This window comes from Malania oleifera, chromosome 12 (genome assembly GCF_029873635.1).
Source record: "Malania oleifera isolate guangnan ecotype guangnan chromosome 12, ASM2987363v1, whole genome shotgun sequence".
NCBI lineage: Eukaryota > Viridiplantae > Streptophyta > Magnoliopsida > Santalales > Ximeniaceae > Malania > Malania oleifera.
Window position 1 is genome coordinate 82,273,569 of NC_080428.1, and position 288,358 is coordinate 82,561,926.

General features: G+C 36.4%; 6 protein-coding genes across 9 annotated transcripts; 2 read left to right on the forward strand and 4 right to left on the reverse strand.

The window, feature by feature from the left end:
* The first annotated feature begins 49,156 nt into the window (after positions 1 to 49,156).
* LOC131144037 (beta-glucosidase 13-like) lies at positions 49,157 to 52,467 on the forward strand. The gene is made up of 11 exons (XM_058092383.1): positions 49,157 to 49,273; positions 49,389 to 49,464; positions 49,604 to 49,681; positions 49,849 to 49,936; positions 50,044 to 50,260; positions 50,385 to 50,503; positions 50,636 to 50,856; positions 51,010 to 51,041; positions 51,619 to 51,625; positions 51,863 to 51,971; positions 52,203 to 52,467. Exons 1-11 carry the CDS (start codon positions 49,157 to 49,159, stop codon positions 52,465 to 52,467), a joined length of 1,329 nt encoding a protein of 442 aa, XP_057948366.1.
* Positions 52,468 to 54,470: 2,003 nt separating this feature from the next.
* On the forward strand, positions 54,471 to 59,322 carry LOC131144038 (beta-glucosidase 13-like). Its single transcript, XM_058092384.1, has 11 exons — positions 54,471 to 54,707; positions 56,084 to 56,159; positions 56,465 to 56,548; positions 56,662 to 56,749; positions 56,872 to 57,088; positions 57,746 to 57,861; positions 57,986 to 58,206; positions 58,329 to 58,360; positions 58,532 to 58,637; positions 58,805 to 58,913; positions 59,055 to 59,322. The coding sequence occupies exons 1-11, from the start codon at positions 54,471 to 54,473 to the stop codon at positions 59,320 to 59,322; spliced, it is 1,554 nt and encodes a 517-aa protein (XP_057948367.1).
* An 11,780-nt stretch (positions 59,323 to 71,102) lies between these two features.
* LOC131144715 (lipoxygenase 6, chloroplastic) lies at positions 71,103 to 77,068 on the reverse strand. Of its 2 annotated transcripts, XM_058093549.1 has the most exons (10): positions 76,748 to 77,054; positions 76,530 to 76,669; positions 75,497 to 75,774; positions 75,164 to 75,401; positions 74,732 to 75,061; positions 73,979 to 74,064; positions 73,789 to 73,896; positions 72,798 to 73,099; positions 72,316 to 72,582; positions 71,103 to 72,092 (listed from the first exon to the last, which is right to left on the reverse strand). In XM_058093549.1, the coding sequence occupies exons 1-10, from the start codon at positions 76,960 to 76,962 to the stop codon at positions 71,333 to 71,335; spliced, it is 2,724 nt and encodes a 907-aa protein (XP_057949532.1). In that variant the 5' UTR covers positions 76,963 to 77,054; the 3' UTR covers positions 71,103 to 71,332. The 2 variants fall into 2 exon arrangements, with proteins under 2 accessions (XP_057949532.1, XP_057949530.1); XM_058093547.1 differs by having other exon boundaries at positions 76,530 to 77,068.
* A 35,352-nt stretch (positions 77,069 to 112,420) lies between these two features.
* LOC131144716 (urease) lies at positions 112,421 to 237,590 on the reverse strand. 2 transcript variants are annotated; one of them, XM_058093551.1, is made up of 19 exons: positions 237,479 to 237,590; positions 236,913 to 237,070; positions 235,599 to 235,672; positions 223,972 to 224,017; positions 216,150 to 216,255; positions 212,555 to 212,697; positions 212,169 to 212,279; positions 210,700 to 210,863; positions 210,220 to 210,598; positions 210,025 to 210,133; positions 198,070 to 198,209; positions 196,769 to 196,906; positions 196,599 to 196,690; positions 169,461 to 169,590; positions 169,196 to 169,354; positions 153,383 to 153,550; positions 113,352 to 113,486; positions 113,000 to 113,074; positions 112,421 to 112,891 (listed from the first exon to the last, which is right to left on the reverse strand). In XM_058093551.1, the coding sequence occupies exons 2-19, from the start codon at positions 237,036 to 237,038 to the stop codon at positions 112,670 to 112,672; spliced, it is 2,517 nt and encodes an 838-aa protein (XP_057949534.1). In that variant the 5' UTR covers positions 237,039 to 237,070; positions 237,479 to 237,590; the 3' UTR covers positions 112,421 to 112,669. The 2 variants fall into 2 exon arrangements, with proteins under 2 accessions (XP_057949534.1, XP_057949533.1); XM_058093550.1 differs by having other exon boundaries at positions 236,913 to 237,076; positions 237,479 to 237,583.
* Positions 224,615 to 230,840, reverse strand: LOC131144717 (uncharacterized). The gene is made up of 6 exons (XM_058093552.1): positions 230,097 to 230,840; positions 227,601 to 228,641; positions 226,823 to 227,502; positions 226,584 to 226,720; positions 226,390 to 226,465; positions 224,615 to 226,271 (listed from the first exon to the last, which is right to left on the reverse strand). The coding sequence occupies exons 2-6, from the start codon at positions 228,614 to 228,616 to the stop codon at positions 225,709 to 225,711; spliced, it is 2,472 nt and encodes an 823-aa protein (XP_057949535.1). The 5' UTR covers positions 228,617 to 228,641; positions 230,097 to 230,840; the 3' UTR covers positions 224,615 to 225,708.
* An 8,687-nt stretch (positions 237,591 to 246,277) lies between the features above and the next one.
* LOC131144718 (probable pre-mRNA-splicing factor ATP-dependent RNA helicase DEAH4) lies at positions 246,278 to 284,846 on the reverse strand. Of its 2 annotated transcripts, none has more exons than XM_058093553.1 (16): positions 284,520 to 284,846; positions 277,762 to 277,854; positions 277,560 to 277,664; positions 277,119 to 277,336; positions 276,343 to 276,395; positions 276,132 to 276,248; positions 275,143 to 275,234; positions 271,039 to 271,125; positions 270,078 to 270,292; positions 269,726 to 269,818; positions 255,024 to 255,147; positions 252,787 to 252,934; positions 252,310 to 252,379; positions 251,075 to 251,235; positions 246,985 to 247,160; positions 246,278 to 246,851 (listed from the first exon to the last, which is right to left on the reverse strand). In XM_058093553.1, the coding sequence occupies exons 1-16, from the start codon at positions 284,717 to 284,719 to the stop codon at positions 246,701 to 246,703; spliced, it is 2,103 nt and encodes a 700-aa protein (XP_057949536.1). In that variant the 5' UTR covers positions 284,720 to 284,846; the 3' UTR covers positions 246,278 to 246,700. The 2 variants fall into 2 exon arrangements, with proteins under 2 accessions (XP_057949536.1, XP_057949537.1); XM_058093554.1 differs by having other exon boundaries at positions 277,769 to 277,854; positions 284,520 to 284,572.
* Between the last annotated feature and the right edge of the window lie 3,512 nt (positions 284,847 to 288,358).

A 288,358-nucleotide genomic window follows, 5' to 3' on the forward strand; every position in this document is an offset into this window, starting at 1 on the left:
ATTTCCATTCTCTTGGTGGTGCATTTACCTCAGTTGTAGTTTCTTCAATTTCAATGGATGGTTCTCTAAGTTCAATTTTCTTTTCTGAATTATTCTCAATTGATAGTTTCTTTAGTTCCTTGTTTACTTCAAGTTCATCTTCATCAATTCTTTTGGAAAAAGGATTTGTCTCATCAAACACTACATAAATTGATTCTATGACCATCAATGTTCGTTTATTATACACTCTAAAAGCTTTACTATTTAAGGCATACCCTAGGAAGATACCTTCATTAGATTTTACTTCGAATTTTCCTAAATGCTCATTGTCTCGAAGCACAAAACACTTACAGCCAAAAACATGAAAATATGATATGTTTGGTCTATGGTCATTCCATAACTCATAAGGAGTCTTATTAAGTGATGGTCTAATTAGAACTCTATTTAGTACATAGCAGGCGGTATTCACTGCCTCGGCCCAGAAGTATTTGGGTAATCTATGTTAGTTAAGCATAGTTCTGGCCATTTCTTGTAAAGATCTATTCTTTCTTTCAACAACACCATTTTTTTATTTTCATATTCTTTCAACTGCATGGATGCATACGCCACCACCCTACCATGCTGCATCAGCACACAACCAAGCCCTTTCAAAGACGCGTCACTGTAGATAACATAACCATCGCCTCCCGATGGAATCGTTAGAACTGGTGTAGTGACGAGCCATTGCTTTAATTCCTGGAAGCTTTGCTCGCATTCTTCATCCCACACAAATCTAGAATTTTTCCTAGTCAATTATGTGAGAGGTCCTGACAAAGCTGAAAATTCCTCAACGAAATGGCGGTAATAACCTACCAGTCCTAAGAAGCTCCTGACTTTGTACACATTTCTCGGCCTAGCCCAATTTACCACCGCATCAATCTTGCTGGAATCCACTGAAATACCATCCCCTGAGATCATGTGGCCTAAAAATGCCACCTTCTCAAGCCAGAACTCACACTTGCTAAACTTAGTATAAAGCTTCTCCTCTCTGAATGTCTGCAACACCTACCTCAAATGCACCTCATGCTCCTCAAAACTCCTCGAGTACACCAGTATGTCATTAATGAAAACTACTACAAACTGATCTAGATATTGGTGAAAAACTCTATTCATCAAGTCCATGAACACAGCCGGAGCATTCGTCAGACCAAACGGCATAACGGGAAATTCATAGTACTTGTACCTGGTCCTGAAGGTTGTCTTTGCAAAGTCCTCCGCTTTTACTCTCACTTGATGATACCCAAATCTGAGGTCAATCTTGGAATATACCCGTATACCCTATAGCTAATCAAATAAATCATCTATACGGGGTAGAGGATATTTATTCTTAATAATAACCTTGTTTATCTCCCTATAATCAATACACATCTTCATGGACCCGTCTTTCTTTTTTACGAACAACACTGGAGCTCCCTATGGCGATACACTGGGTCGTATAAACCCCTTGTTCAGCAAATCCTACAACTGCTCCTTTAATTCTCCCAATTCAGCTGGAGCCATACGATATGCGACCTTAGAGATCAGCGCAGTCCTTGGAGGTAAATCTATGGGAAAATCTACCTCGCGCACAGGAGGCAACCCTAGTAGCTCCTCTGGAAAAACATCTAGAAATTATTGTACTACTGGAGTGCTGTCAATCTTCAATTCATTTTCAGATACTTCTTTCACAAATGCTATAAACCCCAAACCTCCGTCCAGGAGTAATTTGCCTGCCTGCACGGCGGACACCAGCTGTGTAGTGAGCCGAAAAATAATAGTATTTAAATAATAAGAGAGAGAGAAATATAAACCGAAATAGAAGGAGGCTGGGAGCGTTCGTCGACGACATTGCATTTTGGAGAATATAATAAATTCGAGGGACTGCCAGGACTTATCGATGAATACAGGGCTTCATCGATGAGTGCATAAGGAAATTCGTCGATGAATACAGGGCTTCGTCGATGAGTGCATAAGGAAATTCGTTGACGAATACAGGACTTCGTTGATGAGTGCATAAGGAAATTCATGGACAAATACAGGGCTTCGTCGATGAGAAAATTCTTCGTCGATGAAAAAATACTGAGAGACGGTTTTGGGCTGCTCTAAATTTCATCAACAAATACAGGGTCTCATCGACGAATTTAATGAAGGACTCGTCAACAAGGTGACGTGTTTCATCGATGAATCTGGCCCTATAAATAGCTAAAAACCGGATTTTTATCCATTTTTCATGCCCCTCTCTCTCTTCTCTCTCTCTCTCTCTCTCTCTCTCTCTCTCGCGCTCTATGACTCTCTCTCCCTTCTCTCTTCAATTCCGGCCCTGCCAGTCACTAGATCGACGATCCGAAGTCACCACGATGCTCCTAGCGAAGTTCTCTACAAGTCTGCCGGAGCGGATCATTGGGGAAAGGAAGTTGGATTTCATCCCAAATTCAAGGTAAGGCCTTCTAACCCATTTTTTGGCCTTATGGTATAAGAAATGATGTAGCTGATGAAATACTGATATTATGTTATGAGAAATATTGTTTTTAGGGTGTTTTGTAGGAGGCCCTGCGGGTGTTAGTCTAATACCCCATAGGGGCTTTCCAGTAGTCAGGTAAGGGAAATATGCTATGCTAGGTATTTCTTAAAATATTATACAGTTTATTAAATGATGAAAATTATGTATTACAGTATCGTGTGGCTTGTGAATATGAACATAGTACGAATATATGTTTTACGATATTTCAGTATTCTGATTTTACGATATTTCAGTACCATGATTTTTTGAAACTCAGTACCATGATTACACGAATATCAGTATTATGATTTTGCAGTTTCAGTGTTATAATCATACAGTTCTCAGCATTATGACGTATGAATTACAGTACAGTTATGCAGCATCATGGTTATTACGATTATTTCAAAATCATGGTAATTCAGATAGTTGTATATAGAAATATATTATATAGTATCAAACCCTGTTGGACTTGCAGCTACAGAGCACGATACCGTTGCTACAAATATTATGTTACTTTATGAGTGCAACCACCTATTTAAATAATATGCGGTAAGGTCAATCACCTAGGCCCTGAAGAGGACAGGCTCCCCATCCAGATATGGGTTGAGGAGGGCAGATCAACGGATGGAGTATAGTGATTTATTCCTGATTGGCTAGCCAGGGTAAATCTTGCCTATGGGCCACACAACCCTATCATGAGGGGGTAAGCCATGACACACAGATAGCCATAGGGAACATTTTCAGTTATTATTAAATATGTATAGATTTACAGAAATAGGGCATATACTCACTTATACTAGAAGTATTTTGAATAATAAACTCCAATACTGTCATGTTAAGCGATAGGGACAGGGGTGGTGGTTTTTATCACTTATACTTTATTTATATATTCAATTATATATGTTCATTTGAAAACAGATTTTCATGATATAGTAGCTCATTTGCCACACACTAGTAATAGCATATTTTGTCATGACACACTCATTTTTCATATATATATATATATATATATATATATGTTTTATAATAATATCGACATCAAACATCACAACTCAGCAGGTCACCATCCACCTAGACCCGTGGGTACCTGGGATATAACAAAACATACAGTAGAAGCCTACGCAGCAGAAAGTATAAAATCATATACATCTCATCATAATGTGCATAACACATACCAGAGTACTATAAACACTATCTCTCAGTATATACATCCCAAACATAAATCTAGGGACAATTCCCAAAAAAATCCTAACTGTCCCTACCAAAAACTTACCCTTCCAAAGAGGGCAAACACTGCTCTAGATCAGCGGGGTTTTTCCCGCTCTCCTATCAGGGGCTCCTGAAAAGGGTATAAGATTTAAGGGTGAGACACCTCTCAGTAAGGGAAATAAACTAATACTAGTGTGTGACAACATGAGTAATTCATATTCAACATATATCATATATAACACCTTTAGTACTGTTTCATCAAATCTGGGAAATCATATATATATATATATATATATATTTATTTATAAATCAACATGGCAGAACATACTACATTTTCATAACATATCTTAACTCATGTCATAATAATAATAACATAAAAACCATCCTGGTGGGTTAGCTGGCTGTTGTCATGTATTACCCCCACATGACTGGGTTGTGTGGCCCGAAGGCGGGACCTGACAATGGTTGGCCGACCACTGCCAAGTTGATAGTTTAGTCTATAGGTCCGATGGGTCTACCAAGATTGGTCCGTACACCAGGTTCTAGTGTTAGCTTAAACCAAGCCAACCAGGTTCTGATATCATATACATATACTGAAATCGTGATACATAAATATCTCATTTCATTTATTTTCACATAAATCATATCATTTTACATATATACATGTATCATAAAAATCATCGGCTTGTACGCCGGTATTTCACATTTTATCATAGCTCGGCCTGTACGCCAGCTACACATAACACAACCCGTACACTGGCAAACATTAATCACATAGCACGGCCCGTACACTGGCAAATCACATCTCATAGCACGACCCGTACGCCGGAAATCACAGTCACAAAGCACAGCCCGTACGCCGGCAAATCACATCCATATATACATATATGAAACCATCTCGGCCCGTACGCCGTTTTTTTTTTTTTTCATCATAAAAATCCATCTCATCCACATTCCTAGAAAATAGCATTTCACAACATTTTTACTCATGCCACACAGTAGATTTTCCACATATTCAACATACGATCATTTTCACACTATTTTGCAAATATAAGACACACACACATATATATATATATATATGTATATATATATATATATATATATATAATCATATACATTTTCCATAAATCAAATGATAACTATATATATATAAACATTTTCCAAAACAATACTAGCTTAGTTTATCCCCTTACTTGGTCCCTGGAAAGCCCCTAATAAAATTGCCCCGCACCCGCAGGGTTCCTAACTCAACACCTTGAAAATGAAAAATCCCAGAATTAAAGTTCAGTATTTCTAAGTATACAATATTTTCCTCAACTGTCAAAAACCCGCATATTGAGTAGAAAGTTTTCACCAAAAAGCATTCAAGTTTAACACCTGAGGGGTTCCCTGACCAATACTCTGAAATTGAAAACCCCCAGTATTAAACTTTAGTATTTTCATGCGCACAACATTTCTTCTAACTAGCGCAAGACCAAATATAGCTTAAAAAGCCTTACCTCAACTTTGGGATGATTTCCAACTAGCTTTCTCCCATGATCCGCTCCAGCAGATTTGGAGAGAACTCCGCCAGGAGCGTCATGGTGACTTCGGATCGTCGATCTGACGACTGGTGGGGCCGAAAACGTAGAGAGAAGGGAGAGAGAACCGTAGAAAGAGAGAGAGAGAGAGAGAGAGAGAGAGAGAGAGAGAGAGAGAGAGAGAGAGAGAGAGAGAGAGAGAGAGAGAGGAGAGAGAGGCTTCGTAAAAATGATATTTCTCCTAGATTTTTCATTCTTATAAAACAGGATTTCATTGACGAGACCCTGTATTCATCGACAAAATTCAGGCTGCCTCAGAACCTCTCTCGGTATTTTTTCGTCAACGAGACCCTGTGTTCGTCGACGAATTCTCTTAAACATTCGTCGACGAATACAGGGGATTCGTCGACGAAGCCCTGAAACTCCCCCTTTTTGTTTCCGGTTTCCATTTCCTTTTTCTTATTATTTAAATTTCAATTTAAATTTGGGTCATTACATCCTCCCCTCCTTATAAAAATTTCGTGTTCATATATCTCGTCATCCCTTAATAAGGAAAAATGGTCTACTCATTTTATTAACTACCCTCACTTATGGTGGAGGAATACCGTGGTTACATTTCGAGTCTTGGGAGATTACATATACAAAAGAAAACCATTCTCCCAAAACTATAATACTACACTACTCAAAGCCATTACATGTACTTGCCAAAAATAAATACAACTTAACCACTTATATTTTACTCACTCAGACCTCTTGAAATAAATGTGGATACCTCTGCCTCATCTGCTCCTCAGACTATCAAGAAGCTTCTTCCACTGCATGATTTCTATACAAAACTTTCACCTGAGAAATCGTCTTGTTACGTAGCTCCTGTACCTTTCTATCCAGAATCTGAAATGGTACCTCCTCATATCCCAGTGAATCACTAAGCTCCAACTCGTCATAACTGATGACATGAGAAGGGTCTAGGACGTATTTCCTCAACATAGCAACGTGAAATACGTCATGGATCCTGGACAATACAGGTGGCAAAGCCAGTATGTAGGCTACCAGTCCTACTTTATCTAGAATCTCAAATGGACCGATAAACCTAGGACTAAGTTTACCCTTCTTCCCAAATCGTATAACCCCTTTCATCAGAGCTATCTTCAAAAACATGTGATCACCCACGTCAAACTCTAAATTCCTGCGGTGATGGTCGGCATAACTCTTATATCGACTCTGAGCTGTACTGATCTTGTCCCTGATAAGCCAAACTTTATCACGCGCTTGCTGCACAAGCTCTGGCCCCACTACTCGCCGCTCACCCACTTCATCCCAAAACAAAGGAGAACGGCACCTCCTACCATATAAAGCCTCAAACGGTGCCATGTCAATGTTAGACTGGTAACTATTATTATAAGCGAACTCTACCAATGGCATGAACTGAGTCCAACTACCCCTAAAGTCAAGTACGCACGCGCGGAGCATGTCCTCAAGTATCTGTATCGTTCTCTCAGTCTATCCATCTAACTACAGATGGAATGCTGTGCTAAACGATATCTGAGACCCCATAGCTTCCTGCAAACTCCTCCAAAATCGTGATGTAAATCGCGGGTTTCGATCTGACACAATCGATATTGGCACTCCATGAGAACGAACTATCTCTTGAATGTAGATCTCTGCTAAACGGCTGAGGGCGTAGCTGATCTTGATAGGAATAAAGTGGGTGGTCTTTGTCAATCGATCCACAATCACCTAGATGGCATTCTGGCCATGCAACGCCGTCGGTAGTCCTGACACTGAGTCCATGGATATATGATCCCACTTCCACTCCAGGATAAATAACGGCTACAACTGCCCTGCCAGTCTTTGGTGCTCTGCCTTTACCTGCTGGTACGTCAAACACTAGGCTACATACTCGGCGATCTCTCTCTTCATGCCACTCCACCAGTACAATTCTCGCAGATCCCTGTACATCTTCGTACTACCAGGATGAATTGTATACAAGGATCTGTGAGCCTCCTCTAGAATGGTCTTCCTAATCTCGATATTTGTAGGAACGCATAATCTAGATCCTCCTTCACCTCTACTAATTCTGGATCCTCCTTCTGGGAAGCTTTAATTCTCTCTTGTAGAGTAGGCTGTACCACAAAGCTGGCAATACACACTAGAAGATCACTCTCTACCAACTTTATGCCGAGTCTCTCTAGATCCATCATGATCGGATGTTGGATCCCCATAGCCGCCAACACTGGCTTCCTAGATTAACTGCTCAACGCATCAGTTACCACGTTTGCTTTCCCTGGGTGATAACTGATGGTACAACCAAAATCCTTTATAAGCTCTAACCACATTCTCTGCCTCATATTCAGCTCCTTCTGCATGAAGAAATACTTTAAGCTCTTGTGGTCGGAGAAGATCTCACACTGCTCGCCGTACAGGTAATGCCTCCAAATTTTCAATGCGTGTACTACTGCAGCCAACTCAAGATCATGGGTAGGGTAGTTCTTCTCATATTCTTTCAGTTGTCAGGACGCATATGCCACTACCCTGCCATGCTGCATCAATACACATTCAAGTCCCTTTAAGGACGCATCACTGTAAATGGTATAACCCTCACCCCCAGATGGGATGATTAATACCGGCGTTGTGACTAATCTCTGCTTCAGCTCCTGAAAGCTCTGCTCACAGCTGTCGTCCCACTCAAATATGGCATTCTTCCTCATCACTTGTGTCAAGGGTCCCGACAAAGCTGAGAATCCCTCAACCAAATGACGGTAATATCCAGCTAGCCCCAAGAAACTTCGGATCTCCTGGACATTCCTCGGTCTAGCCCAGTTCACCACCGCCTCAATCTTATAAGGATCTACAGAAATACCATCTCCAGAAATAACATGCCCTAAGAACACGACCTTCTCAAGCCAAAATTCACATTTACAGAATTTGGCGTATAACTTCTTCTCCCGAAGTGTCTGCAAAACCTGCCTCAAGTGCGTCTCATGCTCTTCATAACCTCTCGAATATACCAGTACATCATCAAGAAACACAACAACAAACTGGTCTAGGTATCGGTGGAAGACTCTGTTCATCAAGTCCATAAATACCGTAGGAGCATTCGTCAAACCAAACAGCATAACAAGAAACTCATAATGCCCGTACCTGGTCCCGAAGGCCGTCTGCAAGACATCTTCTGCTTTCATCTTCACCTGATGGTAGCCAGATCTAAGGTTAATCTTCGAATACACCTGTGTACCTTGGAGCTGATCAAACAAATCATCAATACGGGGTAGAGGATATTTGTTCTTGATCGTCACTTTATTAATCTCCCTATAGTCTATACACATCATCATGGTCCCGTCTTTCTTCTTTACAAATAGAACTGGAGCTCCCCACGAAGATACACTGGGCCGTATGAAGCCCTTATCTAGCAGATCCTGCAACTGACTCTTCAACTTCTCTAACTCCACTGGCGCCATCCGGTATGGTACTTTAGAGATCAGCGCTGTACCAGGAGGTAGATCAATAGAGAAATCCACCTCACGGTCGGGTGGCAAGCCTAGTAACTCATCTGGAAAAACATCTACAAACTCCTTCACTATAGGCGTGCTAGGAAGTTTCGACTCATTATGTGAAATTTCCTTTACAACTGCCACAAATCCCTGACAACCACTCAGCAATAATCTCCTGGCTTGAATAGCTGAAACTAGCTGAGGCGGGGATTGCACTCACGACCCTACAAACTTGAATTCTGCTTCTCCTGGAGATCTGAATATCACCTCTGGTGCACGGCAATCTATACTGGCAAAATTAGTCGCTAACCAATCTATGCCGAATATAACATCGAACCCGTGCATGTCTAGCACTATCAAATCAGTAGACAATATTTTCCCTTTAATCTCTATTGGGCAATCGCAAAGTACCCTACTACACCTCACTACTAATCCAATCGGCGTAGATACCAAAAATTCAACATCTAATGACTATGTCTCAGCCCTACATAATTTAACACACCCCGAAGACACAAACGAGTGTGTAGCTCCTGAATCAAATAATGCAATAACTTTAAAAGAAAGCATAATCACCATACCTGTCACCATGTCACCTACCGTCTCAGCCTCACCCGACGTCAAAGTGAAGACCCTGGCTAGCCGTATTCCTTTGCTGGCCCCTACGTGATGCCTGATAACCTCCCCGGTATGGTCTAGGAGCTAGAACTGCATCTGGTGGTGTAGGGTAGTCTCGTACCATATGCCTTGGTTTACCATAACGATAACACACTCGAACTGCATTTAATGGGGTAGGATAGTCTCGCACCATGTGCCCCGATCTACCACAGCGGTAGCACACTATACCCCCAGCTTGACACTCCCCCCAGTGCCTCCTACTACAAGTCTGACAGACTGGAGGACCTTCCCCTATCTGCACCTCATGTCCTCCTATCTCCTGTCTCCATTCTCTGCCATGATTACCTCTCCTCTACTGGCCCGGTCTATGACCCTGCTGATAGCTGGTAGATGCAGATCTCTTCTTTTGTCCCTGCTCCTCTACATCAAGACGCTCCCCAATCTCTGCCAAAGCTGCCCTGTCGACTAACTCAGCAAAGTCCTGGATCCGCAACACCACCACCTCCTTGAATATACTCCCCCTCAAACTGTCTCGCCTTCCTTACCTCATCAGGAACAATATACAGGGCGAAATGAGAGAGCTCGATAAAACGTGCTGCATACTGCTGGATAGATAACCGTCCCTACTTCAGACTCAGGAACTCCTCTACCTTAGCCTCCCTGACCGTAGCTGGAAAATATCTATCAAAGAACAGATCTTTAAACCGGTCCCATTTCATAGCTATCGGAGTCATCCTCTGCTGCTCCAATAGTCTCACCGCAGTCCACCACCTCTCAGCCTCTCCTGTCAGTATATAGGTGGCAAAGAGGACCCTCTGTTCCTTAGTACACTGTAGTACAGCTAAGATCTTCTCAATCTCCTGCATCTAGTTGTCAGCGGCTACAGGATCAACTCTACCTGAGAACGCTAGAGGATTCATCTTTGTGAACTTCTCTATGGTGCACCCATGGCCTGTAGATGGACCACTCTGCTCCCTCGAACTTCTAACGATCTTAGCCATAACCTGCTGAGCCACGCTACGTAATATAGCGTCAGAGTCAGCCCCAGCTGCACCTGATGGTCCTGCACCATCACTGCCACTCGCATGGGCACTATTTCCTCCTACTGGAACCATCCTGAAACAACAAACATGACTTATAAATTCTATCCTCATAATCTACCCACCTATCCTTATCACTTATCTCAACATTCCTAACTCATTTCAAATCCTCAGTCCTACATTCTAGGAACACAACCCGACAATAGCTTACTATAGTTTTCTTGAAATCGTCACCCCAGGAAAAGCACAGAAACTATCACGGAAATCCTGCTTCCAGATTGTAGAACAAAACCTCAAATCCTTTCCTAAACTCTGGTATTGTTTCTGCTGCACTCTAAAGTCTACAGAACCTAGTAACCTAGGCTCTGATACCAAGATGTCATGACGCGCTCATTTTTCACACACACACACACACACACATATATATATATATATATATATATATATATTATAATAATATCGACATCAAACATCACAACTCAGCAGGTCATCATCCACCTGGACCCGTGGGTATCAGGGATATAACAAAACAAATAGTAGAAGTCTACGCAGCAGAAAGTATAAAATCATATACATCTCATCATAATGTGCATAACACATACCAGAGTACTACGAACACTATCTCTCAGTATATACATCCCAAAAATAAATCTAGGGACAATTCCCACAAAAATCCTAACTATCCCTACCAAAAACTTACCATTCTAAAGAGGGCAAACACTGCTCTAGATCAGCGGGGCTTTTCCCGCTCTCCTATCAGGGGCTCATGTGTGGCAACATGAGTAATTCGTGTTCAACATATATCATATATAACACCTTTAGTACTATTTCATCAAATTTTGGAAATCATATATATATATATATATATATATTTATAAATCAACATGGCAGAACATACTGCATTTTCATAATATATCTCAACTCATGTCATAATAATAATAACATAAAAACCATCCTGGTGGGTTAGCTGGCTATTGTCATGTATTACCCCCACATGACTGGGTTGTGTGTCCCGAAGACGAGACTTGACAATGGTTAGCCAACCACTGCCAAGTCGATAGTCTAGTGTGTAGGTCCGATGGGTCTACCCAGACTGGTCCGTACACTAGGGGCGATAACAGTACACTTCTCGAAAATAACCACATTGACCATCCAATCTCACACCACTCTGTACAACGGCATTAGCACAGATATCATGATCACGAGGATCATGGACACATAGCAACGATACCGTGAAAGGGCTAGCCTAAACCAAGCCAACTAGGTTCTGATATTATATACATATACTGAAACCGTGATGCATAAATATCTCATTTCATTTATTTTCACATCAATCATATCATTTCACATATATACATGTATCATAAAAATCAACGGCCTGCATGCCGATATTTCACATTTTATCATAGCTCGGTCCGTACGCTAGCTACACATAGCACAGTTCGTACGCTGGCAAACATTAAATCACATAGCACGACAAGTATGCTAGCAAATCATATCTCATAGCACGACCCGTATGCCGGCAATCACAGTCACAAAGCACGGCCCGTATGCCGGCAAATCACATCCATATATACATATATGAAAACATCTCAGCCCGTACACCATTTTTTTTTTCATTATAAAAATCCATCTCATCCACATTCTCAGAAAACAGAATTTCACAATATTTTTACTCATGCCACACAGTAGATTTTCCACATATTCAACATACGATCATTTTTACAGTATTTTGCAAATATAAGACATATATATATATATATATATAATCATATACATTTTCCATAAATCAAATGATAACTATATATATATATATATATATATATATATAAACATTTTCCAAAACAATACTAGTTTAGTTTATCCTCTTACCTGATTCCTGGAAAGCCCCTAATAAAATTGTCCTGCACTCGTAGGGTTCCTAACTCAACACCTTGAAAATGAAAAATCCCAGAATTAAAGTTTAGTATTTCTAAGCATACAATATTTTCCTCAACTGTCAAAAACCCACATATTGAGTAGAAATTTTTCACCCAAAAGCATTCAAGTTTAACACCTGAGGGGTTCCCTGACCAATACTCTGAAACTGAAAACCTTCAGTATTAAACTTTAGTATTTTCATGCGCACAACATTTCTTCTAACTAGCGCAAAACCAAATATGGCTTAAAAAGCCTTACCTCAACTTTGGGATGATTTCCAACTAGTTTTCTCCCACGATCCGCTCCAGCAGATTTGGAGAGAACTCCGCTAGGAGCGTCGTGGTGACTTCCGATCGTCGATCTGACAATTAGTGGGGCTGAAAATGTAGAGAAAAGGGAGAGAGAACCGTAGAGAGAGAGAGAGAGAGAGAGAGAGAGAGAGAGAGAGAGAGAGGAGAGAGAGGCTTCGTAAAAATGATATTTCTCCCGGATTTTTCATTCTTAAAAAATAGGATTTCGTCAACGAGCCCGACCTTCGTCGACGAGACCCTGTATTAGTTGACGAAATTCAGGCTGCCTCAGAACCTCTCTCGGTATTTTCTCGTCGACGAGGCCCTGTGTTCGTCGATGAATTCTCTTAAGCCTTCGTCGACGAATACAAGGGATTCGTCAACGAAGTCCTGAAACTCCCCCTTTTTGTTTTTCTCTTCTGAAATGCAATGTCGTCAACGAACACTCCGCGTTCGTCGACGAAGTCTACGGCCTCCTTCTATTTCCGGTTTCCATTTCCCTTTTCTTATTATTTAAATTTCATTTTAAATTTGGGTCGTTACATATTTCTTCTTACTGAGTATTGGCTCATCCCAATGTTGAAACGTTTTTCAGGTGATCCAGGTAGGCGAGCAAACCAGGCTCGCAGATAGAAGGGCTTCTGTACTGCCTTGCCAGTGGAGAGTGAGTACATTTTGGGAGTATTTTTGTATAGCCTAGCTAGTTAAGGGTATTTTGGGAATAGATGTATGTATATATTTTGGAAATCATGTAGCACTCTGGTATTGTATATATTTATATATGGATATGTTTATTCAGTTTTTGCTTTTTGCTGCTTGGGTTTATGGTTGGGTTTACCCCAGTGTGGTATCAGAGCATGTAGATTGTGGTATAGAAAAAAAAAAAAAAAAACTAGTTTATCAAGAAGGTCGTTACAAGCTGTGTTGGAGTACATACCCATGAACCAACGAATATGAATTCCTGCTCTCCAGGAGGTTTGAAATTACTTCTTTGTGACAACAATCAATGCTAGCATGATTGGCAGCCAACCAATCCATACCCAGTATTATATCGAACCCACACATATCAAATACAATCAGTTCTGTTGGTAGCACTTTCCATTGAATTTCTATCAGATAACCTCTAAGTACCCTCTGACATCTGATCACTGATCCTGATGGCGTAGCTACCAACAGTGCTATATCTAATGACTGGGTCTCATTCTCAGACAATTTAACATAAGATGCAGAAATGAAAGAATTAGTAGCACCCGAGTCAAAAATAACAATAAATGGATGAAATAAAATAGTAAATGTACCTGTCACCACATCCGTAGCAGCCTCTGCATCACCCGGCGTCAGAGCGTACACTCGTACTGGGGCCACTTTCCTCTGCTGGCCACCACGAGGTGCCTGATATCCTGCTCGAGCTGCCTGATATCCTCCCCGATAGGGCTTGGGAGCTGGGACCTGGTCCGGCGGACCTATACATGCACGTGCCATGTGGTCGGGCCTCCTACATCGATAGCATACATCGCTGCCTACCCGGCACTCCCCTGAATGACATCTCCCACACATCTGACATACCAGGATGATTGGCGCACCCTAATTTTCCTGAGGTCCAGCCATCTGCTTCTAGTCTCCCCTATCGCGACCTCCTCTCCATGGACCCCAACTATACCAACCTAAAAACCCTGAGGCGCAGGCCTCTTCCGCTGACTTTGAGCCGCTATACCCCTCTGAATGCCACTCTCTATAATCGTAGCTTTGTCTACAACCTCTGTGAATATCTGAGCTCTAAAACCAATTACCTGCTCAAAAAAATTATGCCTCAGTCCTTCTTCAAATTTCCTCACCTTCTTCTCTTCATCAAGTGCTAGATGAGGAGCAAAACATGACAAATCGACAAACCAAGCCGTGTACTGGGATACAATCATCTACCCTTATACCAAATACAGAAACTCTACTACTTTCGCACTTTGAATGATAGTAGGGAAATACTGATGGAAGAACAGATCCTTGAATCGATCCCATATCACTGGAATTGGAACCGGCCTTTGCTCCTCTATCAGACGCGCTGCACTCCACCAGCGCTTCGCCTCCCCTGTCAGCTTAAATGTTGCAAATGCTACTTTCTGTTCATCTGTACATGGAAGCATAGCCAACATCTCTTTAATGTCCTGGACCTAATTCTCAGCCACAATTGGGTCATCTCCTCCAGCGAAGGATGGGGGCTTCATCCGCGTAAACTGCTCAATCGAACATCCATGCTCCCCAAAACTCTTGGCCATTTCAGCCATCACCTGCTGAGTGACATTGCGCAGCACAACATCAGTATCTCCTCCACCTATGCTGGAAGGTCCTGGCCTATCCTCCCCAACATTCGTGCCGCTGCTTCCTAGGTCCATCCTGAAAACAAGAAACACACTTAAGCACTTTGTCTCCTATACGGACCTATCCCGTACCAACTTCAAAATTAATTACCTTCCCTGACCTTAACTCGATATCCAGTTCTATCACCTAGATACACAACCCGACAATAGTTTACTATGGTTTTTCTGAAATCGTCACCCTAGGAAAAACACAGAAACCACCACAAAAATCCTGTACCAAGACACAAAACAAACCCCAAATCCTTTTCCTATACTCTGGTATTGCTTCTGCTGCACTCTAAAGTCTACAGAACCTAACAATCTAGGCTCTGATACTAAATTGCAACAACCTGCTATTTAACTGAGTTTTTTTTTTTTATACTATAATATTCAACATGCTCTAATACCATACTAGGGAAAACCCAATCATTAACCTAAGCAGCAAGAAGTGAAAATCAAATAAACATGTCCATATATAATTATATACAATACAATACCAGAGTGCTAACATGTTTCCCAAAATATACACATATCACTGTTCCCCCAATATCCCCAACCGATGAGGGGTATACAAAAATATTCCCAAATATACTCACTCTCTCTCTCTGACAGGGCAGTACTGTAGCCCCTCTATCTGCGAGCCTGGTTTGCTCGCCTACCTGGATCACCTGAAAAATGATTCAATACTGGGATGAGCCAACGCTCAGTAAGACGAAATATGCTATTACTAGTGTGTGGCAATTAAGCTACAATACTGAGAAAATCTATTACTATATAGTTATGTATCACTGGATCTGTAAAGCACAATACTTAGAAATATAATCTTCATCTTTTACCTGTTGCTTAACATTTATGTACTTTTCTGCTAGTACTGCTAGCATATGTATATCTTTTCTGTTTCTGTAAAGCTGTATAAACATAATAATAACTATAAACTCCCCTGTGGATAACTGTGTGTCGCGATTTAACCCCTCATGATAGGGTTGTGCAGCCCGTAGGCGAGATTTGGCTGGCCAACCAAGAATAAATCACTATACTCCATAATCTGATCAACCCTCCTCAACCCATATCTGATGGGGAGCCTGTCCACTCGTGGACTCTATGCGATCGACCTTTATACCACGTATTATCTGAATAGGTGGTTGCACTCTATAAACTGTATGTAGTTACGGTACCGTGCTTTGTAACTATATGGTCCAACAGGGTCTAATACTATATAATACATCTCTATATACAACTATCTATTTTACCATGATTCTGTAATAACTGTATAAACCATGACGCTGTAGAAAACTGTATCTATATCAACTGTGTTTCTGTAATTAACTGTAAATCTGTAAGTCATGGTACTATAAAACTGTATAATCATGATATTTCTATAATTACTGTAAAATACATTCACCTTCTATATATTCTATAAAACACATCTCTGAAAATACGGTAAAGCATGTTTCTATACTATATACATATTCTCAAGTCACACAGTAATTTTAACACATATTAATCATATTTAATAAACTGTATAAATCTCTACTGTAAACAATACTCTGGTGGAACATTTATAATTTTATATTGAAAATGTTCTCAAATAACCTAACATAGCATATTTCCCTTACTTGTTCCTACTAAAAATCCCTTATTATAACGGGTCCAATACCCGTAGGATTCTCCACACAACACCCTAAAAATCATAAATCTCAGAACAAAACATCAATATCTTTCAGCCTACATCATTTCCTACAACCGTCAGGAAGCCAAAAACTGAATAAAAGACCTTACCCTAGATTTGGGATGAGTTACAACTTCGTTTCACCAACGATCCGCTCCGATAGACTTGTAGAGAACTTCGTCAGGAGCATCGTGGTGGCTTTAGATCGTCGATCCGGCGACTAGCGGGACTGAAATTGAAGAGAGAAGGGAGAGAGTCTGTAGGAGAGAGAGAGAGAGCACTGAAATTTGAATAAAAATATGAGTTTGCACTATTTATAGGGCCAGATTCGTTGATGAGACACGTCACCTCGTCGACGAGTCCTTCAATAAATTCGCTGACAAACCCTACCCTTTGTCGAAGAAATTCAGAGTAACCCAAAATCCTCGCTCGATATTTTCTCGTCGACGAAACGGGACCTCGTCGACGAGATCCTGAAGACATTCGTCGACGAAGTCTACTACTTCCTTCTGTTACTGATTTTGACGAGGTCCTGAAGACATTCGTCGACGAAGTCTACTGCCTCCTTCTGTTACTGATTTCATTTCTCTTTCTCTCTCTTCATTATTTAAATATCATTATTTTCTAGGTCGTTATATCATTTAGCGAAATTTGATTCAAAATCCGATGAGGGAATTTTTATAGGATATGCCATGAATAGCAAAGCATATAGGGTATTCAACAAAAAACTCAAATTGTTCAAGAATCAACCCATGTTGTGTTTGATGAAATAGACCCTTACACATCCAAAACACCTGTTGAGATAGATGAAGATAATCAAGTCACCACCTTTAAAATTGAAAAAGACCTTGAGCAACTTAAGTTAAATAATGATCAAGATAGAAACTATCCAGACACAAACATTGATCATCAAGAATCATCTCCTTAAAAGCCTAATGAACCAGAAGAAGAGAATCATGAACTACCTAGAGCTTAGAAGTTTGTAAAAAATCACCCAACTGATCTTATCATAGGTGGTCTATCCCAAGGAGTTAGCACCAGATCTCACCTAAGAAGTGGATGTAATCATATCGCTTTCGTATCTCATCTAGAACCAAAAAACTTTGAGGAAGCTGAAAATGATGAAAACTGTATAAATGCTATGCAAGAAGAATTAGATCAATTTGAAAGAAACAAAGTATTACACTAAGTTCCTAAACCCAAAAATACTACAATAATTGGCACCAAATGGGTGTTTAGGAATACGAAAGATGAAGATGGGAATATTGTTAGAAAAAAAGCTAGATTGGTAGCCCAAGGGTATAACCAACAAGAGGGTTTTGACTATGATGAAACTTATACCCCTGTGGCAAGACTAGAAGCTATTAGAATGCTACTTGCCTTTGCTTGCTATAAAAACTTTAAGTTATTTCAAATGGATGTAAAAAGCGCATTTTTAAATGGATACATAAATGAAGAAGTATATGTCAAGCAACCTCTAGGATTTGAGAGCCACACTCATCCCAATTATGTATACAAACTCTCAAAAGCCCTTTACGCACTCAAGCAAGCACTAAGAGCATGGTATGAGTGTTTAAGTAAATTTCTCCTAGATAATGGGTTCACAAGAGGAAAATTCGAATTGTAACTGTTAACTGTAAACTATAACTACCTTTTAAAATGGTGAATTGTAATTGTAATACTTATACACAAAACACACATGCACACACATTGTAACACCCCAAACCCTTAAACCCGGTTCCAGTACGTTATGCCTGATAAAATCCCTGATAATCCATAAACCAATATATACGCAGCGGAAAACATAAACATAATCTCCATATGAAAATATACCAGAGTTTACTAACCCTATCTAAATTTCACAATATCCATCCAACACCTGCATTTCCATAAATACACAACTCCCAAAACAATTCAGTATTTTCACAATCCATCATTTTTCAACAGACTTAAAACGTAAAAACTTAAAACATAAATATTTACATTCCCCAAAATTAACATAGAAATATACCATTTTCTTTTTCTATTTCCCAATAATACTATAAAAACTTCGAGCTCTCAAAGCTCGACCTCGAGGATGTCTTGAAAAAGGAAATACATTTATATTCGGGTGAGACACATCTCAGTAAGGGAAGAAATAATATATTAAAAAAGTGTGTGACCAACATGAGTTTATATATGACATATTATTTAACATCTGAAAATCATTAACATAATTTCTGAAATCATTCCCTGAACCTAATCAAACACATTTAAATGTTTAACCCACGAGATTACCCGAGGATAGGGGTAATTACCCGCCCATACAAGTAGCACCCCTCTGCTATGATATTGAGGCAATCCAAAGGTCGCAACTAAAACATACCAAGGCACTCACCTTACTCAGTAAGCCCTCAAGTGATAAATTGATCTCGTACTCACACAGTTCATACAAAAGTTTATCGGCGAAAGCCCTAAGGAAAGGGAAATCAACCTGCCCATACAAGTAGGTTCCCTCTGCCCTAGTATGTTATGCGGCTACTGCTACATCTGTAGCTACTAGTGCACTCGCCTTACTCAGCAAGCCCTCAGGCGAAGAGTACGCCTCACCCAATCGTAACATGTTCTACGTACATACACACTTCTAATATCATAATGCATCACTCTTTCTATCATTATTTAATCATACACATCTGTTCATATTCATGGCTTAACATTGCATTGCATTTCACTTTAAGTGACTCTTTCCCATTTTACATTGTTCACATTTCACATTTCATTCATTTCCCTTTTCATTTCATTTCATTTTACACCCAGCATCTTTCAGCCATTTTACCCAGCATTTTTCATCTGTCAGACATTTACCTAACCACTATCAGCTGTTACACATTTACTCAACCACTTTCAGCTATTACATATTTACCCAGCCACTTTCAGCTGTTATACATTTGCCCAACCATTTTTAGCAGTTTTACCCAGCATATTTCAGCTATTTACCTAGCATATTTCAGCTGTTATACATTTACCCAGCCACTTTCAGCTGTTTTACCCAGCATATTTCAGATGTTTACATGGTTGCATTAGCACACACAAGTAGCATATTTCATTTAACATTTTGATACTCAGTTCATTCCCTGTATATCATGCATCTCATACATATAACATATTTCCACACATCATTCCTATTTACTCATGCCACACAATTTAGTAGTAAAACTCATACATTGCTTGAAAATAAGCCAACCCACAATTAACAATCATATACTAGAAAAATACTTTTAATTTCTTTCATAATTATTTTGAAAAATATTTCCACTTTCATCAGTTCATTTTTGCATATACATATCTAATAAATAACCCTAAACTCGAAAAAAATATAATTTAAATAGTTGACATTTTACCCATACCTAAACATATACATGTACATATAACACAATTTATTTTTTCATTAAATTCATAAAAATTTTGGTTTAATATATATTTTTCCCTTTACCTGATTTCTTGAACTACGCCAATAGGGACTTCGAAAAATACCTGCGGGGCGCACCCGGACCCTGAATAAAAAATTTCTAACTTCAATAAATTATTCCTGAATAATATATTATTTAAATATTTTCTAGGCCATAATATCTAAATAAATAGTCATATCCGCAAATATACCTAAATTGCCAAATTTTTCAAATCTCACTTTCGCTTTGGAATAGGGCTTAGAAAACCCCAATTGGAAGTTCACCTACACCAAAATGATGACAACCGTGATTAGGACCACGTGGCAAGTACCCGATCGTCGATTTAACCGCATATTAATAGCGAAATTGGAAAAATGGGAAAAATTACCTTTCCTCAAGGGTAGTGCCTAAGCTGTTCCCACGAAAAATCTGCTCTAGTAGAAATGTCGGTAGTGGAACCAGGAATCCAAGGGCACCTTCTGTTTCCCAATCCGCTGCAAATCCGTTGAGAAATTGAGAGAGAAAGAAACGAAGACGGACGTGAGCTGGGATGCTGAAAATTTTCACAGAGGGGGGAGGGGTGACGGCCTTCTGACTTCTTCTTCTTCTTCCTTCTTCAGTTTACTTTATATATATATATATATATATATATATATATATATATATATATATATATATATATATCTTATTTCAATTAGTGTTTTTTTTTAAATCCAATGTAAAAATATTTAATTTAATAACTAATTATTTAATTTATCTTAATTTAATTTAATTTCTTTAATTTTATTATTTTTTTCTCTTTCCCACACCATTCCTTTTATTTATTTATTTGTTATTTTATCTTTTTTTTTATTATTATTTCAATCATTTTAATTTTTTGGGTCTTTACAAACACACACACACACACACACACATTCTTTGATACTTGTTCTGTAAAACATCCCTAGGCTTGTACACTGTGGACCATGTTTACCTTAATGGCAGGTTTATAAGGTCTGAAGACTAGACGAGCTTAGCTAGCAGCCAACCAAACTAAGTCAACTTATAATTATAAGTGAGATTTTCCCTATTAAGTTCTAATTCAGAACAAGCTGCGCACTCAAAAGAATCCACTGCTCTAAAAATCACTCTGTAGAACAATGTGGGTACACTCTAATCTATAATTGTAAACTATAAGTTACGGTATCGATCATCTGTAACTCTGTAATCTCTGAGCCATAAGGGTTTTTAAAATATACTAATATATAATTCATGCAATAAAGATAGCATCATAAAAATGTCATCATTACTCATTGTTTCATAAAACATGTAATATACCTTAAAAAAACAAGCTCATGCCACATTGTTTTCGTGCTAAAACATTTATTTTCAATAGAACATCATAATGCTGTAAATTACCCGAGAAATTTAAAATATTTTCTTTAAAAATAAACTCAAAAAGTCATATTCTCAAGCTTAAAAAATTACCAAATTAAATCCATATGTTCTTATATATGTTAATTGTTATATATGAGTCTACCAAATTTCGTGGTCAAATTTGAAGTAGAATTTACAAAATAAATTCAGAACCTAAGTTTTGTTGTATGTAGCTCTAACAGCATGCTGACAACATACCGATTGTAGTTTCGAAAATAAAAAACCATATCAAATGATTTCAAAAAATTCTGAAATTTAATCCTAAAAAATATTGATATATTAATTAGCAGCCCACCAAATTTCAAAATTTTTGGGCATAACCTTAGCTATAGAGAAATCCTTATCTTCTAGACATTCAATATTCCGGTAAGGTTCAAAATATAATATATATTTTTTTAACTAAAGGAGGGTGGCACCTCCAATTATTTATTGATATACCCTTAATTTTGGTGGAGGAATACCGTGGTTACAAGATAAGCAATGGAAGATTACAGATAAAATAGACATTAAAAGCCCCCCAAAAACAACACCAACAACCAACCAAAATAGGACTACAAATCCAAACAAAACTAAATAAGAAATAAATCTAAACAGGCCTAGCAAAAAAAAAAAAAAAACATAATAAAATAAACTAAAATAAAAAAAATCTAAACCAACCAAACAAAAATTGAGAGGATGAACTAATGACGAAGGGAAGTGAGACCCAACCTATCCATCCAAAGGATACCTTTCAGAGAATGTGGTAAAAGATTTTGTTCTTCGTAGATGATATTGTTTCCCATTTCTCATTCTCTAGCGAGAAAATCAGCCATGAAGTTCACTTCTTCTAGCTCCGCCATGAGGTCCTCCCAAAAATCCCAAAATTCTAAAGACCATACTATGATACCTCTAAAATTCAAAAATTGAACAACTAAGACAATGCTTATACCATAATAAAAATCAAAATATACCACCAAAATTTGATTTAGAAACATACATTGATTTTACCCCTTCACGCTACAATTTCTCGGAACCCAAAATCATAATCCTTAAAATTTTGGACTCATATTCTCTCTCTCTCTCTCTCTCTCTCTCTCTCTCTCTCTCTCTCTCTCTCCCTCTTGCAATTTATATGAATGTGCTAAGACACATTAATGAGGGGATAAGACACATTAGTGAAGGGATGAAGGGATAAGACACATTAGTAAGGGAACATATGTCACTCATCCCTCAACTAACAAGGCCTATATTAAGCTTATATTAATTATCACTATATGTATATTGGGATCATTACAAGACCTCATCTGTACTAGTTCTGAGGGGAGGTTTTGTAAGAACTCAACCTAAGAAATGTGGATTAAATAAATAAGAAAGGAGAAGAGAATTAAAAAGGGAAAATTAGTAGGGCTTGTCAACGAGGCTCCTTCTCTCGTTGACGAAGTCCTTTCTATAGCTCGGTGATGAAATTCAGAGGTTCGTCAATGAGTGAATATCAAGAGATTTTGAAAATTCTGAAATCTTAGGCTTGTCAACAAGGCCACGCCGTCGTCGACTAACGCCCTTCTTCTGATTGTCGATGAGTGCAATTTTTGGTTGCTTCGCTGCTAAGAAACTCAAATCCTCTCTCTCTCTCTCTAGAACACGAACCACTCTCTCTCTCTCTCTCTAGGGTTTCAGTCCGTCTATTACCCGAATCAATGATCCGAAGTTATTACGTGGATCACGAGGAGATTCTTTACAGTTATAACAGATCAGATCTTTGTTTCAAGGATTTTTGAGTTTTGATCCAAAATCGAGGTAAGGGTCTGATTTTGTTTTTGGTTCGGTAGATTTGTAGTGGTTGAGATTATATTGAAATATCGTTCTTCGATTTTCAGGTTTTGGGGAATTCGTGTTGTTGTTTTGGACCAATTAAGTTCGTATTTCGATTTTCGGGATAAGGTAAGGGGTTTCTGTTTATATCAGTTATTTTTGTAATCTGAATAGGTAAAACTATGATTTACGATTCTGTAGATGTTTTGGTTACTTATTTGGGAAAATCTATTGGGTGAAATTAAGAGAATTTCGGGTTTACAGTTTTTGAGAAAATTAAGGGTTTTGGGTATGATCTCCGTTTCTGTTGGAAAACTATATATTTGGTTAAACTGTAATATAGAGATGACCGTACCTTTGATTATTTTAAATTACATTTTCAAAAATTAAAGATAGGTAATATTTGTTTTAGAAAAATAAAAAATAAAATTATTTTCTACAATATTTGAGCCAATTAAACATGTTCTATGATATAATTTATCGATTTTAAATTTTGCATAGGACTTGGAAGGTTGATTCTATTATCTTTTTAACATAATTTTTACAAAAATTAAATATAGGTAATATTTGTTTTAGAAAAATAAAAAATTAAATTATTTGCTACAATATTTAAGCCGATCGAACATGTTCGATGATATAATTTATTGATTTTAAATTTTGCATGTAAGACTTATTCTTCATAAAATATTTTTTTCATATATTTATCCTTATGTGTGGGGCATTTGTACGTAGGATGTGATGTTTGGTGGTACCGAAATGGTGGTGTCCGCAATAGAATGGGCCATGGCAGAGCTGATGAGAAGTCCGGAAGATTTGAAGAGGGCCCAAAAAGAACTGGAGGACGTCATGGGTCTGAACCGCCAGGTTGAAGAGTCTGACTTCGAGAAGCTCAACTACCTCAAATGTGTTAAAAATCAAGAAAGCCTATGAAACTGAAACTGATAAATGGAAATTTTGGAAGAAGTCTCAGTTCAATCAATTGAAAAGTTAACTTGGCTATCTTATAGCCTTACAAAGCAAAGCTTGAAAAACAGAAAAAAAAAAAAAAAAAAACAGCCCACGTTTAACAGTTCCTAAGATCGTGGTAAGACTAATTCAATCAAACAACTAACCCTTAACAATAGGGATTTATTGGCAGAGTGGTAACAAACCACTAAAGCAACCTAATGTCTAGAATAACAAACATAACAATTCCTCCCTTAAACTGAATGCTTCAAGCACTCAGTTTATATCCATCTCAGAACAAAATCCCAAAAGCCCTCGCAGGTTGAAGAAAACATCCAACTTTAGTGGTTTAGTCATCACATCAGCCAATTGTTCTCGTGTCCCACAATGCACCAGCTCCACTGTGTTAGCCTTTGTGAGCTCACGAAGAAAATGGAAGCGTACATCTATGTGCTTACTACGACCATGCATTACTGGGTTCTTTGAGAGTTTGATTGCAGAACTACTATCACAACGAATAATAGTTGACTTGCCTTGATTCTAACCCAGCTTTCCCAACATCCTTTTCAACCATATTGCTTGACATGCACATGAAGCTACAGCAATAAACTCTGCCTTTGTGGTAGATAGACTTACTACTAGTTGTTTTCTTGATGACCAGGATACTGCTCCTGAACTCAGCAAAAACCCATAGCCTGAACTACTTTTTCTATCCTCCGAATCTCCAGCATAATCACTATCAGTGTATGCCACAAGTTCATTATCTCCTCCCTTCTTATAGAAAATTCCAAACCCAGTTGTACCTTTCAAATATCTCAGCACCCTTTTTGCTGCCTGTAAATGAAGCTCAGTAGGATTCTCCATATATCTACTGATAAGACTCACCACAAACATCATGTCAGGTCGAGTAGCTGTCAGATACATGAGACTACCCACAATTTGTTTATAGTAAGTCTTGTCCACCTTAACTCCACCTTCATCCTTCACGAGCTTAAAGCCAGAAATAATAGGATTATGTACAGAATTACTTTTGTCCATTCCAAACCGTTGTAGCACCTCCAAAGCATACTTCTTTTGACTGATAAAAACACCATCAGATCTTTACAAGACTTCAAGACCAAGGAAATACCTCATCTTACCAAGATCTGTCATGTCAAACTCATGCTTCATGGAATTTTTAAACTCGGCAAACATTAATTCATCATATCCTGTAAAAATGAGATCATCAACGTAGAGACTTAAAATTAATACTTTGCCTCCTTTGCTTGTCTTGATGAACAAAGTATGCTCGTAGTCACACTTCTCAAAGCCTTCTTTCATGAAATAGGCCTCTATACGGCTGTACCAAGCACGGGGTGCTTGCTTAGGCCCATAAAGTGCCTTCTTTAACTTGTAAACCTTCTGTTCATTTCCCTTTTGCCCATAACCACGAGGCTGCTCCACAAAAACCACTTCATTCAACTTACCATGTAAAAATGCAGATTTCACATCTAATAGGTAGATAGTCCATCCTCTTTGAGCTGCAAGTGCTATCAGAATTGTCTCCATGCATGCCACAGGTGCAAATACTTCAGTATACTCTACCCTATGTTGCTGAGTATACCCCTTTGCTACAAGCCTAGCCTTGTATTTGTCTACTTCTCCATTTTCATTAAACTTGGTCTTATAAATCCATTTCACTCCAATTTTTTTTTGCTCCCTTAGGTAACTCCATCAATTCCCACGTGTCATTGTTGTTTATTGCTTCCATTTCTAAATCCATGGCTCTCCTCCATTTCTTACTCTTCATAGCATCTTCAAAATGAATAGGATCAGTAGTTGCAAACATAGCCAAATAAGCTTCATTATCTTCTTCAGAAATGCCTTCTCCTGTTTCATAATCTCTTATCTAGATTGGTGGTCTCCTATTTCTCCCTTCATTCGAGCTAGGAGAGCTTTCTTCAATCAAGGAATCTGAGGAAAAATTCTCTTCGGCTGCGTCTACATTAGCTTCAGGATCATTTACTGCAGGGTCAAATTCATATTTGCTCCCCTCTTCATTATCTTCAAACATAGCTGCTTCCTCCTCAAGATCACTCCATTCCAAGTCACACACAATGGATTCTTCATGTTTCTTGTCTCAATCCCAATTCTTGTCTTCTTCGAATACAACATCCCTACTTATTATGATTCTTTGTGAAATTGGATCATAAAGCCTATAAGCCTTGGATTCCTCACTAACTCCCAACAAAACACAAATCAAGCTTTTATCATCCTACTTAGTTCTTTTACTGTCAGGCACATGAACATGGGAGATACATCCAAAGACTCTGAAATGCTCAACTGAAGGCTTAACTCCGCTCCAAGCTTCTTTTGGGGTCTTATTTTTTACTGCCACTGTTGGACTTCGATTTAAGACGTGTACTGTCCAATTTACTACTTCAGGCCAAAAAGTTTTTGGAAATTGCTTTTCGGAAATCATACTATGAACCATATTCATAATAGTTCTATTCTTCCGTTCTGCAACTCCATTCTGTTGTGGTGTGTAGGCGGCTGTCAATTGTCTTCGTATGCCATTTACATCACAAAAATTGATGAACTCTTGTGATGTAAACTCTCCTCCTCGATCAGTATGTAATACTCTAATGAACGAGTTTGTCTCCTTCTCAACATGTATCTTAAAACTCTTAAAAACAGCTAAAGCTTCTGATTTTTCCATCAAAAAATAAACCCATGTTTTTCTACTAAAGTCTTCAGTGAAAGTAATTAAATACCTCTTCTTGCCATTTGATATGGGCTTGATTGGTCCACAAATATTAGCATGCACTAATTGAAGAATTTGTGAAGCTCTCAAAGTGGTTGTCCTTGGAAATGAGAACCTTTGTTGCTTCCCTACTAAACAAGCCTTACATAGCCTTGAGGGAGACTTAAACTGTGATAAACCATTCACCATCTTCTTCTGCTGAAGAGTCTTTAAGCCCTTAAAGCTCAAGTGTCCATATCTATAATGCCAAAGTTGCACCATATCTTCCGTGATTGTGTTAAAACAAGTAGATGCTATAGGCTGAGATATAGCATGCAGTATGAACATTTGATTCGAAGCCATCTTCGTCTCCATTATTGAGCCTTTCTCAGGATGAAACACTTTACACATTTTACCTTGAAATAGAATGTTAAGCCCCTTTTCTTGTAATTGCCCAATACTTAGTAAATTGTTCTTCAGCTCCGGCACATAGAATACTCTTGTGATAATTTGTGCTCTTCCATTAACTTGTAGCCGTACGTTGCCCTTTCCCATTACAACCATACTTAAATTGTTGCCCAGCTTCACAGAAATTTTGAAACTTCCATCAAAATCTGAGAAGTATTCCTTCTTTCCACACATATGATTGCTGCATCCCGAGTCAAGGAACTGCATATCTTCTCCATTGGCCTTAATCATATCATCACAAGCCATCAGTAACATCTCTTCTTGAGTTAAAGCATAGTTGGCTTCCTTTTCCTTGCTTGGACATTCCCATTGAAAATGCCCAAGCTTATGACAGTAATAGCACTCCACTATGGCCTTGACAAAGCTTTGTCTGCCTCGTCCCCTTCCTCCAAATTGATCTCCATGAGTAATCTTTAAAGCGTGTTCTTCTTCCACATGAGAACTCATGCGTTGTTCATGCACAAGCAGGCTGCTTTGCAACTCATCAATGGTTAAGGTGTCTATATTCTTAGACTCCTCAATAGAACACACACCATAATCAAACTTTGGAGTCATGGATCTCAAAATCTTTTCAACTACAGCAACATCTCCTTTGTCCTCACCATTTGCTTTCATCTTGTTGGCTATGGTAAGAGTCCGAGCAAAAAACTCATTCACAAATTCTCCTGCCTTCATGTGAAGAATTTCAAACTCCTTTCGGAGAGCTTGCAAGTGAGCACGCTTTACTCGTGTTGTACCTTGATACTTTTGCTTCAAAGAATCCCATATGTTCTTTGCCGTGTCCTTGTTGAGGATTGTCTCCAATATCGAACGATCTATTGCTTGAAATAGATAGTTCTTTGCTTTCAAATCTTTCAACTTATGATCTTTAAGGTTCTTCCTCTGAGCATCTGTGAGACCTTCTGCTGTTGCAAGAATCCCATTTTCCACCAAGCCCCAGTACTCCTTAGAACGCAAGAAGTTTTCCATGAGAATCGTCCAATGATCATAATGCCCATCAAATTTCGGAACTGCTGGCTGCACAAAAGAACTTTTTGTCATCGTGCTTCAATCACTACACACGTAGAAGACTGCTGCTTCTAATTTTAACCAGGCCCTGTGACCTGGCTTTGATACCAAATGTTAAAAGTCAGGAAAGCCTATGAAACTGAAACTGATAAAAGGAAATTTTGGAAGAAGTCTCAGTTCAATCAATTGAAAAGTTAACTTGGCTATCTTATAGCCTTACAAAGCAAAGCTTGAAAAATAAAAAAAAAAAACAGCCCACGTTTAATAGTTCCTATTATCATGGTAAGACTAATTCAATCAAATAACTAACCCTTAACAACAGGGATTTATTGGCAGAATGGTAACAAACCACTAAAGCAACTAAAGCAACCCAACGTCTAGAATAACAAACATAACAATATGCGCACTGAAGGAGACCTTCCGCGTCCACCCACCCATCCCCCTCCTCCTTCACGAGACCTCCGAGGACGCCGTTGTCGCTGGCTACTCCATTCCGGCGAGGTCTCGGGTCATGATCAACGCCTGGGCCATCGGCCGTGACCCTAACTCCTGGGACGACCCGGAAACCTTCCGGCCCTCCCTGTTCCTCAAGGAGGGCGTGCCAGATTTAAGGGGAGCAACTTCGAGTTCATCCCGTTCGGATCGGGTCGGCGGTCTTGCTCTGGCATGCAACTCGGGCTCTACGCGCTGGAGCTATGCGTGGCTCACCTCCTCCACTGCTTCACGTGGGAGTTGCCTGACGGCATGAAACCCAGCGAACTCAACACCGACGACTTCTTCGGACTCACCGCACCGAGAAAGACCCAACTCGTCGCCGTACTGAGTTCGCGCCTGCTGTGCCCCATCTACTGATTCAGCGCCCAGTGAGACGAGAATTACAGATGAGGAGTGGGGCACAAAATCGTATTTCAAAAGGTTAATGTTGGGGAAGAAACGGTGCTAAGGGGAGGGGTTAATTTGTGAATGCATAGATTTTTGGTTTGTATTATATAAAAACATATATTTTGAGGGGCAAAACAACAAATAACTGAAACCCAACGAGAGGACAGAATTCTCTCTGTCAATAATACAAGACTGAACTTCAGCATTTATTTCATGTGAAGATTTGTGTTATTGTTGACTTCTTTTCTATTTATTCATTTTTCTATTTTTAGTTTGTTTCTTTTATCAAACTCCACTAAGAAATTAAAAAAAGAAAAAAATTTGTTTGGATCAAGCAAAATTTTTTTGATGGATTCTGTTGCGGGGAAAAATCGGTGACGACCAATAGGGGTGCTTCCAGATCTCTGGTGACCTGAAAATGATAGAAAATAGAAAGGCTTGAAGGACCTGGGGTGTATTTCGGGGGATCACTCCGATGCCTAAGTAAGAGGGATGCTCTAAAGAGGCTGAATGCAACAATAGAATAGGTTGAATGACTTACCTTGACTTCTTCCCCAGATCCCTTCTTATAGGGGCTCTAGTTGACCCTTGGTTGATTCGTCTTTATTGCGCGGGAGCGTGAATCACTACCAGGTCATAAAGTGCTTGCACCCATCACTCGGCTATTTAAGCCGCTGGCGTGGATCTCTTCTCCTCTTTATTGGGTTGGAGCTGATTGCTCGTTAGATTGTTTAACCCGGAGGAGGCGCGGGCCAGGCGTTGACCTACTCTTATTGGTTAGACTATTTTGGACATATCAGTTGTCACCCCCTCAGTTTCAAATTTCTAGACAGAATTTTGAACAATCGTTGTATCTGCACTTTCCCCCTGTCTCCAAAATATGTAATGCTCCTTTTTTTTTTTTTAAGCCGGTGTTCCAAGCTGATATTCTAAGCTATTTTGTGGGGCATTTTTATTGAACTGCTATTCCGAGCTGCTTCGTGGAAGACTTTTGTCCAACTGTTCCAAGCTGGGCAGACTTTGCCAAGCCGATGTTCCGAGCTGCTCCGTGGAGCGTTTTCTCAAGCTGCTATTCCGAGCTGCTTCGTGGAGTACTTTTGCCGAGCTGTTCTGAGCTGGGAAGATTTTGCTAGGCCGATGTTCCGAGCTGCTCCGTGGAGCACTTTTCCTGAACTGATATTCTGAGTTGCTCCGTGGAGTACTTTGGCCGAGATGTTTTGAGCTGGGTAGATTTTACCAAACTGATGTTCCGAGCTGCTCCATGGAGCATTTTTCCCAAGCTGCTAAAGCTGCTTCGTGGAGTGCTTTTGCCGAGCTGTTTCGAGCTGGGCAGATTTTGCCAAGCCAATGTTCTGAGCTGCTCTGTGGGGCACTTTTCTTGAGCTGATATTCCAAGTTGCTTCATGGAGTACTTTGGCCGAGCTGTTCCAAGCTGGGTAGATTTTACTGAGTTGATGTTCCGAACTACTCCATGGAGCACTTTTACTAAGCTGATATTTCGAGCTGCTCCATGGAGCAATTTTGCCATTCTGCTTCGTGGTACGTTTTTTTGCAGAGTAGGTCTTGCCGAGCCGCTTCATGGAGCATATATGCCGGATTGCTTCGTCAAGTAGCTTTTCTGAGTATATCTTTGGAGCTGCTGCATGAAGAACATTTTTCCGAGTAGCTTTCTCACGCGGCTTCTTTGCTGACTTGTGGTTGGCCTCAAGAGCGGTGCTATTCATTTGGGTCAGTTTCGCCTAATGAGTCGTGCTCATTTGCTAGGCTGTTGTTGGCTTTATGAGTCGTACTCGTCAATTGGGCCTGTTTCGCCTAATGAGTCATGCTCATTTGCTGGGCTGTTATTGGCCTAACGAGTCATACCCGTCAGTTGGGCCTGTTTTGCCTAATGATTTGTGCTCGTTTGCTAGGCTGTTGTTGGCCTCACGAGTCGTACTCGTCAGTTGGGCATATTTCGCCTAATGAGTCATGCTCATTTTCTGGGCTATTGTTGGCTTCACGAGTCGTACTCGTCAGTTGGGCCTGTTTCGCCTAATGAGTCGTGCTCATTTGCTAGGCTATTGTTGGCCTCACGAGTCATACTCGTCAGTTGGGCCTGTTTCACCTAGTGAGATGTCCTCATTTATGGGAGGTGTGAATCTAACCATTTTTTTTAGGCGACATCGCTGTCCTTTCGAGACATCATCTATCCTGCAGAAGTGTGATAAATGCATGTTTAAATGTGTTGTACCTTGGGAAGTCACTTAAATGAAATGTTCTTATTTATAAGGGTGTCAGTCTGACGCTTTTTCTGAGGCGACGTTGTCCTTTCGAGGTGCCGTCTATCCTCGGGAAGTTGCCTATTCTTAGTACTGGAGCCAAGGTCGTGCATGTATAGTGATTTTTCATATGTATGGGGATTTCTGTGTCCTTTCTCTCGAGACACAATCCTTTTTTTGCAGATGAGATTTTTCGAGATTCCCGCTTCCTCAGGGATTCGAGCCGCCCTCTCTCTATAAAGGCAGGGCCCCCTTCATTCGTTTCTCATCTTCATCCAAAGGGGTCCCCTACTTGTTGTTAGGTACGCTCTCCCTCATCCCCTTTCTCCGTCTTTGTGTTGAATTACATGTTTGTTTTGTTGTTCTTCATGTTCTTCACTGCTCTTGCGTTCACTTTGCCTGCTTAATCTTTTCTTGTATGGTAACTTTGCTGTTTTCACGCAAATTTTATTGGTTTGATTTGTTTTGGCACCTTTCCTTCCTTGTTTTTTGGGGAGGCTCGCCTGTTTGATCCGTTTGTAAAAGTTTTGTTTTGTTTGTTCCACTTTTTGCTTTCCTGATTTAGTCTTCCTCACAATCGACGAGGGCTCCGACTACAGTAAGAAGTGCTCATTGTGACCTAACTCCCTTTGATTTACGAAATATTTGGTACTTTTTTGCCATTCCCCAAAATATTATTGTTAGGTTGCCCGCCAGCTCAGAATCAGCCCTTGACCCGGGTTCCAAGGAGCTCTGCCTGTATACTAATTACTTGGACCTAGGTCTTAGCCTCCCTTTTCCCCCCTTTATCTCTAATGTACTGCGCTTTTACCGAATAGCCCCTTCACAATTGGTTCTGAACTCTTACCTTTTGCTTTCTTGTTTTGCCGTCCTCCTCCTTTGCCTGGGCCACCAGCCCACAGTTCCTCTCTTCAGGAATTGCTTCTAGATGCGAACGCACTCCGTAGAGAAGGAGTTGTATTATTTCAATTTTTTGCCAAGTTATAAGCTTTTCACATCGAGCAGCTCTTCCATACACAATTGGAAGTCCCGGTACTTCTTTGCCTTAGGAGAGTTGAACTATACAGGCTCTCTTGTTTGGTCTGCTCATCTGGATAGTAATGTTATGTATCCCTATCCCCCTTTTTATGTAGGGTTGCGTGTAGGTTATCTGCTGACTTACTTGTTTCCCTTTTCACTTTTTTTTTTTGTAGTTCGGGTGCACCATATTCTTCCGAGGCTCTCCCTCGACGAGCAGGCCATCTTGAAAGAACTGTAAGCCCTTGGCAAGCAGGGGATTGTCCCTCAAGAGGACCTGCTCCAGGAGTGTGTCCTCGTGCAGTGGGGGATCAGCCCCGTTTCCCCAAGTCTTACCTTGCCTTTGATTTCTATATATGTGTTCGGATATTCCCGCTGTTGGCGTTTTTATCTTTTCTCTATATCTTTGCAGATATGGACTTTAACAGATATGAATCTCTCATGGGGGAAGCTAAGAAGCAGAGGGTGAGTAGAAGTAGGAAGAAGAGAAGGGAGCTTAAGGGAGAATCGTCTCAGAGAGACGCACCTACTGTAGGTGATAGTAAAGCCCCTGCCAGTGAGAACATCGCGGCTCCACCTCCAGTCCCCATGACTTATACTGAGGCAATCTTTCATAAGCCGACCCGTTCTGCTTCCGCTCTACACCGGGCGGTCTATGCGAAAGACTATGTGCAGGCTCAGTGCTCTCTTCTTGATGTTCTTGTAGCGAAGATCCGGCACACCTCTTACCTGGTATACTTTTCAGCTGGGTTATTTTTCTTCTTACGGTGGAGTTTTACTAATCCGTTTTCCCCTGTTTCTCTTTGCAGCTGGTGACAATGGCCTTGGCGCAGGAGGAAAAGGTGGCCAATATGTACCGCCAAACATTGGATGCGAGGGAAAAGTATGTAATTTCTCAAAATGAACTCCACGATGCCGAGAATCGAGAAGGTGCCCTCTTGGCAGAAGTTGAGCAGATTTGTAAAGAGGAAATTCTTGCGGTTGTTGTTACTGCTGCTACTGATGCGGCCCGAACTGCTATGAAGAAGTATAAGGGCTCTTCGCGATTCATCTTTGACACCGCGAAGACCTATCGATTAGGGTTCAGGAGATGCCGGGAACAAGTGAGAACTAAGCACTCAGATCTTCCTTTGGAGGGCGTTTGCTCACACGGTTATAGAGACGAGAGTCTAGACTCTGCAGAGGAGATGGACGAAGAGGAAGAGGGGGAAGAGGAGGAAATAGGAAAGGGGAGCAAAGCGAGCTAGAATGCTGAAATTTTGTTTGTAGTTTTCTTTAGCCTTATTGAAGTAGTACAACTGATGTAATTAAGAATTTATTTCTACGTTGTATGAAACACTTTATGAATAATACTTTTTCAACATATCAGAATTCCACGTATTATGAATTTTCTTTCTCCCTATCTCCTTCAATTTGTATGTCCCCGGTTTGGTCTCTGCTGCAACTCGGTATGGACCTTCCCAATTTGGCTTTAGCTTGTGCGAGCCTGACTCTTATGTGCTAATTCGATTCTTTTTTAGGACCAAGTCTTCAGGCTGGATGTTGCGCACTCTTACTCGATGGTTGTAGTATCTTGCCACCCTTTGTTGGTACGTGGCGATTTTTATGCCGGCCTGATCTTGTCTCTCCTCTAGAAAGTTTATTTCTGCCCTGAGCTCTTCGTTGTTGTCCTGCTCATTGAAGTATTGCCTCCGCCAAGAGGGGATACCCACCTCTGCCGGGATGACAGTTTCTACCCTAAAGGCTAGTATGAATGGGGTTCCCTTGTCGCGGCTCGCTGGGTTGTGTGGTATGCCCAGATGATGGAGGGGAGCCATTCTGCCCATCTTCCCTTCATAGATTCGAGCCTTGTCATTAGGCCATATAGTATGGTACGATTCATGTTTTTGACCTGTCCATTGCTTTGGGGGTGTGCTACCGACGTGAAGAGTAGTTTGATGGATAAGTCCGAGTAGAATTTTCTGAAGCACTCATTATCAAACTGTCACCCGTGATCGGTGATTATGGCCCACGAAATTCCAAACTGATAGACCACTGATGCCCAGACGAATCGGGTGATGTTTCGCTCAGTTATATGGGCTAAGGCTTCGACTTTTACCCACTTAGGGAAGTAATCGATCACTACCAACAAGAATTTCCTTTGTCTGATTGCCGAGGGCAGAGGTCCCAAGATACTATCCCCCACTAGGCGAAGACGTAGGGGCTGAAAAGAGAGGAGAGTGGATTGGAGGGTGCGTGTGGTATTCCCCCGTAGTGCTGGCAGCTGTCACATCGTTTAACGAGCTCGATCGGGTCCTTGCTCATCGTGGGCCATTAAAACCCTTACCGTAGGGCTCTATGAGCTAGAGCCCTACTGGCTAGATGGTTTCCACATATTCCTTCGTGGATTTCAGGACGTAGTCTCCTTCTTCTTTACTCCGGCAATGAAGGTACGACAGCGAAAAAGATTGTCTGTATAGCTCCTGATTTATCAGTGTGTATCTCGCTGCTTTCCTTCTCACCTTAAGGGACTCCTTATTATCCCCTGATATGGACCCATCACGGAGGTAATGCAATAAAGGCGCCCTCCAGTCTCCATCTTTGACTTCAGAATGCAATGAGTTGATATTGTACTCCTCGTATGAGGGTCTCGCGATTCGCTCTAGGTAAATTGCATCCCTTCATTCTGAGCTAGTTGCTAAGGCAATTGCGTGAGCGCATCAGCCTTTGTGTTCTCTGCTCTTGGCACGTGCTTTATGTCAAAGTGTATGAAGGCCTTTGCGTATTCTTGGGCCTTGGCTAGGTACTTCTTTATTTTCTTATCCTTAACTTCAAATTCTCCTTTTAGCTGCTTTACTACCAACTGGGAATTACTTGACACCTTGATCTGTGCTACCCCCAATGCTTCTGCTAGTCGAAGAGCTGCTAGCAGAGCTTCATACTCGGCGTCGTTGTTCGTTGGTGAGAATTCCAATTTTAGTGCGTAGAGAGTCTCGGTACCATCTAGTGCCATGAGGATAAATCATGCGCCTCCTTCAGCTGCGTTTGATGACCTGTCAACTTGTAGCGCCCACACATCTGACCTTCCTGTAAATTTGGGGGGTCTTTCTGCTGCAAAATCGGCGAGCACCTGGGCCTTGATCACAGGCCTTGGCAAGTATTATATGTTGAACTTGCCCAATTCAATGGACCACTTCGTCATCCTCCCCAAACTTTCTGGTCGTTGGAGAATCTGTTTCAGTAGTAGGTTTGTTTGCACAGTTATCTTATGAGCCTAAAAGTAGGGCCTTAATTTTCGTGTAGCACAGATGATGGAGAATGCTACCTTTTCAGTCGTGCTGTAATTATTTTCTACTCCACTCAACACCTTGCTAGTGTAATATATGGGTTGATGCTACCTGTCTTCTTCTCGGACTAAAACTGAGCTGACCGTATTTGCCGTTGTGGCTATGTATAGGTATAATTCTTCAACTGTCTCTGCCTTCTTCAACAGAGGTGGGGAGCTGAGGTACTTTTTAAGCTGTTCGAAGACGTTGCTCTGTTCTTCCCCCCATTCAAATCCTCCTCTCTTCCTTAACGCTTTGGAGAAGGGTAAGCCTTTGTCCCCTGAGTAGGAGACAAACCTGCTGAGGGAGGCTATCCCCCTTGTTAAGACCTGGACCTCCTTTTTCATCTTCGAGGCCTTCATTTCTAGCTCTTATTTTGTCTGGGTTGGCCTCTATACCTTGGTGTGTCACCATGAAACTAAGGAACTTTCCTATTGAAACGCCGAACACGCATTTTGATGGGTTTAGCTTCATGTGGTACCTGCGTAAGAGTTCAAACGTGTAACAACCTGGTATTTAAATGGGGTTTTTTTTATACTATGACATTTAACATGCTCTGATACCATACTGGATTAAACCCAATCATCAACCTAAGCAGCGAGAAGCAGAAATCACATAAACATAACCATATGTAAATATATACAATACCAGAGTGCTAAATTGTTTTCCAAAATATACATATATAGTTGTTCCCTAAAAATATCCTCAACTGGCTGGGGCTATACAAAAATACTCCCAAAAATACTCACTTTAATATCAGGACAATACTGAGGCCCCTCTATCTACGAGCCTGATCTGCTCGCCTACCTGAATCACCTGAAAAATGTTAAAGTAATTGGGATGAGCCAACGCTCAGTAAGACAAGATATGTTTTTGCTAGTGTGTGGCAGATGAGTTACAATACTTTGAAAATCTGTTACTATAAAATCATGTATAACTGGATCTGTAAATACAATACAAGTAATAGAAACCACCACCATTTCCATGTTGCTTAACATATCAATATTTTAGGTTACTATTTAAAATACTTCTAATGTACATAAGTATATTCTCTGTCTTTGTAAATTTGTATATACGTAATAATAACTGAAAAATTCCCTATGGATAACTGTGTGTCATGATTTAACCCCTCATGACAAGGTTGTGCGACCCGTAGGCAAGATTTACCCTGACTGGCCGACCAGGGTAAACCACTATACTCCCTCGGTCTGATCTGCCCTCCTCAACCCATATTTGATGAGGAGTCTGTCCACGTTAGGGAATTATACGATTGATCTACCACCACATATTATTTGAATAGGTGGTTGCACTCTGTAAACTGTACGTAGCTACAGTACCGTGCTCTGTAGCTGTATGGTCCAACAGGGTCTAATATTATATAATATATCTCCATATACAACTATCTAATTTATCATGAATCTGAAATAACTGTATTAACCATGATAATGAAATAAACTGTAACTGTGTCATCTGTATTTCTGAGCTGAACTGTAATCTGTAAGTCATGGTACTGAAAACTGTATAATCATGGTACTGTAAACTGTATAATCATGGTACTGAAAACTGTATAATCATGGTATTCTATAATTACTATAAAACATAACCACTGACTGTATATTCTGCAAATCATATCCTAAAAATATTATAAAACATGTTTCTTTACTATACCCATATTCTCAAGCCACACAGAAATTTTAAACATATTATACATAAATAATAGATTGTATAAATTTCTATCGTGAATAATCATATGATAAAAACATATAGTTTATACTGAAACATAGTAAAATTGCCTATCATAGTATATTTCCCTTACTTGATTTCTGCTAAAACCGTCTTAGTGCAACAGGTCCTGCACCCACAGGGTTCTCCACTCAACACCTTGAAAACCATAAATCTCAGAACAAAACATTACTATTTCTACATCTATTACATTTCTCACAACTTCTAAAAATCCAAATTCTAAATAAAAGGCCTTACCCTAGATTTGGGATGAATTCCAACTTCTTCCCACCGACGATTCGCTCCGGCAAACTTGGAGAGAACTCTGCCATAAGCGTAGTGGTGGCCTCGGATCATTGATCCGACAACTGACGGGGCCAAAATCAAAGGAAGAATAGGGAGGAGCCGTAGGGGTAGAGAGAGAGAGAGAGAGAGAGAGGGTGTATGACAAATTTCTGCGATTAAAATCAATTTAGGGCTATTTATACTGCGGGATTTGTCGACGAGTCATGTCACCTCGTTGACGAGTCCTGTAAAAAGTTCGTCGACGAACCTGCACCTTCGTTGATGAAGTCTACTGCCTCCTTCTGTTCTTATTTCCATTTTCCTCCCTCTTTATTATTAAAATACTATTATTCTTTGGGTCACTACAAAACGTCTCTCTCAGATCTTCGCAATGCTTCTCTACTTTCAAGCTTTTTACCAGCATGTCGTCTACGTATGCCTCCATAGTTTTACCGAGCTGATCTTTAAATATCTTGTTCACCGACCTCTGGTACGTGGTTCTTGCTTTTTTCAATCTGAAGGGCATCACTCGATAATAGTACAGCCCCCTTTCAATGATGAAAGACGTTTTTTCTTCGTCAGCCAGATGTAAGGGGATTTGGTTGTATCCCGAGTATGCATCCATAAAGTTGAGAAGCTCGTGCCAAGAAGTTGAATCTACCAGCTGATCGATTCGGGGGAGAGGAAAGCTGTCTTTCGGGCACGCCTTATTTAGATCTGTGAAATCTATGCAGGTGCGCCATTTTCCGTTAGGATTCCTTACCAGGACCACATTGCTTAGCCACTCCGGGTAGGTCACCTCCTTGATGAAGTTTGCTTGCATCAGCTTTGTTACCTCCTCATCAATTACCTTAATTCTCTCCATCACGAAACTCCTTTTCTTCTGCTGCATAGGTTAGTGGTTGGGGTCCACCTGTAACCTGTGTTCTATGATGGCAGGATCAATACCGACATATCGTCAACAAACCAAGCGAACACGTCCGCGAATTCGTTCAGTAGATGGCTTAGCTCTGCTCTCAAGGTTTTAGGCAGGTGACTCCTAATCTGCACAGATCTCTCCTGGTGGCTGTGTAGGGGTACGCGGGTAATATCTTCATCTACTGTGCTGATTTGAGGATATTCCCCCCTTACCTCTAGATCTTCCATGGTTAGGGTTTCTCTTGCCTTCATTTTTCCTTTCAGGGCCATAACATAGTAGTTCCGAGCTGCCGCTTGATCTCCGCTAACCTCCCCTATCCCGTGCGATGTAGGGAATTTCATCTTGAGGTGGTACGTTGACGTTACAACTCGGACTGCATTAAGAAAAGGGCGGCCCAATATGATATTGTGTACCGAGGGCTGATCAACCACTAAGAACTCTGTCAATGAAGTAACTAGCTGTGGGGTTGTCCCCATGGTCACAGGTAGTGTGATTGTCCCTACGGGATGAACAACATCTCCATCAAACCCAACCAGGGGGGTTGCGATTGGTTTGAGTCTTTCCTTTCCAATTTTCATCCCTTCTAGTATTGACCAGAATATAATGTTTGTGAAGCTCCCATTATCTATTAATACGTGCCTGACTTTGTAGTTTGCCACCAACAAGGAGAGTACCAATGTGTCATCATGTGGTTGTTGTACCTGATTACGCGCCGAAACTGCGTAATTAGACGTTTAACCCGGGCTTTACCGTTTATATTTTTAATTAAATAACTAAATTTGTTCAATATTTTAATAAAATGTCAAAATCATCATTCTTGAACTTTATTGCACTATTTATGAGAATTTGGTAATTTTTTGTCGTAGGAAAATTCCCGAGAACCAAAACCGATACCTGTTCGTATTTCGTCAATAACTTTTCCGTCCGAGCTTCAATTGAGACAATTCAAATTTTTAGAGAAATAAGAAAGGATCATCTACAACTTTCATGTTTTGATTTTTGTGAGATATGGGCTCTAGAAGAGCAGAATTACGACGAATAGAGAACAAATAAAATGAAAAAAATTAAAAAAATGGATAGTTGATGTGACCCGGCCATGCATAGCCGGGTCGGGTTGGCAAATCTGGGTAGGGCTTCTTTTTTATTTTCTTTTTAAACTCCCCCAGCGCTGCTTAAATATAGGCTAGACGGCTCTCCTCTCTTCTATTCTTCTCCTTCTTCTCCTTCTTCTTCTTCTTTAATTTTTCTCTGTCTTGTCTTTTATTTTCAGCTCTCTCTCTTTCATTCTCTCTGTCTTTCGGGCCTCTCTCTATCTCAATCTCCTTTCCTAGTCTCTTCTCTATATTCTCCTTCTCCCTCAATCCCTTGTTCCCCCAGTTGCAGCCGTCTTCAGTAGTGCCAGCCACGAGCCATCCTGCAACTCGAAGAAAGCTGCTGGCCACGTACCAACACAGCAGCCCCTTGCTGTCTGCACCAACACAGCAGCCATGTGTCTCTGCAGCTGCAAAAACACAAGCACAGCAGCCCCCTGTTCCTCCACAGCAACCCGTGAGCATCCGGCCACAGCACTGCCTCCTCTCCAGCTGCAACACCAGCAGACCCGAGCACACCAGCAGCTGCAGGAATTTCACCAACACACAGCAGTGGCCAACCATCATATGCAGCAGACACAAGCACCACACAACACAGCCACGCCCCAGCCCCCAAGGCTCTGTTTTTCACTCTCTTTTCTTTTTTCTTTTTTCTTTTTTTTTCCCTTGTCTTTTTAAATTGCAATTGAATAAATTTTATTTTATTTCATTTATTAAAGTTAATCTGCATTTAGGATTTGGATATTTGCTACGTAATTTTTTCTTGAAAGTTTAGTTTTTATTCATTTATCTTGCCCTTGATTAATGTTAGTGTTAGCTTTGAAGACTTTAAGTTAATTGCTTTTTGTTTATTATTCTTTGGTCTATCTCTTAAAAAAATAAAAAAATAAAAAGAAAAAAAAAAGAAAAATTCCAAAAAGAGAAAAATATTTTTGTTACGTAATGTGTTTGCATTTTGGTTCAAGATTGTGATTTGATTAAAAGTTTATTTTTTTTTAGTGTGTGTGAATCTGATTGAGTTTCCATATTGTGTTTTTAATTCCATGTTCTAGGTTACCATCCTTAATTAACACGTGCTTTGATGTTTCCTTGAGTAGGTTAGGGTTTCCCGTTTTTATTCTTTAGTTCATTACATGTTAGTTTTAGGACTTTAACTTGCATGCTATTTAATTTGTTAAAAGTAAAATCAAACAATTTTGAAAACCGAATCTGAACCAAGTTCAGTACATCTTTAATTTCGATTGGAAGAACGTAAAATCTGAGATTAAAACGCATTCCCTGAGGAGACGATCTAGCCTTTGGGCTTAATATTACACGACGTAACTCCTATACTTGGGATAGCTTTCGAGCTGCTCATTTTTTCGAGTGAGTCAGTACCCCTTCTTCATCTCGGCTGTCGAAGATAATATCTTCACCTTGTCTATTTCTTTTGCTATTTGGTTCCCCTTTTTCTACAGAGAGCACCTGTTTAGCGTACCTTTTGCTAGCACCTCCACTGTCTCCTCCACTAGCAGATCCTCCAAAGATCACTGCAATTTCCCCTATGACTTGTTCTTCCTTGTCATTTGCGTTGGGTCTCTTTTGCTCACGAGGTTACATCGACAGATCTTATTTTTTGATAAACCTTGATAGGTATCCCCTTTTTATTAGGGCTTCAATTTTGTTTCTCATCTGAATGCACTCCTCTGTGTCGTGCCCGTGATCCTTGTGGAATTGGAAAAACTTAGAAATGTTTCGTTTATGCAGGGGAGTTCGCATGGGTTCGGGCCACGAGACATAATATTTCTTTCTTATCTGCATCAGTACTTCAGAAAGCAGTATATTCAGGGGTGTATAGGTGGAGAATTTATTTGATTGTCGTCTCATGTTAGGCCTGGCTAGCAGCATAGTGGTCTCATGCCTTTTCGCGAACTTGGAAGGTTCGCTCATCTCCCAGTTATTCCCTTTCCTCTTCAACTCAATGTGAATTCCCTTAGTGTCCATCATCTCTTTAAAGTTGATGTACTTTTGGGCTCGGGCCATCAACTCCCCCATATCAACCTATGGGTTTTTTCCTAGCGAGTACAGGAAGCTTCCAGGTTGGAGAGCTGTGGTCAAGGCTGCCAATGCCACTCCCATGTCTAGATTGCGGACCTCCAGGGTTGCGAAATTGAAGCGATGCATGAATTTTTTAGTGTCTCCCTGTCTCCTTAGACCATGCTTATTAGGTGAGCTGTTGTTTTGACAATCCTCCGACTACTGAGGAAATGGCCAGTGAATAGTTGTTCCATCTCCGAGAAGGAGCCGATTGATCCAGGTTGCAGGGTCTAGTAACAATCTCTGGCGCTACCCTTGAGGATTGTTGCAAAGGCTCGGCACATAATGGCATCAGGAGCGCCTTGCAGCTGCATCAGCACCCTGAAGGTATCCAAGTGGACGATTGGGTCCAAGAGACCCTCATACCTCTCAAAGGTGGGCATCTTGAATCTGCTGGGCAGCGGGACCTCCATTATTTCTCTTGTGAACTGTTTCATCTGTTTTCCAGGGTGGATCCGGACTCACCCATTGTTGAAGTGGGGCACATGCTTCCTGACTCTTTTGGCGTAAGAGCAGGTTGAGCATGTCCTCCATTTTATTTTGGAAAGTGAGGAACTCCTCCCTGGTGACTCCTAAAGGATCTGTGGGTGTAGAACGGATTGACTGGGCTGACTCTTTTCCGGCGGGGCCGGAGCTAGAGTCGTGTGAGATGGAAATTTTTTCAACACTGAAGTGGGGAGCAGGATGAGTGTCTCACTATAGTGGTTTCCACAAATGGCGCCAATTGTTGCGGGGAAAAATCGGTGACGACCAATAGGGGTGCTCCCAGACCTCCGGTGACCTGAAAAGGATAGAAAATAGAAAGGCTTGGAGGACCCAGGGTGTACTCCGGGGGATTACTTCGATACCTAAGTAAGAGGGATGCTCTAGAGAGGCTGAATGCAATAGTAGAATAGGTTGAATGACTTACCTTGGCTTCTTCCCCAGCTCCCTTCTTATAAAGGCTCGAGTTGTCCCTTGGTTGATTCGTCTTTATTGCGCGGGGGTGTGAATCACTCCCAGGTCATAAAGTGTTTGCACCCATCACTCAGCTATTTAAGCCGCTGGCGTGGATATCTCCTCCCCTTTATTGGGTTGGAGCTGATTGCTCGTTAGAATGTTTGACCAAGAGGAGGCGCAGGGCAGGCATTGACTTGCTCTTATTGGCTAGACTATTTTGGGCGTATCAGATTCTTTAATGGTTTTTGTTTTCTTTTTTGTGCGGGTTGACGCATGGATTATGATATGATGAGAGGTTTCCCTCTTGCATGTCTCTTGGTTTTGGCATACCTTGCTTATGCATAGCAAGGTCCATGCCAATGGACCATTCAAAACATTGAATTTTCAAATTTTAGTGCATGTGATTGCTTAGTCAACTTGTTGCATGCCCTTCTGAGCGTTTATAATTTGGACTTTTAAAGAGAAAATAGTGGATATCTCGATGATTCCAATTGAGTTTTTTTTTTCATTGCATGCCCATTCAACTTGCACAAGGTGGAAAGACGAACCCCCATCTCCCTTTCAAAGTTAGAACTTTGTTATTGCTTTCAACCTTTTAACATTTTAAAAAAGATTTATTTTGATATAAGAATATGACATGACAATAATGTTAAGGTTATAAGATATCATAAAAATAAATTTTAAATTTTGTATTTTGAATATATCAATGAGTTGCTATCATGTAATATTTTTCCCCAATTAAATGAGTTTGTTAGAGGAAAAATTATGCAAATCACCTCCAAGAAGTATGCACTCGTCGATATCATTATGCACTTGCCAAGTTTCAAGTACAAGTGATTCAAAATCACCCTAGTGATTAAGTAGAGAATCACCCGTATAAGACAAATATCACCTAGGTAAGGCATAAGTAGCCTAAGGGATTAAACTATGGAACCGCTTTACACCAAAACAACCAAGGAATCACAAGTAGCCACCTAGGCGACAAAAGACGACTTTATCCTTTTATTTATATCTCTCATTTTATTTTATTTTTACTTCCTTAGCTTTATCCCTTTCATCTCCCTTACCTTCTCTCTTTTCCATCTCCATAGCAACCAATCTTCTGGTAAGGTCAGCCAGAGATGCCTCAACATAAAAATCATCTTTCATTTCATACTACTCTCCACCATGTATTGCTCTCAATGGTTGAGTTGAAATTGGTCTTTTGTCAATCCTAATGTTCCACTGCTGAGCATAGTTAGTTAAATGATCCAGAAAATCTAATGCCTCATCAGGCCCCTTGTCGAAGAAATATCCTGAGCACATAATATGAACGAATTGTTTCGATTCAGGAGTTAGGGCAGTGTAGAAATAGTTGACCAGGCGCCATGATTCAACTCCATGGTGAGGACACATGTTAACTAGATCTCTAAATCTCTCCCAGCTTTCATGAAATGTCTCATCAGCTCCTTGCATGAATCGACTGATCCGTTCCTACAAAAATTAAGTTCTCTGCAAAAGGAAAAATTTATGCAGAAATTCGTTTTGCATATCTATCCAACTAGAAATAGAATTAGGCCAAAGAGAATTAAATCACGTCTTAACCTTGTCTTTTAATGAAAAAGGAAATAGACGCAATCTAATTGTCTGATTAGTAGTAGCCCCATCTATGAATGTAACACATGCAAACTCAAAATCAGTTAAATGTTGATATGAATTTTCACACTCCATCCCATAAAATTGAGGTATCAAAGATATCATTCTAGGCTTGATGTTAAAGTTTTGTGCATTCTCAGCAACTAGAAATAGAATTAGGTCAAAGAGAATTAAACCACGTCTTTACCTTGTCAAAATAGACGCAATCTAACTGTCTGATTAGTGGTAGCCTCATCTATGAATGTAATACATGCAAATTCAAAATCAGTTAAATGTTAATACGAATTTTCACACTCCATCCCATAAAATTGAGGTATCACAGATATCATTCCAGACTTGATGTTAAAGTTTTGTGCATTCTTAGGTAATATGATGAAAGATGATTGTGTGGTTCGTGTGAGTTACAAAAAATCCATAAGCGTGCATGGTGCAGGTGCAACTATTTTTTCTTCAAAACTCCTTTTTTTTTTTTTATGAAAAAAATTAAAATAACTGAAAAAACACTAGTTTAAAACTAAAATTGACATTCCCTAGCAATGGCGCCACTTACGCGAAAAATGAGCAGCTCGAAAGTTATCCTAAGTACAGGAGTTCAGTTATATAATAATTAGCTTATGGGCCAGATCGTCTCCTCAGGAAATGCATTTTAATTCCAAATTCATGTAATTCCAAAAGAAATTAAGAAAGGAAAAATTTACTGAATATAGTTTAGATTCATTTTTCTGAGATTTTTAAGGTTTTTGCAATAAAATTTAAGTTCTAACTAAAAATTAAATTTGTATGAAATAACTTAAATAAATACAAAATTCAATGCCAAAATAATGAAAGAACTAAATCCTGCAACCATTCTATCAAATAAAAATACTAACTTTAAGCATAAACCCAAACACGAATAAACACTAACTAAATAAAAACACTAACGTTAATAATAAAAACACCCAAGAACAATTTAAGTTCTAATAAAGATTCCAAATAAGAGAAGCAAATCGAAATTTTTTTATAGAATAAATAATAAGCCAAACAAATATTTAAGATTTCATGTAAGACTTTAAAGCAATCTAAACTAAATTATTCAAAATAACCCAACCAAAATAAAATCCAACCACAACCTTTTATTAAATAAATACATTAAAGAAAGAGAGTAGAAGAGAGAAAGATTCAACTTAAAACTAATTGATAATATTTAAATGACAAGGAAATTGAACTAGTGTTTTAATAATAAAAATAATTTCAACAATTGTTTAAAATTCAAATTAAAAAAAAAAACAATAAGGAGAGAGAGAGAGAGAGAGAGAGAGAGAGAGAGAGAGAGAGAGAGAGATGAGAGCTGGAGAGATGGAGTTGAAGAGGAGAGCTACACCAGCAAGGTCTCCACGCGCAGCAGCTCCCAATGCTGCCCCGCCTCTTAAGAAAAGAAAAACCTAAAGAAAACAAACTCCCAAAACCTATACCCTACTTTTTCCTTTACTTTTCCATTTCATCCATTCCTTTCCTTTCTTTTGTCTTTTTTTTCAATCCTTTCTTTGCCTCACCCAGCGCATCACGCACGCCCACTAAAAGGACCCGACATGGTCAGGTCACATCGTCTTTTATATATATATATATATATATATTCAAAAGCATCAGGTCTGCCCTGCACTTTCAAGTCCAATTTAGACTATTCTAAAATCTGTATCTCTTAAAATTCAAAACACAAAAATTGTAGAACTACTTCTCAGATTTTTCCAGAATTTTAAATCGTCTCAATCATAGTTCGAACAAGAAAGTTACGCCCAAAATACCAAATAGTGTCGATTTTTGCTTCGAATAATTATCCATAATAAAAAACACCAAAAATTTATAAATTACTCAATAAAATTCAAATGTTATAAATAGAACACAATGTTAATTTATTGAAAGTAATTAGGTATTTAATTAAAAGTATAATTCGTAATACATGAATTAAAATACCTAATTGTGCAATTTAAGCACGTAATGATTAGGTTATTAAATTACACCCTGGGGCCTATTTTCGGGTTCGGGGCGTGACAGGTTTATCTAACAAGATCCCCTCATTTGGAAGTCTTATTAGACATTCCTAATCACATTTAATTTTTTTTCTTTTAAATTTAATTTATTTATATTGTTTATTTGTTTGTTTCTTTAAAAGAGGTTAATTAAAGACCATTAGATTCAATTGAAGGGTAATTCATAATTAATTAGGTACCGTTCATTGAACGGATATATAGGGGGTGCTAGTACCTTACTCTCACATTACTGAACTCCTGTCCCCAATTTTGGTCAAGCATACTGAGACTACAGATTTTTTGACTTAGGAATAGTTTAGAAGCCAACTAATGAGTAGTAATTAGGTAATCTAACCACATCTAAGTGAATAACATGATAGTGGCGACTCCATTCAAGTTATAATACTATTATTTCTCATCATTCTTTGCCCTTTCCCGAAACGTTGCGATACACCTCATTCATATACTAATCCAATAAAATGGTAACAACTTATAAATTTTTTTATTTTTTAAAAAAATTAATTAGACAGCTTTTTAAGTTATAATTTTTTAACTTTGAATACAATATGAATTCTTACCGCTTTTTAAATTAGATTTACCTAATAATTTCTTCATTGATGGAAGTGAAGGCGGTTGCCTGTACTTAACTTTCAGCATGCACGTGGAAATAGAAGTTTAATGCAAGTTTTATTGCTGCACATGCTGTGCTGTCCCAAAGTCAAATTTCATCAATTGCCTTTAGACTCTGACTCAGCTAGCTGGCTAGTTTTTTAAAACAGACCACACATAAACGGCGTCGTTCATAGTTATTTGCTCCACACACTGTGCCACAACTACCATTCTTCCCTTCCTGGTGCATCATCTTCTCTCTGCTATAAATACCCCTCCATCCATCTCCCATGTCCATTGTGCAACGTCCAAACACTCCCCCTTCTCTCTGTCTCTGTTTCTCTCTCTTACTCTCTCCATTACTCCATGGCTGGTGTGGGTCATGTTGCATCTCTAAAATGTTCAAATTTCCAGTCATCCTGTTTGGCATTCTCGCCAAACGTAGGAAATCGAATTCTCATCAAACATAGATCCCCATTTAGCCTCTTTCCTCCTCGGAGGAGCAACTCTCCGTCATCACTTTCCATAAGATGCTCTAGTTCGGAAATAGCAAGGAGCGACTTTCCTACCTCCTTTAAGTTTGGAGCTTCTTCTTCTGCTCTTCAGGTCTAATTTAAATCCCTAAAAACACAAAACATGCAAAAGCTGCATGCATGCATGCATGCATTCTTTTAATTTTACATTTGGTGAACTTGGATGATACGTCGTATGCATGCATGCATGGTTGGTGGAAGAAACCATTCACTACTCTTTTATCATTCGTGTTTTGGTGTATGCAGTTCTTTCTAATTTCAGATCTGATATTACGAACCATACACGTCTTTTTTTTTTTGGGTTTTTTTTTTTTTTGGTGAGAACTGCATTACTGAAATCTAATTATATTTATCTATGTGTACGGTGGTGTGTGCCTGTGTGTATATACAAAGTTGTTTTTCCCTTTGATCAAAGATTTTGCTTGCAAAAAAGAAAGGAAAAAAAAAATGAGAAAAGTTAAATACTAATGGTGTGTAAAATTAAGATTTAATTCATAAATTTTGTATATTTTTTATTTTCTTTCTCACTTTACTTCATAACCAAACATGGAAATGTGAATATCTTGATATTTCCCTTTTCCTTTCACTAATATTTTCTAAGTTTCAAACGAGATCTTAAAAAAATTATTTTTTTTTTCTTTTTATATATATTATTGTTCATAATATTTTTAAGTTTCAATTAAAATAAATTTCTCAGTTAAATTAGTAACTTGTCTATAGCCTATGGGACAAATATATTTATGTATGAGTGTATAACGCAAGCATATTTATTATTCTACCTTCTAGTTTTTAGGAACCATGGAGTTTACCAAATTGACATGCACTTTTGGAAACAATTGAAATTCTATTAGTTTGTATGTTGAGAATATTTGAGCAGACACAGGACTAACTCTACAGACTAGTTGTATGGCTCACTCTAGCCTTATGTTTAACTGGGATGCTTTCAAAATATGCAGGTCGTTGGGCAATGGCTCTTAACTTTTTAAGAAATCTCTCTCTCTCTCTCTCTCTCTCTCTCTCTCTCTCTCTCTCTCTCTCTCTCTCCATATATATATATATATATATATATAAAAATTCTATAAGGTTGAATCTCGGGTCAGCGTCATACTTACTCGTAAGCTACACAAACTCGACTCGATTCAGAGAGTTAATGTCGAATTCAAGTTACTCGAGTATTTTAACAAGTCGAGTTTGAGCTCAATAATAGTATTCGAGTTGAGTTTTGAGTCTAATTAAGCTTTTAATTTTATTACTTTTATATTATATATCATATAGTATATATTTTATAAACATATTCAACATTATATGTGCATTTGATTCCTAATTAATCACCCATGTCATGGCTACGAAAAACTGATCATAACTAGAAATCAAGACCACCGCCGTCCGAGTAGCACCTTTTAATTTATAACTATATCTCTTCAAAAGCATGTTTATATGTATGTATGTATGTATGTATGTATGTATGTATGTATGGTCTAATTAGATGGCATGTCATGGCATGCATATGGATGCAGACGGAGAGTTTGCCAAATGAAGGAGGGAGAGGATCGAGCACCTGGGACTCTTTCATCGGGGACACTCCAGCAGTCAACTCCTTAGAACTATACAAAGTACTTGTTCATCATATATATATATATATATATATATATATATATATATATATATCCAACTTTAATTTATATATATGTATAAGACAATAATAAATTTATATATAACTTAATACAGGAGGACGTTCAGTGCTTGAAGAACATGAAGGCGGATGTGTATAGATTTTCAATTGCTTGGCCCAGGCTACTCCCAAGTACATATTTACAGTCCTTCATACCCTAATACTCTACCAATTTTATTTATAATTATTTAAATGTACACCAAATCATTAATGTTAATCTATATATCTGAATGAATTAATTGTTATGTCTTTGTTTTTTTGGATTTCACAGAAGGAAAATTAAGTGAGGGAATTAACCAAGAAGGCATCGATTTCTACAACAATTTGATAAATGAACTGATAGCAAATGGTAATTATTTATTTAATACAATCTTCTTTGATCTCTTCTTCTTCTCCTCCTCCTTCTAGTATGTGTCTGTCCATGAACGATATTAATTATTTCTTAAATTTAATTTTTCTCTTTGGATCACTAACAATACTTATGGGACTTTTTTTTTTCTTGGGAATTAATTGAAGGAATTGAGCCTTTTGTGACATTATTCCACTTTGACTTGCCGACGGTTCTACAAGATGAATATAATGGCTTCTTGGGCACCGAATTTGTGTAGGGTTTTTAATTAATTAATGTACTAAATTATATATAGATTCTTATTAATTTATATATGTACATTTGTACTTAAGTACATGATCTTCTTCTAATTGTAAAATTAGGGAGGATTACAAGAACTACGCAGATCTTTGTTTCAAAACCTTCGGAGATAGGGTCAAACACTGGATTACATTTAACGAGCCAGAAGTTTTTTCTGCATACGGGTATAGATCGGGCTTGACGCCACCTGACGATCGCGCAAAGAATCCCTACATTGCTGCCCATCATCTCCTTCTTGCCCATGCCAACGCTGCCAAAGTTTATAGAGAAAATTACCAGGTTCTATATATATATATATAATCGTGAATAATTATTTTCCTAAATAATTTTTAAAAATTTTAACATTATAACTCATAGAGTGGGCGTAAATTAATGAATTAATTAAGTAATATTTTGGATGCAGGATACTCAAGGAGGAGAGATTGGTTTGTCGTTGGGTGCTCAATGGTATTTGCCACTCACAGACGACTCTCCTCAAGACAAAGATGGAGCAAGCAGGGCTTGGGATTTCATGGTTGGCTGGTAATTAGTTTTAATCCGAAATTAATAATTTGCACACTAATTGTGTTTCTTAATTAATTAATTAATTAATTATTAATCAATGGTACGCGACTACATGTATATATATATATATATATATATATATATATATAGGTTTTTGGATCCATTGGTGACGGGAGACTATCCATTTAGCATGAAGGCCATAGTGAGGGACAGGCTGCCGGAGTTCAGTGAAAGTGAGAAGGCGCTGCTGAAAGGGGCTTTTGATTTTGTGGGCATAAATTATTACACCTCAAGCTATGTCAAGGCTCTCCCCATCTCTCCCAATGACGTCCCCACTGACTACCAGGCTGACACCTATGTCCAAACTTCGTGTACCTATCTCTATTCATACAATTCACTCTCTTCTATTCTATTGCTATTTGCTAGTTACTCTATATCTCACGTACCTTAATGTTTGTTCTTTGTTTGGAGACGACTAAATTTTATATGATCATTAAATTAATTCTTCTGCTTTCCTCTCTCAGCGGAAAAAGACGGAATCCCCATTGGTCCAAAGGTACAATAATTATGCCATAGTATTGTAGAATTTTTTACCATCAAAGTAGATATTCAGAGGCTTTCTGTAGATTGAAATAGTGGGTTTTTACCATTTAAAGAAAATTTTGACTTATATTCTTTCTAGTCATTAGATTTATAGACTTAATTTATTCATTGATAAGTTAAGCCAGGACGATCGAAATTGCAATTAGATTTTTAAGAAATTATATTAATTTTAAATGTTGTATCTCACTTTGACCGTGCGCTTCAATTGGATTCATCCGTGACCAAAAGAGATTCAAATTTGATTAATACGTAAAACATATATGTATAAGTTAAATTAAACTTTCTTTTTTGGTATCCTTTTTTAGAATCATATGTGAATGTATGACTATTTGGTCATATAAAAACTTCGTTATGTATATAATGGGGGTTAAAAATAAAATTCACCCCGAAGCAAAGTGTGGACTTAACCTCGACTTGAGTGTCTTGCTGAGGTTAATTAATTAAATCGAATCAGACTTTTTTTGGATATCCCTTCACCTTTTTTTGGTACTTTTTTTTGTTGTGCTTAATTTAATTCATGAATATTGCAGGCCGAAGGTATGGACCAAATTTATGCATACCCAGCAGGGTTGGCTAACATTTTGGCATTCATCAAATATAGATACAACAACCCTAAAATTTTCATTACTGAAAATGGTAATTAATTATGTCAAGATTGTTTATTGTATAAATATACTAGTAATTAGTTTCTTCAAGATTTTTCTAAAGAAGAATACATATGTACGAGCGTAGTTTTTTAATTGATTTTAATATTTATCTATTTTTTTCTTATAGGGTACCCTGAAAAAAGGGACGATACAATTCCTATTGTGAAAGCTCTTCAAGATGATGTCAGAATTAGTTGGATCCAAGATCATCTTGCCTCTATTAAAGAAGCTTTGAGGTAACCTCTTAATGGGAGTACTGATAATTAATGTTTTTAATAATTAAATCACTAACTTAACTTTTAAAAGGTAAATCACTAAATTATTATGGAAATGCTTTGTGACAAAATATTTGTTTTGCCTTGGTCAAGTTCAATTACATCAAATATTCAACAGTCCTGCTGAATGATTAAGGATAATAATGGCCTTCATCTCCTCTCTCAACTCATTATTTTATATATATATAACAGTGGTGGAGTAAACGTCAATGGGTATTTCGCATGGGCGTTGATGGACTGCATGGAAATGGCTCAATTATACACCGTGCGCTTTGGGCTCAACTACACTGATTATCTGAATGACTATGCTCGCTACCCCAAAAAATCCGCTTTTTGGCTCAGCAATTTCCTCACCGCCTCCGACACTGCTACTGCCGCTGCCACCGCCGACACTACTACCGCCAGCGTTAGCACCAACGGCACCGCCACCGCCACCGCCACAGCCACCGCCGCCTAGACTACTACCGCCGCCGCGGCTGCCACCAGCTCATCATCTGCTTCCGCACGAAAAAACCGCCGCCGCCACCACCACTTTTCCATTAATTTAAATATAATATAAATGCATGCTATAATTAGTAATGGAGTGTTCTGTGAGACAGAATAAAATAAATATAAGCTGGTGGATGTATTAATGTGTGTGGCTAAAATTTATATGTATGTGTATGGCTAAAATTTATATGTAATGGCGTGCTTCTTTATTTGAGCGTTTTTTTTTCTTTTTAAATGTATTTCTCTTGGCTTATTTATTTCGGCCCATTGAGGTTGGGCAGCCCAACAGGCTATCGGCGAAGCCCAATGAGTCCGATCCATCGGCCTGAGCCTGGTTTATTGATAACAGTTCCAAGCCTGACCTGGGTTTTAATTAGTTGGGCTGTAAAAGTTGGAGTCATGTCGGCCCACATACTTGGGCAAATGGTTCGGGCCCAAAGGCTAGCCCAAGTAGTAATAGCTAAATGGAATAGAATGGCAGTGTCCCTACAATCGAGGATATCAAATAAAACCCTAAAAATTATTGAAAGTGTAGGAGAAATAACTCATAGGCAATGAGCGAAATGTATAGAAACCTCCAAGAGCCTATTAGCAAAATTTCAGATTTGAAATTTTAAAAATTTTGAATATAAAAACACAAGCACTTCATGTCCCACTTCAACATTGATCAAAATCCTTCAAAAGATTCATTCAATTGTGTTATCCCTCTACACCAATACACAAAATTATAATAAATTATTATATGTATGTATGTTCTAATAATATATAAAATAGAATAAAATATCAAATAGAATGAAATTGAATTCATTACTTGATTATTTCATGATGTCTGTTCAAATTTTTATTTTATCTTATCCCATATTATTCTATAAATCAACCTCCAAACTTTACCTAAAAGGAATTTTTTTCTATAGCACCATTGAATGTCATGCTATCTTCATCTTCATTTATTTATGACTTTCCTCTTCTATCTAAAGAAAAATAATTACTTACGTAAAATTGACATATACCCAATTTTTCAAGAACTCAAATAAAAAATAAATAAATAAAAGTTATTAAGTAATAAATTTGTCATTTTTTATCTAATTCTATTCCAATTTTACCTAATGTGCTTTGGTGGCAACTATAGTGAGGTGGAATCGCCACATGAGCATTTAGAAATAGAATAATTACATAATTCATGTGAAACACGTCAGCTAGGATATTAAAATCTTTTATCTATTTTAAAAAGTGTAGTTTTGACCTAGGTCGTGTAAGATTGGAATAGGATTAGATATTGAGATTAAAAGTTGTATTCCCCAGGCTTGTCTAGAGTGAGAGTCAACTATAAAATTATTAAATATTATTATTTATCAATTAAAATACAAGGAGAGGAGTTTTCCATGATTAGAATTTACAATATGTACAAGCTTGAAAGCATAAATTAATAATTAGCGTGCTCCATGCAGGCAAATGGCATTATTTAATTCAACTAATTTATTGTAGGCAATTGTGTGCTCCTAATTAATTATTTTATCCAGAATAAATTATTTAGGTTGGTAAAGGTTGTGATCTGCTTAGTAATATTTTGTTGAGCATTTATTATGGTATTAGTTATTACTTAAGATTGATGCATTGTTAATGAATGATTAATGTATATCGCTATATCATTAGACCTAAATCAACCCGATTGATCGAAATGGAAATCTGGTAATCGGGCTTAAATCCAGTTGGGTTTTAAATGATCAACATAAAAAATACATACAATCCGATCGAAGTTAATCAGACCCTTCTTTTCCTAAAAATTGCATTCACACTTTAATCAATTGATTTATTTTAACTTAATAAATATTAATTGCATCTAATTTGTCTCGTATCGTCCCTATAAATTCCTCACTACCATCACCTCCATTTCCTTCAAAGCAAATCTCATCGCCTCCCCTGATCTCTCTCTCATCATCACTTTTTCATTTATTCATCTCTGTCTCACCAATGGCCCTTCTCATCAATCTCCCATTGCCAAAATGTTCTTCTTTTCCTTCTTCTGCAGGTTTGACCGTTGCAACGTCCACAACATCATTCATTTCAAACAAGGGTCGAAATTACCAAAATGCCCTTCCTCCCAAGAGGAGGGGTTCCCCGACTTTCGTCATAAGATGTTCTTCGGACGTATCCAGAAGCGACTTCCCTTCCAATTTTATCTTTGGCGCTTCCACTTCTGCTATTCAGGTCTCCTTTTTTCCCTCTCCACCCACCATTTTATTTTTATTTTTTTCCACCACAGAGCCACACACATGCTTTTTTTTTTTTTTTTTAAATAATAATATTAAAAAAAATTCAACCGTAAATTGAGCGATTACTTTCGAGAGGTTGATTAGAACAGTACCCTATTGAGCCCTACAATACCCACTAGGTAAATTAGGTAGCTTCAAAAAGGTAAATAAAGCAGGGCTCTACAGTACCTACTAGGTAAATTAGGTAACTTCAAAAAGGTAAATAAAGTGGGTAAATACGTAGTAAATCTTGTATTTTAACCTTCTTCATCATTAGCGTTTCCCTCTTCATGGGTGAAAAAAAGTGCTTGGGAACTTGAAATGGATCTGAAATTCAGTGCCAACTTAATTAGTTTTTAGTTATCATTCATATGCTTAATTATTAGAAAACAAAGAACAAGTCCCTAAGAGTGTGTGTGGTTCAATTTTGTATATGTTTGCAACAAGCGATTAGGCTTAAGTAAGCCACTTTTACCTCATTTGGGACTTGACATGAGTTTAGATTTACATGTTAATTTGCATGAATTTAGAAAAAATGTAGTATACATAAAATTGTATTGAATTTTTTCGGAACACAATTTTGGCATGGGCATGTTTGGAGCTAACAAAAGTAAAGGCTAGTCATGCACACATCCACACAATCTTTATATGTACATACCAAGTTGCAGACAAGATAATTATCATAGCTAATCTATTAATTTAGTGCTCTAGCATGAAATCTTAACCAACGTAACATACCTCTCAGAAACAAGTCTCAAGCAATGATAACTCGATTTTTAAGCGTGTCACAGCCCGTATTATGAAAATCTAATGCAACATCTTCAATTGGGCAGACCACTTTCACCATCGATTTGGTGCCGCACTATAGTGTCCAAAGTGGTATGATAATGGCTGAAGCTCCCAGTTATAAAAAAAATAAGAAATAAAAAAACATCGGCATTAATATTGACAAAAATAATTTAATAATAGACGTTAATTTTCCTTATAAAATTAAAATTAGATGACAAATCCATGCTAATTGCGTTAAGGTAAAAAAAAAAAAAAAAAATTCTCTCTCTCTCTCTCTCTCTCTCTCTCTCTCTCTCTCTCTCTCTCTCTCTCTGATATGGTGTCTGTGCAGACAGAGAGTTTACCATCGACAGGGGGGAGAGGACCAAGCACCTGGGATTCTTTCCTTGAAGACGAGCCAGCAGTTGACTCCTACAAAAAATATCTTGTTCGTATTTCTTAATTATTTTCCTACTCCATAATATTTCTTTCTCACGAATAAAATTAATTAAAGCATCACCTTATCACAATATGTATATGTATATTATATACACGCACATTCAGGCTGATGTGCGTTGCTTGAAGGACATGAAGGCGGACTCCTACAGATTCTCCATTTCTTGGTCCAGGATCCTTCCAAGTACTTCCGCCCTGCATGCTCTTTCATTTCGATCAATCACATTTGAATTCATCCCCTTTTCACTTTACTTTTAAAATTTTCAGTTTTTAGAATACTACTTTAATTTTTTTTAACAATATTTATCTCAATTTTTAAAAATAAAAAAAATAATTTGAACACTTTAAAATTTTCACAGCATTTAAAATAATAATAATAATAATTATTATTATTATTATTATCTAGCTTTGACTAAACAGGCCAGCTAGAAAAATGTGTATTGTATATTAACAAGAGTCTTTTTGTTTTGTTTGGAACCTCGACCGAAGATGGGAAACTTACTGATGAAAGCAGTATCAACCAAGAAGGCATCGATTTCTACAACAATTTGATAGATAGCCTAATCGCCGATGGTAATTAATTTAGGAAAATCGCTTATTTAGTTCTTAATCGTGCAAATTTTTTCATTAGTTATAATTTATAATTAATTTTGCATTATAAGAAGAATAATTAATCTCTGTGGTAGGCATTGAGCCTTTCGTGACATTATTCCACTTCGATTTGCCTGCGTCTCTACAAAGCCAGTACAATGGCTTATTGAGTTCAGACTTCGTGTAAGTATTTTCATCATTTTTATTTATTTATTAATAATTCTAGATTAATGCAAATAATAAATAAATAAATAAATAAATAAATAGAGGGTAAAAAATTATTTTTAATTAAAAAAATTGTGTAGGGATGACTTCAGGAACTATGCTGGGCTGTGTTTCAAGATATTTGGGAAGAAGGTGAAGCACTGGATAACGTTTAACGAGCCAGAGGTGTTCTGCCAGTATGGGTATAAGACAGACATGGTGGGAAAAAACCACCCTGCCTTGTATCCCTACGTCGCAGCTCACCACCTCTTGCTTGCTCATGCTAAGGCCGCCCAACTCTACCGAGATCTCCATCAGGTATGCAAGCATGTGTGTACATCATACATTTATGTATATATTTTAACAAAACCTCAGTAATACCGTAGTTATAAGCAAGACACATAAAATTTATAAATAAACTAACAAAATCATCCCAAACATCAAAACCATTACTAAAAAAAACCAAAATTATTATCCAACTAAAACAATCTATATATAGTCAAAACTAACAAAAAACAAATATAAACAAATTATCTGCAAACATAAATTAGAGGAAAAATCAAATGATGACAATTAAAGACGAAAGCTTGGAATACTATCTTATCCATACAAATGATATTTCTCATTTTACTCGACAGCACATCACCTATATATATATATATATATATATATATATATATACATATATTTTATAGGATAAAAGGCATTCACCTTATTGAGAGGTTTGATAAAAGATCGAGAACCACTCTAAGATTTCAAAATTTTAAAATGTCTAGTATGAGGTTTTAAAACCCCTCTTTTGAGAGAATTCTATCTACTATCTTTTTATTAAATCTCAATAGAGGCATGTGACACTTTTAAAATCCGAGAGGGTGTTGGTCCTACACGTGAAACCCCATCACTGTTGAATTGATAAAGCTAATAATTTATATATGTGACAGTTTAAATTTAAACGTGGTGTGTATATGTATATAGGGCACTCAAAATGGGGAAATAGGCATGTCATTGAGCGCTGAATGGTTTTTGCCGCACTCAAGTTCCCCCACAGACAAAGATGCTGCCAACCGTGCTTGGGACTTCATGGTTGGATGGTAATTAATTAAAATTGATTATTATATATTTATCTTTCTTTAAATTTATATTAGTTAATGAATTTAATTTGGTCCTAACTAATTATTAATCTGTGTTGAACATAATATGATTATGCGTAAATAGGTTTTTGGACCCACTGGTAACGGGAGATTACCCATTTAGCATGAAAGCGATTGTTCGGGATCGGCTCCCAACGTTCACGGAGGAGGAGGCAGCCCTCGTGAAGGACTCCTTCGATTTTATCGGCATCAATTACTACACCTCAAGATACACCAAAGGCCTCCCCATTTCCCCCAACGACGTCGCTTCTAGCTACTGGAAAGATAAATATGTCCGCAATCTCGGTAATTAATATTAATTAATTAACTAATTAATGCAGCTGTACTGCAATGTTATTAATTAGTTTTTTTTTTTTTTTCAAGTTTCTCATATTTCTTAATTAATATTTGATTTACATCTCTTGCAGTGGTCAAAGATGGGAAACTTATTGGTCCAGAGGTGGGTGCATCGCTAGTTCTCATGATTAATTAATTTTTATGATTAATTAAAAGACCATCCTCTCTCCATCTCTTTCCTTTTCTTAATTAATTCGCACACTTTCTTCTCCCTATTTTTTTTTTCCCTTTCTTTTTTTGCTAAAATAGATTAGTTGTCCATCTATTGTTGTAGGCCCAGGGCGAAAAGGCGATTTTCATTTATCCCAAAGGATTAGCTGCTATTTTGATTCATTTGAAGTTAGTTTACAACAATCCAAAAGTTTACATTACTGAGAATGGTAAGTGATGGGTAAATTTAAAGAGCTCGATTCCTATATTTAAAATTTAAATTTTACGAATGATATCTCACATGGGGTCCATTAATTATTAATAATATTTTTCAAGTACCATTTTAGTTAATAAGTAAGATTATGGATTTTAATTAACTTGAAAATAATTAATACAGGGTATCCACAAAAAAGGGATGACTCCCTTCCCGTCGAGGAAGCACTTCAAGACGATATCCGGATTAGCTGCATCCAAGACCATCTCTCTGCCGTCAAGGCAGCTTTGAAGTACGTACATACCTACGTAGATCTTGCAATTTCATGCATGCATGCAAAATTATGCTTAATTAATTCACTCTATCCATCGAACTTGAAATTTAAAATTATATTAATTTATATAATAAATTTAAAATTCGAACTTGAATGCAGGGAGGGGGCGAACGTGAATGGGTACTTCATATGGTCACTAATGGACTGCATGGAAATGGGGTCGGGCTACACCGTTCGGTATGGCCTTAACTACACCGACTATGACCGTCACTGGGACCGCTATGCCAAGAAATCCGCCCTCTGGCTCCGCGATTTCTTATCTTCCTCCTCTGCCTCCGCCTCCACCACCACTACCACTACCACGCCTGCCGCCGCCGCACCCGCCAACGGCGCCACTACCAACAACGTCCCTGCCGCCGTCAGCTAGCTTCGAACTGAAAAACTGGCCGAACTTGTGGTTTGTTTGTTTCGTAGCTCAAACATCAAATTAGTCGATTAAAAAAGGGAGGAAGGGAAGGAGGGGGCGTGGGGGTGGAGGGGTCTGTTTGGCAATTAATTAATTAATTAATTAGTCAGCTTGTTGCAGGTTGTAATAATGCATTTAAGCAGAACTCAAACCTTTTGCTTCTCCGAATGGAATTAAATAAATATTTGATTTTTGTTGCATTAATTGTGGGAGTTCATTGGCCAAAAGCAGAATCCTTTTTTTTTTCCCCCTGATTGATGGGAATTTAAAAACCCATCCATTATAGCAGTGAGCTTCACCTTTTAATTGGACGACTTTTGGATTAGGGTGCATGTACAAATTAATGCGATTCGGGAGGAGAAGAATCGTCTTAATTTCATTAGATTGTTTGATATTTAATTGTGACATTAATATCCCTAATTTATATTCACAAAGAACTATGAATAATAATACCTTTCTAAACAAACACCGTTTAAATTTTAAAAGAGCTATTAATTATTTATATCTCGTCAAATGTTTATGCCCCTATTTTGACAATTATTTCCCAACAATCATGCCATCTAAAATTTAATCATAAAATTTGAAATATTTAATTTTAAATATAAGATCTTAATTAAATATATTTATATCTATATTTAATTATTTATCTTTAGATTCTGAACTTAATTTCCCTACAAATTTAATTTTAACTAGTGCGGGAAAAGGCCCCAACTTCAACAGCCTTATAGCGTGCAAGGTTTATGAAAATTGCCTCATAAATTTATTTTAATTATTTCAAAAAATGAAATAAAAATTTATGAACAGTGTGCCTCACAAATGCTGTAGATACCCCAATTTATCCGCCGGGGGTCTTATATTACAAAAACAAGAAAAAAAAAAATTTTTATTATTTCTTCATATAAAAAAAATACAGGAAAAAATAAATAAATGAAAAATGTACAAAAAATTACAGAGATAGAAGAAAATTTCATTGGAAGGATAATAAAAAAAGAGAGGAAAAATAAAAGGAAGTGGGCCAGAGCAAAGTCTTCAATCTGCAAATCAACATGAAGCCTACAAGGAAAAGAAAAGAAGTCAAAACAAGTGCTGAAATTAAAAAAATTAATGTGAATTTGATGATTGATGAAATTGAAAGCGAATTAAGCAAATCAAAATTAATCAGAATTAATCACAATTTAATTGGACATTCCACAAAAGCCTATAAATAGTGAGGCATTCAGAGCGAAGGACAGACAAGATTCACAAAGTGAGGGATGCAGAGAAATTCGCAGACAATGAACACACAAACAACATTCAGATAGTGAGAGAAATTTGCATTACATAGTAAATGCATTATAGAAATTCATACACTCAATGAGTGACACACACGTAAACAGAGGCATTCAGTGAAAGCAATTCACACAAAAATTTTTAAGAAAGAATACAGATGGCAGACATTTTGATAGTGAAGATCAGAAAATTGCTGGGGAAAATTGCAACTTCGGAGGCTCTAGAGATCGGAGTTTGGATTTCAAATTTGCAGAAACAAGATTTTAAAGTTGGTGGAGTTTGAGGACCGGAGGTTGGTTTTAATTTTAATTTAGTTTTTCTGTGTTCAATTTGTATGAAAATAGGCTGCAGGAAAGATACGACCCGATCCAAATCAGATCCAATTGACCCGATCCATTTACTTGACCCAGTGGGCTTGGGTTGACCCGACCCTTGCAGACCCGAGACCCAAATCCAATTCAGATCTAGGTCCAGTAATACATGAACCCACTCAGTCCACACAAAGCCCATACATTCAAATCAGGCCCAACAATGGACCTGAGCCCACACGTCCCAAACTAGGACTAGAACCCACTGAGATCCAGTGAGTTGACTCACTCGAGTCAACCCAAACTTAACCTAGTGAGTTGACTCACTCATGTCAAACCAACCCATTGAGCTCACTTCTCGGCAAAACCTATCAAATAATGCAAAACAAAAATAAAAAATGTAACAACCCCAAAAATAACGTACATGTAAGTGTAAAATAAAAAATTTTAAAAATAATTAATTAATTATTTAATTAATTAATAATTAATTAAATAATATTATATATATATATATATATGGCCTTTAGGACATCTATTTCTTCCCACAATCACTTCTCCTCTCTCTCTCTCTCTCTCCCCCTCTCAAATTCACTCTCTCTCTCCCTCTCTAGTTCTCTTCCTTTCCTCTGCAAAAATATTTGAATCTCAATTTTCTTTCTAGTTTTGCAAAATTTGAGGAACGGAGATTTCATTTTTTACATGCTGTAGGCATTACTCCAAAACTAGTGTAAGTGGACTAAATTATGTCAGATTTTATTTTAAGCATATTCCTGATTTAAATTGATTATGTGAATTTAATTATATCCATATGCGTGAGTTAAATTATACCTCGGGATGAGCTAGCATAATATTCCTCAATACGAGTGAGGCACTGATCAAGGGAGGATACTTTCTCTTGAAGGGTTTGAAGTCTTGACCTCATATCGTTGCTGAAGGTGGAGAATTCACTATGAAAGGACATGAACCAATAAGGAGTGTCTACAGGAGGTCCTTGGTCATAAGCTGGAGGAGGAGGAGGAGGAGGAGGAGCTGCTGCTAGTGCTCGTTGAGGCCTTCCTCCTTTGAAGTACCAACCCTGACCACTCTTATTATAGGGTGACATGTAGTATGGGAGCTAAAATAGGAGGAGTTAAAATAATTTTCTAGCCCCTAACCTCGGTAGTTAAAACACCGTCACTATAAATCATGTTGGCATAGAAAATTTTTGATAAGATTGGGGAACATGCCTTTAGCTTGATACACTACAAAGTTTTTCCAATCAATATTCCTAAACATGAGGAGTATCTCAAATAATGCAAAAAAAAAAAAATGAAGAATGTAACGACGCCAAAAATAATGTACATGTAAGTGTCAAATAAAAAATAAAAAATTAATTAATTAATTAAATAATATAATATAATAGTGTATATATATATATATATATATATATATATATATATATATATATATATATGTTATTGAAGGATCAGGAAGTAACATGATCCTTTCAGACATCTATTTCTCCCCCTATCCGTTCTCCTCTCTCTCTCCCCCCCCCCTCTCAAATTCACTCTCTCTCTCCCTCTCTAGTTCTCTTCCTTTCCTCTGCAAAAATATTTGAATCTCAATTTTCTTTCTAGTCTTTGCAAAATTTGGGGAACGAAGATTTCATTGTCTGCACGGTGTAGGCATTACTCCAGAACTAGTGTAAATGGACTAGATTATGTCATATTTTATTTTAAGTGTATTTCTGATTTAAATTGATTATGTGAATTTAATATCCATATGAGTGAGTTAAATTATACCTCGGGATGAGCTAGCCTAATATTCCTCAATACGAGTGAGGCGCTGATAAAGGGAGGATACCTTCTCCTGAAGGGTCTGAAGTCCTGACCTCATATCCTTGCTGAAGGTGGAGAATTCACTATGAAAGGACATGAACCAAGAAGGAGTGTCTGTAGGAGGTCCTTAGTCATGAGTTGGAGGAGGAGGAGGAGGGGAGCTATTGCTAGTGCTCATTGAGGCCTTCCTCCTTTGAAGTACCAACCCTGATCACTCTTGTCATAGCCCATTTGTTTAAGGGTTGTGGAGTTGAAGAGATCATAACGAGTACGTTTTATGAACAACTCAAAAGGTGTGGTGATATTGAGTTGAGCAAAGATGAGGTTCAATGCACCCCCATATGGAAGGGTCACTCTAGATATGACAACCGAATAATAATAGGATTTAAATAATAAAAAGGAAGGGAAATGGAAACAGTAACAGAAGGAGGAAATCGACAACATTGCACTTTGGAAGGAATAACAGAGGGAAATTATCAGGGGCTCTTCGACGAACATGGGGGATTTGTCGACAAGGGTATAAGAGAACCTTGTCGACGAAGACAAGATTCGTCAACAAGAAGATACCGAGAGAGAGTTTTAGGGCAGCCTGAAATTCGTCGACGAAAGTGCAGATTCGTTGACGAACTTTCTACTAGACTCGTCGATGAGGTGACGTGTCTTGTTGACGAATCCAACCCTATAAATAGTAAAAAACTCGGATTTTTGATGAAATTCAACGCATAAACTCCCTCTCTCTCCTCCCTTCGGCTCCCTCTTCTTCTCCTTTCGATTTCGGGCTGATTTCTGCCGGTTCGAGGATCTAAAGTCACCACGACTCTCCTGGAGAAGTTCTCTGCATATCTTCTGGAGCGGATCGTTGGTGGAATCTCGTTGAAAATCATCCCTGAATTGAGGTAAGACTTTTTACGCCGAATTTGGTCCTACTGTAGTTATAGAAAATGATATTCGCATGAATATACTGAAGTTTAGTACTAGGAGTTTTTCATTTTCAGGGTATTGAGTAGGAAATCCTACGGGTGTGGGTCCAAAATTTATAGGGGTTTTCTCAGTAGCCAGGTAAGGGAATAAACTAAAACAGTTATTTTCCATGCAAATTATTATTATGTATGAGTAAATTTACTTCCAAAAAAGCATGTATTATATCTGTATATTACGAAAGAATTGCACATTTGAAAAAATGTGATGAATATGTTGAAATGAATATGTATGTATGAGATGTCAAAAACTATGATTTTAGAATACAATGTATGGTTTTATACCACAAATGTGTGGTATGAATATTATTTTACGTGGAAAAATATCATGATATGACAATGATATGAATGAAGTATGTTTTGAGAAATTATGAAAAAATACGGTACATTATGATGTTGAAAATACATGATAAATTGATTATTTTTAGAATGATATACATATATGAAATGATTTCGGCGCAATGCCGTATATGTGTATGAAATGATTTCGACGCGAGGCCGTATTTACGTATAATTTCAGCTCGAGACCGTATTTATGAAACGATCGGCACAAGGCCGTATTTATGAAATGTTCGGTGCGAGGCCGTATTTATGAAATTATGAAAGATACTATAATATCATGTATTATATGTTATCAGAACCCGGATGTTAGTTTAGTTCAGTTCAGGAGCACGGTAGCGTAGTTTATAGATCAGATATCTATGATCAGATTGGTGTTAACCATTCGACGAGGGGGTGGGAGATGGATAGTCGATGTGGCTTTCAGTAGAGTGTGGACGTCCACCTAATAGTCTGGACCAGGGTGTGACGGGCCCATCGTACTTACAGACATTTTTTACTCGGCAGTGGTCGGTCAACCATTATCAGGTCCCGCTTTCGGGCTGCACAACTCGTTATAGGGGGGTAATACATGACATCAACTAATTATTCATCATGTGTATATTTTCAGTATTATAAGTTATAACAAATGTTTTATGTACGATATAATTTATTAACAAATATGAAAGTATATGATCATTCAGTACAATATGATGAACGTTTACAAAAATATGAAATGTACTGTATATGTATAATTGTCTTAAATGTTCATGTTGTCACACAGCTGTATTTAGTTTATTTTCCCTTACTGAGAAGTGTCACCCCCGAACCTAATTAATTTTTCAGGAGACCTTGAGAGACCGGTGGGTCGTGGCCGCCGTTGAGCTTATTGAGTTACCCCACTAGGAAGGTAAGATTTGGTACTAGGATGAGGATTATTTTTTTGTGAGATCCTAATTATATTTGGAATGTTATGGGAGGTTGAAAATATATATATATATATATATATATATATATATATATATGTTATTTTGGAGTAAGTAGATTCTGGTATTATGTTTTATGGTTGTATGGTTGTAATTTTATATTTACTGTTGCGTAGGTTTTCGCTGTGAATGATAGGTGGACTCATTATCCACGGATCCGGGTTGACTATTCGATTTAGTATATTTCATTTTATATTAAGATTTTTGAGGTCGTTACACTAGATGCTTCTAAGTTTGCCCACATCCACTTCAAAATAAGACTGGATAGGTCAAGTTTCTTTCCTTTAAGTAAAAACCATAAAACAAAGCACTTAACATAGGTAAGATGATCGAAAGAGCAAGTCTTGGGTAAGATGTTATATGAAATGTTTTTGTGAAGGATTTAGGCTTGGAGATTCAATTGTTTGTACAACGGTGGATGTCCAAAATACACAGGTTAATTCATTTTCCATAATCAGAGGCAAAAATGCTTCAGGTTTGAAGTCTTGCTCTAAAATCCAGGATTGAGCAAATGCAGGACATTCAAATTCTCCTAGGGTGATATGAAGTATAGGAGCTAAAATCGGAGGAGTTAAAACAATTTTCTTGCCCCTAACCTTGGTAGTTAAAACACCGTCACTATGAACGAATCCAAGGGGAGATTGTTGGAATTATAAGTCATATCCCGTTTTGATTATGACGAATCCAAGGTATCTCACTTGTGCACCTAGTCTTGAACAGGCATTTCTTTTAGATGACACAAAGAGTGAAGGTACTGTTAAGGTCATAAAGAGCAAAGGATGAAGATATCTTTATATTGTAAATGCATTTATTCTTGTTCGGTAATGAAGTATATGGTCTGTAATAATGCATTGCATACATGATAGGATTTAATGCTCAAAGGCCATGAATTGACTTTAGGATCCAAGGCCCTTTGAATTAAATGACATAGGGTTAAAAAGATTTAAAGAATAAAAGAAGGGAAAATCTTAAATCTTGAAGAGCCTCGGTGAACCGAACCTTAAGTGGTCAAATGCTTCGGTCAACCGACCATTAATCTGAGCAATATTATATTGTTCAAGCGACCTGTCCTTAAACAAAGGAAACGTATCGGTCGCCCAAACCCTTTATTTGAACTTGATATTAGATTTCAGGCGACCGGCCTATGTGTCTGAAAATTGCTCGACAAACCGGCTGTAGCACCCCAAAAAAATTAAATTAAATTAAATTTAAAAGAAAATTTAAATATTAATTAATTAATTAATTAAGTATTAATAAACTGAATTAATTAAATGAATAATCTAATAAGATATATGTATATATATATACATAGATATATATAAGGTTAAAAGAATATATATATATAATATAATAAAGTAAGTTATAAAATATATGTATGTAAACTATTAGAATCTTCCTGAAGCAGATTGGATATCTCCACGCCTTTAGACTTTCAATTTTCTGCGTTCACTTTTAGTGTCTGTCACGTCTCCGCATCTCCTCCACTCCTCTCTCCCACTCTTCTCCACCTCGTCTCCGTTATTCGGCCGATTAAAAATCCGAAAATATCGTTGAACTCTGCTCGCTGTCACCGACATTTTTACTTGAGCGGATATGTCGTAAGAGCGGCGTTGGCATATCTCCTGGGGTAAGGCCAAATCTCAAACTTACCTCAATTTCTCTTAAATTATAAACCCCATTAACGAACGGAAATTGTCAGGAAACTCGTGGGGAGATTCTCTACAATCTAGCCGGAGTGGGTTTTCGAATTGGAGTTTCAGGGTACCAATCCTAAATCGGGGATAAGTTTGATAATTTAGGATTTTATTGGGCAATTTAAGGTATTCAGAACTTAGGGAAAGTTGTTCTAAGAATTTTAACGGATAATATGGTGAAATTTGAATTTCAGGATTTCGGGGGTTTTTGAACACCAGGGGCATAGGCTCCCGTTAGCGGGCTTTTTCAGGAATCAGATAAGAGGATTAAGTTAAGTCAGTAATTTTGTGAAAATTGAATCAATTAAATTGTTATGTTTATATAAATTTATTTATTTATTTATTTATTTATTCATTTGGGAATTTAAATGATATTTTGGAAACCAACCATTCGAAAATGATTTTACAAACCTAGGATATATGGTATGATATTTTTGAATAAAATGAACGGTGGAAAGCTTGTTTATTTATATGGATATGTTAAAATGTGAGAAAAATCGTGTGATAGATGATTTAATTTTTATGGATTATTGTATATCTGGATTTGAGATTTTTAAATACTGAATTGTTTGAGAAATACTGGAAATACTTGTGAAAATACTGGAATTGTTTATGAAATGCAGGTGTTTGAATTAACGGCTAATGGCCGGGTGTTATTTGATTGGTCAAGGGCCAGGATTATTATTTGATGACCGAGGGCCGAGTTTTAATTGATGGTTATATCCTGGGTTATATTTTGTGGCTGGGGGCCAAGTGTTTGGAATAACAAGAAATATATATATGAATTAATATTTTAAATGGTGATTTATATTATCTAAATTGCATGATATGCTTTAGAAACCCTGGGGACCAGTGTATTGTGAGCATGGTACCGTTACTAGTTAGACCATGTGCACCCACACTGTCTGAATAGAAGTGTAGGGGGTCCAATCAACTGTCTGCGTGAAGTTGAAATAAGGGCGTCAGACCTACAACTTTGCTATGGATGCCTACATATGTATTTGCAGAAGATGTTTTTGACTTTGTTTGGGCTAATCACCCAAGATTAATCCAGCCTTCAGGCCGCACAACCCGTGCTATAGGGATGTAAATGGCGTGTTTGTCACAGGGAGTGTCTTATATGCATATCTGTTAATTTAAATGAATATAGTTAATTAATAAGATAACTTTGAGGGCTTACTAAGAAATGTGAGTGCCCTGGTAGCAGTAATGGTACTAGAGCAGAGGGAAGCTACTTGTATGGGCGGGTAATCTTCCTTATCCTCAGCTAATTGTGTGTGTGAGTGTAAAATAAGAATGTTTTCATAAATGTGTTTATCTGCATAATAAACTGGTTATTTTCTGTACACTAAATGCATGCTGGCCACACACTGACATTAACTTAGTCTTTCCCTTACTGAGTTGTGCCTCAACCCTACTTTACAAACTATCTTTTCAGGAAATCCTAGAGATCGGGTCTAGCAGGCTAGAGGAGCCGGGTTAGAGGTATAAATTTATGTAGGTAGTGTGTAGATAGAGATTTTATTTTTGTTTAGTTTTATGGGATGCAATTATGTGAGGATGGATATATTTGTGTATAAAGATAGTTAAAACTCTGGTAATGTAATTTGGGGATTTTATATTTTATTTCCACTGCGTATGTGTGTTTTACATTTGATGAATAAGGTATCAGGTACACTGACGTCACTAAAGTAGCACTCCGGACCCACGTGGTGGGTTGAGGTCGTTACATCGGCCTTCTCCCTTCGGCCAACCGACCCTAGCCATCAAGCGACCGAACCTACGAAGGTTCAACGAATCGCCTTGGGACGGTCTACTGACACTATCCTCGGTCAACTGAACCCTCATTTTAATTTGAATCTTCTGTGTGTGTTCGGGCAACCGGTGCTAGCACCTGTTGACCAAACCTCTCGAGTTCCCAAAATTTTTACTGCACTAATCTAGTTTAATTTTTAATTAAACTTTTTCAAAATTTCCTTTGTATCCCTAATGATAAAAAATCTCAGGAATTCTATATATACCTCTTCATTATTCCAGATTCGTAATTTGATTGGCATTAGATTCGCCAAATATTCTCTCAAAATTTCTTTGTGCCTTTATTGCATATCTCTTTTAATATCAAGTATACACTTATGCTTTCTTTCTCTTTATCTTTGCAAAATCATTTAAAAATATGAGAGTTCTATTTGCTTATCCTCTTTATTTTGCAAACTCATTGCAACTTGAAGAGTGAGTGTGGTTTATTCCTGTGAGGCTAATCTTCATTATCTCCCATTGTGTTTATTGCTGAAAAGTTGTTTTTATGGAGATAATATTATTTGGGATTTGGATATTTGAAAATCACTTACTAGTCCTTACATATTTGAATCAAAGATTTTCTTCATTATCATCTCTCTTATCTCTTGATAAATACATTGTTGAGAGACAGATTTAGAATACTCAACTGAGCATTAACTCTTATCATTTGTGAGTGCATTTGTGCCTAAAATTGTATATTATTTGCTTCTTGTAGAAGCACATTCATTTGTACGCAAATCTATTTATTGTATTCCCGACGTTTTGTCAGAAGAAGATTGCACTGGCCTGTAACGTGCACCGGATTGCTTAGACCCGATTAAGAAAATACCAGATGGTTTAGACCCGGTTAAGAAAACCAGGAGCACCTTTTTACTCTCTTTACATTTCTGTATATGCATGTTTACTTTAATGTGTTAACATCATTGATTGAATATTTAGTTGTGTTTGATTGGGAAATTCTGGAAATATCATATGTGCAAATTATTTGAATTTCCTTATTTGTTGATTTAATAATTGATTAGATAGACCCTAAGTTGAGCAATACTATTGTTATCTGATTTAACCTATAAAGAATTTTTAAAATATCCAATTCACCCCCCCCCCCCTCTTTGGATCACACCATTTACACCAAAGAAGAAGAAGGAAAAAAGGAGAGGAAAAGAAGAAGAAACAGAAGAAAAAATAGGAAGAAGAAGAAGAAGAAGCCGAGAGAGAGAGAGAGAGAGAGAGAGAGGAGTAAAATATGAAAAGACAACAAAATTTGGGTTTTTATATTAGTGGGTAGTGGGCCACATGTCATCGCCGCATGGTGACACGTGGCATGTTATGGATCAGGTATATTTGAAGGGCAATGTGGCTCAATCTCAACCGTCTGATCTGTGTTTTCTCTAGACAGTCAAATATTCGCGACATAAACAATCCCTGTTTGAAGATTTGGATCAACCAGATAGTGATACGTGTTAGGATGACGTTCGAAAAAAAATAAAAATAAAAAGGAAAAACTGGGCAGCGACTCGTGTCAGGATAACATCATGCTAACGTCATCTTGCTGTTGTATTTTTTAAAAAATTAAAAAGAAAATAAAATTGTGTCACGTGTCACCACGATGGGTGGACACGTGACATCTACTGGGTTTGACCCAATTCAATTTAAATGAATCGGATGATCGGTTTAAAACATAATTCATTTTTTTTATTTATCTTATTTAATATTTTAATTAGTTTTAAATTTTAAAATTAGAAAAAAAAAAAAAAGCAGAAAAATCATTAAAAAAATTAGGAAAAATAAGGAAAATTTTGGAAAAATGATTTTGGAGTGAGGAAAAAAATTTTGAGTTATTTTTACTCGAAATAAAAAAAAAAAAAAAAAAAAAAAAAACCAAAAAATGAAGAAAAGCCCTTAAAAATCTTTAAAATTTTTGAAAAAAAAGCTAAATTTTACAAAGATTTTGAAAAATCTTGGAATGTTTTTAAAGATACTTTTTGATGATTTTACTTGTTTTTGCGTCTCAATGATTTCAAAAAAAAAAAAAAAGAAGGTAAAGAAATATTTCAGATCTCGCTCGTATTAACAAGTGAGATTTATCTAAGATCCTTTCGTTTGGAAGTCTTATCAGACATTCCTAAATCACATTTTGCTTTTAATTTTCCTTTTAATTTATTTTATTTGTTTATTTATTTACTTTTATTTATTTACTTATTTATTTATTTTAAATGAGTTAATTAAATACCACCAAATTCAATTTAAGGATAATTTATAATTAATTAAGTATCGTTCGTAGAACGAGTGAATAAGAGGTGTTAATACCTTCTCCTCACATAACTAAACTCCTAATTCCAATTCTAGTAAAACAGACTAAGACTATTGATTCCTTGATCTAGGAATAGTCTAGAGATTAATCAATGAGTAGTAAATAGGTATTCTTACCGCACTAAAGTAAATAATATGTATGTATGTATGTATGTACGTAAATAGTATGTATGTATGTATGTATGTATGTATAAAAACCAACATTACCTTGTTTCTTCACACATGCAAACTTAGGTAAATGCAGGATTCTCCGAATCTGTTGTTTCAGACTTGCAAACTTGGATTAACTTGGATTTCATCCCAAATTACATGGTTTTCAGGACAACCTATGCATTAGGCCATTAACAATGCTTCCATCAACATTGCATCAATGTCAATTGCTAAATTTTTACAACAGGGCTTGCAAATTACAAGAACTAGACAGCGGAATTGTCGGCCAAACATTGCCCTAAATTTAAGAGAGAAGATATCTTACAACTGCAGTATAATTCATCAGATGGAAATGCTGTTGGGAATGCCACGACCAGTTACTCCAGGACCTGACGAGGGAATGAGCAGTTCATAAGGAGGGACGCCAGCGCCATTTCTGTTCTTGAGACGGATATCCTTGTTTCTTCCCTTTATTATCTCCTCTATCTCTTCTAATCTAGCAGAAAATTTTTTGAACATCTTTGCAACTTCATGATCATTAATCCAGTGATTGTGTCGTGGGTTCACCTGACCCAAGTACTCTTCATCCGGAGAGTGAGTGGACAACGTGTCTTGAACAGCCATCACTTTTGTGGCTTGCAGTTGAGTTGGTAGAGAAGACAGAAAAGTGTACTGAGGGTTTATAAGAAACCTCTCGTACTCAGGTTCGTTTTCTTGAGGGATGAGCTTTCTCATGAGGGTAGGACGGTTAGGGACGTACCCTCCAAATGGATACTGCCCAAAGTTTATAGCTGCGTGCTGTCCAGAAGCAATCCAGATCATTGTGGTCAGAATCCCAGATAAGTCTTCTCTGGTGTCGAGTTTAGGCCACCATGGCTCATTTCGCTTGTCATAGTGACCTTTGTTTTTTATTTCATCCCACCATGCTTGGAGCTCTACATCAGATGTGACCATCTTGTCATCAGAGTAGAAATGATTAACATAGGATACCACTGACTCTTTTATGGCAGACCATACAAGGAGTCCATCAGCAGCGTAAGGATAATCTTCTATCACGAGTCTCACACCACATGGCATCGAGGGATCCTCCACTGCCATACCCCTGAAAATTTCAACAACAATATAACTTCTTCTGGTAGATATATCATCTCCCTGAAATTCCTAATATTGAACCAAACATTGACATGGGATCCTGCGTACATTCCTAGGATTACAACAATGTGAACCAAACAAAATTATTCTATGATAGGCATCCATCCCAAGGAATGAGATTCCCTGGGATGTCATCCCAATTCTAAAGCATAGATGTACAAAAGAAATCTTACCTCCGTAGCAAATCTGAAGGCAAAGCTTCCATATCAAATCGCCACATACTCTTGTAAGCTGCAGAACTTACCTCCATGGCACACTTTCCAGGGCTGAAACAGTCCTCAATAATTCCCCCTCCATTAATTAGACTTTGTCGTGCGAGTGCATTCATTTCTAGTGTGTAACGCATGTGAGGGTGGAGCAACCGATAAATGGGGTGCATTGAGCTGAGCTGCCTATTACTAGCAATTATATAAGGCTCCATGGAAGCATGAGTCCTCAACCTGAAAATCTCAAATCATCAACACATCAAGAGAGTAGATATCTCGAAAAGCATCCAAACGCAATATTGGATTCATTTCTCACTAAAGTTCTAATTTGGTCAAAATTGAATCAAAAGAACAATGTCAAACAATAGTTGCAATACAGTAATGTCAAGCATAAAACTTATACAAGCATGAAAGAGTTTGCTGCAAAACTTAGAAACATCCTATATTACCAATGATTTACTAGTTGATGAACGCCAGCATCATTAGAGCATACGTGTGCTTTGGCTTGCTTCCAAATCCAGTGGGTTGTGGCATCATGTCCATGAGTGTGAACATGCTTGTTTCGAGGTGAAGAATGTGTTGGAGGAAGTGAAAGCTCAATGGCAATGGGCGTCAAAGTTTCATGTTGATTGTAGAAAAAAATTGTCCTAGAGGCATAAGCTCTTCTCCCAGGCAAAGAGTTCATCCTCTTAATAAATGGCAGAAGTATATCATGGTAGTCAAGTATAAACAATCTCTCGCTCTTAATAGCCTGTACCATCAAAAGTCAACAATGCAGGGTTAGAAATGGTTTTGTTATTTTTGTGACCTTTTTTGTTTTTTTTTTTTTTTTTTTTTTTTTTTTTTTTTTTTTTTTGGTTTTCTGTACAGTGATTAAAAAAAAAAATTTATAGTTAATAGAAGAATTCTTAGGAGGAAAACATGAATCCAATATAAAGCCAGCTTACAAACACAATTTTATCAAAACAACCGATTAAGAACTAAAATGGAGGGTTGTATTGAAACAATTGAGAGACTGTAATACTCAATTTTATTTTCAACTTATAAGCAGATAACTGAGAAGCCATGTTAGGCTGGTAGAAGTTTAGGTAAAAGTAGCCAAATCATTTAGCACAGACCATCTTGCCATGTTTACTTGATGGGAAAAACAAAAAAAGCAAAAACTAAAAAATTTTGATGCCTTAACAGACCTCCAATACAAGTTTGGCATAAGCATTTAAGGCACAAATATCATGTTACAAAATTTATGGTTAGTTTAATTCACACTAATTGCAAGACATGGAAATAAATTTCAAAACTTCACCACGATGGTCAATTACCAAAACCATTCCTTCTAGCTGAAAAGAAAAAAGGGGCCATGCCCTCAATATTTATGAAATTAATAGTCATAAAGCAGGGGAAGTATGAATCCATTTGCATAATAATTGTGCACATCAATACCTCTTCAACACTCATTCCGTTCAGCTCTTTTTCTATCAATTCTTTTGTGATTGCAGACTCTGGAGGGCCATAAACAGCAGGGTCTAGTTTGCTAAGAATTGGAAATTCCTGCAAAACAAAATCAAGGTTAAGGAAATTAAATGAGAGATAATCTTCATTAGTAGCAGACACCATCCCATTTAAATGCCACCTTTAAAATCTCAATGTTTACTGGGTTGACCCCAGCTAAAATCTGGCGTGCGAACTCATTGTCCCGCAGCCATGCAAATCTATCTCCTGAAAGAAAAAAAAAAAAAAAATTGCATTAGGCAGAGCAAAAGAAACAGCATTCCACAACTGAAAGTTGATTTAAAAGGGAAAAAAGAAATAAATGAATTCAATGTATTTGGAAAATTTATAGGAAAATTTTGTTAATCCATATAATGACATAATAGCAGTTTTTTTTATCACCCAACTACATGGTCCAAGTAAAAAACCTAGATGCACAACCGTGCCGGCAATAACCATGGATCAGGTTATTTGGGTGTGATACTCCAATTCCACAATGAAAAATGAGGGAAAGCAGCCTTGTATCTAAGGTGTCGAGTTGAGTTGATCAGCCTACTCCACTGGCAGGCCTGACCTTATGATCCAAAATGCTTCTAAGCAAAGCCCAAATTTACGTCTTCAAATAGGAGGTAAAAATAGCCTAGTTCGTAACATGTTCTAATCTACTACTTGTAACTAGGCTTGAGCATTTCAGGCCACCTGTCCATGTGGTTGGGCAGGATGCTAGGATCATTTTCTTCTAAATCATAACAATTATCGGTATGAATTACAAAATGGGGTTATTCACAGAATACTGCAATTATTTTTTTCCGAATCATAATAACCCTGCAACAGGTTACAAAATTCGAATTGCTCACAGAATAAGAAGCAAAAGAGATGGAACTAGGGTACGTACTTGAAATAATGGCTGGAATTTCATACTTCAACAATTTCTCGCCAGCAGAGAGTACCTGTTTCATCAAATTAGAAAGGAAACGGTTCCCACCAAGTTCATTTTCTTCATCTCTTAAGACAAAACCATCGTTATATAGCTTATCAATATCAGAAAAACACTTGAAGGGGACGTCTGAACTGGACAATGTAGCAGTTATTGATGGTATCAGATTGTGTAATACAGCTTTCAACCTCCCAATGGAGAATGTTTCTTGCTTGATCTCCTCAAATGCTTCATCCCGAGGCACATAGACCGGATGCGGCTTTTCTACTCTACTCTCACAATGTGGATCTGCATGAAATCAAATAAATGCAGCATATCAGTGATCACATATTGCACAAAACCACCAGAACAAATGGAAGCAAATATATTATTGCACTAAATCCACCATACCCGTTCTAGTTGGGGGTCGACCAGTCCGACATCGCCTGGGATAAGGCATTTCGTCGCCACCCAATATAGGCCTGCTTAGGTCATTGCTCTTATCAGGATTGCCCAAATCATTATAGACATCGTAATCATAAATTCGATCATGTGGCTTTCTCTCGCCTTTCCCATCTCCCCGGAGGCTCAGCAGATCTTTGAGCCTAAGATCTTTGAGGCCAGGTGGTGTTTGTGATGGCAAGAATGCCTGTACCAACATGTAAAACAAGGCCTAAGGAAAACCATCCTTGGGAAAGTTCCTTGAGGATTGGAGAAAGTTAACAGTTGTGATTCAAATCTCACTTGATTTCTGAAAATAATTCTACTCTCAGGATTATCCTTCTGGGTATGGATCCATGAATTTGCAGGGAAGAAGAAAGGGCCTTCACTAAAACCATGAATAACAATCTCAATCAAGTAGAACTCCCTGCCATGACGATTGGTGATTAGAACAGCCCCAGGACGCCCAAAGTCGGCAGGGACCGTAAAATTAGCCCCAAATTCAACAATATTGTACTGTTGCGATGGCTTTGGCAACCAACCCCAAACAGAAAACTCCACTCTCTTTTCAGACTTGTTGACTGTAAAATAAAATCAGTCAGGCTAGAAATTCCAGCTGCGGATAACCCAAAAAGAATGAAGATAGACAAAATATTGGCTCTTTCAAAATGATTAAAAATTAAGGGAAAAAAAGATAGCTGACATTATGAAGCTAATTAACTCCAGTTCGCATTATACAGTGTCAAGGGGAAAGAAGACTGAGAAGTTCGTAAGCAACAAAGAAGAATAGGACTGACTGAATTAGGGAAGGAATAACAAGAAATCCACCTTCCACCGCACACCAAAGAAGTAATAATTTTTTTTTATGAAGAAGAAAGTTCATAACTCGAATGAAAATGACCTTAAGCCTCATTAGACAAGTCAACAATACTTCTCATCCCTTTCCACAAAATGCAATGAAAAAAAAAAAAACAACAAGTTAGTGATAATGAAACTAATATTTCATCACCTAAACAATATGAATTGTGAGAATTCATGATCTCTAACATGAAAACACTTGCAAAATCAAAATAAAAGCAAATCGATTATCTTAAAAAGCAAAAGCAAAAATACACATGAGATTAGACTAAAAAGAAATATTTTTTTTATTAATTTATATTAATAAACTAAATCCCGGCATTGTCAGAAATACCCGATCAAACAAACCGAGCATATCTCATAGAAAAAAACACCCACTAAAGTAGGTAAACTGAAAAAAAATAAAAAATAAAAATTCAGAGAGTAAAAAGGGGCATCTTCAAATTTTAATTTTTTGGGGGTGAGAAAATTAACAAACCAGGATCAATCTCTTCGCTGACGAGCTGAATCGAAATCCCCTGCCCAATACCGTTTAAGATAGACACCCACTGATCTTCAACTTTGTCAACGAGCTTCTCTTTCATCTTCCTCCTCACGGTCATTACTGCCCTCACATCTCTGTCGCCAGAGGAAGAAGAATACGAAGAGTGAGAAGAAGAAGAAGAAGAAGAAGAAGAAGAAGAAAGCAAGGACGACTCATTAATGTTCTGGGCCTCCGGCGTAGTCACGGCCTCGACGTTCTTGTCGCCGCCGCTGATCACTGCTTGAACTGGCCGGAAACAGGGGACGCGGGTCCTCCTAGACCTTGCATGGGCGCCGACAGGGGCGGTCGGCACCCGAGGCGGCGGTCGCCGGAGGGGCCGGGCGGAGATTTCCGAAGAGAGAGGGTAGAGGGTTTTGGCGGCTAGCATTTCCGGGAAACAGGGTCGGTGATTTACGCTCACAGCGGTGTTGGGACTTGGGAGTTCCGAATTATGCGTGTTGGAAGCACCTATAGCGAGACAGCAAGAGGGAGAGAGTATTATTACGTACAGATATTAATAGTTTACATAAATAACAATTTAAAATTTTTAAAACTGATAATTACATAAAAATAATATAATTTTATTTAATATAAGTATATTATGAATTATAGGGATGAAATATAGTTAATGTATAAAACTAAATAATAGCAATATTTGTCCTTTCTCTTTCAAAAACAAGGGTTAACTAAAATTTAAATAAAATATTAATGATATATAAAATCAAGTTTTTGTATATATATTTTTTATTTTTTTTCTCATTTTTTTTTATAACTAAACGTGAAAATGAACATTTTTTTTATATTTTTTTTTCTTTTCCTTGATATTTTATGAATTTCAAATGCAGCCTTAATATTTATTCTTATAATATAAATAAACATTCTCGTGGTATTGAATTTTGAAAATAATAATTTTATATATGTTATATTATATTGATTTATAAAATTTTAAAATAAAAAAAAATTTTAAAAGTTGATAAACAAACATCAACCTTTGTCTAGAATTTAATGAAAAAAGGACAACTTCTCCATATATTTATAAAATTATAAATTCAAAAAAAGTGTAAATATTTGTAAAAATTGAATGTCTAAAAAAATTAGTAAATTTTTACAATCTCAAAGAGAAATTTATGTTTTTTTTTTTTTGTTGAAAAGATAAATTTTTTTACTTCAAATTTAATATTTTTATTTTATAAATCATTAAACCTTTATATTATAAACAATTTACATTTCATACGTCGAGCTTACCGCTTAGGAGCCAACTAAAACGACGTCATAGCTCTGGCACGGAAAGAAGTGTCGAATGGGCAACTAGTCCAAGACTCACTCGCGACTCGCGTTGAGTTGCATTCGATGTGATGCATTTTAAATTATTTTAAAAAAAAAATTATGGAGAGTGATCTGACGTTCGAAGTTCGTACAACGGAGTTGGCTTTATTAAATGTTGGTCCAGACATGCATTTCCCCACGCGTTATTTGGTGCACGTGAATCCACGGTCCAATGAATGGACTTAAGCATGAGGCTTGTGATTCTCACCTTTCAGTGAAAAGTTGTTCCCTGGACGGTACAGTTCAAGTATTAATATGAGCTTATATAAATTTATACACTGAAGAATCCAACGTAAAAGTATTAACGTGTGAATTAAACATAAATAAAATTTATAATTTAAATTATAATTCTTCAAAATATCATGAAATTAATTAATTAATTTTAAATATTTAAAATAATTATTTTTAAATTTTAGATTATTAAATATTATATAATAACCATGGTTATGGAATGAGTCAAATTGAAAGTTGGTTACACTGAATAAAAGTTGAAACAAAAAAAAAATTATTAACTGTTTTTGTGGTTTTTTTTCTTAATTTTCTCGCATATCTCTATTTATGAGCAATAAAATTCAATGCATAATTTTTTAAAAAAAAAGGATCATTTAAAAAATACTGTTGTCATTTTATATTTATTTATTATCGATGAAAATAAAATTTAATTCTTAAATTCTCACAATAAAACAACAAATTTCTTCTTTTTCTTTTTTATTTTTCACCTATGAAGTGAAAGTTAAATGGTAAAATTATTATTTAATATATAAAAAAAAATGTAAAAGGTCATTAGTGTTTTTTTTTTTTAATGCATGAGAGAGTTTTTTATTATTTATTAAACATTTTTAAAAATATTAATGAATATTTCTTCGCTTTTGGAATTTTCTTAAGAGCGACTAGTATAATTCATTGAAGAGTATCTCTACTATTGGTCATCTTATAAAAAGTATACAATAATGTCAGCCTAACTCTAAAATTGACTTTCTCTATCACCCTCTTCTTAATCACAAGCACCATTGATCGATTATTCACAATTATAACGATCATTTTAAATGTTCATTAAATTATTTAATTTTATCCTAAATTTTTGTTAAGATACATTTTTAATTTGCCTAACTTTCACTTCCGAAAACATTTTTAAATATCAATATATTAAATTCAATCTAATTTGACTTTTAAATAAACTGCCAAACATAAAATTGAGTTGGGTTTATGTTAAGAGTGAGAATGCATATGGCCTGATTGCGTACAACTCAAAGGGCAGCATTAAAAATTATTTTAAACTTTAAAAAACAAAGTGAAATCAAATAATCACGTGGGATGTTGCCTAAATCTCTTTTTGTCTCTTTCTTTAATGTATATTTTTTGGGGGAGGATGAGGATCCCAAGCATATCCATTTTAATATTTGTGATTTTGGATTGAGCACCGAAGACAATGAAATGATTTCATCATCCCATTTTGATTCTCGAGATAAAGAGAATATAGGCCAATATATGAGAGCTTGATTATATTCAAATTAATTTTGTTAAAGTGTAGTTTTAACGTTAATGATCTTAAGCCTTTCTTATTCACCCTTCTTGAGTTCTGAGTTTCGTTTGGCCATCTCTCCTATTATTCATTTTATTATTTTTATTTCTCAACTGATATCAAGTCTTTTTTATTCACCTTTTTCTTATTTACCTCATTACCGTTTTACTAATTAAATTTTTATTTTTTTCAATAGTCCTAAAAAAAGTGCTACCAGCGAAGAGTTGAAACGATAAGTTCAAAATTTTAAATTTTTTATTCAAATGTATGTAAAAATAACGAGAAAAAAATTATAACCTAATCCCAAACTACTAAAGAGTTTACCAATAATACCCAATATTTTAATTTTAAATTTTAATTTTTTCTATATTTAATTTTTATACAAAAAAAAATATTTAAATTTAATAATCTCTTGACTGATACTATGATACTAGCACAATGTTTAAACTAATGTAGAAAATTTATTTAGGAGTAGTCGTTTTGAGTGTGTATTTTAAATATATATTATAATTTTAAATATTTAAAAATTATATTTAGATTAAAATTTGTGCAACAAATTAAGAAAAATTACTATTATATTTTATTTAAATTCATATAAATTTAAATTTAAAAGTATATATTTGGACCTTGGTGGTCCATGACTGATATGTACATGGGCAAGAACCACGTGGTCTTTAGGTAGTTGGCGGCATCAAGGATGTACTATTATTAATTGGTGGAAATAGTGGCACAGATCTTCTGTTGTTCCTAGCCAGAAAATATATAATATATTAATTCCACATTTATCTTTTTCTTCTTCCTATTATTATTATTATTACTACTACTACAATAGAGACCACCACATATTGATTATTTTTTAAATAATCACACAACGTGCTTTTGATTTTTATTGATTTCTGTTATACATCTTTACAATTAATTAAGAAACATTTCATTATTTTTTAGAGAGACTACCTCGAAATTGATATAATATTAAGTGAATAAATTAGACCCCCTTGCTGGTATCATCATATGTAGGGGTGTAAATGGTTCGGTTCAGTTATGCGCCAAATCAAAAATCGAACCAAATCTTGTAATTTTTGAAATTCATGAACTAAAACTGAACTGAATGTATTATCCCATAGAGAACTGAACATTCGACAGTTCAGTTACAATTTTTTCAGTTTTTAATCGATTTTCTAAACATCAAGCCAAAAATACCAAACAAATTACTCTGTAGGAGTCTAGTGTCACGAGTTAAGCTTGTTCAGGGCATTATGCTTGCTTGTGACTGCTTATCTCGTGTGCTTGAGATGAGTTTCCATCATATAAATACTAGTGTAGGGTTATTTTCTACTAGTAGAGTCTTTGTATGCCAAATAAGACAGTATGACTTTTCGGTCACTTTGATATTTCCTAATACTATGATGATAATTATCAAAAAACCTCTTTAGGGGAGGGTAAGTGTTTATCAGTCATTGTAAAACTCACTAGTTATTGTCACTGTGCTTAGCCTACTTGCCTCCCTCGCTAAGTACACAATGTCAACGGAGGATTTGTTAAGGAATTACGTTTGCTTCAATGTTTATTACTTACTTGCCACGGTTTTCATGAATTGATTACTGTTTCAGCTGCTATATGAATGAACGCTAATGAAAGTGCTTCGTGGATGAATGTTGGCAAACGATAGGCTGACTAGTTAAACAAGAGTGCTTTAGCTAGCATCGCACGACCCTTCACAACTGTGTGAAAATAGTCAGACCGTGACACTTGGTATCAGAGCCCAAGGTTGAGTTGCTACGTGAATTCGATTGCTTTCATTGTTGGATTTGGAAAGTTTTGGTAAGTGACCATGGCACCAAACAATGCTAAGAGGATCAACCTGCTGGAAGCACAGGTTAAGGAAACAACCAACACTATGGCCGCAGAGGTGGCCCAGATAAGAGAACTTGTTGATGAAGTGATGGGATCACAAAAACATCAAGCAAATTTGATAGGTGACATGTCAGAGGACTTTCACCACACGGTTGAAACTTTGCAGTTGCAGATGGCTGATCTGGATGCAAAGGTGAATCCAATGGTTCTTACTATGGGGAACTCCAACACTCCGGGAGTTAGCAAGACTAAGGTACCAGAACCCAAGATGTATGGGGGTGCCTGAGATGCCAGGGAGTCAGAAAACTTCTTATTTGATGTGCAGTAGTACTTTCGCACTGTGAGGATGACCTTAGAACAGGCAAAGGTGGATACTGCGACCATGTACTTAGTTGGTGATGCCAAACTATGATGGCGTACCAAGTACAGAGAAATTTAAAATGGAATCTGTGTAATCGATAATTGGGCAGACTTGAAGAGAGAGTTCAAGGCCCAATTCTTTCCTGATAATGTTGAGTACAATGCAAGAAGAAAATTGAGAGATCTCAAGCATATGAGGTCAATTAGAGAATATGTGAAAAAATTTTCTGCTTTGATGTTGGATATTTGGGATATGTCAAAAAAGGACAAGTTGTTCTATTTTCTAGAAGGGATGAAACCATGGGCAAGAACTGAACTTCATAGGTAAAGGGTTCAAGACTCGTCAACTACACAAGCAGTTGCAGAACTCTTGACTAACTACACTAGTGATGATACCGCTTTGTCCAAACGATTTGACGGAGAGGGAAACAATGGAAAGTCTTTCAAGAAAGGCAAACCCAAGAGTGGGGGAGCCAACTCTAAATCATCAACTTCAAAGGAAACTTCGTCGTCTCAAGGGTTTAACACATCCAATGGAAAGGGGAAGAGTAAAATTTCGTGTTACTTGTGTGGTGGATCTCACAAAGCGAGTGAGTGTCAACACAAGGGATTACTCAATGCCTTACAAGCTTCTACTTCAAGAAAAGATTTGGAAAGCGAGGAGGAAGAGGATAATGTCCCGAGGGTAGGTTCAATGCGGCTGGTGAGCGCATTGGAAAAGCAGGCAAAAACATCGAAAGTTACACAAGCAAAAGGGTTAATATTTGTGGACTTGAGGATAAATAGAAAGAGTACCCACGCTATGATGGATAAGGGGGCTACTCATAATTTTGTTTCGCAGTTGGAAGCATAGAGACTCAACTTATCCTTAGAGAAGGATACAGGACGCATGAAAGTAGTTAACTTTGTAGCCCAACCTACTCTGGGAGTAATCAAGCAAGTGACTGTATAGCTTGGACAGTGGGAAGGTCATGTGAATATCACAGCGTGCCATTGGATGAATTTCTAGTCATTCTAGGAATGGAGTTCCTAAGGGGGACGAGGGTAGTGCTGATGCCTTCGGCTGGTTCCCTGTGTCTAATGGGAGATCACTCGTGCATGGTGCAAGTCGTTGCAACGAAAGGAGACGACGGGAAGTCCCTTTCAACCATACAACTCAATGAGAGATTGGGTCAAGGTGAGCAGACACATCTAGCCACGGTGGTGGTAGAAAAAGAAGTAGGCCAAGAGTTGGAGCCTACAACCATCCAACTGGTGTTGGATGAGTACAAGAAGGTGTTGCCGAATAAGCTGCCTCAAAATTTGCCTTCATGATGGACTGTGGAGCAAGAGATCGAGTTGTTATCAGGAGTGAAACCACTTGCTAAAGGGCCATGTCAGATTGCGCCTCTTGAGATAGTAGAGTTGGGGAAACAACTTGATGAAGTGGAAGCGGGATGTGTTCGCCCTTCCAAAACACTGTTGGGAGCATAGGTGTTTTTTCAGAGGAAACATGAAGAGCATCTACGGAAGGTGTTTGACAGGCTAAGGGGAAATAGTCTGGATGTGAAGAAGGAGAATTTCTTTTTCGCTCAATGGAGCAACAAATTCCTTGGTTATGTGGTTGAACAAGGTCGTATTTGGAGGGGTCTAGAGAAGGTAAGGATGATTCAAGAACGGAAGATCCCCATGACAGTGAAGGAGTTGCGTTCCTTTCTTGGCCTTACTAAACATTGCAGGAAGTTCGTTAAAGGGTATTCGTAGAGAATGACTCCAATGACAGGACTACCGGGGAGGTATTGTTGGCCGCATACGCGGGATGATGTGGTTGATTATACCAAAACTTGTCTCACTTGCCAATAAGACAAGGGTGAGCGGAAGAAGTATGGTACCTTCAAGGCCGCACCAAAGTACTGTTCGGCAGAGGAAACGACACAATTGTTCCTTGTGACTGTTGTGAAACATTGGGGTGTTCCCTAAGTTATTATTTGTGACCAAGATTTAATGTTCACTGACAACTTCTTGACAGAGTTTTTCAGGATATTCAGGTCACATCTTGACATCTCTTCGAGTTATCACCAATAGATAGACAGACAGATGAAGAGATTTAAAGAGCTTCTAAATGAGTACTTATGCCATTTTGTCAACGACAACCATAAGAATTGCGTGCAACTACTTGATATGGCTCCATTTTATGGCAATGCCCAAAGGATCTCGACAACCTACAAAAGCATTTTTGAGCTTGTTACAAGCCAACTACCATTGTTACCTCACACAGTGGGCAAGTCGTACAGACGAAAAAGTCCCAGGGATTACATCTCCACTAGAGAATGGAGACAGAATGCAGAGTTTGCCTGAACCTATCTAGAGGAATCTTCTAAGCAGATGAAGAAGTGGGCAGATCAGGGGAGAAGACTGCAGTTTCATATCAGCTGCCTCAAGCTATTCAATGCCAACACCAATGACCTAAGCAGAAGTCAGTCCAACAGAGCAGGGTTGAAGATAGTGCAACCTGACAGACATGACGTTGAAGAGATCCTTGCATATAGAAAGTTCATGTCCTTAAGGAAGAAGTGGCAGAAGTTCCTAGTGAAGTGGAAGTGCCTTGATGACAAAGAAATCAGCTGGATTTCTGCGGAAGATTTGAAGTCGTTCATGGACAAAGTTGAAGTGTACCTACCACCAAAGTCTACGAGGACATCGACCGCATAAGTGGGGTAAAATTTCACGAGTTAAGCTTGTTCAATGCATTATGCTTGCCTGTGATCACTTATCTCGTGTGCTTGGGATGAGTTTCCATCATGTAAATACTAGTGTAGGGTTATTTTCTACTAGTAGAGTCCACCATGTAAAGTTCATGTCTGAAGCCACCACGACGTTCTTGATGAAGTTCTCTTCAAGTTTGCTGGAGCGGATCGTCGGTGGGATCGAGTTGGATTTCATCCCAAATTCAGGGTAAGACCTTTTAGTCAATTTTTGGTCTTCTGACAGTCATAGGAAATGATGTAGGCAAAGAAATATTAATATTTTATTCTCGCAAATGTTGTTTTCAGAGTGTTGTGTAGGAGGCCTTGCAGGTGTTAGGCCAGTATACCATAGGGGTTTTTTCAGTAATTAGGTAAGAGAAATATGATATGTTAGACAATTTTACTATGTTCCAGTATAAACTACATGTATTTAACAGATGATTATTCACGATAGAAATTTATACAGCTTATCATTTATATATAATATGTTTAAAATTCCTCTGTGGTTTGAGAATATGAAAGTAGTACAGAAGTATGTTTTACAGTTTTCAGTACCATGATTATACGAATTTCAGTACCATGATTATACATTTTTCAGTGTTATGATTATACAGTTCTCAGTACCATGACGTACGGATTATAGTTCAGTTCAAAAATATAGTTGATACAGTTACAGTTCATTACAATTTATTTTATTGTCATGGTTAATATAGCTATTTCAAAATCATGGTAAATCAGATAGTTGTATATATATAGATGTATTATATAGTATTAGACCCTATTGGACCATTCAGTTACAGAGCACGGTACCGTAGCTACAAATATTTCATTTATGAGTGCAACCACCTATTTAGATAATACGTGGTAGTAGGTCGATCGTATAGTGCCCTAGACGTGGACAGGCTCCCCATCAGATATGGGTTGAGGAGGGTAGATCAAATCGAGGGAGTATAGTGATTTACCCTGGTCAGCTAGCGAGTGTAGATCCCGCCTACGGGCCGCACAATCCTATCATGAGGGGTTAAATCATGACACACGGTTGTCCACAGAGAAAGTTTTTAGTTATTATTATGTATATACAAATTTACAGAGATAAAGAATATACCTATGTACAGTAGAAATATTTTAAATAGTAATCTAATATATTGATATGTTAAGCAACATGGAAAAAGTAGTGGTTTCTATTACTTGTACCGTATTTTCAGATTCAGTTATATGCGCTTATATAGAAACAGATTTTCATAGTATTATAACTCATTTGCCACACACTAGCAGTAGCATATTTCGTTTTACTGAGCGTTGGCTTATCCTAATTACTTTAACATTTTTTAGGTAATCCAGGTAGGCGAGTAGACCAGGCTCGCAGATAGAGGGGTCATAATACTGCCTTGTCAGTAGAGAGTGAGTATATTTTTGGGAGTATTTTTGTATGGCCCTCACCAGTTAAGGATATTTTGGGAACAGTCATATATGTAAATGTTGGAAACCTGTTAGTACTCTGGTATTGTATATAATTATATATAGACATGTTTATTTGATTTCTGCTTCTCGCTGCTTAGGTTGTTGATGGAGTTTAAACTAGTATGGTATCAGAGCATGTTAAATGTCATAGTATATATATATATATATAATAAAAAAAAAACCTAGTTAAATAGCAGGTCGTTACAATTTGGTATCAGAGCCTAGGTTGGTAGGTTCTGTAGACTTTAGAATGCAGTAGAAGCAATACCAGAGTATAGGAAAAGGATTTGAGGTTTGTTCGATTGTCCGGATACAAGATTTCCGTGGTGGTTTCTGTGTTTTTCCTGAGGTGACGATTTCAGGAAAACCATAGTAAACTATCGTCGGGTCGTGTGTTTAGGTGACAGAACTGGATTTGAGTTAAGGCCAGGGGAGGCAGTTAATTTTGAATTGGTATAGGATAGGTCAGTGTAGGAAATGAGGTACTTAAGTGTATTTCTTGTTTTCAGGATGGACCCAGGAAGCAGTGGCACGAATGCTGGGGAGGATAGGCTAGGACCTTCCAGCATGGGTGGAGGAGATACAGATGTTGTACTACGTAGCGTCACTCAGAAGGTGATGGATGAGATGGCCAGGAGCTCTGGGGAGCGTGGCTATTCGATTGAGCAGTTTACGCGAATGAAACCCCCATCCTTTGCTGGAGGAGATGACCCGATTGTAGCTGAGAATTGAGTCTAGGACATTGAAGAGACGTTGGTTGTGCTTCCTTGCACAAGTGAGCAGAAGGTGGGGTTTACGACGTTCAAACTGACAGGGGAGGCAAAGCGCCAGTGGAGATCAGCGCGTCTGATAGAGGAGCAGAGGCAGGTTTAGTTCCAATGACGTGGGACAAATTCAAGGAGCTGTTCTTCGAGTGGTATTTCCCTGCGATCATTCGGAGTGCGAAGGCAGCAAAGTTTATGCATCTGGCGCAGGGGCAGATAACTGTATCTCAATACGCGGCTCGGTTTATTGAGTTGTCGCGTTTTGCTCCACATCTAACACTTGGTGAAGAGAAAAAGGTAAGGAAGTTTGACGAGGGACCGAGGCAGAATTTATTTGAGCAGGTGATTAGTTTCAAAGTTCAGACATTTACCAAGGTTGTAGACAGAGCTGCGATCATCGAGAGTGGTATACAAAGGGGTATAGCGGCTCAGAGTCAGAGGAAGAGGCCTGCGCCTCAGGGCTTTCCGACTGGCTCCATTAGAGGTCCATGGAGAGGAGGTTGTGATAGGGGAGATCAGAGGCAGTTGATAGGACCTCGTGGGAATCAGGGTCCGCCAACTTAACCGGTATGTCAGACGTGTGGGAGACATCATTTGGGGGAGTGCTAGGTAGGCAGAGGTGTATGTTATAGCTGTGGGAGACCCAACCACATGGTACGTGAATGTTCAGGTCAGCCAAACCAGGTCCTAGCTCCCAGGCCCTATCATGGAGGACATTAGGCAGCTCGAGGTGGATACCAGGCGCCTCGTGGTGGCCAGCAGAGGAATGTGGCCCTAGCGCATGTATACGCTCTAACGCTGGGTGACGCAGAGGCTGCTACGGATGTGGTGAAAAGTACATTTATTGTTTTATCATATCCGGTTATTGTTCTTTTTGACTCAGGAGCTACTCATTCTTTCATTTCTGCATCTTATGTTAAATTATTTGAGAGTAAGACTCATATATTAGATATAGTGCTATCAGTAACTACACCATCAGGATTAGTGATCAGATGTCAGAGGGTACTTAGGGGCTATCCGATAGAAATTCAGGGGAAAGTACTATAAAAAGATCTGATTGTGTTTGATATGTGTGGATTCGATATAATACTAGGTATGGACTGGTTAGTTGTCAATCACGCTAGCATTGATTGTCGTAAGAAAGAAGTAATTTTCAGACCTCCTAGAGAGCAGGAATTCATATACGTTGGTTCATGGGTATGTGCTCCAACGCAGTTGGTATCCACCGTACATGCGGGCATATTACTCTTGGATGGAGGTCAGGGGTTTATAGCATTCGTAAAAGAAGTATTTGAAAATGAATTGAAGATTGACAGCACCTTAGTACTACGAGAATTTCCAAATGTTTTTCCAGAGGAGCTACCAGGGTTGCCTCCTATGCGCGAGGTAGATTTTCCTATAGATTTACTTACAGGGATTGCGTCAATCTCTAAAATTCCCTATCGTATGGCTCCAGCTGAATTAGGAGAATTAAAGGAGCAGTTGCAGGATTTGTTGAATAAGGGGTTTATGCGACCTAGTGTATCGCCATGGGGAGCTCCAATGTTGTTCGTAAAGAAGAAAGATGGGTCTTTGAGGATGTGTATCGATTACAGAGAAATCAACAAGGTTACTATTAAGAATGAATATCCTTTACCCCATATAGACGATTTGTTTGATCAGCTCTAGGGTACACAGGTATATTCCAAGATCGACCTCAAATCCGGGTATCATCAAGTGAGAGTAAAAGCAGAGGACGTTGTGAAGGCAGCCTTCTGGACAAGGTATTGGCATTACGAGTTCCTCGTTATGCCGTTTGGTCTGAAGAATGCCCCAGCTGTGTTCATAGACTTGATGAATAGAGTTTTTCACCAGTATTTAAATAAGTTTGTAATAGTTTTCATTGATGATATACTGGTGTATTCGAAGAGTTTTGAGGATCATGAGGTGCATTTGAGGCAGGTGCTGTAGATACTCAAGGAGGAGAAACTTTACGCGAAGTTTAATAAGTGTGAATTTTGGCTTGAGAAGGTAGCATTTTTGGGGCACGTGATCTCAAGGGACAGTATTTTAGTGGACCCACGCAAGATTGACGCAGTGGTAAGTTGGCCCAGGCCGAGGAATGTGCAGGAAGTTTGGAGTTTCTTAAGATTGGCAGGTTATTACCATCGTTTTGTTGAGGGGTTTTCAGCTTTGTCAGGACCTCTCACGCGGTTGAGTAGGAAAAATGCCAGATTTTTGTGGGATGAAGAATGTTAGCAGAGCTTCTAGGAATTAAAGCAGTGGTTCGTCACTGCACTAGTACCGACGATTCCATCGGGAGGTAATGGTTATGTTATTTATAGTGACGCGTCTTTGAAAGGGTTTGGTTGTGTGTTGATGCAACATGGTAGGGTGGTGGTATATGCGTCCAGGCAGTTGAAAGAATATGAAAAGAACTACCCTACTCACGATCTAGAATTGGCTGCAGTTGTACATGCACTGAAGATCTGGAGACATTACTTATATGGTGAGAGGTGTGAGATATTCTCTGATCATAAGAGCCTAAAATATTTCTTCATACAAAAAGAGTTGAACATGCGGCAGAGGAGGTGGTTGGAGCTTATCAAGGATTACGACTGTACCATTAGTTACCACCTAAGTAAAGCAAATGTGGTGGCTGATGCTTTGAGCCGTAAATCAGGAGACACAACATAGCTAGCAGCGGTAGTTCTGCATCCGATTCATATGGACTTAGAAAAACTCGGTGTGGAATTAGTGGAAGATGATCCTCAGGCGCTTATTTTCAGCCTGGTTGTACAACTCACATTATATAAAAAGATTAAAGTTGCTCAGATGGATGATCCAGAATCGGCATAAGTGATTACTAGAGTACAGGATGGTCAGGGAGAAGAATTCAACATTTCTGATAATGGGGCTCTAATATTTCGCACCAGATTGTGTGTGCCTGCAGATGACAGCATTAGGAGGACGATTTTAGAGGAGGCACACAGATCTCTATACACTGTCCATCCAGGCAGCATGAAATTATATAGGGATCTGCGAGAGTATTTCTAATGGAGTGGCATGAAGAGGGAGATAGCAGCGTTTGTGCAGCAGTGTTTGATATGCCAGCAGGTTAAGGCTGAGCACCAGAGGCCGGCTGGTCAATTGCAACCACTTTTCATTCCTGAATGGAAGTGGGACCACGTATCCATGGATTTTGTTACGAGGCTACCGCCGGCGCCGCATGGTCATTATGTCATCTAAGTAATAGTTGATAGGTTGACAAAGACAACACATTTTCTACCTATTAAGATTAGCTACTCTATGAACAAGTTAGCAGAGATTTACATACAGGAGATTGTTCGACCCCATGGAGTTCCAGTATCCATAGTCTCAGACAATGATCTACGTTTTACATCACGGTTCTGGAGGAGCTTACAGGAGGCATTGGGGACTCAGTTAGCATTCAGCACTACTTTCCATCCTCATACCGATGGCCAGATAGAGAGAACAATCTAGGTATTAGAAGATATGCTTCGTGCCTGTGTGCTAGACTTTAGAGGTAGCTGGATTCAGTTTTTGCCGCTAGTTGAATTTGCTTATAATAACAGTTATCAGACTAGCATCGGCATGACACCCTATGAGGCATTATATGGTAGGAGATGTCGATTTCCTCTTTTCTGGGATGAAGTAGGTGAAAGGTGAGTTTTGGGACCAGAGATAATTCAGAAAGCGTGTGATAAAGTTCGACTTATTCGAGATAGGATCAGTACAACATAGAGTCGGCAGAAAAGCTATGCAGATACTCACCACCGGGAATTGGAATTTGGAGTAGGTGATCATGTTTTCCTGAAAATAGCACCATTGAAGGGGATCATGAGTTTTGGAAAAAATTGTAAGTTGTGCCTTAGGTTCATTGGTCCATTTAAGATACTCGAGAAGATTGGGTCAGTGGCCTATCGGCTGGCTTTACCACCATCTCTATCCAGGATTCATGACGTGTTTCATGTTTCTATGTTAAGGAAATACGTCCCAGATCGTTCTCATATTATCAGTTATACAGAGTTGGAACTTAGTGGTGATCTAGTATATGAGGAAGCTCTAGTACAGATCTTAGATAGAAAAGAACAGGAATTGCGCAATAAGAAGATACAGTTGGTAAAAGTCCTGTGGAGGAATCACGCAATTGAAGAAGCTTTGTGGGAGCTTGAAAGCGATATTAGACAGAAATATCCCCACTTGTTTAGTGGGTCATAGCAGTGATGTATAATTAAAGTAATAGTAATTTTATTTTGTTCAGCATAGTAAAATTGTAATGTAGTGTACATGATAAGTAGTCTTTCAGTTTTGAGAGAATTTTATTTTATATTTGTAATCTCCCAGAACTACCCATGTAACCACGGTATTACTCCGCCATAAATGAGGACAGGTAATAAAATAAGTAGACCATTTTCCTTTACTGGATGATGAAGTGTATAGATAGAGATACAGATAGTAAATTTTGAGGATAAAATTTTATAAGGAGGGGAGAATGTAGTGACCAAAGAATAATAGTATTTAAATAATAATGAGGGAGAGAAATGGAAACAGGAGCAGAAAAAGGTAGTAGGCTTCATCGACGAACGCGGAGGTAGTAGGCTTCATCGACGAACGCGACGACATTGCATTTTGGAGATCATAATTTCAAGGAATTTCCAGGCTTTGTCGACGAATATAGGAGTTCGTCGATGAAGGTTCTTTAGGACCTCGTCGACGAGAAAATACTAAAAGAAGGATTTGGGCTACTCTGAATTTCGTCAACGAAGGGTAAGGTTCGTCGACAAATCTGATCCTATAAATAGTGAAAAATCGGATTTTTATCCTATTTCAGCGCAAATTACTCTCTCCTCTCTCTCTCTCTCTCCTACGACTCCTCCCACTTCTCTCTTTGATTTCGGCCCCGCCAGTCACCAGATCGACGATCTGAAACTACTACGACGTTCCTGGCGAAGTTCTCTTCAAGTTTGCTGGGGCGGATCGTCGGTGGGATCGAGTTGGATTTCATCCCAAATTCAGGTAAGGCCTTTTAGTCAATTTTTGGTCTTTTGACAGTTATAGGAAATGATGTAGGCAAAGAAATATTGATATTCTGTTCTGAAAAATGTTGTTTTCAGAGTGTTGTGTAGGAGGCCCTGCAGGTGTTAGGCCAGTATACCATAGGGGTTTTTTCAGTAATCAGATAAGAGAAATATGCTATGTTAGGCAATTTTACTATGTTCCAGTATAAACTACATGCATTTAACAGATGATTATTCACGATAGAAATTTATATAGTTTATCATTTATATATAATATGTTTAAAATTCCTGTGTGGTTTGAGAATATGAAAGTAGTACAGAAGTTTGTTTTATAGTTTTCAGTACCATGATTATACGAATTTCAGTACCATGATTATACAGTTTTCAGTGTTATGATTATACAGTTTTCAGTACCATGACGTACGAATTATAGTTTAGTTCAGAAATACAATTGATACAGTTACAGTTTATTACAGTTTATTTTATTGTCATGGTTAATACAACTATTTTAGAATCATGGTAAATTAGATAGTTGTATATATATAGATGTATTATATAGTATCAGACCCTGTTGGACCATACAATTACAGAGTACGGTACCGTAGCTACAGATATTTCAGATATGAGTGCAACCACCTATTTAGATAATACGTGGTAGTAGGTCGATTGTATAGTGCTATAGAAGTGGACAGACTACCCATCATATATGGGTTAAGGAGGGCAGATAAGACCGAGGGAGTATAGTGATTTACCCTGGTCGGCTAGCGAGTGTAGATCCCGCCTACGGGCCACACAATCCTATCATGAGGGGTTAAATCATGACACACAGTTGTCCACAGAGAAAGTTTTCAGTTATTATTATGTATATACAGATTTGCAAAGACAAAGAATATACCTATGTACAGTAAAAGTATTTTAAATAGTAATCTAATATACTGATATGTTAAGCAACATGGAAAAAGTAGTGGTTTCTATTACTTGTACCATATTTTCAGATTCAATTATATGTGCTTATATAGAAACAGATTTTCATAGTATTATAACTCATTTGCCACACACTAGTAATAGCATATTTCTTCTTACTGAGTGTTGACTTATCCCAATTACTTTAACATTTTTCAGGTGATCCAGGTATGTAAGCAGACTAGGCTCGCAGATAGAGGGGCCATAGTACTACCCTGTCAGTAGAGAGTGAGTATATTTTTGGGAGTCTTTTTGTATGACCCTTACTAGTTGAGGATATTTTGGCAACAATCATATATGTAAATGTTGGAAACCTGTTAGCACTCTAGTATTGTATATAATTATATATGGACATATTTATTTGATTTCTACTTCTCGCTGCTTAGATTGATGATGAAGTTTAATCAAGTATGGTATCAGAGCATGTTAAATGTCATAATATATATATATATAAATATAAACCCAATTAAATAGAAGGTCATTACATACCATGCAGTCCAACACATATCAAGTTTTTTTTTTTTTTTTTTAAATTATATAATTTGTCTTATTACAAACTCCATCATATGCCATCTTGATAAAAGAAATACGTGAAAACAAAACTTAAGATAAGGTAAGAGTTGTGACATAGATGATGAACTGAATAAAATAGACTCGATGAGCAAAATCCAAAAATTGAGGGTGTGTTTGTTTATGGTTAATTTAAATTAATTGAAGATCCATCTCCATCTTCCTTCTTTCCTTCCTTGCAGCTGCATATGTTAAATATTGGAGGCATGAGATTCATAGGGGCTGCTATTTCCTTTATTTTATGTGTTCACACCCACCCACCAATATATTTTCTAATACCTTAACCTAATCTGTAATTAATAAATATATCTGAAATAATTATTAATGACTTTTATTCATACTTTTATATAATATAAAATTTTATCTGTTAAATAAAGTATTAATTTGTTGATTGAGTCAGATTACATATGTATTGAATTTGGGTTGAAAATTGACTGACATGACGTATATGAACAGGTTACTAATTTGTTTGGAAGTTTAGAATTTGCACTATTTTAAAAATAGATTTATGTGAATTTAGATAAAATTAGTTTAAGTTTACATAAATTAAAATTTAAGTCTTGAAATTTATGTTTTCAAATACAATTTAAGAATTACGAATTTTTAGATTCGATAGGACCGTTCTTTATCTACAAATATATGTACACATCTTTAATTACAGAATTAGCGGTAGTAATTTAGGGCTTGTGTTAATTGTAATCATTTTCTAATTTAGTTTTTTAGAAAGTTATAAGAAATTTTTTAGTTAATTTTTATTTTTACAATATTTTATATAAAATAAATGAACAAAAAATTAGTTTTGACACAATTTGCTTGTGAAAATATTTTTATTTATTTATTTATTTTTCAAATTATTAAGAAAATACCACCTTGTTTTCAATTTTTAATAGAAAACTTAATAAATATTATTAAATTTCAAACTCTTACTTTGTGTGTGGAGCATAGAATTGGGGTCAAGACTTAATTTGTGTAAATTATTTATAAAGTTTCGTCTAATATGTATTGATTCCTATAAAAAAACAATAGAATTAACGAAGGTTGTTCAAATAGTGTTGAGAATTGTGCGGCAATTATGATGAATAATATGAAAGAAACAAAGAGATAGAGTAACAAAGACACACAGATTTAATGTGATTCGGTAGTATGCCTATATCCACAGTAGCGAGCGGCGACTGAATTTCATTATTATAGAAAGTAGGGTTACATCATATGTATTTATACTAATCCTAACCGTATAGAGGTATTTGAAAAATTCCTCAAATACCCATGTACCGTACCACTCCTTACTCATTAATCATTTCAACTAATAAAACAATAAATTTCAAACCAATATCGAAAAACACCGTCGACGTTTTCATCAAACCATGGATGGTTTTCTTCAAGCTAGCTTCCTAGTTGGCTTTTGGAAGAAACCATTGATGTACCTAGGGAAAACTGTCGATGATTTTCTTCAGACTAGCTTCCTAGTTTTTTTTAGTCTGCTTTTTCCTATACACGTGTTCCACTTGATATGAGTCACATACTACAACAAACAGGTATAGGTCAACTAAACGATATTCCCATAGTAATTGGAGTTAACAAATTTTAAGTTATATATTGATTTTCAAATCTTCTCTTAATAATATAAAATGTTGTCTATTGATTAATACAGATTAAATATATATAACTCCACTAGTGAGTTTGTCTCACATTAAAAAATTTGAGTGGATGATGGGTGCTTATATACATGGTTGGGCCCAAGACCCAACAGGCATAAACTTTTGGGTCAAGTTGGTGCTCACTCATATCTATAGAGCCTACCTAGGTACTCCTTTAGTGCTAATAAGTGGTATCAGAGCCAACAGTTTGTACCTCTAGGTGAGCGACATCATAAAAGTCGAGACGTGAAACTAATTTTCCTAACATGCTAACAGTTGGAGGACTAAGTGTGTGATCGAGGCCAATAAAAATCATCTAAGCCTGCGATGGATTTGAATAGGGTCAAGACGTAGGAGGTAAGATTGGTTCTGAGACACGTAAGGCGCCAGTGGTAAGGCCCACTTGAGTAACTGTTGAGAAATTGAGGTTACTTCTATAAGGGAGAAGATTTCCGTTCAAGGGGAAGCAGCTGGAGCTCACAAGTGAAGGGGAGATTGTTGAGAATTGTACTTGTAAGTTTGTCCCACATTAGAAAAATTGAGGAGATGATGGGTGCTTATATACATGGTTGGACCCAAAATCTAACAGGCTTAAACTTTTGGGCCAAGTTGGTGCTCACCCATGTGTATCAAGCACACCTATGAACTCCTCTGGTGCTAACATATTGAATTTGAGTTGAAAATTGACCAACATGATGTGTATGAACATATTACTACTACCTATTAGCAAAAGGTTTATGTTGTCAATAAATTCAAACATCAAGGGATTTTTTGGTAGTTTTAAAAAACATAAGGGGTGGAGTGTTAAAATATAAGGGGTGTTGTTGGATTTTAATCTTTTTGTAATTTATTTCTTTATTATATAAAAATAGAAATAGAAAATAGTAAAAAACAGTCATACCAAGCAAACCTTTAATGATTGAAGTTTGAATTTTATAATAGTACTCACAAACATAATTGATTTTGATCGAATTTTTATAGTTCTATTGTATACATGAATCATATAATATATTTTATGCATGCATTTAATAAATATAACTAAATTAAACTTGAATTTAATAATTTTGTAATGATCAAATTAGTTCCAAAATTTTGTGCTAGAAAATTGGAAAATTGGAAAATTGGGGGGAGAGAGAGAGAGAGAGAGAGAGAGAGAGAGAGAGAGAGAGAGAGAGAGAGAGAGAGAGGTAAAGCAAACAAATTTGAAAATTGGAAAATTGGGGGTGGGGGTGGGTCGACATTATTGAAACATGCTATGTTCACCACGTGTGGGCGAAGAGTCTAAAACTTTAGGTATATATGACTATGACTACATCTTCTGTCTCTATAAGTCAAAAAAGAGGACGAATGCAAGTTGGAGGATAGTTTTAAAAATGGTCTTCCTCATCAACACCCCAACAACCCATTCCATGGTTTGCTTTCTATATATATATAAGCAATTCATAGCAATATTTTTTGTATTTAAATCTAATGAAAATTAGACACTCCATTGACCATTTTAAAAAAGAAATAGAAGTAAGAAACTATACTATTCCTAAAAGTACAATTTTTTTTTGTTCGTTGTGAAAATTTATCATTTAAAAAATATTTATGATTAATGTTTATTATCTCTACACAATTTTTTTTTTTTTAAATCATCTTGGTTATGAATCTTGTTTGGCCATTATTTTATTTTATTTTATTTTATTTTTCTCTTGTTAGGCCATTATTTTATTTTATTTTATTTTATTTTTCTATCACTTTGCCCTTGATAATCCCATCCCCACTCTCTATTCTTAAACCACTCTATTTTTAAATCAACAACTACAAAATTCACAATAACTCATTTAAAAAACAATCCCAATCCAATGTTCTTTTGGCAATTATTATGTGAATTTGATGGAGGAGAGACCTAGGTGAAAATTCTCCAAAATATGTAGTGAGTGTTCTTTTTGATATGTGAATTGCGATAATTTTTAATGCAACATTGATAAAATTAGGTGAAATTTCTTGCAAATATATAGTAAATAATTTATATTTTGTGAATTTGATGAAAATGGCTTTTGGGTATGGCTCCTGTAAAGACCCGATGAATTATATAAATTAAATAATAATGGGAGGAGAGGAAGGAAATTGAAAAAGGGGTCACAACAGGTCCTCGTCGACGAAAACCAATGTATAAATAGCCCTAAACTCGGATTTCAGGGCAAATTGTTCAAGAAAATTTATATTTTCTCTCTCCTCTTCGATTTTCCTCTCTTCTCTCTAAGATTATGGGTCCATTCTTTGTCGGATCAACGATCCGAAGCAACCACGACACTTCTAGGGAAGTTCTCTTCAAGTCTGCTGGAGTGGATCGTTGGTGGGATAAACTTGAATTCCATCTCAAATTCAAGGTAAGATTTTTTATTTGGTATTTGGCTTTCCTACAGTTGTAGAAAATGAAGTACTCGAAGAAATACTGAAATTTTGTTTAGGGAGATGTTGTTTTCAGGGTGTTGAATGGAAAACCCTGCGGGTGTAGGACCAGTCATATTAAGGGCTTTCCAGTAGTCAGGAAAGGGAAATATGCTATGCCAGTTAAAATAGAGATTTTTACCAATAAAATATAGTATATGATTATGGGTATTCAGAGTAGGAAATTATACAATTTTATATATTATATTTAATGAGTTTTAATTATTGTGTGGCATGAGAATATAGTACAAAATTCTACACAGCTTTTTACAGATTATATAGTTTTGTTACCAAGCTATGGCTACATAGTATTTACAAAATCATATTTTACAGTATATATACAGAAAGATATTTTTACAGTATTTTCAGGATCATGATTTACAATATATATAGACAGGAAAATGTTTTTACAGTTTTTCACAGTACCATGATTATATAGTTTTACAGAACCATGATATACAGATCATAGAACCATGACATACAGAAATATAGTTGATACGGAAATACAGTTTATTGCAGCGTCATGGTTAATACAGTTGATACAGGATCATGGTAAAACAGATAGATTTTATATAGAAATATATTATATAGTATCAGACCCTGATGGACCATTACAGATCAGTTTACAGAGTACGGTACCGTAGCTATTTACAGTTCAGAGTACAATCACATAACTCAGATAGTATATGGACCTACAACAGTCGATTGTGCCTATGTAGTGGACAGGCTCCCCGTTAGTTAGGGTTGAGGAGGCTGATATGACTTTCGGAGTATAGTGACTTATCCTGGTAGGCCAGCCAGTGATAGGTCCCGCCTACGGGCCGCACAACCCTATCATGAGGGGTTAAATCATTACATACTGTTATCCATCCAAGGAAATTTTCTCAGTTATGATATGTATATTCAAATTTACAGAAACATTAGATGTATCTATGAATATTAGAAGTATTATTAATAGAAAATTCATAAAGACAGTTGTGTTAAGTAACATAGGTATGAGCTATACTGTACGTTATTTATACATGTTTTCTCAGATTCAGTTATCTATGGTATTTGTAAATCAGATTCTACAAATGGTAACTCATTTGCCACACTAGCAATAGCATATTTCGTCTTACTGAACGTTGTCTCATCCTAGTGATTTAATATTTTCAGGTGAACCAGTTAGACGAGCAGATTAGGCTCACAGATAGAGGGGGCTACAGTACTGCCCTATCTATAGGGTGAGTATTTTGGGAGGTTATTTTTGTATAGCCCTAGTTTCAGTTGAGGGTATTTTTGGAAATAGTTGTGTATGTATATTTTGGGAAATATTTTGACACTCTGGTATTGTATATATATGGTTATGGTTTTATGAATTTAGCTTCTCGCTGCTTAGGTTGTTTGTTGTGTCTCAAATTCCATGAGTCCTATCTGGACCGTGATGAGGGTTTGATTTATATTAAAAGATATCAGAGCAGTGAAATTTTGTATTTAAAATTTTTGGTTTTTTGTATTACTAAAAATGTTAAGTCACTAAGATGAGACAACGTTGAGTAAGAGGAAACATGCTATTACTAGTGCGTGGCAACTGAGTTACACATTAATATACTGATATAATAATGAAACTGTAAAACTATTAATCTAGTATACTGTACAGATTACATTTATTATAGTTTAAAATACAACTGTATATCTGAGTTTTCTAGTTACACATAATTCTAGTAATATAATAAATCTGCTGATGTACTGTAAATTCGTTTATATATAGAAATAACTGTGATAATACCCTAGAACTGAATGTCATGATTTAACCCCTCATGACAGGGTTGTGCAGCCCATAGGCAGGACTTAACACTGGTTAGCCCACTAGGTAAGTCAATCTGAAACTCTACCAATCATTAATCCGGCCAACTGTAATCTCTTCGAACACGATAACTAGTCTCTACCACGTCAAACCGGCCACCTCAACCCAAACTTCTAGGGAGACTGCAATCTCTCCTAGCACGGTAGACTGTAACCCACACACTATCTGAGATATGTGGTTGCACTCTGATTTGAAATAGCAATGGTACCGTGCTCTGTTGTCTGAATCTGATTGAATAATTCATCAGGGTCTGATACTATTTAGTACTGATACTTATAATTATTTTACTGTTTTTACAATGATTTTGAAATAACCATAACATTTTTAAACTGATCTGCATAATCTAAATATCTAACTGAATAATTGAATAACTGAGTGTTATGGTTCTGAAGTAATGGCATTCTGAAAAATACTATAAATCATATTTTCTGAAAACTACATATTGATATTTTCTACTAATATACTATAAAACATGATATTTGTAAAATTGTATAAATACTATACTAAACTATTATGAACTCATGCCACACAAGTAAGTAATTAAATTCCCATGCTCTAAAATCTGCATCTCATATTATAATAATAATATTCTGGAAATACTGAATAATAAATTGATATATACATTATTTCCTAGTAAACTTTCTGAAATTCCTAGCATAGTATATTTCCCTTACTTATTTGACTGGGAGGCTGGCCTCCATCAACTCTCGCACCCTTGGTGCACCAACCCCAAAAACCTGCATTTACATATACAAATTATCCAGTAATCAATACACCTATATTTCCTGAAAATAGGACACCTCAAATTTATTCCACAAAACACCAGTATATTTTCATAGAATACAAAATTCCGACTCCAAATAATATTGGTAATACTGAAAATACCTAAAAATCCACTTACCCAAATTTTTAGGATGGTTCCCAAACTACTCAAATTGAATTTTCGCTCCAGTTAGGTTGTAGAGAATCTCCCCAAGATCACCGTGGTAGCTTCTGATCGTCGAACCAGGTAGAATCGGAGCCAGAAATTTAGAGATAAGTGAGAGGAACAGTTTTCTAGAGAGAGAAAATGAGGGAGGGAGGGAGAGAGAGAGAAATTTTCGCTAAAAACCCATTTTCTACATATTTATAGGTGGTTGGCCACGTGGCCTTGTCAACAAGTCCATGGAGGCGGTTCGTCGATGAAGACGGTGCCCTCATAGATGAAATTCAGGCCCTGAAAACAGCCTCTTGATAAATTCTCGTCGACGAGACACACATCCACGTCGACGTCGACGAGCCTAAGGAGACGATTCATCGACGAACGCCCTTTTCTAAAATTTCCTTTTTCTTATTATTTAATTACTATAAATTCTCCATGTCTCTACATTTTCAAGTACACTTTCATAGTCTATCTCTTTTCTCACTTAGTGAACTCGTATATAGAACTGTATGCGTACCCATAAAAAATACTTTTCAGTTTACATATCTTTCTATCAAATCATGCTATAAGTTAAATAAGTATTTCAAACCATACTCTATATAAACTAGTATCTCAAATCATTCTTTGTATAAAAAAAATATCTCAAATCATACTCTGTATAAAATAATTATCTCAAATCAAGCTCTGTATAAAATAAGTATCTCAAATCATGCTCTATTTATACTATGCATCACTGTTTATACTCTGTATAATAAAATAGTATCTCTGCATAAGTAAATGCTCATATATGTACATAAGAATTGCACTGAGTGGATAATACTGTAACGTCATGAATTAACCCCGCATGATCCGGGTTGTATGGCCCGAAAGCTGGATCTAGCCATGGTTGGCCTACTAGACTAGATCAACTATGTCTGAAATTGTAACTGTATCTGTAACTATGAGTATGATTCGCTTACCCAATCCTTGTCCGAACTCTAGGGGGTAACTCTACACTTCAATGGAGGAATCGACTATGCCACCAACACCCTATCAAATGAGTGTGGTTGCACTGGCAACTATGGGGTTACCGTACGTGCCTAACTATGGTCCATCAGGATTCTTAAACCATATAATGCGATTTCCAAAACTATATATATATATATATATATATATATATATATATATATCATGATATCATACACACATTTCTGCATAAAATTGTCATACTGTAAAACTGTATTTCAAATCACTATAATACTGTATCTCTATATAAAATACTATACTGTAGTTCCATAAGGAACGTTGTATCTTTGTATAAAATATTTGTGTTGTAGTTCCAATTAGGGGACATTGTAGTTCCATAAGGAACGTTGTAGTTCCACTTAAGGAACGCTAAATTTGTATAAATGTATGTATTGTAGTTCCTTAAGGAACGCTGTAGTTCTATATAGAGCACTATATTACTGTATAAAATATTTGTATAAGACTTTGTACTGTAGTTCTATATAGTACACTATATCTTTGTACAAAATCTGTATAAAACTCTATATAAACTCGGTTACACTGTCGCTTTATAAAAAGCAATGTCATACTATGGAACTGTAAAAATCATATCTTTGTCTATATATATACTTTTCCATAAACTGTTAAAGTTATTTATGCATTGTAACGAACCGAATTTTAAAATGGAATTTAAATGGTAAAAGAAAGGGGAAAAGAAGGGAAGCTGCCAAGCGTCGTCGACGAACATAGGGTTTCATCGACGAAGACTTCAAAGATTTCGTCGACGAACACAGGGCTTCGTCGATGAGAAAATGCCGAGAGGGGGTTTCTGAGCTGACTGAATTTCATCGCTGAGGAGTGGATTTCGTGGACGAAATTTGTGAAGAACTCGTCAACTAAGATCGGGCTCATCGACGAATTCTGATGTCTATATATATGAAAAATCCGATTTTAAACATCATTTGAAGCTTCCTCTCCACTCTCTCCTCTTCGGCCCTCTCACTCTCTCTTTTCGATTTTGGGCTAGTTTTATGCCGGATCGAAGATTTGAGGCTACCACGACGCTCCTGGCGAAGTTCCCTACGAGTTGTCAGAGCGGATTGTTAGGAAAACGAAGTTGGAAATCATCCCTAGGTTGAGGTAAGGTTTTTTAAGCCAAATTAGACTTTATAGTAGTTATAAAAATTGATGTACGCATGAAAATACTGATATTTAGTACTGGGGGTTTTAAGTTTCAGGGTGTTGATCAGGAAGTCATACGGGGGTTAGCCTAGGATATTTTGGGGGCTTTCTCAGTAGCCACGTAAGGGAATAAACTAAAATAGTTATTTTCCATGCATGTTATTATTAATTATGAGTACATTTATTTTCAGAAAAGCCTATGCTATCTTTGGATATTACATATGAAATGTATGTTTGGAAAATACTGCTATTATGATGAAAATGTATATGTATGTATAAGATGCCAGAAATGATGATTTTAGAAAATGAAGCATGACTTTAAACGGCATATGTGTGGAATGAACATTATTTTTTATGTGAAGTGAATCATGATATGAAGGATTTTACGATCAAAGCATATTTTCAGGTATTTTGAAAAGATGAGTTATGTTATACTGAGTTTGAAAAATATATGAAAAATGAGTTATTTTCAGAATGTAAATACCTGAAACGTATCTATGTTATTGGCATGAGGTCATGTGTTTATATTATTGACATGAGGCCGTATTTACGATTTTGGCGCGAAGCCATGTATTTATATTAACGGCACAAGGCTGTATTTACAATTTTAGCGCGAGGCCATGTATTTATGATTTCGACACGAGGTCGTATCTATGTTTTCGGCACGAGGTCATAATGATGTTATGTATGTTCATGTATTATATGTTATTACAACCAGGATGTTAGTTTAGTTCGGTTCAGGGCTCGGTACCGTAGCTATATGTGTAGATCAGATATCTACGTCAGATTAGTGTTAACCATCCCACGAGGGGATGGGAGATGGATAGTCGATGTGGCTTTCAGTAGAGTGTGGACGTTCACCTGGCAGTCCGGACCAGGGTGTGGCGGGCCCATCGTACTTACAGACATATTTGATTTGGCAGTGGTCGGCCAGCCATTGTCAGGTCCCGCCTTCGGGTTGCACAACTCGTCATGGGGGGTAATACATAACACTAGCTAGCTATTTAGCTTGGGTAGATTTTCAGTATTACAATTATAACAGATGCTTATATATGTTATGATTTATTAGCAAATATGAAAGTACATGATTATCCAGTATGATATTATGATTATTTCTAGAGTTATGAAATGTACTGTATATGTATAAGCACTTTAAATGTTCATGTTGCCACACGGTTGTATTTAGTTTATTTTCCTTTACTGAGAAGTGTCTCACCTCCAACATTAACACATTTTTCAGGAAACCCAGAGAAACCGGCGGGTCAAGGCCGCCGTTGAGTGAGTGGAGCTTTCCTACTAGAAGGGTAAGCGTTGAACTAGGACTAGAAGATTTTTGTTGTAAGGTCCTAGTGTCATTTTTGACTTTTTGAAAGATTGTAAATAAATACAGTATTTTGGGAATGTAAATAACTCTGGTATTATGTTTCATGGTTGAATGATTGAGATTTTATTTTACTACTGCTTAAGCTTCCGCTGCGATTGACAGGTGTCCCCGTTACCCATGGGTTCGGGTTGACCATTTTATCTATTATGTGACATTTTATGTTAAGAAATTAAGGGACATTACATGCATCATATTCAACTCATGCCACACATTTTCTCTGATAATCTGTACTTTAATATACTGTTAAAAATATTGATATAATTATCTTTAGGGTTTTACTCAACCCAACCCAACTTACACAAAGTGTATATCATTTAAAAACTCGCATCTCATATGTCTGTGTACCTAGAAAAACTCAGATATCATTTTTGAAATCACATACTATAATTTTAGCAGTTAACTTTGTAAAAATGCCTGACATAATCTATTCTCTTTACCTGATTCCTGTAGAAATACCCATAGGGATCCAAAAGCAGTGCCTGTGGCGTTCGCACAAATTCTTGTATTCATATATTTTAACTTAATCAACTAAATCTCGAAATAATTACTATCCTACATCCCTAGGCTCACGCGCTCCCGTTAACTAGTTAAATTCTATATATATAAAAAAAAAAAACAGGGGTATGATCTACTTCCCATATTTTAATTTAATTTCTAACATATTTAAAAACACCAATATGATCAAATCCCCGCAGTTGAATCTAATTGCAAAATATTCCCAAAAATCTAATTTAATCAAATCCTTACAGTTTAACTTAATTCCAAAATATTTCCAAAAATCTAACTTAATCAAATACAACAATTTAATAAATAAATAATAATTTTTATACTCATAAAATTACTCAGAAATCCATATACAATATTCTAGTAATTATATACCATGATTTAATCGGGTGAATTCCTAAAATAACTAACACAATTTGTACTCCTTACTAAGGGTGAGCAAACGGTCGGTTCGGTGAAATTCAGTTAATTAACTGAATTAACCGAAAATTTTGGTTAACCATTTCCATTAACCGAACCGACCGACTAAGAGATATTAACTGAACCTCAACCGACCAAATTAACTGTTCGGGTAATTCGGTTAACCGAATTTAACCGAAATTATTTAAACTTAATTATTAAAAACAGAATATAATTATACATTTTTTACTCTGCAACTCATTTATTAATTTTATTAAAAAAAAGGATATTTTGCATCTATTCATTTTGACAAACACATCACAGCAGATGCATCAAACAAATAAGGGGCTGTTCATTGAGACATTTTAACAAACACGACAAGGGGCTGTTCAAGCCTTCAAGGGGCTGTTCAAGCCTTACAATGGCTCAAAGTAAGCTTTAGAAACATTAAAAAATGATTTAATTAATTTTTAAATACAAACAAAAAAACAGTGAAACATTAAGAAAATGACTTTATAAAAAAATTAAACACCATATATATGATGCCTGGCATATATACTTCTTCATCCATCAAACTGCGTACCAATGCTTGAATACGTTTTCCAATTGCAAATATTCATTGGCAAATTTTTTGGCCATTATAGGAAAGCAATCAATGTCGATTTGTTTATCCAATGCATCAATGACTCGTCCCACACGAACTCTTTCAGGGCATTCTACTGTCTACATTTACATGGCCACAAAAATACTAAAACCACCACCTTTTTTGACCTTTGTTGATAGTGGGGAAGAATGTCTAGATTTGATCCATATGAATTTGGCATGTAAAGGTACCAACTACCAGTTTGCATCCTGAAAAAACTCTAAAACATTCCCCAACATAGAAAACTATATCCCGACAATGAATACTTTCTGTTTAAATAGAATCCCAGCTAAAATGCCTGTATGGAGGTAGATGACTTAGCTGAGGACAACGAATCTCAGTAGGGATGCCCAGGTGTGAATTTTGTTTAACAGCCTTTGTATCACCTGATGCAGGACACCGGGCAAACTCTTGCCTCTGCATTTCTCACAGGCGATGAGCAAGAGAGAGGGAGGGGGGCATGTCATTGAAAAAAAAAAAACAAAAACAAAATATCCACCAAATATCTCAGTCTGGCCAATGGATTGCAAATAATTATCCTCAATGATTCATAATATACCCCCAAGAGTTCTTGTTACAGCAGCAGCATCCATTGCAAATAATTGTTCTCCATGATTCACAATATTCCCCCAAGAGCTCTTGTTACGGAAGTAGAAGTAGTAGCAATAGTAGCCCTGGGACCTAGGCTAGTCGAAGGGAATAAGGAACTTAGGCGAGCTGAACTGAAGAGGAGAACTGGACTACTAGAGAACTGCTGAACGCCTAAACTGAGAAGTGGAGATGGAGAAGCCGAGAACTCGCGAAGGAGTGAAGGACCAAAGGAGAAGTCGAGACTTGAGAGTGGAGAGGAGTTGAGGACAGCGGCTGCGTAGTGCGGAGCGGACCACTAACCAGAACCCTAATTAATTTATGCTTGAAATTTAAGTAACTATTAAATTGGTTAATTAGTTAACCGAATTTATATTTTTTGTTCACCAAACCAAAAATCAATTAACCAAAATTAGATAAACCCCAATCGAATTGACTGAACCAATTTTTTTACCCGAACCAAACCGACCAATTTCGGTAGGTTAAATCGGTTAATTCGGGTTTCCCCGAATTATGCTCACCCCTACTCTTTACCTTATCCTAGGAGTGGTGTCTACGATGCCCAAACCACGAATCCACTCCGGTTAAAATGTTGGTGGTTTAGCTTGGAACTCAGTGATATTTTCCGTTCTTCAATTGGCGCATGATTCGCCGAAGAAATTGAGGAGAGAGAGAGAGAGAGGGGGGGGGAGAGAGTGATGGTGAGGAGAGAGAGAGCGTGGAGAGAGAACAGAGGGAGCTTTCAGGGGAAATTGGAATGTTTAGCCTAAATGTTGAGCTTTCACATTTACACACACACACACACACACACATATACATATACTTTTATCCTTATATATATATATATATATATGTATATATATCTTATTATATATTATTTATTTAATTAATTCAGCTTAATAATAATAAATTAATTAATTATTAATTTTTTAATTTATTTTTTACACTTGCATACATATAATTTTCTAGGGCATTACACACCGCATCTTGAAAAGTAGTAGGATTCCTGCTATTAGTAATGAGTGCATAAGAAACCAAATTGTCAAAACCATATATGGTAGGTGGCCTAAAAGTGTGTATGTGTCTGTCTATAGTTATACTATGATGCTATTGATCTCCTGAGCTAGAACTCCCTGCATTCTGAACATTGTCTTCTCTACCTTCAGTCTTTAGCTCCATTTGCACCATATGCTCATTGCTGCTGCAATTTTCTGGCACCTATTTCTCATCTTCCTGAGTATGCTGCAACATGGTTTTCTTATAAAAAATCACATCTTTACTGATCACCACCTTATTTGCCTTTGAATCTCAGAGCTTGAAACCTTTCACCCCTCTTTTATACCCTAGAAAGATATAATGTCTAGACTTTAAATCAAGCTTCAGTCTCTCCTCACTAGAAATATGCACGTAGGTTGGACATCCAAACACTCTCAAACTAGAGTAGTCTACTGCACTGCTTGTCCACACCTCCTCTGCTACTTTCTCATCTAGTACTGCCCTTGGTGACTTGTTAATCAAGAAACATGTCATATTCACTGCTTCTATCTAGAAGTTCTTTACAAACTCTACATTGAACCTAAGACACCAAACTCTTTCAGCTATTGTTTCGTTCATCTTTTCCACCACACCATTCTGTTGTGGCGTCTTGCATACTGTGAAGTGTCTCTTGATCCCATGATGCTCACATAACTTCATGAACTTTGAATCTGTGTACTCAGTACCATTGTCGGATATGAGACATTTGATCTTCCTCCTTATCAGGTTTTCTACTTCAACTTTCCACAACTTGAACTTGACAAACGTTTTTGACTTGTGCTACATGAAGTACACCCAGACCTTTCGTGAGTAGTCATCAATAAAACTCATGAAATACTTGTCCTCCCCGTGATGCTACCCTTACTGGTCCCTAAACATCTGTATGAACGTAGTCAAGAATTTCCTTTGTCTTGTGTGTGGCTATCTTGAACTACACCCTATTTTGTTTCCCAAGAACACAATACCTGCAGAAATTAAGCTTGCATGTTTTGGTACCCTTCAATAGATTTTTCTTATGAAGCTCCATTATCCCATGCTCACCTATATGACCTAACCGCATATGCCACAAGACTGTACTATCTGACTCAAACTTTGCAGCTGCAGCTGCAGCTACAACTGTGGTACCTAGTAGTATATAGACATTTCCTGCTAATTTCTGCCCCTTCATCACTGTCAAGACACCTTACTCACCTTCATTACTCCCTTTGCAAACTTGTAATTAAACTCATTACAATCTTAAGTGTCTAATGAAATCATATTCTTCCTTAAATTCGATATATGTCTAACATCACACAACGTTTTAATTCTGATATTCCTTATTCCAACAACTTTGCATGATGCATCATTACCCATCAGAATAGAACCAGAATTTACTAACTTGTAGGGTGTTGAACCAATATTTATTGGGTGTCATGTGATAGGAGCATACCGAATCTTGGATCCAAGAATCTGTGAGATGATCTGAACTAGAGGAAACAGAAAACATATCCCTGTCATTGCTTTCTGAGTCTTCTTCTTCCACTACATTTGTAGATTTTGATGAAACCTCTTTGTTCTCTGCATTCCTTTTTTTTTTTCTCTGGACAATCTTATTTTATATGCCCCTTTTTTCCCACACTTAAAACACCGTATGTCCTTCCTCTTACTGGAATTGGACCGAGATTTACTATTACTCGATCCGCACTGGGGGGCTTGCTTCTCCCACATTACTGGTTACCCCTCATTACAAGGCCTTCACCTTGTAAATTCTCATTGCTGGCTTTCTTCCTCTGATGAAAACCTAAAAGAGAACTTGTAATCTCTTCCAATTCGAGAGTTTCTTTTCCCCACATCAGAGTTGTAACCAAATTTTCGTACGTAGGAGAAGCAGGTAGGGAGTTTAGTAATATCAATGCCTTGTCTTAGTGTTTGAACTTCACATCAACTCGTTTCAAATCACTGATGATCTAGTTGAACACGTTGATGTGCTAGTTCAAATCTGAACCCTTTGACATCTTAAGACCATACAATTTTTGCTTAAGATAAAACTTTTTCGTCAACGACTTGGACATACACTGACTTTTTAGTTTCAGCCAAACTATCACCGATGATTCCTCATCTAGGATGTGATACATCACGTTATCAGCCAGACAAAGACTAATAGTTGTCACAACCTTCGCTTCTAGTTCTTTCCAATTAATGTCGTTGATTACGCACCGAAACTGCGTAATTGGACGTTTAACCCGAGTTTTACGATTTATATTTTTAATTAAATGTCCAAAATTGTCCAATATTTTAATAAAATGCCAAAATCATCATTCTTGAACTTTATTGCACTATTTATGAGAATTTGGTAATTTTTTGTCACAGCAAAATTCCCGGGAATCAAAACCGACACCTGTTCGTATTTTATGCATAACTCTTTCGTCCAAGCTCCGATCGAGACGATTCAAATTTTTAGAGAAAGAGGAAAGGATCATCTACAACTTTCGTGTTTTGAGTTTTGTGAGATACGGGCTTCAGAAGAGTCAGATTTGAGATGAACAGAGAATGAAAAAAATACAAAAATATAGCAATTCGGGTTTCCTATTCGGGTCTAGGGCTTTCCCCCCCTATCCTATTTAACCCTTCTCTTTCTCTTCCTGCGTAGGCAGCCCCCATGGCTCCCCATTCTCCTCTTTTCCTTCTTCTTCTTCTTCTTTAGTTTGTTTTTTTTGTTCTTTTCAATTCTGCTTCTCTCCCCTTGTCTCTCTTCCTTCCCTTTGTCTTTCCTCCCTCACTCTCCCCCTTTCCTCTGTTTTTCTTGGCATCCTCTGCCCTCTTGCAGTACGGCCAGCCTCCTCCACCATCTTCAGCAGTCCCCAAACACAGCAGAACACTAGTCGACTCCATAGCAGGACCACCAAAGCGCAGCAGCAACTTCTCCAGCACAGCAGCAACTTCACGGCTCCGTGGATTTGTTTCTCTCTCTCTCTTTTCCTTTCTTTCTTTCTTTTATTTACTTTTCTTTGAATCTTGGAATATTGAAGAAATTTTAGTTTTTTTTAATGTTATTGGAGTTTTCTTTCTTTTTGTTTAAGTTGAGTAATGTTGAGTATTTCATTATTGTTAAATTAATCTCTTTGTTTATCTAATTGATAGTTATTTTAATTTAGCATTCTTAATTAAATTCAGATATTTTTTTTGTCAAAATTCGATTTAGTTAGGGTCTATGATTAGTAAAGGTTGTGTTTTTATTATGTTCCGTTATTGTTTACGTTTTTTAAATTTTCGTTGAATTCATGTTTGCATTTAAATTGTGAGTCTTGATTTGATCTCTTAATTGTGCTAAAGGTTCGATTTTTAGTAGGTTCAGTTTTTTTTTTAGTATGTGTCTAGTTTAGTTTCCATTGTGTGTTTTTAATTCCATGTTCTAGGTTGCCATTTTTAATTAACGCGTGTCCCAGTGTTTCCTTAAGTAGACTAGGGTTTTCATTATTGTTATTTTAATTCCATGTTTAAAGTTTCCATTTTTAGTTAGTATGATCTAGTGTTTCCTTAAGTAGACTAGGGTTTTCATTATTGTTATTTAATTCCGTGCGTGATAGTTTTAGGACTTTAATTTGTGTTTTCATTTAAGTTTCCACAATCTTGAAAACCCGAATCTGAACCGAGTTCAGTGCAATTTAATTTTGATTGGAAGAACGTTAAATCTGAGATTAAACGCATTCCCTGAGGAGACGATGTAGCCCTTGAGCTTAATATTACACGACAGAACTCCTATACTTTGGATAGCTTTCGAGCTGCTCATTTTTCGAGTGAGTCAGTCGTCCGTACCTTCCAACTGCTTTTCGTATAACGCCTTCACCATGTCCTGCTGCACTAACAAATCCTTGACCTTCCTCTGCCATAATTCGAAATTTCCAGATCTGTCGAACTTGACAATGTCAAACTTCGTAGAAGAAGTAATCTATGGCTTTGATCCTAATTGTTGTGGATGAAACACGATTGTGCGGTGCAACAATTATGATGAATAATATGGGAACACACACAGAAAGGAAAGCAATAAACACACGGATTTAATGTGATTCGTCATAATGCCTACATCTACGGAAGTTAGCGGCGGCTAAATTTCACTATATTCAAAAATAGGGTTACATCATGTATATTTTATACTAACCTTATACATACAGAGGTATTAGAAAATTCCTTAAATATCCTTGTACCATTCCGCAAAGGATTTGCCCCCCCGCCTTCCACCCCCAACCTATTGATCATCCCAGTTTAAATTTCAAAACCAATGTCGAACAAAATTGTTGACAATTTTCTTCCTAATTGGTTACTGGAAGAAACCGTCGATGTACCTATGAAAACCATCAACGATTTTTCTTCAGACCAGCCTCCTTGTTTTCTTCAGTCTGTTTTCTCTGTACATGTGTTCCACTCGATACGAACCACACACTTCAACATATATTCACCAGTATTACAAATTCTGTTTTGATGTTACAGCGTGAGCAACAACCAAATAAATTTGACTCAACGTGGCCTGTTATATTTTGAAATAAGGCAGTGTGGTGTTGAATATAGGAAGAGACTTCACAATGTTTAAGTTTAAATTTTTTAAAATATAAGAACCAACATAAGAAATTTTTTATTTTTTTTGGTTAAGATTTAAGAACCCAAAATGTCTTTATGGTTGAAACCTAGGACAAAAGTATAGCTCAGGTTTTTCTTTTCCAAAGTTGTTTGGTTCTTCTAAATTTTTTGGTGTCTTTACAAGGTGATGGTCTTTTTTACCCTCTACGAAGTATAATAAAACCAGAGTTTGCTAATCTCCTTCAATTAATTTTTCTGTACTCACAGCCTTTCATATTCTCGTACTATTTCTCCTGCATCACGGAATTTAACGATCTAATATGCAAAAACATAATTGTTTTTTTTTTTTTTCATAGCATGTTTTTCAATTCTTCCCAAACAAATCCATAAGAAATGAAATTTTAATTTAATGATTAATACAACAATGAATAACTAAGCAACCACCAAAATACAAATGAAAATTTAAAATCCTACCATAAATTTGCATCAATTCTTTTGCAATTTCCCCATAAACTTCCAGGATTGTGTTAATTTACAATCAAGAACTCAACCTGAATACTCTCAAAGCAATTCCTTGTAAACTGTTTGAATCGAATAATTAATTTACTTCTCAATTTCTTCTCTCTCACAAATCCTTATCCAAACAAAAGCCTAAGAATTAAAAGGCGAATCCCAACGGCGCAAGTATGAAACATTAATGTTAAATGCAAGTTCCATCTTGAAAGAAAAGGGGTTTGAGATGAAAAACTAGTCCACCCCCCTTGTATTCAAATTTCAAACAAGGAATATTCATGTCATCATCTCATTCATGAATTATATAAATTCTGCAGCTTTCCAATGATAATTGTAATAAAATAAATAAAGAAATATTTTTTTTAAAAAATAAACATATTAAAAAGATATTTTTGAAATATTAATGAATAATTATAAAGATGTTTTAATCTTGAAATATTTTATGAATAGTCATTAAGACTCTTGAAAATTTTTAAAATAATTATAGTACTTTTGTGTAGTGAAAAACCTGACGAAGAAAGAAAATATCCTTTCTAATAGTGTGTGTATATATTGTGCACTGTAGGCCACACATGCAGGATAATCACACTTTCCCATAGAGCTTGTGCAGCAAAAATGTACAAATATCCGCTCAACCAAAGTTCTAATTATCTTTTGCAAAAGGAAATTAACCAAATACCCATTGCAGAATCGATTAATATTGGTTTCTAATATTTCACTTGCTACCCAGATTTCCATATTTTCAGCTTGCCATCGCTAGGTTCAACATGTAACTCGCAGATAAGACAGGAAAAACATACAGCACATGCATCTTATTTGACAACAAAATTTTTTAAAGTGCGTTTGGAAGCATCAGTGTTTGCTTCAATGTAAGTGCAGCTAGAGAAGTTGCAGATTGCACCTAAAACAGGAAATAATTCCGAGAAAGGGGAACCGTGGTAGCTGCAGGGCAAGTAAGAACCTCACCATCTGCTCTTACGGTGTACTCCTCAGGATCCACTGTTATATTGGGAAGGGCGTCGTTCAGCTTCATGTCTAGTTTGGTAAGGTTCCGCACATTGGCCACAGGTTCTACCCTCTTGTGGAGTCCATACCGGTCTCGTACTCCAGAATGAAAGGCCGCCTGAGAAGAGGAGAAAGGAAAAGCTCACAAATATGGCAGAGAGAGAGAGAGAGAGAGAGAGAGAGGGAAAAGCTCACAAATGTGGCAAAGAGAGAGAGATGTTCATGCCTTGCTGACAAAAGCAATGGAATGACCGCTTAATGCAGCCTTGCCAAATGCTCCATACATAGGCCTCATCATCACCTGCAACAGTATTTCTAGCCATCCATCAGAATTAAAGATTATATTCAGGTTGCTTAATGTGTAAGATTCGTTTTGAACTGGTGAGCGCAACCAGCATCCCCAATGATGAAAATATTCATGAAGATGCAGATCCCAAATTGACGAGGACAATCTCATTTCTTCTATCAGCATAATAAAAACATAACTAAAGCTAAAGATAGATCCCATTTTAGGCAGCGAAGCCTGTCAATTTGCTAAATAACATGCAAGCATGGTTAAACACAATATCAAGAATTACCGGCTCAGGTGTAGGAATGCTTGCATTCGGATCACCCATATTAGACCATGCGATTTCACCGCCTTTAATCACCATCTCTGGTTTTGCACCAAAGAAAGAGGGCTTCCACAAAACAAGATCAGCCAGCTTCTCCACCTGTATATGCATTTGCAATCCCAAAACCAGATTTACATGAACACCACAACTTGGAATCTTTTGCTGAAAACAGAACCCAGTCTATATCCATGCTACATTGAGGGAGTAAAACATTATGTTCGATAAAACCATCCATACTCATAAAATTTGTTTATAGTTTATACAGAGACCATTGTATGGAATTACCTTGAAGCACAGCATTGAATTCAACATAAGTATTTTTGTTTCTAAAATTTATATATACAAAAACACCATTGCGTGGGCCTAGTTGAAAGAAATGTCCTCATTTTAAAATTTTGTTTATTGAAAAGTATGTTTATCCTATATTAGCCTGCCCTTAAGCACAATATTATAGTTGACAAAAACATCCTTATTTTTATTAAAAATATACTCATAGAAAGTATTCTTATATGGGCTGCCTATTATTATTATTATTATTATTATTATTATTATTATTTCAATCTCTTATAATAAAGTAAAATATGCATCCTACATTAAGAATATCGTTTTAGAAAACCGAAAGGAATCAAGCTAAAAAAACTCCAATTTTTATGCATAAAATTTAAATAAGATAACACAGGCTAAAGTGCTTTAGAAGTGTTTGTGCACAGATTTTACTGTTAAAAAAGTAAGCGATTTGCAACCACAAATTCAAACTAACAAACTGAAAAATTTTCAATTTCACTGCAAAATTTATAACAAGGCGATTTAAGGTTAAGGGTAAAACTTAAAACACTAATAAAAGCACAAATATAAACATCTTTCTAAAAAAAAATTAGCATGCTTCCCACTTAAGTTCACACATGTTTGATCCGACCTAAAATTTTTTAAAAAGGTACATGCTTAGTATAAATTATGTGTGTCAGATTTTAACTACTGCGAATGAAATATGTAAATACATAACATAGAACTTTTATAACTAACCTCAATTATCAGTACTTTAATAAACTTAATTATGATAATATCCTATCATTTATTTAAAAAAATGTATATATCGTAGTGGGAATTATCTTTTAAGAAAGTATATATTGTAGCAGGGATTTTAGTCCTTATTATTTAATAAATATATTTATGTAAAAAATTGAATAACTAAAAATCAAAGAATTTAAATATATTTGGCTTAAAATTATTCACTTCTAATCACATGCAACACACTTGAAAAAGGTGCTCGTGTTTATAGAATGCTGTTGGAAAGTTTCAAATTTGTTTAGTCAACTTTCCTATTTTTCTCAGAGAAGCTCGGCTGTAAATGTGTGAATATCCTAGTTTATTTAGTTTCCTTGGAATTTAGCATCTTTGGTTCTTTCCTTCTTGGTTCTTTCTTCTATTCTTCTATTGTACATCTATTTATATAGACCTGTACTTATGTCATGATTAATGAGAATTATTTCCACAAGAAGCTATCTCATTCTAGATGGTATTAGAGCTAGGTCCGGCTCTTGGCCTTGTGTAAACCCTAGTTTCCCTTGGCGGCTCCAATCTGACCCTAATCTCTATAGGGTTTTCTTCTTGCGGTGGCCACAATCTGTGAGGATTTATATTCATGGAAGAGGGAAGATAGGGTAGTTGATTGGTGAAGCTAAGGAGCCCGAGAAGACAGACCCATCTTATGCTATATGGGATGCTGAAAATCCCATGATGATGGCATGGCTCATGAATGCTATGGATGAAGAGATTAGTGCTAATTACACGCGCTATTCTACTGCAAAGGAACTTTGGGACAATGTGAGTCAGATCTACTCTAAACTTAGGAACTACTCTCAGATTTATGAACTGCAGCAGAAGATCAGCAATACTTATCAAGGAGACAGTAGTGTAACAAGGTATTTCAATGTTCTTAAGGGTCTATGACAAGATCTGGATTTATTCAATGATTATAAATGTAAAAATCTTATTGATTGCAATCACAATAAGAAGATGGTGGAGAATGCAAGAATTTTTAAATTCTTGGCTGGACATAATGATGAATTTGATGAAGTAAGGGGAAGAATCCTAGGGAGACGACCTCTACCCCCACTTGGGGAAATATTTTCTGAAGTACGACGAGAAGATTGTCGAAGGAGTGTGATGATGAAGAAAAAGGAGGATGAGACTTTGGAAAAATCTGCTCTACTTGTTGCCATAATCCTACTCCTCATGGTGCTGGTAACACAGATTTGGCTGCTGCCAATATTTCTACATAGCGGCCTTACTCTAATCAAAGGAGGTTGGAAGATAACCCTCGAGTATAGTGTGACTATTGCAATAAGCCACGCCACACTTGAAAAAATTGCTGGAAACTCCATGGAAAGCCAGCAAACTGGAAGAGCAAATCTGGACCCTCTGGCAACAATCATGCAGTCCCTAAAGCCAATGAAGCTAATTTCCTAAGTGTTGAGCAGGTGGATCATCTTCTTCAACTGTTGAAATCTACTTCTGCCTCTGGTCTTCCTACTAGTTCATTGGCCCAAATAGGTGATAACTCTAGTGCCTACCCTTGTTGCTTAAATCTTGCACCATGGATTATTGATTCTGGTGCATCTGATCACATGACTAGTACCTCACAATTGTTTCAATCTTATTCTCCTTGTTCTGGTAATAAAAAAGATTAGAATTGCAAATAGAAGTTTTTCATCCATCGCTAGAATAGGTTCTTGTTGGCTAACATGGCTTTCGAATCTTGTTTTGATGATAACAAATAAATGTTAATTTAACAAGTTATTGTTTTAGTGATGATATTTCAGCAAACCTAGTATGATAAAATTTCAATAGGTTCAAAGAAATGAAAGTCCAAGATCACAAGTACCATAAAGCTATACTTCATCAACAAGGTGATCAAAAGAAAGCTCAAGAGGACCAAGATGTTCAAAACATGTGGAAGCTGAAAGAATATTGAAGCTTAAGTCTAGGAGGATTCAAAGCAAAGATATACATAAAGCCTTCAAACTTAGAGAGTTTTTAGTCTTTAGGAAGTCTTATGTAAGTACATCATTATAAATATTATTTTGAATGCTTTGAAGCTCATTAGGAGTTGATATGGACTTAGAGACCTTACTTTGAAAACCTCAGAACATACTATTTAAATGCAGCAAGATGGCTAAGGATTTTGGAAACAAACCTCAAAAACAGTTTTAATAACTATTTAGGCGATTGACCAATGTTTGGTCAGGCGACTGAAGATTTTCCTGAACTGATTTTGAACAGGCAGTGAAGGATCAGGCGACTGACCCCTGAATCCTCAAGCGTCTGACCTTGTTTTAAACTAAAAATTTGAACTGTGTTTAAAAGGATCAAGCGACTGACCCTCGAATGGCTAGTTTTAAAACAGCTTTTTAAATTTCAAAATCGATTTACTTGGGCCCCAAACTTCGTATAAATTTGGGAAACACTCCAAGTAACTTGGGCAACACTATTTTAACACTTTTTGAGCCTATAAATACATGGTTTCTCAAATCAAATCAATACCAAGAATTGAAAATCAGTTTTCAAGCTATATTATTCACTCTCTCTCAAAGCCCTCTTGCACACATACTCTTGCTAAGAATTTTCTGAGATAAACTAAGTCTCTGATCACTGATCTGAAAGCAAATCTTTTGAGGTTTGATACAAATCAAAAGAAGAATCCAGTGACATACTTCTTTGAGCCTCAATTCAATTCTCTTTGATATTTACTTTGAAGTATTAGCTATGCTATATTTGTACTAACCAGCTCTATCTGAGAGCATCTCTTGTACACAAGAATCTTTTCTTGTTTCCTTATTTTCTTTGACGGTTCAAGGTTGTTAGATCGTTGTACCGAGTGTGGGGTATCGCTTGGAGAGGGGGCTCCACCCTAATTGAAGGAGGGATTGTAACGGTTGGCTCCGCCCGTAAAGGAACGCTATAGTGGAATCTTTAGGTGGTCTTACCTAAAGCAAGGACGTAGGCTGGGTATAAGCTGAACCTCGTAAAAACTCGGTCTCACTCTCTACCCTTACTCTTTAATTTTTCTACATATATAAATTGTGTGGTTGAGTATCTAAGTCCAAGAAGCTAAAAGTTTGAGATTGAGAAAACTTTTAATTTAAGAGAGTACGTTGATTGATCTTTTGCGGAAACCTTAAAGGGAGTACATTGATTAATCGTTTGCGGAAATCTTGGTTAAAAGGAAGTGCACCAATATTCATATATACAAGGCTTCATTTAAACTCTAAGCTGAGTTTTGCAAACGCTGAATCAAGGAAGTGTTGTACCTCATATAATTGGTTAAGTATATTGTGATTGATTGGTTGATTGATAAACATTGTTGAAAGCATCTCATTAAGAATCATTGGTTTGTGTTGATATTAAGTGTGGATTGTGGTTGGTTTAATGAAGCATTAAAAATCAAATCATTCTCGTGTGTTTACTAAACTTACAAAAGGTTGTGAATTTGTAAAAAGATTTAAAAGAAACTTTTAAAAACCCAATTCACCACCCCCTCTTGGGACTACACCTTAGTTTTCAATTGGTATTAGAGCGGGGTTATAGCAAATCTTAATTAGAAGCTATATAAAGATCTAAATGGCACACCTAGGCGTAGCTCCCTTTGCCGAGAGTCAATCCTCAACTAGGCCTCCAATCTTTTATGGACTTGACTATACTTTTTGGAAACAAAGAATGAAAATCTACCTTCAAACCATGGAGTGGAAAGTATGGAGGGTTGTCACACATGGTGATCTTATCCCTACCAAACTTGTAGATGGAAAAGAAGTACCCAAAGAAGAAAAAGACATGACCGAAAACGACCATAAGATGTTGCAAGTTAACTCAAGTGCTATAAATGCTTTATATTATGCTCTTGACATAAATGAATTCAATAGGGTCATGACATGCAAAACAGCAAAAGAAATATGGGAAAAACTAGAGGTAACCTATGAAGGTACCATTGATGTAAGAGATAATAGAATTGACATGCTTACTAGCGAATATGAAGCTTTTAGGATGAATCTATTACAAATATGTACACTAGGTTCACTTATAACATAAACTCCCTTAATGCTTTAGGGAAAACTTACTCTACTAATGAGATGATCTGAAAAATCCTTGGAGGTCTTCCATCCGTTTGGGAACCCAAAGCCATAACTATAACGGAAGGAAGAAACCTTAAAAGTACTTCACTAGATGAACTAATTGGATCCCTTCTCACCTATGAGATGGCTATGAATGAAAGGAATGCTGAAAACAAAAATAAGAAATCTATAGCCCTTAAGGTTGCCAAAAAAAGCTCTAGTGAAGAAGAGGAAGATGCAAGTGAATTAGATGATGAAGAACTAGCCTTCATTACTAAAAGACTTGGAAAATTCTTTAGAAGAAATAAGAAGTTCGCTAGAAAGTTTAAAGGTACAAAAACTGAAAAATGAGAAACAAGTAAAAAGGAAAACAATAATAAGAATGAACATCCAACTTGTTATAATTGCAAAAAGGTTGGACATATTAAACTTAATTGTCCACAGCTAAAGAAAGACAAGAAGAAGAAAAAGAAGGCAATGAAAGCTACATGGGATGATACAAGCTCAAGCGAATCGGAGAACGAATCAAGTGAACAAGAGATGGCCAACGTATGCTTCATAGCATAAGGATGAGGTAAATTCCTATTATAGTTCTTCCGAAAAATCAAGTGATGAATCATGTAGTGATTCATGTGATAGTATGCCGTCATACAAAAAACTTCAAGCTGAATTATTTACCTTACACAATAGGTTCATAAAAGTAACTAAGAGGAGCATTGCTTTAAATGAACAAAATGAATCACTTAAAAATCAACTAGATACATCAAAAGCAGCTGAAAAGGAAAAAGACTTGCACATTGATGAGCTTATGAAGAAAATAAATGACATATCTCAAGATTTAGTTAAATTAAAAGTAAATGGTGAGAGCAAGAAAGACTCGGAAATAAAAGACCTTAAAAGTAAAATTGAAGACAAGGAGAAAATCATTTACAATTTTACTAAAGGAAAGGAAAACTTTGAAAAATTGCTTGGAAAGCAAAAATGTCATTAGATAAAGAAGGAATAGGATTTAATTGAATTGAGAACAAAAAGAAGAAAAATCTTTCTATGGGATACTTTGTTAAAGAATCAAAGTATTATGCAAACACATCTTCATCTAATGTCTATCAACATACTACGTGCTTCTTATGTAAGAAAAAGGGACACATAAAATTTGATTGTCCATTTAAAAGAAAGAATGTGAAAATCAAGAAAGTTTGGAAAATTAAAGAAAACAAATCTGAAATAAAGAAACCTAAGAAAGTTTGGCTACCTAAGAGTAACTTATTGAACCCTTCTTGTAGGTTTGCCTTAGGACAGCCACATCTAAAGACAAATGGTACTTGGATAGCGGGTGTTCTAGGCACATGACCGGAGATAAATCCAAGTTCACCTCATTAAGGCTAAAAGATGGTAGATACGTTACATTCGGAGACAATGCTAAAGGAAAAATCATTGGGATCGGTAAGATAGGTAAAGAACCTTCCCTTACCATTGATGATGTGTTATTAGTAGATGGTTTAAAACATAACCTATTAAGCATAAGCCAATTGAGTGACAAAGGATTTGATATAATTTTCAAACAAGACAAATGTATTGTTGAAGATAGAGAAAAACAAAATATTCTATTCACCGCTAGTAGAACCGACAATGTATATTGCATAAATTTTGAAAAGTTAAAATCTCAAAAACATTACATGCTTAGCAACTATGAATAAGGCAAGTTGGTTATGGCATAGAAGACTAGGTCATGCTAGTATGGATTTATTATCAAAACTAGTTAAGAAGAACCGAGTTAGAGGACTACCCAGTACAAAGTTTGTTAAAGATAAAATTTGTGATGCTTGTCAATTAGGAAAACAAACTAAGACCAGCTTTAAGAAGAAGAAACACATCTCCACTAGCAAGCCCTTAGAGCTTATACACTTAGACTTATTTGGTCCCACTAGGACTCAAAGTATAGGAGGAAAGCAATATGCTTTCGTCATTGTAGATGACTACTCTAGGTTTACCTGGGTACTCTTCCTAGCCTCAAAAGATGAAGCATGTAATACCTTGATAAACTTGTGTAAAAGACTTCAAAATGAAAAGGGCTATGGTGTCTTAAACATTAGAAGAGTGATCAAGGGAGAGAATTTAATAATAAAGATGTTGAAAAATTTTGCAATGAACATGGAATTAGACATAACTTTTCAGCACCTAGAACTCCACAATAAAATGGAGTTGTTGAAAGAACGAATAGAACTCTTCAAGAAATAGCTAGGACAATGTTAAATGAAAACAAACTACCTAAGTACTTTTGGGCTAAAGCGGTTAACATCGCATGTTATGTAATAAATAGAGTGTCCATTAGATCAAGCCTAAATAAAACTCCCTATGAATTATGGAAAGGAAGAAGACCTAACATAGCTTACTTTCATATTTTTGGATGTAAGTGTTTTGTACTCAATGACAAAGGTGACTTAGGGAAATTTGATGCTATGTTAGATGAGGGTATTTTTCTAGGATATGCAGCAAATAGTAAAACTTTTAGAATCTATAATAAGAGAACACTAACAATTATTGAATCAATCCATGTAACCTTTGATGAATCAAACTCTTTTACAAAAGAAATTGAGAATGAAGAAAAAGATGATACTTCACAAAAACTAGAAGATCTAGAAATCAAAGAAGAAAAAGAAAAGGAAGTTGAAGAAACTCAAAATGATGATCCTATGGAAAATTCTGAAAGGAATGGAAATATGTAAGAAATCACCCTAAAGATCAAATCATAGGAGAACCTACTAGAGGAGTAACTACTAGATCATCATTAAAGAACTTATGTAATCACTATCCATTTCTATCACAAGAAAAACCTTAAAACATAGAAGAAACTTTAAGTGATGATTCTTGGATAAAAGTTACGCAAGAAGAATTGAACCAATTTGAAAGAAATAAAGTATGGAAATTAGTTCCTAGACCTGATGACCACTCAATAATTGGAACTAAATGGGTATTTAGGAATAAAAAATGATGAAAATGGCATAATTGTAAGAAATAAAGCAAGACTTGTAGTACAAGGATACAATCAAGAAGAAGGATTAAACTACGATGAGAATGTTGTTAGCATATGCATCACATAAAGAATTTAAACTATATCAAATGGATGTAAAAAGTGCTTTTCTAAATGGTTTTATAAATGAAGAAGTTTATGTGGAACAACCTCCTGGTTTTAAGGACATAAACAATACCGATCATGTATTTAGATTAACAAAAGCATTGTACGGGTTAAAACAAGCTCCTAGAGCTTGGTATGAGAGATTGAGTAGATTCTTACTAGAGAATGGTTCTCAAGAGGAAAGGTGGATAACACCTTATTCATTAAAATAAAAAATAAAGACATGCTAATCATACAAATCTATGTTGATGATATTATATTTGGTGCTACAAATGATGAATTATGTAAGGAATTTGCAAAGTGTATGCAAGATGAGTTTGAGATGAGTATAATCAGGGAATTAACTTACTTCTTAGGTTTACAAATCAAGCAAGCTAAAAATGAAACATTTATAAATCAATCAAAATACATAAGAGACATGCTTAAAAAGTTTGACATGGAAGGAAGTAAGCCCATAGGAACTCCCATGAGTACCTCTATAAGCCTAGACAAAGATGAAAAAAGAAAATCAGTAGACATGAAGTACTATGGAGGAATGATAGGAAATTTGTTATATTTGACAGCTAGTAGACCAGACATAATGTTTAGCGTTTGTATATGCGTCCGGTTTCAATCAGCTCCTAAGAAATCCCATCAGATAGTCGTTAAAAGAATCCTAAGATACTTAATAGGAACAACTGATTTAGGACTTTGGTACCCTAAAGACACTGGATTTGAAATGATCAGTTATTTAATTGCCGATTATGCAGGTTGTAAGATTGATAGAAAAAGTACAAGCGGGACTTGTCACATTTTAGGATGGTATCTTGTCTCTTGGTTTTCCAAGAAACAAAATTTCGTAACTTTATTAACCGCTGAAGTTGAGTATGTGGTAGCCGGTAGTTGCTGTGCACAAACACTCACTTAGAGTACTTAGTCATACCAATTAAGTGTGATAATTCAAGTGCAACAAACATTTCCAAAAATCCAGTATCACACTCAAGAACTAAACATATTGATATAAGACATCATCTCCTAAGAGATCACGTACAAAAAGAAGATATACTACTTGAATTTATAAATACAAAAGACCAATGGGCGGATATCTTCACAAAACCTCTTCCTGAAGAAAGATTTATATCAATTAGAAGAGAACTTGAGTTGTTACATAGTAGGGAAGTGATTTAGGAAGATTTCATATTGAGTGAAAAGGGAATTTTTAGAAAGTTGAGAGGGTCAGGCGATTGAGCCTAAAACCTCAATCAACCAAATAGAGAAAAATTTTGGGGGGGGGGGGTGTCAGGTGACTGATGTGCTACTGCCTATTGAAAAATTAATTTTATAAATTGTCAGGCAACTGAGCCCAAAACTTCAAGCGCTTGACCTGATGGGTCTTATATATTTTAAGCGCGAAAAACCCTAACTTTTCAGACTCCAGGCTACTGACCTCTGTTCCAGCACTCACCTGAGCCTCCTTCTCTTGATCTCCCTTAATTCTTAGCTCCAAATCCCCTAAATCAAAGCCTCCCAATCACTCTCCTACACCTTTTCCCACGGTTTCTAGGGTTTCACTTGTCTGGTTCGTTTGATCCTTCAATATCACGATGCCTCGCACAAAAACTACAGCAAACCGAGGTGCTTCCTCAGGGAGAGATGATAATAATATCGAACAATGGCTCGTCACTCCTCAATCGAAGCATCGAAACCGATCTCATCTTCATTCTACGGAACCAATTTTTGGTAAGGTCATAGATACCTCCTTCTTTGATTCAAAATTTTTGGAAATCCTGCCAATGTTTCGGAATATTGGTTGGAAGAATTTTGTAGCTTATCAATCCAAAGGCCTGTATCCAAACCTAGTGAAGATCTTCTATGCAAATATGATACATGGAGAAAATGTACTAACCACTGAGGTTAGGGGAAAGAAGATAGTTTTATCTCCACAAACTTTAGCTCCTATTTTGCATATTAGCCCAGGACAATTTGAGTGTCTAGCATTTGCTCAAACATGGATTCTAGAGCAAGGTTTCACTCCCTAGGAATTCCTAATTATGGTAAAGGAACCTGTTTACTTTGGCCATCCTCCAATGTACAAACAGCTGAATCTTCAAGCTCAAATACTTCAGAAAATTATCACAAACAATATTTTACCCCAAGCCGATTCGTATGTTCACATATCCTACGTAGATTGTTTTGTGTTATGGTGTTTGCTAAAAGGGAAGAAACTCGATCTCTCTAGCCTAATTTTGAAATGGATGTGGGGCTAAATTGGAAGCTCATCGAGTCACTCTTCCTTATGGTGGTGCTCTAAACCTCATCCTTGCCCATCTTAGTGTAACTACTCCTACCGAACTGTTCATCAAGCGTACTCGGTATGATCTTTTCACTTTCACAACCCTGAAACAAATGGGATATGAAAAGCATGAGCAGGGTTGGTTTTTGAAAGGAGGACAACCACAAAGGCCAGCAGTTGTACCTCCTCCACCTCCAGATTAGCAACAAGGACCTTCAGCTGCACTCCTTGGTTTGTACCCTTCCACCATGAGTTCACTACATCCAGTAGAGATATGCGTTAGGTCTCCAGTCACTTCAGGAGAACGTATCCTCACTCCACACTACTTTCTCCTCACTTGACCGGCGCCTTACTTGCATAGAGCAGTATAGGGCTAGCTAATCTCGGAGTGTTGATCCCATGGATACTAGCTCTGCCCCTCGTAGTGATGCTTCATCTAATGAAGAATCTGAAGAAGGAAGTGAGGAGGGTGATGAAGAAGAAGCTGAAGCTGATGATGATAATGATGATGATGTTGACGATGATTGATCTTTTTTTTTTTATTGGTTACTTTTTGTGTTGTATTGAATACTATCTATGTATTGGCTTTGCCATTGTGTTGCTTTCTTTGTTATTCTTTAGCTTGTAACTCCCTTGATTATGACGTTTTGTACTCTTTGATGACTATATGACAATGCTTATTATGTTCTATCCTAAGACTCCTTGTGACTATGCTCCTTATTTCTTTTTGCTTGATGACAAGGGAGGAGAGATATTTTAGAGAGCAAACATGAGAGCATGAGGGCATGACAAACATGTGAAATACATAATCTTGAAATGAGAATATAAGCAACATAAGCATAAGTATAATGCCAACTATTTGAGATAATATTTTAAATAAGGACTTGAAATATGATCCTAATACTAGTATGTTGAACTGAGCTATAATGCACTTATATTTGATTATGATGATTTCTTTTGAACTTATATTTAAAATCATCATTTTTTTACACTTGTTAAAAGGTATGCTTATTGTAAAGGGTAGCCTAATCAAGGTTCTCTCATCTTTGCTCCTTATTTGTCATCATCAAAAATGGGGAGACTGTTGGCCTAAAATGACTTTTGAATCTTGTTTCGATGATAAAAAATAAAGGTAAATTAAACAAGTTATTGTTTAAGTGATGATATTTCAAGAAACTTAGTATGATAAAATTTCAAAAGGTTCAAAGAAATGAAAGTCCAAGATCACAAGTACCATAAAGCTATACTTCATCAACGAGGTGATCAAAAGAAAGCTCAAGAGGACCAAGACGTTCAAAACATGTGGAAGCTGAAAGAATATTGAAGCTTAAGTCTAAGAGGATTCAAAGCAAAGATATACATGAAGACTTCAAGCTTAGAGAGTTTTTAAGTCTTTAGGAAGTCTTATGTAAGTACTTCATTATAAATATCATTTTGAATGCTTTAAAACTCATTAGGGGTTGATATGGACTTAGAAACCTAACTTTGAAAACCCCGGAAAATGCTTTTTAAATGTATCAAAGCAAGATGGCTAAGGATTTTGGAAACAAACCACAAAAACAATCTTTATAACTGTTCAGGCGACTGGCCTATGTTTGGTCAGGCAACTGAAGATTTTCCTAAACTGATTTTGAACAGCCAGTGAAGGATCAGGTGACTGACCCCTGAATCCTCAGGCGGCTGACACCTTTTTAAATTGAAAATTTGAACTGTGTTCAAAAGGATCAGGCGACTGACCCTCGAACGACTAGTTTTAAAACAACTTTTTAAATTTAAAAATCGATTTACTTGTGCCCCAAACTTCGTATAAACTTGGAAAACACTCCAAGTAACTTAGGCAACATGATTTTAACACTTTTTGAGCCTATAAATACATGGTTTCTCAAATCAAATCAATATCAAGAATTCAAAATCTGTTTTCAAGCTATATTGTTCACTCTCTCTCAAAGCCCTCTTGCACACATACTCTTGCTGAGAATTTTCTGAGATAAACTAAGTCTCTGATCACTAATCTGAAAGCAAATCTTCTAAGGTTTGATACAAATCAAAAGAAGAATCCCGGTGGCACAAGAATCTTTTCTTGTTTCCTTGTTTTCTTTGACAGTTCAGGGTTATTGGATCATTGTACCAAACGTGGGGTATCGCTTGGAGAGAGGCTCCGCCCTAATTGAAGGAGGGATTGTAACGGTTTGTTCTACCCATAAAGGAACGCTATAGTGGAATCTTTAGGTGGTTTTGCCTAAGGCGATGACGTAGGCTGGGTATAAGCCGAACCTCGTAAAAACTCGGTCTCACTCTCTACCCTTACTCTTTAATTTTTCTACATATATAAATTGTGTGGTTGTGTATCTAAGTCCAAGAAGCTGAAAGTTTGAGATTGAGAAAACTTTTAATTTAAGAGAGTATGTTGATTGATCTTTTGCAGAAACCTTAAAGGGAGTATGTTGATTAATCGTTTGCGGAAATCTTGGTTAAAAGGAAGTGCACTAATATTCATACATACAAGGCTTCATTTAAACTCTAAGCTGAGTTTTGCAAACGTTGAATCAAGGAAGTGCTGCACCTCATATAATTTATTAAGTATATTGTGATTGATTGGTTGATTGATAAACATTGTTGAAAGCATCTCATTAAGAATCATTGGTTTGTGTTGATATTAAGTGTGGATTGTGGTTGGTTTAATTAAGCATTAAAAATCAAATCATTCTCGTGTGTTTGCTAAACTTACAAAAGGTTGTGAATTTGTAAAAAAATTTAAAGGAAACTTTTAAAAACCCAATTCACCACCCCCTCCTTGGACTACACCTTAGTTTTCACTGTCCAATTCTCTGAAAAAATAGAACTCAAATCTGTCCTTCAAGTCCCTAAACTTGCTTGTAACTTGCTATCTATTAGTAAACTCTCATGGGATTCTAATTGTTGTGTCATTTTCTTTGATTCCCATTGTGAATTTCAGGACCAACTCTCACAGAAGATGATTGGCAATGCTAGGATGATTGATGGACTCTACTTCTTCGATGAGACTTTATTCAACAATAAACAAGCTCAGGGTTTGAGTAGTAGTACTAGTTTTGTTTCTGTACGTAAATAAATAATCCTTTGGCATCTTAGACTAGGACATCCTAGTTTTCTCTATATAAGACATTTGTTTCCAAGCTTATTTAAAAAATTGGATTGCAATTCTATTCATTGTGATGTTTGCCATATATCCAAAAGTCACCGAAGCACCTATTAATCAAAAGCTAATCATTCTTCCAAACCTTTTTATTTAATTCATAGTGATGTTTGGGGTCCCTCAAAAATCACTACTACTTTTGGTAAGAAATGGTTTGTTATGTTTATTGATGATCATACACATTTGTGTTGGGTGTACTTATTGAGTGACAAATCTGAAGTTGAAATTCTGTTTTCAAGATTTTTATAATATGGTTGAAACCCAATTCCATACGAAAATCAGTATCCTTAGAACTGATAATGGTACTGAATATTTTAAGAAAAGTTTAGGAACGTTTCTTTCAACAAAAGGTATTCAACATCAATCTACTTGTCGTGACACCCCACAACAAAATGGCATTGCTGAGAGAAAAAATCGCCATTTGTTAGAGGTTGCACGAGCCCTAATGTTTTCAATGCAAGTTCCTAAATATCTATGGGGTGATGCTATTTTAACTGCACGTTATCTCATTAATAGAATGCCTACTCGAGTGCTAAAATACGTCACTTTCTTAGATTGCCTAAAAAAATTGTTTCCTACATGTCAGATAAACGTCAGACCTGCGACTAAAAGTGTTTGGATGCATTGTTTTTGTTCATATACCTACCAATCTTCGATCCAAGCTCGATCCTAGAACAAAAAAATGTGTTTTCCTTGGATATGCTCCTAATAAAAAAGGGTACAAATGTTTTAACCCTCTGACCAGAAAAATTCATATCAGTATGGATGTTATTTTTATTGAAAACCAACCCTTTTTTGGCCATTACTATCTTCAGGGGGAGAAAAAGGAAACTAAAAATGAGTTCTGGCAAACCTCTAAGCCTCTTCCAAAAGTTTTCCTTGACATTGACATCCACTCTTTAAAGGGTCAGGAAACCAATACTTTAACTGGCAAAAATAAAGGAAATCTTAGTCTACCTATACAAGGCATACCTAATTCACAAACAGGGGGAGAAGTACTATCAAATTTTCCCTCATCTGAGTTTCATGTTTATACTAGAAGAAGAAATCATCAGAATAATAAAGCTCTTTCTTCAAATCCAGAGCAAGGCAATCATCACCACCTACACAAGTTGGTCCTCCTTCACATACTCCAGGTACTTTTTCTTCTCCAGATCCTTGTTTTGATAATTGTTCTGATCTTGACTTGCCCATTGCCCTTAGGAAAGGAGTTAGAACCTGTACCACACATCCAATTTCCAACCATCTATCCTATTATAGACGCTCCGATTCTCATAAGGCCTTTACTTCAAATGTTTCTCATCTGTTTATTCCAAGAACCATTCAAGAAGCACTAGATCACCTGGAATGGAGATTGGCTGTTCAAGAAGAGATGGATGCACTAATTGCTAACGGCACTTGGGAAATTGGTGACCTACTGGAGGGGAAGAAGACTGTTGGCTGTAAATGGGTATTTACAGTAAAATTCAAGGCTGATGGGAGTATAGAAAGGTACAAAGCAAGACTTGTGGCAAAGGGGTTCAACCAAACATATGGAATTGACTGCCAGGAAGCATTTGCTCCTATAGCCAAGATGAACTCAATTTGTGTGTTGCTATCTTTAGCAGCTCACTCTAACTGGCCCTTATATCAACTAGATGTGAAGAATGCTTTCTTATATCAAACATATGGAATTGACTACCAGGAAACATTTGCTCTTGTAGCCAAGATGAACTCAATCTGTGTGTTGCTCTCTCTAGCAGCTCCCTTTAACTGGCCTTTATATCAACTAGATGTGAAGAATGCCTTCTTAAATGGAGACTTAGAGGAGGAAGTATTTATGGATCTACCGTCACGATTTGAAGGGAAAGGGGGCAAAGGCAAGGTGTGCAGATCGAGGAAATCATTGTATGGACTCAAACAATCTCCTAAAGCTTGGTTTGAACGCTTTGGGAAGATAGTAAAGAGTCATGGCTACAGCCAAGGTCAAGCCGATCATACTATGTTCTATAGATACACGAGTGCAGGTAAAATGACTATCCTTATTGTCTATGTAGATGATATAATTCTGACAGGTGATGATAGCAATGAGCTAGAGAGGTTAAAGAAGATCCTTGCTCAAGAATTTGAGATCAAAGACTTAGGCAACTTTAAGTATTTTCTTGGAATGAAATTTTCAAGGCCAAAGAAAGGAATTTTTGTTTCCCAACGCAAGTATGTGCTTGATTTACTTGGTAAAATAGGTTTGCTAGGGTGCAAAGCAGTAGAAGCACCTATAGAGCCGAACATAAAACTCCAACCAGCTAAGGCCGAAGAAGTGATCAATAGAGAGCAATACCAAAGATTGGTAGGGAAACTCCTTTATCTTTCTCATACACGTCCTGACATAGCCTTTGCAACCAGCGTGGTAAGTCAATTTATGCACTCACCAGGACCTGAGCACTTTGATGTTGTGTACAGGATTCTAAGGTACCTGAAAGGGACTCCAAGAAAAGGTTTATTATTTAGAGGACATGGTGTTGACTTTTTGAGTCCGATATTTGATAATGACAAAACACAATTATCTTATCTGTGCATTGAGCTCTTTAGCAGGAACATTATTTAGCATGCACGGAAGGTGAGGAAGTCATGGAAGCCATGAGGAATTTGAAGCGCATACGATCTAGCATAACCCATGAAACTAAAAGAGTAGAAGAATGAAGATGCAAGCGTCAAGTTCAAGATCGTCATGAGAATGGGTATTTAAATTGATTGTATTTGCATATTTTATATGATATAGCTAGAAGCTCAAAATATGCCCTACACATGCATCTTATGAAAATCTTCTAGGGTTAAACATGGACTTAGAGACCTTATTTTGAACCTCGGAAAATGTTTTATAAGGGATCAAAACAAGAGAGTAAAATTGATTTTAAAACTGAAAATAAAAATTTTGAAGTTGGTCTGCCCAGACAACTGAGCTGTACCCTCAGAGGTCTAAAGATGCAACCTCAGATGACTGAAATTTTACTTCAAATGTCTGAAGAATTTCCTCAGAAGACTGAAGAATTAGTTCAGTCATCTGAAGATTTAATTGCTGAAACACAGAACAGGTAGAACACCTTCAGACGTCTGAACTGTCAAGTTCAGTCGTCTGAGCTGGTACTTCAGAAGACTGAACCTATAGTTTAGTTGTTTGACCCTGTGTTCAGACTATAATTTTCAGTGCTTTAAGGAACATCAGACGTCTGAGAGCTCAGTCGTCTAAACCTACGGAAGTTTTAAAATCTTGAACTTCAGCGAGAAAACACGCGGATTATTTTCTTAATCTAATTGATCCAACGGTCAAGACTTAATCTTAGGCTGAGATTACTTATAAAACAACCTCTAAACCCTAGTGCCTCACCTTTTACACATGATTGGGGAGCTTTGAACATCCTTGTACATCTCTTGAGAGCTTTGAATACTATTGCTCAGAATCGTTGCCTGCACTCCAAAGAATTCATACTTAGTGGGCATTCGCATCTTCAAGATCCAAGCAAACTTCTTCTAAATCTAGGTTTGATCTTGAGGTTTGAGAAATATTTCATTAAGCTTTAAATTTGTTATTAAACGGTTGTCTTCTCCATTATCCGTTCAAATAGAAATCGTCTTGGGACTAAGAAACTTATTTTCTCATACTCATTTATTGGGAAAAATCTTATGGGAATAGTATTCTAAAGTTTGAATCTTTGAAATATTCAAAGTCATATTTTTATACAAAGGGATCTACTTTATTGGTAAAAGGAGTATTTGAAAAATTATTATTTGTTAAATCTTTGAAATACTTAAAGTCATATATTTATTCAAAGGTTTGCCCTTACGAATTAGTTGATAGCAAGAACTTAGATCTTCATAACATTCAAGACTATTTTTTAAAGATCACATTTGGTATTCTTGCATCTAGTAAGTTGAACTTAAACTCTAAGTTCTCCAAAGCATCTACTTATATAATTATTTTGGGAGATATTGATGTAAGGGTAATTTTGTGAAGCATATCATTCATATAACGATCTCATCGTTACATACATACTGAGCTTCAAATTTTATCATATGAATATGTGTTAGGAATTTTTATTGTACTCATTAGCTTGTGTAGAAGCATCTAAGTGTTCAGGAATTTTATCAATCTATTGTATTGATGGTTCGGGTTGTGAACCGAAGAAGGAGGAAGTTGTGCATCTTGTAAGCAGTGGAGTAGGAGGAAGCTGTGCCTCTTGTAAGCAGCGGATCGTAAGGGAAGCTCCATCCCGGTTAAAGGAGCAGGGATTTAGTGGAATCCTTGAGTGGATTGCTCAAGGCGAGGACGTAGGGTGGGTTGGTTGAACCTCGTAAAATCGTATTTGCCTTCTCTCTTCCCTTAACTTTTTAATTTCTGCTTGCATTTCATTATCAGTTTTTGCATGTTTGTATGTTGATTAATATTACATGCACTTAATAATTAATTGGGTATACTTGAATTTATTGAGATAATAATTTGAATTAATTTCAAGCCCTTGCGATTATTTCGTTAAAATGAACTTAAATAATTTTTAAATACCCAATTCACCCCCCCTTCTTGGGATAACACCTAAATTAACACATGGGATTTTACAGGTTGAAGTATACACCGATGCATATTGGGCTGGAAGTATCACTGATAGAAGATCAACTTCTAGCTATTGCACTTTTGTTGGAGGAAACACCTAGTAACATGTTCCAGCAAGAAACAAAATGTGGTGGCAAGGAGTAGTGCAGAGGCAGAATTTAGGGTCGTTGCTCATGGAATTTTTGAAGCACTATGGATCAAAAGGTTGCTGGAAGAATTAAAGATTACTAATTCACTACCAATGAAACTGTATTGTGACAATAAAGCTGCAATAGCTATCACTCACAATCCAGTTCTTCATGATAGACTAAAACATGTGGAGATAGACAAGCATTTTATCAAGGAGAAAATAGATGAGGGAGTAATTTGTCTGCCATATATCTTGACAACTAAGTAAGTAGCAGACATACTAACAAAGGGACTGCCGAAGAAACAGTTTGAAAACTTCATTAGCAAGCTGGCCATGGAAGACATCTTCAAGCCAGCTTGAGGGGGAGCGTTGGAAAGTTTCAAATCTGTTTAGTCAACTTTCCTATTTTTCTAAGAGAATCTCAGCTGTAAATGTGTGAATATCCTAGAATATTTAGTTTCCTTAGAAGTTAGCATCTTTGGTTCTTTCCTTCTATTCTTCTATTGTACATCTATTTATACAGACATGTACCTATGTTACGATTAATGAGAGAATTATTTCCACAAGAAGCTATCTCATTCTAGAAATGCTTTAAATATTTTCTTAGTGTTTCTACGTTCAATTCATTTTTTATTCCTTTCCAATAATTTCATTTTAGGTACATATTCATTTACTAACTCAATTGAGGGGCAGCCTGGTGCACAAAGCTCCCGCATATGTGGGGTCCGGGGAAGGGGAGGACCACAATGGGTCTACAGCATGCAGTCTTACCTTGATTTACCAACTCAGTTCCATAAGTATTTATACCTCCCACATTGAAAATATTTCCATCATACAGTTATGCTTCATCCATCATACAAAATATACATTATTTTGGAGAGCTGGAGAAAGATTTTGTATTTCATTAACATCTTGCTGAATGCCCACCTCTCCCGTATGTAAATTTTGGCCAGGAAAATGGGTTTCTCCCAAATAAGCATAGAATGGGTCAACATTCAGAGTGTAATCAGGATGATTTTAATTTGGTTTTGAAATCTGTTTGTGAAGAAAGTGATGATAATAACAGAAGTGTTAGATTGGATGTTAATTCTGATTTTGCAGAGGGATTAAAGATGGGTGTAGACAGGTTTAATAAAAAAGAAGAAGCTGGATTGGGTAGGAAATCTGGTGTTTCAGGATTTAATTCGGAAAAATCTAAGGGTCCTAAGGTGTATGCTTATTGAAAGGCTGCAATTATGGGTGTGGAAATGAAGAAATTATATGAAGCAGAAAGAGAGCATTCCAATGAAAGCCAAAGATTATAAGGAGAGATCTGAAGGAGAGTTGAGCATTATGGAAGATACACTTGCTCGGATGAAGGATATAGCAAGTGATGGAGTTAGGAAAGTGAGGGAGGCTAATAAGGGGAGATTTTTTCACATAACAATAGTGATGACATCAGCGAGTTTGAATGTGGTGGTGGTTTGCTGTCGGATGAGATTTGCGAACAATAATGTTATGTTTTTTATTCCTATGATGTTCTCAGGGATCTACCATATGGACATCCTAACCCGATGGAAGGACTGGAGGGGGTTCCCATTTTTGAGAACAATAGGCTGGACAATAAACTGCAGTGCAATGATGGAATTTTACCTATACCAGTGGAGGTGATTTCTAGGAAGAGATAGAAGCCCACGATATAATGGATAAATTGAATTTAAAAATGTGTGATGCTGGTGGAATTGAAGTGCGCTACGTACAAGGTGAAGAAGGTCATAGGGAGCTTGCAAATTTAAAGTGCTTAGTGAATTACGACAAAAAGGGATTGAAAAGGGGTTTTCTTGGTTAGGAGTACTTTTTGGCTATTTTTTATTTTTTCTTTTGATTTTTTATTTGTTATTTTTATTTTTCATCTTTCTTATTATTTTTTTTGTCTTGTTTCTACTTTTTATTTTTTCAGTTGGACCTCTTGTCCCCTTAGGTTGTAACTTCTCTTTCTCAATCTAATATACCTTCTTTTATTACCCAAAAAAAACAAAAAAACACTCCATGAAAAAAAAAAATTACAAAAAATTTTATGGTAATCTTTTTAAAAAAAATTGACATAAGTCAAAAATTTACTTCATCCATGCAGAAAATCATGCCGCCATATATGGAGGATATTTTCATTTAGATTTGTTGTTTAATGGCAAAAGAATTACAGAGACTTTGTATCCTAGTTGAAAGGTAACCCTATTTCTTGCTGGAAATAGAGGATCCAAAGTAGATAGAGAGAAGTGGATAAAGGATATAACACGTTGAGTTATCCCACTTGATCAAGGTTTCAACTCAAATTTCGAAGCTCCAAAAGTATGGAAATTTTGATTTCAATGTCAATTTCAATTTCAATTTGAAAAAATAATGGAAATTAGTAGTAAAGCAGGGAATTCTTTTATGAAGCTTTGGAAATGATTAATAAACATAATAATGTAAGTTTTAGAACTAATATATTAAAAGTAAATACATCTATGCTGTATATGAGGTGGAGAAGTTGTAATATAGTGTGTGCATCAAACATATTTGTAAGATAATGTACATTAAACATATTTAGTGAATCTGTTAATACAAATGATATTCATAAATCATTTAAAGATGATTTATTATATAAATAATGATAATTTAGACATTAATGGTTAAATAAAATGTTGTTGTAGGTTTATTTTTTCATATAATTTCAAAAGCACTTGCAATATTCTTTTTTTTTTTTTTTTATAAAAATAAATCAAATAATTTAAGAGAGAAATTTCACTACACTCCTAAATCTCATTTGAATTCCGAGAAAATTTCATTGCATAGTTCGAATTTCAACAAGTTTCACTAATATTTTGAAATTTCGATAAATTTCGGATGATTTGTTGAGATTTCGATGGAAATTATGCAAGACGGAAATCAACTGCCATTTTGATTTTGAAGGTCACGGAAACCGAAAATTTTGACGAAAATTTCTACAATTTCGTGGAAATTTAAGACCATGCACTTGATACAAATGAGTGGAGTACATGACTATTTATAGATGAAAGTTAAGGTGTAGTCCCAAGAGGGGGGTGAATTGGGTTTATTAAAATCTTTTAAGTCTTTTTACAATTTCACAATCCTTTTATATACTCAACAAACTCACAAGAATGTTTTGAATTTAAAAACAACCACAATCAACACTTCAATATCAATCACAAACCAAACAACAATCAATCAACCAATAACACAATACTTAACCAATTTGTGGAAGCTGCAACACTTCCTTATTTCAGCATTTGCAAAAACTCAGTTTAGATTTTTAATTAAAGCCCTGTTTGAATGATTTTTGTGAGCTTCTTTTAATCAAGATTTCCGCAAGAGATTAATCAACGTTCTCCCTTTAAGGTTTCCGCAAAAGATTAACCAACGTACTTTGTTAAATTAAAAGGTCTTCTCAATCTCAATTTCAACAACCTGCACTTTGAAACACAATTTATATATGCTGAAATTTAAAGAGTAAAGGTTAAGAGTGAGACTAAGATTTTTTACGAGATTCGGCTTATCCACAGCCTACGTCCTCGCCTTAGGCAAGACCATCTAAGGATTCCACTAACACGTTCCTTTGCGGGCGGAACAAACCATTTACAATCCCTCCTTTAGGGTGGAGCCCCCTCTCCAAGCGATACCCCACGCTCGGTTACAACGATCCAATGACCTGAACCATCAAAGAAACAAGGAAACAAGAAAAGGTTTCTTTGGTACAAGAGATGCTCATAGATAGAGCTAGTTAATACAATTGAAAGAACTAATATACTTCAAACAAATATCAAAGAAATTGAATTGAAGCTCAAAAATTAATTCACCGGATTTCTTCTCTTGATAAGAACCAGTAATTCAGAAGTTTGAACTCAGAGAAGATTGATTAGAGACTCAGAATATCCCCACAATTCTCAGTATAAAGATGCAAACAAGAGAGCTTTGAGAGAGCAAGAACAATTTTGGCTTGAGAGCAAATTTTCAATGCTTGGTGTGGATTTGATTTAAGAAATCATGTATTTATAAACTCAAAAAGGTTTAATTCGTGTTGCCCAAGTTACTCTCTCCAAGTGATACCCCACGCTCGGTTACAACGATCCAATGACCTGAACCATCAAAGAAACAAGGAAATAAGAAAAGGTTTCTTTTGTACAAGAGATGCTCACAGATAGAGCTAGTTAGTACAATTGAAAGCACTAATATACTTCAAACAAATATCAAAGAAATTGAATTGACGCTCAAGAATTAATTCACCGGATTTCTTCTCTTGATAAGAATTAGTAATTCAGAAGTTTGAACTCAGAGAAGATTGATTAGAGACTTAGAATATCCCCACAATTCTCAGTATGAAGATGCAAGCAAGAGAGCTTTGAGAGAGCAAGAGCAATTTTGGCTTGAGAGCAAATTTTCAATGCTTGGTGCGGATTTGATTTAAGAAATCATGTATTTAAAAGCTCAAAAAGGTTTAATTCATGTTGCCCAAGTTACTCTCTCCAAGTGATACCCCACGCTCGGTTACAACGATCCAGTGACCCGAACCATCAAAGAAACAAGGAAATAAGAAAAGGTTTCTATTGTACAAGAGATGCTCATAGATAGAGCTAGTTAGTACCATTGAAAGCACTAATATACTTCAAACAAATATCAAAGAAATTGAATTGACGCTCAAGAATTAATTCATCGGATTTCTTCTCTTGATGATACCCCACGCTTGGTTACAACGATCCAATGACCCGAACCATCAAAGAAACAAGGAAATAAGAAAAGGTTTCTATTGTACAAGAGATGCTCACAGATAGAGCTAGTTAGTACAATTGAAAGCACTAATATACTTCAAACAAATATCAAAGAAATTGAATTGACGCTCAAGAATTAATTCACCGGATTTCTTCTCTTGATAAGAATCAGTAATTTAGAAGTTTGAACTCAGATAAGATTGATTAGAGACTCAGAATATCCCCACAATTCTCAGTATGAAGATGCAAGCAAGAGAGCTTTTTGAGAGAGCAAGAGCAATTTTGGCTTGAGAGCAAATTTTCAATGCTTGGTGTGGATTTGATTTAAGAAATCATGTATTTATAAGCTCAAAAAGGTTTAATTAGTGTTGCCCAAGTTACTTGGAGTGTTTCCCAAGTTTATACGAAATTTGGGGTACAAGAAACATAAATTTGAATTTTAAAACTTTTAAAAAATATAACTGTTAATAGTGTTCAGGCGCCTGAGGTCTCGGGGTCAGTCGCCTGAGGTTTCAGAAAACTTTGTAATTTTCAACTGGAAATAGGGTTAGGCGCCTAAGATTACCACGGTCAGGCGCCTGGGCCTTTACCGCCTCTTCAGAATTTCTTCAGGCTCCCGAGGTTTAATCTTCAGTCGCCTAAACAGATATAAATTCTGTTTTTCAGTTTGGTTTTCAAAAATTCTTAGCCATCTTGCTTTGCTACTTTAAAAGAACATTTTTCAGGGTTTTAAAATAAGGTCTCTAAGTCCATGACAAACCCTAATGAGCTTCAAAGCATTTCAAAATGATATTTGGAATGAAGTACTTACATAGGTTATTCTAAAGGCTTAAACACTCTAAGCTTGAAGTCTTCATATAAGTCTTTGCTTTGAATACTCTTAGACTTGAGCTTTAGTCATCTTTAGGCTTCCATATGCTTTGAACATTTTGGTCCTCTTGAGCTTTCTTTTAATCACTTTGAAGATGGAGTGTGGCTTTATGGTACCAGTGATCTTGAACTTGAATTTCTTTTGATATTTTGAACTTTGTCATTCAAGCTTTCCTGAAATATCATCACTTAAACACAACATGTTAAATCAACCTTTATTTGTTATCATCAAAACGAGATTTGAAAGCCATGTTAGGCCAACAATAGACTTCACTTAGAGCCTAGTACATTAGTCCATAATGATTACTATTAACCCATTCAGAAATGCTGACTTGACATCCATTTGATGAACTTCCATTTATTCTGAGCTACTAAGGAAATAATGAATCAAATTGTTTCTAACCAAGCAACTATAATCAATTCCCAGTCTTTGACTGTATCCTTTCGTCACAAGTCTTGCCTTGTACCTTTCAACTTCTTCCTTAGCATTTTTCTTCACTTTGTAAACCCATTTGACTCTTAATGTCTTATGTCCCTTCGATAATGTGGTTAACTTCCACGTAGCATTCTTCTCAATTCTAGCAATTTCTTCATTTGTTGCAATTCTCCACTTCTCGTTTTGCACTTTCTCACAAAATCTAGTGGTTCATAATCAACAAATAGACAAAAAGGGTTAGATCATCCATATTTTCAATTACCTCATAGATTTCTTGAAGACTTCTCATCTAGGGTGGTCTTATTTCCTATGATGAGGATGACGATGAATGTCCATTAGGAGGTAACATCGGTGATGGTGCTGTAATAGTAGGCACTCAATGGTTTGAATTTCTTGTTCCTCATTTTCTTCAAATGAAGGAAAGAAGTTTAACTTCTCTTGAGTGTTCTAGTCCCATGTGCTAGCATCATTGAACTCAATATCTCGATTTACGACAACTTTTCCTTTTCTTGGATTGTAGAGCTTGTATCCCTTTGAGTTTGAGTCATACCTTTCCACTCCAAGCTTCTTGTGGGCTTTGATTCCACACTCTTTAGTTGCACACTCGTTCGACAAATATACTGCACAATCAATTGCTCAGCTAAAAAATTTTTAGACATTTTCTTGCTTTTCAACATACTTCTTGCCAATATTAAGAAGCATTTGATTTTTGCGTACTGCAATTCCATTTTGTTGAGAAGCCCTTGGAACCCTCAAAGAACAATGAATTCCATTGCTTTCATAATATTGCTTGAATTCATTTGATGTGAATTCTCCTTCTCCATCTAACCGCATATCTTTGATTTCATAACCACTTTCTTTTTCAACAAAAATCTTGAATCTTTTGAAAGTTTTGAAAACCTTTGACTTTTGTTCAAGAAAATAGACCCAAGTCTTTTCACTAAAATCATCAATGAAGAGCAAAAAGTACTTATTCTTACAAAGTGATGGGGGATCAGTCAGACCACATATATCCGTGTGGATAAGCTTGACCAGCTTTTTTGCCCTTGCGCGTGCTTCTTTAGGAAAATTATTCATAGACTGTTTATCGAATACACATCCCTTACATAATTGCTAGGAATGATTAATCAAAGGTAAATCTTTCACTATTTTTTTCTTGTCCATCAATTTCAAACTATCAAAATTCACATGGTCATACCTAAGATGCCAAAGCTAGGAGGAATCATTCAAGCAAGTCTTCAAACATTTAGCAACATCAGTTTGAATGTTTAATTTAAACATTATATTTTTTGTCATCATTGCTTTTGCCACCAAACAATTTTTAGGATCTCTTATCAAAGGGTTACGATCTAACATGTGGATATTGCATCCTTTTTCTTAAAGTTATCCTAAATTTAAAATGTTATTCTTCATATTTGGCACATAGTTACATTAGTGATGAATTGATGCCTCCTATCTTTTAGGGAAATTAATATTTTACCTTTCCCTTCTAGTTGAATCTTGGACAAGTCTCCAAGTGTAGCATTCCCACTTACCGGTTCATCTAGCTCCATGAAGAAATTCTTGTTTCCACACATGATTTTACTTGCTCTAGTGTCAAGATACCATGTGTTCATTTCTTCTCTTCCATCTCTCTTGTATGCTAGCAGCAAAGTAGGCTCCACCTCTTCCTTTTCTTCTCCAACACAATTATCCATTGCTTGAATATTGTCGAGAGTTCTACACTCATATAAATAATGGCTATATACGTTGTAATCATGACATCTAATTTGAGATTTTTCATACCTTTTCTTCTCACATTTGATCCTCTTCCACGTCCTCTAGTGAATTGATAATTTTGATTCCTCTTACCATTATAAGATGAGTTGGAATCACTTCTTCTTCCTCTTCCATGACCACGACCATGTTTACGACCTCTTTTTCATAACTTTTTTCTCTCTCCTTGAAAGAAAGTTTAGTTTGAGGAGCTTGCTCCAATGGTTCTTGATTCTTCTTAAAGCTTTTCTTCATAGGCTTGTAAAGACCCCATAAGTTGATCAACTGTCATGCATTCCAAATCCTTTCATACTTCAATGGCTAAAAGAACATAGTTGAATTTTGGGACCAATGAATGGAGGATTTTTTCAATCACTTGAGCATCTTTTGAATCTTGACCATATCTTCTCAAATGGTAAATAATACCCCAAAAGTCTTGAAAAATAATTAGAAACTAATTTAGAATCTTTCATATGTAGTGTTTCAAGTTCACCTCTTGTTGTTTGGAGACGAACTTTTACCACTTTATTAACTCCTTTTTATGAGTCTGTAGGCTGTCCTATCCTTTTTTTTTAGAAGAAGTTGGACTAGCAATTTTTTCAAACATAACTTCATCCAAACCTTGATATATGAGGGTGAGCACCTTCCAATCCTTCTTTCTTGAATCTTTTGAAGCATCCTTCTGTGCTTGTTTCAAGGTACCTTCATCTTGTGGTTTAATGTAACCTTTTTCAATGATCTCCCCAAACATCTTAAAACCCAAGTAGGATTTTCATTCAAACACTCCAATTATCAAAATTATCTTTGGTAAGGAGAGGGACTTGAAATGCACTTGCCAACATTTGAAACACTAGACACACACTTTGTTCTATACCACTTTGTCAGAAATAAAAAATCCAAAGTAGATGGGAGAAGCGGATAAAGGATACAACACTTTGAGCTATTTCACTTGATACAAACGAGTAGAGTACATGGCTATTTATAAGCTTTACTTAGAGCCTAGTACATGAATCCATAATTGAAAGAAGAAACGATTGAAAAATATTTTTCTTCATTATATTGTTCTTTCGTACAATCCAATATATAATACGATTACCTATTCTAAACAAGGAAACAATTTCCTATTGAATAATATCAAATCCCCCATAATTACCCACTTTCCTAATTTTTATTTTATTTACAAAGATATTCAGGATTGATATTTTAACACTCCCCCTCAAGTTGGATCATAAATATTAATCATCTCCAACTTGCTAATAAGATCATCAAAGCTCTGTCCTCCCAACCCTTTAGTGAGGATATCTACAGTTTGTTCTTTGGTTGGCACATAAGTCATACATATAATTCCTTCTTCAATTTTTTGTTTGATGAAGTGTCTGTCTACCTCCACATGTTTAGTCCTGTCATGTTGGACTGGATTAAGAGAGATGCTAATAGCTGCCTTATTGTCACTGTAAAGTTTGATAGAAAGGTTCACCAATACCCGTAATTCCTCCAATAGTTTTCGTAACCACAATTCTTCACAAATCCCTTGAGCGACTGCCCTGAATTCAGCTTCAGCACTACTACGAGCCACCACATTCTGTTTTTTTCTTCTCCAAGTTACGAGATTTCCCCAGACGAATGTACAATATCCTGTGGTGGACCTTCTATCTTCCACTGATCCTGCCCAATCTGCATCTGTAAAGATCTCTACTTCCTTGCTTTCACATTTCTTAAAGAAGAGTCCTCTTCCCGGGGATCCCTTGAGATATCTAAAGATCTTGTATACAGCATCTAAGTGAACTTCCTTTGGTGAATGCATGTGTTGACTTACTACACTAACTGCAAATGCAATGTCTGGTCTAGTATGTGATAGGTAGATTAGCTTGCCAACCAATCTCTGATACCTCTCCTTTTCTACTGGTTTTCCACAATTTTCAACCCTCTTTACTGTTTCTATCGAGGTTTTGCTGGGTTTGCACCCTAGCATGCCAGTTTCAATTAGGAGGTCAGTAACATACTTTCGCTGAGAAACACTAATACCCTTTTTCGTTCTTGCCACTTCCATGCCCAAAAAATACCGCATCTGTCCCAAGTCTTTAACTTCAAATTCAGTAGCTAGAACCTTCTTCAATCTCTCCATTTCTACAGTATCATCACCAGTAAGAATTATATCATCGACATACACTATTAGGACTGTTCTCTTACCTCCTTCAGACTGTTGGAAGAATAGAGTATGGTCTGATTGCCTTTGTCGTTACCCTTGATTCTTTAGTACCTTTGCGAATCTGTCGAATCACGCTCTAGGAGATTGTTTGAGGCCATATAATGATTTCTTTAATTTACACACTCAGTTTTCTTCACCTGTTCTACTGAATCCTGGTAGTATAGTCATGTAAACTTCCTCTTCTAATTCTCCATTTAAGAAAGCATTTTTAATATCAAGTTGCTGTAGTGGCCAATCTAAATTGGCTGCCAGGGACAAGAGAACCCGAACTGTATTTAAGTTTGCCACTGGTGCAAATGTCTCAGTATAGTCAATGTCGTATGTCTGTGTAACGCCTTTTGCAACAAGTCTGACTTTATATCTTTCAACTGTTCCATCAGATTTACATTTCACTGTGAAGACCCATTTACAACCCACTAGCTTCTTCCCTTTCGGTAGATCTGTCAATTGCCAAGTTCCATTTTTTTCTAGGGCTCACATTTCTTCCATGACTGCCTCTCTCCATTCTGGTATTTCTAGAACTTCCTGAATGTTTTATAGCATTTTCATCCAGTCAACATTAAAGACAAACACACGATATCCTGTAGACAAGCTTTTATAAGACATGTATTTCGACCAAGGGTACTGAGTACATGACCTGGTTTGTTTTCTGATTGCACTAGGTAAATTGATATCATCAGGTGCAGGATTATCAGAGGAAGACTCAATTATCAGATCAGGATAAGGCGAGGGCTCATGATTATTCGGAGCCATCACCAGTTCCAACGCACTTGGTGCCTCAGGTATGAGATTCTCCCTCTCCTTTGTTTTCGGCTTCCTTGAGTAAACCAGTATGTTTGTGTTGTTTTGCTCTCCTGCATCTCCCCCTGAGGGTAAGTGTTCAGTTGTGTTTGGCAAGTTGGGAAGTAATGTAATGGAGGACTTAATGGATGGGTCAGGGAATGGAGTAACTGGAGTAACCGCAGATTCAGTAGTAAAAGGATCAAAGAACCGATCTTCACACCATTTCTCCCCCTGAAGAGAGGGCTTTGGGAAGTAAGGAGTGGTTTCAAAGAAAGTGACATCAAGACTAACGAACAGTCGTTTTGAGACCGGATCATAGCATTTGTAGCCTTTTTGGGTAGGTGAATAACCAAGGAAGACGCATGTAATGGCAAGAGGATCCAATTTATCGCGATGGTGTGCATGGACATTGGACATGAACAAAGGCAGTACAACCAAAAATTTTTAGTGGGAGACTGGAAGGGAGTCGAGAGGTAGGAAAGTGTTCCTGAAATTTCTGAAGAGGGGTGACAAATGAGAGTGCTCAAATTGGCATTCGATTAATGAGATGTGTAACTGTTAAGATGGCATTGCCCCAAAAATAATGTTTCATGTGGGTAGTAAACATTAATGCCCGGGCTACTTCAAGTATATGTCTATTTTTTCGTTCAGCAACCCCATTTTGCTTAGGGGTATCCACACAAGAACTTTGATGAACAATCCCATTATCTTGAAGATAAGTTCCCCGGATGGTATTAAAATATTCTGTATCATTATCAGTACGAAGGATCTGAATATGAGTCTAGAACTGTGTATGAATCATGGTATGAAAATTGATGAAAATGGAGCGGACTTCAGTTTTGTCTTTCAGTAAGTAGACCCAACAAAGACGAGTATGGTCATCGATAAAGGTCACAAACCATTTTATATTGGTGCGATTTAGGGAACGTGAGGGACCCCATACATCACTGTGAAACATAGCAAATGGGCGAGATGGTTTGTATATGGATGATGGAAAAGAAGTACGACGATGTTTAGCAAGCTCACATACTTTACATTGAAACTCAAAAGCCATTTTATTTGAACAAAGAGAAGGAAACAAACGTTTTAAATAGTGGAAATTGGGATGACCCAAAGGTGAATGCCATAACAAAAGTTCACTATTTCTAGAAGTAGATGCAGAATCACAAATTGCAGTATTACATAGTTCACTCAAACTTGCCTCCTCAAAGTAGTAGAGTCCCTCATACGCTTTAGCAGTGTCAATCGTCTTCCCCAATGATAGGTCCTGAAAAATACAATGAGAGGAAACAAATTTAGCGGAACAATTCGAATCTTTTGTTAACTGACTGATAGATAACAGATTGCACGATAACTTGGGGACATGTAAGACCGATTGTAAAGTTAAGGAATCAGATATGCGAATACTTCCTTTTCCAGCAACTGGTGAGAGAGAGCCATCTGCAATTTTTACCCTCAAATTCCTGGCATATGGTGAGTAGGATGAAAAATATTGATAAGACCCAGTCATATGATCGGATGCACCCGAATCAATTATCCAAGGACATTTGTAACAAGATGTGGTTTTTAAAGCTGACAGATGATTACCTCGGTGAGCCAAGGAACCAGCGGAAGACTGACCCGATGTTTGCATTGATGAAATCATCTTATATAACTGATCCAGCTGTTTAGAACCAAATGCACTGCTGGACGGGGTATTGTTGTTCTCTCCTTGTGATCTTTCAGTTGATCCATCAATGCTGGTCTGGTACCCACGATTTTTTTGGTATTGTCTCAGTTTCCAATCTACCGATTTTCCATGAATCTCCCAGCAGGTATTTTTTGAATGACCTGTTTTTTGGCAATGTTCGCACCATATTTTTCCTCTTTGCGGTCGTTGACTAGGTCCCCCTGGGCCTTTTAGTATAAGAGCTGAGGCATCCGGCCCAGCGTGTAGCCCATCTAATTTTTGGGCAGATACAGGTACAGCCGAGTCTAGCTTAGCGGATTCATTTTGAGGCCGCAGCATCACCCGCCTCCTGTTCTCTTCCCTCCTAACCTCTGCGAAGACTTCTCGAGTTGAAGGGAGAGGTCGCCGGCCAAGGATCCGTCCCCTCACGTCATCGAGCTCTCGATTCAGGCTGGCAAGAAACTTGAAGACCCTCTCGTTTTCGAGCCTCCTTTGGTATCGAGTGCTGTCGCCGGAGCACTCCCACTCCTCATCGATGCTCAGATCGAGCTCCTGCCAGAGATGACTCATCTCCATGAAATACTCAGTAACACCTCTCTCGCCTTGCCCCATCTGCCACAATCGGGTCTTGATGTCGAAGATTTGTGAGTAGTTTTCGACATTGGAGTACGTCTCACGTACGGCTTCCCAGACTTCCTTAGCCGTCGGCAAGAACAAGTAAATTTTTCCGATTGATGGTTGCATCGAGTTGACAAGCCAAGCCGTGACCATGGAGTTTTTGGACCTCCATCTTTGCAAGGCTACAGCATCGAAAGGGTCTGGCTTCCTCCGCTCACCGGTAAGATATCCAAACTTCCCTTTTCCCTCAATCACCAATTTCATGGACTGAGCCCATTCATGGAAATTTTTTTCGTTTAGTTTTTCCAATGAGAGTGGAAAGACTGTGTTATCCAGTCCATTCGTACCCCCACCGGACGTAACCTCTGAGTCACCGGTGATGTTTGCAGAGGAGGTAGAGCCTCTGCTGTTAGCCATCGTTTAGTTGGGTTTTAGAAAACCTGGCTCTGATACCATGAAAGAAGAAACGATTGAAAAATATTTTTCTTCATTATATTGTTCTTTTGTACAATCCAATATATAATACGATTACCTATTCTAAACAAGGAAACAATTTCCTATTGAATAATATCAAATCCCCCATAATTACCCACTTTCCTAATTTGTATTTTATTTACAAAGATATTCGGGATTGATATTTTAACAATAATGATTACTATTAATCCATTTACTATAGCATATTTAAGTAGTTACATGAATCCACATAAATACATCTCCTAATTTAAAAGGCCTTTCATATACTTGAGCCAAACACAATGAATATCCATCAAGTTTAATTTATTTAATTACTTTTTAAATTTCCAACATTTGTTTCTCCACCCCCTCCTCCCAATCTTTGTGTAATGCTTGCTTGCATGCTCACATGCACACACGAATATATTCTTTTTGAAAACATCCAGATTCTATCAAACTCAAACCCCAAGGGGGATAGTCACTCAATTCTCTTGAAGTTTGCCAAAAATACAAGGACCTCCCCTGAGATTTTTAAAATCCCACATACCTCCCCTCATGTTTGAATCTATGGACGCTCACACCCTCTGAAATTATAGATGCTTAACACTGTTAAAAGAAATGAATGGGACAAATTTGCTCCTTCAAAATCAAGTGCTAGTCTCGTTCTCCAGCAAGCTCTTGGTCTCCCTTTTCCCCTGTAGCTCTCAATACTCCCCTCAATTCTCCTGTCGATCACCCCTCAAATCTTCCCTCTCCCCTACAGATCATTCCACAGCCGCTCATAGCAACCCAAAGCACATCCCTCTCTCATATAGCCTCTCTTTGAAGAAATTTTCAAAGCCCTAATTGCGTTAGGGTTCGCAGGAAGAAATATCCTTCCTTCGGCCTTGGTGTGTTTGTGGAACAGCCGCGGTTCGTGGCTTGAGGGAGAAGCGCTCATGGCTTTGGGGAGCATCATTCGTTGGACTCCCTTAAGCATCATCTCGATTCAAGGTCTCCCACCCTAACTCTATATGTGTATGTGTGTGTGTGGAATCCAAGAATGCGTTTGAGATGTTTTCTTTTTCTAGTTGATTTCTTTCATTTTGTTCGCATGTGTGTGGCTTTCAAACTTTTTGTGTGTGTGGTGGTCTCTTTCATTCTATTTGTTTGTGTGTGAAGCTGAAGATTTTTTTCATTTGCATTAGAATGGAATGCAATTTGTTTTTGTGCTACTTATCTTTGAATTATTGTTGAAGGATTTTGCTTCTCTGATTGTTCTGATTTTTGGGCAAAAAAAATAGTATCGAGGTGAAGCATTCAATATTGTAATTGTTTAAGAGGTAGTCTCCATTGAATTGTGCTGAAGCATTCAAAAAGTTTAGTCAACAGATAATGATGCACCAATTTGTGGAAACTAGAGAAATAGCAAAATAAACTAGAGAATATGAAATTATTTCATAGACACACCCTCTTTCTAGTTTTTAAAAATAGAAAATGTTTGGATAGGTTCACTATTCAATATATTGACCTTTGACACAAAGGGCTATGTATATTAGAAGCATTGTGCTAAATCATACTTGTCTTTGAGAGCTTGAGTTTCATATTTTAAATTTGACATTATGTGCACAACTTTGCCGACAATTACATATTTTGGTCAGAAGAGTCCTATGAATATTCCGGGATTAATGATCAGTTTCAATATTTTGTTTTTGAATATGAACAGAGAAGAGAGGATAGACTCATTACATTAAAAAAAAATATATGGGAATTCCCCAGAAGTAATTGAGTGTGAGAGTCAAATGAATCGCAAGATTCATGTTTGGTTCGGGAAGGGATCATGGAAGTTTTGAAATAAATGGAAAGATAATCTACTTTCATTAGTGATTTATTAGATAATCGAAAACAGAGAACGAAATGAATAATGTGTGCTTTAACCATATATTGGCTAGTACTTGACATTTTGTTTACAAACTCGTATCATTGTATCTATTATATTGTATCGATTTGTCTCACAATAGCAAATATTAGCAAAAAATATTAAATTATATTTTTAATTCTTAAAACTAAAAAAGAAGAATCATTGTGATAAATAAAAAAAATGAACCACATAGCCAAAGCATATATCTTGTATATTGCATATCATTTTAGCTTCAAATTAAGTTTCCTTCCTTTTCCAAAACTTGTATAATTAACTAAATATGCATTTTGAAATTAATTTTCATTTTGTTTTTACAATTGAAAATGGCATCCAAACCAGTCCATGAACTGGTTGTGTTCAATGGTTGTGCAAGGGGCAAAATATCGACAATGGACACTAGTAGTTATACATATACCCATTTGTCAATGATGCATATGAGATTGCTTTCAATGATTCTTGTGCTTCTTCTGCCATGGAGCTCTCTTTGTTTGGCAAGGTCCCAGGAAAAAGGGTGATATAATAATCAGTTCTAATTCTGAAGTGCTAGAATTGTTTGAAAGGTATAAGGAAATTAAAAGTACTCCTATTATAGTTAGCGTTAATCAGCTGCAATATCAACTTACACAATGGGCTTCTAATTTAGGGCCACCATCATCTCAAGACACTAACCGGCCTAATTTCTTAGAACATGGGTTTTCAGAGCATGATTACGGTAGTGATGGTAGTCTATTCAATTATCATTCTGATGAGGTATGTTATGGTGTGAGTAGTTCAGATGAGGAGTTGGATGTGCTCACTGATGCTAACAATATTTGAAGCTCACAGAGTCACAATTTGATGGAGCTAATGGTAGTGGGAAAGAAGCGTTGGAGCTTTTTATGGTCTTCAAGAATGTCACTGATTTAGGGATGCATTGAGGGACTTGTCCATCCAAGACAGCTTCCAATTGAGAGGAGATAAAAATGAGAAGTCTAGGGTAACAGCTAGGTGTTTGATAAATGGATGCCCTTGGAGTATTCATGCCTCCCCATTACCTGATGGAGTGACATTTAAAATCAATCAAAACATTTTAATAAGAGCATACATGCATTCGTAGTGCAAAATACATGAATGCAACTTCTAAATGGATCTCTCAAAAATTGTGTGGCTTGTGTGCCAATCCATATATGGAATTGAACCTAGCCAAAAGCAGCTGTACCAAGCGTGGTATAAAGCTAAAGAAGCAAGTGAAGGGAGCCATGTTAATTCCTACAAGAAGCTGCCTGCATATGCTTGTATTGCTCTTAAAACAAACAGTGGGATCACAGCAAAGCTATAATATAAGAGGTTAGCGATTCAAATAACCCCACAGTAAAAAGATTCTTCATTTCATTTGACACCATGATTCGAGGGTTTTTTGAGGGATGTAGGCCACTCACTGGTTTAGATGGGTGCTACTTGGAAGGAACCTATGGCTGTCGTCTGCAATTGCTTTGGATGGGAAAATGGGTTTGTTTCCGTTGTCTTATGTGGTTGTTGAAAGTGAAAACAAGGAGAGTTGGGCATTCTTTATGCACTACTTGGGTGGGATCCTAGCACGACGTTGAGAAGAGAGAGGCCCAGGTGCTTTATAAGTGATAGGCAAAAGGTAACCTGAAAATTCTATTTCTTACTTGTTAACTTCTTGAATGCATTATCCATTAAATTTCTCAATTATTAGTCATTTTAATCGTATCATATGGTTTTGTTAGGGTGTTACAAATGTGATTTCTGAGGAGATGCCTAATGCAACCCACCAGATCTGTTGTAGACACCCATATGCAAATTTTAGAGCACATTTCCTAGGGTTATTGCTTAGAACATTCTTTCCGGAGGCTGGCCGTGCACATAATAAACCATTGTTTGAGAAATTTATGAAGAAATTGCTCAAGGAGAATGGGAAAACTCATGATTGGTTGATGAAGGTACAATTGGAGTCTTGGGCAAGACATGCATTTGACCTTAGAGAGAAAATGGATCATAATACCAACATGGCAAAGTCATTCATTGAATGGGATATTGAATTGAGAGATAAACCGACTTTAACACTTGTTGATACAATTAGGTGCAAGATGACGGTACAAATACACAAGAGGTATGAGAAGGCTTGTGGTTGGAAAACCTTAATCACACCAAGATAAGGAAGAAATTAGATACCATATCACTGGATTCAAGGTTTTATAGGCTTCGGTATGGTGGAAGACATAAGTTTGAAGTAACCAAATAGCTTCACCATGCTTTTTGTAAATCTATTAAAAAAAAAAAAAAAAACTAGTAATTGTCGTGTTTGGTACATCAGTGGCATCCCATGCAAACATGCTACAGCAGCAATAAGAAGTCAAAAGGGCAAATGTTGAGGAGTACGCTAACAAATACTTCTCCACTGAGTTGTATCTAAAGGCTTATAGCTTTATTATTCATCCTATACTTGATGAATCATCATGGTAAGTTGATACTCATGTTAAGGTGGAACCACCACTGCTTCGCCGTTTGCCAGGGCGACCAAAGAAGAGTAGAAAAAGAGAAGCTGATGAGCCTGCACCAAATATGCTTGCAAACAGTTCCACTACTGTTATGTGTTGCATTTGTAAGGCTATTGGATACAACAGACGCACTTGCCAAAGGGCTCCCATGCGAGGTAGAGGTCCAAGAGCAAGCATGGGTCGGGGGACTACTAGTAGACCCTACTGATGGAGTTGATCCTGTTTTTTGGGGATTAGATAGTTTTTTGGATATTTGTAGGAACAGTGTGGGAAGTTTAATGATTCACAAATGTACACACTCACTTTTTGGGATTACTTTTTACACATATGGATACCAATTAGATTTGAAGTTGTGGATAGGTTCTGTGCTCATTGTATGGACAGATTATGATGTGACAAACATGTATTTTTTCTCCAGCATAAAATTTAGCTGTAGAAATGAAGTTTTTTTACCGTAAGATTCATTGTTCAGTTTTAAATAGAACCTTTAGTATGTTAATTTATGTAACTTCGAATTACTTGCAAACTCATTTGTTTAACAGTATTCTAAAAAGGGTAATGAATATTATTGTTTAGTCTGTTTTAGTTACTATTTGTTTTTTATATTCTTCACATTTTTAGATATTGCCATGGGTCAATTCTTACTTGCTCTTTATGCTATCAGGGTGAGTTCTGGATTGATACTAAGCGTGCAATAAGGAGAGCATATCATAAATATGATACAGATATGTTGACCAAGCTCTCTGTTTGGGAAGAGGAGGGTCAATTGCTGTAACAACCATACTAATCAATGGTAAAAAAACGGATGTTTTTGTCAAACATTCCAGGTAATAAAATTTTTCTTCTATTACTGACTTCCATTTACTAATGAGTTAAGAGTTTTGAATTGAGCTTGTTTGATGTTAACATGGGTGATAACATGGGTGTGGTTGTTAGGAATATACGAACAAATTCCCGAAACCTGTGAGAAACAAATAGAGAAAGAATAACGCCAAAGAAAAATTCAATCACACGCACAAGACAATATTTACGTGGTTCGGCAATTTTGCCTACGTCCACGGAGTTGCAGGGATTTCAATATTATCAGGAAGAAAGCACAGAGAGTGTGGCGATACAATTCTCTCGCTCTCGCTCTCTATCGCGGATACAACCACACAAACCCTAATCACCCGAAAGCACCCTTTTTATATGTTGCGCCTAGGGTTCCGTTCCGAATGGGCTAAGCCTTAGGATAGAAATCTCTAATTAAACAGAGGTCAGGTCGTCATCCAAATTAAGACACAACTAGGCTCCACAAAAGCCCAACAGTGGTATTGTTTGGGGTAGTGTTCATTGTGCTCCTAATCCCAAGTCCTCCCAGTACTTTTAAAAGGGATGGTTGTGGGGGACTAGATGGTGATTCAGCGTGCAAATGGTTCTTTGCGACCCCAACAGCAGGGTTAAGACTTCTGTTGGTAGCAGACTGCTTGATTGCTGATCGCTCACTCTGCTTTCTTTTGGAGTATATAATATACATTATCTAAGCGAAATTAGCAAAGCTGGTACAAATTAAACAAACTGAATGAGGTTGAAGGAGTATAATTCTGGTTGTGAGGACAATCTATAGTCTAAGTTTTTTGTAGGTCTTTAATTTTTGAAGCAAAACTTTAAACTCTAATAGATGGCCGCTGTGGAAGAGAAATTTTTAAGATACATTGGTGAAAATTATAGTGTGGCCCTAGATCAATTGGTAAGTTTAATATATGTTTGCCTCAGTTAACAGTTTGTCTTCAAGTTTAAGTTCAACTCTGTGTACAGGTCAAATGAGTCATGGATTTCCAGATCACTGTGTTAATTAGGCAAGGGAAATTGTACTTCAAGATGGACTGTGGCAGCAAGCATCGGGCATTGGTCTTGTGTGAGCAGATCGAATTTCCCATCTTGCATTTCAAGGTAACCACAATACTCTCATACTAATAAAATATGGTGATTTTTTCCCCCAAATGGAGTATGTACCTCAAGTTTGATTTTGCATTGTAGCTCATGGAATTGGTTGGTCTATTCACTGTACACTGGAGTTTAGTTGGGCTGTTCATGGGGATGGGTCCCCCCTCCCCCACATTTTGGCCTTTTCTTCATTTTTCTTTTTTTCTCTCTTTGGATTGTGCTTCTTTGTACACCATTGGATGTCAACAGCAATGGTCAATGTTGGATGAATGAACCAAAACTAAATTATGCTTCTTTTTTAAAAAAAAGGAAAAAACAGTGTACAGTTAGAATATATTTATATATATATGGAGTGAAATTAAAACTAATAGTGACTGTGACACACAATCATGCTCATACCATATCAGTGTCATACGAGATAATTAGAAACAGTATTATATTATTTTCATTTAAAAGCAAAAGTGATATTTTTCATTATTTGGTACTTGTTCTCATCAGGTTGGGTTCCAGAGACACTTCAGAGCAGTACAGTGAGTTGGGTGAAGCAGCTTGCTGATTTGGGTGAAATTAAGCAAATCACAAAGATGGTTTGGTCTGCTGCTGAGATTCTCACCAATTTGGGATTCTAGGTTTCGGAGAATCCTAGGTTTTAAGCACTTTATTGGTCTGTTACAATTTGGGAATTTCAAATTCTGGGTTTTGGAGAATCCTAGAGGACATGTAGATTGAATGATTTTTGAATATGATGACTGGAAAATATAGATTGAATGGTTTCTTATGATATAGAGGAGAGGTTGCTGGATTTTTTTATCTATTATTTGAAATATAGTTTACAAATTTTGTTTTTATCGTAGGTAACATAGTAGGAAATTTGATGGGAGATGCAAATATGGAAGCAAATGAGAGCCAAAAATTTATTATTTTCATTTCAATTTGATATGAATGCAAAACAGAAGGCTCGACTTTAATTTGATAGAGATATTTCTTTTGTTTTGACGCTACATGATATGGGCTTAAGAAGCGGGAAAAAATTCAACAAATGAACCATGTTGCAATATGTAATTAAGGGCAAGAAGGGGAAAAAGAAGTTCAAATGCAAATGAACCATGCTGCAGTATGTAATTAAGGCCAAAAAGGGGACAAATATTTTTAAAGGAAAATTGTACCATGTTGGTAGCATATAATTAAGGGCAAAATAAGAAAAAATTTATTTTTAACGAAATTACGTAAATAAGGGGAAAAAGTGGGAAATTTTTTTTTTCCAGCCATATCACATGTAGGAGGCTGGTAGCTCCTGAGGATTAAGGACATAATTGGGAAAAAAAATATTTTTTTAACTTCCGTTCAAATACTAACAGAAAGTTGACATAAGAGGGTGTGAGTGTCCATAGATTCAAACTTGAGGGGAGGTAGGGGAGATCCTTGTCTTTTTGACAAATCTCAAAGGGAGGTGAGCGTCTTTTTACCTAAAATTAAATGCCTAACACATATTTTTCAGATTAATATTTGTAATATTGTATGGCCCAAAAACCATTTGATGGAACCCATCAAAGACCAATATAATGACAGAAAGCAACACAATTTAATAATCAAATTTAATGTCTTCTCTTTGAGAGACAAGGAAAAACTAGAAAAATATTTGGTCTAGTGAAAACTATAATTTATTCTTTTTGCAGCTGCAGTTGTGAGATAATGAAATCATAACAAGGTTATCATTAACATACCTCAATAGATCCAACACATTGAGAAATTCCATTTGCTATTGCAGGATTTATGGTGTACTTGGCAATGTATCGTTTGATCCGGAAGTTGTCATTTTCTGCTCCACTGGTATCAATGGGTCCTCGCACTAACTTCATTTTGTGAGCAGTTTGCCAAGTTCTGCTTATTACCTGTAAGAAAAGGTACCTTGGCCTTAAAAAGAAGTATCTCAGCCTACTTTATGAACATCACCATAAGGAGAAATATTCTAAACACAAACTTCAGTGAGAATTTAAAATGGATAAATGAGAAGTTCTTGATTGCCAATATCTCAAAGTCCTTTCTAGTGAAAGTTGAAAACCAGCTGCTAAATTTAAAACATGCTATTAACTAACCGTGTTATCGTTTTCAAACTCTTTAAGCATCGATAAACTTCCAATGCCAGCAGTTCGAATTTAAATAGCGGTTGTGGAAATAAAATTCCTCATCATGGACTGCTGCATAGCATAATTGCGACAGTTATGGTTGCTACAAGACTGTTACATCAATTTTTTTTTTTTCTTCTTTTTTTTAAATACTTTTCTTCTCTTTTAGTCTCATTTTTCCTGTTATAAATCATTCTTGATCAATAGAGTGAAGAGACCCCACCCCCGGGGGGGGGGAACCCGGGACAGAAGATTATAACGGGGATGATAATGACAAAATTAATTTAATCAATTATTTTTGTAATATTCATACAAGATGCATTAATTAACAATTTGATTTGAACAATATTCCGTTTTAAATTTTATTCATTTTGATAATATGTTAGTAATTCTTTTACATTTCTTTCATATATTGTTCAACTTCAACCTTTTCTCTAGTTTAGTTTCTGTCTTCTTCAAGCTGTTAATATTTTTATTTCTTAAATATAAATTTTATGAAAATAAATTTGTAATTTTTAAAGCATTGGTTATACAATATAAGTTTATATAACTAGTTGGTCCAAATTTATTAGATCTTTATCACTTAAAATGATAAAAGAATAGAACTTTTTTAAATTTATTATATATTTTATGTGCCTAATAAATTAATGGAGTATGTCATATTATGAGCTAATGTATTTTGTTTCATTAATTTATTTATCACACATGATTAATGAGAAGTGAAAATTTTTTTTTTTTTTTTTGTCTATAGCATTCTAAAACCAATGTAAAATTCATTACATGTATTAAGCAATGTTACTAAGTGGAAATAAAAATTATTCTTAAAAAGGGTTAGGGACCAAATATGCAATTGTACCTGTGCAAACAAGATGTGCAAATGTGCGTCAACATATGGGAATTGGGAATCCAATGCCTCAAGAGATCCAAAAAAGATTTTGCGGTCTTAAATTGTGTTTTGAGTTTACAAAGTCGGTACTAACCTTTTATTGACCTATGTGTGGTTAAGTCACCTCATTATTACTGATTGATTGGTCCAAGGAATCAATAGTCTTGATCTATGATACAAGAGTCAAGTTCAAGACTATGGTATGTGAGGGAAGGTACGAGAATTCCCTACAAGCCTATCACACATGAATGTACCATATTAACTTTAGAAGTTCAAACATTAATGAAGCATGAAGTTTGATTCTTCATTTTTTATTTAATGTTACCTCCCATTAAATATTGGTCCACCCTACGATCACATCACTTTCAAGTTCTGTCATCATATTGACTAAATTAGGGTTTTTTTAGTTTCAAATAAGATACAAACATGCAAGAGCAAGTTCAATAAGGAAAATATATATATCAAGCAAGCAAAATATCTTATACAAATTTAAAAAAATGGTAACTTACCTTAAAATATTCAAAGGAGAATCACAAACACAACAATATGTAAGATGGTAGATCAAACATTATTCTAAGCTAAAAGAGACTCCTAAAAGCCCCCCACGAGCATGGCACAGTGGTAAAGCAGGAGGGTTATACGGAGCATCAGAGGTTCAATTCCCAAGAGAGGCAAAGTCATGGTGCGCTTTGTCGCTTCTCCGGGGGTCTCGTTTGCACCTACGGGGGACCACTGGGAGGGTGACCGCATCTCGAACGTCCGGCTCAAGTGTGTATATGCTTTGACCACGTCTGGATTTGCCTAGGTGGCGAGACCAAGGGGGAGGACGCTACCCCGAGAGTTTGGTGCCGCATCGGGGTGTCCAAAGGGCTCGTCAGTGGCTAGAGTTCCCATGTCATCAAAAAAGTAAAAAATAAAAATAAAAAAATAAAATAAAAAAAATAAGAGACTCCTAAAAAGTATGCAACTTCATAACTCAAGAGATTCATATTCCTTTAGGATCCGTTTGGATGAAGGATTTTTTTTGGGAAAGGAAAGGCAAGGCAAAACAAGGAGGAAACTCATTTTCCCTTGTATTTTCCTTCTCCCTTAAATACTATCAAAAATGAAAATTTATTTTAATATGATTAAAAATTAAGAAAAACTAAATATTAATGATGTGTAAATTAAAATTTTGTTCATAGATTTATTATATTTTTTATTTCTTTCTTAGTTTACATGATAACCAAACATGAAAATGTGAATTCCTTGATATTTTCCTTTCCTTTCATTAATATTTTTCGAGTCTCAAATGGAGCCCTAATCAAGTAAGAAGAGAAGCAAAAATAGGTCAAAATTCAAACTTTATGTACAAAGGATGCACATTGATTTTTAACTCTTCCATTTTTGGGAGTTTTGACAAATTTGGAAACTCTTGTTAATGGTTCTTCCGATCATTTAGTATTATTAGTGTTTTAGTGTTTTCTAATGTATAAGTCAATAAGGGTATTATGGTCACTAGAATATACTTGACATATATTATAAATAGAGGGAGAAACCTATCATTGTCATTACTCATTAGGTCTTCCATTTTACTAAATACTTTAACATGGTATCAAAGCAAGATTCAACCTAAAGCCTAATGACAAACCAAACCCTAAACCTGATCATCCTATGCAAATTTAGCGTTATAGGAGGATCAGCTATACCTTTCGACATTAGACAAAAGTTTACAGGTCATGGGAAAAACAAAGCAATCGTTGGATGCAGAAAACTTCCTAGACAATGCGGCCTTCTTCAAAACCTCAAGAACCGTTTTGTATTTCGCAAAATCATCACCATATCAAGTTATTGAACTCTCCAACCTGTAAGTGGTGAAATTTCATCATCGGAGGATTGACCACACACTCCCATATGTCAAGTACATACCATACGTCAATTGTCAACTTTCCATCCAATTTTGCCTCTTATTTAATCCAAAACACTTTAAATCCTTCCTTCCAACAACAACAAGCCTCAAGTCCCATTAGGTGAGGTTGTCTATATGAATCATTTTCTGCCAATTCAGCCGATCGAGAGTGTTTTCCTATATTAGATTAAGGGCGATTAAAAAAATCCTTCCTTGCTACCTCATTCCAAGTAAGTTTAGGTCTACTCCTACCTCTTTTCATACCTGAAAAAATAACTAACCCACTTCTCCTCACAAGTGTTGTACTAGACATGCGTTTCAAATGCCCAAACCATCAAAGTCGCCTCTCCTTCATCTTGTCTTTGACCAGTGCTATTCCTAAATTGTTGCGTATATGCTTGTTTCTTATTTATCTTTTAATGTTATACTACTCATCTACCTTAACATTCGCACTTCAACAACTTTTATTTTTTGCATATGTTTTTTCTTAGTTGCCAAATATTCAGAACTATAGAGCATAGCCAACCTTATAGTTGTTTGATAAAACTTTCCTTTTAATTTTAAGGGTATACTACAATCACACAACACATCTAACCCAATCCTCCATTTTACCAAACCTATTTTAATCCTATCCACTACATCATGTTCAATTTCCTCTTCCGCTTGTATATTAGATCCAAGATATCTAATCTATTAGTGCAATGAATTTCTTTATTATCAAGTTTATTTTTTCTCCACTACACTCCTTATATTACTGAAGTTACATTTCATATATTATGTCTTATTCGTACTTATGTTAAAACCTTTAGACTCTAATGTTGTTGTGCAAAGTTCTAGCTCAGATTCCACTCCACTCCAACTATCATCAAGCAACACAATATCATTTGCAAAAAACGTACACCAAGGGATCTTATTTTGGATATCCCTAGTAAATTCATCAATCACTAAAGTAAAAAAGATAATGACTTAAAGTAGAACCTTGATGTAAACCTGTTGTGAATAGAAAATCTCTAGATTCCTCTCCTACAGTCCTAACACTAGTCGCAACTCTATCATACATATCCTTAATTACCATTGTATACCTACTGCATACCACCATCTTTTCTAAGGCCCAACAAAGAACTTCCTTAGGTGCTCTATCATATGCTTTCTCTAAATTAATAAAAACCACATGCAAGTCCCTCTTATTTTCCCTAAACTTTTTCATTAAACTTCTTATAAGATAAATAACTTCTATTGTTGATATCTTAGGCATAAAACCAAAATGATTTTCTAAAATCCTCATTTCTAGTTTTATTCAATGTTAAATTACCCTTTCCCATAATTTCTTGTATGACTTATAATCTTAATTCCATGATAATTATTATAATTTTCCTCCATTCCTTTGGCATTTTCTTGGTTTTTAAAATAATGTTGAATAGATTTGTTAACCAAATATTTCCCTTATTTCCTAAACATTTCCAAACTTCAATTAGTATTTTATCTAGTCCTATATATTTTCCACTTTTCATATTTTTTAACGCCATCTTAATTTCAAGGACTCTAATTTTGAGAATAGATCTATTTTTAGTATGTTCCTCATTCTTCACTTCCAAGTTCAATCTTTCAATTTTGTTTTCATTAAACAACTCATGAAAGTATCTTCGCCACCTCTCTTTTATGTCTTCTTCTCTAGCCATGACATTATCATTCTCGTCCTTTATACATTTCACATTACTTAAATATTACATTTTCTTTTTCTAGCTCTAGCAAGTTTATAAATATCTTTTTCTCCATCCTTTTTTATTTAGTCTAGTAGATAAAGTATCATAAGCTCTATGTTTAGCTACACTAACAATCTTTCTTGCATTTTTTCTCGTCTCTTTATATTTTTCAAGATTTTCTATATCTCTACAATTTTGCCATATTTTACACCAATTTCTTTTTGTCACAATGGCTTTTTAGACTTCTTCATCCACCACCAACTCTCTTTACTATCCAAGTATTTATTTTTGGATTCGCCAAAAATTTCTTTTGCTATCCTTATGATCATGGTTTTAAATTGCGGTAGCGGCTAGCGTAACGTAACGGTGACGGGTGTAATGGGAAGCGGGAGTAGCGGATGTTACATAACGGAAAGCGGGTGTAACGGCCATGAACTTTTTTGAAGCACGCACAACCTTGTGGATATTAGCATATTTGCATGTTTTAAGCTTTTAACCCTTCTTAGAAAGAGTTTTAGTATATTTTGGATCCTTAATGTCGAGTAACTAAGTTATTTGGTAAAGGAAACAAGTTTACATAGTTTTAAACCACCATTGATAGAAAAATTACATGTGTGCGTATTTATACTTCTTATTGTTCTTATCTATGCTAAATTCTCATTTGTGCTAAATTAATTAATAAAACAAAATACATTATACACCCCATTAATCTATTAGACACATAAGACATACGAATAATATAAATATAAAATAGTTAGAAAAGAAAGAAGGTTGAAGTTGAAAAATGTAGAACATATATATCACATTACTAATATTATCAAAATAAAATATTTTCCTAACAAGTTAGTAATTTCAAATTGTTAATTAATGCATGTCTTGTAAGTATTTAAAGAAATAGTAAATTTTGTATCATTGTCATCCTCATTATAATCTTTTACCCCTCTCACCACATGGTATATTGAGAATGATTTATGAAGGAGAGAAAAAGTGAGAAAAAAAAGTAAAAAATAAAATAATTTTTTTTGGTGTAACAGTCCTATAGCTGTTACATAGCGGCCTTTACGTAACGGTCACAGTCCCTAACGGCCACTACAGCCGTGATTTTTCTTCCCACCGATTTCGCAATGTGTGGCGGTATCGGTAACCCAAAAAACCGTTACATGATAGTCGTGGCCGTTATTTAAAACCATGCTTATGATAGAGTTTGCCATTTTATTTCAAATAGTATTTGCATCTACCTTACTCCTTACTGTCCAATTACACTCTTTAATCATTTTATTTTTGAATTTACTGTATTATCTCCCTTCAAGTTCCATCACCTAGTTCTCTTGTGTTGATTTATGTTACTCTTTCTCTTCCATTTTTTTAGTATGTATATCTAATATGAGGACTTTATGTTCTGTAGTCAAACTTTCACCGAGGATAACTTTACAATCCTTACAAAATAGACAATCACCCTCTCTAGTTTAGAAGAACTGACTTTTTTTAAGTCCACTCTTCAAAGCTATCAAGTGTTTTTCTCTGCTTATAAAGAAAGTATTCAATATAACCAAATAATAAAACATGGCAAAACCTAAGATTGTATCACCGGCCTCATTTTTATCTCCATATCCATGGCCTCCAAGTATCCTCTCATAGCCTATATTATCCTTTCCAATGTGTCCATTTCAATTAGCTCCTATAAATGTCCTTTCAGATGTTGGTATCCCTTGTAAAATACTATCCAATGTATCCATATCTTCCCAAAATTGTCTTTTAATTTTTTTTGCTAAGTAGCATACGCACTAATGACATTTACTATCTCTAGGCCTAGAGCTATCCTGATTTTAATGATCCTATCCCCTATTCTTTTAACATCTACTACATTATCTTTTAGGTTTTTGTCTACAATAATTTTCATCCAATTTTTATGTTTCACTTTTCTAGTGTACCAAAATTTAAATCCTGATTTTTCAATTTTTCTTTCTCCCCTACCCATTTAGTCATAGATTAAGTTAATTTTCCTTCTACACATTATTTCCACTATCTCCATACTTTTTCCCTCAAGTGTCACTAATCTAATATTAGTTTCTTGTGTTAATTCCTTTGACCTCTCCCTTCTACACTGACCAGGTCTATTCCCTTGACCTAGGTGAATTTGTTAAGAATTCATGATAATAAGATATGACAAAGTTCTACGCTGGCTGTCAACTATATAACACAAAATACTCCTTTATCCGGGCTTGGGACCGGTTGTGTGTACAAAGATAATTTGTGTTACATAGGCCAAGTACAAGTTTTGAGTTTTTTTTTAATGCAAACTTATTTCACATAGAAAATTTTTATATCAAGTTGTTGGTCATGTTTTTGTTCAAGATCCAACCTTTTTCGATCACTCACTTGTGGCAGTTTGTTAGTTGTTGACAATATGCAGTACATTTGTGTTTTATCGTCATACACCACAGGGGATTGTGCTGATTGTGTAAATGGATGATATTATGATTAGAGGTGATGATTATCAAGGTATTTTGGGGCTACCATTTTCTTTAGACTAAGTTTTAGACACAATGTTCGGGACCATTAAAGTATTTCATGGGCATAGAAATATCTAGATCTCGTATGGGAACCATTTTGTCATGGTGAAAGTATGTTCTTGATCTTTTCAATGACATTGGGCTCTTGGGATGCAAAACTTGTTGATACACACATGGATCCTATCAGTGAGTTAGTGTCGGATATGTGTGATTTGTTGCTTGACCCAAGACGGCACCAAAGACTTTTTGGAAAGTTAATTTATATAACAGTCAAGGTCTTAAATTTTGATTTCAACTCAAATTTCTAAGCTCCAAATGTATGAAAATTTCAATGGAAATTTTAATTTCGATGTCAATTTAGATTTTGATTTGAAAAAATAATGGAAATTAGTAGTAAAGCATCGAATTCTTTTTTGAAACTTTAAAAATAGTTAATAGACATAATGATATAAGTTTTAGGATTAATATATTACAAGTTAAATACATCTAAGTTGTATATGAGGTGGAAAAGTTGTAATATAATATGTGTATCAAAAATATTTATAAAATAGTGTGCATTAAACATGTTATCAATTAATACAAATGAAATTCATAAATCATTTAAATATTATTTATTATACAAAAAATGATAATTTAGACATGAATGGTTAGATAAAATGTTGTTTTAAGTTTATTTTTTCATATAATTTCAAAAGCCCTCATAATATCATTTTGCTTCAATAAAAAAAAAATAAAACAAACTAAGAGAGGAATTTCACTTCACTAATTCAAGTTTCGCTACAATTTCAAGATATCGATAAATTTTGGATGATTCTTTGAAATTTCGGCAAAAATTATGTAAAACGGAAATCGAATGCCATTTCGATTTCAAGCATGACGGAAATAAAAAATTTCAACCAAAATTTCAACAATTTTGTAGAAATTTAAAACCATGCTAACGGTGACCAAGTGTTGTAAATTTTTGGATTCTTCGAGGACTAGTCATTGGGATGTGGTAATTGGCATTTCGAGATATCTCAAAGGTACACTTGGGAGAAGAATTTTATATTGAGATCAAGGTCACATTTATATTCAGGTGTATACAAATGCAAATTGGGCGATGTCATCTTCAAATAGAAGATCCACAACTAGGTACTGTATCTTTTTTGGTAGCAATTTGGTTTCCTGGAAGAGTACAAAACAAACTATAGTGGTCAAGTCGAGCTAAGTCAAAGTATAGGGCCATAACCCACACTATATGTGAAATTATTTGGTTGAAAAATATGTGGGAAGAATTGGGTTTTGCGCATTCTCAATCTATGGAGTTAATGTGTGATCATCAAGCTGCTATTCATTGCTTCCAATCCAGTCTTCCATGAGCTGAAAAAACACATTGAAGTTGACTGCAACTTTGATCAAGAGAAACTTGTGCATAAGCTCATTACAATCACTTAAGTGAAGTTTGATTTGTAGCTTGCTAAGCTGTTTAATAAATATTTGGAGGTTGCTTGTGTCAAATTCACTTGTAACAAGCTAGGTGTATATGATATCTAAGCTCCAACTTGAGGAGGAGTGTTAATCGATATTTTGGTCATCTAGTATCATTAGTGTGTTAGTTTTGTGCTAATGACTTTGAGTTAGTAAGGGTATTATATTCATTGGTATTTACTAGACATATATTATAGATAGAGGAGAGACTTATCATTGTGATTAGGGCTTCCCTTTTACTCAATACTTTAAAAACCCTAATCTATGAAAATGCACAAAAGAAAACCCTAGAACCTTAGAAAGCAACTTAAAAGTTTCTAAAAATTTTCAATATTTTTTTGAATATTTTTATAACTATTAAAATGAAATTAAAATATATAATAATAATAATAATAATAATAATAATAATAATAATCAATGATTTTTTAATTTCTTCAATATTTTTCATTTTTTTGTTGGATTTAAAAATAATAATAATGATGATGAAAAACCACCACCACCACCACAACTAATAATAATAATAATACACCTTGATAGTTCTAAAATAGGACAATCAAACTCTTTTTATTTCTATATTTATTCATTTTTTTCTTGATCATAATAATAAGCGCAAAAGACAGTAACCTTCCTTGAGGGTTTTTAAGTCATAAACCCTTGGTTTTACTGAAATTCCCTTAGAATGGAGTGTGTTCACTAATTTGCCAAGAGAATCAACCTAGACCTAACCTCTACTCACATTCAACACAATGTAAGATTAGACCAAAAAAAACACAAAAAAAAAAAAAAAAAAAAAAAACAACAACGACAACAACAAAAAAACAAAGTCATTCCCTTTACACTTGCTTGACTGCATCCCACCACATAACATTTGCAATTCCTTCCATTACGCATACTATCAACACAAACATTACACAACCCACTATCACTATTTAAAACAATGTCACTCCCAATAACCACGTTTAATCTTAAGGGGGTATTTGATAAAATTAAGCATTAAATGAAGCACTGAACTTTTGGAACTTGTCTCTGAATCTAAATGCTGATTTTTTTAGTTTCTTGATAACTAACAATAAGATATACATATAAGATGGGATTTGGGAAATAAGGAGGAGAGTGTCCTAGGATACTAGGATTTACATTTCCTAGGAACAAAAATGTCCAATGGTGCCTTTGCATAATCCTCTTATTCAATCAGCAATGAGAAGATCTTTGGTAATTCAACACTAGAGGTTTACTAAGAGCAAAGCCTCCATTTAGAAGCAATTAAGTGCAAACAAAAGGGGCCTTAGCATCAAATTCGAGGAACTGGGAAAAATAAATCAATTCAAAGAAGAAAGATAATAAACTTATGTATAGCAAACATATTGTCTCTCTGTAAGATAATCAATACCAGCTACAAGAAAAAAAAGAGTAGGTGCACCAATGCTGTTTGAAGGGGTGTATAGTTGTGTCAATATGCCATTGAAATATAAGCATGATAGAAAAAGAGGATGGAGTAAAGATTCATAGAACTCAAAAAGGTCAAGGAAGCTGCTTTCCTTCATTTCAAGCAAGTGTCAATTTTAATACCAAAACTTCATCGTTTCTTACTGAAAAAAGAATGGAATTTCTGTATTTCTTGAATAATTTTGTACAGATCAATTTAAAATATTTATAATACAATCGAAAGATCTAAATATGAAAATAATCTCCTAAACAAATCTCTCTCAATAATATACAATATATACTTCCCTAAATTACTCCAAGATTTGAAGATACACAGGATTTCTACACTCCCCCTCAAGTTGGATCATAGATATTGATCATATCCAACTTGCAAATGAAATCATCAAAAGCTCTGGTGGGCTAGCCCTTTAGAAAAGATGTCTGCAATTTGTTCCTTGGTAGGTACATAAGTCAGACAGATGGTTCCTTCTTCAACCTTCTCTTTGATAAAATGACGTTCTACATGCTTAGTCCTGTCATGTTGAACTGGATTGAGAGAGGTACTGATGGCTGCTTTGTTGTCACAATAGAGTTTGATAGGGAATTTCACCGGGATTTGTAGTTCTTCCAAGAGTTTTCGTAACCACAGTCCTTCACATATCCCTTGTGCAACTACCCTGAATTCAGCTTCAACACTGCTTCGAGCCACTACATTCTGTTTTTTGCTCCTCCAAGCTATCAAATTTACCCATACAAAGGTGCAATATCTGGTGGTAGACCTTCTATCTTCTGCTGATTCTGCCCAATCCGCATCTGTGAAAATTTCAACTTCCTTGCTTTCACATTTCTTGAAGAAGAGTCCTTCGTCCAGAGAACCCTTGAGATACCTGAGGATCTCATACACAACATCTAGGTGAGTCTTTTTCGATGAATGCATGTGTTGACTTACCACACTTGCCACAAATTCCATGTTGGGTCTGGCATGCGATAGGTAAATTAGTTTACCAACCAATCTCTGATACCTCTCCTTTTCAACTGGTATGCTGCAGCCTTCGACCCTCTTTACCGCTTCAATCGGAGTTTCACTAGGTTTGCATCCAAGCATGCCAGTTTCGATCAAGAGATCAAGGATATACTTTCCCTAAAAGACACCGATAGCCTTTTTTGATCTAGCAACTTCCATTCCCAAGAAGTACCGCATTTGTCCCAGGTCTTTAACTTCAAACTCTACATCTAGGACTTACTTTAATCCTTCCATCTCCACTGTATCATCTCTAGTTACGATTATATCCTTGATTCTTTATCACTTTCGCAAATTTGTCAAACCATGCTCTGGGAGATTGCTTGATTCCATACAAGGACTTCTTGAGTTTACATACTCTGTTTTTTTCACCTTTCTTAATGAAACCTAGAGGTATCATCATGTAGACTTCATCTTCTAACTCTCCATTTAGAAATGTATTCTTAATGTCAAATTGCTATAGTGGCCAATCTAAGTTAGCTGCCAGGGACAAGAGGACCCGAATTGTATTCAATTTTGCCACTGGTGCAAATGTCTCTACAGTCAATGTCATAGGTCTATGTAAACCCTTTTTCAACGAGTCTGTCTTTATATCGTTCAACTGTCCCATCAACTCTATATTTCACCGTAAAGACCCATTTACAACCAACTGGCTTCTTCCCTCGCAAATTCATAACGTCCCAAATTCCATTCTTTTCCAGAGCCCACATTTCCTCCATGACAGGTTCCCTCCATTTAGGAATCTCCAAGGTTTCCTGGATATTCTTTGGAATTTTCATCCTATCAAGGTTAGAAGTAAAAGCACAATATTCTGTAGACAGGCTTTTATAAGACATGTATTTTGACCAAGGATATTGAGTACATGACCTTATTTGTTTTCTGACTACAATAGGTAAATTAATGTCATTAGGTACAGGCTTATCAGAAGGGAGCTCATGACCATCTATTACCTGATCGAGCTTGGACATGGACTCATGGTTGCTCAGAGCTATCACCAGTTCCGACTCTCTTGGTACCTCTGGTATGAGATTCTCCATATTCTTTGTGTTTGACTTTCTTGAGTAAACAAGTATTTCTGTGTTGTTTTGTTTTTCTGCATCTCCCCCTGAGGTCAAGTGATCTTTTGTACATGACAGGTCAGGAAATGATGCAATGGTAGACTCAAAAAATGATGCAATGGTACACTCAGTGTATGGCACAGATTCATCAACAGAGAAATCAAAGAACCGATCTTCACTCCATTTCTTCCCCTGAAGAGAGGGCTTTGGGAAGTAAGGAGTGGTTTCAAGGAACATGACATCAAGGCTAACAAACAATTTTTTTGCGATATGATCATAACATTTGTAGCCTTTCTGAGTAGGAGAGTAACCAATAAAAACGCACTTAATGGCACGAGGTTCCAATTTATCCCGATTGTGAGCATGAACATGAACAAATGCAGTACATCCAAAGATTTTCAGAGAGAGATTGGAGTGGAGTTAAGTGTTGGGAAACCATTCCTGGAGTTTCTGGAGAGGAGTGGCAAAAGAAAGAACTCGACTAAGCATTCGATTAATGAGATGTGTAGCTGTTAAAATGGCATTGCCCAAAAAAAATATTTTTATATTTGTAGTGAACATCAATGCCCGAGCTACTTCAAGAATATGCCTATTTTTACGTTCAACAACCCCATTTTGTTGAGGGGTATCCACACAAGAACTTTGATGAACAATTCCATTTTCTTGAGGATAATGTCCAAAGATATCATTGAAATATTCCGTACCATGATTAGTACGTAAAATTTGAAAGTGAGTTTGGAATTGTGTTTGAATCATGGGGTGGAAACTGGTGAAAACAAAACGGACTTCAGTTTTACCTTTCAACAAGTAAACCCAACAAATACAACTATGATTATTAATAAAAGTAACAAACCATCTCATGTGAGTGAGATTAAGAAAGCGTGAGGGCCCCCATAAATCACTGTGAATCATAATAAAGGGTTTGGATGGTTTGTATGTGGATTTTGGAAAGGAAGTACACTGGCGTTTTGCAAGTTCACAAATCTCACACTGAAATTCAGAAGACGTTTTATTTGAAAAAAAATGGAAGGAAATAAACGTATTAGATATTGAAATTTTGGATGACCCACCCTAGAATGCCATAACAAAATTTCACTATCACTAGAAACAGATGCAAAATCACAAATAGTAGTTTTACATTGTTCACTTACATTAGCATCTTCAAAGTAGTAGAGTCTCTCATACTCCTTAGCACTGCCAATCGTCTTCCCCGATGACAGGTCTTGAAAAACACAATGAGAGGGAAGAAATTTAGCAGAACAATTGGAGTTTTTAGTTAACTAGCTAATGGATACTAAGTTGCAGGATAAATTAGGAACATGAAGAACGGACTCTAGTGTGATGGAGTCATAGAGTCAGATATTCCCTTTTCCTGTGATAGACGAGAGTGATCCATCTGCAATTTTAACTTTCAAATTTCCAGCACAGGGTGCAAATGATGAGAAAAGATGATAGGCATTGGTCATGTGGTCCAAAGCACTAGAATCAATAATCCAAGGAGTTCTGGATTTAGAGGTTATATTCAAGGCTTGCAAAAAATTACCTCTTTGGGCTAAAGAACCTAAAGAAATATTTGTGAAAGATGAAGCTCTGTAATAACTAAACGAGGTCTGGTCCGCCAACTGCCTAAACATTTTCTCATCAATCCCAATCTCTCTATCGGAACCAAAAACATCAAGGTCTTACTCTAGTCTTTCCTCTACTTTTTCAATTGCCTCTACTTCCAACTCCGTCTCCTCCTCGTTCTTGTTCCTCGGAGGGCTCGACGTAAAGGTCCAAATACACCTCTTCAACATCTTCCTGAGCTTCTAGCACTTGAGTCTCGTAATCCTCGAAGCTCAAACCCTTCAACTCCTCATCCGACTCCAAGTAGTCGCCATGCCTACCCCTGAAATCACGATCAAGATACGCACGGCTCTTGTTCCTACAATGGTCGCCATCGCCGAACCTTCTAGGGCTTGTTTTGAAATCTAGACGGTCATACGCACGGGTCTTGTTCTTGCAATGGTCGCCATCGCCGAAACTTCTAGGGCTTGTTCTGAAATCTGGATGGTCGTAGGAGTCCGAACGACGATGGCGGCGATCTAAATCTTGGTGATGGGCTCTGTAGCCATTGATGGGACTACTGCTACGGCTGCGGTTGGTATAGTTGTCTGATCCCGACGAGTAACGGCGGTTGTCTCAGTCGTTATGGTGGCATTTGGTAGAAGGCGACGAGGGCCTTGGTGATGAAGAGGCATCCATGGAGTTCTCGAACCTCATGGAACTCTGTTGGAGGACCTCGTGAGATTCAGAGGTCATCGAACCTATACTTTGGCTGGCGATTTCCGCCATTGATAGCTAGGTTTAATCTCCTAGCTCTGATACCATGAAAACAAAATGGAATTTTGGTATTTCTTGAATAATTTTGTACAATATTTATAATACAATCGGAAGATCTACAATATATACTTCCCTAAGTTACTTCAAGATATTCAAAGATACTCAGGATTTCTACACTTACAATGCAAAAAGTAGTAATGGAGTGAGTTTCCTAAAAGCCAATTCTAGCAGCGGAGCAGCATAACACAAGAATTTTTAAGGGGAGGGTGATGGAACCAATATTGATGTGGAATGATGCAGGACTGATGTCCAACAACTTTCATTATCAATTTTCTAATCTGCCTAAAAACTAAGACATAGGGGCCTTTTATAGGCTTACAATGCTTGGAAGATAAAGAAATTAAATAAAAAAACCTAATTAAGCCAAAATACCAATTTCATAATAAAATAATACCCAGGAATTTTGCTTCCTAAACAATACTATCCTATAATTTTGAAGATATGACCTTCATAAAAATACCCTAAATAAATGAAAAGAATACAATAAAAATTAGGAAAGTAAAGTAAATCTTGCTTGTAAGCCGCATCATGGAGTAGGTTCCCTTTTTGTTTTGCCTTCTTGTTCTGCTTGTTTTTTTCCTGTGGCATGGCTTATTAATGTGCAATGAAACTGGAGAGCTTTCTCATTTTAGATTTCTTATATTTTATTTTTGTTTCAGGAGAACTGCTTGTCCTCTGATGTGTTGTAATTTTGTTCTATTCTACTATAGTTTCTTCTTTTATTTTTTTTTTAAATCCTAGCAGTGGATCTAATTTCCTAAAACCAATCTTCGTGTTCTTTTTCCCAGAAAGACATCATCTTTTACTGGTTTTTTCTATGTTCACTATTGTCAATGTTATATCATATTTCTCACTCAAATATTTTTAATATGTTCATATGCAACTATCAGACTGACCCTTCTTTTGTCCCCGTGATATGTTCAACAGCCTGTGTATTGAAGTTGAAAGCCCCAATTCTAATAGGAATTATCAATGTGAGATTTATATTACCATCACCATTTCATGGTCACATAATTCAATAGACTACGATAAGAAAGTCATAAAGAAAAGGAAGTGGACTTGACAAACCTCTCCAATGCGACCCATTGCCTGTGAATCAGAAGATATAATGCTAATTGCCCCCATATCATGCAAGATGTCCTCTGCAGCAATTGTTTCTTCCCGTATTCGAGATTCAGCAAAATCAAGATCCTCCTGGATCTCCCTATCAAGGTGATGACAGACCATCTGTACTCATTTACATTGATTGAGAAACAAATATCCATAAGAATACCATACCAGTTCCTTCATTATACAAAAAATAAAAAATAAAAAATCCACGAACATTCCGTACCAGCATATCAAGATGCTCATCTACAGTATTGCAAGTTAAAGGCCGTGTTGGGTTTGTTGATGAGGGCAGGACATTTTTTACACCACACACTTTAATGATATCTGGAGCATGACCACCGCCTGCACCTTCACTGCCCAGAAGATAACAAAGGCACAAGCATAAAAAAATGGGAGTTTACAAAGAAAGGCTAGAGATATTGAGCTTGTTCAGGCTAAGATACTTGTAATCCAAAAAAGAGTTGCAAAGCTGCCTCAGCTTGAAAAAAAAAAAAAAGAAAGAAAGAAAAGGTTGCAAAATTTATAGCAAATCACAAATCATGGCAACTGTCACAAAAGAAAGCAAAATTTTAGTTGGAGTTTGAAGGTATGAAAAGAAAATAAGATACCCTAAAGTTGCCAGGGGGCAATAGTTAGTGCACATTAACAGTAGCTCGCAACTAACATCCTAATCACGGTCTTAAATTTCCATGAGATTGTCAAAATTTCCGTTGAACTTTCCATTTTCCATCATCCTCAATCAAAAATGGCAGTTGATTTCTGCCTTATACAACAAATATGTTTAATACACATTATATTACAACTATTGCACCTCATACACTACATAAATGTGTTTAGTTTGTAATATATTAGTCCTAAAACTTCCATTATTATGTCTATTAACCATTTCTAAAGTTTCATCAAAGAATTCCATGCTTTACTACCAATTTCAATAATTTTTTCAAATCGGAATCGAAATTTACATTGAAATCAAATTTACATAGAAATTTCTGTATTTTTGGAGCTTTGAATTTTTAGTCGAAATCTAAATTTAAGACCTTGATTGTGATGAGTAAGAAGCCCTAACCAAATAGGCAAAAAAAATAAAAAAATAAAAAAAGTAGAATTGAAAGAGTTGAGATTGCTAAAAACGCTTTAGTGCTTCACAAGAAAAGGGAAGAAAAAAAAAAGGTTCCCAAGGAAAAATATTTATTAAGACCATAAAATTTGATGCAACTCTTCCAAAAAATGATCCACATCAAACTAGCAGCTCTAGATCACTCAGCCAGCAAAACCTAGCAGCAGCTTGGGAGCTGGAAAAGTAAGTGAATGGATATGGACAAAGATCATTGTTTGGCTACAAGAATAGGATGAACTTTCTGTAGCCTAATAGCATATCCCAAGAATGGTACAAGCTGTGGTTGGATTTCCTTTCACATGTAACTAAGACTTATAAAACTTCCATGGTTTGCCAGTGATGGAAATTTAGTGCAAACCATTCATGGTCCCCGCAATATTTCAATCAAAAAATGTCCCCAATCTTCAATTTCGATTTCAAGCTTTCTAGTCTTTGAGGTTTGCGCTCTTTATGAATTTTTAGAAAGCCCTATTACCCTTACCCTTTGGTTATCCTTGCCACTCTAATGGACCCCAGTATCTCGATCCACAAGAAACGTTTCTCCTTTGAGGAGAATGGCAGAACTTGGTGCTTTGTCGATAGAACTAGAAGATGTGGATTCTTCATCCCATTTCTGAAGATGACCGAAGATGCCTTGGAGCAAGGCCATCATTTCCTCTTTATGAAGACGCCATTCCCTCGGTGAGAATTTGCAGAGCTCCAAACTATATTTCTTTGCTTCGACTAAGAGTGACTAGCTCAGGAGATTAGGCCCCACAAAGGGCATTGAGTTTAGTTTATATTCCAGAAAGTGATGGGTTTGGAGAACCTTTTGGATAGCAACAAAGGGCATGTTTGAAGGAAGAGGAGAGCAACCTCGAGACTAGAGATTGAGATGCCTAGAGTGTGAATCTACCAACATCGGCAACACCACAAGCTTACCACTAGAAAATCTGTGTTATCTATTCTGAAACCACCAAAAACACTTTTGGGACAGTCTTCCAACAACCTAGACCAAACGAGGAGACATACTTTTTTGACCAGCCTAAAAGGTCAAGGGAGACATAAAAGTTTGGGGTTTCTGTATCTGAAAAAAATTTGTATTTGAGTGCAGAAGAAGCATACCGGATAAGCCATCATTCAGACCATTAGATTGAACCCAAGGGAGCCAGAGAGTTGGTCCATGCTAGTAGAGACCAATATATTGGGCCCATTTGAGACAAAGCCCTTAACACAAGGCCCAATCAGCAATTGGCACAAAGGCCGGTCCACTTTGGAGTGTTTCAGTCCTACAAGGATGCACTCGTGCAAGGAAAAGATGCTGTTGTGTGCTGCTTAAAAAACCAATGCAGATGGAAATACTTCGTCATGGAGGGGATCAACCCCCTTGTCCCCGAGCAGAACCATCTTGAGAGAGGATGTTATTGGAATCAGTATTTTGATCATTGGCAAAACATATATTATTTGTTGAGGAGAGATTGATTGAAATTTTTTCAAACACATGTATAGATGCATTAATAGATGCAGTAACAGATGTGTTGACAGATGCATACACCATAGTTGTCAAATCGAGATTTGAATCGTGAATCGAAATCCAATTACATGAATCGAGAATCGAATCAAATCATAAGATTCAGTGCAAAACTTGAAAATTTGATTCTTATTAACTTGCATATATTTATAAGAAGTAAAATAGTAAAATACATTGAAATTTCAACAAATATGGATCATCCATGTTGATAATTGGAATGGCGCTTGCTTTAGAAGCAAGTTTTGTAGGTCTAAATCCTACCATGATCTATTTAACTCACAAATATATTGATACAAAAGGAAACTAACCATATAAGCAAGATACACCATGATCTAACTATTCCACCTCTATCAATCAAGTTACGAAAGTTTCTATGAAACTATGAAACTTGTTATATGACTCAAAACCAAGGTCTTAAATTTCGATTTTGACTAACATTTCAAAGCTGCAAAAGTATGAAAATTTCGATTTCGATGTCAATTTCGGTTTCGATTTGAAAAATGATCGAAAATAGTAGTAGTAAAGCTTAAAATTGTTTTATGAAACTTTCGAAATGATTAATAGACATAATAATGTATGTTTAGGACTAGCATATTACAAATCAAATACATCTATGTTGTGTATGAGGTACACTACTTGTAATATAATACATATACTAAACAAATTAGGTTGATATAAATGAAATTCATAATTCAATTAAATATGATTAATTATACAAATAAAAATAATTTAGATATGAATGGTTAAATAAAATGTTGTTAAAATTTTAATTTTTCATGTAATTTCAAAATCCCTTTTAATAACTAATAATATTTTATTTCAATAAAAAAAAAAGTAAGATAAATTAAGAGAAAATTTTCACTTTGTGTTTAAATCTCGCATTTGAATTCTAAGAAATTGCATTCTATAGTTAAAGTTTCGACAACAACAACAACAACAAAACCAAGCCTTCGTCCCACTAAGTGGGGTCGGCTATATGAATCATTTTCTGTCAATTTATGCGATCATGGACTATTTCTTTTGATAGATTCAAGGATATTAAATCCTTACTCACTATCTCCTCACAAGTTATTTTAGGTCTACCCCTACCCCTTCTACTTCCCCCCACAGTAACTAAATCACTCTTCCTCACAGGTGCACTATGTGGCCTACGTTGCAAGTATCCATACCATCTGAGTTGTCCCTCCCTTATCTTCTATAGGAGCTACACCTAACTTACCACGAATATGTTCATTCATTAATTTATCTTTCAATGTTATACCACTCATCCATCTAAGCATTCTCATCTCGGCATCTTTTACTTTTTGGATATTATGTTTCTTCGTTGCCCAACATTCCGATCCATATAGCATAGCTGGTCTTATAGCTATCTTATAGTTAAAGTTTCGACAAGTTTCGCTAAAATTTCGAGACTGATAAATTTAAGATGATTCATCAAAATTTCGACGGAAATTATGCCAGATGGAAATTGACTACCATTTCAATTTCAAGGGTGATGGAAAGCAGAAATTTCGACAGATATTTTGATAATTTCATGGAAATTTACGACAATGCTCAAAACTAAAGCACTAAATCTAAGGGTTCAAGAAACACAAAAAAGTAGATAAGAACGCACCAAAAATTTTTAAAAATTGAACTACGTGCTTATGGTGTAGGTTTACATGTTTAACAATAAAAAAACTTCATGTTTATTTTTTCTTTAAAAAAGAGAAGAGAGAGAGAGAGAGAGAGAGAGAGAGAGAGAGAGAGCAATCAAGAAAAACATAATGAAAATTGAATTTTATGGTTTTAAAGGGCTGAATTAATGAAAAACAATAAAGATTTGAACTTTACGGTCTTTAATAAAAAGAAGCCATTTCTAATTCAAGGGCTTGTTCTAATAACTAAAACAAGAACAAAAAGTAAATAAAACACTTACTAAAATATAAAAACTAATGAAAATCAAATCTTTCAATCCAGAGGAGTGGATAGGGCAATGTGCCAACCAAAAGCTCATCCAACTGTTGGATTTAGTTTTCTTCTAATGGTAGAAATAAGAGGTGCAAAACAAGCGGGCCAACAAACTTCTTTCTTCCCTCTTGGAGGTTAGAACTTATGTAAATGGCAAATAGAATGCCTCCTTGAAGAAAGAAAAAAGGTTTAAAAATCTTTAAGTTGGGTTTTTAGAGGAGTAGCATCTGAATCTTACAATTTGTATGATTTGATTTGATTCACCAGTCACCAGGTGAATTGTATGATTCACCTCGATTCCTTGCCTTGTGATAGTCTCCCATGTGATTCGAACCAATTTATGCCTTTCTCGATACAAATCGTACAATTTGAATTGAGAATCGTACGATTCTAGCAACTATGGCATACACAAGTGCAATAATATGCATATACAGATGCACTAGCAAATGCAGTAATAGGTGCAGTATCAGATGCAGTAACAGATGTATGTGCAAATGCAAGTACAAGTGCATCTACAAATGCATTTACAGAAACAATTTCAGGAAGTTCACTGGGAGAGTTTGCACAACATATTTTATTAAAACTTAAATCTGTTAGATTACCACTTAACCTAAAAGCTTAAGTTTTCAAGTTGTGGGCCAACAATGTATATCAAGCATTAACACTCCCTCGCACGAGTAGACCAATAGAATGTAGAGAGGTAAACAAGAAAAATAACACCCAGAATGCAATAATTTTTAAACACTACATAATAAATGTAGGCAACAAGATTAGAACCCACGACCTCTTGGTAACAGCTCTAATAACATGTTAGATTACCACTTTACCTAAAAGCTTAAGCTATTAGGTTGTGAGCCAACAATGTATATCAAGCTTCAACAAAATCAAAATAAAATTCTTGTTTATTTGACAAGACGGCATTGAAAATATTGGTAACTTCAAATGGTCAGGTCAATGTTAGATAAGAATTTGAATTTTCTTGAAAAACTATTGACTATTTCAGAATTGATAAGTTGCTACTGCTAGGATTGTATAATTAGAAATAGGAAAGTGACCGTTGTTCATCAATGGCAAAATCAATAGCTGTTAAAGGTATGTCTGCTATGAATCAAACAAAGCCCGCAAAGTAAAGGAGTCTATATATATAGTGGTTTGCCCAAACTGAAGACTCAATTGAAAATACATATATTTGAGGAAAAGCTCAATGCTAATCTGGATTGACTCATAACTCCAACTGTATTTTCGATTCATTATGTGATTATTGTAAATATATTGTGAGAGATTGGGATAACTACAACTTCACCTGTAAGAATGACAAAATCAAGGAGTGAGCTAAGAGTTGGACACGCGAATCCTTGACAAGGTTGTCAAGAGGGTAAGTCAGTTGGCTTGATGCAAACAATTGTCCCTCAGAAGTGAGCCATGATAGCTTGAGGATGAGGGGCATTGAGCTTTTGAGGACCAAGCCTGGAGGGCTTGAGGGACAGTAGTCCAATAACTCAATAAGAGTGATGTTCTTGTGTAAAAACAACAAAATATAAGGAAAGCTCAAGTTGGTTGGCTGGGGAGTGGAGGTAGGTCAAATGACTGAACCACTAAATATCTTGTTTCACTCTCTCTCTCTCTCTCTCAGGCTTTGTTGTGGAAATATTGTGCTATTTTAACTGGCTGTATGAGTGTATAGGAGCTGCATTATTTGACTTAGTTGTTGTGCTAAATTGTGTTTTTATCTCTTGGATGTTTTTGTGAGAACTTCACATTGACTCAAAAATATCCAAACAACTAAAGTTTTGAACCACCCAATTCAACCCCCTCCCCTCTAGGTGCATATCGGGATGAAAAGATGTTTTGAAGGGGTTCTCGACAGCTTACAGGAGGATTAGGCTGCATTTGGGTGTGGGAGGCTTTGATTAGAAGAAGACAAACAAATTATCCCATAGGAGGAAGAAGATTTAGAGGATGAAGAGGAGGATCTCAGCCCTATTTCATCATACTACAAACAGCTCATTATCAATAGCCATCACAGGAAGGGTGAGTTCAACGATAATCATCGATGCACAGATATCGAGAGTACCATTATTGGGCTTCTATCTTCTAATAAAGCTTGTGATTCTTCCTTCTAGGATGCTATGAGCTCAGACCAAGTCCTTCTTCTCAAGAGCCAAGGTCCTAGACCCCCTTATCCATACTACCTCTATTGAAAATATGGAGTCTCCTACTGTAGTAAACTCATTCCCAATTCATCCATCCTTCCAATTAGGACATGAGGCTCTAGAAGATATGCAGGATAGGCATGCCGTTGATGTATGTAACCACCTATTCTGTTGGGATCTCAGAATAGCTTGGCTGCACCTTTGAGCCACAAGGAGCCATTAGAGTAGGGTTCTTCCTTGTTCTAGGATCTATTAGAAGATGAAAGGAATAACATGGAAGCCCAGGAACTCTTGGAAAAGCTAGACTTAGCTTTGGTTAAGGGGTGAGAGGTTTAGGCTTAGGGTAGCTAATTCAGGGGATAGAAAAATAGCTAAGAAACAAGGGAGGGAGTTGGGAAGGTTGGCTTTGTTGGTTAAATATGACAAAGATGATAATTCATCCAATGCCCTTTTGTGTGTAAAATGAAGTCTAGGTAGTTAGGGCAAGAGGAGAGTGGTGAAGGAGCTTGTAACTAAGGCCATCCCTAGTATATTGTTCCTCTAGGAAATTAAGCTAATAGAAGTTGATCAGAAGTTTTTTGGACAAAAAACATGAAGATGGTGTCTCTTCCTTACTCACTGGCATTTGGGGGCTAGGAAACACGGACACTCCAAAAGGGGCCAAATGTCAATATTCGATATGTATTGGACATGGACACACCTCTGACACAGTTGGATATGTGTCTGGCACGTGCAGAAATTAATTTTGTTGTCTTTGATTTCTAGAAACTCCCGAACACATTGTTGTACGATTGGAACAGGAAGTAAAAAATGATGTGTTTTGTTGGCCACTTTATGCCAAAAGAGAGAGAGAGAGAGAGAGATGCAGAGGCAAAACCAAAGACAAGAAATCCAAATCTAGCAACTTCATTGAACGACTATAAGATGGAACCCTAGCTCTTGCAACCCATCCTCCTGGCCTTCGAACCTCTCCCCGACCTCCAGTTGCCCAACATCTTAGCTTCAAACCTATCCTAGCCTTCGGTTGCCAAACATCTTAGCCATCATCGACATTCGGTGACAATCTTGGCTCTTCTCTAGAAAAGAGGAACCAACATCATCTTCGAAGGTTCAAATCCTCTTCTCTTCTAAAGGAGCCTCAAAGCCCCTTCTCTCTCGAAGGCATGAAGGATCTTCTATCCTCAACGTGAGTCCCTCCCTCCTCCTTCCCTCCCACTTCCCCATCTCCTTACTTGCTTTCTACTAGACCTTTCTTTGCATAATTCCAATTTGGATGTTTAATTGCACTTTTTAAGGCTTAATTGGGCTAACTGAGGAGTTATCCTAGATGACGATAAGCTCCTATCATTGGAAAAGCTAATTCTTGTTGCCAAAAACCTTTTTAGGACAAGAATGGGGTTTCCTTGTACTAAAACGGCATTTTTAAAAATTAGAGGTTAGGGCATGCTGCCTTGCTTCTCTATAAGAAGAAAGCTATAGCCCTTGCCCAAAGGGAGGCATACGTTGAGCACAAAAGGGAGGGGGGGGGGGGGGGACATACGCTCTCTCCGAGAGAAAAGAGAAAGCAAGAGAGCAAAAGAAGAAAAGAAGAAGCTTGAAGCTTGAGGATAGAAGATTCAAGCTAGAGGAAGAAAGCAAAGATCACTTTGGGCTTGAAAGAATCAAATCTTCAAAAGAGCAAGGTAAATCTTTAATCTTCATGTTTAAGTTGCTTATATTTCATGAGTTTAGCATGCATAGATGATTAAGTTGCAAAAATATTTTCCGTGCATGTTAAAATTGATATTGTTATGGTGTTCGTTGTATGCTAGATAAAGATTCATTTTTTTTATCCATGATGGGTTAAAGCTTTAGTTTTTAGGGTATTTTTACACGAAAAAAAAAGGCCCTTTTATAGCATGCTTGGGTGCGTGCACTCTTGGGATAAGTCAAGGTTGGTTAGGGTTAGTAGGCTCAAGTTTAGGGTTTTGTGTGTGGCCATACTCGTGATGGTAGTCTTGGGCTAGAGAGGGTTGAAAACGACCAGAAAGGCAGAGAAAAGAGAGGAGAGAGAGAGAGAGAGAGAGAGAGAGAGAGAGAGAGAGAGAGAACGTATTTTGAGTGTGCATGGCGAGATTCTGAGGGTCTAGATGACCCAAATAGGGTCAAAAGACCCCAAGTATGTGTTTGGAAGCTAAGAAAAAGCCCTAGAATTGGAGAACTCCTGGCTATGAAGATAGCACCTATGTTTTTTTTAGGTTTTCAGTCGTTTTGAAGGCTAAAGATGAATCATCGTGGTAATAGGGGTAAAACGGCATAGATGGCACACAATTCTAACATTGGGAGAGGTCCGAAGAAGGGTGAGCAATTTTAGGTTTCTGGCGTCTCTTCGACAAGTCACCGAAGAAGACAACCAAAAAAAAGAGGAACTGCGCACATTTTAAAAAGCAACAAGCTTATTGATCAATTCGTACAAAATGGTCGATTAGTCCCCCTTCCTTTTTTAATTATTTAACTTGTTTTTAATTTGTTTTCAAGTTTAAAAAAAAAATAGTTTTCCATTGCAAAAATTTCCGAAAAAAAGTAAAGGGAGGCACAGAAAACAAATTTAAACTTTTATGGCCATTTTTTAATTTATTTCATTTATTTGTTATTTATTTTGTATTTTCTTTAATTTAGCTTTCTTTTAAGTTAAAAAAAATGATTTTTGACAAGTTTTTAGTTGGCTTGGTGCATTATATTTTAAAAGGATTTATTCTTAGGGTTTATTTAGATTTTTTTCCCTTTATTTAGATAATTTTATTGCATTTTCTTCTAGTTTGGTCCTTATACACTATTAAAAATCTAAAAAAATTCCAAAAATTCCTTGAAAATACCAAAAAAATCACGAGCAATTTCCAGTGTTGTTTTAAATTTGTTAAGGTGTTTGGACCTTGTCTGTGTTCTTAATTTGGATTGGAAGAGTGAAAACACAAGAAACGGTGAGCTTTAATGGTAATCCAATATTTGTTCCGCATAAAACTCTCCTTTTAGAGTATAAGATGTTAAATTGAACCTAAATATAGTTGACTTGTAGAGGAAAGCACTCCAATTTGATTTATTTAGAGATATGTATGCTAGCCCAAATTGCTTAATGTTACTTTGATGATGTGTAACATTATAAGTTGAACCTTTGGTGAGGTAATCTTTTAACATTTACCTGAGATTTGGATGGAATGGATTTAATGGAAATTTAAAGAACCTTAATTAAGAAATCCTATGACGGACCTCAAGGTGGTGACTTGTGCATACCTTCAAGGATCTCGAAGTGAGGACAATCTTCGTCTTGTGCGGGATTTACCCAATATCTAATGAAGGATAAAACTACATCAAAGCACATTTAAATGACAAAATTCATCCTACAATGGACCTCAAGGTGATGTTTGTGCATACCTTTGAGGATCTCAAGTTGGGAGTAATCGTAGTCTTGTGCGGGTTTATCTAATATGTTAAGATCCATAAAAGCCAAAATGAAAGAATTCAAGTCTTGATAGGTGGTATTCAAATGTAACCATAAGCTAATTAGGTCATTCGTAAAACGAGCGTATAGGGGTGCTAGTACCTTCATATAACCACACTCACAAACTTGACTCTGGTATGCAGACCATTGACTATCGATTCTTTGGACCCTTGGAGTAGCTAGTGGACCATAAAATTGATAGTAACTAATTAGGTGTCCTAATCTCACCTCTGACCACATAGGATAGTGACGACTCAGTTGACATATTTTTGACCCATATCTCATTCCCAAATACCAAAAATTCAAAAATTCGAGTTCATCATTTGTGTTGAGGCAGTTCGAAGATTCACCCTGGTAGGGGTGAGCCTTTGGGACATGTTGACAAAGGCACTAACTTCTTGATGGTTAAATACAAAATCGATGTTAATGTTTCATGTTTCAATAATCCAAATTTAAAAGGAAGGTCGCTAGTTTTATTAATTAGGTAGAGACAGCAGGAACCATATCACATGGCTCTACCAATTTGCTTACTGTTTATGCAACTTCGCCGCCCTCCCTCTCAGGAAAAAATGCATCTTCAAAGTGTGTGCTTGCATCCCCATCCTCCCCCACTCACCCACTGCCTACTTTCTTGTATATCTGCTTTTTTTTTTTTTTTTTAATTGATGGATGATGATGTTGATCATAATGTGAATTTAGTTCCAAATTAGTCTATTTGTAGTTGTTTGATTGCTTTTTTAATTGTGATTAAACTCATTTGAGTGTGCTAAATTAGTGCATATTCTTTTACAATAATGGCTTAGAAGTTCCTCATCCTCTATTTCTATCACCAGCAAATTTGCAACTTTCATTGGATGATAATGCCCCCTCTTCGGGCTTATGTTACTAAATTACTGAAATTGAGTGAGGGAGGGGAAACTCCAGTTTCCAATGCAACTATTGCCAGCAATCTTACAAAGGCTTATATCCTAGAGTAAAAGCTCATTTATCGAAAATTCTAGGGGTTGGAATGAAGGCATGCCACAAGATGTCTACGAAGTATTTTGTGAAAATGTAGAGATTGGAAATGAAGTAAAAAAAATAGGAAAAAGTCTAAGTAAGTGTCATTGCATTGTCCAGCTCCACCATCACTCTTCCAAGCTAATACCTCATACTCATCTTTGTTTAATAGGAAAAAATTGTCTGGAAATTATCCATTAGAAAAGGCATTTCAAATGGAGGCGAAGGGCCATTTGAAATGCTCGGTTGCAAGGATGTTTTATTTGAGTGGTCTATCCTTCCACATTGCTAGAAATCCATATTAAGTGGAGGCATTTTCTTATACTTGCCAACAATCCTACAATTGGTTTTGTTCTTCTAGGGTATAATATCTTGAGAACAACTCTTTCACAAAAGAGAAGGCACACATTGAAAGGAAGTTGCAACCAATAAGGGAAACTTGGAAAAAAAAAATGGTGGGCAGTGTTTGATGGGTGGAATGATCCACGAAAAGGTTGTTGATTAATTTTATGACTATATCAGGAGGGGATCCAATTTTCTTTAAGCATGTTGATGGAACTAAATGATACAAGGGTAACCATTACATTGCCCAGTTATTGTTGGATGTAATTAGAGATGTTGGAAAAATGTGGTCCAAATTATCAATGATAATGCACTTGTGATGAAGGTTGTGGGATCAATTGTGGGGTCTCATTATCCATATATTTTTTGGACTCCATGTGTGGCACACACTTCATCCTGCTGTGAAGAATAAATGTGCAGCAAAAAATACCAAGAAAAATAAAATTTCTTATTGGGAGTGTGGTTAGATCACTGATATGGCAGATGATGCTTCATTCATTCGCACTTTCATCACAAATCCCTCCATGAGATTATCATTTTTTATTGAGTATGTTCCACTCAAATTGCTCACTATAGTTGATACTTGGTAGTAGTTATGTTTAAAGGATGAAGTTGATAAAGAAAAAACTTGAAACCATGGTCATTAGTGATGAGTGGACTTCTTATAAAGAAGATGATATTGGGAAAGCTATGCATGCAAAGGAAATCATTTTAAATGATGTTTAGTGAGGAAAAGTTTCTTACATTTTATTTTTCACCAATCCTATCTATGATATGCTTCAAGCAGCTGATACTGATAAACGTATTTGGCATTTGGTATATGAATTGTGGGGTACCATGACATAAAAGTAAGGAAAGCAATATATTGGCAAGATAACTTGGTAGTAGGGAATTCATCATCCTTTTATGAGGTATTGTATAACATATAAGTTGCTCAATGGACAAAAAAATTGTACATCACTTCATTGCTTGGCTCACTCTTTGGATTTGGGGTAATCTTTTTATTCTTTTTGATAACCTTTAAAGTTTTGAGTTTCATAAATTATATGATTATTACTCCCATTTCTAACAAACTTATGTAAATTTTCAAAGGTTTTGGCTTACATATGGGGTACAAATCATGTTGTTTCACATGTTGGTGAATGACAGCCAGCAGTGTGAACGATGGCCATGGTTGGTGAAGGACGGCCACCTACCATGGTAGGTCAGTCACCGCCACTTACCATGGTGGGTGAGCCACCACCACCTACCATGAGATCTTGCCACAAGCCAGAGGCTATAATTGAGACCCCCTGATGAGTGCATAAAAGTGCACTCGGAACATTACTTTTTCTTATTTATTTGCTAATTTATAAGGACAATTTGAATATGTTAGTGGTAAGTTTCTGACTTGATCTTCATTTTATAAAGTTTTTAATTCTAATTAATTTTCAATGATTTTTATCATAGGAATGAAGTTAAAAATATTTGGAAGTCAACCTTTAGAATAAATGAAGAAGATCGGCCACCTAGACTAGAGGAAAGAATATTGGATATGATAGAATCCCATTTTGGAAGAGTCTTTGTGCACCATTTCGTATTTTCATCATTATTATCTCACCCACTATCGGTTTTGGGCGATTCAAGTTGCGTTGAAAACCTTACATAATGGGTTACAATTTATCCTGAAATAGCCTTTTGCTAATTAGGACTTTTACTAGGTCAAAAATGGGTCGCAATCCGAGCCCAAAATCCTGAAGTTATTTATTCCGAATTTCTTTTATTATTCCATTTTTAGGGTTTTGTAGGGAGAACTATATAAACAAAAACTCTTATTTTGAGTGGCCATCTTGGTTTTGTGAAGGTTTTCTTCAGAGTTTGTTTTTAATCCATATTGTTGGTCTTCAATGCTTTTATATTTTCTATTTATTGTTCATCAATTATTATTTGTTTTATTTCGCGCTCGAATATTCATATATATGAATCTCTTCATGGATTCAGTCATGCTTTTTCCATAGAATTGTAAGGATCCATGAATATGTTCAAGACAAACTATTAATTTTGTTAAATTACTCCTCTGTTGCGATATTGTCTCCGGATATATTGTCGTCGTTAGATTTTGTTAACAAAGTTAATAGCTTTTGAGTTTTTAACGAGATGAATAATATTTAGAAAATTTACTTTTGAATTTATCAAAGAATTGTAATTCTATATCTTCTAATTGGGAATTTGGAATGTGAAATCTCCAGTTGAGAAAACCAATGAATTAAAAATAGATTGATTATCTGATTTGTGAGAGGGATTCCAGATGCCTTGGTTCTTGCAAACTTGATTTTTCATCCACAAAAATAATCTTTTTTTTAAGTCTTTCTAAAAAGAAGTCAGCTGTTTTTCTTTAAAAATCATTTACTATTCTTTTTATTTTTATTTTCCCATTTGTGTTCCTTTTTCCTTCTCCTTGTGGAATCGACACCCCAAAGTTGTGCTACAACTACCGCATTATTCTTTGGGCGTAATCACCCCCCACTGAAGCTAAACTACACACATCTCAACTGCAAGTTGTGTCCTCTTCTGTTTTTCCATATTTTATTCTCTGTGTACATGTTAAATAGGGACCCAAGTATGTAAAGAATACAAAATTGAATATACAATTGATTCATTCTCATTCTCTACATGGTATCAAAGCTTGGGTTACTCTAAAACCCTAAGCAATCCATGGCTACCCAAAAAGGAGACAGCCATGAGTCCAGCCAGTTAGCAAACCAAGAAGGAGAGTCAGAGATAACCTCCTCCATGGGCTCAGCCGACGTATTCGAGAATTCTCCACTCCATCTTACTGTTGAAAAATTCAATTAAAAATTACAAAGAATGGGCCCGGTCAATTAAGCTCATTATCGACGGTAAAGGAAAGCTCGACTTTCTTATCGGCAAGACTCGGCGACCACCTCCTATCGATGTAGTAGCATCCCAGAAATGGCGGTCTAAGAACTCCTTGATAACGTCATGCTTGATAAACTCTATGAAGCCAGCCATTGGCAAAATGTACGTGTTTCTCCCGACGGCAAAGGACGTGTGGGATGCAGTGCGTGAGAGATACTCCGATGCTGAAAATGCTTCCCAGATTTTCGACTGGAAACCACGGCAAGGCAACAAAAATCGAGGCAACCAAGCCACGATTGATACTCAAGCTGAGAGACCTCAAGGGGAGAAAAGCAGTAATAGTTCCATTTCAAGTGGTGCATTTAACTCTGAGCAATTGGAAAACCTCTACAAGATGTTCTCTACCTTTCAGACTTCAGGTCAATCTTCCACAAATATTTCTTTGGGTTCTTTAGCCCAAAGAGGTAATTTTTTGCAAGCCTTGAGTATAACCTCTAGATCCAAAACTCCTTGGATTATTGATTCAGGTGCCTCTGGCCACATGACTGATGCCTATCATCTTTTCTCATCAAATTCACCCTGTGCTGGAAATTTGAAAGTTAAAATTGCAGATGGATCACTCTCGTCTGTCGCAGGCAAAGGAAATATCCGACTCTCTTAACTCCATCACACTGGAGTCCGTTCTTCATGTTCCTAATTTATCCTGCAACTTACTATCCATTAGCCAATTAACTAAGAATTCCAATTGTTCTGCTAAATTTCTTCCCTCTCATTGTGTTTTTCAAGACCTATCATCGGGGAAGACGATTGGCATGCTAAGGAGTGTGAGGGACTCTACTACTTTGAGGAGGCTAATGTGAGTGAACAACGTTAAATTGCTATCTGTGATTCTACGTATGTTCCTAAGGGTAGTGATATTTTGTTATGGCATTTTAGAATGGGTCATCCCAATTTCCAGTATTTAAGACAATTATTCCTTTCCATTTGTTCGAATGAAACATCATTTGATTTTCAATGTGAGATTTGTGAAATTGCAAAACACCAACGTACTTCTTTCCCAAAGTCCAAATACAAACCAACCTCACCGTTTACTATGATTCACAATGATGTATGGGGCCCTTCTAGCACTCTCAATCGTACCCACACAAAATGGTTTCTTACTTTTATTGATGACCACACTCGTATTTGTTCGGTATACTTGTTGAAAGGCAAAACTGAAGTGCGTTCTGTGCTTATCAATTTTCATTCCATGATTCAAACACAATTTTACAAGAAAATTCAAATTATGCGTACGGATAATGGCATAAAATATTTTAATTGTATTCTGGGAAATTATATTCAAGAACATGGAATAATTCATCAAAGTTCTTGTGTCCACACCCCCCCAACAAAATGGGGATGCCGAATAAAAAACAAACATATCCTTGAAGTAGCTCATGCATTGCTGTTTACTACCAATATGCCAAAAATGTTTTGGGGTGATGCCATTCTCACAGCTACATATCTCATTAATAGAATGCCTAGTCAAGTTCTCTCTTTTGCCTCACCTCTTCAAAAATTCCAAGCATTTTTTCCAAACCCTCGTCTTAGCTCAAATCTCTCTCTCAAAGTGTTTGAATCATCGACATAAACTGGATCCACGCATCCTCAAGTGTGTCTTTCTTGGCTATTCTCCTACCCAAAAAGGGTACAAATGTTATAATCCTCAAACAAAAAATGGTATTTGTTAGTCTTGATGTTACTTTCTTTGAAACTACTCCTTACTTCCAAAAGCCCTCACTTCAGGCGGAGACTTTTGAGTAGTAAAGAAGCTCAAGTTTTGGACTTCAATATCTTTATTACTGAACCTGAGCATGTCCCAAACATTGAACCTGTCCCAAACACTGAACCTGTCTTGAAAAGTGCTTCTAATTTGCCAAATACAGAAGAAAACTTGAATTCAGGGGGAGATGCAGGAAAATAATATAACAAGGAGAACCTTGTCTACTCAAGAAAGCCAAAATTAAAGGACACGGAGAATCTCATACTCGAGGCACCAAAAGAGTCGGAACTGGTGATAGATCCAAGCAACCATAAGTCTTCATCCACTCCTGATCAGGTAATGTCATCAAGTAATCTTGAGTCCTCCTTTGATAAACCTACACAGGCTGATCTCAATTTACCCACCGCTCTAAGAAAACAAACTCGGTCAGGTACTCTCCATCCCATTTCCAAATTCATGTTTTACAATACTTTGTCTATAGGGTGTCGTACTTTTACCTTTAATCTTGACAAAATAAAACTTCCAAAGAATATTCAGGAAGCCCTTGAGATCCCTGAATGGAGAGAGGCAGTTATGGAGGAAATGTGGGCCTTGGAAAAAAAAAAAATGGAACGTGGAATGTGATCAAGGTCTTAAATTTCGATTTCGACTCAAATTTCGGAGCTCCAAAAGTACGACAATTTCGACGGAAATTTCGATTTTGATGTCGATTCGAAAAAATAATGGAAACTAGTAGTAAAGCATGGAATTCTTTGTGAAACTTTAGAAATGGTTAACAAACATAAAAATATAAGTTTTAAGACTAATATATTACAAATTAAATACATCTATGTTTTGTATGAGGTAAAAAAGTTGTAAAATAGTATGTATATCAAACATGTAAGATAACGTACATTAAACATATTCAGTTAATGCAAATGAAATTCATAAATCATTTAAATGTTATTTATTATACAAATATTGATAATTTAGACATGAATGGTTAAATAAAATATTACTATAAGTTTATTTTTTCATATAATTTCAAAAGCACTTGTGATAACCTTTTGTTTCAATAAAATAAATTAAAAGAGAAATTTCACTTCACTCTCGAAGTTTCGATAAATTTCGACAAATTTCGCTACAATTTCGAGGTTTCAATAAATTTCGGATGATTCGTTGAGATTTCAACAAAAATTATGCAAGACGGAAATCGACTGCCATTTCAATTTTGAAGGTGATGGAAATTGGAATTTTTTACGGAAATTTCAACAGTTTCGTGGAAATTTAAGACCATGGATGTGATGAATCTACCAAGAGAGAAGAAGCCATGGGCTGCAAATGGGTGTTCACTATGAAATACAAAGCTGATGGGACGGTGGAACGGAACAAAGCTCACCTTTGTTGCAGAAGGGTTTACTCAAACCTATGGCATTGACTACACACAAACTTTTGCACCCGTGGCAAAACTAAATACCGTCCAAGTTATTCTAGCCTTAGCAGCCAACCTAGATTGGCCACTCCAGCAACTTGACATCAAGAATGCTTTTTTGAATTGCAAACTAGATGAAGAAGTCTTCATGACAATACCACCAGGCTTTTGTAAAAGGGGTGAAGAAAACAAAGTATGCAAACTCAAAAAGTCCCTGTATGGACTCAAACAATCTCCAAGAACCTGGTTCGATAGATTTACAAAGGTGATTAGGAGACAAGGATATCGGCAAGTACAATCAGACCATACTTTGTTCTTCCGGCAATCTAAAGAGGGGAAGAATACAATTCTGATTATATATGTCGATAACATCATCCTAACTAGAGACAACATAGCAGAGATGGACAAGTTGAAGAAAGTCTTGGCCACTGAGTTTGAAGTAAAATATTTGGGACAAATGCGGTATTCTTTGGGGATGGAAGTTGCTAGATCAAAGAAGAAGGGAATTAGTGTTTCTCAAAGGAGGTATGTCCTAGACCTCCTAACTGAAACCAGCATGCTAGGGTGCAAACCAAGCAATACCCCCATTGAAGCAGGAAAAAGAAGAGAAGACACCGAAAAACCTGTTGAACGAGAAAGGTATCAGAGATTAGTGGGCGGCAAACTAATTTACTTATCACACACTAGACCCGACATCGCATTTGCAATAAGTGTGGTGAGTCAACACATGCATTCACCAAGGGAAAGTCACCTAGAAGTAGTGTACAGGATTCTTAGATATCTCAAGGGATCTCTGGGCAAAGTACTATTCTTCAAAAAATGTGAAAGCAAAGAAATAGAAGTCTTCACAGATGCTGATTAGGTAGGATCAGCAAAAGATAGAAGGTCCACTTCCAGGTACTGCACCTTTGTATGGGAAAACATGGTGACTTGGGGAAGCAAAAAACAGAACCTTGTGGCCAGAAGTAGTGCTGAAGCAAAGTTAAGCAGTGGCGCAAGGGATATGTGAAGGAATGTGGTTACGAAAACTCTTGGAGGAGTTGCATGTCATGGTAAAGTTGCCGATCAAACTCTACCGTGATAACAAAGCAGCCATTAACATCTCTCTCAATCCAATCTAGCATGACAGAACCAAACATGTAGAAGTGGACAGACACTATCAAGGAAAAGGTTGAAGAAGGAACCATTTGCATGACTTATGTTCCTACCAAAGAACAAACAGCCAACATCTTCACCAAAGGACTACCTTGACAAAGTTTTGATGATTTCACATACAAGTTGGATATGGTCAATGTTTATGATCCAACTTGATGGGGAGCGTGGAATGACGGCCAACACTGTGAACGACAACCATGGTTGGTGAATGACGGCCAACAATGTGAACGACGACCACGGATGGTGAACGACGGTCACCTACCATGGTAGGTGAGCCACCGCCACCTACCACAGTGGGTGAGCCACCACCACCTACCATGAGATCTTGCCACAAGCTAGAGGCTATAAATTGACACAGCCCAGCGAAGCTAAACTACACACATCTCAATTGCAAGTTGAGTCCTCTTCTGTTTTTCCATATTTTATTCTCTATGTACAAGTTAAATAGGGACCCGAGTATGTAAAGAATACACAATTGAATATACAATTGATTCATTCTCATTCTCATTCTCTACACATCCTCTTGTTGAGAGAGGAATTGGAGTATCCATCCATTTATCCACTTATTGAATAGGAACAAGATGGAGGCAAAACATGCTGAAGATTTGGTAAAGGTGCATACTAATCTTCGGATTTTATTAAGCAAAACTGAAGAATACAAGAAAGGACCAAACAAGTTGTGGGACATAGGAGGAAGTACTTGGGATGACACATTTAGAGGTGCTAAGGTGCTTAAGATGGTGATTGAAAAAAATGATGGTGCTTAGTCAATGGATGTCTTAAAAAGGAGGGAAATGTAATTTTTCTTAGTTCACAAGATGGCTAATGGTAGGAGGAAAGGAAATATCAAGGAGCTGAATCAGCTAATCTTAGACTCTGGCCAAGTGGTGAGGGGTGAATCCCATATCGGAGTTGAGATTACTAATTTCTATAAAATTCCATCTTCTAAGGAGCCCCCAAACAAGTTGATGGTGGAAGGCTTGGACTAGAGTCCCATCCACAAGAGTTCTGCTTGGTTACTAGAAAGCCCTTTAGAAGTTTAAGAAATTAGAAAATCAATATTTGACATGGGTAGAGACAAGGCCCCTAACCCGAATGGTTTATTGATGGTATTGCTTCAGAATAATTGGGAAGTGTTGAAAGTTGTTATTCGAAAAAAATTTTATGAATTTCATTGCAAGAATGTGGTCAATACTAGCGTGAATTCCACTTTTAACACCCTAATTCCCAAAAAGGAAAGCACTAGAAGAATCAAGGACTCTGGACATAGTTACTATCTTGTATAAAATCTTGCCTAAATTTATTGCCAATAGATTTAGAATAGTCTTGGGGGACACCATCACCATGGCATAGTCCACATATATAAATGATAGACAAATCATAGACATTGTGCTAGTGACTAATGTACTAGTAGAAGATGTGAGAAGGAGGGGTAAGAAGGGGCTTCTATTTGAAGTGAACATCAAGAAATCTTATGATAGGATCAACTCAGACATTTAGATAAGGTGTTGGATAAAAAGGCTTTGGGGCCCACAAATAAAGTGGATCAAGGGATGCCTTAATTCGACCAATCTATTTGTTATTGTCAATGGTACATGTAGAGAATGGTTTAGGGATACGGGTCTTAGACAAGTGGATCCACTCTCTCCGCTCCTAATCACCCTAATTGTTGACACCAATAGTAGAACACTTCTCTGTGCTCAGGGTAGGGGAGTGATAAAAGGTTTGCATGTGGAGAAGAAGGAAGTTGATATTCATACCCCCAGTTTGTTAATGAAACATTGCTTCTTCTCATAAGTTTGCAAAATTCCAAAAAGTCATTTCGTTACTCAAAAATTTTTAGCAGATCTTGGGCTTAACAATTAATGTCCACAAGTGGCATAGCAAACATCAAAATAGGAGAGAGAGCTCTTTAGAATTTCATTTGGCTAGCAGATTGCTACACTCCGTTAAGTGGCCCTTACCGTATCTCAACCTCCCTCTGAAAGGGGAGACAAACTATAAAGCCTTTTGGGATCCTATGCTCGAAAAAGGTGACTAGGAGATTGGAGGGTTTGAATAGGCCATATTTCTCTCTTGGGGGCTGAGCCACTCTAATTACTGACTCACTCTCTAACATCTCTATTTATTACCTCCCCTTGTTTAGGTCCCTCAAAAGTAGTTGAATTGCTATAGGCTGCTTCATGATTGAATTTAGTCGAGTTTTGGGGAGCGTAGGAGAGAGCATCTAGTTAGCTAGGATGCAGTTAGTAGTCCTAAGCTTAAGAGGGGCGGGTTTGGGCATTGAGAATCTAGCATCCTAAAATATCTCCCTTAGAGGCAACTGGCTTTGGAGGTTCCCTCTAGAAGTTGACTCCCTATGGCATAACGTGATTAAGAGGTGGGAGACAAAAGGCAGTGGCATCATCCCTCACACTTGTCCCTGGAAACTTGTGTCCTGGGTAGCTTGTTAGTTCTTTCCTCTTATTACCTTCAAAGTAGGTTATGGCAAAAAAGGAGGATGTGTGGGTGGGGGAGTATTTGTTGGAATTGAAAGTTCCTCACTTGTTTAAGCTTTCATTGCTACATAACACTCCCATCATTTTCTTCATTTCTTCGAAGAAGGGCTCTTCTTGGGATTTCCATTTCATTAGGAATCTCAAAAGAGTAGAGTCGAAGAGCTCACTTGTTTGGACCATGATCCTAGAAAGGATTAACAAGGATGATTGCAGGAGCTTTGGAATGCCCTTCTTTCATTTGCAGGGGAAGAGTGGGTAGCTCGGAGAAAGGTTGGAGAGTTTTTATTGGTTAACTTCAGGGGATTTGGAAACAATGAAAGAGCTCTATGGTTTGCAGCTGTCTTCGCCATATTGGGCCCAGTGGATTGGATAGATGCTAGGATTTTTAAAGGTCGCTCAACCAGCTAATGGTTACCATGAGATAAAGCGACTTCCCTTGATTACCTTTGGGTGCACTCTTTTGGAATTTTTGGGAATTACCACTGTCTAGCCTCATGAGAGATTGGAGGGCAGTGCCCTTGTAATTGATATTCATATTGTTTCTTCTGCTCTTTTGGTGTATTATAGCTTTTTTGTATCTTTTATTATCTAGGGAGGACTCCATGTCTATCATGTACTTTGTTTCTTGGATTTAATAAAAGGACTTATACCACCTTACAGCAACTTGGGAAGAAATACAATGAACTTGCACTATAAAAAATGAAAATATTGCATACAAATGCTACATTATAACAGCTTCTTTTTCTCCTCCATGCAGAAGTCGCTTCATATGCATGGTTTGAAGGAACTTTTAAATGGAAACATAGGGATATATATTATAAGTAAGAGAACATGTACAAAAAGTTTAGAAAAGTAAAGAAGAATACTGCATGCACAAATAGTAAAAGCTCAAGAAAACGTCTAACCACTTTGTTATCACAACATGCACGCTGCTATACTACAAAAGCCCCCATATGTTAATCTTAAGGTCTCCCTTCAATTCATATGTTCTAGAACACTCTCCAAAACGCCCCAAAAAAATTTATAAATATACAGACAGACGACAAATGCAACAGCTTTCGCAATGCTTTTGTAGAATACTCTCTCTTATAATATTAAATAATCTCCCCCCCCCCCCCCCCTCATAGAAAAATAATTTAATTAAGTATAGGAGAAAAATACACAAAGAGGAGGATAAGAAATCCTCAAAATGAAAAATTAAAAGTATAAACAAAACAATAAAGCCTTCCAATCCCATTGGATAACCTCAAAAGAGGTACCATTAAAACAGCCTGCACTAAAAGCCCAAAGAGATGCCAAATAATAAATCCTATGCCAAGGCAATTAATGTCAAATAACATTCTTCTACATAGAAGCAACACTTGACAGAAAAAGGATATAGCCTTTAATTCTAAAAGTGGATTTGATCTGATGATCCCCACAAATTATTGTGCCTCGATGAATAGGCCATACACGCACGTAATTGCAAGACATCTCAAAATAATAAAAATAACATTGCACCATTTGAAGTTGGGCTATATCAGAACTAGTGTTTTAAAGCTCAGCTCAACCATCTCAGAGAAGCAACAAAGAAAGGTTCATTCGGTTGAACTAGTGAATCAACCTAATTCAAAGTTCAAACCTCCCAAGCCCAAATTACAAAATTTTTGCCAAGTAATCCGAGTCAACTTGACCAAAACTACCAGGTCCTGCCAAATTCATCTAGCTAGACTCCAAGTTACAAAAATTGAGTTAAGATAGGTGATTGGGACCAACCAAGAGACAAGGTCCAGTTGAACCTGGTTTGATCAGCCATGCCAGGTGTCATGGTCCAATTATTTTTACACCCTTGTGAAGGGTTGTGCGATGCTAGCTAAAGCACTCTTACTTAACTAGCCAATCTATCGTTTACCAACATTCATCCATGAAGCACTTTCATTAGCATTCATTCAAATAGCAGCGGAAACAGTAGGCATTCATGAAAGAGGTGGCAAGCAAGCAGTAAACATTGAATCTACGAAATTCATTAACAACACCTCCATTGACATCGTGTGTTTAGTGAGGGAGGCAAGTAAGCTAAACACGTTTAGTGAGTTTTACAATGACTGATGAACACTCACCCTCCCCTAAAGAGTTTTCTAGGTCATTCCCACTCTAGCACTAGGAAACATCAAAGTGACACCAAGGAGTCATACTGCCTTATTTGGCATACAAAGACACTACAAGCAAAAAATAACCCTACACTAGGCCATTCACGTCTGTCAGGTTGCACTGTCTTCAACTCTGCTGTGTTGGACTAACTTCTGCTCAGGTCATTGGTGTCGGCGTTGAACGGCTTGAGGCAGCTGACATGAAACTGCAGTCTTCTCTCCTGATCTGCCCACTTCTTCATCGGCTTAGAAGCTTTCTCCAAATAGGCTCGGGCAAAATCTGCATTCTGTCTCCATTCTCTGGTAAAGATGTTCGCCTTGGGACTCTTTCGTTTGTACGGCTCGCCCACTGTGTGAGGTAAAAACAGCAGCTAGCCTGTAACAAGCTCAAAAGTGCTCTTGTTGGTTGTTGAGCTCCTTTGGGCATTGCCACAGAATGGAGCCACATCAAGTAGTTGCACGCCATTCTTCTGGTTGTCATTGACAAAATGGCACCAGTACTCTTTCAATAGCTCTTTGAATCTCTTCATCTGTCCATTTGTCTATCAGTGAGAACTCGAAGAGATGTCAAGGTGTGACTTGAATATCCTGAAAAATTCTGTCAAGAAGTTGTCAATGAGCATTAAGTCTCAGGCACAAACAATAACTTGGGGAACACCACAATGTTTCACAACAGTTACAAGGAACAATTGTGTCGTCTCACCTACCAAACAGTACTTTGGTGCAGCCCAGAAAGTATCATACTTCTTCTGCTCCCCCTTGTCTTGTTGGCAAGTGAGACAAGTTTTGGTATCATCAACCACATCATCCCGCGTGTGCGGCCAACAATACCTCCCCAGTAGTCCTGTCATTGGAGTCATTCTCCGCGAATACCCTTCAACGAACTTCCTGCAATATATTGTAAGACCAAGAAAGGAACGCAACTCCTTCACTGTCTAGGGATCTTCTGTTCTTGAATCATCCTTATCTTCTCCATACCCCTCCGGATATGACCTTGTTCAACCACATGACCAAGGAATTTGTTGTTCCGCTGAGCGAAAGAGCACTTCTCTTTCTTTCTTCATATACAGATTGTTTCCCCTTGGCCTGTCGAACACCTTTCGTTGATGCTTTTCATGTTTCTTTTGAAACAACACCGATGCTCCCAACGGTGCTTTGGAAGGGCGAACAAATCCGGTTTCCAATTCATCAAGTTGTTTCCCCAACTCTACTGTCTCTCAAGGCGTCATCCGACATGGCCCTTTAGCAGGTGGTTTCACTCATGATAACAACTCGATCTCATGCTCCATAGTCCGTCGTGAAGGCAAATTGTGGGGCAGCTTATCCAGCAACACCTCCTTATCCTCATCCAATACCGCTTGGATGGTCGTAGGCTCCAGCTCTTGGCCTACTTCTTTGTCTACCACCATCGTGACTAGACGTGTTTGCTCACCCTGACCCAATCCCTCATTGAGTTGTATGGCAGAAAGGAACTTCCCGTCGTCTCCTTTCGTTGCAACAACTTGCACAATGCACGAGTGATCTCCCATCAGACACAGAGAACCAGCCGAAGGCATCAGCACTACCCTCGTCCCCTTTAGGAACTCCATTCCTAGAATGACTGGAAAGTCATCCAATGGCACCACTATGAAATTTGCATGACCTTCCCACTATCCAAGCTTCACAGTCACTTGCTTGGCTACTCCCAGAGTAGGTTGGGTTACAGAATTAACTGCTTTCATGCGTCATGTATCCTTCTCTAAGGATAAGTTGAGTCTCCATGCTTCCAATTGCGAAACAAAATTGTGAGTAGCCCTCGTATCCACCATAGCGCGGGTACTCTTCCCATTTATCCTCAAGTCCACAAACATTAACCCTTTTGCTCGTATAACTTCCAGTGCTTTTGCCTGCTTTACCAATGCGCTCACCAACCGCACTGAACCCACCCTCCGGGCATCATGCTTTCCCCCCTCACTTTCCACCACTTGTCCCGAAGTGGAAGCTTGTAAGGCATTGAGTAATCCCTTGTATTGACACTCACTCACTCTGTGAGATCCACCACACAAGTAGCACGAAATATTACTCTTCCCCTTTCCATTGGGTGTGTTGAACCCTTGAGACGATGAAACTTCCTTTGAGGTTAATGATTTAGAGTCGGCTCCCCCACTCTTGGGTTTGTCTTTCTTGAAAGACTTTCCATTGTTTCCCTCTCCGCCAAACCGTTTGGACGAAGTGGTATCATCACCAGCATAATCAATCAAACGTTCTACAACAGCTTGTGCAGCTGACAAGTCTTGAACCCTTTGCCTATGAAGTTCAGTTCTTGCCCATGGTTTCATCCCTTCTAGAAAATAGAACAACTTTTCATTCTCTGACATATCCTTGATATCCAACATTAAAGCAGAAAATTATTTCACATATTCCCCGATTGACCCCATATACTTGAGATCCCTCAGTTTTCTCCTTACATTATACTCAACATTCTCAGGAAAGAATTGGGCCTTGAGCTCTCTCTTCAAGTCTTCCCAACTATCGATTACACAGCTTCCATTTTCAATATCTTTGTACTTGGTACGCCACCACAGTTTGGCACCACCAACCAAGTACATGGTCGTAATATCCACCTTTGCCTGTTCTAAGGCCATCCTCACAGCGCGAAAGTACTACTCCACAACAAACAAGAAGTTCTCTAACTCCTTGGCATCTCGGGCACCCCCATACGTCCTGGGTTCTGGTACCTTGGTCTTGTTAACTCCCGAAGTGTTGGAGTTCCCCATAGCAAGAACCATCAAATTCACCTTTGCATCCACATAAGCCATCTGCGACTGCAAAGTTTCAACTGTATGACAAAAGTCCTCTGACATGTCGCCTATCAAACCTACTTGATGTTTTTGTGATCTCATCATTTCATCAACAAGTTCTCCCATTTAGGCCACCTCCACGGCCACAGTGTTGGTTGTTGCCTCAACCTGTGCTTCCAGCACGCTGATCCTCTCAGCATTGTTTGGTGCCATGGTCACTTACCAAAGCTTTCCAAATCCAACAACGAAGGCAATCAAATTCATGTAGCAACTCAACCTTGGGCTCTGATACCAAGTGTCACAGTCTGACTATTTTCACACCCTTGTGAAGGGCCACGTGGCGCTAGCTAAAGCACTCTTACTTAACTAGTCAGCCTATCGTTTACCAACATTCATCCACGAAGCACTTTCATTAGCATTCATTCAAATAGCAGCGGAAACAGTAAGCATTCATGAAAGCAGTGGCAAGCAAGCAGTAAACATTGAATCTACGAAATTCATTAACACCTCCTCCGTTGACATCGGGTGTTTGGTGAGGGAGGCAAGTAGACTAAACACGTTGACAATAGTTAGTGAGTTTTACAATGACTGATGAACACTCACCCTCCCCTAAAGAGCTTTCTAGGTCATTCCCACTCTAGCACTAGGAAACATCAAAGTGACCAATGATTCATACTGCCTTATTTGGCATACAAAGACACTACTAGCAGAAAATAACCCTACACTAGTATTTACATGATGGACACCCATCCCAAGTATACGAGATAAGCGGTCACAGGCAAGCATAATGCCCTGAACAAGCTTAACTCGTGACACCAGGCCATGCTTTAAAACAATAATCAAAACCTTGTTTAGGGCTGAAAATTATGTGAAGAAGAAATTCCTTGACGCATCAAGAATGAGAAATGATGACTTAGATTACCTTGCCTTTTTCTATTGAGGTTTCCAATTCTGTATCGAGTTAAAGAAGAAGCCCTAGTTTCAAGTTTCAAACTAGAGTGTTACTGGAGGTAGCATTTCTCCCTTGAAAATACCAACAGTTATTAGGAGAAATAAAGTAGAGAGAATTTTTTAGATAAGGCAATATGAACTAGATGAAATAAACAGTACTTAAAGCCTTAAGATCATGTCCTACCTACATATGCATGGAGAAATCAAACTGTAAAGTTGGGGAAGCACAGACAAGGAGGAGGAGAGAAAGGGAGATCCCGATCATACCTGTGGTAAGTATGAATTGTTCTTTCTTTGAATGAAGCAATTGTATGCTCCACAAATCCAGATTCATTCAACGTATCAGTGTGAATATTAACCTGTCAAAATTAACAGAACAAAGAATAACCAACTATTGTACTACTAGAAGAAATTTTGGGAGAAAAATAAACAGCCACCTGAATGTCATATTTTTCTGCAACAGCCAAACAATTGTCTATCGTCGCAGGAGTACTTCCCCAGTCCTCATGCAGCTTCAGTCCCATCGCTCCAGCCTGGATTATTTCATGGAGCCCATCTTGCTTTGCAGTGCTCCCCTAAAAAGAGGGAATGTCATACAGAAGAAGAAAGAGAAGGACAGCATTAGAATTCATATCATCAGCAGTGGACCCAAATTGAAGCGAGTGGAGACAGCTACCAAAAATTGAAGCTAGAAAAACAATGGGCGCTTAGTGAATTAAACAATTGCCCCCCAAAAATACGGTGATTCAACTATGCCCCCAGCCACCCACTCTAATTTCAGGGGCCATTTGGCATCACTGTAAAAAATTATGAAAATGAAACCCAGAAATAAAATCCAAAAACCAACCACCAGTTCAGTTTAATATTTCCAAAATTAAAACAAACTAAACACCCTCATTTAACTCATTATCAGTTGTATCTTTGAATCAAATAATATTAAAAAATATATTATTAAAATAATAAAATAAAAAAGAATATAAATTAGAAAATATTATAATAAAAATAGAAACTAAATATAATTATTATATTTTTTAAAATCACTTTTGAGTGCTTCAAGACACTCCTACTACACATGACAATTAAAGAAGTTTTATGAACATTTTTATTTTGATTATATTTCAAATTCACATGGTCATTTATTTTAATTTTGGTTAGAAATTATCTAGGATGAACTAATCCATAAAAGTTAATTCTAATATTGAAGTACTGTAGTTCCCACAACAATTTAAAACCATAAAATCTAGTTTTCAAAAAATGAGAACAGAAACAGAATACATAAACACACATGTTGCCATAACCTGTTTCATCACTGGACAGCAACAAAAAAAAAAAACAGAAATTATACCAAAAAAGCCCCTCAAAGTAGGGTAAATTTCTAATTCCGCATAATATAATTGTGCTTATTTCATGTTTATTTCCACATTAATGCAGACTAAACAAATACTCTATACACGAACCCTAGCTTTTGTTACACACTAATGCAAAGTGACAGGAATATTCTATACACAACCCCAAGCTTTTCTTATAAATTTAATACACATTTCTTCAGAATTTTTCTTTCCTTGTGTGCCTGTATATATTTTACCACCACTAAAAAATCTTTTAGGTTTGCCACTACATATTATATAACCATCCAGTTGTATTATATACTTGTGCCATTTCTTGAACCTGTGCCTATGCCCCTTCAGACAAGGAATACTTAAAATAAAAGGAATAACTTCACAAAAATTACGCATACTTTTCCTGTGAAACCAAAATTTAATGGCAGATCATCAGTAGCTTGCAGCATAAATTTAATTTGTGATGGTGCAGGTGTACAAGTAGTCGCACATGTCCCAGCAGCAGGCCCGGTTCCACCACCAATTAATGTTGTAATGCCTACACATTTTCATAAAGTTACCAAGGAAAAAACGTTATACGACATCTTAAAAAAATATATATATTCAATTTGGCTAATTTTTATTTTCCTCATATTTCATTAAGCCAAAAAAAAATAAAATTTCAATGCATCAACATATATTCAGTGCAAAGGAAGCTACACATGAACTTTAAACACAAATAACTTTTGGAATATATGTCAAGAAGTAAATGAAAGAAAATAAGCAACATGGGTAAAATGCCTTCCCCATGCATCATGTGGATGCAATCAAAAGAAATTCCGTACTGCTAATTGATGCAATGACCATCATGATAAAGATATTTCTTACCACTAACCAATGCACGCATCATCATGAGCTAGTTTATCTGATTCCAGATAGTGTCTTTAAGATGCAAGAATAGTTGCTGTCATGTCACTCAAATGAAGATTGAAACAAAATAAATTCAAAAAAGGTGCTAAAATTGAAACATACATCCAATGCAATTTGGGATTAATAACTATGCATGAAGAAATTCACTATTATTTGACTGTACAACAAAAACAATAACCAACTTTTAAATCCCACTACATGGGGCCAGAATAGGGGTGTACAAAAATTACCGAAAAACCGAAAACCGGACCGAAATCACAAGCAGTTTGGTTTTTCAGTATTCAGTTTCGGTTTCATAAATAGAACCGAACCGAAAAACCAAAAAACTGATTTAAATATAAATTATATAAAAAAAATTAATATAATTAATATGTATAAAGATATGATTGGTCCATTATCCTAGTTGTAGTAGGCTGCACCACACTGGATCTGCTCCCTTAATATAAGTGAAATTTTTCTAGGTTTCTTCTCAAATTCTCAATCTCAACCGAACCCCCCCCCCAGTCCCCAACACCCTGCAGCTCAGCCTCTGCGCTGCCTCCGCTGCAGCTCAGCCTCCCTCCCCACTAGGACACTCTTCAGTTCCCCCCTCTGTGGCTCTGCCTCTGCGCTGCGGCTCTGCCTCCCCACTCAGCCACTCTCCAGTCCCCACTTGCCGTGACAGCGCAACTACAATGTTAGGTTAAAATCAGTTAAAAACCGAAAAAACCATAACCGAACCGCCCAATGTTCGGTTCTCTAGGGGATAATAAGTTCAGTTTGGTTTCAGTTTCGGTTCGCCAAGATTAAAAACCACAAAATTTAGTTCAGTTTTCAGTTTGACCCATAACAAAACCCTTACGGACCGATTACACCCCTAGGCCAGAACATGAATCCTATTCTGCTGTTACGCACCATCTAGGGCAATATCCTTGAAACTTGAAGTGCTGCTAAGTACTAGTTGACTAATTCAGGTCAAGTCATAGTTTGTCTACCTTTCAGTACCCCCTTCCCACCCAATGCCACTAAAATTAACTAGCTCACTCCTCACCGCTGCATTATTTTGTTTGCAAGTACCCAAACCATCTTAACCATCCTTCCTTCATCATGTCTCGTACAAATGCTATGTGCAACTTACCATGAATGTATTCATTCCATAATTTATCTTTTATTCATCCACCTTACCTTTCTCATTTCAACAGCTTCTACTATCTTTTTTTTTTTTTTTTGAAATTTTAGCTCCTTAGTTGGCCAATCTATATCACACAGTTGGTCTTATAACCATCCTATAGAACTTTAGTTAAAAAAGCATAGATGAAATACCCCAAGGCACGCAGAACACGCTTGACATAGCATAAATTATTGGCTTCAACCACTGCTATGCCTAAATTATTGCTATGTGTTTTTTTCTTATTTTATCTTTTAATGTTATACCACTCATCAACAAAAGTTCCCTATCTATAGAAATAGATGCAGAATCACAAATTACAGTATTACATTGTTCACTCGTATTTGCCTCCTCAAAGTAGTAGAGTCCCTCACACGCCTTAGCACTACCAATTGTCTTCCCCAATGATAGGTCTTGGAAAACACGATGAGATGAAACAAATTTAGCAGAGCAATTGGAATCTTTTGTCAAGTAGCTAATGAATAACAAGTTGCACGATAGCTTAGGAACATGTAGGACAAATTTTAAAGTTATAGAATCAGATATGCAAATACTTCCTTTGCCAGCAACAGGTGATAAAGATCCATATGCAATTTTACTTTCAGATTTCCAGTATATGGTGAATAGGATGAGAACAATTAATAAGAGTCAGTCATATGATCAGATGCACTCGAGTCAATTATCCGTGGTGATTTGTAATGGGATATAGTATTTAGGGCTGACAAAAAATTACCTCGGTGAGCTAGAGAACTAGTGGAAAACTGACGTGATGCTTGAATTGAGGAAAACATTTTATATAGCGGATCCAACTACTCAGGACTGAATACACCACTTGGAGTGGTATTTTTGGTTTTTTCACCTTGTGATTTTTCAGTTGAACTATCAGTAGTAGCCTGATACCCACAATTTTTTTGATATTGTCTCGGCTTCCAATCTTCCATGAATCTCTCAACAGGTATCTTTTGAATGACCTGGCTTTCGACAATACTTGCACCATATTTTACCTTTTTGTGATCTTTGCCCAGATCCCACAGGGCCTTTTGATATAAGGGCTGAGACGTCAGGCCCATTGGGATTTAACCCATTCCCATTTGTACTCAAATTTTGGACGTACAGGTCCGGCCCGATACAATCTCCTTGGGGCCTCAGCATCACTCGTGTCTTGCTTTCCTCCCACCTTACCTCAGCGAATACTTCTCGTGTTGAAGGTAGAGGTCGTCGGCCAAGGATTCGTCCCTGCACGTTGTCCAGATCTCAATTGAGGCTAGCCAAGAACTCGAAGACCTGTTGTACTTTAGAAACTTTTACTTGTTGGACATGTTTCTTAGTTGCCCAACATTCTAAACCATAAAGTATAGTCGGCCTTATAGTTGTCTTATTTAACTTACCTTTTAATTTTAAGGGTATTCTACAATCACACAACACGCCTGATACACTCCTCCATCTTCTTCAATTTCCCTTTCCACTTGCATAATAGATCTAGGATATCAAAATCTATTAGTGCCATTAATTTCTTGATCATCAAGTTTAATCTTCTCTCCATTACTACTCCTTACATTACTTAAATTACATTTCATATATTTTTTCTTTCCTACTAATCCCAAAACCTTTAGACTCTAATTTGGTTTTCCAAAGTTCTAACTTAGATTCCACTCCATTCCTCTATCATCAATAAACACAATATCATCTCCAAACAACAAACACAAGGGATCTCATTTTGGATATTCCTAGTAAGTTCATCAATCACTAAACTAAAAAGATAAGAACTCAAAGTAGAACCTTGATGTACACCTATTGTGATTGGACAATCTCTAGAGTCCCCTCCTATAGTCCTAACACTAGTCACCACTCTATCATACATATCCTTAATGACCTCAGTATATCAACCGTATACCTCCTTTTCTAAGCCCCATCAAAGAACTTCCCTAGGTACTCTAACATGTGTTTTCTTTAGGTAATAAAATCATATGCAAGTCCCTCTTCTTTTCCCTAAACTTTTCCATTGAACTTCTTAAAAGATAAATAGCTTCTGTCGTTGATCTCCCAAGCATAAACCATATTGATTTTCTGAAATCCTCATTTCTAGTCTTATTCCTTTGTTCAATTACCCTTTCCCCACAATTTCATCATATGGCTTATTTTTTGAATATCGCTTTTGTCTTTGTATAAAGGTATTAACATGCTTTTCCTCCATTCTTTTGACATTTTCTTAGTCTTTATAATAAAGTTGAATAGATTAGTTAACCAAACCTTTATCCCTTAAACATTTCCAAACTTTAATTGGTATTTTATCTGGTCCTATAGATTTCCAATTTTCAATTTTTTTTTAATGTCATCTTAACTTCCAAGACTCTAATTTTGCGAATAAATCTCCTATTTTTAGTTTTCTCCTTATTTTGTCACTTCCAAGTTCAATCTTTCATTTTGGTGTTCATTAAACAGCTTATCGAAGTATCTTAGCCATCTCTCTTTATGTCTTCTTCTCTTGTTAAGACATTATCATTCCCGTCCTTCTTACCTATTACATCACCTAAAACTTTGCATTTTCTTTCTCTAACTCTAGCAAGTTTATAAATATCTTTTTCTCCTCCTTTTGTATCTAGTCTAGTATACAAAGTATCATAAGCTCTAAGTTTAGCTTCGCTAGTAATCTTTTTGCTTTTTTTTTTTTTTTTTTTTTTTTTGCATATTTACATTTTTCAAGATTTTCTACATTTCTACAACTTTACCATATTTTATACCAATTTCTTTTTGTCTTAACGGTTTTTTGAATTTCTTGATCCCACCACCAACTTTCTTTACTATTCGAGTATCTTCCTTTGGATTTACCGAAAAACTGTTTTGCTATCTTTATGGTAGACTTAGCGATTTAATTTCAAACAGTATTTGCATCTGCCTTACCACCTAATGCCCAACCACACTATTTGATCATTTTATCTTTGAATTTTACTATATTATCTCCCTTCAAGATCCACCATCTAGTCCTCTTATGTTGATTTATGTTGCTCTTTCTCTTCCATTTTTTAGTATGTATATCTAATTATAAGACTATGTTGTATAGTCAAATTTTCACCTATGCTGCTTTACAATCCTTACAAGATAGAAGATCCCCCTTCCTAGTCAAGAAGAAACCTATTTGGGTTTTATTAAGCCCACTCTTGTTATTAAGGGGGTGTTTGATAAAATTTAGCAATTAGTGCTAAATGCTAAAAGCAATTTTGAATTTGTGAGCCAGGTTCTAAATATAATTGGAACCAATTTTTGAATATGAATGCTGAATTCTTTTTACTGTTTGGCAATTAACCTCTGAATATATGTATTTTTCCAGTTTTAGATCAATTTTTTTATATATATCAAAAATAATGTGCCTCAAATATAAAACATAAAAACATTAATTGAAAATATTTTCTAATGTAAATACTTTAAAACATAAAATATTATTTATTGTGAAACATAATAAGAAATTATTTTTTCTAATTAATACTTCAACTAAATACTTGCTTTTTCTCCATTTTTTCCACCTTCCTTGCAAAAATCTCTATTTTATAATTTCCATCAATAGATCTAACATTTTGATCCTCTATATATATAAATAAAAATCTTCGTAAATCACCACAAAAGAAGGGGGAGAGTTAAAAATCTATTGCATTAATGGTCTCTTTCTGTTATAGGCTTGGATTCAACGAAGAGCAAAGTTCATTTTAATATGCAAAAGAATATTTGCGTCTTTTCAAAATATCCCAACAATCCTGAAAGGAAGCCATTGTAAAACCATTCGACCAAGGGCCTTATCTCTATCCATTTCAAAAACCGAAATTTAAATCTCTTCTTCCTTAAAGGGTCTCTTTAGCTAGGTTGCTTTATTAGCTAATTTAGGACACCAGTCCAACCCCTTGCACATAGGTCAATTTAATTTTCTATTATTCATTCAAAATCACATACATTTTGAGCTACGCACTATAAGTTGACAATGTGATAACAATATATTTTAGTAATGATGTTGTTCTCGACAAATTTACAAACCAATTAGGTTTGGATGATAAGAAATGCTACACTTACCTCCTAAATATCACGCTTTTATTTATCCAAAGTTTTTGTGTATATTGTACGATGGTTTTACAAAGGAAAAAAAAAAAAAAACTAGTGGCTGACCCAATAAGGCCACTGAGTCGTTTTCTCATTGGTCGAACTAGTGACATCAACACGATGTCATATATATATATAAAAAATTAAGTTCATAATTATATATATAAGTGTAAAACTAAATACCTATGTACAAATTCATAATTAGAAGATATTAGAAGGTATCTAAGAATTCAAAATTTAACCTTTAGGATTTTCTGTATTTACTCTTTTAACATTAATGTTTTAAAAATATATATTTTAAAAGGGCAGCCCCGTGCATGAGCTCCCGTGTAAGCGGGGTCCAGGGAAGGGGCGAACCACAATGGGTCTATAGTACGCAGTCATACCTTGCATTTTTTGCAACAAACTATTTCCATGTCTCGAACCCGTGACCTCTAGGTCACACAACAACAACTTTACCGTTTTGCCTAAGCTCCCCTTTAAAAATGTATATTTTGAAATTAAAATAAATTAAATTGGGCCAACAGCTAACGTAGGTTAGGCTGCTTTTGACTGATTCTAATTGGGTTGACCGATTTTGGAACGGAGTCCCTCCATTTACGATTTTCTAACTTCATCCTAACCAAACAGATGGCCAATTCCGATCAAACTGGTTGATCCAACCTGCCTTTTAAAAGCATGTATGATATTTGAGTAGTAAGTATAGCACTACTCTTATTGCATAGAACCCAAAAATAAGTATCAAATTGAGGTGTTTGTAAAGCTTTTGATAAGGATAGCATATTAATTAGTTAAATTGAACGAGCAATGAGAATAACAAATAGTAAAAATAAACAATAAATGTTTACAATGTATTTTATTATTGTAGATGGCTCTTTATTTTTTAAAAAATTCTGAAAAATTATAAAGAAAATAATTAACATTTAAAAAATATTTTAATTTTAAATTTATATTTTATTACAAAGCTTTTTAAAAAATTTATAAGGGCATTTGGATAGTTATGGATAATTGCAAGGATATTTTGAGTTACAGGGATAATTTTGACATAATCATAAGGGCATTTTAGGATACTTTTAGATAGCTATAAGGGTATTTTGGGTTATTGGTAGTTATAGGAATAAATTTGACATTTAAAAAAAAAGGACACAAAAGGGAGAATCCCCTTTATTTTATTTGATATTTTAAATCATATATTTTATAATAATAAGTAAGTATATTTTTATTACATAATACTTAATAAATTAAATAGTCAAAGATCTCGTGCATCACAAGGGCCTCTACTAGTTAATAATAAACACACAATAAACTACTAAGCCCAGCAATCCTCAATCCAATTCTTTTTAACTATTCTCCAACAAGGATCTTCCCAAGGCCTTGCTTCTTGCTCAACATCACATCCTCAGAAGGATGGGTTTTGGGGAAATTTGGTACAGTTGGATCAGCTATTGTGTTTCTACCCCATCATTCTATGTGTTGATTAATGGCTGCCCTTTGGAGTTCTCCAAATCCTCTCACAGTATTGCCACGGCCAGTCAAAAATGGGTCATAAGACTCATAACAGTTTTGGTTGAGAGTGAGATTTCGGATGGGAAAGTGATCATTCCAACAAGTTCAAGGGAGAGCTCTTTCCTTTATCCGCTTCCTATTTTTTTGATGGTTTGGAAAGAAAGGAATAAAAGGGCTTTTGACGGGAATAAAAGGGCTTTTGACGGAACGGCCTCTTTTTTGCAGGCTTTCAAGGATAACTAGATTTCATTATTTCCAATAAGCACAGTGGGGCATCTAAAAGAGACTCTTCTAAATAGACTCCTCGGCAATTCTTGACTTTCTGGATGCGCTTCCGTAATTGCGTATTGTTTTGTTAGTTTCATTTTACTTGTTTAGCATCTTCTTGATGCCCAGTTTTTTTCTTTATTATTTCTAATAATATTTTCTTTGTTGATAAAAAAAAAAAACAGCCATATTCAAATTTTAGATAACGTGTAATAAAATGGACAATCACCAAATTATAAAATGGGTAACTACAATTGATAAAAAAGGGTCCTAAAATAATATAGGCTAAGGCTTGCACTTGTATGATGCAAACATCCAAAGTGCTGAGGGCTCCATTAAAGCAACATAATGATCTAGTAACACCCTAAAGTCAAAAGATCATGCGCATGTGCATACATGTGTGCAGATGTGAAGGTACTAACACTGTCTTATGAAGCCTAAAGTGCGCTTCTCAAAGCCCATGAGTAACAAGATATGGAGGACACACACTTGTAAACACATCTTCATTTCCCTAATTTTCCAATGTGGGACAGCTTTTCATATATGTCCCTAAAAGAGTGGCATGTGTTATGTACCTTTGAAAACCCCAATGAAAAGAGCATATATATCACTAGAAGGAAAGCTTTCCTTTTAGTTTTGATGGTATTCTACAACCAGACAACAACACCAAAAGCACTCTGTCAAAGTATTGTGTAAACTTCGAAGATCTAATCACACAAAGACCTCCCTCTATTTATAAAATATCCCAAGTAACAATGACCATAATTCCCTTACTACCTTGTGCACTAACTCATGCTTACCAACACAAATTAACACAAAGCAATAATTCTAAATAACTGAAATAACTAGTAAAACTGCCCCTCAAGCTGAAGCACAAATATAACATTCTCCTAGCTTGTTAAAAGTGGATTTAACACAAGCATCCCCCAGGGCTTTAGTGAATAAATGAGCAAGTTGGAAATCAGACCTCTCATGATTGGTTGTAATAAGCTTCCACACAAGTTTCTCTAAAACAAAGTTCCAGTCAACTTTAATGTGTGTGTCCACTCATGGAAGACTAGGTTGGAGGCAATATGAATAACAATTTGATTATCACACATCAACCTCATAGGCCGAGTATGTGAAAAGTCATGTTGTTTCAAACAGTGTTTTTAAAGGTGTTTCTAAGGCGCGCCTTGAGGTGCGTTTTGGGGCTTAAATGCACTAAGGCATAGTTCAAATGGTGAAAGTCCTGAAATGCATACGCTTTCTAGGCTAGGGAATACGCCTCAACTGAAAAAACATGCTTTTTACGCCCCTACGAGGAAGGTGTATGCACAATGCCTTTGCATCGATGCTTTTGTCAACGAAGAATCAAACGATCAAAGACTTGTCCCTTTGAAAGTGCTCCATCACTTCGACAAAGAGCTACCATCAATCTTTTTTGGCAAGCTCCTTGGGTGAGACGACTGTGCTGCCATCTCTCTCCAACTATTCATCTCTTTCTCTCTCTCATTCTCTTCTCTCCAACGGGACAATTGGGTTTGCCTTCAAGTCTTCCTCGCTCTATTCTTGAGTTTCTTTCTCAGATGAGTTTTGATGGAGGCAATTGACTGGAGAGAAAATTATGAGAGAAAGGCAAGAGTTTTGCTTTTAGTAGGTGGGAAAGCAACCTGAAGAAGGGCACGTGGCTGTAGAAGACCATGTGACAATGAAGACCAGCTTGGTTAATGAGAGCAACCTACACAAGACCATGTGGCAAAAGAAGACAACTTGTTCTGATTTTTTTTCCTAAACTATTTTTTTGAATTTAAAATTTGGACAACAAATTTTACAATTTATTTTCATAAATTTCATATTATTTTTTGTATATATAATTTATTTTATTTTTTAAAATAAAAAATCAAAGTCTCAAAAGCCTTACACCTCACCTCATCAGGGATAAATGCCTTCGCCTTTCAAAACACTGGTTTCAAATATGTTCTTTTGCCAAAGTAAGTTCACATGTAGTCTGGGCTATGGCTGATACTCTGACTTAGCACTCAACTGAGCCACCAACAGAAACACAAGTGCTTTTGTCAGAAGGTGACCTAGTCTAATCTGCATTTGTGTATCCCTAAACATAAGTATGACCTTGATCCTTCCAAATGCACCTCTAAGGTATCTCAAGATATGAATGACTGCATTCAAGGGACTAGTTCTCAAAGAATCAAGAAATTCCTTCTCAACATTTATCATGGAAGATATATCATCATGAGATAGTTCAACTTCCCAACAAGTCTCCAATATTGTCCAAGGTCAACCAACAAGTCGCCCACATCTAACACTAGCACTTAGGATCAATTAGTGTACCTATAGGTTTGGATCTCAAAGCCAAGTCTCATCTAAAATATCTAGAACTTACTACTTTTGCGACATAACAATCCCCATACGAGATTTGAGTACTTCTACAACCAAGTATTTTTGAGGCCCTAACCTTTGGTTTGAATTTAGTAAGTAAAATGTTTCAAGCTTTAGATACGTTGATTGTTGTCATCAATAATCACAATATCATTCACAAATAAATGAGCAAAATCCGACCAAGAGCAGATAAACTACAAAGTGATCTATCCACTACTGCACACCATTGAAAACCAAACTCAAGAACTACAACATTGAATCAACCAAACCATCCTCTAGTAGACTGCTTTGTTGATAATGCAAGGATTTCTTGGGCCAACAAACTAATCCTAGCACCCCTTGAAAAACAAACGCAAGTGATTGCTTTATTTAGACCTCCTCCCAAAGATCACCCCGTTGGAAGGCCTTCTTCAAATGATGCAAAGGCCAATCACTTATGGAGGCTAAAGAGATGAACAAACAAATTGAGGCAAGTTTCGCAACTAGGGAGGATATTCAAATCCAAATTGTACACCTTTGGGTACATCCTTTAGCAACAACATGGGCCTTCTAAAGAGCAATGGAACCATTAAGGTTGACTTTCACAATAAAAACTTAGTTACAACCAACCATAGGCTTATCAGGAGGAAGAATTACCAATTTCCAAGTGTCATTATCCATACATCTTCTCAACCATTGTAGTCTTTTACCTAGAACGGATAAGGCTTCAAAAGTATATTTAGGAAAAGTTAGGAAGAGCAATAAAAGGCAGTGTACAAACAAAACAATAATATGAGGGTGACAAGCATGTATGAATACTTAAGAAAAAAGTATGTGATCATTTTAGGTAGAAGTCAAACTAAAATCAATTTACAGACCAAGTAATTTTGAACCGAGAGCAAGAAACAATCCTAGTGGTAGTCAAAACACCTCAAAGAAAAAAGAACCTAGAAGACATATGATGTCGGGCTAGAAGTGAGTATTTGGATGATCATTTTGACACAATTTTGAGGCATGTGTCCAAGGATAGGGTCAATAGATTAGAGGGTCCTAAACCCAAATATGCTTAGATAATTCATGGTATATTATGTGTGTTTAGTTTTCTTGTAGTAGGATTATCAATTGTGTACTATTGGAGTGTGTTTATAATTTCATGTGTCACTAGAGGTAAATATGTAATTTTTTGTCCCATAGGCTTTTGAATAAATGGTTTGTGAAAGCCATGTAGGAGGTCATTGTTGTTGAATTTGAATTGAGAAATTAACGTGTGATCTCCCCCCCAAGTGTATCTCCTTCTTCCCCCTCTCTTCTACTTTTTCTTCCCTTTCCCTTCTCTCTTATCAATTTCTTCTAATTTCTCCCTTGGCAGCAAATCCTTGATGCTGCCTGCATGGCTGCATGACCATTTCTTTAACAACAATAGAAAATCACTAGAGGCAATTGATCAATCACTTTTACCCTTTCCCCTGGTCCTATGCAAGGTCTTAAATTTCAATTTCATCTAAAATTTCAATGCTTCAAAATTATGGAAATTTCGATATTGATGTCAATTTCAATTTCAATTTCAATTTTGCAAAATGATGGAAATTTGGAGCAAAATGTGGAATTCTTTTATGAAGCTTTAGGAACTATTAGTAGACATAATAATGCATGTTTTAGAACAAAAATACTAGTAGACATAATAATGTATGATTTAGAACCAAAATACATCAAGGATCAGTACTGGGGTATAAGGTACAGTAGCTGTAATATAATAATCATATTAAGCATAGTCAATTAATAAAAATGAAATTTACAAATCAGTTAAATATTACGTATTACAAAAACAGTTTCCGCTATAAAAGGTCGAAAATGTTGTAGCTAATATCTAAGTTAGTTTTCCAGATAATTTCAGAAGTTCGAAATCTATAATCTGTAAGTAATATCATGCTATGTATAATATTACATATTGCATTAAATTAGATTTTCCCAAACATTTCACACTCAAGGAACATTTTGCTAAGGAAAGAACAAACTTAAGGTACCTTTTTTTTTTGGCTCAAAACTAGGTTAAGTACTTACAGTTGAATGAAAATCTTACCACTTGATATTGCTTCATATGCCTGTTGAGGGCATATAAAGTGTACATGACAGTCTATGGCCCCAGCAGTTACTATCATTCCCTCTCCAGCAATAACCTCGGTGTTAGCCTAATTAAGAAGATTATTAAGAAGTGTCGTCAAGAAGAAGCAACATATATACTGCCACAGCTACCGCATTGTGAGATGGAACTTACCCCAATGATCATGTTAGAAGAAACTCCATCCATGACATCTGGGTTGCCTGCTTTTCCAAGGGAAAAAATAAGACCATTTTTAATACCAATATCTGCTTTGAAAATCCCAGTATAATCAATTATCACAGCATTTGTAATAACAGTATCAAGACAGTCATGTAATGTGTAGCCGCAGGCTTGCCCCATTCCATCCCTTAGAACTTTTCCACCTCCAAATACACATTCATCACCATATACAGCAAAATCTCTCTCAATTTCTGCAAACAGGTCAGTGTCACCAAGCCGAATTTTGTCACCAGTGGTAGGTCCATACTTGTTTGCATATTCCTCACGAGAAATTGTTTTCGTGAAATCAGGATCTTCTCCACTGACACCTTCTCTGCAAAAACCAGTTCCATAGTAAGCATGGGAATATTTTTTACAATGTGATATATAGTAGAAAACAGGAAGTACAAAGATGCAAAGCCACAAATACTAAACCTAGCATCTGTTTCTTCAGAATGCCCAAATCCTCTTGCGCAGACAGCCTCCATCAATGCTTCGATATTGGCATCATCAATACGACCATCAACAATACCATTTCCTCCCCTTATCACTTTCTTGCCTCCAATCAAGACAAGCTTGACACTTTTTGTTTCACCTGGCTGGATAAGCAATACAGTTGGTGGATGATTTTCATAATGCATAGAAGATTCCAGTGCAAAACATGCATAACATAAGCCAGTCATATTCCCTCGAAGAATTACTTTTCCCACAGAACATGATAAGGAGACTACATGAAGTCCTAAATAGGAGACAAGCATTTGAAGAAATGATTCGGGTAGAATGTATATCAACCTTGACATTGTTAAGCTAGTTGGAGTTGGCTACACAAATACTGCAACCATTTAGTCTAAAAATCATTTTCCATTTAGTCTAAAAATCGTTTTATTTTAATGTTATATCATAACCATATCTACCTCAATACCCTTATCCACAATATTAAATATGTCAAATCAGATCCATTAAACATCAATATACACACCAAAACTTGCCTGCCCTGCTTCTTAGGTTGGCTGTGGTATTCCTTCTTTACATTGGGCTTTATCTAGGACCGTATTTCTTCCGAGCAATAGCTTAACCATTAATCCACTTGAACTGAAGGTCTTTATGCACTAATTATAATTGTCTTCTCTCCCATCAGAGGCTTTATTTATAAAATCCTATGTGCTATATCATGTTTTCCTAACATCTACCATTAGCCTTCTACATAATCTTATCCAATCACAAGCCATATCAATATTTAACATTTCTGGTGTATTAAAGTTGGTATTTTAAATGTTTTTTTTTCTATTTCAGGGTGGCATTTTCAATGTTACTAACTTCACTCCATCTAGTCTGTTCTCTATAGATGAGCAATGTCAATCCTCTTTTAGAAACTACATCCTTTCAAAGACAATGTTTCTACCATCCAAATTGCAAAGCAAGGTGTACTGCCTTCTGGTTGGCTTCATCACCTTGCTTGTTAATGAAATTTGAGCACCAATGCAGCAAACAATTTTAATATACAGCACAAATATGTAAAAACACACCACCACAGCCAACCACAACCCCCCCCCCCCCCCCAAAAAAAAAGAAAAAGGAACCAAGAAGAGGGAAAAAGGGAAAAAATAACAAAGAAAGGAGGGTAAAGAAAGAATGGAATTTTTCAGAGGATAAGATGCTATAACACCCATTAAATTTTGCTTCAAAGAAAAAAAAAATACATCTGCGAGGTAGACGATTTATGTCCTACAGGAAAACATGATAAAACGTATGCATCATTCTTAACTGCTTTCAGCACCCCACCCCCCCCCCCCCCTCCTCCCAAAAAAAAATAAAAAAATTTAATTAATAACTAATCCTAACAACATCTTATTGAGGGTGATAAAAATACAAATGAAAAGACATTCAAGGTAACAAAGTTCAACCTCAAATCTTGTAGCTGTGCCTGCTGGTATGTTCAGCCGCATGCCACATGCCTTCCTCCGTTCAAAAACCAAATAGGGGTTCACCTCAATAAAGTGATAGTGGCTGCCAACCTAGATTCAGTGATAAGACCAAATGATTTCACAAAACCGTCATCTTTCTCAACAAAATTATAATGAAAAGCAGTGTATTAGACATCGAACAATTCAACAGTTAGAAACATCAAATTATTTCAGGCGATAATTAACTGCTCATTTATGACAACCTCATATGCCAATCAATTACAGACAGATGTCATGTTACCACAATGAGATGACCCAAAACCCTTTTTGCAGAGAAAAGTAAAGGCCACGAAAATAAGGATAGTTGAAAAATTAAAGGGCAGCACCTGAATTGGCCTGTCTTTAGTGCTCCTTACTCTAAGGATTACTGCTTTCCTCCCAGGATTTAGGACTATATCTCCACTTCCAACTATTAATTCACCAGGAATTGCACCATCTTCTATTGGGGGAAACTTGTCAGGCGAAGGAACTGCAGAACTATTTATGTTCCATCAGAGACTTTCAAATCTCAGAACCTAACGAAGTCAAGTGTATGGTCATACAAATTACATCCAAATTTCATGCTCTGTATTTGTGGAATGCTAGGGTGCATTCATACAATGAGAAGTAGTAAAAGGCACTAGGGGAGCATAATTACCATATACAAACATAAATTACAGAATTCAGCATATGCAAAGCTTATCCATGTGAAGTTCAAAAAGCTGGAAGAAAGAAGTTCATAAGGAAACTTGACAAAAATGGTTAAAAGAGTTCAACCATTTTGTGCAAGATGGTACAGAGTTTGACTTGGGAAAAAGAACAGCTCAGTAGACAATTTTTAAACCAATCAAACAGTCGCACTTAAGAAGTTCAAAAATATTTTCTTGTAAATTCATGAAGTTGCCCTCCTAAGGCCACCCTGCAAGAAAGTGGATGAACAACCCACATTGTTGGTTGGGATTCAAATCTCTGAGCATCATCTCAACTTGCTGGAATAAGGCAGGATCAATTAAGGCATGAACTTCATTATTTTTGTAGTCAAGCCCTCAGTTTTCCCACACCAAAAAAAAAAAAAAAAAAAGAGTAGTTGCTTCAGATTAAGCATGAACTTCATTATTTCCTGCTTGCATTTATGGATCTAGAAGCCATCAAAAATCCATTTGATTCTCAAATGTATCATAATTTCAGAAATTGAAGGATGCATTGGGATCAAACTGACAACCATGGTCTTAAATTTTCATGAAATTGTTAAAAATTTCAGTCAAAAATGTCCACTTTCCATCACCTTCAAAATTGAAATGGCAGTTGCTTCTGTCTTACAACATTTCCATCAAAATTTCGATGAATTATCCAAAATTTATCAGAATCCTGAAACTTTAGCAAAACTTGTACAAATTTTAACTATGGAACAAAATCTGCTTGGAATTCAAATGTACAAGTTAAACACAAAATGAAATTTTTCTCTTAATTAATTTTTTTTTGTTTAAACAAAGGATCATTACAAGGGCTTTTGAAATTATACAAAAAATTAAAATTATATATAATTATATTAGCAATAATATTTCATTTAATCATTTATGTCTAGATTATCTTTATTTGTATAACAAATAATACTTAAAAAATTTATGAATTTCATTTATAAAAGCTGAATAATGTTTAATACACTTTATATTACAACTATGGCACCTCATACACAACATACTTGTCATTCATGTATTTAATTTATAATATATTAGCTATGAAACTTGCAATATTATGTCCATTAAACATTTGCAAAGTTTCATAACCACTCTTCACTGGTAATTTCCATCATTTATTCAAATCCAAATCAAAATTTCCATAGAAACTTCCATACTTATAAAGCTTCAAGATTTCAGCTGAAACCGAAACTTAAGACCTTCATCACGACCACACAGCGCAAGAAATGAATATGAACCTCAACCAACCTATTGCCGCACTGGCTTGAATCACACAATTATCATCACGACATTATATGCATTTCATACTAAAAAAAGCTACCCAAATTGACTCCAGAATATGCTATGAGTTTCTATCCTACTTCATCATATTCCAATTTCCAAGTACAGCACAAGGAAAAATACAGTAAGTATGCGATCTGAGTACACAAAATAAATAGTGTAGTCCAGCATCAGTGCCAGGTAATTTCACATTGATAGTGCATAACCAATGTCGTCGTTTGTATTTACAACCTGTAGAGAACCTCAAAATATCTCACTGAAACACCACAAATGTGGCCATGATTAACATGATCTCTTCCAGATGTTAGGAAGCTTAATTCAAGAAGAGCAAATCTTGCTGCATATAGATCATATGCATCCCAGGAAAACAACAATAATGAAGTGAAAAATTAACACTTTTGCAACTTGCAAGACATGTATTAAAATAATGTCCAAAGACTGAAACCTCATTGGAGATCGCACATTAAAACAGCGACACAAGCTCTCATTAGTACATAACATATAAACTACATAAAAGAGTAAAGATAAGTGGACAATTACTCCATATGACATTCAGGTGCACAACATGTAGATGGCCACCACGTCATTGAATACATTTTTTGCATTAGTAAACTGGTTAAATACATATAGATTCACAAGTTCTGATCCAAGAATCCTACACACTAATGCTTTAAATGATTTTAGAAAATTATAATCAATTTAAATATAACATATACTACAAGTATTGGATGTCAATTTGGTTGCTTTTGCTGCTATTGGCGAGAAAATGCATGCATGCAATAGCTACTTTAACTACTTTACTGATTATAAATTTAAATGATGTTATGCAAGGAAAAAATTGATTCACTGCACTAGCTGCAGCTTAAAATCTCATCGTGACAGCCAACCAACATAGTTGGCATGAACATATTTAAGCCTTCAACTCTATGAGATTACAGCGTAGAAGTTTTTGTTTCCCAACGAAGAAATTTATCCAAAGAAGATACAAAAAAGGAGGACAAGGCATCCAAACTTAGAAGTATGTTTCTTCAGAATTAGTTCAGGTAGAACTTCACACTGCACAATAAACTAATGGCAGGTCCATATATTCATGTGCATGCATACAGCTCCAATGTGCTTGGCTGGCTTGAGGTAAAAGGTACAACAATCAGCAACCAAGTGCAATGTGCTCCTAGAGATCTCTGTCTCTCCTCAACCTATGGAAAAAAAAATTATATAAACTCTGAAGTGCAAGCTGTGCAACTCAAATTAAGCTAAAAATAAATATTTTGGGGGGCTAAAAGATGGGCCGAGTAGTCTTCAATCTCAGTATAAAGTGAAATGAAAATCATTAGATAGGAGTGACGCCGAGGCTCCAAAGGAAAATTTAGGCCTAAATTACAAACAAAATTTGTATAACTGATACCAGTAAACTTTCTCCAGAATAATCTGAATTCTCACGCAAACAAACGAATGAAAAAAGGAAAAAATAGACAAAAATAAAACAATAACAACACAACAACTGAGAAAACATAAACAGATATAAGAAAAAAACCTATGTGAAAGATAAATCAGTCGATACATCATTCATAGCTTCTTCTGTACTTCATCGTTGGTATATACAAGGATAGAAAAGCCTTTGTGAAAGATTTTTCTTGAAAAAACCCTATGTCTCTGCTAGTTGTTCATTCAATACATCATTCATAACTTCTTCTTTACTTCATCATTGGTATGCATAAGGATAGAAAAGCCTATGTGAAAGATGTTATTAGATTACCACTTCACCAAAAATCTTAGGCTGTTAGGCTGAGGTCCAACAATGTGCATCAAGCCTTAACAGATGTCTTCAGCAAAACTATGGATGAAAAATAATATTAACTCCGCAACATCATTGTGTTGAAGAGGAAGATAAAATGTACATGGGGCGGAGAAAAACCAGTCTATAAAGTTCTCAACCTAATTTCAATCCAAATTCATCCCTTACTTGGAAGAAAAGAACCATCTAAAGCCTGCTCCAGATTTACATCTTCAGATGAAATTGGTTCATGAATGGTGATTAACTTTGTCCCATCAGGAAAGGTTCCCTCCACCTAAAAGATATGATTAGCAGTTAAATTCTCTTACCCTGTGTTTGGGAGCATGGCATTCAGAGCTTAGATTTAGATTTGTGTGGAGATGGACAAAATATAGTAAAAAATTGTATGGAGTTACTACCAAATCTACACAAATCCAAATTCAAGCCCCCGAAATCCACGCTCCCAAACAATATATCTTAATAAATCAACTGGAAGAAAATACGAGCATTGCATACTCAGTGAGGAAATATTGTGACAGGAATTAAGAAAAAAATTCAACAAAAAATTCAGCACCATATATTCTATTTTAAGCTTTTCAAAAGATAAGAGATAATAAAAAGACAGAGAAAAGTAGAAGAGCCAAAAAAAAAAGTACAACAAAATTTTCCATAAACGTGTACAGACAGACATTCTAATCAACTTATACACTATAAAACAGCTGGGTAAAGCAGAATAGAGAAAAATCTAGATGGAGAAAATTTTAGCAAACAAAAGCAAAAAAAGGGGTTTCTCTTTTGTTTGATAAGGGAATAATATAAATTAATAATTTATTAATTATGGAGAGGGGCATCTGGGCAGACCTGTGATCAATACATCTTTTTTATATATAATAAAAGAAAGTGTATTATATTGAGAAAGAGAAGTTACAATGTCAGGGGACAATAAATTTCAACCCCCCCCCCCCCCCAAAAAAAAAAAAAAGAAAACAGAAAACAAAAAAAAAACAATAAAAATAAAGATAAAACAATAAATCAAAAAAAGCAATTAACCAAGGAAACCCCTTTTCAATTCCTTTCCATCATAATTCACTGACACTTAAGGTTTTCTAGCTCCCTTTGACCCTTCTTCGCTTTCTACTTAACCCCGACTAAACACACTTCTGTTCCTCCAGCATCACACATGTTTAAAACCAATTTATCCAATATCTCTTGGGCTTCTAAATCCTTCCTAAGTATCACTTCCACTGCTGAAGGTAAAATTCCATCATTGCACTGCAAGTTATTGCCCAATCTTCCAGTGGAGCTGGATGAACATATTACAGGTCCTCAATATCATTGCAGGAATCAGAAACATAACCATATTGCTCTCGAATCTCATCCAACAACAAACCCTATCACACTCAAACTCACTAAAGTCATCACTATCATTATCAGAAAAATCTACTCATTTCTTAACCTCCTTTCCTGTACAAACTCCTTTACTACCTAAACCCTTCCTCTTATCTAGGGCATCTTCCATGATACTCAATGCCCCCCTGCAGAATCTCCCCTATACTTTTTGGCCTTATCTGACCAGATTGTACTCTCTTCTCTTCATATACTTTATTCATTTTTGCACCCATCAAAGCAGCCTTCCGATAAGTGTAGACCTTAGGGCTTTTAGATTTTTCAGAATTAAGCGCCTAATTCATCCTCTGTTATTCTATTTCTCCTGGATCTACCAGCCTCTAGCCCCTATGCAAAACCCAAATCAACCACCAATCTGATGCTTATGTTATTATCGTCATTTTTTTCCCAACCTGTTCTCAAAACCATACTTAAATCATCCTGATGACATACTGAAATGCTGAGACCCTTTTTGTTTGTCTTGAAGAACTGAAAGAGAGTTTGGGAACTATTAACTGTTTGTATAACCATCTCCCACTTATCTGACATCTGCGAGTGGCCAAGGAAATAGATCGATGATAGGATCAGGCATGGGAGGGGCCTCAACTTCCATTATCTAGTGTTGGGCCTCACAAGTTTTCATAAGACCGTCTTTTTTACTGGAAACCTGGCTAAACATTTGGGCCCGCCCTTCCAATTGGCCCAACTGCGATTAACCTTGCTGAATTTTCTCCTCTTTAATCTGGCCCAATATAAAATCAAAATTCTGCTCTTGAGCTCCTTAACCAACAGACTTATCAGAAATTTTAAAAGGCCTTCATTGCTTTCAAACAACCGGCCCATGTCTATATTAATCATCAAAGACCCAGGCCCAGCCTACCCAACCTTCATCATTCCATTGTTCATGCAGAACACCCTAGCTGCCTCAGAACAAACCTCCTCTGCCAGAACCTTCTCCCTTAGCAACGTCGATTGGTTGTGCAGAGCTGTCTGAAGGGTCTCCTCTTGCATCTTCACCCCACACCGAGCACACACCACCTCCACCACATCCTTAGGGATAGAACAAACACCATCATTAGGAACCAAGCAAGCACCAAGCGCAGGAATCAAAGGAACTCCATCCATCCATTTTACCAGATACTATTTGACTACAGGTCGATTCTCATTCCTCCTTTTACTGTCAGTTCCATCAATGCACAAGAGCTCACCGAAACATCGAACTCGTTCCCAAACTGAAACCACCCATTGCCTTTGGATCCTCCAGAAACAAAGATAGAATTTTTTTGCCTCTCCATCCATCCCCTAATTCCACGAATTTCCCTGCCCTCTTCACATGAATCACCATCTAATAATCAACAAAACTAACCCAAGATCAACAAACACCCTTGCTTAAATTTCCAACAAGAGATAAGTGTAACGACCCGAAGAATAATGGTATTTAAATAATAAGAAGAAAGGCAAATGGAAATAGGAACAAAAGGAGACAGCCGACTTCGTCGGCGTTCGCATTTTGGATAGGATAATCCCAAGAAATTTTCCAAGCCTCGTTGACGAACACAAGGGTTTCGTCGACGAGGGTTCTTCAGGATCTCGTCGACGAGAAGATACCGAGAGAAGATTTTTGGAAGCCTGAAATTCGTCGACGAGGGTTAAGGTTCGTCGACGAACTTTCCACAGGACTCGTCGACGAGGTGACATGGCTCATCGACGAATTCCATAGTATAAATAGGTTTAAGCGTGATTTTTCAGTTCATTTTCTGCGCAGAACCTCTCTCTCTCTCATCCTTTGGTTCCCTACCCTTCCCTCTAAGATCTCGGACCAATTTTCTGCCGATTCAACGATCTGAAGCCACCACGACGCTCCTGGGAAAGTTCTCTACAAGTCTGCCGGAGCGGATCGTCGGTGGGGCTGTGTTGGAAACCATCCCAAATCCACGGTAAGGCTTTCTACTCGGTATTTGCCTATTTGACAGTTGTAGAAAGTGTAATACGAATAAAAATACTGAACTTTAATTCTGAAAAATTCCGTTTTCAGGGTGTTGAACAGGGAACCTGGCGGGTGCAGGAGTGTTTGATTTAGGGGCTTTTCAGGACACAAGTAAGGGGATAAACTAAGATGTTTTTATGAAAATTATAAGTATGATTTTATAGCATTTGATTTCAGAGAAATATATATATATATATATATATGTATATGTATATATATGCATTATGTTGGGAAATATTGTTGAAAACAAAACTATGTTCTGATTATATAAAATACCCATTTTGTGTGTCATGAGCAGAAATTATTATGAAATACTATTTTCTGTGAATATGATAAAGATATGGATTTTTATAATGGAAAACTGGCGTACGGGCCAAAATTTTTATATGTCTACCGGCGTACGGGCCGAGCTATGTGTATGATTTGCCAGTGTACGGACCAAGCTATGAATATGATTTGCCAGCGTACGGACTGAACTATATATATGATTTTCAGGCGTATGGGCCGAACTATGGATATGATTTGCCAACGTACGGGCTGAACTATGGATATGACTTGTCGGCGTACAGGCCAAGCTATGGTAAAATGTGAAATACCGGCGTACGGGCCGCTGATTTTCATGATATACGTATATATGCAAAATGATATGATTGATTTGATAATTAATGATATGAAATATCCATGTATCACAGTTTCAGCATATGTTATATGATATCAAAACCTGGTTGGCTTGGTTTAGGCTAACACTTGCACGGTACCGTTGCTATGTGTCCATGGTCATCATGATCATGATATTTGTGTTAACGCCGCTGTATGGAGTGGTGTGAGATTGGATGGTCGATGTGGTTTTTAAGAAGTGTGTGTGCGCCCCTAGTGTACGGACCAGGTCTGGCAGACCCATCAAACTTACAGACTGTACTTTTGACTTGACAGCGGTCGGCCAACCATTGTCAGTTCCCGCTTTCGGGTCACACAACCCAATCATGTGGGGGTAATACATGACAATAGTCAGCTAACCTACCAAGACTGTTTTCGTATTATTTTTATATGAGATGAATTATGCTATGGAAACCATTATGTTCTGCCATGTTGATTATACATGTTTTCCCAGAAATGATATATATACAGTTTTACTGGTTATGTTTATAATTATATGTATATCACAGAAATGCTCATGTTGCCACACACTAGTGTTAGTTTATTTCCCTTACTAAGAGGTGTCTCACCCCAAAATTTTATAAACATTTCAAGAGCCCCTAATAGGAGAGCGGGCAAAGCCCCGCTAATCTAGTACTATCGATCTACTCTTCCAGAGGGGTAAGTGTTTTGATAGGGTCGGATGTATTTTGTGGGATAGCCCTAAGATATCTTTTGGGATGTGTACTGTGTGTATATAAATACAGTGGTTGTAGTAACTCTGGTATCGTGATGGATGATTTTGTATTTATGTATATGATTTTATGTTTTCCTGCTACTTAGGCTTCTGTACTGTACTTTTGATATATTCCTGGTACCCATAGGTCCAGATGGATTATGATCTGTTGGATTTTATTGTATTACGAAAAAAAAAAAAAAGTAAAAATTAAGCAGGTCATCACAATAAGAATCTCAGTGAGAACCAATTTGCTGCAGCTGAAGAAAATCGAACACCAATTACGCTGCCAATTCTTCTCAAGAACGAAAAAAGCACCAACCTTCCCTACTTTATCCAATCTCAGATCAAAGGATTGGACAAAACGAATCCCCATCATCTGATCATCAATAACTAACAGAAGCTCGATCAAGAGATTCGGGAGAGTGATTCAAGGTCCTTCATGAGAGAGAGGGAACCATTGTGTGTCTTCAGATCAAACACAGCTAAGTTGCGACTAGGAATCATGAAGAGCCTTTGAGATTCCTCCATCCAACAGTCTTTGGCATTTCAGAGAAGAGATTTCGACAGCAACCAAGCTCGAAGATGTATGCAAGATGGGAAGTCGCCGGCCTAAGAGAGAAAGCAAGGAAGCTAGGGCTTCAAGCCTTCGGTAGAGAAGAGAATGCGAACCTTCAATAAAGAAGAGGGTCGCGAGTCTCGCTAGGGCTCCGATGAAGCTTCTGCTTGAGACAAAGATTTTCCAAGCCTAAGATATTTGATGAATCGAGTGAATTGGAAATTGAAGACTGGAATGGAGGTCGAAAGTTGGGATATTTGACAATTCAAGGCTTGGATAGAGATTGAAGGCTAAGATGTCCAGCGATGGGAGATTGGAAGGATGGGTCATGAAAGCTAGGGTTCCATCTTCAGTTGTTCAATGATGCTATGGTATACATCATCATTCAAGATATGGCCAACAAGGGTTGGAAAAACTGTATTTTATACACAAAAAATGAAAAGTATGTCATAGATTAGCTAAACAACCTGTTGAGTTAGGGCTCATATTTAGAAGGGTATTTTACAGTTTTCTTGTAGTGGTTGTATATACATACTTGTAGCCTAGGATTGAAAAATTGAGGCAATTTTTATTGACAATATAATGAAAATTTTGCATACGCTCCATGGACATTGGCATGCTATCAAACAGTGTAAATCATTGCATTCTTCTTTTTTCTTCGATTTTTGCTTCCGATTTGTTGCATGCGTGTGCATAATTCTGGGGCATGTTTACAAACTGGTAGCAAACCACCATGTGCATGGCTGCATGCTAGGTTTGCATTTTGAGCATGACAAGGATGCACAGGTATAGAACAGGTTTGGCAAGTTTGATGGGAAAGAAAACTTCGGCTTGTGGCAAATGTGCGTATCTGAAGTTTAGTGGAATGCAAATGGATGTTTAGGAAGAAAAATGATGTTTCAAAAAGGGGTAAGTTATTCAAGGCCAAACTAGTGGCAAAGGGGTACTCTTTACAGGGAAGAGATAGACCATGATCAAGTGCAGTCTCTACTTGTCCAACAAAACCTCCATTCTGGTAATATTAGCACAATTTGATCCAGTGTTAGAGCAATTAGATGTTAAAAAAGAATTTCTTCATGGTGACTTAGAGGAGCACATTTATATGGATTATCCAGAAGAATCAGGTCCATAAGTTGAGGAAATCATTGTATTGTTTAAAGCAGCCACCAAAGAGATGGTACAAATGCTTTTATTAATAGATAATGAGCATAAAACATAACCCCTATGAGTTTGATTGTTGTGTTTACTTTAGAATTCTACTATCCTCGTGCCACTATATGTGGATGATATGTTGATTGCTGCAAACTATATGTGTGATTTCAATTATTTTAAATTTCTTAAGGAATTTAAGATAAAGTATCTTGGCATTACAAGGAAGATCTTGAGATGGAAATACAAAGAAACAAGAAAGAACAAAAGCTGTGTGTCTTTCAAAAGAGTTACATACAGCAGATGCTAGAGAGGTTTAGCATGAGACGTGAGTAATGCTAAGCCAATGTCTACCCCATTGGCACATCATTTTTAGAATATCTTCATCGCAAGTGTCCCAATGAGTATGAGAAGGAGATGTCGAGGGCACCATCTGTGGGATGCTTAATGTATGCTGTGGTTTTTTCACATCAAGATCTTGTACATGCAGCCAAGCAAGGAGCATTGGAGACTAAACTTTAAAGTGGATCCTTGGGTACTTAAGAGGGCACAGTAGGTTATAACATTGAGTTTGATCTGGGGCAGGGTTGAGCTTAGTTGAGAGATTCGTTAATGCATACTACACAGGAGATTTGGATGACAAAAGGTCCACCACACGTTATGTCTACACCATGGTTGGCAGACCTATTTGTTGGAAATCCATGTCAATCAGTTATCGCGTTATCTAAAAGCCAAGTGGGGATAATATTTGCAAAAATAGATATTGTTGAGTTTCGGCTCATACTTAGAAAAGATACCCAGGGCACATGGTGGCGTGTAGATAGGGCGCAGTATCATTAAATTGTTGTATGAGGGTACTTTGTGGTTTTCTCATGGGGCTATCCACACACACACTTGTAGCCTAGGATTGAACCTTCTTCTGTACAAAACTTGATAGTTCACTTTTTTTCTCTAGACTTGATTAGACGTGCATGCCAAGCTCAGCATTCCACAGCAGGAAATATTGTTCTACCAAGAGGGTCTGCAGCTCCACAGTAATCCTTTAGAATAAAAGTAGCTGAAGCTCAAGCTCCAGCACCACTTGCAGATACATTAGAATAAAGTTTAACGAAAGCAGCATTACATAGTTTCCAGAAAGGGGGATCCAATCTGCTCAGCAATCCTTCATGTAACTTACTGAGGTAAGTTATTACTAAAACTTGAAGTAAATTTCACTTAGGTGATAAAATTGTTGGTGACTGGCAGGATGAATTGACAGGATCATGTACCATGAAATGTGACTACAGCTGACCGTTTTGTGGCAACAGATGGGGATAACTAACCGTTCATGGTAACCTTCATTTTGTATCTGCTTTGTATCAACCTGTGTTTAATTCTCAATTAAAAATATCAAACAAAAACATTTTGGGGGGGGGTTCCATGCACTTGGTATTCTTTCACGTAACTTGCAGAGGTAAATCACTGGTCACACTTGACAATAAATTTGGAATTAACTTTCTAATGCTCAACGGTTAGTTCAAGAGGAAGCTTCAATATTAACCTTAACAGAGTTTATTACCTGGACCATATGCAAAAGGTGTGGAACAGCTGGAAGAACATGTCTCCTGTACTCAAGAAAGACAAATTTCAGACGCTCTTTAAGTAAGCAAGCAAAAGTACAAATAGTTTCAATTCCAAACCCAAATGCAACTTGTAAGTCTCTTAGATGAGCAGGCAAAAGGCCAAAATATAAAAACTCTCAGTGAAACCTCAACACACCAAAATTAGTTTCAAAGGGAAAAAAATTTTAAATCCACAAGGGGCCATGCCAAGTCAGTCCACATGTCAACAGAAGAAAGCTTACAGAAAGAGGGAAAAAAAAAACCAACAACAGCCAATGTTTTAATGCTTAATCAAGGCTCATCTTGAGGCTCGCCTCAAAGCAAGGCAGGCCTAAAACGCCTTGAGGCTCAATCTAAAATACCAAATTCTAAAAAGGATAATGCATTACCCAACAAAGCTTACACATTCGTATAAACAGCACACTTTTTGCACCTATTTAGTTGAGGCTTACACATTTTGGGTGTGTGATTCTCAAGTTAGATATTTTGGCTAGAAAATTTTAACTCCATGTTTATATAAAAGGAAAGTCATAATATGACTATGAATTGATTTTTAAAAATCTTGAATCTCAACCTTTCCAAAATAGTTGAGATTTGTATCTTAGATCTTGAAAATAATTTGAACTTTGTAATATTATAGCTATCTCTAGCATGGTTCGAAATCGCGGTCGCGGGTAACGTCGCGAAACGGTCGCGGGTGTCGCGGGTCGCGGGAGACGCGGGTGTTACGTAACGGGAAGCGGGCGTAACGGTCGTGAATTTTTTTCACGCATGCACAACCATGCGAAAATTAAAAAATAAGCATGAAATCCATTAATACATGATTTTTAATGAATTTTGAAGGCTTTCATTCAACCTACAAATGCTTTTTAATAGGCATTATGATTTTTATATTAATTTTAGTGCGCTGTTTACAAAAAAAAGCATATTTTTTTATAGTTTACATTACTTTAATGAGTAAAAAGATGTAGAAATGTAAGAATCAATTAATTTAAGTCATAAAGTTACTAAAAATGAATCAATACTCAATAGACTTAATACTCAATATACACATTACACATACATGAATTTAAAAAGTGATTAATATCAAATATCAATAAATAATTGAAAATACATGAATACAATATTACAAATTTATAATATAACACATGTCACCACCAAAAAGAATGACGTGGAGGGTCTTCATAATTTGCATCTGTATCTTGAGATTGGGATGGGAAATTATCTCCCCATCCTTGTGGAAATACATAGTTGAATGAACCCAAGTTTGCATCATTTTGTTGTTGCTCTTGAAAATGTACTGGTGATGAAAATTCTCCTGAATAATGTCTATAAGTTGGGGAAGGGCTGGCTCTGGGTAGTGTGTAGAAGAAGACTCACTAGATCCTGAGATTCCTAATCCACTGGGATAAAAATGTGAGTCACGAGATGCATAATGTGGATATGCTGGATGAGATCCAAATGATTGTGATGATGAACCATCTAAACCAAAGTCGCCAAAACTACGAACCACACCATATGAATCTTCAGTAGAATCGCTAGGGTCACCACGAGCACTCCTCCTTCTCCTGGGTTGTGAAGATTGGTTCCCTGGAGGAATACCCAAGTCATAATTTTCAGGTATGTCATGTAGTCCATAAGGATCAGAAGGATATATATCCCTTCCAAATGATGTCCCTGTATCATATCCATAATTATATTCTACACCGCCGCCTCCACCACCACCACTGCCACCCCCCCCCAACCCCAGCTCCAGCACCACTATTACCATCATCATCACTTGGTGGGCTCAAACCAAGATTGTCATCACTTTGTGTACGTTCAGGGCTTGAACCTGAATCATCATGCGCGTTTATTGGTGGTTGATCACCTCCTTCTGTAGTACCACCAACCTCTTCATTTAACCAATTTGAATTGTCCTGACCGTCGAGTAGTGGTGTCTCTCTCTCCTCTAACCATTGACTTAAAGGATCATCTTCTTCGAAAATGTAGTCCAAATTGATAGGATTGAAACCCTCTTCAATTTCTCGTTGGCTTCTTCTCATTGTACGTCTTAACTTTAACCTCATGTTGTAATGTACGAAAACAAGTTTTTGTAGTCTCATGTACTTTAATCTATTTCTTGTTTTCGTATGGATGAGGCTAAAGGTGCTCCAATTACGCTCACAGTTCGAAGCTGATGTGGTCTGACTAAGAACTCTAATTGCTATTCTTTGGAGCTCAGGAGCACACAAGCCATAATGAATCCACCATTCAGCTGCATGAATAATTAAAAAGAGTTTTATGTTAGTATAGCGTATTTCAAAAGTCAAATTTGAACACAAAGAGAGAAAATAGAGTAATTTTCCATTATTTAGCTATATAGCCATATTTACCAGGATTTGTTTGTTTCACTGCCCTTTGAGCCAACGGGGTTCCAAAAGTCTCCTGCCTATCTCGATATAGCAACAACTAAAAAATGATGATTGTGAAATATAATTAATTAATTAGATGTATTAATAATTATTCTTGAAAGTATTACAGAATACTAGAACAATTCATTATTCAATTTAATGAAACCAATACTTACTTGATTAATAGCCCGAATTTGAGTATCTATATCGGGTACCAACTTGGTTATCACTTTTTTAACTCCATCCATGACTTCTCTAGCAACTTCAGGAGAGGGTGGGGCACCATAAAGAAATTGTGGGTTCAAAAAATACCCTACAATTAAATTTAGAAACATATTAATCAATAGTTTTCTAATGCAACTATGCATAATTTAAAAGTTAAAATAATAAGAAATTGTATTTGATTTACACTTACCAGCAGCGTGCAAATCTTGGTGCAACTGAAAACTCCACCGGTTGTCAATAATTTTCCAATAGTCTTTGTAAAACCGGCAATCTTTTTGAATGGCCAACTTCGCCCTATCAATTGCCTCGTATATGAAGCCCATGGTTGGTTTTTCATCACCATCAACCAATTTAAGAACTTTCACCAAGGGTTCTTGCACTTTAATTATATCAGAGGCCTTTTGCCAAAACTCTTTGCCTAAGATAATTTTCTTTGAATCATATGCTGGGCCTGATTTTGCCATTCCAAACCTTGAGTTTTTCCAAGCATCAGATGTAAACATTTCCCTTAGTGCTTGTTTATGCCTGACAATAGTCTCCAAAGCAATGAAATTTGTGGCAAATCGAGTGATGGCAGGGCGAAGTAACTCTCTATTATTTGTGAATTTCTTCATGAAATTCACTGTCCATGTGTGGTTGTAAATAAATGAGGTTATTGTTCTTGCATCTTCTAAGACCTTCTTCACGTTACTTTTCTTACCAATATCTTCAAGAATAAGGTCTATGCAATGAGCTGCACATGCTGTCCAATAGAGATTGGGCCTCTTCTGCATTAATAATTTTCCTCCTGCCTTCATTGCAGCTTCATTATCAGTCACTACTTGGACAACATTCTCCTCTCCAATTTCTTCAACCACCTCATCCATTAATCTGAAATGAAATTATATATTCAATAATTACTACTATTTAATTAAAAACATGCAAGTTCATAATACTATTTGCATATACAATTAAAATTAGAAAATTACCTGAAATAATATTCAGCTGTTCTGCTTGGCACATCAGAGGCATCAACTGATTTATGAAACACGGTGCCTCTATCACAATAAACTAAAAAGTTTATAATGTGTTTTCTAGTTGGTCCTGACCAACCATCACACATAAGTGTTACACCTCTTTCCTTCCAAATTCCAGCAAAAGAAGCTATATAATTTTTCATTTCTTGATACTCTTGCTCCAAATAAATTTCAGATATCTCATAGGGTGATGGACCCTTCACCCCCTTTCCAACCTCTACAGCAATATCAAGCATAGGCTGCATAAATGGAGAGTCAGCTACATTCGCTGGAATCCGATTATAAATTAGGAATTTTCCAACCGCTTTTCCTAATTTACTTCTTAAACCTTTCAGTAACTTTGTGTTGAGTTTTGGTTGTTTCGCACTCTTACTTCTTTCTAAAATAGGATCCATTGCCTTTAGTCTAGCTTCAGGGGCATCAGGATTGATCCATTGTCGTCCACTACCTCCAGCTTCTCGACCACTATAAGATCGAGCTCCTGCTCTATTGAAACCACTGGTAGCACCACTGCCAGAGCCACCTCCCTCTTCATAAATATTACCCCTTCCAGTTGTTCTTGCTCGAAATCTTTGTCTATCTTCCCATTGTTGTTGTGATCGCATGCTTTCTTGTCGAGCAAATCTCATACTTTCTTCTTCAAAGTCTTCTTCATCGCTCAAATTCTCAAAATCTCCTCTAATTTGGGCTTCTGCTTCTTCTTGCCTTTTTTGTTTATCTCTTTTCTTCTCAGCATACTGTTGTAGATGTTTCATCATTTGTTCTCTTACTTGTGTGGTCACATTTGAGCATCCAGCTACTTGACCCTTTTTATGTGCCAAGTGTTGTTTCAAGCGTGTAATGCCCCCTTTGATTATCTTCCCACATAATTTACACATAATAACATGTCTATTACCGTCTACCGCAGTACCAAAATGCCATCCAATATCTTCACTAGGTAAGTTTTCATTTCCTCTATCACGTGACATATTGATAGACTTAATTTGATGATCTCTACACAAAATATAAAGAAAATACAAAGTTACAACTTACAACCTTCCTACAATGACAGGAATAATATAATTAGTAATTTAGTAAATATTAAATAATAAGTACTAAATAGTCCTAATTTTAAATACTTATTACGTAAAAATAAGTATAATATTTGATTAAAAATAATAAGTAATGTTTATTATTTTTATATTTAAATAAACAAAATTATAAAATATTAGATATTTTATTACAAAAAAAATATATTCCTTTATCTTTAAAAAGATATTTTCATTATTTTTTATAGCTTGATTTTATTTTCATTTATAACTATAAGAAATTAACAGGTGAAAAAGATTTTTACTCTATTTTCATATACATCATAGCATCACAAATAAAGATCCATACATTACAAATTGACTATTTAATTTTTTAAACATTTTCTCAGTATATGGATTAAAATTAAATTTTTCTACAAATTCTAGTAGTAATTAGTAAAAATCAAATTTATTAATGTATTAACTATTAGATTAATTTTTTTTTATTAAGTTATTAATTTTTACTTTATTTGATAACTAAAAACAAAAAATAGATGTAAACATTTATTTTACTTAATTTTAAATTTAAGGTCAAAATAATGTTTTAAAACTTAAAAAATATTAATAAACAGGGTCAACCTACTCAAGAAATGGCAAGTAGATACACATGTAACATAAAATGGGTGACAGATGTTATTTAATTTTTTTTTCTTTTATAATATGAATATTATTTAATATTTTTTCAATAGATGGGAGTGAATATGATATCTTCTTTATCAAAATGACCACTTTATCCAGCTGACATAAATAGTATGTTAGCCAATTGGTGCCATGAATTAATTTTATTTCTATAAGTTTGGCAAATCCTAAGACTAAATATTATAATAATTGTGCAGAGTATTCCTTGGAATTCTTTAAGAATGGTGAAAAATAGAGCTCAATTAAGCCTAGATAATATAAAATGCCATCACATGGATGTCTTGTGTACATACATTATTTTAATGCTTTGTTTAGATGGTGAATGCAGTAGTGGATTATTGATATTCAAATATTATTATAAAAAAGGCTTCAATTATTATTGGTAAATATTAATTATTTACTAACCTTAAAAAATATTAATTATATAATATTAATAATTGCTTGCTATGTCATGGAATTAATTTTCATAATTATCTTTCAAAAAATATAATACAATTAAAATATTTATAAATTAAGAAAATTTTATTTTACATAATTATTAATGATTTCTAATTTTTTACTCTATTAAATTACTTTTTTTTTAATTCAATTTAACAAACCTATTTTACAACAAAATATAATTTAAAAAAATAAACAGAATGAAAGGAATGAAAAGGGCTGTGGCCTGTGGTGCAACAAAATATAATTTAAAAAACAAAAAAAACATAATGAAAAGTGCTGTGGGTGTTAGAGTGTCTCATACGCTGAGGCCTGTAGTCGAGTCAGACCGAGAGAGAGGAGGGATTCGAGGGAACTCAGAGGAGCCTCGAACAGTCGAAGGAGCGAAGCAAAAGCAGCGAGCCAGCGATGACTCCAAGCTCCGAGCCTCCGAAGCTGAAATCGAGAGGCTGGCTGGTGCGACTGCGACGACTGGCGGAGGAAGGTGCCGACTGCGATGACTGGCGGAGCTGCTGCAGACCTTTTTCCGTCGCCGGTGACTCGCCAAGTTGCTGGAACTGGAAGCCTGGAACTGCAAGTCTGCAATTCTGAGTAGATCTGCTCGGTAGCCTCGGTGTGCTCACTCTCAGGCTTCGAAGCCTTCTTATTGCCGAAGGCCAACAAATTTTCAAGGTCAGTTTGTAACTTTCCTTTTTAGCCTTTGAATGGCAGATGGGTGTGGGGACTGGGGAGAGGGGGAAAGCAGCGTTGCTGCCTGCTGCCCGTCAGCGAATATGCTACCTGTCGGCCATGTAACGGTCCGTAACGGACGTTACGACATGTAACGTTGGAGTATCGGCCGTTACGTGCCGTTACGCCTCCGTAACGGCCGTTACGGCCGTGAATTTTTTCCGAACCGCAATATCGGGCCGTATCGGTTTCGGGCCCTCTGATTTCCGTTACGTATCGGCCGTTACGCTACGTAACGGCCGTTATTTAAAACCATGATCTCTAGTAAATCATGATTTACATAAAATGAATTCAAGTTAAGCAAATTTTAAATGGCCAACAAGTGGTTTGCAAATTGTGTTCGATATTTTTACATTATATTTGTGATTTTCTTCATTTTCTCTTCATTTTTAATGTATATGTAATTTATTTACATATTTTCATTTAAAAATGAAATCCTCAAAAAATTTATGCACCAGCGCCTTAAGGCATATGCCTCACCTCTTAAGGGCTAAACACTTGCCTTATGCCTTCGCCTTTTAACACATGACAACATCATGTGCACAGAGCTGGATCATTACCATTTATTGCTCAAATGTACCATATCCAAATACTTGTAGCAAGATGTTAGTTAACTGTTGTAAATCTGAAATAAATTGAAGAGCAAAAGAAGAAAATACAGCACTAAGGGTTAGAGACGAAAAGAACAAGAAGAAGAAGAAGAAGAATCCAGTTGGCAGTTATCCTTGAGCCTTACTTTAAGCTCCAGATCTGCCCTTTTATATATTAATAAGAAGAAAAAATATTTAGGGACAAGAATAACCCTACTCACACAAAACTAATTACTAAAATAACATTATTTCTTCTGACACTCCATCTAGAGCTGGAGGTGGAGGTGTATAATATCACCAAAACCCAGTGACGTAGGACAAGAAGCCCAACCATGGGTTGACCCTTGTTGGAGAATCATTCAAAAAATTTGGGTCGAGGATGGTTGGGTTTAGTTAATAGTTTATTACGTGTGTAGTTTAATTAGTCTAGTATTATGTGTATTTTGGGGCCTTTTGTAATACTAGTGTATTATAGGGGTATGTTTGTAATTTCGCTTATGGATAATTTTATATGTTAACTCCACCTGTGATGCACTCAATGTCTTGATCTTTTCACATGCAGCCAGTCCCAAGCCCGGTAAAAGAGGAGGACTGGGTTAGATAGCTGACAGCTAGTGTAAAGATTTTCAGATCACTATGATATGATTCCTTGCTGATTATTCATTGGTACCTCTCCTACGAGCAACACATTGCACTTATACCACCCGGGTTGTAGCAAAAAGTGGGAGAGGGTGGGCCAAGTGGGGGCCTGAGTAGTCAAGTACAATGTCAAATATGCAAGGTTTATCGCATCATTCTGAACGTGGGCAGGTAAATAAGTTAGTTCAAGAGACTAGGATTAGATTAACAACGTGGAATATAGAGACACTTACGGGTAAAAGAAAGAAATTGGTGGACACAATGATTAAAAGAAAGATTAATGTAATCTGTCCTCAAGAAACTAAGCGGATAGGGGAGAAAGCTAGAGAAATTGAAAAATCAAGATTCAAACGTTGGTACACTGGAAAAGAAAAGGATAAGAATGGGATAAGAATCATTTTAGATAAAGACTTAAAAGACAGTGTTGCAGATGTCAGAAGAGTAGAGCTAGAATCATAAAAATCAAGATGGTCTTAGGCCAAGAGATAATAAATGTCATTAATGCTTATGCTCCTCAAATAGTCTTAGTAAAAAACCTTAAGAGACAATTTTGGGAAGATATGTATAGTATATCATATAAGGGATATTAGGGACTACGAAAATATTTATAGGAGCTAATTTGAATGGATACATTGGAAAGGATAATAAAGGTTATGAGAGCATACAAGAGGACATGGATATAAAGATAAAAAATGAGTCTAGGATATGATCTTTAGACTTCATCATGTCATATGATTTTATTACAATGAATACTTGCTCTAAAAAGAGAGAGGAACACTTAATAACCTTCAAGAGTAGACAAAATAAAAATCAAATAGATTTTTCTTTTAACAAGGAGGATAGATTGTTTATCCTATAAGGATTGTAAAGTTATCCCAGGTGAAAGCTAAACTACACAATATAGAGTTCTAGTGTTGGATATATATATATATATTCAAAATTGGAAGAGCAAGGATAATATAAATCAGTGCAAGAGAACTAAATGGTGGAACATAAAGGTAGAAAATATAATAAAATTTAAAGATAAAATGATCAAAATGGTATTTGGACAATGGAAGATGGTGTAGACACAAACACTCTTTGGAGTAAGATAGCTAACTCTATTAAAAAGATGGGAGAAGATATTTTAGGTGAATCAAGACGAAAATTCTCAGCTAGCAAAGAAAGATGGTGGTGAGATCAAAATGTTCAAAAAGTTGTAAATAAAAAAAGAATCTTGTATAAAACATGGCAAAAATATAAAAACATGGAAAACTTTGAAAAGTATAAAGAGGGGGAAAAGAAGCAAAAAAGGTCATTAGTGAAGCTAAACATAGATCATATAATAATTTATAAGCTAGATTAGATGCAAAAGAAGGGGAAAGAGATGTATTTGAACTTGGTTGAGCTAGAGAAAGAAAGAGGAAGGACTTAGCTATATTGTCTTGGTTAAGGAAGAAGACATAAAAGAATAGTGGTGAAGTTACTTTAGTATGGTATTTTGATGAAACCAAGTAGAAGGTTGAATTAACAAATGAGGAAAAGGCTAAAAAATATGAGATTTATAAGCAGAATTAGAGTCAATGAAGTTAAGTTTGCATTAAAAAAGATGAAAAATGTAAAAGTAATAGGCCCAGTTAACATCCCAATTAAAGTTTGGAAATGCCCAAGTGATACTAGAATTATAGAGTGGATTAATTTATTTAACACAATTATAAAAACTAAGAGAATGTCATACGAATGGAGGAAAAGCACTTTAATACCTATCTACAAAAATAAAGGATATATTCAAAATTGTAATAACTATAGTGGAATAAACTCATGAGTCATACAATGAAAATGTTGGAAAGGGTAGTTGAACAAAGAGTAAGGTTAGAAACGAAGGTCTCAAAAAATTAATTTGGTTCTACGCTTGGAAGATCAACTACAAAAGCTAATATCTTTCAAAATGTTTTTCTTTTTTTTTATAACAAAAGAATTTCATTGATAGAATAGGAATGTACAAGCAGGAGAGAAGGCATCTCCTTTCAAAACTCTGGTTTACCCCAAAAAATTAAAAAAATACAAAAAAAAAATGAAAATTAAAAAGAACACTGAAAACAAGCAGAAAAAATCAGCAGGCCCTATCATTTCAACAAGGAAAGCCGATCACACTAAATATCCAAAAATTGCATCCCCTTGAAGTTCTCATTACCCCCACTCCAAAGACAAGCCAACTGTTGAATCTTCTCCCAAACATGCAAAAGAGATAACTTTTTCCCCAAAAAAATGAGCGCGTTTCGTTCCATCCACAACCCTCAGAAAATAAGGCACAATTCCATAACTCCTTAACCTCCTTCCTGCCAAAACCAACAAAATGAATTGCCAAAAACTCCTTCACTATCTTTGGATAAACCCAGCATTCCCCAAAATAATTAAATAGCTTGCTCTGAATCCTCCGTGCAAAGTCACAACGTAAGAAAAGATGCAAAGCCATTTCAGAGCAATTAAAACAAAGCACGCATATGTTTTTGGAGATGATCCTTTAATGGTATTCTAATCTATAACAAGTAATTGGTGCTGATCCTATTAAGCACAATCAGCTAGAGAAAAGCTTTGATTTCAGAGGGAACTTTGGCCTTCCAGATAGTTATATAGAGAGGAAAAGAAAAAACATAGCTAGTCAAGAACTCACAAAAAGATTTGCAGGAATAAATCCCCAAGGGATCCAAAGACCAAGAGTAGCTATCAACTTACACAGCTTTCACACACTATTTATAAGAAAGCCTAAGAAATTAAACATACATCCTTAAAGACACATGAAAATCAAAAGAATCCCAAAAATACACAAATTCTTACAAACAAATCCCAAATACACATTATCCTATATTGATTAATCTAAACATACATAATAAACTAATTAATTAAACACAATCCTTGATCCCTTTCTTCTAAATAGTGTCCAATAGGGGTATATCCATAGTTCAGCTTCTTGTCCTACATCACCTACCATCTAACAGTATCCTCCTTATTTATTGATTGACGTTGGCTCTACAAAATTCTTCTACACAAGGTATCAGCATCTCCCAACTCCCATTCCTGGGAATCCCTTCTGAAATTCAGTTCCTGTCCACCCGTTCTCCCCAAATGAAAGCAAATTAGTTGCCATCTGATCCTTATTCTGGCTACTTACACAGGCAGGGAAGGATGACTTTCAAAGCTGTATCTACACTATACAGGCATAAAGGATGACTTTATATGGCAAGCTTACCTCCCAACATCATGCCCTTCTCAGATCCCCAAGGGTATGGGACGCTTTCTTTCCCATATTCTATTGTGGTGCTTAAACAATAAGATTTTGAAGATGGGGTTTGCTAATAAAGAAAATTACTGGTTCATGTTAATTGGCAGGTTATAATTCCTCAAGAGCTGAAATGAACAGGCAAGTAATTTTTTTTAGCATTTTCTTTTGCTGATTACATTCTTCTTCTAGTCTTTTCACAAATCAAGCCTTCAGATGTTTTTTACCATCTCTAGTACTCTTTTCCCAAACACAATCTCATCCACCATCCAAGGCATTCAAATCACTTTGAATATTAAAGTTTATCCTGCACTAGCAAGGACAAGGTAAATGGCCCTAACCCACCATTGGGGATTCCTAAAAGAAAAAAGGAATGGGGGCCACATTATCTTGTTTCCATGTTCTTGAAACAGGATTCATCTAGTTCCAGTGGAAACAAGAGCAGAAAGTATTATTTACTTCCATTAGGTATTTAGAAGAGATAATTATGACAAACCCATGCCAATTTCTTGCCAGCTTGCTGCCTTCCGTGTGGAGAAACTAAGGCATTGCATACATATATAACATTCATTTTTACTTCACATCTTACCTTCCTAAAAGACATTTCCCAGTGTTCATTAGTTCAGCCACACTCCGGTCTCCATCACGAACAAATGTCAAAATCTGTGAATAACAACAAAATGCAAAAATGGGCATCAATCAATTCCTTCCAAACCAAATTTTAGCAAGATGCATTTTTAGTAGAAGGCAGAGCAACTCAGAAAAGCCATAACAAAATATTCCAAATAAGCTACAAATACACAAGATGTTATTTGGAACATTTTCCTTAACAAAGGACCATACTGAGTCTTCTTTTGCCATCATTTTTTCAGAAAATATAAGACATAACAAAGCAACGTAAGCTATTTCTAGAGGCTAGAGGCTAGTTCCCACAAAGAAAAGCTCCAACACTGAAGATCTATACGGTCCTAACAGTATGCATTTTATATCAAGTGGCTACTTTCATGGAGTAGACAATTGATCAAACCTATATATTCGACACCCAAGACTTTTATCATTGCACAGAACAAAGGGCCCTACATACTAAAATGAAGCAGTCGTTCTAAAGATAATTATGGAAGTATAGCAAAGTATTTGGTTGCATCAACAAGAGAGTATAGACCCATGAACCCATGTCAAAACAAAAGCACCATAAAATTACAAAGCAGGGAAGCATAAAGGAATACCCATGACTTGGTATTTAGATATGGAATCTTATTTTATTGCATCAACAAGAGGATACGTGAACCGATGCCAAATAAATTTTAAATTTATAAAGAACGCAACGCCTAGTGGATAAGGCTCTCTTGCAAAAAAAAAAAGCATCATAATATTGCAATAAAGCATGTCCCTATTAGAGCAAACACCAATGAGTTGATATTTAGATATAGATTAAAGATAGAACAACTAATGAGTGACAATCCTCAAAGCTCCATTTGGAGCCGGAGAACATAAAGGAAAAGAAAATAAAACATGAAGGATCCCACTTCCACTTGTTTGTTATCAAGGAAAATGAGAAATAAAACCAAATATAGAGCAAATCAATTAATATGTGTGTGCGTGTGTGCACGTGTATACATGTCATTAACCTTTCATTTTTTACTAAATTTTCATTCTTAACTCTATTTTAGATAGAAAGAAAATACATACGAAAATCCATTTTCATCTTATTTTCTTTTACTCCCTTAAACCATCATAGAGAAGCGTACCCTATTAGATCCAGCCCCAATGACTTGATATTTAGATAGGCATCATCATGAACATGAGCACCAAACAACCACCATAACCATAAAATAATGAAAAAAAAAAAAAGGAAAAACAATCTAGTTCGTACAAAGAGATCAAAATTGAAGAAGTTACCCACCTGTGTTGCTATGAGTGCTACAGCCTCAGTGTAGTTGAGCCTTAAGCCCCGAGCAAGACGCTTCTGTGCAAGGAACCCGGCATTGTTGAGCATAAGTTTCTCTACTTCTCTCGGACTCAATTTCATTTTTGGTTTTTGGGGTTTTCCCTCTGTAGTCACTGTCACTATCAAAGATTCACATATCATAATCAGGAAGTAGCTGATGAGTGAAAAATTTTCATTTTTGGTTTTTGGGGTTTTCCCTCTGTAGTCACTGTCACTATCAAAGATTCACATATCATAATCAGGAAGTAGCTGATGAGTGAAAGAACTACTGCCAAACTAGCTAAATAACAGAATTAAAACTTCAACACAGATAAGAGCTGCAAACCCCATGTCCAATATACAATACAAGAGTTGTATTTTCACATGAGAAGATTTGTACTGAAATTTTATAATTAGAAAGACGGAAATGAATGTTGGCGGGGGGGTACATCGAATTTCTCACAGCATAAGAAAATTATGAAGGAGAGGCAGAAGAACGAAGGAAACAGTTGCCGGAGACTGAGAAAGAGCGATTATCTCACCGGAAATGCCCCCAGAGATGACGCCGTCGACGAGTTCAGCGAATTAGCGGCTTCACACGGTGCGTTTATTTCTGTACGAACAGTCACACTACAGAACAACGAAGGAGTCAACGACGGGGTATTTTCCTCTGATTTTAAATTTTTATTTTTTTAAACTTAAATTAATATTTGTATAAAAATAAATTTAAATATAATTTTATACTACGTTATCTCAAAAAATAATTTTGATTTTTATATCAACTATAACAATTATTTACAATAGGAAAAAGAAAGAAGAATTGGGAATGTTAGCAATCTCCAAAATATTTTATTTAAGGTTTAACTTAATAATATAGTAGTTTATATTAATATAATTATAATTTTTTTCCTAAAATTCAACCAATCTCTTATTTTTCTTTTAATTTGTATCTTAAATAAGCTATTTAAAGGTTTATTTAAAGGTTTAAAGATTAAATGCTCCATCAAGAGAAGATCATATCTCATTAAGTTACACCTTTTAGTTTTCTTATTTAATACAATAAAACCCTATAAACCTTCAAGCTATTACCATACTCTATTTTAAAATATTTTATTTTTCAAATATACTGTTTAAGGAACTTGTCTTGACGTGTTTATGTGCTTATTTATTAAAAATAAAACACGTGGCAAAATTAACATCGATAGAAACAGATTTAAGAAACAGATACATGAATAACATGTAAGAACAAGTTTATGTATAATTTACCCTATTTCAAAGTTTTAAATAAAAAAATATTAAGTTCATTAGGTATACCACCTAATATATTGATTAGCACACGAGCATTAATATGACTTCATTGTGTTGCTTTGAATTACATAGTTATTATTGTTAAGTCACATCTTAAGATTATGCAAATACACCAAATACCAACAATAAAAAGATAATAATAAAAAAGAGATAAGAAAATAAAGAATTTACATGATTGGATAACTTACCTAAAGTCATGAAATTTTTGCGCAATTTTTATTATATCATTAAATAAAATTTATTTTGAGTTTCAATGCTCAACTTACAATAATGCAATGACATTCCATTATAATTCAAAGGTATTGTACTCTATTATGAGAGAATAGTTCAAAATAAGTCTGTTATCCAAAGTATCCACTTGTAATCGACTTTAAATAAATAATTCATTTGAATATGAGTTATAATTCAATAGTTATAATTTTTTTATCTAATAAATTAGATACATATTAAAATTATTTTGCTCTTAATTTATTAATCATACTAGCCGATATATTTTGTATACCTAATAATTTCTCAGTAAAACAATTTAAGTACGTAATTTGATTAGGTTAGGTTAGATGATATTCAAGTTAATTAAAATGATGACCATGTTCTATTTAAAAATATTTAAAAGATATTTAATATGCATGAGATTATATTATATCAAATTATTGTTTTTAAGCTGACTAGCTCAGGGGCGATGGCCACGTGTCCAGGAGTGGGATATACATGGTAATCTACGTGTCAGATTGCTTGTGAAGGTACGCGCGCCCACAGAAAAATTTGCTATTATTGGGGCTATTCATTTTTTTTTTATTAATAGAGAAAAAACAGAACCTTTGTTCGCTATTGGCTGTTAGGGTCCACAAATTTTTAATATTCTCTTGTTGGACACGTGGCAGTTTCTCGGCTTGTGAGATCTGGGTTGAGCTGAGGGCAAATATGGTAATTTGGGGGCGAGGGGTTTGGAAGGGACTCAAGTTGTCGGAGTTTTTATATATAAATAAATATTAATTTTTTATTTAAAATATATAAACACAGTACACACTTCTCATAATTAAAACATGAATATTTTTTTAGAAAAGACATTGATCATGAGATTAGCTTATACTGTTAGTTAAAATTATTTTTCCTTATTATTATTAAAATTTTCTTATTTTATAAAAATAACTAGATAAAATAACGATATACTCTTATACACATATATGTTTGTTCATATTGATATATATTTTTGAAAATTGAATTATATATAATATGAAACATAATATTGGTAACATCTAATAGTAAATATTTTTCAGTTTTAGAACTATTAATTAATATTTACTTAAAAAAGGAGTGAAGTAAATAATTTTAGGACTATGATAATTAAGAAATTTTAGATTTTTGTTGAGTTTATTACATGTTGCAAATTAATAAAAATTTCTTTAGAATTATTCGAAAGCTCAATTGAATGAAGTTTGATATAAATATATATTTAAATTATTGATTTTAAAGTTTATCTAAACTTAAAATTGAATTTGTTTATCGCTGACTTATAGTTTCAACATGCATGCATATACATAGGATTTTATAAGAAATCGACGGACTATAACTTAATTTTAAATATGTGAAACTGTAACACCCCGACCCCAAGGGACCTGAGATATTAACTTTTTACTACTGATTTACAGCGGAAGCAAATAAACTCAACTTTTATTAAACCAGAGCGCTAATCATCCATATTACAATCATTTATTTCAAAAGAAGAAAAATTACACAAACATAAATATTGAAACCATACTAATATTTCTAATCAATCTTTATTTTTCTAATCCCCACCCGCATGCTTGCTAAGCCTGATTTCCGACATGTCCTTCAGAATTATCTGAAATAAAATATGATTGGGGTGAGACAACGCTCAGTAAGTAAATAAGATTATTATTAGTGTGTGGCCAAAATGAGTTTTTAAAGAATTTCGTAACACAATATTTAATACTATAACTTCAAGACTGCTTTTAGAATAAACATAAGTTTAAAAATTTCTGCATAAAACTTTTGTCATCAATTTCAGCAGTAAATTTTTACAATCATATACTATAACTGCTAAATTAAACTTTTAACTATAAAAATATTTAATGATAAACACACATATACTTTTCTTTATACGTTTTCCTTAGATCGTCATTTAAGCACCAAAATGAGCCTTTTCACGTAAACTTACACTTTTCCTTCAAATCATCAGTAACTTTGTACACGTAATTAAATGTATAAACATATATAAAAAAAAACCACCCTTAGGCCTGTTTGCCGTAAGTCATGTTTACCCCCATGACTGGGTTGTGCGGTCCGAAGACTGGACTTAGCTGGCTGGCCGACCAAACTAAATCAACGTACGTAACTTTAAGTGAGATTTTCCTTATTAAGTCCTGGTCCGGAACCAGGTGTGCACTCAGGAGAAATCCACTAACATAAATAACCACTCTGTAAACAGTGTGGGTGCACTCTGATCCGTATAAATTTTAAGCTGCAGTACCGAGCATCTGTAACTTTGAACTTTCGTTGCCATAAGGGGTTTTAAAATCATCTTATTATAATTTATGCAATTTAAAATAATATCGTAAAAATCTCATCTTTACTCATATTTTCATAAAAAAATGTAACGTATAAATAAACTCATGCCACACAATTTTTGTGTTAAAAATATATATAATTTTATTTTTGAATAGAAAAAAATGTTGAAAATTTACCCGAGGGGATTAGAACATTTCTTAACCCAAATATAGATGCAAGTATATTAAAGATAGAGCTGGTATAATTAAATATGCGTAAAAATAAATTCATAGAAATTTTGTGGAACTAAGTAACATAATTAAAATTTACGTACAAAATAAACTCGGGTATGAATTTAAAATAAAAAGAAACTAACATAATCAAAATTTACTTACCTTCTTCTTTTACCGTGTGCTACGAACACAATAACTATCTTTAAGATATGAGATCGGAAAGAGTGGGTGAGTGAGAACTTACTCAAAATTCTCACTCCACCACAAATTCTTTCACTCACTAATCCTTCTCTTCCTTAGAAAATTGTTGTGAAAAATGAAGGTTGAGAGCTCCCTATTTATAGGAAAATTTTGGGGAAGAAATGGAATTTATAAAAGTGTGGGGAGATGGGTGAAATTATAATTTTTTTAAAATTAAAGAATGGGCAAGGGATGGGCAAGGTATGGGTTGAGTATGGGATGGGGATGGAGGCCATGTGGGAGTGCTTGCCACCATTCCCATTAAATAAATTTTTAATTAATCACTTACCTAATTAATTAATCAATTAGTTAATTAATTATTTTATTATTTTATTATTTTTCTTAATCATTATTATCATTATTATTATAATTGTTATTACTTTTAAACTATTTTGAGTATTTATTTATTTTATTATTTATTTTTGAACAAGAATTAAATTTAAATTTTGAAAACTCATGTGGGCCCCACACGGTCTTGTGGGCCCCACACAACTTCGAGACCCGAATGGATCCTACGTAACTCGAATAATTTTTATACGATTTTATGTATCCTAAATAGCTTTGAGACTCGTGTAAACCTCTATACGGCTTCGGGACTCACGTGGGCTCCACACAGTCTTGTGGGCCCCGCATATGATACTTACATTATTATTATTTTATCATATATTTCTACAAATTATGTCAGTCAAAACATTATTTTATGTACTTATTTACGTATATAAACAGTGTCTACTCTGTTTATCTTATGAAATTCCATTTTGACCAGGCCGACCTCCAGGGAGCGACTGAGCCGCAATGGTCTCTGAGCACTCGCTTAGACAAGGTCTTTCTTAGGCATCAAACATGGAATCAAGGATCCTAACAGAGAAACACTTTCTTTTTTTTAATACTAACTATTATTATTATTATTCATTTTTTTTTTCTTGGGTTATTACAGAAACCATAAAGTTTGAACTTGATCTTTTCATGATTATCTTTTAATGTTTTGTGAACATATATTCTCAAGTACTAGACAAATTTTTACGATCTTGTTTATAATTGGACATGTAATTATTTTATATATATATATATATATATATATATATATTTTTTACTTTTTAATTTCTTTGGTTTATCATCTTTCTTATGGTTCCAAAGAGAAAAGGTTAGTTCTTCAAAACGTTTGGCTACATATATTAATGGGCTAAGCTGGATTGAACTATTAACATGTTTGATTTTAACTTAAAATTAAGGTAGGTGACCAAGTGCTGGTTGAGTTTAACTTAATTGGTATGTGATTGCACTAGCTAAGTTCAATCCAAAGCTCATAAGTTGCTTTGAATTGAACTTGACTAATTAATACTACTCCCAAAAAGCACAAAGTCTTTTTCTTAATAGTCTATTATGACAAAATTTTGTAATACCTATTTTGCCATTAATATTTAAGAAGTTTTCAATTTTAGTTATGAATATATTCATCCTTAGTATCTTTCCTCTTCTCCAAACAATTATTTTCCTAAACTTTCCATTTCTCGTCATTTCCTTCTCTCTAAATGATTCTTCTCCCAACCTTTGCCTCTCCTAAATAATAGTCCAAGAAAAGGGTATAATGCTTATCAGGGGAAGTTAAGCCTAAATGTGCGGAGAGATAAAAAATTGGGCACTACTATGAGTAAATTGTTGAAGAAAGGAGGTGGTGATAATCTCACCTATTTCGGCAGTTGTCACTTTAGAGAGGAAGTTCAAAAATAGGTTTCTCGATATGTAGGAACTTAGTTTTGAAGACTTATAAGAATCTATCAGCGGCGCTAACATTGAAATTTTAATGAGATGATCATCGTACATATAATGATGATGGTGATGATACTCTAAAAAAGTACATGTTATTAATTAGATGATAATATACAATGTGGATTTTAATATGCTTGAAAGATCTCTCTCTCTCTCTCTCTCTCTCTCTCTCTCTCTCTCTCTCCTCTCTCTCTCTCTCTATATATATATATATATATATATATATATATGCACATGTGTTGGGGATGGAGATGTATGCATTTATGAGGAAGAAGACTTGTTTAATGGAAGGAAAGAGACATGCGTTGGGGGGAGAGGTTAATTTGTCTGTCTTGTATGGGGAATGATGGAGAGATGTGGTGTATTTGCATGGGAAAGAAGGATACAAGGTATATGTACGATGAGGTGGGGGTCGTGGATGGATACGTAGGTAATGGGAGGGAAATGAAAGAAAAAAAATAAGTGGGGAAAGGGAAGAGAGTGGGAGAAAAGGACAAGGTATATATATATATTATACTATTTATTATTTTATTTAATTAATCACCAAATTAATTAATTAATATATATTTTTTGGATTATTACACTCTCTCTCTCTCTCTCTCTCTCTATATATATATATATATATATGCACATGTGTGTGTGATTGTGCCTTACATTTATGGAATCAAAAAAACCATTTGATTATTGTAATGTAATAATTTAACATTCTTTTTTTCTAGGCAAATGATTTAAAATACAAATTTTATATATCAAAAAAAAAAATTAAAACTACTAATATAGATAACATTTATAATTTTTTTAAAAAAAGTTATGAATTAAATGAAATGGGTGTGGCTCAAAATTGTAAAATAGATTTCACCATTATTAATATAGCTTTATAAGAATTAACTCAACTCATTTTATTAGTTATTTGGAATTTTAAGGGGAGGAGAAATTTTATTTAGATATTTATAAAAGAAATAATTTATCAGTCAATCTTTTTATATGTGGTTTAGTTTTTTATGTAAATAGGAAAAATAATCCTATTAAATAATATTTTATTTCTTAAAAAAAATATATACACGTGCCATGCATGTGCACTGACTAATTTAGTCGAGCAGTGCCATGTAAAACTTTTGCATGCATGCACTTTCAACCTATGACCCAGTAATGATAATTCAATTTCACAAAGCTAAAATCTAACTAAGCATGGTTAGTTAATTTCTTCTAAAATCCTGCATCCATGCCCGCTGGCTGAAATTGACTTATCATTAGTCGATTACAAGCGAATGCGATTTCATGCTTAGGTAGACTTTAAAAATCAAAATTTAAATATATTCATTTACATAAACATACTAATTTAAATCCGTCTTCATTTAGTTGAGCTGTTGAATAGTTATAAAAAGAATTTTATTAATTTGTAATATGTGATGAACTCAACATAAATTTGAATCCTTTGAACTATCATATTCCTAATATTATTTATCTTTACTCATTTTTGGAGTGGATATATACTAAATAGTTCTAAGATTAAGAAAAATATTTTCTATTTTGATGTTAACAACATTATGTTTCATATTTATTATACAAAACTCAATTTTCAAAAATATATATCACTATTAGTTTTAACAAATATATGTGTGTATACATATCATTCAATTTATTTAGGTACTTTTATAAAACAAATAAATTTTGATAATAATAAAGGAAAAATATATTTTTTGAAATGACATTATCCAAAATGCTTTGAATATTTGGTTAATCCACTTGAATAATAGATAGTATTTGTAAAATGTCATTCCTAAAAGCCAATAATTGAATACTAATAGTATAAGCTAGTTTTTTTTTTTTTTTCATTACTTAGGAACTCCAGCCACCAACGAACCCCTTGGTGCGGCACCAAACCTACGGATTATCGTCCTCCGCCCCCAGGTCTCGCTGATCAGGGCAAAATTTGGAATGCGGACACGGCTTCTGGGCATTAGTTGGACGTTCGGCCAACCCAACCCTCGAGACATATTTTCATTATCATCCACGGTCCCCGCTGGCTCACAAAATAAACTCTCACCATCCGCAGGTACCGCTGGTTCCGTGAATGTATTTACCTGAAATTGAACCCTCGATACTCCTTCTTATTTGTTGATGTATTTCCACCGCGTCATGCCCGTAGGGGCGTATAGTTTTTTAGTTAGAAGTAAAGTGGTGCTACAAAAAGGGGGTAGTAACAATTATATGACGGTGATTTGAGTATTTTTTTAAAAAAATATTAATTATTTAATCATGAAGAGTTGAAACGTATAGGATATTCATATAAATCAAATTTTCAAAAATTAGTTAGCTTCTAATCCAAATTTACATATAAATTGACTTTTCAAAAGTCAGTTGATTAAGACCGACTTTTGAAAAATGAATTTGTACTTTTAACACAATTTAGCATATGTTTGAATGACAGGTATACTTTTGTATATTTTTAAATAAAAATAATGTTCTTATAAAAAAACTCAAAGTTGTTATGGGCAAAGGATAAGCATCAAAGCAAATTAGGCATTCTTTTAATTTGACTCCATTGTTTTTTGAAATTTGTATTTTAAGTGGGATCCTTATAAGGTAGAGAGTTAGATATGAACAACACATTAAAATATAGGCATACTCAACTCAATGTCTTATTGGAATAGATCCTAAGTTTCAAATTTTTGAAAGAAGTTCCTTCAAATAAATGAAATAAATTTTTTGTTTGTTTATTAGTTTATTGTTGCCCTTGTTTTCAAATATTTTAAATTGAACTTTTCGGGTGATAGGCATTTGTGTTTTCTACTTTATTCCTTTGGGTTCATAAGGTCATTGCAATTTTGATTACCTAATTCTTTTTTTCCTTTTTTGTTTTTGACTGCTTTCTAGTAGTGCAACGGTGCATGTTCAAACTGTTAAATTTTTTGCTGAGGTCTCATATTACTTTCTTAAACCTAGAATATTGAATATATGCATATGAAGTGCTAAGCATATTTTTTTGGTGTGAATATTTATTTAATCTGTGAAAAAGATTCATGGTTCTCAAAAAAACAAAAAAAATTAACTGCTTCAGTCTATTGCATCTCAATATAAGAATTATCAATAATTAAATTTGCACAAGTCTCAAGGTACAAACACATTTAAATGCATCTATTATCCCAATTAATCAAATTTTCTCCATGTTAAATCTTAGGTTTAAATATTGTTATGTGGTTTCAACCCATTTGTAAAGATTTATATTATTTAATTTTACCTTAAAATAACCTAATCAAATGACAATGTTAAACATGTAAGTTGCAGAGTGAAGAAATTTAGTATTTGAATTTTTAGGTGTTAAAAATTGGCACCTTGGGCACAATTTAATTCTGCAAATGAGCTTGCTACAAGAAGGAGAATTGTCAAAGCATAAACGATAATTCCCACGCCACAGATGGGAAGACTTGTTTTGGGTAAATACTAGTTTTACAAATTGGGATTCCGAAACCCCAACAGCTCCCCTGTAGAAAGAGAGGCTTGCAAATGGTAGGAAAACACATTGACGATACAATGCTCGCTTAATGCTATAGTTGGCCAAAGTTTCGTAGAAATAGGTTCACATTAAGCGAGCAGACCTCCATCCCCCATGGTCTACTGTGCACGTATGCGCATTCACTGATATGAAAATCAGGTCTTGAAACATTCATCAATCTCAATTCCAATTGGCAGAAGTCAACAATGCTATCTCTTTCCTTTGCGAGCAAGAAAACGGTCCCGAGCAGCCTGTATTTTACTGTCACGTTCGTCACAAGACGCAGCAACTTCAACCTCTTTCTTCGGCAAGTCCAATGGTTCTCCCTGGGCTCTCTCCTCTGAACAATTGGACCCACCACTGCTTCGCATGAAGGAAAAAAAAAAAAAGGAAAAACACAAAATATGTGCACACAAAACATGTTAAAAATGGACATATACAAAGCTCGCAGCAAAACAATGGCATTTTGAATGGAGAATTCCAATTTAATTACCTTAGTTTGTGAATATTTAGCTTCTGTATCTTCTTCAAGATAGGCATGACCCATGGCATCTCTACTGCACAAACACTGCGCATGAATGGACGCGAGGTGGCAATGAGCTCATGATACACAACATAATTTGGGAGCATTCCCTCCTCATCTGGTCTCAGCACTGAAGACGGATGTACCTATTGTAATAAGCAAGGGTATTATTGGAACGACAGAACAACAGTTGTGTTGACTGACGTGACTCATGAAGCTGAATCGGTTTTATTTGTTGCTATTCTTTAGGAGCTGAATTTGTTTTATTTGTTAGGATTATAACCATTTCTTCATGCTAATTTTTAGGCACTTAACTGTTATGCCCAACAAGTAGCAGATTTTTCTGCAATTCAGTTTTCATTATGCTTTATAAATAGATAGCTTGTTGCTCAATAAAAATTAGCCTTCTGCAGTCTCTAAATCAGCTTCTCTCATTATCCTTAGTCTCATTTTTTTTTAAAATATCCAACAAATTGGTATCAGAACTATAGTCTTGAGGGACCTATGAGATTGAGAGAGCTCGAACACAACAACCTATTCAAAATGAATTCAGAAAATTCATTCACTGCAATTGCACCTCCAGTGTTTGATGGAACAAATTATCAGATGTGGGCTGTTAGAATGGACGCCTATCTTGATGCTAATGATCTATGGGAAGCTGCTGAACAAATATATGAAGTTCCAGCCCTACCAAACAATCCAACTCTTACACAAATCAAAAGTCCAAAGAAGATGAAGCAACGAAAATCAAAAGCAGGAGCAACTTAGTTTGCAGCAGTCTCATCCACCATTTTTACTAGAATAATGACAATGAAAACAGCCAAGGAAATTTGGGATTTTTTGAAGCAAGAATACAAAGGAAATGAAAGGGTCAAAGAGATGCAAGTGCTGAATTTGATCCGAGAATTTGAGATACAAAAGATGAAAGAATCAAAAACAGTTAAGGAATATTCTGATAGACTTCTTGGCATTTTCAACAAGGTTAAGACTCCTTGGTACTGATTTTTTTTATTCTAAAGTTGTTCAAAAGGTCCTAGTCACAATTCCTGAAAAGTTTTGAGGCTACAATTTCATCTTCGAAAAATTCAGAAGATCTGTCAAGCATTACATTGGCAGAATTGTTGAATGCACTACAAGCACAAGAACAAAGGAGGCTTATGAGGCAAGAAGGATCTGTGGAGGGTGCTTTTCAAGCCAAATCATAGCACAACAATGGTGGAAAGAACAACAATGGGGGCAAAAAAAAAAAAAACAAAAACAACAAGCCTGGAAGTTATACAAGCAACAACAAAAATAGCCAAAGCGGCAACACTCAAGTCTTTCCACCTTGCTCCTACTGCAAAAAAACCAATCATCCACAGAATAAGTGTTGGTGGAGGCCAAATGTAAGATGTCACAAGTGTGGTCAGTTAGGGCACATGGAAAGGATATGCAAGACTCAACAACAACAAGGAGAAGCCAAGACTGCTAAGGATCAACCTCAAGAGGAGCAGTTGTTTGTGGTATCATGCTTTGCCACCAACAACTCCACAGAAAGCTGGCTTATAGATAGTGGTTGTACAAACCACATGACTTATGATCGAGAGCTCTTCAAAGAGTTTGACAAGACTGCTATTTCTAAAGTTAGAATTGGAACTGGAGCACACATTACAGTAAAAGGCAAAGGAACGGTAGTAATTGAAGGCCACACAGGTCTGAAATTAATTTCTAATGTTTTATATGTTCCTGAAATTAATCAAAATCTTGAGTGTTACTCAGTTGTTGGAGAAAGGCTATAAGGTGTTGTTTGAAGACAAAAACTGTGTGATTAAAGATACAAAAGGCATAAAGGTGTTCAAAGTTTAAATGAAAGGCAAAACCTTTGCCTTGGATTTGATGAAAGAGGAGCAGGCTGCTATACACAAAGAAAATAGCAATACAGTGCTTTGGCATAAGAGATTGGGGCCTTTCCATCATGCCGCTCTACTTTTCATGAAGAAGAACAATCTGGTGAAAGGCTTGCCTGAATTAGAGGAGTCTCCTAAATGTGCTGCCTGTCAGTATGGGAAGCAAACCAGACTTCCTTTTCAACAAAACAAGGCTTGGAGGGCTACACAGAGGCTGCAATTAATACACACAGATGTGGGAGGACCAATGAAAACACCATCATTGAATGGCAATAAGTATTATATTGCTTTCATTGATGATTACTCAAGAATGTGCTGGATTTATTTTATAAAGCTTAAATCTGAGGTTGCTGACATCTTCGGGAAGTTTAAAGCTTGGGTTGAAACTCAAAGCGGATGCCAAATGCAGGTGATCAGGTCTGATAATGGAATTGAATAGACCGCTGAAAAATTTAACAAGTTTTGTGAAGATGCAGGCATCGAACATTAGCTGATAGCACCTTACACTCTTCAACAAAATGGTGTTGTGGAGAGGAAAAATCGGACAATTATGGAGATGACAAGCTGCTTGCTTCATGACAAAGGGCTGCCAAAGAAATTTTGTGCCGAGGCTGTAAATACAACAGTTTTTCTGCTAAACAGTTTGCCAACAAAAGCTTTGTTGAAAAAGACTCCATTTGAAGCGGTATGGCTATAAACCAAAGTTGCTTAATCTGAAGACATTTGGTTGTCTATGTTTCTCTCACATCCCTCAAGTTAAGAGAGACAAATTGGACAAAAAAGCAAAATCTGGGATTTTTGTAGGCTATAGCTCATTTTCAAAGGCCTACAGGATCTATATACCACAAAGCAACAAAGTAATTGTCAACAGGGATGTACAATTCCTTGAGTTAGATAACTGGAGTTGGGAGAATGAAAAGAAGCTTGAGGTTCTGGAGGAGAATGATGATATGGATGATGAACCTGTTAGAGGAATCAGATCACTCTCTGACATTTATCAGAGGTGTAATGTTACTGTAATGGAGGCTGCAGGGTATGAAGAAGCTACAACTGATCAGGAGTGGAGAGTTGCAATGAAGGAGGAGCTAAAGATGATTGAAAAAAACCAGACATGGGAGTTGAGACCTAAACACAAGAAAGCTATAGGAGTCAAGTGGGTTTACAGGACCAAGCTCAATCCTAATGGTTCTGTAAACAAGTACAAGGCAAGACTTGTTGTCAAGTGATATGCCCAGATGTTTGGGGTAGATTTTTCTGAAACTTTTGGCCCAGATGCCAAGTTGGATACCATAAGGATGTTGCTGGCTCTTGCTGCACAAAAAGGCTAGGTTATACACCAAATGAATGTTAAGTCAGCTTTTAGAATGGATACTTGGAGGAAGAAATCTTTGTGGACAACCAAGCTGCAATTTCAATTGCTAATAATCCACCGTTCCATGGCAAAACAAAACACTTCAAAATAAAATTTTATCTTCTAAGAGAGGTACAAATGGAAGGAAAAGTGCTGTTGATCTACTGCAAAACAGAAAATCAAAGTGCTGATATCCTAACAAAGGCAATTCCGAATATTAGATATGAATTCTTGAGGCAGAAGCTTGGTGTACGCAGCTCCAGAGTCAAGGAGTGTTGACTGGTGTGACTCATGAAGTTGAATCAGTTTTATTTGTTGCTATTCTTTAGGAGTTGAATCAGTTTTATTTGTTGTTATTCTTTAGGATTTGAATCAGTTTTATTTGTTGCTATTCTTTAGGAGCTGAATTTGTTTTATTTGTTAGGATTATAACCATTTCTTCATGCTGATTTTTAGGCACTTAGCTGTTATGCTCAACAAGTAGCATATTTTTCTACAATTCAGTTTTCATTATGTTGTATAAATAAATAGCTTGTTGCTCAATAAAAATTAGCCTTATGTAGTCTCTAAATCAGCTTTTCCCATTATCCTTAGTCTCCGTTTTTTTAAAATATCCAACAAGTTGTTTTCAAAAGCCTAACAAGAGTGAATATCCACTACACATGTTCAGTACCCAAAAGATTGACCTAGATTTCCAATTCCCCCTTCTCCCAACACAAAACAAAGTATGTTCTATCATAATTTTTTAAGTCTATGCTCATGTGAATCATAGTTTAACAACAGAAAAAACAAAACAGAGACTAGAATATTTTGAAGTTCAAACCTGAACAAGTTGTGGCTTGAAGCCTAGAGTTCTATAGCCATTATGATGAAACATTCGTTCAGCAAGCTGGGTTCCATAGCCTACACACAAAGCCTTCCTTAAATTCTTATAATCCCGCAATCTTTCTTTCCGTCTTTCATCTGCTTGTACATCTAACGATCCTATTTCCATGGACAACAGAATTAATCAGGAGAGCAGAAGAAATTAGTACAATGAGATGCATGTGTCAGTGCCACATTAGAATTAAAATAGCAAATAAGGATAACTTTATTTACAAAAAGGTTATTATTCTAATTATAAAATCAATTCTCTTATGTGAACAAATTTTGTGTAATTACAAGGTGCCAAAAATACGTGAACTTTATAATTTTTTCCATAAACTAACTACAAAACAATGCCACTGAAACCAAGTTTCAGCTAGAAACCAACAGGAGTGCAAGTAAATTTGCGGCAATTGCTTCGCCTAGTTGCTTAGTCCGATACTTCCAATAGAAACTTGTAGACACAAATAGTTGATAAATGATGTCTCAAATGTTTCACAAGGATATAGACAAAATACCAGAGAATCATTATAATTTTTTCCATAAACTAACTACGAAACAATGCCACTGAAACCAAGTTTCAGCTAGAAACCAACAGGAGTGCAAGTAAATTCGCGGCAATTGCTTCGCCTAGTTGCTTAGTCCGATACTTCCAATAGAAACTTGTAGACACAAATAGTTGATAAATGATGTCTCAAATGTTTCACAAGGATATAGACAAAATACCAGAGAATCAATGTGTTCACAAAACCTCCATGAAGTACAACTACAACAGACCATGCTGCCTGATGGACAAAAATAAATGTAACAATGACTACATACTATGAAAATATAATGTTAGCATTAACATAGTTCTTGAATCAGAAGCATCTTATTCAGAAAAACTAATTTTGTATGGAATGGAATACAGTGGGAATGGAACAGGAATTGTATAGGGAGATAATTTGCAGAAGTGTTACTCATGCAAAAGTTTGTCTATTCTATGTTATGGATTAATAAAATTTTTTACACGGTTACTTTCTTTATTACATTCCTCATCCATTCCATTACATGATTTAAACATCACCTAGAAATCTCCAGCATACCAGGTTCAAGTTAAAATTACACTTATATGCTGAATGCATCAGGTTCAAATCAAAACCTCAGATATTTGTTCAGAAAAATCTAAGCTCCTCAATAACATTGAAACCTAACCTCTTGCTATTTTCTGCATTATCTGGCACAACTGTTTCCGGACATCTTTGACAAACATCATCCCTCGCACCTGCAACCAGCAAGTTTCCATGAACATTTCCTATCTTAAACATTCTTCATAAAATTATATACCATACTTTATATACTACATCAAGATGGTATTTATCCCAATAACAATGTTTCCCCACAATTCAGCCAATTACTTGCATTCATGACATCTCAATGCCAGGGGCCAATTGCAACCACTGGAAAAGAGGCAACAGAGATTTAATTCACAGGCAACCAACAAAAAAAAAAAAAATCTTCCGCATTGTGGTGTAAGATTAAGACCTTGATTATCTATAAAATAAGCTCACTCTAACCACACAGACAGGCCACAAAATTATGTTGATGCTAGATTTATCCTAGAGAGCTAGGTTCTAAATAACTGAAAATGTCAGGCATGTCTTGGAAAAAGTCATCAATAACATGACTTACCTGCAAATCATTATCTTTGCACCAATTAGGGTTATAGTCAGTTTGATCCCAATGCTCATATATCTGTAGGAATTGGATGTGATCACCCCAGCCAGAACCATCAGGAAGGTCCAAGGAAGCATGTTTTCTCTTCTTTTCAGTGCCCTTGCTGCAAGCACGGATAAAGCTATTATGACATTGGAAGAAAGTTCATGCAGGTCAACATAAAGAAGTTTGCAAGTGTGTAAATTTAATTGTAAAAATTAACACAAATATATATTTTTTTAATAAAAAAAGAAGCTATATTAGATAGAAATAAGGGACGATACAACGTGCGGGGACCATTAACGCAAATATTTGCATTACAAATAAAATATCCACATTAATATTAGATCTCAACAACCAAATTTCATTTAGTTAGAGTACCCACAAAATAAAAGGTAAAGATTTACAAAAATGTTATTAACAGAGCAACACCAAACCCATAAAGATGGTCAAGGTACTATTATTTCTAGAGATGAGTATGTAAGAGTCTAAACAGTTGGATTTCTAGGATGATGACTGAAAAATCTGCATAAAATAAAATACAATGGTGATAAAAAGGATATATTATATTGAGAAGTTTGTTAAGAGAAATTCAAATGCACACATTTCAGTAAATGCTGCAACTAATAAGCTAGGATGAGGTATCTGACTAAACAAGTTGCTCGCTAGTAACATAAACAATATTACAAGAATTATGACATGGGTATGGTGTTAAATGTTGTGACTTGCAATTCTAACAAGATGACTTCAGCATTATGGTACTTATGGGTAGGTCTTCAGCAATTTTTATCCTTCATTATTCAGGGAACTGAAGTTCCAACTTCAAAGATGTAGATAGCATTATAATTTATAACCTCATAGAAGCTGCTAGCACTTCAATTATTACAACAATAACCATGAATTTGTGAGGCTCCCAGGATGGTATTAATTTGGGGATTCATAAATATTAAAATAATAGAAGGTGAAAAATAGTACGCAGAGGATTATGCCAGGCCCCTCCATCCCACTTTAGTGTTCATCTCTCCCTTATTGTCTTTGCAAGCACAATTTAATGTCTGAGACTGTTACCTTTGTTTATCCATCCACTTATTTTTTTGTGGTTGATGATTTATGTTGTTTGTAATTGTACAAATACAGGCATTCACTCCGCCTCCAAACTCTATGCATCCTATTATTGCCACAAATGCAGCTGAAACTTCTGTAACTGCTGATGGTATTGTGTAAAGAGATTTGACACTTAAAAAATTATATTCAACAAATTCATGTGCATGGGTTCATCCCTTCTGGAATATTCAAATTATTTGAAAAATAATTTAACAAATTCCTGTTATTATGATAAACATAAATTAATCTCCTCATTATTTGTTCTGTGTACAGTACCAGTTCAAGCACAACTTGAAGTTTGGTAATCCCGGACAACTTGTCTTTGGGGATTTTAGGCAGGACTATGAAGATCAATGTCTTTCCAACACCAAATGAACCAGCTTTGAAGCTCTTGATCTCATTCTCAAGAAGGCAAAGAGTCGGGGCTTTTCCAATTTCTCAGTAGAAGGTGATGATTGGATTGTTGTGAAGTGGATAAACTAGGTAAGGACATTGAAATTTCACCACCTAAGTAGGGTGAGTGAGCAACTCACTAGTTCTTTTATCAGGTACTAAAGCACAAGTTCCCCCCCCCCCCCTGGGGGGGTACTAATGAGGAAATGGATTTTTGCAAAGAGAAGAGCTACTTATTTTAAGACTTTACATTTATCTTAACTACTCTAAATACCCTGATTTATTTCAAATTAAGTCTCAATATATTGTAGCAAAATTGACCTCAATTCTTGTTTATCATTCAAGTTGACCTCAAAAATGTTAAATTTATGATATGGAATTAAGCTTGGACATTTTAATTCAAGCTTGGCTGCTGATTGACTATATTGTAGCAAAATTGACCTCAATTCTTGTTTATCATTCAAGTTGACCTCAAAAATGTTAAATTTATGATATGGAATTAAGCTTGGACATGTTAATTCAAGCTTGGCTGCTGATTGACTTGAGCTTGCGTCCAGTTCTAGTACCCATTCATAAAGTTCACTGACCACGATTTGCACTCCAGACAACACTACTTACTACTGCAAAAACTCATGCAAATAAGAGGGGGGGGGGGGGGGGGGAGGGAACTATATACACCACGAATAGTCTTTAAAAACAAATTCATATCAATTAACCTTCGTCCAGGAAGCAGCGCAGTTTCTGCAGATAACATAGCAACAATGGTCAATGCCTGGGATAAGCAACCATACTCGTTTGCCTCAATCAAGGTCCTAGAGAGAGAAGGTTCCAATGGAAGCTCTGCATAGAATTACCGAAAATGCTTAATGAAATTTAAATACTAATATGTACTCTAGAATAAATTTTCAACCATAAACAATAGCTATTATTGAAGTTACAGATAGATGATGATAATGCATGTCAAAAGTTAAACATTATGCACTGTGAGTGACTCATTGACATTTAATGAATCTATAAAAATTTACCTTGATTGTGTGAAAGTACAAGTATTTCATGAATGCAAATTTCGAAGTCAATTGCATGACTCATGTTGCTTTGTTGCAAGTTTGCCAACACTAGGAGTGCTCACTCATTGAAGTTAGATACTTAAGAAACCGCACAGCAGCTTCAAAGGTAATTGAGCTAGACATTTTTTTTCTGTTCATATAGACAACATATCATAAAAGGAATTTAAGGCAAGTTGGAAAAAATTGAATTTTGGTTCAAGTTCCACTCATAACACTATTAGGTTGCTTAAACAACAACATGCAAGAAGTTTACACTCAATTGCACTCTAACAGAACATGTTCACATGTTCCAAGAAATAATTTTTGTTAGTCTTAGTGGCTACATGAGTTTAATTGTCTTGTTTTGATGATAACAACCCATTAGTGGTTCTAGGTGAACTAATCTTTGCATGTTAAGCTATAGTAAGTATAAACTCAAATGCAAAGACTAAATAAAATAATAATAAGTTAGACATCATCAAAAAGAGGGAGATTGTTAGTCCTAGGGGCTACATAATCATGGTTTATATGTTTTTGATATTAACCTACATGTTGTTCCTAGTGCATTCCATCTTTGCAGATCATGTTTAGTACAGGTTTAAGAGACGAATACATGGAGTACTAGATCAAAGGCAAAGATCGGACTGAGTTGACCTCGAGAAGGAAAGATCAAAATGACACTCACTCGGAAAGGATCCAAGCACAACCAAAGGAAGCTTAGGGTAGAATTATATGTAATGGGTGTGTGTTTGAGGCAATTTATTTTGTAACTCTTGCGGTTTTGTTTCATACACGGTTTCTAAGCAAGAGTTGAGCAAATGCAAATGCATCTAGGACACATGAGTTTATAGGATTTCACCAAGTCACAAACTCAACTTGCATAGTTTTCAAAGTTAAATTAAAGAGTTTGTCAAAAAAATCATGAACTCAAAATATGTTTTCCAAAGGGACAAGTTTTCAAACATCTTGGTATTATGAACATTTTCATACTTAATCCCGATTGTGTCAAAGCATGCTTTATGTCCTAAGTACTCAAGAAAGTCAAGTATATTTTCATAAAGGACATTTTAAGCATATAAGATATCGAAATGAATTTTTAAATGTGTTTTCATAAATAAGATATCTTATATTCAAAAGAAATTTCTTAAGGACAAGTTTTAAATTATATTAGTGTTATAATCTTTTACAAACTTGGTTTTGGTTGGATTTAAAACCTCAGTTATGCATCTATCAAATTTCCTGAACACCCTTCGGTATTTAGAGCATAACTTTTGCTAGAAAAGTCTAAAAAGGACGATCTCGTTGTCCCTGGAAAGCTAAGAAAAAATCCCACAACTTTCATGTTAATTAGTTTTTTTTATTCGGGGCACTCGTCGACAATTGGGTGCAACTCGTCGACGAGTCCAGGCAGAATGTTTACGATTGCTGGCAGAGTGCCACTAGTCAACAAGTGGGGGTCACTAGTCGACGAGACGCATCATAAACAGCGCAATAACGGCTAGTTTCTTTTGGGAATTGCTCCCAACGGTCCAATAACGGCTAGTAAGGGTTTTTGGCCATAAATACAACTCCATAAACTTGTTTAGTATGGTTTTGGTGATTTATACAAGTTCATAGTGAAAAATATCATTTTGTACAAAACCTAGGCACTTTGCATCATTCACAAGTGCTCAATCTCTTTTGCTCATTCATCTTGTTTGAATCATTCCTTGAGAGAGTAGTGTGAGGAGTTGATTGTAATTGATATTAGCTCATTTGAGGAGCATTGCTTTGTATTTCCATCTTCTTGTAAAGGTTCTTTGTGAACCGTTTGGTGAAGGTTCTTTGTGAACCGAACTTGCAAGGCATCTTGGTGATCATTGTGGCTCTTGGTGAGCGCAGTAGGGATTTGTTCTTGAGTGTAGGGTTTGGTACCCGAGTTGTAAGGCTTGTTCCGCCTGTAAATGAGTTTTATAGTGGATTATGGAATCCTTGGCTTGGTGTTAAGGCGTGGACGTAGGCTTCGTGCCGAACCACATTAAAACTCCGATGTTAAGCTTTCTCTCCCTATACTTTTTATTATTTGTCTTGTGCATGATTTACATTCCATATATTGTGATGTAATTGCTTGCTATCTTGCCAAGAGTTTTATTTTGTAGAGAAAACCCAAATACGCGAAAAGAGTCCATTCACCCCCCCCCCTCTAACTCTATATACTCCCGGGTGGGACGATTAACAATTTTAAAGATAAATTAAGAGATATTACTAAGACTAAGAAAGAAATATAATATTTGTAGGAACATCATATCCAACTCCAAGAAAAATAGAAGAATGAAATATAGAATAAAAAAAAAAAAGAAATACTACTACGTTAAAAAATCCCTTCCTTTGCATGTCAACTAGCTGCACCCCTCTAAACAAGAGAAAATTGAGCGCCAAATAGAATCTAGAAAAGAATCCTAGACCACACCAAGTTATAAGACACCTCCTATCCATTAAAGGTTCTAGCATTTCACTCCAACCAAATACATCATTCCACAACAAAAGATACACATCTCCAAAGAATAAGCCTTCCATCCCAACACCAAAACCCTTAAGACTTCCAGAGAAAAAAACATATCCAAAGAAAAAAGGCACCCACAAAGCCCAGCTAAGTCAACAAAAAGCTTGCACCAAATGGGTCAAGAAAAAGAACGAAGCAAAAAAGAAATGTGCATTCGTCTTGCCATGCTAGAAACTGATGCAGTGCTGCCACACTACTGAAACCTAGTTAATAATGTCACTTTCTATAATATTTAGGGTAAAATCCAACATCCCCTAAGTTTTCAAAATGTGAAACTCCATCCCTTGAGTTTTCGAAAACATAAAAAGAAAACCACCCAAAGGTTTAATTTTATTGACAAAATGAAACTTCTGTGAGTTGACCGTTAGTCAACCATTAAGTATATGTAAAAAAAAAAAAAAGAATTTTACACTTAATAAAATGATATTTTAATATGACATAAATTAAATAAATTAAATTGAGAAAATTGATCAATATAATGTCTTCAAACCATCTTGATTGACCTATCCAAACTATCCAATCACTTTCAGTTAACAAATTGACATTAGCATGACAAAATAATTCTATTATTATTCAAAAAAATTTCAAAAAAAATGTATAAAAAATAAAAATTACTTGTAAATCATAAAGAATATGTTATAATTATAATGCTACAAAATATTTGTTAGATGTATTTTCGTAAAAGCATAATGACTGAATGCATCAAAAACAAATAAAACATAGTTCAATATTTTTAAATTCGAGTAACCCATCAAAAATAGCATTAAAAAAACATAAAATAAAATTTCAAAATTCATATTTCATAAACTATTCATTGATTTTTTCTGATTTCATCCAAGTTGCTATGTTATTAAATATGGTACCTAGCTAGACCTGGAGAGCAAGCCACAATTGACCAACTAACCAATCCGAGCCGACTTTTAAACTACCTTTTATTTTTTGAAGATATATTTAATTATTTAATTTGCATGAAAATTATATATAACAAATATTTTGGAAAAATATAATTGTCTAAGTATTTTTTCTGAATTATTAGTATTATTTATTCATTTTCTTATATTTTTTATTTTTTTAAAATATTAATTTAATTATATTGTCATGCTTATGTCAACTAGTTGACCTGAACCAATCTTACCAATTAGACTAGTCAACCCAAAAACTAGGTGTCTGATTCAGTTTCAAGTTCAATTTCCAAAATATATTGTACTTAATTGACCAATTTTCCCAACCTAATTTATTAAATTAATGTCATTTTCTTAATTTATGTAATCACAATTGAATGAAAAGGGTCCATTTCAGAATAAATTTTCAATTTTTTCACCAAACTTAACTATTGGCTAATTGTGACTAGAAAAGGTCCTTTTTGTTCATAACCCTAAATCTCAAGAGGGTTTTTGGTAGTTCTCAAAAACTTAATGAGTGGAGTGTCATATTCAGAAAAACTCAAGGGGTGTTGCTAGAATTTACCATAACATTTATTAGCTGTTATAATCCAAGTATGATTGCTAGGGTCTAATCAAAGTGTGTCATTTCCTAAGACTAGCTTTACTTTCAAAGTTCATCAGAGGCTTTTGAGTCTGGAGAGGTTAGAACTAGCTGTAGTCAAGAAATTCATCAATGAGGCTTTTGAGTCTGGAGAAGTTAGAACCAGCTGTAGTCAAGAAATAGTCATTTCCCTAGGCAGGCGCACACACGCATATACACATCTACATTGCTCCAGAATCCAGATAAACGAAGAAACAGTACAGAATTTTCCTTGTCCATTTTGCTTAACAATTTTAATCTGCTCAGAATTTTCCAGAGAACTGAAAGTGTGGTTGAGGATTCACCCAGTGGCTTCTTCTGTAGCCTCCACTGCTGTGTTTCCATGCGAGATGATCTTTCTTTTGGCACCATATCACCCTGTAATTACCCTTATCTGCCATATTCCTAATCTGACAGAAGCAGTCTATTTCCTCCACACACGCAGCATCAAATTGGTATCAGAGAAGTTCCTACCTTGGCTGGTTGGTGTTTGTCACTGTTTGGTGCTTCATTTGGGATTGTTAAACCTATATTGCTCTTCACATATCCATTTAGTTAATTCCTCTTAAATTTTTTAACCAAGTCTGTTGGTTTTGCTGCTTGGATTTTTTCTGGCTGTCAAGAAAACCTTCAGTTATTGCTACTAGAAGGAAGACATCAATTGATAATATTGCTAATGTGGCAGTAGCAATCTGTAAAGAAAAAGAAATACAAATTGTGGAATGGCTCAAATGAAGGACGACTTGCTGCAAAAGACTCATTTTAGATCAAGATGCGCAGCAGGAAGAAAGCTTTGTAAGTTAGTCATTGACAGTGACAATTCTAAAAATCTACTTGCTGAAGTAGTTGTGGAAAAATTGATGCTTGAAGTAGTGGAACATCCGCAACTGTGTCGCATTGTTGGTCCAATGGAGGGATGGAGGTGTGACAACAAGGTGCATGGTCAATTTTTTGATTGGAGTCTCTTGTAAAGAATCTGTTTGGTGTGACATGGTAACAATGGAAACATGCTATATTTTACTTGGTTGTCCTTGGCAAAGTATGTTGTTGATGTAATAAACAATGAGGCAGAACACATTAATAATTTTGATGGAACAAACCAACAAGTTGCTGAAAATGAGAATGGCTTAATACAGTTGAAGAGTGCTTCCTCAAATGAAAATTAAATTACGCAGATGAAGCTCCGGGCAGGTTTACTTACTCCAAATATATGCGTGGTGTTACAACAAAAGCAAGCTATGCCACTAATGTTGATCACGTTTCCATATGAATTGTTGCACAACAAGAAGGCTTTTGATGATCAGCATATCATACAACAAATTGATGAATTAGTTACTGGAATCAAAGCAAAATTAATAATGAGACATCAACAAAAAGAAGTTCTAGAGGCCAAAAATGCTGGAAATGTGCAGGATTTTCAATGAGCTCAAGGGAATCTGCAAATGTAAGACAAAAAGAATCTATTGATCGCCATTGCAAGTTTAGAAAGGATCAAGTGCAGCCTCGGGCTACGAATTGCATTCACAAAGATTAGTTATTGTTGACCTAACATGACTTTCAAATCTTATTTTGATGATAACAAATCAAGGTAAATTTAACATGTGGTTTAAGTGATGATGTTTTAGGAAACCAAGTCTATGAAGTTCAGAAGTTCAAGTATTAAGAGTCCAAGATGACAAGTGATTATTAAAAGCTCATACTCCAACAACAAGTGATCAAAAGGAAGCTTAGAGGATCAAAGACAGACAAATCTTATGGAAGCTCAAAGGATATTGAAGCTCAAGACAAGAAGGACTCAAAGCAAAGATATACATGAAGACTTCAAGTTTCAGAAAGTTTTAAAGTCTTAAGGAAGTCTTGTGTAAGTACTTCATTTAAATATCAAAATGAATGCTTTGAAGCTCACTAGGGTTAATTATGGACTTAGAGACCTTATTTTGAAAATCCTGGAAAATGTCTTTGAAAAGTCTCAAAACAAGTTGGCAAGAGTTTTTGGAAACAAACTTTAAAAACAGTGTTTTTAACTGTTCAGGCGACTAACCCTTGTCTGGTTGGGCAACTGACAATTTTTGCTAAATTAAATTTGGAAGACAGTATAGGATCAAGAGACTGACCCCTGTGAGTTCAGGCGACTAACCTTGTTCTGACCTTGAAAATAAGCTGATTTTCAAAGATCAGGCGACTGACCCCGATGGGTTTAGGCGACTGACCTTCGTAGCAACTTGTTTTAAAATAGCGTTTTAAAGTTTCCAAATTGAGTTGCTTGTGCCCCAAACTTTGTAAAAACTTGGGAAACACTCCAAGTAACTTGGGCAACATGAATTTATGACTTTTTAGCTCTATAAATACATGATTTCACAAATCAAATTCAATACCAAGAATTGAAAATCTAATTTCAAGCCTATATTGCTCATACTCTCTCAAAGCCTTCTTGCACATATCTACTTGCTGAGATTTTCTGAGAATTACTGAGTTATTGTTCATCGATCTCTGAGCAAAACTTCTGAGTTTTGAATCAATCAAAGAAAGAATCCCATTGATATACTCTTTGAGCTTCAATTCTATTCATCATTGATATTTACATTGAAGTATTGATAAGCTGTGCTATATTTTGTACTAATCTGCTCTATTTGAGAGTAATTCTTGTACGCAAGAAATTGTTCTTGTTTTCTTGACAGTTTAGGATAGTTGAATCGTTGTACCAAGCGTGGGGTATCGTTTGGAGAGGTGTGTTCTAGCCTATTGAAGGAGGGATTGTAAGGTTGCACTTGCTCCTACCTGTAGAGGAGTGTTATAGTGGAAACCTTAGGTAGTGTTGCTTAAGGCGAGGATGTAGCCGGGTATAACCGAACGTCATGAAAACTCAGTCTCACTCTCTTTCCCTAAACTCTCTTTAATTTTCAGCACATATATAGTGCGTGGTTGTTTATTTCAAATCAATAAACTGTGTGGATTGGATATTAAATAAACCAAAAATTAATTTAACTTTGGGATTGCGGAAACCAAACGGGAGTACATTGGTTGATCAATACTTATTGGGGAAAGCATAAGGGAGTACGTTGATTGATTAATACCCAATACTCATTAATTGAAAGTTTATTTAAATTCTAAGTTTTGGAAGAATGTTGGAAATTTCAATTGTGCTTCATTAAATCTATTAACACAGGGCTTTTATCAAACTCTACTTTGAGTTCTAAATCTTGGAAGCTTTGCTAAATTCAATCTATAGTGGGAATCTTGTTTTGATTATCTTGTTGAGTGGATTGAAATATTCAAAAACTGAAAGTATTACATTGTGAATTCATTGGTTGGGTGTTGATTGAAATTATTGCAAGATCAAGTTGACATACTCATTCATAGAGGCTTAAAATTTCAATTCGATTTTCAGCTGGACTATGTGATTAAAACTTAAACATTACACTTGTGATTGTTGGATATAAAAAGGTTCAGAAAGAATTTATAAAAAGATTCTTAAAGAAATTTTTAAAACCCAATTCACCCCCCTCTTGGGACTATACCTTAGTTTTCAGTTATTAATAGGAAAAATCTCTAGAATGATTTCCTAAGGAAGTGTGGGTTGAGGATTCACTCAGTGGCTCCTTCCATTGCCTCCACCGCTACATTTCCACGAGAGAGGATCTCACTTTTGCCACCATATTTTCCTGTAATTAACCTAATCCTTTTAGAATTTTTGATCTGACAAATTCTGTAGCCTATTTCCTCTGCACACACTGCATCAGAAATAAAGAACATAGACATCAGACACAAGGCTTTAAATGTCTTCTAGACTGGAGTGTATCATTGGTATTGATACTATTAAGAACTGCAGACCAAGCAAAGCCCTTGATTTTGGAAGGAGTTTTGGCTTTCCAATTAAGAGACTGAAACTGTAAATAGAAATGATAACTGTTAAAAATTGATATACATTGTTGGGCCACAACCTAACAGCTTAAGCTTTTAGGTAAAGCGGTAATCTAATATGGTATCAGAGCTGGTTTCTAGGAGGTCCTAGGTTCTAGTCTTGTTGCCCGCATTTATTGTGTGGTGTTTAAAAAAATTATTGTGTTCCCTATCATGGGTGTTATTTATCGTGTGTTTATCTCTCTACGTGTTGTCGGACTGCATGTGCGGGGGAGTGTTAAAGTCTGATATACATTGTTGGCCCACAACCTAACAACTTTTAGGTAAAGTGGTAATCTAACAATAACCATTTAAGTGACAAATAAATTGTCAAGGAATGATCTCCAAGAAAAAACTCTTGAGGAATGAAAGCCGCAACATAGGTCCCAACCCTATGATCAATGTTAAATTCAAGGGAAAAAAATATGTTTATTTCACACTCTCAATTACATGGAATAGAATTAAGGATGTCTCTTGTATCAAGGGATTTACAATCAAGGCCTTGATACAAGGGATTTACAATCAAGGCTTTCTCCTAGAATCTCTTTAATTAACAACAACTCATGCCAACACTCCCCCTCAAGTTGGTGCATACAAGTCTCGCATGCCCAATTTGTCAAGTGAGTTGTAAAAGATTTTGCTACATACAACCTTTGTGAGTACATCTGTCAACTGGTCTTCAGACTTAACAAAAGGAATCAAATTGTTTTGTCCTCAAGATTCTATTTGATGAAATGTTGGTCCACCTCCATGTGTTTAGTTCGGTCATGTTGGACAGGGTTATCACATAACAGGTCCATCTCACAACTTGGGGCAAAAACTATTTCAGTTAGTAGCCTCTTAAGCCAAAGAAGTTCACAAAGACCTTTAGCCATTCCACGGAACTCAGCTTTAGCACTTGACAAAGTCACCACATTCTGTTTCTTACTTCTCCAAGTTACAAGATTCCAACCAACAAACATGAAGTACCCTGAAGTGGATTTTCGATCTGATATATTTCCTGCCCAGTCTGCATCTGTATATCCCTCGACTTTGAGGTGTCTATTTCTTGAGAACATAAGCCCTTTCCCTAGAAGTATCGAAGAATTCTGAGCACCGCATCCATGTGATCCTCACTTGGTCAGTGCATGAATTGACTTACTACACTTACCGCATAAGCAATATCAGGGCGAGTGTGTGATAGATAAATAAGCTTTTCAACTATCCTCTGGTACCTGTTTTTATTTGTTGGCACATGGTCTGGGTATTCTCCCAGTTTGTGGTTTTGAACAATTGGTGTGTCTGCAGGTTTGCATTCTAGTAGTCCCACCTCAAATAGAAAGTTTAGGATATATTTCCCTTGGGAAATAAATATACCTTGCTTTGATCTAGTAACCTCAATTCCCAGGAAGTATTTAAGTCCTCCCAGATTTTTCATTTCAAACTCAGTCGCCAAACGCTCTTGGAGTCTTGATATTTCTTCCAAATCATCTCCTGTAATAATCATATCATCTACATAAATTATTAGAGTTGTGACCTTACCATGTTGATGCTTCAAGAATAGTGTATGATCTGAGTTACTCTGTTAAGAGCCACATTTTTTCATCACCAAGTTGAATCACCCGAACCATGCTCTAGGTGATTGTTTCAGGCCATACAATGCTCGTTGTAATTTGCACACCACCTCAACTTCGTAAGTTGCTATACAGCCTGGTGGAACATCCATGTAGACCTCCTCCTCCTCCAGATCTCCATGGAGAAAGACATTTTTTACATCAAATTGGTGCAATGGCCAATCAAGGTTTGTGGCAAGGAATAACAATACTCTAACCGAGTTCAATTTTGCTACCGGCGAGAACATCTCTTGATAGTCTACACCATATGTCTGGGTGTAACCTTTTGCTACTAGTCTTGCTTTGTATCAATCAATCGAACCATCTGCTTTGTGCTTAATGGAGAACACCCATTTACACCCCACCGTTTTCTTTCCTTTGGGCAAGGGAACAAGAGCCCAAGTTTTATTTTTCTGCAATGCCTCCATTTCTTCCTTCACTGCCTGGGTCCGTTTAGGATTTGTTAGGGCTTCATGAATATTGGTGGGAAGTGGGAACACTCCTCGAGGAAAGTTCGTGTACGAATGTCCTGAGTGGTTCGGAAAGCCTTATTGTAGACACATAGTTGGCAGTTGGATACTTTGAGTTTTGTCCTTCAATGTCCGAAGAATATCTATTTGGTGGTTTTCCACAATTATGCCTAAAAGGTAAAGTATAGTCAACATGGATATCTATATCATTAGAGTTTGAAAGGGGGTTTTCTATTTCAGCTTCAGCTTCAGGTGATGTAGACATATCTCTAGAACCTATATCTGCTTCTGAAGTCACACCTTTTTTTGTATTGGGTTCCTCATTAACATAAATTTCAGTGTTGTGTTCATTCGGCCAATCAAACTACAGCCAATTTGGCTCGTCATTGCTGATCTCCCCTTGACGAAGAGAATTGGGTAATGAGGAAGAGAAAAATGTCTCAAACTCCAAAAATGTGACATCCATGGTCACATAGGTGCGTTTGGTGGCCAGATCATAGCATCGATACCCTTTTGGTGTAATGCATATCCCAAGAAGAGGAATCGAATGGCACATGGATCCAATTTCGTGCGCTGATTTTTATAAAGGTGGACAAATGCGACACATCCAATTGAGGAAGGCATATGTAGATAGGGTCTGTAACGGAGACTTGAAATTCAAGACTTTGGAAGGCATCTGATTGAGGAGATGCACAGCCATAGCAACAGCATTAGTTCAATGGTGACTAGGCACATGAGCCCCAAGTAATAGGGCACGAGCAGTTTCAAGAATATGACGGTTCTTTCGCTCAGCAACACCATTCTGCTGAGGAGTCTGTGGGCAAGAGGTTTCATGGATAAGGCCATGATGCTGAAAATAAGCCTTAAACTGGTCATTCACATACTCACCACCGTTATCCGATCAAAGAATCCGAATCTTAGCTAAGACTTGGGTTTGAACCATTGTGTGGAAGGACTGAAATATGGTCAGTGCTTCATTTTTATGTTTCAATAAGTAGAGCCAAGTAATGCAAGTACTGTCATCTACAAATATCACAAACCAGCGGAAACCAGATATTGTAGAAATTGGGGAAGGACCCCATACATCCGAGTGAATTAAAGCAAAAGGAACAGTACTTCTATTCAAATTTAAAGGATAAGTAGCTCTATGGCTTTTAGCAAGAATGAAAGTCTCACATGTCAAATCAAATATCGAAATATTGGAAAATAAATCCGAAAACAAATATTTCATATAACTGAAGGATGGGTGCCCTAACCGATGGTGCCAAAGCCAAATTTGTCACTCTTTCTTGTCAACCAGAGCATGCATATGATGTACACGGCCCATATTGAAATCGTTGACATAATAAAGCCCCCCCCCCCCTCTTAGTACCACGCCCAATGATCTCCTTGCTATGAATATCCTGAAGTAAACAAAAAGTAAATACATTAGTACAACACAGTTCAAAACTTCAGTAACTTGGCTCACAGAGAGCAGTTTATGGGAAAGTGAGGGAACAAGCAAAGCATAAGATAAGGATAAAGTGGGTGACAAATCCACGATGCCCGCCCCTGTAACTGGAGATATGACCCCATTGACGTTAGCAATGCAGGTGCGTCGGGGTTGAGATATTTTGGAGAAATCATTTTCATCGAATGTCATGTGATCGGTGGCTCCCGAGTCAAGTATCCAAAGACTTCTGTCACCATTGGAGACAAACTACAAAGAGCAATACCACAGTTACCGGGTTCTGAGATCGATGAATCACCCTGGGTAGTCTCCATGTGGTGCGAAAGGGTGAGTCTGGAATCGGATGCAGCTACTGCAACCTGACCTGTTCCTCCATCAGCAACATCTCATTTTTTTTTTTGCCTAAAGTTCATTCCACCAATCAGGATATCCATGTAGTTTGAAGCAATTATCCCGGGCATGTTTTAGATTACCGCAATGGGAACATTTGGTGCCATCAGAGGGAGAGACTTTCTGCTTGGAAGAGGTTTCAGTCTTCCCATTGCCCAGAGATAGAGATCAGGTAGAATTTGAAGTTGAATGTCCAGTCTTGGGGCTTTTTGAGGCCAGAACTGCTCCTTGAGTCTTGGCGGATCCACCGGTGATCATAACAGCTTGTTGGATAGTTTCCCGACAAACATGAGCATATGCTTGTTCAATAGTAGGGAATGATCGCATCTGTAGTATGTCACTACGAATGTTATCAAGTCTATCATCTAGGCAATCCAAGAAGGCATACACTCGATCTTCTTGAAGCATGTCGTTAAAGTGCTGAATATCAACAGCGCATTCCATGGGGTTTGGGCGACAAAAATCAATCTCATGCCATAACCCTTGAAGATCATTGAAATATTTCTCAAGAGAGCTACCCGCTTGTTTCAGATGGATTATATGCCGCCAGAGGTCTTATTCTTGAGATGTCTCGTTTCCGTAAAAATAAGTAGTAGCAATGGAGTCTCATACCTGTTTTGCAGTCGGAAACCGAATGAAGTTGCCGATTAGTGAAGGGTCCATGGAGTTAATTAGCCATCCCTGACAATGGCGTTTTCTATGCGCCACTTTCGGAAGTATGGGTCAGTCTGTGGAGGTTGGGTAACATCGCCGTTGATAAATCCCAACTTGTCTTTGCCGGAGATATACATCTCGACAATTTGGGACCAAAGAGCATAATTGGAACCGTCCAATTTAATACCAATTGGAGCAGCAGCACTTCCGATGGTCTGGGTAGGAGCTGAAGTTTTATTCAAGATTTCAGTCATTCTGGTGGTTAGTTCTGTGATGATGGCAGTGGAGTGAGGGTCGTTGGATTCGGCCATGGGCACAGCAGAGTTGTTAGGTTCTGCCATGGGTGCGGCTAAAGAGAAAACCGCAGCAACAGAGAAGACAAAGAAGAAAAAAAAGCGCTTTGTCAAGGGCCAGCAAAGTGCTTTTTTTTTTTTTTTTCTCACAGAAGCCGAATCCTCAGGCCTTTTTTTTTTTTCCCTGCAGGGGCTGTGTGGAAGACACCGATGAACGCTCCGGCTGGTGCCCATCGAGGGCTGTGATTTTTTTAAGTGCAGGGGCAAGGCGGCCAAGGATGGCCCCAATTTTTTACGTGCGAGGGAGCAAGATAGTCAAGTCCCTCAAGGACGAGGTCATGAAGATCATGCCCGTTCAGAAGCAGACTCGTGCCGATCAGCGCACCCGGTTTAAGGCCTTCGTCGTCGCCGGTGAAGGCAACCGGCTCGTCGAACTGGTGACCCTCAGCAGATGATGACCAGAATCACCGAGGCTCTGTTGTTTTGAAACAATAGATGACGGCGGCAAAGAAGGCACTAGTAGGGTTAGGGAAAAAAGCTAGGTCCAGAATTGGAACCTTTCTCTGATACCATGTTAAATTCAAGGGAAAAATATATGTTTATTTCACACTCTCAATTACATGGAATAGTAGGTAATTATATACAATAAAAATTTGGGACTACACTAATTTTAAGGCTAGAATTAAGGATGTCCCTTCTATCAAGGGATTTATAATCAAGGCTTTTTCCTAGATTCTCTCTAATTAACAACAACTCACGCCAACAATCAAGACTGGAAAAAGGGCAATAAGAATACAGCACCCCAAAAGCCAAACAAGGTTCATTGCTTAATTTGTTTCTCTCTCAATCAGATTTATCTGAAAGTAGAAATTCCAGGAAACATTATCCCCCTCAGAAATCAAGAAACTAGAAATTTGAGCATTATGATGACTCAAAAGATGATATAGACGATGTAAAGTAGTACAAAAGAAGCATCCCCAATCCAAAGATCTTCCCAAAACCAAATTCTCTCCCCATCACCAACGTGGAACCTCACCCAAGGTTAAAGAGACTAAAAATATGGGGAAAGAATGATTCCAAAGAACGGCATGAGTGGCATAAGCACCAAACTTGGCATTCCAACCATCTTCAAACTTTTTTGGCTGTGTTTTAATCCTGCTCATAGTCACCAACCTCAATTAATGAAGCCTGGATGAGTTTCACGATTCTTTGGAATCCAATGAACATTTGTGAAATTGAAAAAGAACTATACCTGAGAACAAAAGATAAAACAAACTTAAGTATCCATTTATCCTGACAGTAATTAGATATACTTACTGTAAAAAGGTTGTTTACCAAACTCTATCATAAGCTAGCACTAAGCAAGTTAACGACAAAGATAATTATAATCACTTGCATGATCAGCATTCTTCAAAGTGATGATAGTGAACTCTCACTTGCATGACCAGCACTCCTCAGAGTGACAACAGTGAACTCTTTAATTCATGGCTCACGTAACCTATCAAAAAATTTATGACTAACATATAACACTTGTTGAGTCGAAAGAGAATATCATACCTGCCATTGTCCTTCCGACGCTCGTTATTAGTCCATTTTCATCAATGGCATCAATGAGATACAACTGCTTTAAAGCATCTTCCAAAGCCTCTGCTGCAACAAAGTCATTCAGTGATTCAGATTCATTCACTAAATTCAAGTTTGATGGAATCATTGATATAATATGTAATAGTTAGAAAATGACCAAGCAAAAATAATAATAAGTCAGAGAGTCAGTTCATATATGCTACCTAGTTTTCTGCTTTTTTTTCCCTTTTGAGTGGGAAGAGGACTGGGAGGTGTGAAAGAGAAATACATAAACCATATGCATACATGTACAGGGAAGGGAGGATAGAAAGAAGTGCTTTCTTACAGGAAGGAGGATCAAGAAAATCAAATTTGAGAATATCAATATCAGAGAGGTCCAATGATTTCAAATATAAAACGCTGCCAGCAAGAGAAGATCTCTGTATTTCAGGAACCGTTACATCCAAAAATTCACCACGGTAGACCATGGATGGGTATAGTCGGTAACACTTTCCAGGACATGTTCTTCCAGCTCGTCCTGCACGTTGATTGGCTTGCACTCTGAAATCATACAAAGTTACAAAATTTCAATGTTAGAAAAGGAAAATAAGTACTGCTTCAGTGGTTGTTATCCAGAAAAATAATGAGACAAAATTTATTTTAGAAGACAATATACAGAAAATTGAAGGATAGTCACTTCAAAATTCATTCAATCACCAGCTTCCCTTGATTGGAGAAAAATAATAATGTGGAATGGATGTGAATCTTTTCCCTGTCTTGGGTTGTATGGACCATTGCCTAAAGGTAAATTGTTACCAGAATCACACATTATTAGGCTGTCAACATTGATGTTGGTTCCCAAGTTACAGCAGAAGGGAAGAAGATGGGAATTGGAAGCAGCATGACAGACAAGCGTCTAGCAAATTGGATTGGAAAACACAGCATTAGAAAGATACAGATATTTTGAGCAAAATTGGGATGTTATGGCTGAAAACAAAGGCAGCCTAATTTAGGTTATTTGAGGTGAGCTTCCTGCATCTAATTGAGTTTGAACTTTAAATCTCTTACAACATGAATTTATACCCAGCCAAACAAGGAGTTTACATATCTACATATACCTGACATGATATACATTCAGGTGAAAAGAAGGCATGTAAACAGAAATCAATGACATAAAACATGACTCTATACTGATCTTCCAAGAGCAAAAAGTAAGGACAAGACTACTACAAAATGGATTAGAATGCTAAGTGAGAAACCCAATCAATGCTACAAGCAATGAAAGCTATGAATTATTAACTTTTTACCTGCTAATTTGAACAACATCAAGAGAATACATGCCAGTAGACGCATTGTACTGCCGTTGCTTCACATAACCAGAATCAATAACATACCTATCATTAATGTGTAGATTGTAAATAAAATGAAGCCTATTCAACAAAAACTCAGCTAAAATACAGATATATAGATGGTATTTACAAATGCATTGTAATTCAGGGGGGGGGGGGAATCTGCTAATTTTCATACACCTAACATAAATTATTCTAAAAAACCAATGAACAATATATACAGACACAAATCTATCATAATGATTTATACTTATGATGTTGCAAATGACTCATGTGATTCCACTTGATGCAGTGACACAGTCATAATAAACATTTATATTTTTTTTTAATAAAAATATATATTATTTAAGCTCATAAAATATAACAACTACTACAGAAGTAACCAGCATGCTGCACAAATTTCAAACCCTGCGCTGTGCTAAAATGACTGCAGAATAACATAATGAAAACTAGTACTTATTATATACAACAACAACAACAAGTCTTAAGTCCCACTAAGTGGATCGGCTACGTGAATCCTTTTCCACCAATTCAGCCAATCGAGAGCATTTTCCCTACTAGATTAAGAGCTATTAAATCCTCCCTTAGTACATCATTCCAAGTTATTTTAGACCTACTCCTACCCCTTTTAATGACAGAAACAATAGCTAATTCACTCCTCACAAGTGCACTACTAGGCTAGCATTTCAAATGCCCAAACCAGCTAGGCCGCCCCTCACTTGTTAAATGCTATTAAAAAATAACAAAAACCTGTCAAAAATTTATATTTCCACCCAACAAAACACTACAAAAGAAGCAATAAATAAAATATAAAGCTGCCTTCTTTTCAGCCATCCATTCTCATTACTTCCTCAACATCCATCAATTGTATTGATTACATGGAACCTTGAGTATTTTTACATTGTACAGATAAACGAACTTTATGTTATTACGGATGCCTTCTTTAGAAAACATGACCATCTATCTATCCTCTTTGTTTGAAAACGAACACAGAAAGGGGGAAAAAAAAAAAAAAAACTCAATTTATCATTGCATAAACAAACCAAAGAAAAAAAAAAACTAATGCACTGTTGACTACCAAGCAATATTGATTTCAACAAAGACTTATGGTAAACCACAAACAACTCAGCTTAACAGCAAACACCATCAGTGATTTTGGTGTACCTGCAACATGGGTAACTTAATCAAAGGCCAAGCAAAATCTCCATATTAGCTTTGTGGGTAGGTCAACCCCTCATAAATTATTTACTAGTTACTAAAATATAACAACGTAGCCTTCATTTAACCTAATGTAAGGCTCCCCCTTCCATTACATTATTTCAGGTTAATACTAGGCGTAACTCCTATAGAAAATAAAATAAGGGAGGGTGGCTCAGAAGCCTCAAACGGTTTGGGCATCTATAACATAGGCCAAATAGTGCACTAATGAGGAGAAGTGAGCTAGTTACTACAAGGGGCAACAGAAGGGGCAGGGATAGACCTAAAATAATTTGGAATAAGATAGTGGATAAGGATTTAATAGCCCTCAAATAGTTGGAGGAAATTGCCTACAATTGCGTAAATTGGTGGAAAATGATTCATGTAGCGGACCCCACACAGTGGGACTTGAGGCTTGGTTTGTTGTTGTTGTTGTCGTCGTTGTTTTTGTATCATCTAAGCCCCCTTATACTTCGCCATAACTCCCAATCTTCCCTATACTCTTCAAGCAAGTCTGTAAGTCTAAATACTTGAATATTGAATGAAATTATAGTCAAAACTGTGCATTTTCCTAGAATATTGAAAGCCCTTTTCCATCGGTTTTGTAGAATTTTTCCTTACAAAATAATGCGAAACTATGAATGAGTTTGGAAGAAGTAACAAAATAATCACTTATATAGTATTTCTATGAATAAATTTGAGAATTCACTTAATAAATTTTGTTTTTGCATCTTATAATTCAAAATTATGCATGAAATTTTGTTGGCATGTACTATTATTTGGGATATTTTCCGTCATAAGCAGTATACAACAACGACAAACAACAACAACAAGAAGCTAAGTCCCACTAGTTGGGTCAGCAACATGAATCCTTTTCAGCCAATTCACCCAATCAAAAGCGTTTTTATCTATAAGATTAAGGGCTAATAAATCATTCCTCACTATCTCATTCCAAGTTATTTTAGGCCTACCCCTACCCCTTTTCATGTCAGACACAATAACTAACTCACTCCTCCTTACAAGTGCTCTACTAGGGCTGTGTTTCAAACCCCCAAACCATCTAAGTCACCCCTCCCTTATCTTGTTTTCAACCAGTGTTATGCCTAAATTAGTATGTATAAGTTCATTTCTTATTTTATTTTTAATGTTAAACCACTCATCCACCTTAACATTCACATCTCAACAACTTTCATTTTTTGTACATGTTGTTTCTTAGTTGTCCAACATTCTAATCCATAAAACATAGCTGGCCTTATAATTGTATTATAAAACTTTCCTTTTAATTTTAAGGGTATTTTACAATCACACAACACACCTAACGGCTGACATGCTCCTCCATTTTACCTAGCCTATTTTAATTCTATGTATTACGTCTTCTTCAACTTCCCCTTCAGCTTGCATAATAGACCCAAGATAACTATATCTATCACTGTAATTAATATCTTGATTATTAAGTCTAATCTTCTCTCTATTGCTACTACTTACATTACTGAAATTACATTTCATATATTATGCCTTATTCCTACTTATCCTGAACCCTTTCGACTCTAATGTGACTCTTCAAAGGTCTAGCTTAAATTTCACTTGGCTCCTACTATCATCAATCAACATGATATCATCTGCAATCTCATTTTGGATATTCTTAGTTAGTTCATCAATTACTAAAGTAAAAAGATAAGGACTCAAAGTAGAACCTTGATAGGTCAATTTCATAATTTATGAATGTGCAAGGATATTGATGCAACTAAGTACAGGGCAAAATATTTTCCACATCAAATCATTTGATAATTTTGTTTTACAAACCACAATATCTGACAAGAAAGCTTTACAGAAAACAGAGTCATAACACTGAACACATAATTATTGGTTCAATGGTGTGCCTATGTCCACAAAGGAGACAGAGATAAAAGTGACAAAGAATCAGCAAATAAAGAGTGGAAAGTCACTCCATTCCCCCCCCCCCCCCCAAAAAAAAACCCTACCCCAAATGTTAGGATATTCACATAACATGAATCCAACACCAGAAAGCTAGTACATAGCTTATGTCTAACCCAGTGACAAAAAATACCCAAAATTTTCACCTTAGGGCCCACCCACTAGCCCTGCATTTTACAGAGAGGACCTTTTCACAGCACCTCTTAGAACTGAATAAAAATATTATTACACTATACGCATATCACAGCAAGAACAGAATCCATGTCATTTAATGATGCGTCTTCAGCGTATTCAAGCTATGCCAATCATATTTTCTGCATGTCATAAAATTAATTAATCCATTTAAAAAATTCTGGGGAAAAAAGGTCATATCATCATGCCTCCCTAGACCACTGATATGGCGTGGGAGCTTTGTGCACAGGGTATTACATTTTTTCAATTCGTTTTAAAATTTTGAACATGTTCAGGGCATATCTGACATGAGTCCAAACAATAAAGGATTTACATGCCCAACATGGACACGTGCCCTTTAGGAATGTTACTGCTACTAAGTTAAATTTATTAACATTGATGTTGCTCTTTCCATCAGTGCAAGGCTGCCATCATATAAACAGACGAATAGTTCCAATGGAACTTCTAAACCTCTAACAAAAATAATGTCTACTTGTTGGTGAAGGTTCATCTAAGAAAAGGTTTTACAAGGCATTTACACATGCCCAACAAAAAAAAAAAAAAAAACTTGGCACAAATTGTATGAAACAGAAAAATTAATAAGGAGAAAATTATTTAAATATATCATAGTAGCAGGAATTTTCCAAACTAAAAATTATTTCTTTATAAATAAAAATAATAAGAAAATGCCAGAGGTGGCAAACAGATGCACATTAATTTTTTTAAACTTTAATTTATGAAAGTGTCAAATCTCCTTACACAACACCATCAACAGTCAAAGAAGTCTCAGCAATGTTTGTAGCAACAATTATACGCCTACAGTTTGGAGGTGGAGGAGTGAATACACGTACCTGTAAGGTCAAAACAAACATAAAGCATCAACCACAAACTAAATAAAAAATTAAGGTAACAATCTAATACATCAACAATCAAAAAATAAAACAAAAGCTCTAGGTTGCCACATAATACTTCATATGGCAGGAATAAGTATGAAATCCAAAATCTCAATATAAAATTGATAGAGCTAAAAACATTGGGAAAAAATATACGATGGACAAAAAAACCACATACATTATCCAATCATTTTGTTACTAAAATGAGATAAATAAGTACCAAAGCTAATAGCAATCTTCTAATCCATTGAGAAAAGCAGAGAACTCTCCCCACCGCTAGCAGCAGGGTAATCTATTATTTCCAAAAGTCTAGAAAGCACTCCCTTCCAATTCAAATACTTAACCAATGGTTTTTTCCTCTTCTCTTTTCCTTTCTTTTAAAGAATAACCAGTCTGACTGTATCGTATAAAAGCATGCAACCAATGAATAAAATAGCATCAGAATTAGTCTAAGGCATGATTATTCATCATAAAGGTACAAACCCCGATCCCCTCCACCACCAAACCCCCGGGGGAACCCACTGGAGCCATATCCTCTGACATGTAAGACACCAGCTCAAGCTCACTAAGCCATAAAAACAAATGGCTTCGAAAAAGAACAAGAAAATTTTAAATGTCCATTGCACTGGATTAAATGGTAAATAAGAGGCATGCTATGGTAGGAATAACACTGGAGCTAGTTGAACAAAGAACTAGCAGAAGACCAATTTGTTCACATGCCAGTGCAACAATCAAAGCTGAAAAGTGTCCAATCTGAAATAACCCACAAGAAGTGGATTACAGCAAAAATAAGAAATAAAGTTCACTTTGAGATCCATCAAGAACTTCAAGATATATGGATATCAAAAGGCTTGCCTGCATTTCTGGTGGCAAGGAGCCATGAAGGGGAAGGATAATTGCATCCATGCAAGACCCTTCCTCTAAGCTTTGAATTCTCTCCTCCAACTTCGATACCAACTTCTCAATATCATCCTATAAAAGGCCTCAAGAAATTCACAATCAAGAACAGCAAGCTAAGAGCTTCAAAGCAGAACTTACTGTGTAAACCTCATAGAACAGATCTAACCTGTCCAGTCATGAATATTAAGACATCACCTTCAGGCTCCCGAGCATGTATATCTGTCCAAATTTTATGTAAATGAATCACAAAGTATAACCTCATAAACAACTTAAAACTAGAAACCAGGACAAATAATCCTGGATGCAGTATCATGGCAACTCTAAACTCGGTATTTGTAAGTCAAAATTGGCACAAATATAACATGTTAACAGATGTTCCTTCTTTTCTTCTTGTGGGTGGATCACGTTAGGAAACATGTAGTGACCATGAATATGGGGCAAAACGGCATTCAGAATATCAAAAATAACATTCCAAAATTGCATTGAGATAATCATAATTACACTTAAGAGCAACAAAATGACATTTTAAATCAGTAAAACAATTCTCATGCACCTGCACAACCCTAAAAACATCTAGAATAAAAATTATAATGTGATCTTCCAACATCAGCTTTAATGAAGCTATAGAAAAGTCTTCCATCATGCTCCAAATTATAACAATGCCACAGGCATATAGAAGCATATCTAATGCAAATAGTATCAAATTGCAACAGCCAAAAAGTTATCAACTACCTTCTTGAGTATTTTACATGCGGACATGCCTGTAACTAGCAATAATAAATCATGTTAAAAGTTAAAACTAATTATATTCGCTCCAACTATTCTCCATTTCCAAAGGATAAGTATAACAAAAACCTCTTTGTGAAAAAGTATCTAACATAATTATCAGAAGAAAAAAGAAATACAGGAATTTATTAGCCCCTACAAACTAAATTTCCATACCTAGAGCTGTTTTCAAAGAAGACTCAAGATAACTTGTTGGCCGTTCAGTGCTGTAAAATATTTCCACAGGGAATAACTTCCCTGGTACACTAACAACAGGACAATTGGAGAAGAATCTGGACACCTTGTCACCATCGAGAGTGGCTGAAGTGATAATAACCTTCAAATTGGAGGCACGCATTTTAATTATGCGTTTCATCAGCCCCATCAATATATCCCTAACCATGAAAATTCCATAAATGAAGTTTGTTGTGTACAGATGGTAAAACACACGTATATGATGTGCATAAGATGCTACAAATACACGCATGCAACCACGCCAAAAACTCTAATTGTATAATTCTTAAAAGCAACAGAAAACAATGTGGGAAATCAAACAGTGTGGAGATTACTGCATTCAAATTGAAACCATGTCAAGAAAGCACAGCAAATGCATCTTACGTGTTTAGACTTCTCTCATGAGCTTCATCCAATATAATTACTGAATACTGATCAAGCTCGGGGTTAGAAAGACTTTCACGAAGGAGGACTCCATCAGTCAAATATCTGGGCAGTCAAAAGAATAGATTGGACACCAAGGAGAAACAAACTAGAGAGGCTTATAAGAAAACTCAAATTTTGGAAATAATTGAAACCACAATACTTAATACGTGTTTTCTCTGAAGTTCTATCTTCAAATCGAATGGCATAGCCCACTTCCTCCCCAAGTCGTACACCAAGCTCCTGCCCAACCCGTCTGTGAACAACAAAGAACAAACAACACAATGAGTTACATATATTGATCAAAGAATTAGGGAAGCAGCAAATGCATGTGGCATTCTCCTAGGAGAAATAATTGAATCCCCAACAGAAGTAAAGCAAGCACTGCTACAATCAATGCAGAATGCAACGCAAACAAAAGATCACATTAGGTTCCTGATTGCAAAGAACACTCACCATTTAGATTAAAATCTTTGATACCATGTTAGACTACCACTTTACTTAAAAGCTTAAGCTGTTAGGTTGTGGACTAACAATATATATCAAGATTTAACATACATTAATTAAAGAGCGTCCCCAGGCCTTAAGGCTCCCCACTTTATGAGGGCAGGGGGAGGGTTGTCATAGTGTATGCAGCCTTATCCTGGTTTTTATGCAAAGAAGCTGTTTACTTGGATTCGAACTTGTGACCAACAGATCACAAAGGAGCAACCTTACCATTGGTCCGAGGCCTGGAATTTTCGCAAATACTCCATTGCTCCGGATATTTCTTGTTCTAGGACAATAAAAGTGGCTGCCCAAGGAATATATGGGACAGTAACAGGCTTGTCAGTCACTGAACCTCTGATTCCCTTTTCCCCAACAGCGTTCTTAAGTTCAGTTTCTACACTAGATTTTCACTTGTATACACTTTACAAGATCTTTCTTGGGCGAAACAACTTCTAGTTCGATTTTCTAACAAGCTGTTTGAAACCACAGATGCCTGGTACAGGTGATTCAGCAAGCAGTTTACAATCCTCTAACCTGACTAGGCTTCCCTGCTTTACATTCTATCAATTTTAGCTTCACAACTTGCAAGCATTTGGAATGTAGTACCCTGTGTACGCACTTCAACTTGCTACCTCGCCTTTTGTACTTCAATTCCAAGCAACCCCACAGTAGCATGTAAAACTGCTGGAGATGCAGTTGTCTTTGCGACTTCTTGAGACATTTTATTAGGCTTTGCTTTGCAGCTAGCTGCTCAAATTTTCGAACGCCTTCAGACAGTTTTGATTCCTCTTGATGCTTTTCTACTGGTTTTTAAAACTGTTTCCTTCTCTACTGATTTTATGGTTGCTAGTTTACCTTCTTAAATTGTCTCAGCAACTTTGAAGGCTGGGGAGCACAAGACGCAGCTTTCCTGGACACGATTATTAAATCTCATGAACCTTGCTAATTTTTCCCACATGATAACCACTCCAATAGCATCTTCCAAGTCAATTACGTGTCCCGAAGTCATCTCCTTCCAAATTTCATATTTGAAACCATGCCTGAATCAACCACATCTCATGGTTAAATCTTCAAACTTTTGAGCATAATTGACAACTGTATATTTCCCTAGTTGAAAACAAAAGAACTCACCATAATGTTTCAGCTTTTCTCTAGTTTGAAAAACTTTTTCTTGAACAACATTGTGGGTGTATAGATTCTCCCACACTGAGAGAACATCAGATAAAACTGACACCAAATTGATGCAGGACAATTAGGGGGAAATTAGGTGAATTGCTTTAGGCTATGATTTGGGGAAGAAAGTAAGAAATAGGTCAAACTTGGCAACAAAAATAGGAATTCAAATCTGGTTTTAAGGTTATCGATCAGAGTACCAGATATAAGAAGGCATAAGCTATTGACATCGCACTAACACTACACTCTAACAGGTTCCAAAAATCATTCCTAGGAGAAGAAAGTCCTTCACTTTCAAGGGTTTAAGGTTTTGCAACAAACAAACAATTCCTCATCAATTACACAAAGAAAATAAATACTATATATATATATATATATATATATATTTTTTAAAAAAAGAGGGCGGCACCTCCTAAACTTTATTAGAAAACCCCTCACTTATGGCGGAGGAATACTGTGGTTCCAATCTTGAGACTTTGGAACATTAAAAACAAACAGCAAGACCCTAAAACAACCTTAACCAACATAATCAAAACCAATAAACCAATGACCAGCAATCAATCAAAAACTAAAAAACTAAACAACTATAAAGTAGAAAACAAACAAAACTCCGAAAGATAAACACAAACATTACAAGCGCAAAGAAGGAAATCCCAACAAATCCAATCGAATCATTCCCCTAACTTGCTGTGGAAGATCATCCTGGCAACTATATGATCGAGAAATACCAGATTCACCCTGTTTGGCAAAGAAACTGCACTTTTATTCGCCTCCCTGTAAACATGATCCACTTTAAACTGTATGCCTCTCAATGCTAGCATAAGCTCTTCCCACAAATCCCATAATTTCCAAACCGAGCACTTCCCAGAATTTATCCACTGAACCAACAAAGCAGAGTCAAATGCAATCTCCACTTAATCAAATCCGAGTTCTTTACATAAATTAATCCCTAAAATAATCGCCTTCAATTCAACCATGTTATTTGTTTCATAACCTAATAATGAGGAAAAAGCTACTTTAACTAAACCTTTTTCATCTCTTATTACGCCTCCACCACCACAATTACCTGGGTTACCTCTACAGCTCCCATCCACATTCAACTTAACCCAACCTATCCCAAGTTTACACCATCTGACTACACGAGGAAGACGAACCCCCACATTTTTCACTTGGATATCCAAAGCACAAAGAACTGCAATATCCGTGCAAGAAGCAGGTGCACATTTATTTAACTTGTCTGAAATGGATCTCAACCAATATTTAATATCAAACCACACAGTTCTCACCGAATCATGAATTGATTCCATCCTGGCTCTACATCGACGAGTCCAAAGTCTCCAAATGATGAGACTAGGTATGAGACCTACCAAAATGCCTAACTGTGAGGCCCGTCTTACACAACTAAACCAGACATTAACTCTACCTTTCCAAGCACTTGTTGCCATACAACTAACACCCAACGCCACTGCTACTTGTTTCCATACCTCCTGAGCAAAAGATCCAATGCAAAACACATGGTCTAGAGCTTCAATCTTGGCATTTGGACAACAATCACATCGAGAGGCCATCTGAACACCTACTTCTTTAATACGAGTATCAACCGGAAGACAAGCGAACCAAGACTTCTACATACAAATTGACACCCTTTTGGGCAACATAGGATGCCAGAACCATTTTTCAACTGCGAATTCCTCTTTACGCTTCCTTATAATTTCCCAAGCACTTGCCGTGGTGAATTTCCCATCTGTTAAAGGTTCCCAAATTACTGTATCTGGACCCTCCTTGCAAGAAATAGCAGAGTTCATTACCTCCTCAGCCTGATCTTCACCCAACAGATCCACTAATAAATCAACATTCTACCCATCTCTATCCCAACAATCTCGTGTTCGAAACTTATGGTTACTGATTTCCTAAACCTTAGCACAAAGAGGACCGGAGGCTAACCATCGATCAAACCAGAAATAAGCCGACCCTTCTTTAATTTGAACACGGACTTGCTCTAAAACTTTAGGAATCACACGAACAATCGATCTCAAAAATCTGGTTCCTTTATCTAGTTTCATTTCTCTCAAGTGGTGTTTCTTATACAAATACTTGGCTTTAAAGAATTGAGTCCACAGATTATCCATAATTAACAATCTCCACACAAACTTCATATGCAATGATGTTTTTACCTCCTTCAAATCCCTAATGCCCACCCTCACCAACAGGCTTACATATATTAGACCAGGAACACCAATTCCTCTTCCTTTTGTCATTTACTCCACTCCAGAAAATATTCGATAACATAGAATTTATCTTTGTGAAGACAATATTTGGAATGTCCAATACCGCCAATTGATGAACCACCATTGATGACAATACATGCTTAATTAAAATTAGGCGACCCCCTTAAGATAAAAGCTTAAATTTCCAACCCGCTATCTTTTTCCTCAATTTATCAACTAGGGGCTCTAAAATACGGGCCGTAAGACGACCCGATACCAAAAGAACACCCAAGCATGTAGCAGGGAGACCTCCTTCCGCAAATACTATATATATAACACATACTCTTGATAGCATAACCCTAACAATAATCGATCCGATCAATGAGTATCAAAACTAAACTAATCTTGACCAATATAAAATAAACTAGATATATAAAATCAAAATCCTAGAACAACTAAAAATAAAGACCCAAAGTATCCTTAACACAGGACCCACATTGAAATAAAAATAACCCAAAATGGCCTCTGTGAATAGGTTGCTATAGTAATTGGAACAGTGCTTGCACTACAATGACTACAGAATTGCTACAGTGCTCGAGGAAAATGCTCAATTATAGTCCAGTGAACATAATATTCAATTCCACCTCCCAAATTAATCCTCAATAATTATCCAACCAAAATAAATTTATTGGTAGATAAATTTACACCTTTTTTGCTTCTTTTTCCTAGTTGCATGAGGTGTCACAAGCCAAACTTGTTCAGGGCCTACTTGCCTATGACTGCTTATCTTGTGCACATTGGATGGTAACCATCATGTAAATGCTTGTACATGGTTTATTCATTGGGCAGAGTATACCATAGGGAGAAGGGGAAGTATGACTCCTCAATCATATTGATGTTTCCTCATGCTAAAATTAGATTTGTATAGAAACCCTTTTAAGGGAGGATGAGCATTCATCAATATTATAAAACTTACTAGCAATTGTAAACATATTTAGTGAGATGCGCATAGAAAACTTGCCTCCCTAGCTACACACATGTGACCTGTGGAGGTGTGATAAAATGAATTGCATTGATTTTAGGTTTACCAACCTCCATGTTTTCTTTCATGATTACTTGCTACTTTTACTTAATTTGTGTTCAACCCTTGTAAACTTGCTCATGTGGTGAATCCATGATTTACCTGTGTGCCAGACCCTTCACAGAGTGTGAAGTGTTCGGCTAAAGGTTTCTCATGGAGGGAGAGCACGGTGTATTAAGCTTAGGCCAAATGTCTAGGTGTGTGTGTGTGTGTATGCGCGCCCATGTGCACGCGTGTATTAGTGCATAAGGCCACATGGGACTATACATATTTGTAGCTAAGGTTTGAAGAGTTTTTCCCCGTTTTATCTTTATTTAAAAATAATTTTTAAATAATACCCTATTTGGAAAAATATTTCCCAGAATGACTTTGACGTAATCTCGCTGCTTGGTCCAGCGAGATTTAAAGGGTCAAGACAATTGAGACGTCGACACGTGGCAAGCAAATCTCAGGACCATCCAACGAGATTTGCTTGAAAATAGGACGGCGCCCCTTAGCCTCCCAAACCACCAACAGAAAACTCCCCTCCCTTCTCTTTTTCTCTCTCTCTGAGTCTCAGACACCTATGTCTCTGTCTCCTGTGTCACTCTCTGGCATACCCTATTCCCAGTTCTTCCACCTGTATTTTCCTTCACCATTTGTCTATCCCTCTTTTGTTCTTTGAATCTATCTCTAAAATCTTTGTGTACTTTCTCAATCTATGTGATTGTAGCCGAGATGGGGAAGTACATGAGGAAGGCGAAGGCTACAAGGGAAGTAGCGGTCATGGAGGTTTCGCAATCCTCCTTGGGCGTCCGCATAAGTGCTAAAACCCTAGCTCTGCAGAGGCTCCAGAAGTCTAGTCTGGCGTCTGCGGCGGCGACAACAACTACAGCTTTGGCTTCGGCTTCAGCTTCGGCGCCCCTTACCCAAATATTGACCCGCCCAAACCACCAGAATATCCCAGCAGATTCTAGAGACTCTCCAGCTCCGATTCGCCTGAGATCCAACCACCTGATGGCAACCGCGGCTCGGGCGATCTTCAGCGAATTGAGGGCACAGAAACCAGCAACTACGGTCCATAGGTCTCAATCCGCCGAATCTCCCCTGGAAAATGTGAAGGTCGTTCTGCAGCCTCGCCTCTGCACGCTCAGATTGTACGGTTCGGAGCCCACGGGAGTGGTCAGGAAGAGGTGGGACGGCAACGACGTTTCACCGTTCTTCGCGACTCTATCGTAGTACATCGAGAGCTCGAAGAAGAGTCAAGACTTCACAACTCTATTTCAATGTTCTATTTTCAGACAAGTCTCGCGGGATAGTGCAGCGAGATTTATTTGACACGTGTCAACGTCTCAACTATCCTGACCCTTCAAATCTCGCTGTTTGATCCAATAAGATTTGTTTAAATTTCGTTGGATCAAACAACGAGCGACAAAGTTATTTTGGAAAAAAATTCCCACACAAGGTATTATTTAATATATTATTTTAAAATAAAAATAAAACGGGAAAAAACATGAGGTTTGAAGCCTAGTGCATTTCTGTTTACAGTACACTGAAAACTTTGCAGGGCTCCGCGGACGTATGCCACATACCACTGCCACACGCGTGAATATGCTGCGTTCTTCTCTTCTTTCCTATTCTATTTTCTGTTTGCTGTTTGCATGTTCACATCCCTACCCGCTGTTTTCACAACAGAATCGAAATCCAATAGCCTCGGTTTTGATTCCCAACAAAAAAGAAAGGAAAATAAAATGTCCACCGGTATGTATACTGTAATTTTATACTAGTTCCGAAAAAATATCTAACAATAAAAATTTAAAGTTTTTTTTTTCTTTTCATACACTTTCCAATCAACCAAACAAGTACTTTTCTCGGCAAGCAACCAAAAACATTTCGTCTAAAAACAGTCAATCCCGTACTTGTATTCCTCTGAAAATCTCATAAATGGAAAACCTAGTCCCAAGAACGTGCATAGTACTCGAACACTCTTACCTGGCGACGGAGACTGCAGCTACTCGTCGAGGCTGAGTGACGCCGATGACGCCGGACTTGGTGTAGCCTTTTCTGTGAAGTATCTGAGAGAGCTGAGTGCTCTTACCGGAGCCGGTCTCTCCGATGATCACTACCACCGGATTACGCTCCACGGTTTCGATTATCTTGTCCTCGAACTGGATAATCGGAAGTTTTGCCATTGATGCACGAAGCAAAGCTCGTAAGTGCCGAGTGATCAAATAGCTGATTAAGCTGAACTACTAATGTCGAAAAGGAGAGTAAACTTTACTGGTTAAATAGATTTTTCTAAAAAGTTGAATTTGTAATTCAATCTACTAATGAAATGTGATAATAAATATTAAAATAAATGAGTTTTTTCCCATTTTATCATTAAAAATAAATAAAATATAAAATAATACCCTGAACAGAAAATTTTTTCCCAAAATAATGCTCACGTAATCTCGCAGCTTCATGCTGCGAGATTTAAACTGGTGGCCACTCTGCCATCGATGCGTGGCAAAGAAATAAACAGGGGTAATGTGACGTATGGCGACGGGTGAAGAAATCTCGCAAGTCCAAGCTGCGAGATTTGAGAAGCCATCGAACGGAGAGGCGACGCGTGGCTGCGAGATTACGAGCGATCGTGACACCTGGTGAATCTCGCAGGTTCAACCTGTGAGATTTAAGAAGCGATCGAACGGAGAGGCGACGCGTGGCTGCGAGATTACGAGTGATCGTGACACGTGGTGAATCTCGCAGGTCCAACTTGCGAGATTTAAGAAGCGATCGAACGGAGAGGCGACACGTGGCTGCGAGATTACGGGCGATCGTGCCACGTGGTAAATCTCACAGGTCCAACCTGCGAGATTTGTTTTGCGCGCTGAATTCCTCCCTGAGCCTTCTCAGAACACAATCATGCAGAGGAGAAGAGAAGAAAAGTTGCAGACCTTCCTTCGAGCTTGCAGACGACCGTTGCGTTGGCAGGTGACCATTCGAGGTGCAAGTGACCGTTCGGGCTCGGGCGAAGGCGAGGCAAGGTTATTTAAGAGCCGAAGATGGGGTATGTTATTTAATATTTAGAAAAATAACGTGAATATTTTATTTAACTTACTGAGATTTATATGAGATAATTGTCTATGTTTTGAGTTGGTTTGATATCACACGCCGCGTTCCGAGTATTTGGGTTCGTTGCTGCATCTAGAGAAAGGTTAGTTTTTTTAATTAATAATGTCATTATAGTTTATGTCTTTAATAGTATTTGTATATACTCCGCATAATCATTTAATTTTTTAAAAATATAATCTGAAAATTTGAAATAAAAAAAAAGTATATTGATCAAATATTTATGCTTCAAATTATATCTTCAATATTTTAAATTTACATATTCATTAATATCAAAGAAAAAATAGTGTTTAGGACATTTGTTTGTTTGTATTTTTTGTGTTGTTTGTGGGTCTTAACTCACTTTGATAAGGTTATTTTGGAATCCACAATGCCATTTCTAATGGGTATTACAAGTTCTTCCTAATTCGTAACAAATGATCAAAGTAACTTATTTTAAAATAGTTTTAGTGACAAATCTGTATTTAACTCAGGAAATTAGATTATGATATATTTCATGTGAATGAAACCATGCTTAAAGAAGACTGGTCGAGTTGGGAGCCTAAAACCTATAGTTGAGGGTTTGTTAGGGTTTAATAAATGGCATATAGTTAAAAAGAGAAAAAAAAAAAAAAAAGGAAGAAAATTAATTTTTATTACATATAATTTAAAATAAAAATGAATTATATTTGAATAATTTTTGCTTCTTAACTGTATGAAGAAAGTATAATGAAAAAATATATGTATTTCTAATAGAGTCATTAACCTAAACAAACCCTAACTAGTCGGGGATGGAGAGCTTTGCATCCTCATGTCATGTTATTGAGGTTGAAATGACACCATTTTCTTGTTATGATCAAAACTTAAACCATTTTTTACCCACTTCTATATTTATTTTAACAACATGACAAATGAAAATGTATATGAAAATAGGAATGTGAATAAGAAATGGGAGTCTTATGATCCACTATGAATATACATAAGTTAAAATTTTGGTCAAAACAAGTCAAAATATCATTGACTATCTTCTTACTACTTCTCTAATTTAATTTCAATCTTCCAAAATATAATTTTTACATCCTAATGAGAAGCCCTCCAAATTTGGAATCCAAAAACTATATATTGAAATCAAGCCATTTGCACTTCAGTGAAGTTTTTTTAAAATTTATAAAAATTTCATTGATCTTCCTCAGGATTTCAAAAGTATTATAAAATTTTCTATTGTATAATTATCTTATAGTAACAAATAAGTTGTAGTTTGTGATCTATAAATGCTTAATAATAAAGTTAAAGGGTTATATTTAAGTTAATTTAACTTGTTCAACATTAGTCTTTTATACTCATATTGAGTGTGCTCCATGCCAAAATCATACAAATTTTTTTGTTAGAGTACAATTCGATCTACTACACATGACTATGATTTATTTGTGTTTGGAATTTGATAATACAAACTATATAAATGACAAAAGGTATGTGGTTAACTAGTTGTCTTTGGGAGATAATGAATCTCATTTTCTTTCTTATGTATAAAAAATAACTTTCTAAATTAGTGACAAGATGAGTTCATTAGAGATAAATGATATATTAAAAATAATTTTTTATTAATGTTTGGAAGCAATGTGAATATGAAAAGGAGCACGCATATAAGTTGAAGGAATTATAAGTTAATTATTTAGTATACACTCAATGGCACATGATGTTGCTTAAGCTTTTGAATCTATATTTGAGATATGTATATACATACATATATATAATTAATTTTATTATATAATATAAAATATAAAATGTCTTTTACTTTTTATGAAATATTAAATAAATATTTGTGACACACGCATTAATTGAAGGCTTGGTTACAAAAAAATTTCAAAGATATTATATGTTATATCTAAAAGTATTTGTTTTCTAAGCGCGAATTTAAATGCCTCCTGCATGGCTGATGCAGTGATGTGAATTGCATGCTGGTAAATATCATAGGTTCTCGCATGCTTCAACTATATTATTATATTGTCTGCAAACCTTTAAGGGTCATTGTAAAAATTGGTCAATGTTCAAATTACACTTGGCATGCTGCCCAAATTTCGATACGACTTTTTGTAGAGAAGTCAGAATTGCATGCAAGAATATTTTCAAAGTGACAAGTGAAATATTTAGAGAATATAATGTGCACATTAATGTATTGAAAATAATTTTTGTTCACTATTCACTTAGCATACGACTTATACATAAAATTATTATTTTGCGTAGGTCTTTTATATTTACCGGGCGTCAATCTAGATGGCAGGAAGTTCAAGCAGTATTCCGGTTCCGGTATTGTTGTACATGGGGGGTAACATTATAACCGGCCAAACCGGTGTTAGTTATAGTATTCCGCTAGTTCAACCTATTAGAATTGGTCATAGGTGTAAATTAACTAAATTGCATACGAAGATATACAAGTATTTGCAAATTGATCCAAATCAAAATGCATTGCGGCTAACCGCAAGATACCCGATTAAGGGGCATCATGATACAATCTTCTATGAGGTTGTTCCCGTAACTAGTGATTACAGTTTGCGCATAGTGTTGGATGCACACTGCGTAGGGACGACATATTTAACTGTGCAACTGTATGTTGAACTCATTCCTCAGATGGGTGTCGCCGCACATGGGCAGCCGGGAACGTCTATTGAGCACGTGGTTGAAGCGGAGGAAGAAGATGCAGATGTTGGTGGGATGCCTGTTGTGGATATGAACGAATG

What these genes read in the sequence shown, in the direction of transcription:
- LOC131144037 (XM_058092383.1), top strand. Translation starts at nt 49,157, where the DNA reads ATGGCATGCATATGGATGCAGACGGAGAGTTTGCCAAATGAAGGAGGG. An exon ending in ACTCCTTAGAACTATACAAA is followed by an intron (nt 49,274 to 49,388) that starts GTACTTGTTCAT and finishes AACTTAATACAG; the next exon opens with GAGGACGTTCAGTGCTTGAA. An exon ending in AAATGAACTGATAGCAAATG is followed by an intron (nt 49,682 to 49,848) that starts GTAATTATTTAT and finishes AATTAATTGAAG; the next exon opens with GAATTGAGCCTTTTGTGACA.
- LOC131144717 (XM_058093552.1), bottom strand. Translation starts at nt 228,616, where the DNA reads ATGTCACGTGATAGAGGAAATGAAAACTTACCTAGTGAAGATATTGGA. An exon ending in CCAAGATTTGCACGCTGCTG is followed by an intron (nt 226,721 to 226,822) that starts GTAAGTGTAAAT and finishes ATTTAATTGTAG; the next exon opens with GGTATTTTTTGAACCCACAA. An exon ending in AAATTCGGGCTATTAATCAA is followed by an intron (nt 226,466 to 226,583) that starts GTAAGTATTGGT and finishes ATCATTTTTTAG; the next exon opens with TTGTTGCTATATCGAGATAG.
- LOC131144715 (XM_058093547.1), bottom strand. Translation starts at nt 76,962, where the DNA reads ATGCTAGCCGCCAAAACCCTCTACCCTCTCTCTTCGGAAATCTCCGCC. An exon ending in CAGCGAAGAGATTGATCCTG is followed by an intron (nt 75,775 to 76,529) that starts GTTTGTTAATTT and finishes TTTATTTTACAG; the next exon opens with TCAACAAGTCTGAAAAGAGA. An exon ending in ACGGAATGAGTGTTGAAGAG is followed by an intron (nt 73,100 to 73,788) that starts GTATTGATGTGC and finishes TTGATGGTACAG; the next exon opens with GCTATTAAGAGCGAGAGATT.
- LOC131144038 (XM_058092384.1), top strand. Translation starts at nt 54,471, where the DNA reads ATGGCCCTTCTCATCAATCTCCCATTGCCAAAATGTTCTTCTTTTCCT. An exon ending in GGAAACTTATTGGTCCAGAG is followed by an intron (nt 58,361 to 58,531) that starts GTGGGTGCATCG and finishes CTATTGTTGTAG; the next exon opens with GCCCAGGGCGAAAAGGCGAT. An exon ending in GCCGTCAAGGCAGCTTTGAA is followed by an intron (nt 58,914 to 59,054) that starts GTACGTACATAC and finishes ACTTGAATGCAG; the next exon opens with GGAGGGGGCGAACGTGAATG.
- LOC131144716 (XM_058093551.1), bottom strand. Translation starts at nt 237,038, where the DNA reads ATGAAATTGAGTCCGAGAGAAGTAGAGAAACTTATGCTCAACAATGCC. An exon ending in AGATGGTTCTTTTCTTCCAA is followed by an intron (nt 212,698 to 216,149) that starts GTAAGGGATGAA and finishes ATAGTTCTGCAG; the next exon opens with TTCCTTCGCCTGACAAGTTT. An exon ending in ATGAGCATCTTGATATGCTG is followed by an intron (nt 169,355 to 169,460) that starts GTACGGAATGTT and finishes AAATGAGTACAG; the next exon opens with ATGGTCTGTCATCACCTTGA.
- LOC131144718 (XM_058093553.1), bottom strand. Translation starts at nt 284,719, where the DNA reads ATGGCAAAACTTCCGATTATCCAGTTCGAGGACAAGATAATCGAAACC. An exon ending in TCAGAGAAAACACGTATTAA is followed by an intron (nt 277,665 to 277,761) that starts GTATTGTGGTTT and finishes TTGACTGCCCAG; the next exon opens with ATATTTGACTGATGGAGTCC. An exon ending in GCAAAGATAATGATTTGCAG is followed by an intron (nt 252,380 to 252,786) that starts GTAAGTCATGTT and finishes TGCTGGTTGCAG; the next exon opens with GTGCGAGGGATGATGTTTGT.